This window comes from Lemur catta, chromosome 7, assembly GCF_020740605.2.
Source record: "Lemur catta isolate mLemCat1 chromosome 7, mLemCat1.pri, whole genome shotgun sequence".
Taxonomy (NCBI): domain Eukaryota; kingdom Metazoa; phylum Chordata; class Mammalia; order Primates; family Lemuridae; genus Lemur; species Lemur catta.
Window position 1 is genome coordinate 25,724,662 of NC_059134.1, and position 288,358 is coordinate 26,013,019.

General features: G+C 42.1%; 6 protein-coding genes and 1 non-coding gene across 18 annotated transcripts; 4 read left to right on the forward strand and 3 right to left on the reverse strand.

Annotated features, from left to right (window-relative positions):
• Positions 1 to 350: 350 nt before the first annotated feature.
• On the reverse strand, positions 351 to 43,824 carry HTR3B (5-hydroxytryptamine receptor 3B). Its single transcript, XM_045556919.1, has 11 exons — positions 43,693 to 43,824; positions 42,246 to 42,318; positions 33,385 to 33,441; positions 28,954 to 29,114; positions 11,971 to 12,015; positions 11,522 to 11,631; positions 10,930 to 11,099; positions 10,288 to 10,445; positions 1,564 to 1,774; positions 1,247 to 1,429; positions 351 to 586 (listed from the first exon to the last, which is right to left on the reverse strand). Exons 1-11 carry the CDS (start codon positions 43,822 to 43,824, stop codon positions 351 to 353), a joined length of 1,536 nt encoding a protein of 511 aa, XP_045412875.1.
• Positions 43,825 to 67,213: 23,389 nt separating this feature from the next.
• USP28 (ubiquitin specific peptidase 28) lies at positions 67,214 to 125,579 on the forward strand. Of its 11 annotated transcripts, none has more exons than XM_045556535.1 (26): positions 67,214 to 67,334; positions 83,268 to 83,345; positions 84,328 to 84,460; positions 92,680 to 92,785; positions 93,706 to 93,865; positions 98,260 to 98,346; positions 99,012 to 99,149; positions 100,110 to 100,183; positions 101,222 to 101,298; positions 102,754 to 102,902; positions 104,611 to 104,738; positions 105,730 to 105,825; positions 107,716 to 107,895; positions 110,072 to 110,280; positions 111,533 to 111,603; positions 112,808 to 113,036; positions 115,483 to 115,674; positions 116,304 to 116,443; positions 116,603 to 116,788; positions 118,105 to 118,200; positions 119,194 to 119,372; positions 119,484 to 119,562; positions 120,372 to 120,451; positions 121,001 to 121,124; positions 122,616 to 122,811; positions 124,355 to 125,579. In XM_045556535.1, the coding sequence occupies exons 1-26, from the start codon at positions 67,278 to 67,280 to the stop codon at positions 124,528 to 124,530; spliced, it is 3,420 nt and encodes a 1,139-aa protein (XP_045412491.1). In that variant the 5' UTR covers positions 67,214 to 67,277; the 3' UTR covers positions 124,531 to 125,579. The 11 variants fall into 11 exon arrangements, with proteins under 11 accessions (XP_045412491.1, XP_045412496.1, XP_045412498.1 ...); XM_045556536.1 differs by having other exon boundaries at positions 67,216 to 67,334; positions 101,219 to 101,298; positions 115,489 to 115,674; XM_045556534.1 differs by having other exon boundaries at positions 67,217 to 67,334; positions 101,219 to 101,298.
• A 4,644-nt stretch (positions 125,580 to 130,223) lies between these two features.
• LOC123643088 lies at positions 130,224 to 130,325 on the reverse strand. Its single transcript, XR_006736656.1, has one exon. It is a non-coding gene; the product is annotated as a U6 spliceosomal RNA (small nuclear RNA).
• Positions 130,326 to 141,113: 10,788 nt separating this feature from the next.
• Positions 141,114 to 141,791, reverse strand: CLDN25 (claudin 25). The gene has a single exon (XM_045556867.1). The coding sequence runs from the start codon at positions 141,786 to 141,788 to the stop codon at positions 141,114 to 141,116; it is 675 nt and encodes a 224-aa protein (XP_045412823.1). The 5' UTR covers positions 141,789 to 141,791.
• Positions 141,792 to 146,758: 4,967 nt separating this feature from the next.
• ZW10 (zw10 kinetochore protein) lies at positions 146,759 to 184,300 on the forward strand. Of its 2 annotated transcripts, XM_045556547.1 has the most exons (16): positions 146,759 to 147,013; positions 149,040 to 149,174; positions 155,323 to 155,424; positions 155,592 to 155,669; positions 155,823 to 155,982; positions 158,099 to 158,251; positions 158,676 to 158,867; positions 167,472 to 167,635; positions 168,534 to 168,716; positions 173,410 to 173,648; positions 175,997 to 176,068; positions 178,469 to 178,638; positions 179,482 to 179,612; positions 180,140 to 180,271; positions 181,375 to 181,577; positions 183,669 to 184,300. In XM_045556547.1, the coding sequence occupies exons 1-16, from the start codon at positions 146,909 to 146,911 to the stop codon at positions 183,787 to 183,789; spliced, it is 2,340 nt and encodes a 779-aa protein (XP_045412503.1). In that variant the 5' UTR covers positions 146,759 to 146,908; the 3' UTR covers positions 183,790 to 184,300. The 2 variants fall into 2 exon arrangements, with proteins under 2 accessions (XP_045412503.1, XP_045412504.1); XM_045556548.1 differs by lacking the exon at positions 155,592 to 155,669 and having other exon boundaries at positions 146,839 to 147,013.
• A 4,317-nt stretch (positions 184,301 to 188,617) lies between these two features.
• On the forward strand, positions 188,618 to 188,845 carry LOC123641584 (cytochrome c oxidase subunit 6C-like). The gene has a single exon (XM_045556466.1). The coding sequence runs from the start codon at positions 188,618 to 188,620 to the stop codon at positions 188,843 to 188,845; it is 228 nt and encodes a 75-aa protein (XP_045412422.1).
• An 18,483-nt stretch (positions 188,846 to 207,328) lies between these two features.
• TMPRSS5 (transmembrane serine protease 5) lies at positions 207,329 to 220,713 on the forward strand. The gene is made up of 13 exons (XM_045555391.1): positions 207,329 to 207,428; positions 210,220 to 210,334; positions 210,672 to 210,770; positions 211,356 to 211,478; positions 212,921 to 213,056; positions 213,359 to 213,472; positions 214,874 to 214,917; positions 215,606 to 215,768; positions 216,735 to 216,913; positions 218,594 to 218,709; positions 219,139 to 219,303; positions 219,615 to 219,767; positions 220,541 to 220,713. Exons 2-13 carry the CDS (start codon positions 210,238 to 210,240, stop codon positions 220,550 to 220,552), a joined length of 1,401 nt encoding a protein of 466 aa, XP_045411347.1. The 5' UTR covers positions 207,329 to 207,428; positions 210,220 to 210,237; the 3' UTR covers positions 220,553 to 220,713.
• Positions 220,714 to 288,358: the final 67,645 nt, after the last annotated feature.

Consider the following 288,358-nt stretch of genomic DNA (forward strand, 5'->3'; position numbering starts at 1 on the left):
GACCAAAGTAGGGCTGGGAGATGGAGTGATCTTACATCTTTAAAAAAAAACTGCTTAAACATATGTATATACATGCATGTGCCTAGAAATTTTCTGAAAGAGATTGCGAGCGATGGTTACTCTGGGGGAGTGGACTGGAATAAGAAGGAAGGCTTATTTTTACTATATACCTCATGCTACTGATACATTTTCAACATGATGCAGTATTCCCGGGTCACTCAGCGGCCCGTTTGGTGCGCGTACCTGGACTCAACAGAAAGAGGCAAGCGTTTCGACCTGCCATTCTTCCCCCTCCAATCTCCCCTAACTATTGTGATGGCACTTTGATTGAGACCAATAAATTTCAGTCTTCACAAGCCACTCCACAGGGCCCAGAGAGAGCACAGGGTGACAGTGTAGAGCCCCAGCATGACAAGGTAGCTTCGGAAGAGCAGGCGGTCAAGGCGGTACAGGAGGGTCAGCCACCCAACCTCCTGCCGGCGCGCCTGGTCCTGAGTTCGGAGGTGGTTGTTGATAGAGTGAAGCTGAGACCACACTTCCTTCAGGGTTCCTGCCTGGGCCTGGTGCTCTTGACAGATTGGGGACCCTGCACGGTAGAGGAAAACACCCCAGGTGAGCCTGGACTTTCCCTGGAAGCTGGTGGCCTCATCCCTCAAGGAAAGTTATGGGCAAAACTGAGCAGTGGACTGGGTTTGGGTTGGGTGTCTCCCTTCCTCCCTACTCAGGGGAGGCAAAGCTGTGCTGAAGGAAGCCTCGGAGGACACGTCATCACAGCTATATCATGGAAGTAGAGTGTATGTAGGCTAGATCGATCTGGGAGGTTTTCTGAGCTAGGGGTCAGCCCAAGTTGACTCAGTAGGAGCTTTAGGGGCTGAGATGATGCTTATACTTTTTCACATTAAGCAACTAGAACCCAGACATATACAAACTCCATGTGTGTGCATGTGCACGCCAGAACTTTACTATTCTGGAGTCAACGGCTCAGTCACTTTAGGTCATTGGAAACTAAAACAACCTAAGGGCAACTGAGAGTCTGACCTTCAAGCTCAAACAAGGCTTTCTGGAAAGGCAGCAGGAGGCAGCTTTCAGTCTCCAGAGAGTTACCATAAGATGCAGCACCAGGCTTAGAAGCAGGTGTTTCAGATTTGTCACTTAGTCCAATACGTGCCTGGTACTTCACCCAAGGGAATTAGTTTTGAGGGTGATCAGGGAAGACAGGGTAGAAACCTCAAGGCTTTTGACAAACCTGTGACCCCAGCATCCTGGGCCCTGGGATGCACTGTAGGTCCATCAGCATCCGTGTCCCCTTGAAGGCACGAGAGGGGCCACTCCTGCCCACTGCGCCGCTCATCGTGGAGGAATCTGACCAGCAGGATGGACTTGAATAAGCTGAGCACCAAGAAGGCTATGCAGACGGTGAAGAAGATCCCTGAGAGAAGGAACCGGAGGAGCTGGGGTTAGCTGGAGCGTCTGGGCCTCTCGCTGCTCCAGTCTGAAATGCAACAACAGGACTTTGACAGGAGTAATGTAAGGTGGGTGTCCGGTGACCCCGGGGCTGCTTACCAATCAGAGGAACGCTCCCTGCGCTCCTTGGCACCTCGTCAGACATGTTGACCTTGAAGACGGTATAGCCTACCAGCACGTTGGTCTTGAACACGATCCTCGCACGGCAGTGGGGGGGCAGGTAGAAGCTCCACAGGTCCACGAGCATCAGGAAGACGCTGGGAATCAGCAGGCTCACCACGTAGACCAGCGGGTGCCTGCGAATCACCACCTGGCCAGGGACAGGGACTCTGAGGAAAAGAAGATCTAAGCCAGCAGACGGACGCTTGGCCAAATCCACAGCCAGGGATGCTCCCTGACGTCCCAACGTGCTTGCATAGTGTGAAAAGTCTCCGTAGCTTATCTTAGAAATATGTTTGAGGTTATTTTGTAGTTTAGAAAATAGAAAAAGAATCCTTTAAGCTTTTATATAGAGCTAATAGTAATATCATTCATAATTACAATAAGAAGCAGCTGGCATTTATTGACCACTTACTGTGGGCACTGGCTTATCTTATTCAATCCTCATCACTTCAAGGGCTGGGTCCTATTATCTCCAAATAAGGAAACTGAGGTTGAAAGAGGTTCAATTACTTGTTTAAACTCACACAGCTGGTAAGTGAAAAAACTGTCCTAAAATCAAAATCTTCCTTCCTAAACCACTTATTTTTGTTTCGTCTGTTTCCCTACTTGGATGGTGAGCTCCTTAGCACCTGTGCGTCTATCAGAGCTTGGGAAGGAGCAAATAGCACAATTAAACCGGGAGAGTCAAAGAGGGCTCAACAGAGAGACTACTTGCAAGGTGTGGGCAGATAGAGGGCATCCACAAGGATCAGGGCAGTGCCCCGGGGCTCTGGGGGACTGGGTGAGCTGTTACCACCCTCAGGCCTGAAGGGGCGAGGGCTAGCGTGGTGACCAGACACCAGGAGAGAGAAAGTTATGCGGAGAGACTGCCAGACGGGAGCTGTGGCCTTCTCTGCAGCCAGCCTGGCAGTGACTTCACTGGGAGGAAAAGAGAGAGGTAAGTACCCCACTCAATCTTCTCCCTCCCTCCAATCTCCTGCCACTGTTCCCCCCACCCCATTGGCCAGACATGACCAGGGATCCCATCTCTGCAGGCCACGGCTCAGGCTCCAGGAGCACAGACAGGGAGGAGATGGGGGAAGTGGGTCTCTGTGGGGCCACCTGAAGCTACCCAGCTGGCCTGCACGTGCCGCATGCAGAGGGGGGGAGCAGCTTTTCTAGCTTGGAATTTGAGTCTCATAAAATTGCTATTACTATGGCTGTTTTTTTATACCTAGCTACTTTGGGATAGTAATGGGAAGTGTCTTTAATAAACACATACTCTATTCTCGTCCTTCCTAAAGGGAAAGCAGGAATGGCAGGCCTGCCGCCCCCACTAGACTGGGGACTCTCTTCGCATCCCATCTCTGGGATGGTGACAATCCCCCCGGGGCCAAAAATAAGATCTATCTTGTAGTGGGTAGTCAATAAATGTTTGTTAAATAGATGAATGTTCTGGGCCCCTTACTGTTAGATTTGGACAAAAATAATGCTTGAAAACTCCCATTTCTGACTCACCAAATAATGGAATGTTCTCTGCATGTTAGATAACATGCTAGATGCTTTTGCACATATTATGTGATTTGTTTCATCCTCACTGCAAATTTTTTGGTGGGTAATATCCTCCACTTTATGTATTTCCAAAATTAAAGCTCGGCTCCCTCAAGTGAGTATGCCCAGTAGGCGACAGGGCTGGGACATGCCCCCAGCTTCTGATTCCAAGCCCAGGGCTCTTCCCCACTACAGCATAGCTATGACTCTTGATCCGACCAGACCTCTGAGTTAAGAGCAAGGTTCTTCTCCCTCAGCCACATCTCCCACTCTAGGAGAGAATCACAAAGAAACGAGTCAAGGCAGAGATGAAGGGCGGAGGCCAGTGATGAAGCGGGAGGTGGCAGGGGAACAGCATGGCTGGGGGCACCACCTTGCTGATTGGAGAGGGGGCTCCCCAGCCATTGGGCCTGGGAGTACATTCCGACTCAGTAGAGCTTGGCAGGCCAGAGCTGTGTGGTGGATTGTAATCTGGCTGTTGTCTTTCACATTAAACATAATTGGCTGCAAATATCTAAACCAGAGCAATGCTCACTGCTTTGCAACAATTTGGTTAAAACACATTCTAACAAAGTGCAGACAACAGAAAAACAACAACAAAATTAACTGTCAGCAACCTGCATCCCTGTAGCTCCTGTCATCATGCTGTGACTGAGATGGCTATGGCTAAGTGGGGGCAAGAAAAAGGGAGCCAAGTGTCAGAGTCCATGAGGGTGTTGTGTTGTGATCCAGCCTGGGCTATTGGTGATTTGGCCTTGGGAGAGTTGGTAGAAACAGCCTGCTGTTTCTGGAGGGTAGAAATGGGAAACCCCTTAGAGACTTCAGGCAGATACTACATGAAGGGGAAGAAAACTATAAGAATACCACCCCAAAGAAAAGTACAAGTAGACAAGTTGGTTAGCAGAAAGAGACCAGACTTAAAGTCAAGGGAACAGAATTTCATCTATCCCCTCCCCGTCCCCACATCTGCCTGACACCCAATTAACGTTATTCCTAAATGTGCTCTTAGGTGATACTCCCACCCAAGTGTCTATATGTGCTAGTTTAAGGTGATCCTGGGTGACCTAGTTAACCTCTCCATGACTCAATTTCCCCCCTCTTTTAAAAAGCAGTTTACTTTTTCCTTGTCAAGCATCTTGGGTACAACCAAGATGAGCTGTTGTGCTCTTTAAATAAAGTTCCTATGTAAAGAGCATAGGCCGAGACGATTCCTCTCCAACCAGAGGCTGGCACAGGCAGTAAATGTAACTCTGAGCCTGAGTCAGAGATGGGCAGTGAGGCCCCTCGAGGTCCCTGACTTCCAGGAGAGAGCAGTTTTATCAGAGCCCAAGTTTCCCAAGGTGTCAGCTGAGGAAGAGGTGTGGGAAGAGCTAAGAAGTTAGGAAGCAGCAGGCTTCACAGGTATGCAGTCACACAGGGCCTGCCTTGGAAGGGCTCTGCACTCGGTTTAATGCTCCATGGGTGCCATTTTGAAATTCTTAATAATTTTTGAATAAGGCACCCTGCATTTTCTTTTTTCACTAAAACACACAAATTATATAGTCAACACCCAGAAGGATATTCCTCATTGGATATCAACAGGAGATGAAAGTACAGGGGAAAGATATCGGTACAAGGATGGATAATTAGCTTCTGCTACGATATAAAGCAAAGTAATCTCCTGTCTTCATTTGGTTCATAGAATCGTAAAGCTAGATAGGCCTTCCAAAACCACTTCATCCATTCTCCTGCCTTTAGCAAGGGTGTTCCCACTCCTAGCACAGATCAAATAGTACCTAGAGTTTTTATTTTCTCCCAGAACAAAGAATCCACCTTTTTCTTTAGTTTATTTAGGGGCAATGTTACCTAAGGACTAGACTAATTTTCTCTAAAAGTCCAGTGCTGCCTAAAGAGACTCTAATTTTATCACATAGCTTTCAGAAATTTTGTTTTCATTATCTCCTTTGATCCTCAGAGCCCTTTATTCCACAAACACTAATTGGGCATTAACAGGTTGTCAGGCACTATCCTAAATACTGGAGTTGGTACCACTTATAATAGGACAGGTCCCTGCCCTTACGCCCATCACATGGAATCAGGAACAGACTCTGGTGGTTGGATGTTTCACAAGTCTGTGGGCAGAGAGGAATTTTGCCCCAGGATGGAACATAGTCAGAGTCCATACCTGATATAGATGACTAAACAATGAGATTTGGGACTTTTTGAGCTTATATTAATATTTAGATGATATTTTGTGCTTAGAGTTGATGCTGGGTTGAAATTTGGAAGATGTTGGGATGGGGTGAATGTATTTTGCATGTGAAGCAGACATGAATTTTGGGAGGCCAGAGGGTGGCAGACTAGTTTTGAATAGTGCCCCCAAGAATTCATGTCCTCTCTGGAACCTCAGAATGTGACCTCATTTGGAAATGGGATCATTGAAGACGTAATTAGGATGGGTCCTAAATCCAATGTGACTGGTGTTCTTATAAGAGGAGAAGAGACACACAAAATGAATGCCATGTGAGGATGGAGGCAGAGTTGGAGTGATGCATTTACAAGCCAAAGAATGGCAAGGACTGCTGGCAACCACCGGAAGCTAGGAGAGAGGCATGGAACAGATTCTCCCTCAGAGTGCCCAGAAGGAACCAACCCTGCCAACATCTTGATGTCAGACTTCCAGCCTCCAGAACTGTGAGAGGATACATTGCTGGTTGCTTTAAGCTACCCAGTTTGGGGTACTTTGTTACGGCAGCCTTGTGAAACTAACACAGGTGACTTACCCAGTAATGCACAGCGGGTGGACAGCAAAGAATGTACTGGAATACACTGCACTATGTTCAGTTGTGTGTCAGGATGATATAGGATCAGACACATAGTTTCTGCAGTCAGATCACCCAGGTTCAAGTCCAACCTCCAACAGTCACCTTGCAACCTCTGGTAAGTTACTTAACTTCTCTGCATCTCAAGTCATCTGTTTGTAGAAACGTAGATACTTAGAGTACCCACCTCCTAGAGATTTGAGAAGTACATGTGCAAACTCTTAAAATGGTACCTGGCAGAGAGGAAGTACACAATTTTGTGGTTACTGTTATTAATATTATGTCTTCCTGGGCAGAGGTCCATGATAGCTATCAGGAGCCTTATTTTATTCATCTTTATGTCCTAAGTGTTTACCATTGAGCCTGGCACATGATAAGGGCTTGAATGATGTTCACTGAGTTGTATTGGCATCTGGTGATAATGCTACTTTTAGTTCCAATGGAACGGAGGTGTCCACACATTCCATTAGCCCAAGTGGGGGCTATCCTACTGAGGTCAGTCTTTCTGAGGGCTACCTCTCTTCAGATCATACCAGAAGCAGTAACCCCTACTTCTGCTGGGGGAAGGTATGTCACCAGCTCAGTGAGACACTGCTCTCTGCAAAACTGCCCCTACCCAGAGCCCATCATTTCTAATGGACTAAAGGAGCTGGTGCCTTTAAATTCCACAGAAAGGGAAGAAAAAGCACTTTAGTTTCAGTCCGTGTTCCCCATTAGACACCCTTCAGGTGTTAGCAATATTATGCCACAATTTCATTATCCATTAAAGCCAGGTAATAATAAGTACACAAAGGTATTTGGAGCCTATTGATGTTAATGAAAGAGATCAATCTAATTCAGAATGTGTGTGTGGAGAGCTCCTTGGAGATGGAATAGGCCCCAAGGTTAGCCTCTAATTGCCTCCTTGATGGTAGACCCCACCAGTACTCAATTTTGCATGACCGTCTTTATGACATAGCTGGAATTTTGACGCCCAGACTCACGCTTCATACAGAAGCCCATTTTCCTCCTCTCCCAAGCCCCTCCCAACATTCCCAACTCAGAAAGAACGGGAAAGTTGCTGCCATTGAAGTAAGATTCTTGCATCAGGAGTGAGAGCTTCTTGGATCTGGACTGTGGATTGGGATGGACTAACAGAAAGTCCATGATTCCCAAATCCCTTGAGTGACCCTGGAAGGATTTCTAGGGCTCTAAATTCTCTTTCTTTCCCCCATATGATCTAAAGATGCTTAGAAGGACCTTCTATCGAGTTTATGAGCTGCATTCAACGGGTATCTCAACAAAATTACTCTACCCTAATCTAGAAAGGAAAATTATGACAGAAAAAGAGGATAAATGAAGCATCTTTCTTTCCCAAATGCCCCTTTGAATGTTCCTAGGGGTACCCTGTGGGTGCCCTAACTTCTGCCCGAATGAGCACTTTACTCAGTGTGAGGCTGCCTGTGGTTGGGCTCGGTTCAGTTCCCACAGCTGTCCACCCTTTTCCATCCAACACGAGTTCCTAAATTTTATTTCTACCTCCTCCCACTTCTACCCTCATTCTTTTTTTTAACAAAAAAATCACTGCCATACAGAAATCGAATGCTCACCCTGCTGTTTTTGGGAACCAACACCTCCGATAATGTGTTGGAGGAAACTTCCCCTCCCATGGCTGCTGGATAGCGTCCCAGGCTGCACACAGACATCCTTATAGGGAGAAGTGCCTGTGCTCCGGGCCCCCTGTGGAACGGAGCCCTCCAGCGCATCAGTGGTGCCCTCTGATAAGCAATACGTGTCCCAGAGCCAGCAGCCATGATTGCACATTAGCTGGGACTCGAGCGGCATCTGGAGCACTTGATTTAGTATAAATGGCAGCCATAGATGTCAGCCCAGGGCAATGATGAATTTAGACTAGATCATTGCTTCTCCTATCTGCCCCCGCTGTCCCCAACCTCCTGCTGCGCAGCCTGGATGGAAACATGTCGGGTGATTAGATTAAGAGGAGATGGCCTTTTGCTGTCAAGACCCTGGCAGGCCCAGTGTTGGTGTCAAGCTGGACTCTGAATGTCACATCATTGGCCAAGGGCTGTTGAAGGACACCTGGGTGCCTCAGTTGCTAGATTCAGAGTGGGATGTCTGGTGCGGAGCAAGAGAACACAACAAGCCTAGGCTCAGTGCACAGAGAGGCATGGAAGCTGAGCGAGGGTGAGACAGAGAGAGAGACCTGTGATAGTCACTGAGTCTACTTTGTCCTTCTAAAGCTGCAGAGTTGCTCCTTAGTCTGGCTCCCGGCCCTACCAAATATGATCTGTGACTCTGCTCAGGATTTCTTTCCCTATTCTGTTCCTGAGGATGAGGGTGGAAGCCAGCCCTGCTAGAGAACCTACCTTATCCCCGGGGCAAAGAGCCCCAGGGCAAGCTCTGAGAGTGTGAAATCCACTCGTTGCCTTCCTCCTGTATGCCAACACTGCATCCTCCTCTATGCCAACCCTGCACACAGGGAAGAAGCACGGCAGTGATGACAGCAAAGGTACTGACCGTGGTTCTGAGATCCAGGGACGCCTCCCCTTCATTAAACAACCTTTTACCATATCTGCTCATCATATTTGCAATGGAGGTAGTATAGAGAAAACCTTTAGCTGCTGTTGAGAAGACAAATCAATATTCAGAGTGAAGGGTGATATGGAACTACAAATCGCTGCTCTGTGGAGTGTGTGTGTGTGTGTGTGTGTGTGTGTGTGTGTGTTTGCACACACAAGCATGCACTCCTGCCTACCTGCCCCATCTCTTGCCTCTGTTTGTCTCCTCCGTGCAGTGTAGGTAATGGTGTGTGCAGCATTCTCTGGAGCGCTTGGTAGGTGACTATGTTCCACCTTGCACGTGCTATTCCTTCACATTTCCCTTTAATGCTCTCCATTATTCGGGCTGCATTAATAATGTTTGTGGGCTGATATCTTTAAAATTAATGAGGTGTTTACTCTTAGCCAAGAAACTCATTGAAATTTAAAAAAAAAAAAAAGGCTTTCTTTTTTTTTTTCCTCCCTTCCCTTTTCCTCACTAAGAAAAGTGGACAAACAGGCCACAATGCAAGCTTTGCTTAAAACCAAGCAGAATTCTAGGCAAGAACCCAAAGCCCACTGCTAGGAAGGTATGAGTTGCAATTAGCTACTAGCCCGTGTTACACATTAGACAGGTTTAAACCACAGCTGTGTCTAAAAGGCCCCAATTTAACAAAAGCTTTGCTGGGAACCTGCATATAACACCTTTCAATCAATGGAGGGACACCTGTACCCTCAATAATAGTTTACTGCACCACCACCCTTAGCATATCCATTGTACCATAGCCCCTTAGTCTGGTCTAAATTTTCCTTCTTATTGCAAAGGTTTGTTTCTAGGAGGATTCCTCTTGTGTGCCACCCTGACCTGCCTGTTGTCTCTATTTTTCAACTGGATTCATTACTTGGCTCCTATAACATGAAGGACCACCCTGCCCTCACCACCACCACCACTAGCTGACTTTGTGCGGAAAAGAGGAGCACACTGCTGAACACTAACAATGTGAGTCTAGCGCTTGTGTGAACTTGCTGCGGACCACATGTCAAAACAGTTTGCCAGAAGGGCCAGGGAAGGGAGAATGGCTGCCTCTGGAACACAAGGCAGCAGCCTTCACCGTTCTGCACCCCATTGCCCCCCAACCCCTGACTGGACAAATTTCCCTGTGAACAGCACAGCCAAGGGCATTTCCAAGGATGCACTGGAAGAGTGTATGTGCTCATCATGTTTTTTTGGCGTAGTTGTTCCCTCTGATTTAGAAGCCTAAATCACAGTGGTCTGTGAGGATCCTGCGGGTGACTTATTGATATTCAAGTTAATAATATGATCATTTTATGCATCTGTATCTGCATCTGGAATTAATTGATAATTACTCAATTAAAACCAGGAAATATTAATAATGTTGATGAGACAGTCTTCCCAAATTTTTTTTGTTATTGTTATTGACTGTAGGTTTGTTTGCGTTTTTTCTCAGTAGCAATTAGAAGTGATAATGTTAGTAGGTGTTGAAAGGTCTCAGGATTCCTGCTGCAGGGGGGTGGTCCAGGTCTCTGGTGCCTGAACACCACCCTCTCTATACTGGCTTGTGTAACACCTTTGGCAAGAGCCCAGGATCTCTCACTGAACCTCTGATCTCTGAAATGCTGGAATGCAGGTGGACATCCAGAGCTATCTAAACCAGCTGTTCTTGGGTGATAACAAATGACAGTATGCAACGGAGCAGAGATTCCTCAGCCCAAAAGAGAAGGCAAAAACTGCAGAGAAGCAGGCAGCAGAGACAGGAAGGAGAAGAACCTACGTTAAACTGAATCTGTGCAAAATCTCCCGCGCTGCTCTGCAGGATGCTGTATGCTGAGGACACAGAGAGAAGTTCCCACTCACTGTCATTCAAAAACATCTTTTTGTCATGCTTAATGTCTTCTCTGCTCCTCAGGAAGGCCAGGTCTACATCTTCCACTGGAAACAACAGAAACAGTTGACTTCCCCCGAGAGAAAGAGAAAGAGATGCCAACACCAACCCACTTTTCCAACTCCCATTTCGAATCCTTCCTGTTTCTCCTGCCCCCGCATGCACTATCTCACTGGCTTTATTTGAATTAGGGTGTGGAGGTGGGAAATAAAAAAAAATAAAAAACTTATGAATTTAGGATATGGAGCCTGCTCTCCAGAGAATGATGGGATTTGCCCTGTGACTTCTATAACATTCTCAATGGCAGTGGAAGCTTAATATTGTATTTCCAAATCACCAGCTTGGGCTATGACATCATACTCTGTCTGAATTACAGCAGGAGCCAAAAAACTGCAAGAAGAGATTTTGAATAGTCACTTACGTGTAAGAATAAAATAGACCTGAGGGATGATATAATGTAAGGTCACTATGTGTGCCAAGCTAGCATTGGTATGTTTTTCCAACATGGGGACTGTATCTCTCATGGTTTACCTGTGTGCAAAATGCTACTGAAGGTTAGGCTGCAATTCTGGATATCAAATGGAAAAGCATATGTCTCTAAACCGCATGCAGAGACCACCTGGATGGGCTTAGAGTTCTTAATGGTCCCAGATGAGTTCACATACACATAGGGAAGGTCAGGGGATCTTTCAGTGTCCACACTAAACAGAACACAAGAGAACATTTTGTTATAGAGAGGGCTTCAGTCATTTCTAAACATAGACAGATTGATTATGAAATAGTACTGACCGCGAGACCCAGGGCCAGCCTAGCATTGCAAAGACAGAATCACATTTCCCACGAGATGATTCACTCTGGCAAAGATGGGCTCAGTAGTGACAGCCTCTTAACTCATTTGCTATTGTTACAACACAGACATAATGAGTAACCTCAAGCATTAGTAATCATATCTGCATCTTAAATGACATCAACTCAGGGTACTTCTAACCTGAGTATTCCCAACAATATGCATCTCTACAAGTTAGGAAGCAAAAAATAGCAATACCGACTATAAGCAAGCAGCCACTGGCCTGAATATTCTAATTAGTCTAGATCCCACAGAGATACACACCAGCACACTTACAACTCATTAATGATGATATCAGGGGCCCAGATGGCATTTAGAGGTAAGGAGATCTCTCTAATCTCATCAAACATGCTCGAGTTCCAGGATAAAAACTCATCATTCCAAACCTGTTAGGAGTAGCCAGAAAGGAAATTTATCAAAATGGGGCAATGTTGACCTCATTAAAGAGCTAAGGAGATATTTGGGTTAATAATTCAATTTATCAGCCCCTTGGTACTATCCTTTAGAGGAAAGAACTTCCCATTCAAATCATAAAGACTGTAGCCCCAGTTAGAAACCAGGGCCGTACATTTTACACGGATTCTAATAAATAAGGTCTACTGCAGATCTAAGGATCTATAAACACAAATATAATACCATTCTATTAATTCTATTCCTTGGACTAATCATATTTTGCAGTAGATCCAGATCAGGAGTCCAGCATGCATAGAAACATAATCATTTACCTCACGGTACCATATACTTGTCTTTAATATTTGATTCTTTGCATCCTGCAAGGCAAAAAGAAAATCCACACCAAATCTTAGAATGTCAATAAATCAAAGGCCAATTCAACAGTATGACAATTCAGAGGAAGAAAATCAAATCTCACCAAAGAATGCAGATTTTAAAAACATTACCTAGACTCTTCAATACCTGGGTAATCTCAGTTCCTATTAATTATGCACACCTGTCGCTATGAGATTTACTAAATTATCTCTGACAAAATGGCACTTTGACTGTACTTGACATCTTGAATGATTTGCTAATCTCTTTCCCACTTTAATTAGTTGCTCTACCATTAATCAGACTAGAAAATGATAGGTAGTCTCAGACAATTCTGAGCTAAAAAGATGAGACCATGCTTTTATTTGTAATCAAGATATTATTCATAATCTTTCAATGAGTATTATCTCAACTGTTATTGGCAGCCATTCCTGTTAAGTAAGTTACCCTATGTTTGGATTTCTCTGCTTATAAAACAGACTGAATGAGTTTATTATAAATGAGGCATATTTTAAATGATATAATGGATGTGATTTCCCATGTCTGCAATGAGTCAGTGATTTTTTTAAAAGACCTCCCAAAACAGCAATTTAAAAACTCCTCCTTAGCAATTTTTTCATATTTGATCTAGTAAAGAACATTTTAAAACTGTGATGTTCTTAGGAATTAAAAGAAAAGGAATATCTCACACTATATATATAAACATTAACTCAAAATGAATCATAAACCCAAATGTAAGAACTAAAACTATAAAACTTTTAGAAGAAAACACAGGAGTAAATCTTCATGGCTTTGAATTAGGCAATGGTTTCTTAGATATGACAACAAAAGGAAAACTAAATGGGCCTTCATCAAAATTAAAAACTTCTGTGCTTTAAAGAACACCATCAAGAAATGAAATGACAGCCTACAGAATGGAAGAAAGTATTTGCAAATCATATATCTGATAAGGGGTTTATATCCAGAATATAAAGAACTCCTACAACTCAAGAACAACAAAAACCAAACAGTCCTATTTAAAAATGGGCAAGGGACTCAAATAGACATCTCTCCAGGATAGATATACAAATGGTCAATAAGCACATGAAAATATACTCAACATCACTGCTATGAGCCAAACTGTGTCCCCCCAAAAATTCGTATGTTAAAGTCCTAACCCTGAATATGTCCATATTTAGAGATAGGGCTTTTAAGAGGTAATGAAGGTTAAATGAAGTCACAGGGATAGGACTCTAATCTGATAGTATTGGTGACCTTATAAGAAGAGGAAGAGAGAAAAATCTCTCTCTCCACCATGTGAGGATACAGTGAGAAGGTAACCATCTGCAACCCAGAAAGAGGGCTCTCACCAAGAACCACATCAACCAGAACCTTGATCTTGGACTCCCAGCCTCCAGAACTGTGAGAAATAAATGTCCGTTGTTTAAGCCACCCAGTCTGTGGTATTTGCTATGGCAGCCTGAACTTTCTAATACAATCACTAATCATTAGGGAAATGCAAATCATCAAAACCACAATGAGATACCACCTCACACTCATTAGGATGGCCACTGTTTTTTAAAAAGCAGAAAATAACAAATGTTGGTGAAGATGTGGAGAAAATGGAACCCTTGTGTGCCTTGTTGGTGGGAATGTAAAATGGTGCAGGTGCTGTGGAAAACAACAGGGCATTTTCTTAAAAAATCAAAAATAGAATTACCATCTGATCCAGCACTCCAGTTCTGGGTATAGACCCAAAAGAACTGAAAGCAGGGACTTGGACAGGTAAGTGCACACCCATGTTCATAGCAGCATTACTCATAATAGCCAGAGATGGAAGCAACCCAAGTATCCACTGACAAATGAATAGATAAACAAGATGTGGTATATATACAAATTGAAATATTATTCCACCTTAGAAAGGAAGTAAATCTTGACACATGCTACAACATGGATGAACCTTATACTAAGTGAAATAAGCCAGTCATAAAAGGACAAACACTGCATGATTTCACTTATATGAGGTACCTAGAATAGTGAAATTCATACCAACAGAAAGTAAAATGGCATCTGTCGGGGGCAGGGGAAGAGGAAGTGGAAAGTCATTGTTTAAAGAACACAGAATTTCACTTTTGCGAGATGAAAGGAGTTCTGGAAAATGGATGGTGGTGATGGTAGCACCAGATTGTGAATGTACTTACTGCCATTGAACTATACACTTAAAAATAGTTAAGATGATAAATTTTGTGTTATGTGTATTTTACCACAAGTAAAAATAATAATAAAAAATGAGTGAAGAACTTGAATATGCATTTCTCCTAAGGAGATATAAAAATGGCCAATAAGCACATGAAAAGATGCTTGACATCACTAATTACCAGGGAAATGCAGATCAAAACCACGGTGAGATACCCCTGCATCCCCACTAGGACAGCTACAATAAAAAAGATGGAAAATAACAAGTGTTGGCAAGGATGTAGAGGAATTGGAGCCCTCCAACATTGTTGGTTGGATTATTAAGTTTTGCAGCCACTTTGGAACACAGTCTAGTAGTTCCTCGAAAGGTTAAACATACAGTTACCATATTGCACAGCAATTCCATTCCTAAGTATATAAAGAAGAGAATTGAAAACATAAGTCCACACAGAAAAAACCTGCGTGAGAATGTTCACGGTAGCATTACTCACGATAGTCAAAAAGTAGAAATAACCATCAACTGACGGATGGATAAACAAAATGTGTAATATCCATATATGTCCATATAATCAAATATTATTCAGTAATTAAAAAATGAAATACGAATACACAGTAAAGCAGTGGCAGCAGGGGAAGGTGGCGGGGGCTGTGCCACAGCCGGTGTGGACGGTGGAGCAGCTGCACAGCGACCAGCTGCCCAGGAAGGACATTATCAAGTTTCTACAGGACGATGGTTCACATTCATTTCTTGCAGAACATAAATTGTTAGGAAACATTAAAAATGTGGCCGAGACAGCTAACAAGGACCATTTGATTATAGCCTATTACCACCTTTTTTAAACTAAGCATTTCAAGGGTATCGAAAGTATAAGTAAAATGTCTGAGCAAGTGAAAAATGTGAAGCTTAAGAACAATAAACCCAAAGAAACCAAGTCTGAAGAGACTCTGGATGTGGGTCCACCAAAATATATAAAATCTGTGCTAAAATAGGGAGATAAAACCAATTTCCCAAAAAGAGAGCTATTGTTCGCTGCTGATATACAGGAACACTACAGGATGGGACTGTTTTTGATACTAATATTCAAAGAAGTCTGAAGAAGAAGAAGAAAAATACCACGCCTGGAAGTTTTAATGTTGGAGTAGGCAAAGTTGTCAGACGGTGGGATGAAGCCCCCTTGATGATGAGTAAGGGAGAAAAGGGTCGACTGGAGACTGAAGCAGAGTGGGCTTATGGAAAGAAGGGACACACTGATGTCAAAATTCCACCAAATGCAAAACTCATTTGCGACATGGAATTACTGGATACTGATTGAAATGGCAGTGATTCGCATCTAAAGACATCAGCAATGATAAAACTTGGCCTTGGAGAAACTTATGTTACTAATTAGAGCTTGCTACTATTATAAGGAAAGAGTCAACTGGAAAATTCAAGGAGTTAAGTTAAAACTTGTTACTTGGCCCCAATTTTTGAGAAATATAATCCCTTACAAATCCCTGAAGTCAAATATTTTACTACAGCTGTGTTAAATATTGGTCAAGGAAAGCATCTTCCTTCTACCTCATGCCGTAAACCAAAAGGCTCAATAAAAATGTATCCACTGTCTTGAAAAAAAAAAAAAACCAGAAATACTAATACCTGTGACAACATGTATGAACCCTGAAAACATGCTAAGTAAAAGAAGTCAGTCATAAGAGGCCGTTTATTATATCATTCCATTTATATGATATGTCTAGAATAGGCAAACCTATAGAAACAAAAAGTAGATTGGTGTTTGCCTGTGGCTGGTAGGCGTGAACGTGGGGGTGATTGTTCATGGGTACAGGGTTTCTTTTTGAGGTGACGAAATGTTCTCAAATTAGATAGTGAAGATGGTTGCACGACTCTGTCAATGTACTTAAAACCACAGAATTACATGCTTTAAATGGGTAAATTTTGTGGTTAAATTGAATCTCAATAAGGCTGCTATTTTTAAAAATGTATTAATACAGAAAAGAGAAACCATTTTTGAAGACACTTCCAGGGAATTTAGAAGTAAAAAGGCTGATACATATGATTAAAGAATTCTCCTTGAACTCAATTTTTTTCATTCTTTTTCATGTATAATCTACCAATAAAAGCTACATCCTTAGAAAAGAATAAGATGGAAAATCCAAGATGAAGTAATGTGGAATAAAATATGTAAAATATTTCCCCTGTTGATTTAGATTCAAAGCTAAGGAGTCATTCAGATAACCTTTGTATTTCTATAATATTTAATACAATACCAAATTTCAGTAAATAGTGTTTAGGAAATTGATGGCATGAAAGCAAATGACGGTTCTGTTTTCCTCCCCACAACTGGGTATATTCATTACCCAGTCAATTATTCAGCCACATTAAAAATATATATTCTGGCTGGGCACGGTGGCTCATGCCTGTAATCCTAGCACCTTGGGAGGATGAGGCAGGAGGATTGCTTGAGGCCAGGAAGTCAAGACCAGCCTGGGCAACATAGCAAGACTCTGTCTCTACAAAAATGAAAAATTTTCAAAAAATTAGCCAGGTGTGGTGGTGCCCACCTGTAGTCCAAGCTACTTATGAGCAGAGGTGGGAGGATCACTTGAGCCCAGGAATTTCAGGGGTTTGAAGCTACAGTGAGCTATAATGACGACACAGCAGTTTCGCCTGGATGACAAAGCAAGACCCTGTCTCTAATATATATATACATATATATATAGTGCACAGGGTCAAGACTACCTGCCACTCTGGAGAATTCAGGTTGGGCAGGGGCTACGGAGGCACCATTGATATTCTAGTGGACATTGCACCTGGAATTGTGCAGACTGTATAGGCATACACAGTGGCTCTGCACAGAGTGGCATCACTGGAAAGAGAAACAAAAATCCTCTTAAAGTTTTCCCTTTTTATAATCAGGAAAGCAAATTGCTACTGAATAAAATTTCTAGGTACATTGAGAACGAAGAAGGGATTATGAGCAGATACGTAGTAACCCTGCTTTAGTGGCTCAACAAAGCCTGGTCTGAGTGAATTTGTTCTACAGATTTTTATGGACCTTAAATAGATACTTGGGAAAGGCGGGTTTTAAAGTGGTATACAAAGTGAAAAGATTGAATTCACAATCATTTCCCCAAGGAACAGCTTGCAGGAGGACCAGAGGGGACTCCCAGCCAAGATTGGCTCAGCAGGGGTTCTGGCAGTTAGAAAAAAAGACCTCTATTGAGAGCTCAAGATTAGGTGACACCACTTCTTTGCAAATTTTACCAGCTGAGAGATCGTGAAATAGATCATGTCTCACCCACTAAAGCACAAAAGGCTAGTTGCGATCAATGAGGTTTCCCTGCAAATAGGAAAAAAAAAAAAAAACAAGTCCAACATGTAGTTTATATTATGGGGCAATATAGCAGTTAACTACACTTTCACAAGAGATATACTTTTCCATCTATTAAATGTTCTTATCAGTTTCTTTATCACTGTCCTACCAAGTGGTGGATGTATCTCACTGATTTGGTCATCAAGCTGGGAGAGGGTATCTACGTTTTCATGTTTCATTTTCACTATCATTGTATCCCGTTGATTCTTATTCACTGCCATGTTGATGCCTGAGCTTGTTTTTCTCTTCTTGCCCATCGCTTGGTCATTTTACATGTAACAATAACAAGAATTTTTTTCTAACATCTTATGGGGGTGGCTGGGAAGATGCGTCATTCAGCCCTAAAGAACACAATGTCAAAAAGTAGTTTGAGGCTAAAACTGAAATCTTTTTTTGTCAAAGGAAACAAGTTTCTCAATGCCAGCTGGTGAACATAATTGGTTCTCTGGTGGCATTATTCACAGCTTTTCCCTCTGTGTATCTCTCTCCCTTTTTTTTTTTTTTTCCTTTAGATACCTTCCATCTTGCTTGTTAAAAGCAAAGGATATTTCAGAGAATTGGAATTCATTAGTCTTCCTAACAGAGGGAGTCTATTTAGATCTAAATTGGTGGTTAGCAAATATACAGATAATTCCCCCACATTCTTATTTATCTTCCCCAGTTCCGGAGACTATAGAAACAGATGCCTCAACGTCTGGCTGGGAGGCTCTAGTCAATGGACTGGAATACAAAGGTATCTGGGATTCGGAATTGACAAAACTCAATAGAAACAAATTGAAACTCTTCACTGTTGAGTGGATTATCTCTATAATCAGATTTCCCTAAGGTACTCATAATACCCAGAAATTCTAAGACTGTAGTCGTTTATATAAACAAAACAGGAGGCAAAACATTATAATGGAAGCGAGGTGCTGGGCTGAAAGCTCTTCATTGCAAACAAAAGTTACCAGCAGTTCAGCGGCTGGCAGATGCATACAACAAGTTATCTATTCACACTGAAAGTGTCCTTGTCCGTGCAGAATCTGGGAGCAATTTTTATCAAGTCCTTCAAAACTGTCCCTGCCTCTCTGGAACTAATTTTAGGCTTAGCCCACCTACATGTAATAGAGACATTCATGACGCACACTCAGAGAAGCCAAGTCATTTATGAAGACAATCCTAGAATTGGTACTTAAATATTTTTAATTCACCCCTTCCTTTAACAAGTATCAACCCAGCGTCTTAGAAGTAAAATATACTGTGCTAGGGAAATACATACTAATATGAGTAACAAAGTCCTTCCCTCCAGTAGCCTATAATAACTTAGGGTATATGACATTTTAACAAAGAAGTGTGTGCATTAAGAAATACACAGACTGAAGTGGATTTAAAGGAAGAAGACATTACTGTCACGTTGGGGAACTGAGGGATATTTCTTTCAGGAGCTGAGATTTGAAGGACTATAATATTTTGAAGACAGAGAATGAAGAGAAAGACGTTAGTGAAAGAAATAGTAGAATGAACTGTATACAGGCAGGAGACCGTATGGGGTCCAGGTTTGCAGTAGTACTGAGTACATGGAGATGATAAGGTAAGACAGTATACAGGGATAAAACTAGAGGGATAGAATACAAGAATTTTCCTGATTTCTGCATATTCAATAATATGATATGTCTAATGTATTTTAGTAACAAATGAGTATATTCTATTAATACAATAGTGGGGGGAAAACACATCTTTAGAAAAATAATGTGTTCTCCTTACCTACCATAAGAATCTGATTTTACTTTCTTTTGTCAGGGTAGGAAGAAAAGTTAGAGAAAAATTTTCAATTTGACCCCTTTGTTCCAAGGGAAAACATTAATATAAAGACCTTACACCTTTTCTATTTATCTCCAAATAAGCCTGTAAAGGAAAGCCTGAGCAATCTTACTTTATCTTAATCAATGTGAAGTCAGAAAGTAGAAGGATGAGGAGAGACCAAAAAAGCAGCCTTAATCCCTTACTCAAGGCTGATTATACCTCTGCCCTGGGGTTGCACCTGGCATGGTTCCCATTGCGTCTATATGCAAATCATGCTTCTACCACTGGACAATGTCTGGTAAGCAGCACAATCATAACAACCCATGGACAACTAAATGGCCAGGAGTAATATCTCTTTTAACCAGGTGAAGAAACAACCCCAGGAAATTAAGTCTCCAAAAATTCTAAATCAATATCCAATCAGAAAAGAGACTTAGAGAAGTTTTCTGTTAGAACTATGTAAGATGAGGCCTTTTGGCATGGGGTATTTCCTGGCATTTAATTAAACAATATTTTCTAAAATCTTAGGGCTAGTTTTTTAATAGGTGGAAAAATAAAACTGCAATTTGTTGTCAAAAAGGGGGAATTTGGCTGGGCACGATGGCTCATGCCTGCAATCCCAGCACTTTGGGAGGCTGAGGAGGAAGGGTCACTTGAGCCCAGGAATTTGACACTATCCTGGGCCAGACCTCATTTCTACAAAAAATTTAAATAATAAAAATAGCTGGGTATGGTGGTGTGTACCTGTAGTCCTAGCTACTCAGAAGGCCGAGGCAGGAGGATCACCTGAGCCCAGGAGTTCGAGGCTGTAGTGAGTTATGTTCATGCCACAGCACTCACTCCAGCCTAGGTGACAGAGCAAGACCCTGTCTCTAAAAATAAATAACTAAATAAAAATTTTTTAAAGGGGGGAATTTTTGGTACCATTTAAATATTTACATTTACTAAGAAACAATTAATTAGGGGTTTATCTAAGTTGGGGGAAAATTATACTAAAGTAACCTGAATCAGTAAAAAAATAAATTAAACCCTATACTCTAAGGTTCAAATTTATTTTTTCATCAATTTCAATGTCTAATTCTCAGTCAAAAAAATCAGAGACTTTATGATGCACTGCTAGCACTGAGATAGAAACAGAAAAACACCTCTATTAAAGTAAATTAAAGTCATTAAAATATGTTAACAAACTACATTAAAATAATAACATTATATTGTGGGGTATTTATGTATGTAAATGTAAAATCGCAGTTCAAAGTAGCATAAAGGATGGGGGAGCAGGTAAATGGAACTTTACTACTGTAAATTTTGCACATTTCATGTGAAATATAATGTTAATTCTAAGTACACTTTGTAATAAGCTAATGATGAATATGGAAATCCCTAAGGCAAAGTCTAAAAAATAATACAAAGATGGATAGTTTAAAAGCTAATAAGGAACTAAAATCAGATATTAAAAATATTTTTAGAATATTTTATTATTTTTAACATTTACTTAAAATTTTTAAATTGCCTAAAATAAGGCAGGATACAAGGAACAGAACAAAAAACAGATGGGACAACTAAAAAACAAATAACAAGATGGTGTTGGCAAATGGACTAAACATTTCAATTAAAATGCATAGATTGTCAGACCAGTTTTAAAAAAGCAATAACCTGGAATACTACTCAGCAATAAAGAGAAATGAACTACTGGTACACACAACACCACAGATGAACATTAAGGTGATTATCCTAAAGGTAAAAAGCCAATCTCAAAGGTTATATATACTATATGATTACATGTATATAATATTCTTAAAATAACAGAAAGATTGAGAAGAGATTAGTGGTTGCCAAGGGCTAGGAATTAGCAGGGAGAAGAGAATGTGGCTATAAAGGATTCTTGTGGTTATGGTCCTGCTACGTACTTTGATTGTGGTGGTGGTTACACAAAGCTACATACATAATAAGATTACATAGAACTGCACACACACACACACACACACAAATGAGTACAGATAAACTGGAGAAATCTAAATAAGCTCTGTAGATTGTAGCAATGTCAATTTTTCAATATCAAGACTGTACTATATTTATGCAAGTTATTAATAGTGGGAGAGTTTGGGTAAAGGGTGCACAGAACCTTCCTATACATTTGTTTGAAATTTCCTGTACATTTATAATTACTTCAAAATAAAAAGTTGAAACAAAAAAAGCAAAACCCAACTACATGTTGTCTGCAAGAAATGACTTCAAATACAAATGACACAGATAGATTAACAATAAAAGAATGGCAAAGGAAATACCATGCAAAAAGAAAGCATAAGAAAAACTTCAAGAAAGGAAATATTATTACAAATGAAAAGGAGCATTTCATAATGATAAAAGGACCAGTTCATTAAGAAGATATACAATCCTAAATTTGTATGCACCTATAATAACAGCTTCAAAAAACACATGTAGCAAAAGTTGACAGAACCAAAGAGAAATAGACAAACTACAATAATAATTGGGGATTTTAATATCCCTCTCTATGAAATTAATAGAACAGAACAAAAAAAAGTTAAAAAGGATATAGAAGCTTTTAACAACACTATCAACCATATTTATTGAATTGATATTTGTAGAGCAGTACACCATTCTATTCAACATTGTATTTTAGGTCCTAGCCAGTGCAGCAAGGCAATAAAAGGAAACAAAGGTAGGCCAGCATGGTGGCTCATGCCTATAATCCTAGCACTCTGGGAGGCCATGGTGGGAGGATTGCTTGAGTCCAGGAGTTCAAGACCAGCCTGAGCAAGAGCGAAACCCTGTCTCTACTAAAAATAGAAAAAACTAGCCAGATTTGGTGGTGGGCACTTATCGTCCCAGCTACTTGGGAGGCTGAGGCAGGAGGATCGCTTGGGCCCAGCAGTTTGAGGTGCAGTGAGCTATGATGATGCCACTGCATTCTAGCCAGAGTGACAGAGCAAGACTCTGCCTCAAAAAAAAAAAAAAAAGAAAACAAAGGTATAAAATTTGGAAAGAAGTAAAACTGCTTTTACTCACAGACAACATGATTTGCTACATAGAAAATCTGGAAGAATCTAGCCAAAAAAGTCTCTAAAATTAAATAGAGATGTCAATCACAGGATTCAAGGCCAATACCTACAAATCAATTGTATTTTGTATGTTAGCAAAAAACAACTAGATTAAAATTTAAAATACCATTTATAATGGTAACTAAAATGTGAAATACTTAAGGATTAATTTAACCAAATATACATAAATCACTGAAACTACAAAACATTAATAAAAGGAATTAAAGAACTAAACAAATAGAGAGACACATTGTACTGATAGAGTGGATGACTCAATATTGTTAAGATGTCAGTTCTCCTCAAATTGATCTATAGATTCAATGCAGCATCAATCAAAATTCCAGAAGATTTTTTGTAGAAACTCATGAGTCAATTCTAAAGTTTATATGGAAGTGAAAAAGATCTAGAAGAGTCAAAAACAATTTTGAAAAAGAAAAACAAGATTGGAAGACACACTATCAAGACTTCTATAATGCTACAGTAATCAAGAGCATGTGGTATTGGTATAAGGAGAAGCACAGAGATTAGTTGGACAGAATAGAGTCTACAAATAAGTTCAAAGTATATGAAGAATTCTTGCAACTTAATAAAAAAATAATAACCCAGCTTTGAAAATGAATAAAAGATCTGAGCAGAAATATTACCAAAGAATATAGACAGTTGGCAAATAAGTACATGAAAAGATGCTCAAAACATTAGTCTTTAGGGAAATAAAAGTTAAAAACCACATTGACATACTACTACAAATCTACTAGAATGGTTAAAATTTAAAAGATTGACAATCTCAAGGGCTGATGATTATGTGGAGGAAATGAAACCCTCACACATTGTGAGTGAAATGATGAAATACAAATGGTGCAGCTACTTTGGAAAACAGTTGGACAATATCTCATAAAAGTAAACATAGATTTAGCATACAACTCAGACTACCACACCTAAGCATTTATCCAGGAGAAATGAAAACATGCTAATGTGTGTAGCAGCTTTATTCATAATTTCCCCCAAAAGGAAATAACCCACATGTAAGTAGGTAAACACTGGTAAATAGAGAAACAAATTGTGGTACATTTGTACAACGGAATACTACTACTGAAAAATGCAGTAGTATGGATGAATCACAAAGATATTATGCTAAGTGAAAGAATCCATACATGAAAGGTAAAATACGATAGGATTTCACTTATATGACATTCTGTATAAGCCAAAACTACAGGTGAAAAAAAAAACAGATCAGTGGTTGCCAGGGACTGGTGGTACAGGGAAGAGATTGGCTTTAAAAAGATAAATTTCATTCTAGGTAATTTATACCTCAGTTTTAAAATGAATCAAAATGTGCTGCATATGGATAAAGTAGTGTTTAGAGGGAAATTTACATCTTTGAATGCTTATATTAGAAAAGAGAAAAGGTTTAAAATCAATTATCTAAGTTTCCACTTTAAGAAATTAGATTGGGGTCAGTGGGTCACACTTGTAATCCCAGAGCTTTGGGAGGCCAAGTTGGGAGGATTGCTGAGGCCAGGAGTTAGAGATCTGGGCAACAATTTTTTTTAATTTTTATTTATTTATTTATTTCCCACAGCATGAGCTTATTTATTTATTTATTTATTTTTAATTTCAGAATATTACCAAGATATAAACATTTTGGTTACATGAATTATTTTTCTACAGTTTGAGTAAAAGTTGTAAGTGTGTCCATCACCAGACAGTGTGCATTGTACCCATTAGGTGTGAACTTACCTGTTCCCTCCTCCCCCCTCCCACGTGCTTGATTTTTGTTGAGTTTTACTACCATATGTACATGAGTGTTGATCATTTAGTTCCAAATGAATAGCGCGTACATGTGGTATTTGTTTTTCCATTCTTGTGATACTTCACTTAGGAGAATGGTCTCCAGTTACATCCAGGTTGTTACAAAAGGTATTAGTTTGCCATTTTTTATGGCTGAGTAATACTCCATGGTATACATATACCACATTTTATTAATCCACTCATGTATTGATGGGCACTTGGGTTGTTTCCACATCTCTGTGATTGTGAATTGTGCTGCTATAAACATTTGAGTGCAAGTGTCTTTTTTATAAAACGTCCTTTTTTCCTTTAGGTAAATACTCAGTAGCAGGATTGCTGGATCCAATGGCAGGTCTACTTTTAGTTCTTTGAGGTATCTCCATACTATTTTCAGTAGAGGTTGTATTAGTTTGCAATCCCACCAACAGTATATGAGTGTTTCTATCTTTGTGCATCCATGCCAGCATTTGTTGTTTCGGGACTTTTGATAAAAGCTATTCTCACTGGAGCTGAGTGATATCTCATTGTGGTTTTGATTTGCATTTCCCTGACATTGAGCACTTTTTCATATGTTTATTGGCCATTAGTCTATTTTCTTTTGAAAAGGGCAACAAATTTTTAAAAATTAGTCTGGCATAGTGGCGCACACCTATAGTCCCTGCTACTTGGGAGGCTGAGACAGGAGGATCACTTGAGCCCAGGAGTTTGAGGTTGTTGTGAGCTAGGCTGACGCCATGGCACTCTACTCAGGGCAATGAAGTGAGAATCTGTCCCCCCCAAAAATAAATAAATAAAGATGGAGCTGAAATAACTCTTATCTAAGTAAAAAATAAAACAAAAACAAACACACTGACAAAAGTCTTAACATGTCTCACACCGTCACAAAAATTAATTTTCAATAGATCATAAACTTAGGCCAGGTGCAGTGGCTCATGCCTATAATCCCCACACTTTGGGAGGCCAAGGTGGGAAAAGTGTTTGAGCCCAGGAGTTCAAGACCAGCCTGGGCTACATAGTGAGACCCCATTTCTACAAAAAATAAAAAATTTAGTCAGGTGTGGTGGCATACACCTGTAGTGCCAGGTACTAGGGAGGCTAAGACAGGCGGATCACTTGAGCCTGAGACTTTGAGGTTGCAGTGAGTTATGATTGTATCACTGCTCTCTAGCCTGGGCAACAGGGAGATCCTATCTCAAAAAAAAAATAGGTTATAGACCTAAATCTAAAAGCTAATAATGATAAAGCTTATGGCAGAAGATATAGGAGAATATCTTTGTGATATTGAGTAGCAAAGATTTTTTAGAAAGCGCCCAGAAAACACTAACTATAAATAAAGAGTTGATAAAAATGAACCTTGTCTTAGTCTGTTCTCTGTTGCTAAAACTGAAGACCTGAGACTGTGTAATTTATAAAGAAAAGAAATTTAATTTTTATAGTTCTGGAGGCTGCAAAGTTCAAGGTTGAGAGGCCACATCTGATGAAGGCCTTCTTACTGCATTATAACGTGGCACAAGGCAGCACATGGCAAGAGGGCAAGAGTATGTCAGCTCAGGTGTCTCTTCCTCTTGTTATTTTTTTTTCTTCCTCTTGTTATTAAGCCACCATCCTAATTACCTCCCAGGGGCCCCACTTCCAGATGCCATCAACATATGAATTGGGAGATGAAATTTGGGGGACACACTCAAACCATAATAGACAATTTTTTAAATTTCTGTTCATCCTAAGACCCATTAAGAAAATGAGTAGGTAAGACAGACAGAGAATAAGCATTTGGAAGACATAGCTGATGAAGCATTTGTGCCCAGAATATAGAAATAGCTGCTATGAATCTATAATAAAAAGACCAATGACCCAAAAAAAAAAAAACTGGGAAAAGGTTTAAACAAGCACTTCACAAAGAAAGATCTATAAGTAGCCAATAAACACATGAAAAAGAGCTCAAAATCACTAGCCATCAGGGAAATGAAAACCACAATGAAATACCATTACACCCTTATTAGAATGGCTAAAATTTAAAAAACTGGTAACACTAAATGTTGGTGAGGATATGAAGCCACAGGAACTCTCATAGCTTATCGGTGGGAATTTAAAATGTACCACCACTTTGAAAATCAGTCTAGCAGTTTCTGATTAAGGGTACACCTGCCTATGACCCAGTTATTCAACTCCTAGGTTTTACTTAAGAGAAATAGAAGCATATACACAAAAAGACTTGTACAAAAATGTTCACAGCAGCTTTATTCATAATACCCTAAAACTGGAAACAACCCAAATGCCTATCAACAAAAGAATGGATGAACAAATCATGGTATAGCCATAACTGAGTTCCACGTATCAATGAAAAGGAACAAACTACCGTTACATGCAACAGCATAAGGGAACCTCAAAATCATTATACTGAGTGAAAAAGCCAGACACAGTGGCATGCATGCAATAAAAATTCATTCACAGGAAGTTCTAGAACTGGGAAAACTAGTCATTGATGAAAGAAATCAGAACGGCATTTGTCCCTGTGGGTGGAGGGGACGGGAATGAACTGGAGAGGAAATTAGGGTCCTTTCTGAGGCAATGTAAATCTCTGATATCTTGATAGAGATACAGATTATACGAGTGCATGTAATTATCAAAACTCATAGGTCTGTACACGCAAGATCTGTGCATTTGATATACATAGATTATACCTGAATCAGAAAAAAAGTTTTGAGAAGTAAATTGAAAAACAATTACGAAACTACTTTAACAAAACGAGCACAGTAAAGTCTATTATTAAGAGAAATCAAAATAAATCCGGGACCTATTGATATTGAAGACTTTGTAAGAATCAGGCAAAAGGAGGAAGAGAGAGAGGTGGTAATTGTCAGAGTCATCATTTTTTGCTGGCTTACTAAGAACTCTGCTAACCACTTCACAGGCATGTCCTCATATAAAAGCCCCCTTATAAATTTAAGATATCGAGGCTTTTTTTTTATCTCTTTAAAATTTCAGATAATAAGTAGTGGATCTCTGGCTAAATCTACTATGAACATTATCACTAACAAATGTGAACCATAGGAAAAAATACCTATTACCATTTTGGGGTTCAGCAACTTTCATAAAATATGTACTGTGATCTATGACAATTCTTAAAACATCTTAATTCCGTGCAACTCATATTTCTAGACTATTTGCCCCTCACAATGTACGTGGGGGGCTAAAAAGCATAATTTGCCTAATAAATATTTTATCTCAGGCTAACAGCTAAATTGAATCCAGCACAACTTCCCTGAGTCTCAAGAATATAACCTCTCCTAGGCTTCTGCATGAACTGCAGGTGGTTTTAAAATAAGGTAGCAACAGAGAGGGGGTGGTGCTATGTGGCCAAATAGAAACCCCCAGTGATCATCTTCTCTCTGCATAAACCCCAAATTCAACAACTATCCACACAAGCAAGCACCTATAGAAGAACTAAAAATCAGATGAGCGATCATACTAGCTGGTTTTAACATTATTCAAAGAAAGCGGCACAGAAGAGGGCAGAAAAGACAACCTTGCATTGCCTACGCCACCCCACCACCTCCCGCAGCAGTGCCGGCCAGCACACCTCGTGAAAAGACCTGTGTGCTCTAGAGAGAGAGAGTGAAGTGATTGTGGGACTTTGCACTGAAACTCAGGGCCATCCTGGCACAGGGGAACACAGCACAGGGCAGAATTTTGCTGGTGCCCACGAAAGAAGCATTTAGACCAGGCCAGCCAGAGGGAAACCCTCTGCCCTGAAAGCTGAGTTCTGGCTAGCCCCACCACCGGCTGACAAAAAGCAGCCTGGGAACTAGACTGAACCCATGAGGCAGTTGGGCCACAAAGGCTGCTGTCCTTGGGTAATTCCTGCAGCTGTGCTGGCTCGGAGCCACTGGACTTGAGGTGCATGTGACCCAGTGAGACGACAGCAGTGGTGGCCAAGCCAGTGCCTGTGTCACCACTCCCCCAACTACAGGCAGTACGGCTCCGGGAGTCTCCTTCCACTTGCAGAAAGGAAAGGGAAGAGCTCAGAGGATTTTGTTTTGCAACTTCAGTACTAGCTCAGCCACCGTAAAATAAAGTACCAAGCAGACCCCAGAAGCCCTTGCGTCTAGGCCTTCATTCCTGGATGGCATTTCTAGACCTACCCTGGGCCAGAAGGGAACATGCTGCCTTGAAGGGAAGGACCCAGTCCTGGCAGGATTCACCACCTGCTGACTAAAGAGCCCTTGGGCTTTGAATAAACATCAGAGGTAGCCAGGCAACAGTCACCACTTGATCCCAGGCGTTTGAAGTTGCCATGAGCTAGGCTGACGCCAGGGCACTCTAGCCCAGGCAACAGAGTGAGACTCTGTCTCAAAAGAAAGGAAAGAAAGAAAAAGAAACTGTGGTACATATACACACTGGAATATTATATAGCCACAAAAAGAATGAAATACTGCCATTTGCAACAACATGGATGGAACTGGAGAACATTATGTTAAGTGAAATAAGCCAAGCACAGAAAGACAATTCTTGCATGTTCTCACTCATATGTGGAGCTAGATATTAAAGACAATTGATCTCATGGAGTCAGAGAGTAGAATTATGTTACCAGAGGCTGGGAATAGTAGGGGAACAGGGGATAAAGTGGGGGTGGTTAACGAGTACAAAAATAAAATTAGATAGAATGAACAACATTGGATAACACAACAAAGTGACTATAATCAACAATAAGTTAGGGTATAAAAAAAATAAGGCAGCAAGAGGAGAAAAGGGCAAGAGTGGTTCTTACCACATCCAATACAGCATGGACGAATAGGTCAAGGTAGACGGTGGTGGTCTCTGTCCAGTCATGAACTGGTCTCACTTCCTTGTGATATTTCTGTAATAGCTGCTTAGTGAGATGATGGAGAACAGAATTCCTGGGATGAGGTGCATCTATGGCTAGAATTCCTGGAAAAGAAAACTATCACTGTGAAGATGAATGTAAGAGGAACTGAACATGTTAAGACTGCTTAGGGCTCAGTGGCTCTTAGTAGAATATAGGTTTCGGCTCACCCCAGTCTGCATGAATTCACAGCCAGCTGGTAGGGTCTCGACAAACACTTATTTTAAAGTAACCTAATGGCCTCAGTGTCCAGTGGAGAAATCTCATTGTAAAGATAAATAAATCAACCCCATCTCCAAGGCTGCAAACCACATCCACAATTCTGTTTTACAGCAATCATGCATCTTGGAGACAGAATCCTTTTTTTATTCCTGTATTACCGGCTCTTGGCCTAGAGAGGAAACCCATCTATACACTTAGCCAAAACTCAACTCCTGCCTTGGTTTTTCTTTTGATTGTTCATTTGTAATTCAGCAATTAAATATTATAGAACACCCAAGCAAAAACATGGGCAAATCAGTGAACCCAAAGATCTGTATGTATTTCTAGATAACGGGATTGAGATTCCAATTCATATTTTGCTCCTCAAAAATCTCTTTTCTCACTTTGTCTGTCTTTAAATAAAATGCACTTGTCAGAAAATGAGATCTTTGTTTTGGGGAAATTCTCTCTGGTTCCGGGGAACAACTATTTCTTGTGACCCAGGCATCTTGATGCGCAGAGGAGCCGTGATTGGTGTTGAGTCAGGGCAGGCCAGAGGGAAGGAAGTGAGAGAAATGAGCACTGGCAATTGGAAGTGACAAATTTCTGAGGGCTTTCTCTGAATTGCAAAAGGATATTTTGTTCACAATCTTTGCCAGCCCTTAGGGGATACAAAGCCTCACTAAGTCATTGGACCGAAGCAAATTGCACACCTCCTGATACAGCGCGAGAGCGAAACCTATCTGTACTGTCCTGCGTGTGAATGTGCCTGGGCTCTCAGTGGTTTTGATGGCTATTTTGATGAGCTGCTGAAGGTATGAGGGATCCAGCAGGAAACTGTAAATGAGATCGCTTCTCCCGGTGCGACAATCCTGTTTATACCCATTTCTTTATGAATGATGTCATGTCACTTGCCGCCACGGGCAGCAATTTCTATGATTTAACAATGTCAGTGTGACCAAAATGCTAACAATGAGGCTGGAGGTGCCATGCCGGACGCCTTGTGGGCAGTGGAATATTCACTTTCATTACCATCAGAACCGGGAATCTAATGAGCATTTTAACTCCCTAACTATTCACCCAAGAAGACGCCTAAAATGGTGTTAGCTATTCAGGCGTGCGGGACTAAGGTGGGTGGCTTGCGTCAGGCATCATTTGTAGGGATTTTATGAACTGTTATTGTCAAAAAGTGTGCTGTGAATCTCTCTACCTGAGAACATTTCTGGCTGGTGTACCCCAGGGGAGGGAAGTCAGGAGCACGAAGCAAAGCTGGCCCAGTGCTTTTCCTGCAAAGTTTGCTCTGGGCAGCTTCACTTTTACCTCGCTTGGAAGCTCCCAATTCAAGTCTCAGTTGGGGAAACAATGAAATGTGCATGTTTCAATACAGGAAACTACCTGACCCAGAGTTAAAACATAATTCTGTGTGTTCCCTGCACCCCTGCTCATAAAGACTCAAATTCCTCTCTGCTGTCTTTTCTAGGAAACTATCTATAGGTTCCCCATGGATACACACATGTTTTCTAGAATGTGTCAAAGTCTTTGGTTAAAAAGAGAAAGTTCTGGAAGCTAGGACTAGGAATAAAAGCAACGACAGAAGAAAAATAATAAGCAAAGGGAAATGGACTTAAACCAAAAGGGGGAAGGAATTCTTTGTTTAAGATGGGAAGAAATAATAAATTGCATTTCTACTATGAATGCAAATTTGCCTGAGGAGAAAGATCAATTACAGGAGAGAGATTAAGGATTTAAGTGACCATTAATTAACAGTAAATTATGCCCCTTGAAAGCTAATGTGACATTCACACAAGCACTAAATGACTCACAGTTCAGTGATGTTTCAACAGACGCTGATGGAAGCTATCAACAGACCCAGAAAAGATTCCTCACTAACACTGCCTCCTTGCATGCTAATAGTCAGTTTCAAATAATTCACTTGTAAGATTTCTGGGAAAGTAGAATGTGTTAGGGACTGAGCTGTGAAGCCCTTATAGGTGAAGAGAGATTAAAAAAGAAGGTAAGACTACAATAAAATTATTCCTCTGTTTTCCTTGTTTTAATGAGTTACTCTGTCACATGCACCTATCAAAGTGTTCGGGGCACTTTAAAGAAAAGAGCTATTCTTGCTTTAGTTATATTAATACATTTATCTGAGAGGTTACAAGGAAATACTGAATTCCTAATACTAACTGAATACTTCCTATATGGTGGGCACTAGGCTAAGCCCTTCACATGAATGATCTCTAATGTTCACAGCAACCTTATGAGATAGGTACTCTATGGTCCTAGGAGGAATGCACTGTTAATGCAGGTGAGAGACTATACACATAGGTAGGTTAGTACTGCCCAAGGTCATGCAACTTGCAAGTGGAGGAGCTGGAATTGAAACGCAGCTGGAGTTTAAACACAGTTGATCTGGATCCAAAGCCCAAGCTCTTAATCATGACACTACACTGACCTGGCTCCCTCGGGTTATTAGGAACAGCAGTGAGTAACCCTTCCAAAGGATAACTGACATGTTGTATGGTGTACGTTATTGGACAGAAACAGCCAGTGTTGTTTTCTCTGCATGTATGTGTTTTCCAGTTAATAATATCTTACACATGCATTGCACCTTACAAATTCACAATACTATCTTATTTTACCTTCATGAATATTCAAAATAACAGTTAACTTACAGAGAAACTGAATCTCTAAGAGATTAATTGACTTGCCCAGGGTCACGTGGCTGGTGAGTGGTGAAGCGGGACCTAGACGGTTGGCCTCATCCGGGCCTCCTCCAGCCCCGCGCACTGCCTCCTGGGAGCAGCCGTGCATTGGTGATTGGTATAATGCTCTTATATTTACAAATCGTCTTGATTTGTAACTATAATAAAATTTGTAAATATAGTAAAACCCAGTAAAATTCCAAAAGGCAGATTTTTCTGTAACAAATGTCCTCAGTATGATGTATGGTAAAGCACTGGTTATTAGACACTATTAAAACAATTTTTCTGCTACATTTAGAACCAAAATCATGCATAATACAAAACATTAGAAAGAGATATCATTAAGAAGAATTTCTTCTGTTTTCTTACCTTCATTTTTCTATTTTATCTTACTTTAATGTTCACAATTATTTTCTGCTAAAAAACCCATTTGGCATTTAATGAAATTTCCTCCTTTTTTATTTTTATAATTAAGATACGCTTTTATCCTTTACATTCAACAACCAGGAGTTTTATACTTTAATGATAAGTGGCTATTTTTCTTCTCTACCCAATAAAAAAATCATTTCCAACTCCTTGGCTACCAAATTCCTAACTCATCTCTGTAATTGACTCATTCCACTTCCAGTTACATTTTAAAACTTGAGAATTTAGATATGAGCTCTAGGAGAGCCCTCAAGAAACGCGGTGTTGGGAAATAGCAGCATAAACATAAATTCTTGATTTGTGCACATTTTCTAAGAATCCATTGTATCCTAACTAAAATGGTTCAATTCAGTAGAATTAATACTGGCACCATGGAAGTATAGTTTCAGAAATTTAGAAGAGATACATTAGTTTCTAAAGTGTTTTTAAGAGGAATTGTGTATTCAAAATTTGCAAGTTTGTAGTACCTGTCTTTAGAGATACACTCATCACCTATATAGATTTTGTATGACTGGATGTTAAAGCCTCTAATACCAAAACGATATACACATGTCTGTAGTCGTGACAAATCCAAAAGACTCTTTCTCTGGGCTGCTGAAAAGCTTATAATGAAGCCCAGATTATTTTGGATAATGAAAATATATTATCCACACATAAAAGTAAATTTGGAAAAGAATGCCCCAAACTCTCAATGTAAATGACTGCAGAGAGCTTGATTTCTAGCAAAGCAGAGATTTATCAAGCAATTATAACATTGCAGAGCATATTTCGGCTATGTGTAAAAAGCCCCACAGTGTGACACTTTATATATGTGTTTCTATTATGTAACTATAGGAACAAAGTCAGAAACAGATCATTGATCTCCGTGTAGCTTCCCAGGACTGAGATTTTACAGATGAATAAAACAAACATGAGGAGTTCTATAGCACAATGTACAAAAATGTTGTCTCTAGCTTCTAAGAATCAATACTCAGTGCCTACTGAAATCATAAAAAGGACTCACCCGAGGCAGCCACCAGGATGCAGGGCCACAGAGGGGCCATCACACTTGCCAGCACTCCTGGTCAGGTCCCAAAGAGGAGAGTGAAAACTTGCCTACCAGGTGGAATGCCGCTCAATTTTCCGAACAGGGTTCCTCTCTACTCCGTTCCTCTCTGTTTGACAGTTTGTGCTATCCTTACTGGTGCTATTTGTAAATATTCAGTGGGACCAAAGGCAATACCAGCACCGTGCAAATGTTTTGGAATTGATGCCATCATGAAACCCCTTAGCTTCTCCCTTTGGTTCTGCCCCAGGATCAGATCGTGGCCAACATTTCCATTTCCCTGACAGAAGATAGCTAAGTGAATAATGTAATCTAAGAGGAGCCCCTAAGGAGAGGAAATTCCACACTAATATGATTTCCTTTACAGCCTTTACCTAAGGCAGTGTTCTTGCTGACATTCAGGACACTAATTTCATTAATAATTGAAATCCAAATAGCTGTTCTAAATCAGACTTATGCAGTAACATCTTTAGCATTTAAAAATGGTTATTGGACTCTTGAATTACACAAAGGTAATGGAAACCTGGTATTGTTTAATGAAGAACAACTGCAAACAATACAATGGGAAAAGTGCTCTTTGTTTCTCCTTAGCCTCTTTAATTAAAAGAAGCATTGATTTTTGATAAATAGGAGTGCTTCTTAAATTTTTGCTGCCCACAATTCAGAGAGTAACTACCTAAGAAAGGATGATTCTAGGCTTATTGAAGATGAGAACTACTAAAGTTTAACATCATTCAATAAAAGTTTTTTTCACTTTTTGATTGAATACCCATTCACTCTTCATTACTAAGGAAAAAGGGTGCGTAATTCTATGCAACAACTCTATTTTCCACTGGTAGACCTGCAGATGCTCTAGAAACCAAAACCAAATTCCATACCTTTTCCAATATCTGCCTGCTTTTTTATATAATTGTGATTGTGGAGGCAAAAGTTTTGAGGTAAATTCTCACAGAACAAAATGAGACAGGAAAAGTACATATTTGATTCCTATTCTCTTAATCACTCAGTCCCTTTGTTTAAAATCCATGAAGTTCTCCATCTAATTTTAATCTACCGATAAAATGTGGTCTGATTGCTTTTTCTCTGTTGGTAAAGGGAGTTATAAATAACTCCCTTCAGGGAAAGGGAGAAAGCTAGGGTGAACTCGGTGGCGTTGAGTTGGTTTTGGAAGTGTCAGTGTGAGCCCATGTTTTTTAGTATATAAAGCTCAATGCAGAAATAAATACAAACGTAAATGTGTGTGCACACATGTTCACGTACATACGTATCTTCCACATACATTCCACAGCTCTTTCCACTAGAGGGCCTAGGAGAGTGACACCCCAATAGTAACGAGCACACGCGGCACTCAGATCTTAGTTTCTAAATGCCATCTTCATCCAAAAGGAAGAAATGGTGAAGTGAACGATTTCAGAGCTGAGGAAAAGTATGAGAAGAGTCTAGAACATCCTGTTGTACCAGAAAGTAAAGAAGAATTAAAAGAATGACGGGAACATGATAAAAGGACATAGGAGTCAGCTTGAAGGGGCTTCCACTGGCCACATATGGGGCAATTTGAGCATCAAAATCAATAATGATCATGTCAAATTATAATCCACTAAATAAAATAATAATCTGCAAATCCATATTGATTTAAATAAATAAAAGGGCCAGGCATAGTGGCTTATGCCTCCTAGCACTCAGGGAGGCCAAGGAGGGAGGATCGCTTGAGGTCAGGAGTTCGAGACCAGCCTCAGCAAGAGCAAGACCCTGTCTCTACTGAAAATAGAAAGAAATTAGCCAGGCAACTAAAATAGAAAAAATTAGCCGGGTGTGGTGGCGTTTGCCTATAGTCCCAGCTACTTGGGAGGCTGAGGCTGGAGGATCACTTGAGACCAGGAGTTTGAGATTGCTGTGAGCTAGGCTGACGCCACAGCACTCTAGCCTGGACAACAGAGCGAGACACTGTCTCTAAATAAATAAATAAGCGATTGGGAAGAAGAGAAGCTTTTTCTTAAATTAGAATGCCAACTAATAAATGTAGAAGGGATGATGGAACTGGTGTATAATTAATTCACCCAGAAAACATCCATGGATGCTAAAACTAGTTGGTTGAAGTTTGATGAGGAACAGGACATTTATACAAAATACTTATTAATTACAAAGATTTTTTTAAAAAACAAACTTTTCACGGGAGAAAGCTGGTGGCAACACCCTAATCAAATAATGAAAGTTAACGTCACCAGTAATGGAAACTGTGTGCCACGAGATAGGATTAATTGAGAAGACACAGGAGCTCTTCTGGTACAGTCTTGCCAAAAGTTCATACCTTGATTCTATTCAGGAAGAAACACCAGACAATCCCATATCGTGGAACACACAAAAGAGCAGGCATGTAATCTTCAAAAGTGCCAAGATTACGAAAGTTAAGGAAAGACTGAGGAACTATATCAAACAAAAGGAGACTAAAGAGACATGACAACCCAGTGCAACGTGGAATCCCAAAGGTTGTATCCTTTTGTTATAAAGAACATTCTGGGGAGAATGGGTGAAACTCGGATGAGGTATGTGGATGAGATGATAGTATGTAGCAATGTTGATTTCCTGATTTTGATTGTATCAGATTCTACAAAAGAACGTCCTTGTTTGTATTCAAGGGTGAAGGCACATCATGTAGGTAATTCACTCTCAAATAGTTGTGTGGGGCAGTGGAGGAAGTTCTTTCTACTATTCTTCCAATTATGCTGCACATTTAAAAATATTCTAGAAGAAAAACAAATTTATTTATTTATTTGAGACAGTGTCTGGATCTGTTGCCCGGGCTAGAGTGCCGTGGCATCAGCCTAGCTCACAGCAACCTCAAACTCCTGGGCTTAAGCAATCCTCCTGCCTCAGCCTCCGTAGTAGCTGGGACTACAGGCATACGCCACCATGCCCGGCCAATTTTTTCTATATATATTTTTAGTTGTCCAGATAATTGCTTTCTGTTTTTAGTAGAGATGGGGTCTTGCTCTTGCTCAGGCTAGTCTCAAACTCCTGACCTCGAGCGATCCTCCCACCTCGGCCTCCCAGAGTGCTAGAATTACAGGCATCAGCCACCTCGCCTGGCCGAAAAACAAATTTAAATGTAACCTGGTAGAGGAACTCTGATACACAGTTATGGAAAGTTTATTTGAGAAATACCCTTTAGAGAGGGTTGAGCAGATAAACAGAGCTTTATCAAGAGATGAGCTCCCAGGGGATTAATCTGGCCCTCCAAATCTCAGCGTTTTCCATCAGTTCTTCAAATTGTCAGCTTCTACTTATGAGATGAATTAGGACAAGACAAAGGCAAACTACAGGCAGTAGCACTTTGGATGGGAAGGGAACACAGAAAGCTTCCCTTTATGTAAGGGTTTAATTGAGGTGATGATCAACATTGCATTCCGGCCACGCGTTTTAGTAAGCCATGACTCTAAGTCAAACCTTCTGGGACATGCTTCCTCCTCCCCCTTTTCCTTGCACTTTCTCATATGCCCATCTGTTACTGGAAGGCCATTGCTAATGATGTGTAATACAGGTACATTACGGCCTTCATTAGCTAACTTAACAACAGTCTGGTGCGTCTGCCCATTACAGCTCTTTATTGGCTGATGAATTCTGCCAAGATGGAAATGGTTTTGTGTGAGTGACTTGTCTTCAGAGCAGTTTACATACAGATGCTTCCTGCTCTCTTGTTGCTGGCCCTGCCCTGTACCGTCGGCTGGCTCCGATCTTTCTTTTTCTAACCTCACTGTTCTGTCTGAGTTCAGTTTGTGTACTCAGTACTTTTAGATTTGGTATCACCCCTCACCCCAACCTTTAATTTTTCATGAAACTACTCCCTTCTCACTCTCCTTAAATACAGCACTTTTCATCCAGAGAAAGATTTCTATTTGCATTGTTTCTGATAATTCCCCAGACATCTTTTTACGAAGGATGAACCTCATTTGGGTCCTTCTGGCAGATCAAAAACTTGGAATCATGATTGGCTGGGCATTTGCACATAACTAACATCACTTGGGCAAAAGAAACAAAGCCATAATTTGAGATTTGAATCTGCCATTCTCTGACAGCAGTTCAGGCCAGGCCCATCATTAAGAGAGTACCTAGAAATATATTTCTTTCAGAAGCCCCCACTTCATACCCCTAGGAGCCCTTTCTGCCTTATTTTCAAGTAAGATATGGTACATCTTAGATAGACCAATGTCTTTCGAAAGAAGCAAGGGGGGAGGGTTTATTATGCAAACATAATAAGGAAGTGTTTATTATGCAAACAGCAACTGAGTTATGTGTCCTTTAAGACTACTAAATAGTTTTTAATTACTGCTATATCAGTAAATCCCATAAATATGCAAATGCAATTAGTTCACAAAATAGGCCTTAAATATCTTTATTCCTCTCCAACAAAGTTCTTTGAAGTTAATCACTAACTCTCTTTGTTCACTCCCTTGGCAGTCGTGCTAAAATTGACAGGAATTTTGACAGATGTACATATTCAGGGGGAACCAAATTTTCTGAGCACATCTGGTCAGGCTGGAGGAAAAAAGCAGAAATGGACACTCCAGCCAAACTCAAACATTTAATGAGTAGAGTCCCGTGTGAAATTTCTGTTACTCCATCGGGTTGTCCTCTGAAATAAATATCAAGTGAACTACTGCGGCAGCACTTCAAGTCCAAAGACACACTCAGCATTTGATTTTCCTCTAGCTTAGAATTTCATTGTTAATAACAATGCACATTTTCTGGTCCTCCCAAAATAAATAAATAAGCAAAGGAATAGAGTCTTTTATGGTTCTGGCCTTTTGTAGTTTATGTGTCAAGGTTTTCTATAGGAAATCAGAGAGCATAAGAGATGAGGACCCAGGCCTTAGAGTCAGACACACCTCATTTTGCATCCCAGCTTTATCACTCACTAGATGCTTGTGGCCTTGGCCAAATTGCTTACTATTTCTAAGCCTTAGTTTTCATATCTGTAAAAAGGGTTTAATCAGCATTGGGTTAGTTTCCTTTGGCTGCATAGCAAATTACTACAAATTTAGCAGCTTAAAGCAGAACTCATCTATTATTATAGCTTACAGTCCTGTAGGTCCAAAGTTCAGGCACAACATGAATGGATTCTCTGCTCAGAGTCTCACAAGGCCAAAATCGTGGCCGGCTCTTACTGTATCAGAAGAGTCAACTGGGTACATCCCATCCCAACTCTGTGTTCACTTACATTAGGTTAGTTACTTGAAATCAGTCATGATGGAAGAATTTGCCACATGGAAATCAGCAAACACTACAAAATCAGGACCTCTCCCACCAGCTGGTTATAAGCCATCTACTAGACCACCACGGCCATTCCCTTGATCTTATACAGCCTCATACACACCTCCATTACAGCACTTATTCAGGTGTATTATGAGTATTTATTCACATTTCTCTCTTCTAGAATTCTATGAATACCTGGAAGGTAGAGCACTGTGGTCTTATTCATCTTTGTATCTCCAGCACAAAGCTCAGCACCTAGTGGGTGTTCATTAAATGTTTCAGAAGGATGGAAGGAAGAGAAGGAAGGAAGAATTGACAAATGGGCAGAAAAGAATTTGGGCATATACGAAAAAGAGGACATCAGGAGGAGTCCAGCTTTTTCACAGCCACGTCCAAGATGCGACCATTTCTCCACCCATCTCAATCTCACAAAGGATGGGTGAGAGTGCTGACTTGGGTTAGGGGCAAGATTGCTTTTATTTGCTTTTTTCCCAGAACCAGCAAGCAATCAGTGCAAAGGATAAACATGAAACAGAGGCAGATAGACCATGCTTCCCTGTGATTCTCGCAGAGGTGCCCAAAGCTCGGAGGTCTTACCGTCCCTGGGAGTAAGATATCTCCCAAACCAGAGGAAGATAGAACATAGAAGGAACTTGCTTCTGTTTCTGTTCTCAATTACACCGGTTCCAAGAAACTGCTTAGGCTACAATGTATGGCAGATAGTCTTGCTCAGTAAACTATGCTGTTCTGGCCTTCTGCACAGATTATGAGGCTTTTTTGTTTGTTTGCTTGTTTGAGACAGAGTCTTACTCTGTTGCCCTGAGTACAGTGCAGTGGCATCATCCTAGCTCATAGCAACCTGGGCTCAAGTGATCCTGTAACCTCAGCCTTCTGAGTAGCTGGGACTACAGGCATGCACCATGACGCCCCACTAATTTTTCTATTTTTAGTAGAGACAGGGTCTCGCTCTTGCTGAGGTTGGTCTCTAACTCCTGGGCTCAAGCGATCCTCCTGCCTTGGCCTCCCAGAGTGCTGGGATTACAGGCATGAGCCACCACGCCTGGCCAGATTACGGGCCTTAAAGTCTTGCTATACTGGCACTGGGGGATCTCCTCTGACCTGTGGCTCACTGTAGGGCCCCCAACTTTTCCACTTAAGCCCATTTAAGAGTTTTCTGTGGAGATGCTGGATACAATCACAGCAGCCAGTAAGATATTCTGGTTCAGGTCTACATTTCTGGATATTTTCATCTCTGCTACAGACTCAAGGTGGGGACAGGTCTTTGATCTTTTAGAGCTTTTTAAATTTATTCATTCATTTATCCATTCACTCTGTGGGGAATTGTGGTAAACACTGAGGATATAAAGATAAGAAAGACCAAGGTACTTGCAGTGGAGGAGCTAGATAAGATACATTTTGAGACAAGGAAAGAGATGACTACAGGTGGATAAACTGGAGAAGAAACAGGTACATAAGGGAGCCCAGACTTGAGGTGGCAGCAGGGAGGGGCTTCTCACAAATAGCATTTGTGCTGAGTACAGACAGTTAGCTGGGTGCGGGGAGGGCTGACGAGCTCCCAGCAGAAGGAATGGCATGTGAAAAGGCTGGATGTTGAGATGAGAGAGCATGGCGCTTTCCCGGGGGGCCGCAAGCCTCACTTTGTAAAATTGGGGGCAGATAAGTCCAGACTCACATGCATTGAATCAATTCACAAGTTCATTATACAAGTGTTGAGTGGGGGATAAAATAGGAAAGTGAAATATTGTATAAGTCTGTATAAGTGCTGTTATTACAAAGCTGTCTCCAAATGGCCTACGGCAATTATTCTAAAATGCACAACAGCTGTATTTGTCCCCTTTCTGCCATTGCTGAAATTTACACTGTCATTGCGCCAGGAGGAAGGCTTGGCACTAATAATAGGCTGGCTGAGTATGGCTGGAGTGTGACAGACCTCTAGTTAGAGACCTTAAAGACTGAGAGCAGAGGAGTGGGGAACTGTAAAGCTCCGAGAAAAGCCAAGTTCTCGGCTGTGAATATAGTCAGAGCGCCACCTTGTGGCAGCTGTCACACCTGCCTCAACGAATTCTGTGCAGCCCCAGAAAACAGCATATAACCCATTTTAAATTTAATTATACAGTGCACTTTTAGGTGATTTGAAAGTCATGCCATGCCTCTATTCACATCACCACTTTTTCCTTGCTCTTAATTTCCCTCTTTGGGTTCCCCAACACCAACCACTCCAACCCGCCCAGTCTGTTTCCACTGAGCTCACAGCTATCTACCAGTTCCTCCCTGCTTTCCTCCTTGCTGTCGCTCCTCCAAGCTCTTGGTCCCTGGGAGCTCCCAAGTTTCCTGGGAAACTGACTCAGTGACTTCTTTTTTTTTTTTTTTTGAGACAAAGTCTCATTCTGTTGGCTGGGCTAGAGTGCTGTGGTGTCAGCCTAGCTCACAGCAACCTCAGACCCCTTGGCTCAAGCAATCCTCCTGCCTCAGCCTCCCAAGTAGCTGGGACTACAGGTGTGCATCACCACGCCTGGCTAATTTTTTCTATTTTTAGTAGAGACAGTGTCTCACTTTTGCTCAGGCTGGTCTCAAACTCCTGAACTCAAGCGATCCTCCCACCTCAGCCTTCCAGAGCGCTAGGATTACAGGAGTGAGCCACCACTCCTGGCCTTAGTGACTTCTTAAGGAGTGACTTCCCTACTCTTTCCTAAGAGGGGGAATAAATAAAGTCTTGGTTCTCCACCTCTGAAAAGTTGTAAACAGTATGCTTAAAAGCCATATCAAATTTGACTATTGTCAAAATGTTAGGGGCAGAAAAACAAGTGAAAGGTAATGGAAATCAGAAAAACATGTGCAGAAAAACAATAAAGAGGAAATGGTTGCAGAAAAATAAAAAAAAGGGAACGGTTATTTCAGTCTTAAAGAATGGGGTAATTAGGCCATAGAACACTGACCACCAGGGAAGGAGAAAACACCATAAACGGTTATGGAACTTTCCCCACAGAACGTATAACATGACCTTTAAGTCAGTCCATACCTGGAAAGAATTCAGTCCCCAAAATAGTCATGTATAGTTATGAATAATTATAAGTAACCTTTACCTAAACTACTAACATATAAAGGAAAAACACAGAAGAAGATGGGGTCTTCTCCACTCCCGGAGACAGACCCATTTTCCCTTAGGAAATGTACTTTTGTTTTGCACCCTTAACCTTTCCTTACAATAAATTCTTCACTCTTATTTACTGAGTGTCTGTCATCCCTCTCTCTGCAGGGGCCAAGGCCTGCCATTTCTCCAAGCCTGAAGCCCAAGACCTGGGACAACGCTTCGAAGTCCAGCCGTGGACTAAACTGTGACAAGAAAGGATAAAATTTCATAAACATGACTATCTTAGATTGGGTTTCCCTGAATTAAACCTGCAATAAGGATTTGCGTACAAGTGATTTATTTTAGAAGTGCTCACAGTAGAAATCGGGAAGGAGAAAGAGTGGTTTTAGCCCAAACCCTCAGGGAAACTCAGTGAAAGTTACACAAGGGAGCCTGGCTGTCACACTCTCAATCATACCCTCAGTCCTTGGTGGGGCTGGGGTGGGTGGGAGGCGCAGGGAATGAACTTCTAGGTATTTCCCGCTCCTTTCCTGGGCAGACAAAGCTTTAGGAGTCCAAGGGAAGTCTTGGATGTGGCTTTTGAAGCAACAGCACACAGAAGCCAAGAGAGGGGAGCACCGAAACAGTAATAGGGGTCTGAAAAGATCTGGAAAGACCACTAAAGTTTTCCATTCCAGAGGCAGCAAAGATATATGGGAGGCATTAAGGTTCTTATTCCTCCAAAAGACAATGAAGTTCCAAGAAACCTGATGATCAACTTTTCAGAGCCCAATCATACAGAAATACAATTAACTATTTTCACATTAATACTACTCCTCTTGAAAAAAAGCTCTTCTTTCCCCAAAATACTTGGTGATGATTTTGCCATAAATAGCAGAGACACAGGGTTCCTAACTTGACCACATCTTTTAAGAATAAAATATGAGGCTGGGCACTGTGGCTCATACCTGTAATCCTAGCACTCTGGGAGTCTGAGGCAGGAGGATCGCTTGAGTTCAGGAGTTCAAGACCAGCCTGAGCAGGAGTGAGACCCTGTCTCTACAACAAATAGAAAAATTAGCCGGGCTTGGTGGTGTGCACCTGTAGTCCCAGCTACTGGAGAGGCTGAGACAAATGGCTCAGTTGATCCCAGGAGTTTGAGGTTGCAGTGAGCTGTGATAATGCCACTGCACTCTAGCCAGGGTGACAGCAAGACTCTGTCTCCAAAAAAAAAAAAAAAGACTAAAACATGAAATCATAAAGTCTGAAGTCTACGTTATACTACCGTGACATCTAAACAAGTAATCTGCAACTCTGGCAACACATCAGTATCATCTGGGGAGCTTAAAAACTTTTTTAAATGAGCTGGGCCCCACCTCTATAGATTCTGACATTATGGTATAAGGTGGGGACCGGGCACTAGCATGTGTCTGAACTCCTCAGGTGAGTCCGATATGCAGCCAGGTCTAAAAACCACAAGTCTAAATCAATGCAAATATTGATTTATTGTAGAAGGATGAAATGAATTTCCCTTCATTTGATTATTATTAAATTCAATTTTTTGGTTTGTTTTTTTTTTTTTTTGGTTTTTTTTTTTTTTTAGAGACAGGGTCTTGTTCTGTTGCCCAGGCTGGAGTGCAATGGCATGATCAAAGCTCATCATAACCTTGAACACCTAGGCTCAAGCTATCCTCCCCTCAAACTATTGTCCCACCTTGGCCTCCGGAAGCATGCTGGGATTACAGGTGTGAGCCACCATGCCCAGCCCTTAAATTCAATTTTGATGCTTATAAAAGGAACATTTTGGGATGTCTACCCTGTCTATGCTTCCCTTCTTGGAGAATTGCCTTTTTCTCCAGCTCCAGTGGACTCGTATGCACCATCATCCCACCCTGACAAAAGCCAATAGGACAAGGGAAAGATACCTGGTCCAAGTGGACCACTAGATTCTCTCCCAACACCTGGAACCAGGACACGAAGTCACTACCAGTGGTGCTGCAGCTGGGAAATGAGAAGTGCTGTGGACCCCAGACTGGGGTGCTGTCAATTTCCACCATTTCCACAGAGAAGCAAAGAACACTGGCTACAGAGAATGAGAAGAAAACAGACCCACGGAGAGAGGAAGGATGACAAGTCACATGTGGCCCCAGTCAAAGGGAGGAATAATTTCGGCTCTCTAGGAACTGGTTTCAGCAGTTGTGTGGTCCAGCTGCTTTCGCATAAGATTGCCCTGTGGCCTCCAAAAAAAAAAAAAAAACGCCCTACCTTCCAATTTTATTAACACTTAGAGCCACTTGTGGCGATTTCTGTTATTTGTGTGAACAAAAGTTGTCTAAAAAGGAATTTGGAGGAAAGCGACTTTATTCCAGTGAACAGTTAGCAAACCAGGGAAGGTGTGTGGCAGTGGTATTTACAGCAAAAGGTCCCACCTAGGTTCCCAATCAGGTCCGTTCATACAAATGAAGGATTGAAACTTACTTAGTTCTGATTGGTTGATATAGCTGACCCTGATTGGCCAAAGCAGGTGAGCTCTGATTAGTTGGTTTCCAAGCCCCAAACCGGAAGTCTCTGACAGATGTTTCATTCAAATGCTGGCGGGCAGCGGGCGGGGGCGGGGGGTGCCGATCTAGCCACAGTTTATCTCGGCACCTGCAACAGGAACTGCTTTGGCTTGATTGTGGAAAGAAAGGCTTGATTGTAGAAAAGTATCCTGTGATACTTTTACATCTTTTTCAGAACAGAGAGATGACTGCTCCCTCTGATAAGGAAAACCCCCATCTATTACTTGGCACAGCACCCACCTGAGACCCCCACCCCTCATGGAAGACCTGCATCAACATAACACTAACCTATTAGCTGGCGCATCAACTAATCTATTACCTGGCCCATCAGCATAACACTAACCTATTACCTGGTGCATCAGCTAATCTAGTACCTGGCGCATCAACATAATACTCACCTATTGCCTGACACATCAACTAACCTATTACCTTAGCCACCTGAGACCCCACCCCTCGGACCACCCCAACTTAATAAAAATGGAAAAAATCGGGTAGGCGGGGCTCAGAATTCGGTGGCGAGTCCCCTCCGAGCCTGCCGTCCAGTGAATAAACTTTGACTCTCCGACCCTCCGTGTGGTTTGTCCTCAGGACCACCCGCTGTAACACTTCCTGTAACACCTCAACCAGCCATGGCCACCTGGTTCTGTTTTAACTTTGAGCGCCTCAGTTAGCCATGGGGAGTCCATTTTGTCTGTACTGGGGGCCGTACTTTAACACTTGCAACTGAAAAGCCTTTGTTAAAACAATGGTAATTTGGCCAAGTGTGAAGTTTGTGCCAAAGCATATCTTTCTATTAGATAAAGTACAGTCATGCACCAAATAAGGACATTCTGGTTAACAACAAACCACATATACGATGGTGGTCCCATTAAGAGATTATAATACCACATACGAAATTGTAATGGAGCTGCCCTATATAGATGCGCCATTTTTTATCTTTTATGCCACATTTTTACTGTCTCTTTTATATGTTTAGATATGTTTAGATACACAAGTACTAACCATTGTGTTACAATTGCCTACGGTATTCAGTACAGTAACATGCCGTACAGGTTTGTAGCCTAGGAGCAATAGGATATACCATGTAGTCTAGGCGTCTAGTAGGCTGTACCATCTAAGTTTGTGCAAGTGCACTCCATGATGCTCACACAATGAAATTGCTTAATGATGCATTTCTCAGAATGCATCCCGTTGTTTAGAGACACGTGACTATACGTAGAAGGATTTAAGCTGATAGTGCACATACATTGCTGAGCCTATGTAGAATCATTCCTCACCACCATGTTTATCTGCCTCACTAAACTAGGGGTCATTTAAAGGCAAGAGACCATGTGTTAATCATCCAGCCAGCGTCTAGCACTGTAAACTGTATGTTCAATGAAAAATTGTTAAGTTCAATTATTAAGCTCATTGAATAGAATATGTACATATTAGTTTGCTAGGGCTGTCATAACAAAATACCACAGAGCTAGTGGCTTAAACAACAGAAATGTATTTTTTCACAGTTCTGGAGTCTAGAAGTCTAAGACCAAGGCTTTGGCAGAGTTGGTTTCTTTGGAGGCCTCTCTCCAGGGCTTGCAGACAGCTGCCTTCTTACTGTGTGGTCACACAGCTGTCCTTCTGTGTGTTGTCTCTATCCTGATCACCTCTTCTTATAAGGGCACAAGTCATATTAAGTTAGGGCCCTGCCTAAACATGTCATTTTCACTTAATTACTTCTATAAAGGACTCTCTCCAAATACAGTCACATTCTGAGGTACTGGGGCTTAAGGCTTTGATATACAAATTTGGGGAGGGGGAGACACAACTCAGCTCATAATAATGCATGTTCATTCATTTATGTATTCAACACACTTTTCTTGATCATGATAAAACAGGCCTAATGTGACTTGCTTCAGAGAATAAAACATAAGAGAAAGTGATGCGTCATTCCAGGCAAAAGCTTTGAGAGCCAGTACACAATTCTCCCCATTCCCTTTTCCTGCCTGCTTGTCTGAGGAAGCATCCTTTGAGGCAGGGACTCCATCAGCCTGGGTCCCTGTGTACCCAGGCTGAGCAGAGGCCTTCCACAAGCACTGACTGATGTTAGGTTGCATGTGTGACATGGGCAGGAAACATCTGGTGCGTTAAACCACAGAGATGTGGGAGCTGTTTGTTACAGCATCATAAACTGGCTCAACCAATGGAGTGTGCAGTACAGTTGCTTGCATTGGGGTGAACTGATGTGAGTGAGAGTAGGATGGGGTCAAGGCTGGCCTATAGCTAAGCACTGTGAATGTCACCCACTCAGTGCAATGCATTCTGTGAGCGCTGGAAGAGGGGCAAAGCCGAGCATTGCTACTCCAAGCTGGCTCTTGGGTAAAAGTTAGATGCTTTTGGAAACACGATGTGCCCTTTTAGCTCATTAGAGCATCATTATGTATGCTAAACATGAGCTGAATTTCCGCTCACTGATTCTGGAAACGTGCCTACATACACACACTGCCTGAAGTATCATTCCTTATCAAATTCACAAACATGTTTATACACCATGTTTTGTAAAAATCTTCAACTGGCTCTAAGTCGGTGGTTTTCAAAGTGAGCTCTGAGGAACCTAGAAGGGAGAGGCTGTGCAGGGGAGACACCATCGTGGTGGTGGGAGGAGAGCACTGAAGGGAGCCCAGGGAACTTCACCCCCAAATATGGCACCATAGTATACTGATTATTTTTAATTGGGGAACCTTGAGATGCTGGAAGAGGCTTTTCTGCCTTAGGACTGGAACCACCAAAGAGAACACACTTACCTTCATCCTTTCCTTCCTGAAATCTCATTATCTATCAAAGAAAAGAAGACTGAGGATGCAACCACACCTGGATGGATTTTTTCAAAACATAATGCCTGCCTCTCAGGCTCAAATTCAAAGAGAATCATTTACAAATTAATTTCTGCCTCCTGGATCCGTTCATTATTCCTAATGATCATTTGTGACCCCTCAAAAGAATTGTTTCACATTCCACAGCTCCTCCTCCCATATGAAGAATGGTTTATGAGCGTCTGCACCCCATTGGGTTATTGGGAAATCACTCTCCTGTGATTTTCACCCCATGCACATTAAAATAAATTTGCATGCCTTTTTCTTCCATTAATATTAATCTACCTTTTTCAGTTCCTTTTTTAGTGAACCTTCAGAGGGCAAAGGGAAAGCTTTGCCTCTGTGACATCATCCACAAAGCCCCTTTCTTTTTTAGGTACTTTACTCCTATGATTTCATTCAAACAAAAGGCTTTATGAGGCTGGTCCGATGGTAGTGGGTTATCAGAACTTATTAACATTAGTGTCACTAAAGTTAGTATACAACTCCTCACTGCTAAATTTGACTGGCTTTAAAAAAAAAAAGTCTTTGTGACTAAAATAGGCTCTGAATGCTGCTGTTTAATGTCTGTGCTGGCACTGTACCAGAGGTATGAAATAGAGCACTGAAACCAAAGAGGCTAGCTTTCTAGGGACTAAACTCAGTCCATAGCAAGGACTAAGGACGAAGAAATTATAGAAAAAAACAAACAAATAAATAAATAAATAAAACAGGCCTAGTGTGATCTCCCAAACTGAGGGCTCTTGGGGTGGGTCATGGTGACTATAATTCTAGCACGCTGGCAGGCCGACGCGGGAAGACTGCTTGAGGCCAGGAGTGCGAGACCAGCCTGAGCAAGAGTGAGACCCTGTCTCTATAAAAAGTAGAAAAATTAGCTGGTGTAGTGGCTCATGCCTGTAGTCCCGGCTACTTGGGAGGCTGAGGCAGGAGAATTGTTTGAGGCCAGGAGTTCGAGGCTGCAGTGAGCTGTAATGATGCCACTGCACCCTAGCCCAGGTGGCAGAGTGAGACTGTCTCAAGAAAATGAAAAATAAAAAAGACTCTGGGGTGTTCCATCATTGCTAAACATCCTGACTCCTTATAACTTTCAAAGAACCCTAGAGATGGAATTAATTCCCAATTTCATGATTAGCCTTGGAAGAAATCTAAAGCTGCATAATTCAGAAAAATAGGAAAGTTTCCAGTCATATCATCATTAAAGCAATCATATTTTTAAAACTAGCATGAAGACAGTTTTAAAAGGCTTTTATCCTAACTTTCACCCTCAGTTTGGCCAGCTCACTTTTTTATTCTTTTATGTTTTAAATTTTTTGCTTCTTTTTGTGCTTTGTTGTTACTGTTCAATGGAGATAATTTACATATAGTAAAATGCACAGATCTTAAATATATAGTCTAAGGGAGTCTTAGTTCATTTTCTGTGGCTATAAGTGAATATCACAGACTGGGTAATTTATAAAGAATGGGGGTTTATTTCATTCATGGTTCATGAGGGTGGGAAGTCCAAGAGCAGGGCACCAGCGTCTGGTGAGGGCTTTCCTGCCCCATCAAGACATGGTGGCCGGCATCATAGGGTGAGAGAGAGGAGGCACGTCAGCTCAGGGCTCTCTTCTTCTCCTTATAAAGCCACTAATCCTATCTTGGGGGCCCCAACCTAGTGACCTCATCTAATCCTGATTACCTACCAATGGCTACACTTCCAAATACCATCAACATATGAATTTGGGGATTAAGTTTCCACACAAAATTTGGGAGACACATTCAAATCACAGCAGATGGGTTTTGAAAAATGTACATATTCATGTAACCAACACCCCAATAAAGATATAAAACATTTCCAAAAAGTTCATTCATGTCCATTTCCTGCTTTAGAGTTTCATATAATTAGAATCATTTATAGTATGTACTCTTTTGTGTCAGACATCTTTCTCTCAGATCAATGCTTTTCAAATTCAAACATGTCACATATATCAATGATTCTTTGATTTTTATTCCTGAATAGTATTTTGTCATATGAATATAATACAATTTGTTTATCTAATCTCCTGTTGATGCACATTTGGGCTGTTTCTAACTTGGGACCATTATAAATAAAGCTGCTATGGGTGTTCTTGTACAAGTCTTTCCATGGATACACAATTTCATTTCTTCTAGGTAAAAACCTAGAAATGGATTGCTGGGCATTAGGACATGCGTCTGTTTAACACTTACAAAACTATCAAAGACTTTTCCAAAGTGGTTATACCATTTTATAATCCCACCAGCAATGTATGTGAGTTTGGGTTTATCCTGGTCTGTTCAGGCTACTACAACAAAATACCTTAGACTTGGTAAATTTATTACACAGATTTCTGAAAGCTGGGAAGACAAGACCAAAGAGCTGACAGATTCAATGTCTGGTGAGGTCTTGCTTTCTGCTTCCAAGATGGTGCCTCCTATGTGTCCTCATGGCAAAAGGGGCAAGGCAGCTCCCTCAATCTCTTTTATAAGGGCACCAATCCCATTGGTGAAGGCAGAGCCCTTGTGACTTAATCATTTCCCAAAAGGCCTCATCTTTTAATTCTATCACATTGGGTATTAGGTTCCAACATATGAATTTTTGGGGGCAAACAAACCATAGCAGGATTGCTCCACATCCTCTCAAACACTTTATACAGTCTTTTCAATTTTAGTCATTCTAGTGGGTGTTTAGTGGTACCACACTTTAGTTTTAATTCTTGTTTCTCTGATGACTAATGATGTATCAGCCATTTATAAACCTTACTTTATAAAGTATCTATTCAAGTCTTTTACTCATTTTTAAGTTGGGCTTCTCCTTTTATTTCTTTGAGCAATTTTGTAATTTTCAGTAAAGAGATTTTACACATCTTTCATTAAATTTATTTCTCAGTATTTAATGTTTTTGATGTTATTCCAAATGGTAATTATTTCATCTTCAAACTGTAACTAGTACGTAGAAATCAAATTGATTTTTGTATATTGACCTTGTGACTTTGTATATATTATGGCCCTGCTAAATTCACTTATTGGCTTGAGTAGTTATTTTATATATTCCTCAGGATTTTCTATATACACAGTCATACCATCTGCAAAAAAGGACAATTTTACCCCTATATGTATATTAAAAGTGGTGAGAGCAGACGTCCTTGCTTTGTTCTCAATCTTTGAGGGAGAGCATTTCCATATTCCAAAAGTGTGATGTTAGCTATCAGTTTTTCATAGATGCCTTTTTTGGGATGTAGAAATTCTTTTCTGTTCTTAGCTTGCTGTGAGTTATATAACAATTGGGTTTTGAACTTTGTCAATGCTTTTTCTGCATACATGGAAATGATCATATGGCTTTTCTTCTTTCTTTGGTTAATGTGGTTGTATGATAAAGAATTTAACCTTGCCCCAGAATGAGGTCTGGCCTTTGCCCTTGATTTCTGGGAAGTAATCTCTAAGGTCTTAGCATGTCATGCCTGATAACACTAACTTTGTTCACAAGAAAACTAGCTATACCAGGTTATGTATAGGGTGGGGGCTGACCATGCCAGTAAGGTCAACAATGTGATTTAGGGTAGAGGCTTTAGGTCACACAGTATCAGCTCAACCTCCTGAAGGGCTGGAAACTGAGATCAACCACATGGGCATTCAATCATGCCTATGTGATAAAGCCCCAATAAAAACTCTGGACACTGAGGCTTGGGCAAGCTTCCTTGATTGGTAATGCTCCATGCATTTTGTTACACTTTGCTGCTAGGAAATAGTAACACTGTCCTGACTCCACAGGGTCAATGGAAGCTCTACATTTGGCACTTTTTTTGGACACTGCCGTATGCATGTCTTCCCTGATTTGTGTCTGTGTCCTTTAGCTGCAATAAAACATAACCATGAGTATAACAGCTTTCAGTGAGTTCTATGAGTCCTTCTAGTGAATTATAAAAACTGAGGGTGATTTGGGGGATCCTGAAACTTACAGTTGGTGTCAGAAGTGAAGGTGGTCTTGTCTGGACACTGTGATTCCTCTACCTTTGTAATTAGCTAAACTCTTACAGTGGCGAATTACATTGATTTTCAAATATTAGCCAATCTTGCATTCTTGGATGTGGTACCAAGATACTCATTCAAGAATAAAAGACTCATTTCTCCAGCTGCTAAGAGCGTTGTAAGCAGAAAGCCCTCAACTATCAGCCACTTTTGGGAGTGTCCCAGCTGAACGAAGTTACTTTGCTCAAGGTCCTATCCCTTTTCTGGGATGGCCCACATCCAATGGTTGGTTGATGTGGTATTATAAAGGCCTGCCCTGGGCGGGTACAGTAGTTCACACCTGTAATCCTGGCACTTTGGGAGGCCAAGGCAGGAGGATAGTGTGAGCCTAGGAGTTCTAGACCAACCTGAACAACATAACAAGACCTCGTCTCTACAAAAACTAAAAAAAATTAGCCAGGCACGGTGTCATTCAACTGTAGTCCCAGCTACTCAGGAGGCTCACTCGAGCCCAAGTGTTTGAGGCTGCAGTGAGCTATGATCACACCACTGCACTTCATCCTGGGTGACAGAGCAAGACCCTGTCCCCATGCCCACTCAGGACAACTCAAAAGGGCCATTTCAGCTCCAGAGCTTCCTGCAGGATCAGCTGAGGTCTTTGTTGTTACTACATTGCTGCTTAATTCTTAACTCTGCTCAGCTTTGCTTCCTTTCCCTTCCTCTTGATCCCAAGAGCATTTCCTAATAAAGTGTTCTTCTCAGAGTTTGCTTCCCAGGGAACTCAACATATGGCAGTTGGTAATGAGTGGTCCGAGATAACAAATGATAAGATGAGATTTTGTAGTCAGATAACCTGATGTCCAGCTGGCAAGAGGACATCAATACTCATAAATAGCCTCTATGTAAAGTAGAAGTGCAATTGTTAAATCTTTCATTGGTAGTGAGTCAGGATGATGTGCCAATAGAAAGAAATACATAGCTGGTGCAATATATCAGATATTTGAGATTTATGAGAGTAACAGTAAGTATAAAAACAGTAGCATTGAATGGCTATGGCTAAACTTTACTAAAACTCTGGAAAAAGATAAGGAAAAGCAGACAGTGATTAACCAACAGTTAAAAGCTAAGTTTGAAAGCCAGAGAGCCTCCTTGGTAAGATGTAAAAAAAAGATATTATCTCCTGCAGTAGAGGGTAGAGAAAGCTGAAAACCAGTTTTAGGACTTAACAGAATAGGAGAAGGGTAAATTCCTAACAAAGCAGATCTTTTAGGCCAGGGTCAGGCCTCTGGGTAGGAAAGAAAAAGTCCTTGATACATGGGATGATGAAATCTGGGTTAAAGCATCCAAAAATCTTGAATCCCCAGATTTCCCTGAACCCTCTGAGTTGCAGAAGTGGCCCATTCTTCCTTGGTAAGGGATGATGCATTCCCCACCTCCACCCCCTTGCTTGAAGACAACGCAGAGGCCTCTTCACCACAAGACATCATGAGCCTCCATCAGGCTGTTCCCCCACATCCACTTAGCTACTAGACCAATAACCAGGTTAAGTAAATAAGCAGGCAGGCTGGGGATGTGCTGGGCCTCATAAGGGAGGAAAGGGACTATTCCGAAAAGGAGCTACATGACTTAGACAACATGTCCAGCAGAAACTGGGAGCACATGTATGACACTAGATTTTAGGGTTCCCGGACCAAGGACAAGGGCACATAAATTTGCACAAAAGGGAATTTTTCAATATGGGAATACTCTTTCCTAGGATATAAGATTTAATGTCCTGGCATGACCCTAGAGAATGATCCAATCAATCACACTGCTTGGATGGCTCCTGGAATCGCGCAAAATACACTTGTCCACACTAAATGAGGTAAAAGTGTAAGAATTGACATGGTAGACAGTGAAAGAAGGGACTGAAAGGTTCAGAGAAGTGGGAGTGTTAGAGTGGATATGTTATGAAAGGCTAGGAAACCCACCATACCATTGTGTCCCATGGAAGGACACAAGGTTACACCATTTACCAAAGCAACAGGAGTGCAATAGTGAGGACACAAACATGACTAAGCTCAGCAGTGGCTCTCCTCTAAAGACCACAAGTGATAGGAGTAGATATTGTTGCAGAACTGAGCTCATTAGTAGCAATGGTGATGATTAGACTGAGATGTTAGAGTCCACGTTGTCAGTGCTAAACCCCCAGAAGTGAGGTGAGGCAGGCTTGCTTTATGTATTTATTTATATATTTATTTGTTTATTTATTTTCATAGACAGGGTCTCCTGTCACCTAAGCTGGAGTGAAGTGGCACAATTACAGCTCACTGCAGCCTCAAACTCCTGGGCTCAAGCAATCCTCCTGCCTCAGCCTCTCAAGCAGCTAGGACTACAGGCACATGGCTAATTTCTAAATTTTTTGTAGAGATGGGGTTTCACTATGTTGCCCAGGCTGGTCTGGAACTCCTGGCCTCAAGCAACCCTCCTGCCCAAAGTGCTGGGATTACAGTCATGAACCACCATAACCAGCCTTTCCCACCATGCCCAGCCTACTCTTCTTCTTATGAGGACACCAGTCCTATTGGAATTGGGCCCCATCCTTATGAAATCATTTAACCTTAATTACCTCTTTAGAGGTACTATCTCCAAAGACAGTCATATTGGGAGTTAGGGCTTCAAAATAAGAATTTGGAGGTGAGGAGATGAAAAAATTCGGTCCGTAACATAAGGAAGTTATTAATTTTCTAAAGTATATTTCCATGAACCAGCTTCTGGCTTTGTTATTTTTTCCATTTGTCTTTTTTCTATTTCATTGACTTCTCTTATCTTTATTATTTCTTTCCTTATGCTTACTTTGGGTTTACTTTCCTCTTTCTTGTCTATCTTCTTATAATGGAACCTTAGTCATTATTTAAAACCTTTCTTCTTTCTAATATATGGATTTAGACCACGCATTTCTCCCAGGCACTACTTTAGGGGCATTGCACAAATTTTGGTACGTTGCTTTCTTACTACTATTCAGTTTTAAATGGTTTCTTATTTTCCTTACAATTTCTTTCTTGAATCATGAATTATTCAGAAATAAATTATTTGTTTTAAAATTTTACGTGCTTTTATAGATACTGTATTCTTCTTTTTTTTTTTTTTTTTTTGAGACAGAGTCTCACTTTGTTGCCCGGGCTAGAGTGAGTGCCGTGGCATCAGCCTAGCTCACAGCAACCTCAGACTCCTGGGCTTAAGCGATCCTACTGCCTCAGCCTCCCGAGTAGCTGGGACTACAGGCATGAGCCACCATGCCCGGCTAATTTTTTTGTATATATATTTTTAGTTGGCCAGATAATTTCTTTCTATTTTTAGTAGAGACGGGGTCTCACTCTTGCTCAGGCTGGTCTCGAACTCCTGACCTCGAGCGATCCACCCGCCTCGGCCTCCCAGAGCTAGGATTACAGGCTTGAGCCACCGCGCCCGGCCTGTATTCTTCTTGATTTCTAGTTTAATTCTATTAGGTAGACAGTGGACCTCCAGCTCTCCTAGTGACAAAAGCGGGCACCCCACCTTGCTGCTGCCTTGAGCAATTGCCCCACCTGGGGAAGAAGGACAAAGGCAGGCACCCCACCTTGGTGTCCTGGTGCTGCCCCACCTTAATCCTGCCCTGAGCAACTTCCACACCTGGGGAAGGAGAAAAGCCTGCCAATCTGCAAAAAAATGCAGGAAATTCCCCAGCCCAGAGGCCAGGTAGCCCAGCCACAATAGGATTTGGAAAGTGACCTAGAGTAACCTAAGGCTAATTATCATGTCATTAACTGTCATCGAAGTGGTTCCATGGTGATGTCTGAATCCCGAGGAGGGCCCAATATGGACAGTATAAAACAGGACCCCAGGCCATAACCAGAGCCTCTTGTTACAACAAGGGGCCAGTTTGTCATCTGTGGTGAATGTATCTTGCTCTTGCTCTGTAAACCTATCTTGTTGTTTCTCAATAAACTTCCTTTCACGCTTGCCTTGCTTTTGATGTGTCTGGTCATTCTTCTGCCAAGAGCACACCAAGAACCGAGAACAAGATTGCTGACCTGACAATTCTGTTGTGGTCAAAAAAACATACTCCATACGATTTCAGTAATATTGAGTTGATTGTGAATTATTTTGTGGCCTAACATATAATTTATTGTGGTGAAAGCACCAGGTACCCTTGTGTATTTTGCATTGTTGGATGTAGCAATATATGACTATCAATTAAGTCAGGGTGATTGACAGTGGTGCTCAGATTATAGTTTTATTGATATTTTATCTAGTTGTTCTACTAATTGCTCATATGTGTGTGTGTGTGTGTGTGTGTGTGTGTGTAAAATCTTCCTCTAATGAATGCTAATGTTTGTTTTAGAAGTGAATTAATTTGATTAGAATCAAATTGCAAACTATCTCTCCTGTGATGGGCAATAGCTCAAAGCTCATCATATTCCTTTTGTTCCTTCCTGAGGTGTTTTATGTCTGCAGTAGGAGGCTTAGCCAGAGACTTAGGCAGAGTCTGTATAAGAACCTTGGGATTCTCTTCTCATCCTCTCTCCTTTTCACAATACCCTCCCCAAAGGTGGAAGTATCCATCCCAAGCTTTGGTTTATGTTTTCTCATGCCAGAAACCTGGTTGGTTTTCTATCAGAGCTTTAATTGCCCTGTGTCATGCTGTGAGTGTGGCCTGCTATAAGCTGCAAAAATGGGCTCATACTCTTTTTCTGGACCTTTCACCCATGGTTTGATTCCTTTTAAAACCTCTGCTCAATCTCTAGATCTTTCACGTAGTTGGTTTTTATTGTGTCCAGAGTTTATGATTGCTATCTGCTGGAGAAGAGGTTCATTAGGATATTACTCCTCCATATCAAAAGCAATGCTCTTGATTAATTCACTTTTTTTGTCTTTTCTTTTTTTTTTTTTTTCCTGAGACAGAGTCTCATTCTGTCACCCAGGCTGGAGTGCAGTGGCCTCATCATAGCTCACAGCAACCTCAAACTCCTGGGCTCAAGGGATCCTCCTGTCAGGTTTTAGTCTGAAAATGTCAGTTCTTAGCACACTCATGTCTGAAGAATGACCAGACACGGCAAAATAAGGCAAGCATGAAGATGAGGTTTATTGAGGAGAGAAAGACAGGATTATAGAGCAAGAGCAAGGTATAGGTTTACAGAGTGTGATACATACACCACAGATGATGACCAGACCCATTGTCACAGCAAAGGGAGAGCCAAGGAAGGGCAAAAAAGGGACTTGGTTATGGTCTGTGTCTTGTTTTATATTGTCTAGATTGGGACCTCCCTAGTGGCTCAGACATGATTGGACAGTTGGGAATTACATGACCTGAGTGTTACTACACATGTGGGGTGTTCTAGGTCACTTCTGGATGCTAGGGTACCTATGCTTGGCCCGTGGGCTAGAGAGTCCTCTGCATTCTTTTGCAGCTGGTGTGCCAAGTTCTGATTGGCAGATTCCTAGGGTATTCCCTGCTCGCCCAGGTATGGCAGCTGCTCAGGAGAGAGTTAGGGTAGGGCAGGACCAAGACAGGGGCCTTCTTCCCAGCTGGGGCAATTGCACCAAAGCAACAGCACCCACTTTTGTCCCCAGGAGACCCAGAATCTCTCACTATCTACCTAACACTCCCACCTCAGCCTCCTTAGTAGCTGGGACTACAGGCAGGCACTACCATGCCTGGCTAATTTTTCTATTTTGTGTAGAGATGGGGTCTTGCTCTTGCTCAGGCTGGTCTCGAACTCCTAGCCTCAAGCAGTCCTCCCATGGTGATTCACTTTTTAAACTTTAATGTATAGTATTTAAAAAGGCAACATTATCTCAGTAATATAAAAAAGGAAAACAAATATCACTTGCTGTGGACTGAACATAATCATAAAAATAGCAATTATTAATTTTTTAACATTGAAGGTAAAAAGTAAACAATGAGCTACAAGTAATACTATATAAATTTATAAAGTATAAGTCTGTAAAAGGGAAAATTCGATTTCTGTAGCTTAGTTTAAGACAAAGATGAGGTCTTACATCAATGAAATGGTTTTCATGATAATAGAGATTCACAACTAATATGTTGCTACGGTTTGAATGTCCTCTCCAAAATCCTTGCTGAAACGTAATTGCCATTGTGAAGGTATTAAGAGGTGGGGCTAATAAGGAGTCACTAGGCCAGGAGAAATGTGCCCGCAAGAATGCATTAATGCCCTTGTCACAGGAGTGACTTCCTGATAAAAGTGAGTTCGGCCTCTCTTGTCAGCTCCTGCTCTCACACGTGCCCATCCGCCTTCTGCCATGAGACGACGCTGCAAGAAGGCCCTCACCAGGAGCCAGCCCCTTGACCTTGGACTTCCAAGCCTCCAAAACTGAAGAAATAAGTGTTTTTCTTTATAAATTACCCAATCTGTGGTATTCTGTTATAGCAACACAAAATGGACTAATACACATGTGTACATGGGTAGAAAAGGCAAAAGATATTAACATATCATAGCTTTTCTCATATGAAGCAAAACTGTCAACTTTGTTAAGCAGACTTTTGTTTTGAGAAACCTGGCTCCTGCAAGCTCCCAAATTTGCTCTGAATAGGCTTGTGTGGTGGTAGCCACAAGGCGATGGAAAAGGGGCTCTTTACCCCTATCCCATTTGAGCAATGAATATTTAGTTTTTTAAAAAATTAAAACTTATTATGAATATTATTTAGCCATAAAAAAGAAAGAAATTTTGTCATTTGCAGAAACATGGATAGATCTGGAGGACATTATTTTAAGTGAAATAAACCAGACATAGAAAGACAAATATTTCATTTTCACACTCAAATATGGGACCTAAAACAAAAATTGATCTCAAGGAAGTAGTGAATAGAATGGTGGCCACTAGACATTGATCAGGGTTGTGGGATGGGGTAATGAAGAGATGTTGGTGAAGGGGTAATTATGTTTAATAGAAAGAAGTTCTGATGTTCAGTGGTACAATGGGGCAACTATAGTTGACGATAGTTTACTGTACTTCAGAATAGCTAGTTTTCAAATGCTCCCAACATAAAGCAATGATGAATGTTTCAGGTGAATGTTGTCCCAGTTACCCTGATTTGATCATTGTACGTTGTGTGCTTATTTCAAGATGTAACATGTAATCCATGAATATGTACAATTATTATGTATCAATAAAAAAAATAAATAAAAAGATAATAAAAAAAGACTAAAGTAGGAGGAAAAAAATTAAAACTTATTCAGGCGGGGCATGGTGGCTCACAGCTGTAATTCTAGCACTTTGGGAGGCCAAGGCAGGAAGATCGCTTGAAGTCAGGAGTTTGAGACCAGCCTGAGCAAGAGTGAGACTCCATCTCTACTTGTTACCGCAAGTGTTACAGCGGATGGTTCCCAGGACAAACCAAGCGGCACGCGGAGAGTCGGAGAATCAAGGTTTATTCACTGGCGGGCTCAGAGGGGACTTGCCACCAAATTCTGAGCCCCGCCTACGGGGGGGGGGGGGGCAGGTTGTCTCAGGTGGCTGATGCAATAGGTAAGCGTGATTGCAGAAGCCAGGTAATAGGTTAGTATTAGGTTGACGAGGGTCTTCCTTATCATACTAGAAATAGAAAAATCAGCCAGATACAGTGATGCACCCCTGTAGTCCAGCTACTCAGGAAGCTGAGGCAGGAGGATCACTTGAGCCCAGGTGTTTGAGGTTACAGTGAGCTCTGAGGACACCACTGTACTCTAGCCAGGGTGACAGAGCGAGACTCTGTCTCAAAAAAAAAAAAGTTATTCAGATGTCAACAAATAATTGCTAGGGCAGCCTTGAATCTCCCAATTATCTAATAACAGCTAAAGATCCATCCTGAGCTCTTCCTACTGTTTGTTGCAAGTTTCTGTCCCAGACTAGCAGGCAACCTGCTGGGACTCTGTTTTCACAAACACCTGATAAGAGTCCAGAAAGGAAATGTAAATCTTTCTCTTTACATTTCACCAGCCCACAGCTTTTAGAATTTGTTTCTATAGCCTAAAGGTGTTCCTGAGAAGCTCCCCCACCAGACAGCAGGGGGGTAAACTCCAGGCCTTTGTTTCCTGCCCAAAACCACATCTCAGGGGCAAAAATCACATCCCCTGTGATAGACCTGACTACACATCTCAGAGATAACCAAGTCTCCAGGAACAGAAGAAACAAGAATGATGGCCAACTTGGTCTCAGCAACCGCCTGCTAATTACTGCACAATAATTACTATTTTTCTCTTTGTTCTCATAAAAGCAGCAAGCTGCCTGGCCTTGCTGCTATCTCCCTTCTCTTTCTTTGGGATGCCACACAGTCTTCCTGCTCTCCTCCCCTCACCCCTTTCTCTCTCTCTCTCTCTCTCTTTCTCTCTGTACTTCTAAAGGATAAAATAAATTTTACTTTTATATGTCTTAATCTCTGCGTGACAAATCTTTCTCCCCCTGCGGCATGAGCACCTAATAGCCTTTCCACCCTAACAAGAATGTTCAAAATATTTTAATCGCGTTCTTCAGACAAACTCATTACCAGATCATTCAGACACCAAAGGACCCACTTGCCATAATCAAGTCAGATAGGATTGGTTTTGCCATCTCCCCATTCTGTCTTGCCAACAAAATAATGAGATTTAGCATAATATAACAGTTGTTGGGAATCACTGCTCATCTTTTCATGAAGCTGAGAGAATAAGAGTTGAGATTGCTCCACTTCAAATAACATGACTCACAATTTTAAGCTGAAGTACTTTTCTAAAGCTTTTTATTCTTTGGTATGAGAGATTCTTCATTTGCACAGACCAATCTGATCTGCTAGTTCCAGGATTCAGTCCTTGCTTGTACTCCTTAAAGCCAGTGGCACCAACTCCACAGGGTTGCGGCTCCTCACAAAAATGGTTGAGGAGCCGGGATAGTCTCTTCAGCACCCAGTTCCTTTGGTTTTAAGTTTCTTGTGGATTACTCTGGAGAAGTATAGGAGACAACACAAACTATAGAAAAACAATGGTCCAGATCTTTAAAGTTCTTACCTTGGCCACCTCAATCCTGAAATTCTAAACTCTCCTCTCAAATGGAAACAGAAAAGGCCCATCAACTTCAGCCCTTAGCTTTTACCCCTCTGGCAGGGACCATCAAATGCTTCCTCCAACTCCACAAAGCCTCCATCTCCTGAGGGATGGCCCCCAGGCACCTAAGGCTTAAATGCCAATAGAAGTTGGTTTACAATCCTTTATAAAGCTGAAAAAGCTGCAGTTGCTTAAGAGAATGGACTCAAGGAAATGCTCCCACCCACTCCCAGTGAGGTGCCCTCCTTTGCTCTGCCTGTGTTCTTTAGAAATATTGATAGATTAACTGGTGGAGGTTAACAATGCATACTTATCAGATTTGGCTCAAAATTTACATTTTTTCCGGGAGTAGGGCTAGGGCTAGGAATGCCACTGCAGAGGTTGAGGCAGGAGGATGGCTTGAGGCCAGGAGCTTGAGACCAGCCTGGGCAATATAGCAAGACTTCCTCCGTCTCTATTAAAAAAAAAAGAAAACATTTTTACGTTTTAGGTATAGCTGTAAAACTTTTGGAAATACTATGTTAATATTTTCTAGGACCATTGCTCAAGTTCAAGATGAAACTACTCCATCGTCCAAATCTGGAAGTTTAAGAAAGGAGGACTTACTGACAAGCATGCTAGGAAAACAGGGGTGAAGCAGATTGCCCCAGGCACATTGGGGCTTGTGGTTATCCTAACTGTAAATAAATAGCCTTCTGATTGAGTGTTGTTAAAAGAAAAACTTCAGACAAGTTAAATTTAACAGAGTTTAATTGAGCAAAGAATGATTCCTGAATCAGCCAAACTCCACCTCCCCAACGAGAATAGGTTCAGAGAGACTCTGGAGCTGCCATGGGGTCCAGTAATATTTACGGACAGAAAAAGGGAAATGACATTCAGAAAGCGGAAATGAGACACAGAAACCACTGGATTGGTTATGGCTGGACATTTGCCTTATTTGAACAGCTCACCATCCGTGATTTGCTCAAACTCTGTGATTGATACAAGAGTAGGTTATAATCTGTTTACACAACCAATTAGGTTACTTTTACTATGCATGGAGAAAACTTTAGACTGAATTTAAAACATGTAAGGAGGTAACTTTAGGCTAAACTTGATTTAACAGTGCTCAGACTCCCATTCTCTCCCTTAGCTTTCCCTCACTTTCTCAACTCAGTTCCACTGGCACCTCCTAAGAGAGGTTTTTGGAGACTGTTTTCTCCCTAATTATTCATTTTTTCCAATTAGGGTTTCTCTAAACCAGAATCTTCTTATCTTTAACCTCAGGCTATTGAGAGAGCTTAACTGCTTGGCTTAGAATCCTGGCTCCGCTCTTATAGCAGAAAGACCTTGGGCAAATTATTTAATCTTTCTGTGGTGGTTTCCTCATTTGTAAAGCTGCTATTATTAATAATAGCACTTACTTCACAGGATATTGTGAGGATAAAATTAGTACACACTTGCAAAGTACTCAGAACACTACCTGTCCTATAAGTGCTCAGTTATTACTTCCTCTAGAAATATTCTCTTTTCTTCCAGAGTCAGGTACCAGATCAGTAAAAGTATTTGCATTTCTAAATGCAAATTTGTATTAGCTACTCTTGCTCCATTTATTCTTTCAAATTCCAGTAATTTGAGCAAAAAGATTTTTCACTTCAGTGATGCCCTAAGTGAAAAAATTGTGTCATTTGGAGTCCTAATTTATGTCCCAGTACTTGAATATTAGATGTTTCTATTTGCTTTTCCTGGGTCGCTTTCTGGTTTCTATCCTAAATCATGTTAAATTTTTTTTTTTTTTTTGGAGACAGAGTCTCACTTTGTTGTCCGGGCTACAGTGCCGTGGCATCATCATAGCTCACTGCAACCTCAAACTCCTGAGCTCAAGCAATCCTCCCGCCTCGGCCTCCCAGAGTGTGAGGATTACAGGTGTGAGCCACCTCGCCCAGCCACTAAATCATGTTTTTGGTTTCTGTAGGAGGCTCCAACTTTGACACAGAAGTCTTTCCCCAAAAGCTAGGAGTTAAAAGGGAAAATATTTTACAGAATAGATTTGCTAACTCACTCCTTGGACATCATCTAAAATCTGGAGTTTTGGCACACTCTGCATAAAATGGTATAGTAATTATTTTTCACTTGTTGTATCTGGAAGATCATCAAATTATAATTTCTACTGTTTAGGAGAGAATGTTAAATACTTGCCTCATTCATCAGCCAGCAGAAGAGAGTTATCTTCTATAACCTGAAGAGACTTTTCTTTGTTTCTCAGTATATTTTGAGGACACAGAAATGTTATTAGAGGAATGAGGATAGTATTCTTGTTTTTTTCCTTATTTCTCCACTGTTGAAGGAGAGGATGGTATTCTTTTGATCTTTTTAAAATTAACAATTTAGTTATAAAATGTATGTTAAATGATATAATGAACACTCATGTATCTACTACTTGATTTATGAAAATATAACATTACCCTCACCTACCATATGCCTTATCTGCCCCTTCCTCATCCTATTCCTTCTCTTCCCTTGATGTTCTTGCTTTTATTTATACTTCGGTCATGTTTATTTCCTCAGACAATATATCGTTTAGTCTTATATTTTTGTAATTTGTATAAATGGACTAATTTATTGTATGTCATCTTCTGTGACTTGCTTTTTGCCCCACAACACTATGTTGCTGAGATTCATCGATGATATTGCATAGTGGTAATTTATTCATTTTCACTGCTATGTAGTGTTCCATTGAATAATTGCACAAAAATTTATCAATTTTACTATTGATATACACTTAGGTTTTTTCCTGTTTTGTATGCTGCTAAAAGTGCTGTGAACATTTTTATACATATATCCTGATGTAAATATGCAAGTTTTTCTAGGATATTTAGGAAAGGATTCACTGGCCTTAAGGCATGCACAATTTCAAATTTTAGTCGTTAATGTCAAATTGTCTTCCAAATGGTTTTACTAATTTATGTGCTGAAACAGTGTTATCCTGTTGCTCTACATTCAATAACACTTGTTATTGTGGTATTTCTGAATTTTTGCTAATTATAGGCATGAAATGATAAGTTTTTGTGTTTTAATTCATGTGTCCCTGATTGCTGATGAATTTATAGCATCTTCACATAATTGGGTTTCCTCTGCTGTAAAGTGCTTGCTTAAGCCTTTGGCCTTTTTTTCTATTGTATTATCTTCTTCTTTTAATTTGTAAGAGTTTATTAATGGTTCTCAATTGGAGAAGAATTTGTATCTCAAGAAACATTGGGTATGGCAATGTCTTGAGACATTTTTGATGGTCACAAGTGACATCTAGTAGATAGAGGCCTGGGACACCCCCCACTACAAAGAATTAACTGCCCAATATGTTAACAGTTACCAAGGTTGAGAAACTTTGTTCTAGACAATACTATCTTATCAGTTTTATGTGTTTCTCTCATTTTGCAGGTATTTTCATTTTCTTCATGATAGCTTTTGATGAAGGGAAACTTAATTTTAACAAAGTTAACTTTGCCAATGTTTTATGGATTATGCTTTTTGCATTTGAGAAAGCCTCCTCTATTCCCAGTGCACAGAGATTCTCCAATAGTTTTTTTTAAAGTTTTTAATTTTGCTTTTTATATTTAAATCTTTCATCCTCCTAAAATTGATTTCTGTTTATGATATAAAGAAGGAATTCAAAATTAATTTTTTATATGAGTAACTGTCTAAACACTGCTTATTAAAAGTCCATTCTATCCCCACTGGTCTACAATCTGGTTTGTCAAAAATCAAGTTTGCAGAAATTTATGGGCTTATTTCTAGTTCTCTATTTTGTTATTACCTCTTTATCTGGAGACTACAGTTTTCTCCTTTTTATAAAAGGACAGTTGGATCCCAAGAGCTGAAGTCTTTCATGAATTCTTCAGAATTTGTAAAAACAGATTTTAAGATTTTTTTTTCTTTTTTTTTTAGTATTTCTCTACATTTTCTAAAGAAACAAAAAAAGGGGACACGAGTTTGTTATTTGGAATACCAAAGCCAAATACTGCTTGCTGAACAACACCAGTTTGAACCACACAGGCCCATTTATATGCAGATGTTTTCAGGATTAGTGTTTGGGTGAGTTTCGGTATTGGGGCAGCAAGGTGGGGGGCTGGAACCAATCCCCTGCATATACTGTTACTTCTAAAATGAACTCATTAACTTCACTGAAAGTTATTTCAGTTCTCCATAAACTACATTGCCTATAGTACACATTTCAGGAAGGTTGGAAATTCATTTTTCAACCAACAAAAACAGTTATTTCTGAAACATTTTCTTAATGTAACAGAAATATCCATATTCTTTCCTCCAGAGGACATTTTCCTAGCTGCTGAGGGACTGACTGGCCCTTAGGACATTTTTGACTAGACTGTTCCTGGAAAGGAATCCATAGCTCAAAGACCAGTCACACCTGCCAATCAGCCACAGCTTGCAGCTTTCAAATCCAGTTGCTCAGAAGCCAGCAGCAAAAATTATTTACAGAGTGAAGCAGAGAAAAAATATAAGTACATGTTTCTTGGCCCCTTTCTCTATTCTTTTCCGAACACTTTCCCTTCATTTGCACCTCCTCACTCCACACAAGCATTCAATAACATTGAAACAAGTTCATTTTATTATAATATAAACAACATTTTGAGTTTGTGGTAAATCAGAAGGAGAAGGATAAATTCATTGACTCAGAAAATAACTTAGTATTGGGGCAAAAAGTTTTCCAGGAAAGGAAAAAAAGTTTCAAGTTCTACTTTGGGAAAATACTCTGGAAATTATTCCCCTTTGTTTTTTAAGAGATGGGGTCTTGCTCTGTCACTGGGCTGGATTGCAGTAGCACGGTCACATCTCATTGCAGAACACCTGGGCTAAAGCGATCCTTCTGCCTCAGCCTTCCGAGTAGCTAGGACTATAAGCATGCACCATAATGCCTGGCTAGGTTTTTGTTTTTTTTTTTGTAGAGATGGCTTCTTGCTATTTGCCTAGGCTGGTCTGGAATTCCTGGGATCAAGTTATCCTCCGGCCTCAGACTTCCAAAGTGCTGGAATGACATGCAAGAGCCACCACACCCAGCCCCAGTTACTCCCTTTTTAAACACATCGACTGTTTACTATTGCTTCTTATTAATATTAGTTCATTTTCTCTCCTGACTACTCCTGAAATGATTATAGACTAACAGTGTAATTATTCAGGAGCCTTCATGTATGGGCCCTTAAGAAGAATGAGAAGGGATTGTCTGTGCTGACAGGACATGTTCCATGATATCCACTTTTGATACGTGATCACTGTGAAGCTTGCCAAGTAATGGCTCGCCACTGATGTAGACTTGTTCATTACACACTATGGTTGGACAGGTTGTCTCTAGCCGATTGCCATGTCCAGCACCAAGTGGAAGTTAAAAGGGGCTAAAAGGATTTATCAGACCTAGGGTCCTCAGACTGATTAGATTGAATTTATTATATCTGGTGGAGCCCTGTTTAGAATCATATAGCAGGAAAAGGTTTAATCAAAACTCAGGGCCTATATTTACCAAAAGGCTTGTACCTATTCAGCGATATGGGTCTGGGGGAAGTGTCTTCTAAGAAAATTTTCATGAATAAGGGTTATAGGTTTTGATACCACTTGCACACATTAAATAAGCAATTTTCTAAAATGAATGTGTAAAGAAAAACAAGGGTTGCTCCAGAGACACAGCAAAGGCACACAGAAATAGAGCTTTCCCGCAGTGTAGAAATAGGCCATGCTGCAAACAAACTAGACTCAGAAATCAGCTTGTTCTGCAATGACACCCAGGTTGAGGCCTTGAACACAGGTATTCATGAAGGGAAAAAAAAAGGCAAAGCCACAAACAAAAAGTCCTGCAACTATCAGACATACGCACAGAGTCAGCCTGTTGAATGTGGAAATTCTGAGGTAGTAAAACTGCAACCAGTGCTAATCTAGCAGTTTACCTGCCAGGGAAAGGCGACCCCCATGATGGAAGTAGCAGCAGTCTTAGCCCAGGTTCCTGGGAGTAATCAGGCCTCCCGTGGGAGCTGTACCTGACCTGAACACGCAGACTAGGGGCCTGCAGGTGAAATACCACAATCACAGGGACAACACCGCCAGGAGCACAGGAAAGGCCACTATCCATGTAAAATTCACACTGCAAGTGGCCACCAAGGGCTGGACCATGGCGGTGGTATAAGTGATACTCTTAAAAGTGGCCCTTGCAACACTTAGCCTCCACGCAGCTGTGGGACGGCAAACAAGTGTGCCGAGTGGAATGTATTTGTATCTTCGCTGTGAAATACGGTTTAGTCATTACAATTTCCACCAAGTTGTTGAAAATACATACAATTGAGGCACCTGGGTATTTCACATGAAATCATAAATAACTAGCTCAAACTTAACAAAATAACACAAAATTAATTTTAGTTTGAACTCCTGAAAATCTCAAATGGGAAAACTCGGCGATTCTTTTTGCTCATCATGCCCAGGTCAGAGTTAAGGGCTCGGCGCTGGGCATCTGTGAATCAAAGTTCTGGTCTGTTTGGGTAGCTTTAGACAAACTACTCCGTGCAGCCTCCCCCTCTCCTTTTCTTAAAGACGATGAGTACTTTTTTCGTGTCACTGCACTTGGAAATGGCTACTTGGCCAGGTGGGACACACCACTGCAGTCCCCAGGCAGTGTCCCCCAGTGGGGAGCAGCTTGGACTCATGTGTCCGGAGGCTGGGGCCAGGGGTCAGTCCCAGAAAGGAGAAGGTTTCCGGGGCAGAGGGAGGAGAACAAGACTTGGGAACGCAGCACCCTTGACCTCCAAACTCCATTCCTGGGCACCGACCGCCTGAACCGCGACTGCCCGTAAGCCGCGGGCGGGGCCGGGGTCAAGTTGGCCGGCGCCGGGTCAGGCCGGCGTGCGCGGGAGCACGCACGGAGGCTCGGCCCTCGGCCGCGCGCCTTTGCGTGCGCGCGCATGTTGGGGGCGGGGCGTGTGGGCCGGGCCTCCGGCCCGCGCCGCGGGCGGGGGCGGGACGAAGCGGGGCGGTGGGGGCGGGGCCTCCGCCTGCTAGGCTGGACTGGCGGCGGCGGCGGGAGACGGGTGACCCTCGGAGGGGCGCCTCGGCCATGACTGCGGAGCTGCAGCAGGACGACGCGGCCGGAGCGGCTGACGGCCACGGCTCGGTGGGCCCCGGCGGCTGGCGGGGGCTGGGGGGCGGGCCGCGGGGCCCAGTGGGGAGGGGTGTGGAGCGCGGGCGGGCGCGGGGCGCGGGCGGACGGGCCGGCGGGGCCTGCGGGGCTGCGGGGCTGCGGGCGAGGGCTGCAGGGGCTGCGGAGGACGCCCGGCCGGGCGGGGCGGGGGATGCGCCCGCCAGGGTGAGGACGGGGCCTGGGGGCGAGGCTGGCGGCTGTGCACCGCTCGGGCGCGGAGATCCAGGACTTTATCTTCGAGTGCGTGGGCGAGCTGAAGTTGGAGGGGGATTAAGGTGTTTTGAAAAGCCAGATAGAAAGGGCTGGACGTGGGGTTGTCTGCATCAGGGCTCAGGGACGCGAGCGCTCCTGGGCCCCGACCTGGTGAGAAACTTCCGACAGGGCAGCGTTGCTTGTTTTTGTTCTGTTTTGCTTTGACTTTTAAATCAGTTTTATGGCGGTGTTTAAAAGAGCCTAAAGCCTACTGGGGTTGTCTCGCTTAAAGCCAGGAATTATCAACGTCTTGATAAAAGACCTGGGGTCCTAGTTACCACTACTTCCCTATCTACCAACCCTGCTTTTATTAAAAAAAAAACAAAAAACAAGACAGAGCAGCCTCCCCAGTTATTTCATGCATTCATCACTGTAGATTTTTAAGGAGGGTGAGGAACGGCGCGATGAATACAAGGTATACTGAGGGTGCTCTCCTCTTCCTAATGTCTGAGAAGATTGAAATCAGTACAAGGATTCCTGGATTAAGATGGTGAGAGCAAAAGAACACTGGTTTGGGAGAAAATCAAAAGGCTAATGTCTGTGTGAAGAAACTTAGGAAGTGGGCAATTAGAGAATATCTTCTAATGTTACCTCAGAATGTTATAACTTAACACTACCTCCTCACCCCTCAAGTACTGCACTTGTTCAAGACAGAATGGGAAATGTGTGCTACATTTTCAAATACGAGTTTGGAAACGAGAAGTTCTATAAAATATTTGTAATACAAAGTTGTCAGATGTCTCCAAGTGAGAATCCTTTTATGCCTTTTTACTCTTTTGGCCAAAGACCAGTAGTATACAACATGGATACACTTTTTCAAACTCCTGTAGAGAAAGATACTTGTAGGTCCTGGGCTCCAAAATGGAAGTATGTGGATGGTATTTCGTGTGCTGATTTCTAATGGAAATATTATTGTTAGATGTTCACAAGTGCTTTTTGGAATGTGGGTCAGGATTTTTTTCTGTTTGGTTTCAGAGATCAGTTCTATTTGTTTTTAGCACAGTGACTTAAAAACAGGTGGGAAAATTTTAGTTTTGAGACAGTCATATTGATTTAGAGAAGAAACTGTTTTAAGGGAGAGCAAGTCATATTTAAATTTGTCAGGGCTCTGTCATTTAAGACCACATGTCTATTAATCAGCAGCATCTTCATTTACCTCTGCCACAGTTTGAGTAGTGACCCTATTTCAGCATTCTCTATTTGAGAGTTTGTATGTGAGGTGCCTGGTGAGCGTTTGTATATAAGTCATAGCTATTTTGGGAAGGCTTGGAACTCTAGTGGCTGTGGCTGGCTGGAGTACCCTGATTCCTGGCAACCTGCAGAGTGATGACATTTAGTGTTCTTCCCAGTGATTTGCCCTATACTGACAGATGATAAGCTTGGAATGCTTGATAACGTTTGCCCTTTTTATTTTTGCTAATGTAAAATGCTTAAAGTTAGGAGCATAGGTTGAAGAAACTTGTATGGGGAAGGTGCCTTAAGCATCTTAGAGGAAAGATTTTAATAACTTTTTCCTCATCTTGGTAAGTTTCACATTAGAATGGATTCTTTTATTTTGAATTCTTTGGGGCATTCTGTCCTTTTGCTTAAAGGATATTTAATTGTTCTAGTTGAGAAAAGCTATCCTTCCCTGGCACTCAGGGAAGCTATTTAAAACCAAGAATGCTTCTCTTCCCTTATTGGTCAGTTGTACACAGGACAGACATAACCCTTTATAGCCTCCCAAGAATTTCAGTGAGAGAAAAATGTAGTACTCTTGAAATATGCTGTCAGTATGTACTCGAATCTGACAGTAGACACTTTGTGATATTACTAAATCCCCCAGACTGCAGACTGATACTCCGGTATCTAAGGGGATTACTTACTGACAGGTTCCTGTATTTAAATCAATTTTTGACTTGATTAAAAACCAGCAGCAAACTTTACCGTTATTGTAGGATACACAACTTGGTCAGTTTGGTTCTTATAAACCTGTCACTCTTGGAAGTTGTACTGAGGGTTCATATCACACATTCTTTATGCCAGCTGAAAGCCTATAAAAACCTGCCAGTTTAAGTGAAAATTTAATGCCCTTTTTTCTTTCTCTTGGTTTATTGACCTTTAATTTCCTTTTAATACTTTGTCTCATTAATTATGATTTTTTTTGGAACACCCGCAATTCTTATACCCCCTCAACTGTAGTTACTGCTCACACAATGAGCACAGTATTTATAAGACATATTGACAAATAGCATCTCACCAGAAAAGATTTTTCCGTGTGTTCTGTTTCATCAAAAAAATTAAACCAATAGCAAAGCGAAGCAAATAGTTTCTAAGGAAAATAATGCTGATAGTAGCAATAGCTAATAGGTTTTAAAAAAATTATATATATATATATATATTTTTTTTTTTTTTTTTTTTTTTTTTGTAGAGCCTGAGTCTTGCTATGTTGCTCAGACTGGTCTTAAACTCCTAGCCTCAAGCAAACCTGTTGCCTCCATAAGTGCCAGGATTATAGGCCTGAGCCACCACACCCTTCCCACTAACGTTAATTAAGCTTGTACCATGTGCCAGAACCTGTCTTTAGAATTTAACATAGTGTATTCTCAATATTTATGACAACTCTGTGAAGTTTCTTTGAGAAGGCTTCTACTTGTTAAGTAATTTGTCCAAAGTCACCCAGCTAGGAAATGTACAGCCAGGATTGTATGCAGGCAATTCTAACTCCAAGAGCCTAAGACATCCCTTGGTCCTATTTCTTAGTTGATGGACCCATTGTCCTTGATCAGAACCTTTCCATTACTCTATTAATGCCTTCTCTAGAACTGTCCTCCTGATGTTTTAAACTTCCACTCCTCTCTGCAGTCTTTATAAGTAGATTATCTTCATTTCTACTTGACTGAGCTCGATAGTGTCTGAAAAGAGCTCCCTGTCTCATGTTTTGTGTCTGCCAACCCCCACCCCTTGGCCCCTGTGCCTCATCTCTTTTCTCCTGTTTCGGTTGAAGAGATATCCTTCCTTTCTTCGCCCTTCATTTCTTGGAGAGAAATCTAGATTAGTGGTTCTTACTGGGGAGAGATTTTACAATCTAGGAAGCATTTGGTCATGTCTGGAGACCTTTTTGATTGTGACTCCTGGTGGATGATGCTACTGGCATCTAGTGGGTAGAAGTCGGGAATTCTGCTGAATTATCCTACAGTGTATAGGACAGCCCCCCAAAACAGTTATGTGGCCCATAATGTAAATAGTGCTGAACTTGAGAAACCCTGATGTCTCTCCTCATGTTTTTATGTTATGTTACCTCTCCTTTATCCTACTCTAACCCCCCAGACACCTTCACTGTCTTCTCCCTTGGTACTCACATTGCAGTCCATGGCCCAGCAGCATTCCCGTGACCTGGGACTTAGAAATGCAGAAAGTTGGGTGTGCTAGAGCCAGTTTGTTCTGCCTTTCCAGATAATTGTGAACATCTCTTCCAGCCTTGTGTTCAGTGACCTTATGTTGATAGCTGTGTTAAGGTATATTTATATCAAGGAAACAAGCCCATGCTGCAAATCAGCAAACCACTGCTTATACCTCCACTCTAGAGCTGTCAAATCAAGATTCTGCCTTTTGACAAGGTCTCTAGGTAATTCATTTGCATATTAAATTTTGAGAAGCATATGGATAGAATTCTCATTTTCCATTCTGCTGTGCACATGTGTCCTCAGCAACAAAATCCTCTGCTGTCCTGATCAGCTGTTGTCCACCTCCTCCCTTTTATTTTGTTTACTTTTGTCTTTTGTAGAGACTGGCTGTTGCTGTTGTCCAGGCTGGTCTTGAACACCTGGCTTCAAGCAATCCTGCTGCCTGGGCCTCCCAAAGTGCTGGGATTGCAGGAGTGAGCCACTCCAAAAGCCCAGTTGTGAGATGGCTGTTAGGACCAGTCTGGGCTTCAGCAAGACAGCCGATTGGTCAGAGGCCTGTAGAGAGACTGACCAGGCAGCAGTGGGTTAGGTTGTAAGGCCATGAGTGGTTTTATGTAATTAGCATCTGCTGGGCTGCCTAATGGTGAGCCTTTCCAAAGTAGGCTTTTACTAAGTATTTGCTATTGTTGAATGAAACAGATTTCCCAGAGGTGACCAGTGACCGACCACCTTCTGGTCAAATTAATGGCCTTTTAGTAGTAATTCTTTTTACAATGTTGCTTTGGTTATTCAAGTACCCACTTAAGTCCTATTCTCATGCTTTTATTATTTTATGCTTTTATGATCTCCCATTATCCACATTTTTGTTGATATTTATTTTGGAATTTGATTTTATTATTTCTTATCAATTATTCTGCTTTATCCTAAAAACTTAGTGTGTATTTTTTAATCACTTGCCATAGTCTCATCACAGACAGAGAATTACCATAGTAGGCCCTCAGTTCTGAATTGGCTACATCATTTTTAATGTTAGCCCTGGAAAAGATGTTTGAATTTAGCTAATGTATTATTGTATTCGTCTTGCAAATACAGTAACAGGTTTAGGGAGTTGATTTACTCCTGATCATACAATCTATGGCACAACCCTGGCCTCTGCAGTTCAGTGTCCTGTTAGCTCCCCACACTACCATAGCTGACTTACTGCCTCACCTTCCCTTGGATTTTCTGGTCCTGCATTATTTTGGTTCCCCTACCTTTGTTCTCTTCTAGGGACTAACCATTTGCTCTCTTGGCTTTTTTTTTTTTTTTTTGAGACAGAGTCTCACTCTGTTGCCCGGGCTAGAGTGCCGTGGCGTCAGCCTAGCTCACAGCAACTCAAACTCCTGGGCTCAAGCAATCCTTCTGCCTCAGCCTCCCGAGTAGCTGGGACTACAGGCATGCGCCACCATGCCTGGCTAATTTTTTATATATATCTATTTTTAGTTGTCCAGATAATTTTTCTATTTTTTAGTAGAGACGGGATCTCACTCTTGCTCAGGCTGGTCTCGAACCCCTGACCTTGAGGGAGCCTCCCGCCTGGGCCTCCCAGAGTGCTAGGATTACAGGTGTGAGTGAGCCCCCTCACCTGGCTTGCTCTCTTGGCTTTAATTGTTCTTTTGTTAACTGCTTCCAAATCTACATTTCTAATCCTGAGTTGCAAATGAATCCTACACTCTATATCCAAGTATATTTTGAACAGTTCTACTTGAACATCAATCAGCCTACTTGGTTATAAACATTTGTTATATACTTACTTTTGCCAGGGTTATTATACTATTAATAGCTATGGAAATGTACACTTGTATTATTGGTCTCTGTCACAAGCCAGTTACCACCCTAAGCACTTTCCTGTACATTTTTAATCTTTACAAAAACCCTGCAAGGTGTATTACTACTGATGAGGAAACTGAGACTCAGATATTAATATAGCTTATAAAGTCCTCATGTGAGATTGTATTTATTTGTTTTCATTTTCTTTTTTTTTCTTTATTCATAGAGATTTTAAACTGAAGTTTGTTTGCCTTCATATTATAGATGAGAAATGTGGCTTATGCAAGATTAAACTATAAGTAGCAAAGCTGCAACTTCAAGCTATTCTGACTTGAAGCATAACATTTCCCCCACTGTAATAATACAGGCCTTTCTAAAACCAAACTTTCTGACTACCTCTTGACTATGAAGCACTTTAATATATGTTCTCATCGAAGCCTCACAGCAACTCTACAAAATAAAATTTAGTATGTCCAGGAAAGTAGAATTTGTACAATGACAGAGCTAGTAAGTGATAAAACCCAAACTATAACACAGGCATTTTTCTCCTAGGATATCAGTAGTTCTGCTACAAACTCTAGATGAGTTTGGTTGGACTGGCAGGTCACAATTTTTATATCACATTTTTAAATTTTACTAATAATTCCTGTATGAATTATTTCATTTGATAGTCATACCTGTACTGTCACAACTTATGGTATATTTCATTTTCCAGATGTGAAAACTGATGCTCAGGAAATTTGAGATTTGCCAGGAGGCTAATCTGGGCTACATAGTGTTATTTCCACTATCTAGGCTTTCTACACAGAATGGGAGGTCAAAATATCAGACACTGACATTCTAATTTCTTCAGCTATGGAAAAAAAGCAAAAAGAAAGAAAAAAGTATCACACACACAAAGCCAAATTAAAAATCTGCATCAGTAGGTGTCAGCTGCATGCTATGTGATGGGTGGTAGTCAGTTTAAATGTAAGAAGTCCTAAAGCAATGTTTTCTTTTTCTAGTCTCCTTGCCCAAGTTAGTACTTTCCTACTGTCCTTTTTCCCTCCCTCCCCCTCCCTCCCCCCCTCCCTTCCTCCCTCCCCCCCTTTTCTTTCATCTCTCTCTCTCCTTCCTTCCTCCCTCCTTTCCTTCCCCTCTCTCTCTCCTTTTTTCTCTCTCCCTCTTTCTGTCTTTCTTTCTTCTTTCCTTTCCTTTCCTTTCTTTGGAGTGGGGTTGTATGTGCAGATCTCCCTTTTGATTTTTTTTTTTTTTCTTTCTAAGAGATGAGTCTCCTTGTGTTGCCCAGGCTGGAGTGCACAGGCTATTCATAGGCATGATTGTAGCTCACTACAGCCTTGAACTCCTGGCCTCACCGATCTTCCTACCTCAGCCTTCCCAGTAGCTGGGACTACATACGGACTTATGCCATCATGCTTGCTCACATGTTTACTATTTTTTCCTTTTGTAGCTCTTGGTTTTGGTGTCATATCTAAGAATCCACCGCCAAATCCAAGGTCATTAAGATTTACTTCCATGTTTTCTTTTAAGGGTTTTATAGTTTTAGCTCTTATATTTAGGTCTTTGATCCATTTTGACTTAATTTTTTTTTCTATCAGCTTTATTGAGGTATAATTGATACATTGCATACAAGGTGAGCCATTATAATATTTATTTTGTTTGTTTTTGAGATAGGGTTTAACTATGTTATCTAGGCTGGAGCGCAGTGGCGCGATCATAGCTCACTGTAACCTCAAATTCCTGGGCTAAAGGGATCCTCCTGCCTCAGCCTCCTCAGTAGCTAGGATTATAGGCACTTGCCACCACACCTGGCTAATTTTTAAATTTTTTTGTAGAGATGGGGTCTTACTGTGTTGCCCAAGTTGGTTTTGAACTCCTGGGCTCAAGTGATCCTCCCACCTTGGCCTCCCAAAGTGCTGGCATTATAGGCATGAGCTGCCACACCCATTTTTGAGTTATTTTTTGTGTATTATGTGAGGTAGGGGGTCCAGTGACATTCTTTTGCTTGTGGATATCCAGTTGTGCCAACACCATTTGTTGGAGACAAATTTTTCCCGATCAAATGGTCTTGGCACACATGTTGAAAATCAGTTGACCCAATAGAATGTATGAGATTATTTCTGGATTCTCTACTCTGTTGGTCTGTATATCTATTCTTATGTTGGTACTACACTGTTATGATTACTGTAGCATTATAGTAAGTTTTGAAATCAGTAATGTGAGTCCTCTGACTTTGTTCTTCTTTTCAACATTGTTTTGGCTTTTCAGGATCCCTTGAAATCCTATATGAATTTGAGGGTCAGCTTTTCCATTTCTCCAAAAAAGGCCATTGGAATTTTTATAGGGATTGCATTGAACTTGTACATTGCCTTGGTAGTATTGCCATCCCTGTCTTTCTGATTGGGCCATAGGGTGCCCACTGACTTGGGCAACTGTTATTCTAGGTGTGTCTGTGGGGGTGTTTCTGGATCAGATTAACATTCAATCAGTAGACTGAGTAAAGCAGATTGACCTCCCTAATGTGGTGGGCCTCATCCAATCAGTTGAAGACCTAACTAGAACAAAAGGGCTGAGTCTGAGGAAACTTCACCTGCCTGACTGTTTGAGCTGGGACTTGAGTCTTCTGCTTTCACACTGGAACTTACACTAATAGCTCTTCTGCTTCTTAGGGCTTGAGTCACGGACTGGAACTTAAACCATCAGCTCTTCTGGTTCTCAGGCTCCAGACTTAGACTAGAACTACACCAGTGGTCTCCAGCTTGCTAACTGCAGGTCTTGAGACTTCTCAGCCTCTTTGGTCATGTGAGCCAATTCTTTATAATAAATCTTGCTTTCTTTATCTCCTATCAATTCTGTTTCTCTGAGGAACTCTGACAAATACAGTCTTCTAGTCCATGAACCTGGATGTCTTTGAATTTAGTTAAGTTTTCTTTAGCTTCTTTCAACAATGTTTTATAGTTTTCTGTGTATAAGGTTTTCACCTCCTTGATTAAGTTTATTTCTAGGTATTTTATTCTTTTAGATGCTATTGTAAATGTAATTGTTTTATTTATTTCCTTTTTGGGTTGTTCATTGCTGCTGTGTAGAAACACAACTGATTTTTGCATGTTGATCTTTACTGTGCAACTTTACTGAATTTGTTTATTAGCTATAGTAACTTCTGTGTGGATATTTTGTGATTTTATATATGTATAGGATCATGTTATCTGTGAATAGAGATCATTTTACTTTTTCCTTTCCAACTTGGATTCGATTCTTTTCTTGTCTTTTCATCTCCAGGATATTTTATTTCTTATTCTTGCCTAATTGCTTTGGCTAGAACTTCTAGCACACTGTTAAATAGCAGTGGTGAAAGTGGGCATCTTTTTCTTGTTCCTGATTTTAGGGAGAAAGCTTTCAGTTTTTTACCATTGAATATATGATGTTAGATATGGGTTTTTTTTAATAAAGGCCCTTTATTATGTTGGGGGAAATTCCTTTCTATTCCTAGTTTCTGATTGTTTTTATCATGAATGCATGTTGGATTTCGTTAACTATTTTTCTGCGTCAGTCAAGATGATCATGCATTTTTTTTCCCCCTTCATTCTATTGGTGTGGTGTATTACACCATTTGATTTTCTTGCTGGTTTCCTTTGTGTCCTTGGCAATAGCACTCTGTTAGACATCCATTTGCAAATATTTGACTAAGCTTTATCTCTTCATTCTTTGAGGTGTTCAGAGTCTGTCCTCCCTCTCCATTTCCCCTACCAGCATCCTGCCTATCTCATCACAACTGGTTTACTCAGCAGCCTGGTAACTCATGCTTAAGCTTTTTCCCTAGTCTCATCCCATTTTGAACCGGTTGTTCACACGTGCTCGAGTTGTATCTCTTCCCTGCTGAGGAATCTGTAATGATTATCCATTGTTCATCAGATCAAGTCCAAACTCATCCTGACATTTACTTTTAGAACCCTTCATAATCCAATCCTACATCACCTCTCTAATCTCTGCTATTTATCGAAAATAGAAACTATAAACCAAGACCCACCTGATAATAACTTAAAATTTTACTGTTGCTAGATTTCTAAAACTATAAGCATGTAAATTTGATTTCTCATGTCTTTCTCCAGTATTTTCTTGGTTTCTCAATTAACCCTTGCAATATTTTGCTAAAAATGATATTTTCCTTCATTTTTTGGAGATGCATTGTGGTGGCTTCCCAGCCTCATTTCTTGTATTTGGTTGGGGCATGTATTTAAAGAAATGAAAAAATTTTGTTTTAATGTATTCTAAAGTAAGAAAAAAAGTAAGATTTAGGACATTATGTATAGTATGAAAAAATATATTCATGTGCATAGACAATTTCTGGAAAGATATATCAGAAACTATTAATAGTGGTAGCCCCTGGGAAGTGGAACTAGGACGGGAAGAAGAGAGAGATTTCCTTTTCATTTTATACCCTTGTGGACTGTTGGAATTTCTCACTCAGTACATGGGAAAAAGGAGATGAAAAATTAAGAAAAGTGAAATAATGATTAGTTTCCTTTTTTTTCTTTTAAGTCCCAGTTTAAACCCCTCTACACCATATAACAGCAGCTAAATTTTAAATGCTTTTTAAAAATTTTAAGCCAATTGATGAACAGGCATTTTCATCATGTACTGACTTTTACACTATTCACATAAATTGTCAAGTAGTCCATTTCAGGGAATTTAGTTGTATGCTCAGCCGCTATTTGTCTTTTTTAGAGAGTCATATCCTTATGGCTATTTTAGGTTTGTATTCCACGAATAAATTGGATCAATATGGAGTAGTTGCCAGAAGAAAAACTGAAAAAATACCAGGGCTTTTGTGAGCCATTCCTTGTTTTGTGGAGGTTGGAAAGGCTAGCAGCAGTTTCAGAATGCGTTGTTAAGACACTGGTCACCAGACAGAGTTTCTGGCTTTGATGCTCTATGTTTTCTTTGACTCCTACATAGTTATTTTTTTGCTTTTCATGGTCATTTAAGTTTTATTTTAAAATTGGAAAACCAGATCATTAACTTTGGAAGGAATTTTAGTAGGCACACCTTGGTAGCTCTTTGGTGTAAGGGAACATTTATCAGTATTTACTTAGTTTTAAATTTAGAAATGTCTTTATAAGATTAGACAATTGAGATCAGGAAATGTGTGCATCAGAATGATGAAAATAGCATCCCTGTTTGAAGAAATGGAATAATTTGGAAGGCTCCTCATCACAATGCTAAATTAGGTGTTTTTAATTTTTTATTTGTGTTCATTTATTTATTGACACAGTGACCTACTCTGTTCCCTGGGTTAGAGTATAGTGGTGCAGTTATACTCACTGCAACCTGGAACTCCTGACTTTAAGTGATCCTCCTGTCTCAGCCTCCCAGAGTGCTAGGATTACATGCGTGAACCACTGTGCCAGGCCTCAGATGTTTTAAAGATTAGTAATTAGTAATTTTGCCTTATTTGGTCAGAGTGAGTTTTCAGTAAGATTAAACCTATTATTGTTTGATAACAAAAACTTGATAGCGTAACATTTGTATTGTCTGAATAATCGTTAATGTGTTCATTGCTTATTGTGAGGTGAGTTAGTATCTTGGCTTTAAGAAAATCTCAGACTTGAGAAGTGGACTGGATTGCACCAAAACCACTGACTAGCTGAGGTCAGAAAGCTTGAGCTCCTTCCTTCTAGAGATTTGTGTGTGCCTGTCTTTTTTCACTGCCTCTGGGCAGGAAAAGAGAGTACTTTTTGTTTTGTGAAAACAATGAATTTAGCTAAGGAAGTGCAAACCTGTTGGCTCATGCCGATTATTTGACTTCATTGTGACAGGCTTTGTCTTGTCTCCTGTTGGGTGTGTACTTTATATATAGCAATGTAGTCAGAGTGAAGTTAATATTTAAATCTTTTTGTTATGTTCAGGAGAAATGAGTTAGTAATACAGTAGGATCTTGAGGAGTTTAGTTAAGTCTGTTACTATAAAATTAATATTTATATATAGTACTTATTAGGATTTGGGATGTGGATACTGTTGAGAATTTAGCTAAATCTTTATAAGATAGTCATGTCATAGCAGTTGTATGTATATATCAATAACATAGCTTAGTCCTTGTGAAATTTGTTATTCAGACTTTAATAGCTATCTTTGATTTAGCTTCTAATTCAAGACATTTGATGATAAATAGGTCTTGTAAACTTTAATTCCCTGATTTGCACAAATGCCTACTATCATAAGGATTACATGCATGTAAGGCACCTACGTTTCCTGGCATTAAGTGGGTGTTCAATAAGTGTTAGTTATAGTTTCTATCAGTACTGTTTTATGAATAATTCAAATTAAGCAGTATGTCCCGTGATTCTGGCTTTAAGGGTGGCAAGAATTGCATATTCAAAACAATTAGAGAACTGTTATTACCTGAGAAATACCAGGTAAAGACAGCAAGCCACATTCATTCACAGGCTTGTTTCCTCAACGTGGAAGATTAAAAAGGGGAGAGAATGGTATGGACCTGAGTTCTTGGAAGGACTTTATGGAGGAAGTAAGATGAATATAGCCCTTGACTGTAGGCTCGCATTCCATAGTTTAACAATGTAGGAGGTAATACTAGTGATAGTAGGGACAACACTCCAAGGCATGAGAGAATGAGTTTGTTAGGTAAGGAATTAAGTAGGAGAAAAGGTTGAGCAGGTTAAAGGTGGAATCATGTAATGGTCTTCGAATGGCAAGATAAGGAATTTGGATTTGAATTGCCATGTAGAACATTGTTCGTGCAGCTGTACAAAATATTATAATTTTACTATTTGTCATCTCTGCCCAATAGCTTTTTTTTTTTTTTTTGACAGAGTCTCACTCTGTTGCCTGGGCTAGAGTGCCATGGCATCAGCCCAGCTCACAGCAACCTCAAACTCCTGGGCTCAAGCGATCCTCCTGCCTCAGCCTCCCGAGTAGCTGGGACTACAGGCATGTGCCACCATGCCCGGCTGATTTTTTCTATATATATTTTTAGCTGTCCGTATAACTTCTTTCTATGTTTAGTAGAGAAGGGGTCTCGCTCTTGCTCAGGCTGGTCTCGAACTCCTGACCTTGAGTGATCCACCTGCCTCGGCCTCCCAGAGTGCTAGGATTACAGATGTGAGCCACCGCGCCTGGCCTTCCCCATTCTTTTTAACGGCTGAATACTATTCCATTGTGTGGATATACCACATTTTGTTTATCCATTCATCAGTTGGTAGACATTTGGATTCTTTCCACTTTTTGGCTCTGTTGAATAATGCTGCAATGAACATTTGCATGCATGTTTTTGGTTAAACATCTTAAAATGTCTTTTAAAAGGTTACACTGTGATTCAACATTGAAATGAAAAAGAAAAAAGACCTTCGTAGGAAGAAAGTCATGGAAACAGAACAGCAGAGTGTACATTTTATTTTTATTTTATTTATTTATTTTTTGAGACAGAGTCTTGCTCTGTAGACTGGGCTAGAGTGCTGTGGTGTCAGCCTAGCTCACAGCAACCTCAAACTCCTGGGCTCAAGCAATCCTCCTGTATCGGCCTCCTGAGTAGCTGGGACTGCAGGCAGGCACCACCACACCCGGCTAATGTTTTCTATTTTTAGTAGAGATGGGATCTCCCTCTTGGTCAGGCTGGTCACAAACTCCCGAGCTCAAGCAATCCTCCTGCCTCGCCTTGGCCGCCCATAGTGCTAGGATTACAGGCGTGGGCCACCTTACCTGGCCACATTTGATTTTATATGAAGCAAAATATTTATTTTTTGAGGAATGACTGCAGTTTTAAATTTTTTTGCAAAGCTACAATCAAGTGCTTTATGCGACCTAGAAAGGAAGATACCATAGATGTATTAAGCTATGTTAAGTTTTGTTACTGAGAGGCATGCAAAAGAATTGCCTGTCACCTGCCAGGCAATGCACCTGGAAGCGAGGGAAGTTGCTGTATTCTTCAGTATGAATGAGAAAGTTCAGAGCTCTAAGAAGCTAGTGTGATTGATTTATTATGTCATAGTTTAAGGGGCAGCAGTTTTTCTGTTTATAACTGATGGCACCTTAGATTTAGTAAATACAGTATTTACTTCTCTAATTCTGAAAATAGCTTTAGAAAAGATGCACTACTAAGTAATCAAACTTGTGATTACATAAAAACAGGCAAAATTTAAAAAAAATAGGAAACTAGGCCGGGCGCGGTGGCTCACGCCTGTAATCCTAGCTCTGGGAGGCCGAGGCGGGTGGATCGCTCGAGGTCAGGAGTTCGAGACCAGCCTGAGCAAGAGTGAGACCCCGTCTCTACTAAAAATAGAAAGAAATTATCTGGCCAACTAAAAATATATATACAAAAAAAAAAAAAAATTAGCTGGGCATGGTGGCTCATGCCTGTAGTCCCAGCTACTCGGGAGGCTGAGGCAGTAGGATCGCTTAAGCCCAGGAGTTTGAGGTTGCTGTGAGCTAGGCTGATGCCACGGCACTCACTCTAGCCCGGGTAACAAAGTGAGACTCTGTCTAAAAAAAAAAAAAAATAAAAAAAAAATAAAAAAAATAAAAAAAATAGGAAACTTGTGCAAACGTCAAGGTAAAAAATACAAGAATAAAATATTTGCATTGTTCTGCATTCTATTTCTTTGTCTTCTCAGACACAGTATGGTAGAGATTTCAGGCTCTGGAGTCCATCAGTCTGGGTTCAAATTCCAGCTCCACCCCTTATTTGCAGTAACTTTGTATAAGTTACTTAAGCTCTTTGTGCCTCAGCTTTCTGTCAGATGGGCATAATACCTATCTCACAGGCTGTCATGAGGGTTCAGTGAGTTTAGTTAATATATGCTAAGTGTTAGAGCAGTACCTGGCTAAAAGTAAGCAGTGGATGTTAGCTGTTAATTTTTGTTGGGATTATTTTTTGTGACTCGTAGGTGTTAACTGGTATACAGAGTAATTCTAGATGAAGATGTGATTATCTATCCTACTGTTACCTTCTTGGTTCCAATTTGATATTAATATGCTACTCATTCTGCCTTCCAATTATTCCACCCTTTTTGGGGTATATTGACGTTGGTCTTTTAAAAAACTGTATAATTGATATATACATATTCATACACTTTTACATAGTAAAATGAAATGGAATTAGAATTAGTTTGGGAAAAAATTTATAATACTACATTTTCTTGAAAATCACCTTTGTGTTTTCAGCTTTTGCCATGGATAACTCTGGATACTTTTTAGTCTGATTATCATTCAGTGTGCAGGCAGTGGCTGGCTTTGACAAGACTCATAGCCTCAAAGACTGCTGGTCTCAGCAGGGTCGGGTTCCATTTCTAGCCTATGACTATAGCCTGTGGCTAGAACAGAAAGACTGTTGATGCTTTTTGGAGGACTTTAGAGGGATGTTTCAGTTAGTTATTTCTAGTTGTGTCATACTTTTAAGTGTTGCATAGGGCCCTCAGCTGTTGAAGAACATAGGATACTGTTTCTGTTACAGCTGGCAGTAAATGCAGACAGTCTCTCTTTGAGACATATTACCAACTGAAGGATAGTTGATGGTGAAGTAACAAGTATTGAATTGGGACTTAATTCTAGCATAACCTGAGGAATGGTGTAAATTAGATTTCTTCTCACTGAATTAATTTTGAACTATTTTGTTTTCGGTATTGATCCAAAAGATCATTGTGTCTCAAGTTGGGCCAGCCAGTTGTTTAAATTGAAATGTACGTGTAAATTGGTGTTTTTTTGTGTTAACTTTTGTCTTTGTGCAAAGCAGGCTAAAATGGTAGGGTGAAGACATTAAGTTTGAAAAGGGGTTATAAACTGATGTTATGGTAGCTGGAAGTTAACAAGTTAGGTTTTTCCATGATTCAGATTAGTGAAGAAAAAACATTCCATAATTTATTCCCTCTGGAATTATATATTTTATTTAATAATCAGAAAATTCTAGCTTTAGCCATACTTCTTTTTAAGTAATCCAAACCAGAGTTTTAAATATGATGGTGGTGGTATCATTGGTTAATTACATGATTGGAAACTTACTGTCAGTGAAAAATGACACACTCAAATGGCATGTGCAGTAAGGCTTAAAATAGCACATCTTCACATCTATGCAAATTCCCTGGACTCCTTCTATGACCTACTTATGCACTGCTTACTGAAAGAAAAACCTGAGGCACTTTAAGCATCCATTAAGACTGTAATATTACATTTAAATGTTTAATATATTTGTAGTTTTACTGTCCACTCATATTTTTTTCAAAAGTGCTAAAAGTATTTTCCGTGATTAAACTTTTAAAAGAGTAATAGATTTGGCATTTGAGAATGTGTCTGACAGTCAGTGCCTTGTTACTGGGAGCTTGCTGGCTCTTCAGAGTAAAAAATGCAAGTCTCAGGCCTGTTTATCCAAGATGATTTTACTTATTCTTTAAATGCACCCAGGTTTTCTTTCTGACTGACATATCCATGGTTTTTTTTTGTTTTGCAAATACAGAGCTGCCAAATGCTGTTAAATCAACTGAGAGAAATCACAGGCATTCAGGACCCTTCCTTTCTTCATGAAGCTCTGAAGGTGGGTTTCCAGACCGTGATTAGTCTTGAGGCTTTAAAACAGTTGTCCATAGCATAGTTATGTGAGTTCAAGCTATTTTTATGCCAAAGTGCATGGAGGGATAGAAGCTCTATAGGTCAAATGACCCAGTATCTTAAACATGTAAATTAAAGGGGATGGGAGAGGCTCTTGGTAGAGGAAACCTTACAGGATCAAAAAAATTTAAGAAACACATCAACCAATTGCATTGTATAGACCTTATGGATCCTGGTTCAAACTGACAAACTAAATAATATTTGAGTCAGGGAAGTTTGAACTGGTTATTAAAAAACTCTTGTTACTCTTAAGCTGTGATTATAGCATTGTGGGTTATATTTAAAAAACGATACATTCTGAAATGCTGACCAGTGATTTAAGATGCTTAGGATTTGCCTTAAAATATTTGGGGGAGAGGGTAGGTGTTATAGATAGAACAAGAATGACCATAACTTGATAATTGTTGAAGCTAAGTGATGGCTACATGGAGCTCAATTATTCACTTTCCTGTTGTATACATTGGAAATGTTTCCTAATAAAAAGTTAAAAACAAGTATGGTCACCACTGCAAAATAGGTAACTGCTTAACACTATTATTGTAGAGGCTGACTTCATTTAGAATTGCTCTGTTGATGCCAGCCTCCTTTTTTGACACATAATACCTTAACTATTCTGTGAAATCAGGAGCAGTAGTATCTGAAACAATGAGAATAAATCTCCCTTGGGGTTTCCTTTTTGTTTGTGTGTAGTGGGAAATTAGATGGCAGCTCCTTCCTGTAACTGGGTGTTTGATGGACGCTTCATGGCATGTCCACCCTTTTTTCCATCTCCTACCCTAGAATTATGCCTGCACTACTCAGTGTGTCACTAGGGTAGTAAGGAGTTATAACCAAAAAAGTAACTCACTACTTATTCTAAATTCTGTGATGCTTTACTTTTGAAATTTCTATTGTTTTTCTCTCCTTAGGCCAGTAATGGTGACATAAGACAGGCAGTCAGCCTTCTCACTGATGAGAGAGTTAAGGAGCCCAGTCAAGACACTGTTGCTACAGAACCATCTGAAGTAGAGGGGAGTGCTGCGAACAAGGAAATATTAGCAAGTAGGTAGAGCAGATCCTGTCTGGGTCCTTCCTTGAACTATCAGCAGAAAATGAGAAATGAGTATATGTGAGTTCCCTGTCAATCACATCAACTGTTAGGAAATAATAATAATAATGATAATAATAGCTAATTATTGAGTCATTGCTATGTTCTAGGCACAATTCCAAGTACTTCAATGGTTTCATTTATTTATTCATTCATTCACTAATTATTTAGCACCTATTTAACGAGCACCAGCCATGTGCTAAGTACTAGTGAATCCCTGCCTTCATGTAACTTATTTTTTTATTCGGGAGGAGAGAAGTATATAAATAAATTATATAGCATATTAGAATGTGCTGAGTACCATGGAGAAAAATAAAAGGACAGAATGAAAGAAATGAAAAAAGGTGTGCTGGGGACTGGGTTTTGAATAGGATGGACTTTTAAGAAGGTGCAAGGGAAGTGAGAGAATAGTCATGCAAGGGCCTGAGATGAGGGTGCGCCTTGGCTTGCCCACGGAGTTGCAAGGAGGCCAGAGCTGAGGCTTAATGAGTGAGGAGGGCAGTAAGGGATGGGGCTGTGAAGGAAGCAGGAGGCGGATCATGCAGAGCCTTCATAAGTGCTGGCTTTTGCTCTGAGTTAGAAGGATGGCCTTTGGAGAATTTGGAGCAAAGAAAAGATGTAAACTGGTTACCGTTTTCTTGATATCATTCTGCCTGCTGTGTGAGAACAGAGTATGGGAGGAGGGTGTGAAGAGCATGGGTCAGATCAGAGAGCCCAGGACCAGTCAAGGGGCCATTGCAGGTGAAGGTGGCTTGGGCCAGAATGCAGTCGGGGAGGGGTGAGAAGTGCTTGCATTCTGGCTGTATATAATATTTTTAAGGTAAAGGATCCAGGTGGGGATTTTAAAAGCATAGACCCAGGTGCACAGTTCAGGGAGAAATCCAGGCTGGAGATAATAAACTTGAAGCCATAGCCTATAAATGGTATGTAGAGCTGTGGGACTGATGGCTCTCCAAGGGAGTGGGTGTAGGAAAGAGAAACGGTTCAGTGACTAAGCACTAGATACTCTCAGTGTTGAGAGGTCTGGGGAGGTGAGAATGTCTAAGGAAAACCAGGAGAGTGGAGCTTTGGAAACCAAGGAGGCTTCCAGGAGGAGGGAACCATTGGCTGGGTCAGATGGTGTTAACGGACATTTGGGCTATTTGCAGTTTTGAGCTATCTGAATATTGCTGCTGTGAATATTCTTATATGTGTCTTTTGGTACACATTGCAAGTTTTTCCAGTCAACGTTGTTCTTTTTGAGACTCATACATGTTGTAGGTTATAACTGCAGTTCAGGCCGGGCATGGTGGCTCAGGCCTGTAATCCTAGCACTCTGGGAGGCCGGCAGATCGTTTGAGCTGAGGAGTTCGACACCAGCCTGAGCAAGAGTGAGACCCCGTCTCTACTAAAAAAATAGAAAGAAATTAGCTGGACAACTAAAAATATGTATATAAAAAATTAGCTGGGCATGGTGGCACATGCCTGTAGTCCCAGCTACTTGGGAGGCTGAGGCAGTAGGATTGCTTGAGCCCAGGAGTTTGAGGTTGCTGTGATCTACGCTGACGCCATGGCACTCTAGCTTGGACAACAGAGTGAGACTCTGTCTAAAAAAAAATATAATAACTGTAGTTCATTTGTTTTCACTGGTGTGTAGTATTCATGGATTCATGTTTCTTGTGCATGTGTGCAAGTTTCTTTAGTGTATATACCTAGCGATTTAGTTGGTAGATATTATGATATGTTCATCTCCAACCTTACAGATAATGACAGTATTTTCCAAAATGATTTTTTACCTATTAATACTCCCACTAACAGAGTTTGAGAGTAACCATTGCTCTCAAATTTATTATATTAATTTTAGATTGGAAAATCCATGCCCATTCTTTTCATGTAAAATGCTGTCTCAGCTTCCCCTCATAGGTCTTAACAGATGCCAATGAAAATATTAAGTTAATTAACAAAAGAATGATCAAAGGAGAGTCAAAGGGCCAGGAAGGTGGAAATTTTTAAATGGTTCTGTTCTGGTTTTTCTGTAGCACTCTGCACATTTGCATCTTCTGAGGGTAAGGGAAGTCCAGTTCACAGTCAGCCTCTATACCTGTCAGGACCCATGTGTAGCCCCCCAGGGCTACCAGCATCTGTTTCACTTGCCAGCTAAGCTCAGAGCCTTCCCTCCAGGGAATCTGCCACATAGCCATCTGCTGTCTCTTTTGCTGACAGAACGGTTCTTATTGGCATTTTGTGCCTGAGAAGGGTGCAAAAGGAATGTGTCTAGATTCAGCCTGTCTCTGCATTGCTGCAGTGCCCCCATTTCCACTTATTTAAGGGAGTTCTGGTGGGCATGACATGTTCTACTTTAATGTACCCCTCACATTTCCATAAGGCAGTGCCCTGTATGGGCAACCCTTGAATAGGTCAGGTCTTAGTTGCTCTCCTGCCTGACCATGAATGTTGCCAGGCCATGGGCCACTGCTCACGAGTCAGTAATTCTTCTATCACTGCTAGGAAAACAGCATGCAGTTCAGCTCACCAAGCTGATTTGGTTTTACCTTCCTCGATCAGAGTGACATCCTTCCAAATAGGATGTTGTCTATTTACCTCGGAACTGCCATCCGTAAACCAAGCAGCTCTTCGTCAGTCCAGAGCTGTTTTTTAAGGTGCTGTGTAAGTGGCAGTAGAATCCAGCAGCTCCTCACACAGTTCCAGAGTCAGTCCTAGGGGGAAAGAGGCTCCCTCCTTGCATTCCCCAGGTTTTGTGATTCCGTATAAACCATTTTCATTTTATTATGGAACTTGCCTGGGTACTGCTGTCCCCATTTGAGACATCACCCAAGACAGCATGGGTATTTCAGGTTTCAAGATCATTTTGTGTCCTCATTCATAGGGGTGACTTCAATTCATGTCTGATAACAAGGTAATAAATGCCCCTCAAGTGGAAATTCTCTAGTCCAAAGTCCCAGTAGTCATCCTTGGGAGGCACTCACAGGCTTTTGCCATAAGCCCTTGGTAAACACTCCACAAAGGGCTTATCAAATGGAGAATTTGTCCCTACCTGCACTACAGCTTCTGTTCTACACCATGTGGGCTGGTGGAATCTTACTGGTTCCCATTTAGCATGTTCAATTAATACTACTTGAAGGGTAGATTTACATGTCTTCTGTTTTACAGTTGTAGGTGGGGGAACATTCCCCAGGCAGGTGCAATGTCTGTCCCCATAATACAGTCAGGTAAAAGAAATGCGATTGAGATCATTTTACATGAAGCAAGTTCAAATCTACCAGTTCTATAAAATTTTACCTTAATGCCATCAACCTTTACCTTCCTGACTGTAGCCTCCATTAGGACTTTATCAGTAGATTTTGAAATCACAGTGCATTGGGCTTCTGTGTCAAGGAGCCCCAGAAAAATTTTTTTTAACCCCCTGATCCTCTTACCACTTGTATACATAAGGCTTTGGGTCCTCAGCAAGGGATAGAGCCAAGGGACTCTTTGGACTCTCTTTTTGTCAATCTTTATCTTGATTAACCTGCCGCAGTATTGCCCCATGAAATTTCTGGTCAGCGTTCTCATCGTAATCTCTGCCTTTCAGCTTTTAAAATTTCTCCAAACTGGGGTAAATGCCGCAAACTTGTTTGAAGCCCTTTAATGTTGGGGAACCAGCAGGGGCTCCCTTTGGTCCACCAACCTTTGGTAGTGCTGTATTAAAGACTTTAATCGGCGTCCCACCAATGTCTTTTATTCATCCCATTTCTTAATAACCATTTAGATTTTGATCACCTGCTGCAACGAGGCCCCTGACTTTCCCCTTTCTTTTTCCTTCAGTCTCACCCCATTAATGTATTTTTTTTTAATTGTTTCTTTTCTTTCTTTCTTTTTTTTTTTTTTTTTTGAGATAAAGTCTCACTCTGATTGCTCAGGCTAGAGTGCTGTGCCATCAGCCTAGCTCACAGCAATCTCAGACTCCTGGGCTCAAGCGATCCTCCTGCCTCAGCCTCCCAAGTAGCTGGGACTACAGATGTGCACCACCATGCCCAGCTAATTTTTCTATTTTCTGTAGAGATGGGGTCTCACTCTTGCTCAGGCTGGTCTCAAACTCCTAACTTTCAAGCAGTCCTCCGACCTCAGCCTTCCAGAGTGCTAGGATTACAGGTGTGAGCCACTGTACCCAGCCTGTTTCTATGAGTTTGACTACTTTCAACACCTCATGTAGGTGAAATTATACAGTTTGTGACTGGCTGATTTCATTTAGTGTAATGTCTTCAAGTTTCATCCATATTGTAGCATGTGACAGGATTTCTTTTGTTCTTTTTCCAATTTTTTTTATGATAAATTACACAAAACATAAAATTTGCCATCTTAACTATTTTTAAAATTTACCATCTTACCTATTTTTAAATGTACAGTTCAGTAGTATTAAATACATTCATTTTCTTGTACAATAGTTACCATCATCCATCTCTAGAACTTCTTCATCTTGCAAAACTGAAACTCTGTACACATTAAACAGTAATCTCTACTCTTCTCTCCCCCTAGCGCTACCATTCTACTTTTTATCTCTGAATTTCTAGGAACCTCTATAAGTAGAAATAGTTTATCCTTTTGCAACTGTCTTATTTCACTTAGCATAATGTCTTCAGAGTTTATCCATGTTGTAGCATGTCTGAGAATTTCCTTCCTTATTAAAAACTGAATAATACTCCATTGTGTGGATATACCACGTTTTGTTGATGTCCATCTATTAGCAGACATGTGGGTTGCTTGACTATTGTGAATAGTACTGCTATGAACATGGACTTACTTTCTAGCGTGACTTACCCAGAAATGGAAATTGCTGGATCATACAATAGTTCTATTTTTTTTTTTTTTTTTGAGACAGAGTCTCACTTTGTTACCCGGGCTAGAGTGAGTGCCGTGGCATCAGCCTAGCTCACAGCAACCTCAAACTCCTGGGCTTAAGCGAGCCTACTGCCTCAGCCTCCCGAGTAGCTGGGACTACAGGCATGAGCCACCATGCCCGGCTAATTTTTTTTGTATATATATTTTTAGTTGGCCAGATAATTTCTTTCTATTTTTAGTAGAGACGAGGTCTCACTCTTGCTCAGGCTGGTCTCGAACTCCTGACCTCGAGCGATCCACCCGCCTCGGCCTCCCAGAGCTAGGATTACAGGCGTGAGCCACCGCACCCGGCCTCTATTTTTAATTTTTTGAGGAACCTCTATACTGTTTCTGTAGTAGTTGTACCATTTAAAAATTCCAGCAGTGCACAGGGGTTCCAGTTTCTTCACATCCTTGCCAACTGTTCTTTTTTGTTCATTTTGATAGCTATCCTTATGGGTGCAAGGTGATATCACATTGTGGTTTTCATTTGCATTTCTATGATGATTAGTTTATGCTGAGCATCTTTTCGTATGCTTGTTGACCATTTGTACATCATCATTGGAGAAATGTGTTTTCAAGCCCTTTACCCATCTTTAATTAAGTTTTTTGTTTTTTTGTTGTTGAGTTGTAAGAGTTCTTTATATATTCTGATTATTAACCTCTCATCAGATATGTGATTTGCGTATATTTTCTTCCCATTTTAGAGGTATCTTTTTACTCTGTTGATTGTGTCCTTTTATGCATAAAAGCTTAATTTAGTCCCATAGGTCAATTTTTGCTTTTGTTGCGTGTGCTTTTTTTTAATTTATTTTTTATTCCTTACAGGCATCTTGCTTGCCTTTGCTTTTTGTGTCAAGAAATAATGTCTAAGAAATCATTGCCAAGTCCAGTGTCATGAAGTTTTCTATGTTTAACTTTTTAAAATAGGTTTTATTTTGTTTTTGATTGACACATAATAATTGTACATACTTATGGATATGTTTAACTTTTTGAAGAACTGTCAAACTCACTTCTTCAAACTGCAAAAGCAGCTGCACCATTTTACATTCCTATCAGCAGTGCACAAAGGTTCCAGTTTCTCTACAACCTCTCCAATACTTGTTTTTGTTTTTTGTTTTTTGTTTTTTGGTTGGTTGGTTGGTTTGTTATTTATTTTGAGATGGGGTCTCGCTGTATTGCTCAGACTGGTTTTTACCTCCTGGACTCAAGAGATCCTCCTGCCTCAGCCTCCTGAATAGCTGAGATTATAGGCGTGTGCCACTGTGCCTGACTGGTTGGTGTTTTGTTTTTGTTTTTGGGTAATAGCAATCCTAGCGAGTGTGATGGTGGTTTTGGTTTGTACTTGTCTGATGGCTAATAATGTGGAGCATCTTTTTGTGTGCTTATTGGTCATTATATAGTATCTTCTTTGGAGAAGTGTCTATTGGGATTCTTTTCCCATTTTTTAAATTGGGCTATTTGTCTATTATTCCGTTGCAGGAGTTTTTTTTTTTTTTCCGAGACAGAGTCTCACTCTGTTGCCCAGACTATAGTGCTGTGATCTGTGTTGCCGGGGCTAGAGTGTTGTGGCATCAGCCTAGCTCATAGCAACCTCAAACTCCTGGGCTCCAGTGATACTTCTGCCTCAGCCTCCCGAGTAGCTGGGACTACAGGCACACGCCACCATGCCCGGCTAATTTTTTCTATATATTTTTAGTTGTCCAGATAATTTCTTTCTATTTTTAGTAGAGATGGGGTCTTGCTCTTGCCAGGCTGGTCTTGAACGCCTGAGCTCAAGCGATCCACCCACCTCGGCCTGCTAGAGTGCTAGGATTACAGGTGTGAGCCACCGCACCTGGCCAGCACGAAGTCTTGATACCACAGTTTTATAGTATCTGTGTTTTTTTCATTTTAAATTAAATGTTCTTTGTTGCTTGTGTGTAGAACTTCATTTAACTTTTGTATATTGATCTTTTATCTAACCACTTATTAATTGTGTGGTATGTTGGCTCACTGTTTTCTATAGGTAATTTTGGATTTCCCTCTTAGGTCGATTATCTGTGAATTATGAAGCTTTGCTTTTGATTTCCAATCTTTGTATTTTTTAAGTTCTTATTGCACCTGGTCAGAACTTCAGAACTATAGCGAATAAAAGCAGTGATAGTAGAAATGTTTTTCTAAAGCAAATGTATTTACCATTTCTCCATTAGTATGAAGTTTGCTGTGGGTTTCTCATGGATAGTTTTTCTCAGCCTAAGAATATATATTTTTTTCTCTTCTAGTTGCCTTAGAGTTTTTATCCTGAAAGAAGGTTGAATGTTATCAAATACTTTTTGTGTATCTATTGAGATAATCATTTTTTCCTTTAACTGTTAAGATAGTGCATTTTACTGGTCAGTTTTCTAATGTGAACTCAATGTTTTATTCTTAGAGTAAACTCAACATGGTCTTAATATGTAATTTTTTAATACATTACTGGATTCTATAATATTTACTAATATTTTGTTAGGTATATTGCATCTGTGATCATGTGTGAATTTGTCATTTTTCCTTTCTCTTACTGTTCTCGACTGGTTTATGATATACTAGGTGTTATGCGCTGACCTCATAAAATGACTTAAGGAGTGTGTATGTATTCTCTAGAATAGTTTGTGTGAGATTGAAAATACTTGTACTTGAATGTTTAATACTTAGCTGATGTTTTACGATGATAGACTGTTTAACCTACAGATATGGGATATGCTGTTGACTTTGTGAAGTGAGACTGCAGAAAAGGATATTTGTTTCTGTTTTGTTTTTGAGACAGATTCTTGCTCTGTCACCCAGACTGGAGTTCAATAGCGTTATCATAGCTTGCTGTAGCCTTGAACTCCTGGGCTCAAGCAGTCCTCCTGCCTCAGCCTCTTGAGTAGCTGGGACTACAGGTGTGTACTGCCGTGCCTGGCTCATTCTTAAATTTTTTGTAGAGATGGGGTCTCGCTTGCTATGTTGCCCAGGCTGGTCTTGAGCTTCTGGGCTCAAGTGATCCTCCTGCCTCGGCCTCCCAGAGTGCTGGGATGGCTCATAGGCATGAATAATTGTGCCCAGCACAGAAGAGGGTATTTGAATCATGCATTTTAGCAACTTGTTATTTCTGTACTATTACCCAGTCAAAGGTTACAGTGTGGCTGTAAATTATTCATTTGACTCTAGCATAGAGTAATAAAATTATTGTTACAGGGATGAGCGATTGTAGTGAGAGCTAGGGAGTAGTCTTTACCTTTTTTCTTACACTACAGACAGAAAGGCATTGTTTCCTGCATGTAGACTAATTAAATTTCTATTTATTTTGCAGAAGTGATAGACCTTACTCATGATAACAAAGATGATCTTCAGGCTGCCATTGCTCTGAGTCTACTGGAGTCCCCCAAAATTCAAGCTGATGGAAGAGATCTTAACAGGTTATTGATTTAATTTATGATCTTTGCTCCCCACATTTGTGTGTAGGTCAAAGGCAATAGCTCTGTGAATACCACTCAGCAATAATTCTACTGGGCTCCTTCAATGGCACCTAAATGAAATTGCTTTTAAAAGAAACTTTGAATTCACATTAGCTTACTTACTCTTTGATGTGCTTTTAACAAAGCCAAATATAAAGGGGTCTTATTACAACCTGAATGTTTGAGTAGAAGTCTGTAAGGTTTTATAGTTCATGACTACTAAGGGCTAAAGAAAAACCAGCCTAGTCCAGGTATCTGATAAATATATATTCCTTTCACAAAGTTTGAGGCTTATGCTGTTGGGCATTTTTAAATGAAAGTTATCACTCAACTACCCTGTCTCAGAAGTGACCACGGTTATATTTTTTGAGTTGGTACTAATTTGGTGATTGTCTGGTATTGTTCACAAACATCCTGTTCCAATGGTGGCCTGTCAGTTTCTGGGCATATTTATTCCCTCACACTGCCAAGTTATTTCTTTCAGGGAAACACAAGGCCACGTTTTGTGTGCTTGGTAATTTGGAGGCTCCTATCTTTATTTAGCACAATGTCTCTCTTGCCCCATTCAATGGCAGGGTCTTAGGGTGCTGTTGTTGAGATCTGAAACTTTTACTATGGTCGCCTTAAATAGTCTTGAGTCTCAACTCATTCCATCATGGACCTTAATAGTAAGAATCTCTGTTATGGAAGGATTAAGATTTATATGTTTAAACCTTGCTTTCCATTTACATTATAATCTTATAATTGCTATATAGCAAGTAATTACCCACTAAATAGTTTTTCTGGCATTTTGAATTACCTATGAAAGGTTACCAACATCCTCCGTAGAGTATATTGTTTTTTAACTATTTTCTTTTTTGATGTATGTTGGCACGATATAGGATGCATGAGGCAACCTCAGCAGAAACTAAGCGCTCAAAGAGAAAACGCTGTGAAGTCTGGGGAGAAAATCCCAATCCCAATGACTGGAGGAGAGTTGATGGTTGGCCAGTTGGGCTGAAAAATGTTGGCAATACATGTTGGTTTAGTGCTGTTATTCAGGTATGATATTTTTATGAGACAACTGTGTCATCTGGAAATAACTTGTAATTGATTAAACTGAAATGTGAGAAACACAGCTTTCAAAAAACTAAAACAGATATATAAAACTGGGGAGTTTTTCCTTTGGCATTATCGTGCTTTGGATTTAGACACTGTGATGTCAGAACTAAAACCAAAACAAAATCTTCTGTTGTTGTAAATGTATTTACCGAATAGGTGTTTCAGATCAGCATTTAGTGACTGCTGTGTTAAGGCAGAGCGTGAGTGAATAAGGAGAACTGAGGTGTGGGAGGCTGTCGTAGCTGTCAGGAGGGAACCAGTGGTGGCCTTGAGTAGAGGAGTGGCAGAAGTCACGCAAGGAGAGAAGTGAACACATTCCTGGGGTCCTGAGGAGAGCAAACCTACAGGAGTTGGTAAACGATTGGATGTAGGATATATGCATTCGAGAGCTGAGAAAGACTGCAGGGTTTCTAGGGTGAGTAAACAGGTGGATTAAGGTGCCATTTGACACTGTAGGGGAGGGGGAATAATTAGGATGTGTGTCAGGAGTGGATTTCAGTTCAGTTTTAGACCTGCTGACTTTCAGGTGCCTGTGCAAATCTTCCACAGGAAGATGCCGTGTAGGCAGTTAATTACGTGAATCTAGTTCAGATAAAAGTTCTGGGCTGCAGATACAATGTTGAAAATCAGTATCATATAGATGGTAATAAAGGCAAGGGAGGGAATGAATTCACCTAGAGAGTAGTGGCCTCTAGAAGTAACTCCTGGCACCTTAAACTTCACATGGCCACACTGCAGCCCTTGAGCCCCACCCTGCAGTCTTCTCCAGCATGGTACATGGCGTCAATGCAGCTGCTCAAGCCAAACATGGAATTTTCCCTTTCCACACATACAGCATTCAGCTTCTGTATGCCTGGCACTGTTTTAGGCTCTAGGGAAATAGCAGTAAATAAAGCAAAGCCCCTACTCTTGTGGCATGTACTTTGAAAAGAGTGGAACAGACAGTAAACAAAACATGTATCAGGTGGTGGTAAGTATTGTAAAGACGAATGGCAGTGGGGGCTACAGAGGATTCAGCTGGGGGAGGGCAGTCAGGGACAACTTTGCGGAGAAGGCAGGCATTCGAGCAGAGGCCTGGAGGTGGCTGGGGAATGAGGAGGGACATTTCAGAAAGAGGAAACAGCAAGTAAAAAGACCGAGGTTCAGCAGCTTTGCTGATAATGTTTGAGAAATAGCACGACAGCTAGAACTGAGTGATCCAGAACCAAGAGCCATGGGGTGAGAAAGGTGGTGGAGGTGGGGTGGGGCAGCTTGGGGTCATGATGAGGGTTTGGGAATTACCTATGACATGGGAAAGTATTGGAAGGTTTGGAGCAGAAAAGTGATACAGGGGCGGAGAGAGAGAGAGAGAAAATGAACCTCCCCAGATTCACATCGCCCTCCGCCTTCACTCCTATGGAGAAGTTGAGAAGAGCTGGCAGACCCAGAGGATGACTGGGAAACGTTTTCTGAGACAGCATGAGAGGGTAGGATGGAGAGCATGTGGGGAGGCTTGGCCCTGCCAAGGAAAGGGGCAAGGCAGTATGGGAAGGGAGAAGGAAGAAAGGATGGCTGTACATTAAAGCTGAAATACTGTCTAATGCTCTTTTTTCCCTCTGTGAAATAAGCAGCCATCTTTTGAGACAGTGACAGTCAGATTTTAAAGGGAGTGGAAGTTTGAAATAGTTGTTGGAGATAGTGGGAATACCAGTCAGCACCAGAGTACAATAGTAGAATTTCTAAAAATTTGAAGGTCTGCTTGAGGTTGTTGACCTTGAATGTATGGTGATATGAGAATGTTCTGTTTTTTCAGGCCTTTGTCTTAGCAGCACTCTGAAGCTCTTAGTGGGAAATTCAGCTCACTTAGGTTGGAGGGTTTGCTGGGTGTGTGATGAAAGGACAAAGAGCAGTCCTGAGAATTTAAGAAGGGTAGTTAAGACCATGGGATCAAAGCAAGGTTGAGAGAAATAGAGATACAATGGAACTAATGGTTAAGGAGCAAGGAAAGGGGTCAGTTTGCTTGGGTCCCTGCTGACGTCAAAGAACAATTGTCCTGTTGATAATTGGACAGAGAGTGTCAGAAGTCATGGCCTAAGAGTGGGTTTTTATGAGTATATGACCCGAGAATTGGCACATTTCAGGTGTTGACATATCCCAGGTGTGGCCTGGGCTGTGGGTGTAGAGATGGAGTGGAAGAGTATGTCACTAGAGATAAGATGCTCAAGAAACCAAGAGGTCCTCAGACTGGATGGGTGTACATGAGTTCCCTCAGCAAACAGCTGAACACCTACCCTGTGTCTAGCGGTGTTCTAGGACCTTGACGTAGAAGTGAACAGAACAAAGACAGCTGTGCCCTCATGGGACCTGCATTCTCCTGAGGTGAGATGGACGATGAACAATAAACTAAAAAACTAACTGAATGATTAGCTGTGTGGCAGGTGAGTTGGTAGAGGAATTTCTGGAGGCAGGGGGACCATGCACAGCGATCCTGGTGAGCAGTGATGGGTACCGATGGGGAGAGGGGGCTATAAAGAGCCCCAGAGGCAGAGGCCAAGGGACTTGTGACTTACTACATAGGAATGGTTAAGAGAGGAAAATGATTCAGAGATTATCCTGACATTCAAACTTTGATGACAGGAGGAGAAGAAGGAGGTAATTAAGTGATGAAGAGAACACAGAAGCAGCAGCTGTTGGAGAAAGAATCATGTTGCTAATGGGTTGGGAAATGTGGGTAATATTAGTTCACACTTTAGTTTTTAAGAATAATGGCATCTTTGGGGAAAGCCAGATTTTGGTAAAGGTTGAGAGGTGGCATGAAGTGACTGAGAATGTAAAGCCATTTTTCTCATGGTAGAACAGAAGCTCTGGAGAATGTTGTAGGGAAGCCAGCAGTGGGAATGGAGGTGTGCTGGGTAGACGGGTGCGGTGGGAAGAGAGCGTGGCTGAGGATAGGGCTGACCAGCCTAGCCCTGACTCCACATAGAACTCTGGTGCAGTGTCATGACCTGGTTTTAAATTTCCAGTTCAGTTGTATACTCACCCTGTTGGCTGTGTCCCCACCAGGGCTCATGATAGAGTGAGGGAAGCCGGAGAGGTGGCCCGTGGCCACTAGTCAGATACTGCCACTTTGACTATACCTGGGTTTTTTTGAATTCCAAGAAACTATTTTATTTAGTTCTGATTCCAAAGTTTTGCCATTGTCTACCTGGGATGCTGCTTCAAGTGTTCAGTGTGTAGGCCTGAGGGATTTTTTGATTTGAGGAATATGTTGGGATGAGGAGTTATATTCATATAAGGGATGTTTTAAAAAAAATTAACTTAGAGAAATATTTGTAGTGGAAAAATGTGTGATTTACATATAATAAAAAAAAATCCTCCCCAGTTTTGCTCACCAGAGATGTCTGCTCTTAAACTTTTAATTCAATATTTATGACAAAGAGTGGAGAATGGTGAACACTCCTGTACTCACCACCTGGTTTAAGAAGTAAATGTGAGGCCAGATGCGGTGGCTCACACCTGTACTCCTAGCACTCTGGGAAGCTGAGGCAGGAGGATCACTTGAACTCAGGAGTTCGAAACCAGCCTGAGCAAGAGTGAGACTTTGTCTCTACTAAAAATAGAAATATTAGCCGGCTTTGTGGTGTGTGCCTGTAGTCCCAGCTCCTTGGGAGGCTGAGGCAGTAGGATCACTTGAGCCCAGGAGTGTAAGGTTGCAGTGAGCTATGGTGACACCACTGTGCTCTACCCCAGTTATAGAGCGGGACTCTGTCTTAAAAAAAAAAGAGTGACAAATCTCTGTGCTCTTGTGTTCCTGTTGTCATATTCTCCCTCCCCCACAGAGAGATCCACACATGTATATCTCCTCAGACAACATACAGTAGTTTTATATGTCATTAAACTTAATAGAAACAGTATAATACTCTGTTTTCTGTAACTTTTTTTCACTCAAAATATTTCTGGAATTTATCCATGTTGATACACGTAGCACTTGTCTGTTTTTTTCACTGCTGTACAATAGTTCATTTTATGAAACCATTTTTCTACAATATTATTTAATGACTACTTAATAGTCTATTCTATAAATGTAGTCTAGTTTATTCAGTCTATTCCTTTTGTTAAGCATTAGGTTGCTTCTATTTTTTTTTTTTACCTAAAAGGATTAATATTCTTTCATCTTAATTTTTGTACATAACCATTATTATTTCCTTAGAAATAACAGAAGTAGATTTGCTAGGTTGACACTTGTATATACTTTTAAATATGAAAGAAAATATTTAAAGTGAAAGAAATATTTTTTTTTTACCGCAGTTATTTTGAAAGAAAGGCTACAAATCCATTTCTTTCTTTCTTTTCAGTCCCTCTTTCAGTTGCCTGAATTTCGAAGACTTGTTCTCAGCTATAGTCTGCCACAAAATGTCCTTGAAAATTGTCGCAGTCACACGGTAAGTTGGTGTTGAGGAATTTCTTCAGTGTTGGTTAGTTCCTTTCATCCCAAAGACTTCTAAATTTTTGGCTAAAGCTGATAACTGTGATACTCTTTGGCTTGTGCTAGTTTTTCCTTTCGTTTCCACATGGCTCTTTTCTCTTTGTGACAAGAAATAAGGGTTTGCAAAATGAGAAAATTAGAAAAAACTTCCAAGAAAGTGCAGGTGGGGAGGGTCTGAATACCTGTTTCTCTCTGTGTTGTCCTTCACTCCTCCTTAGCTGCTTGGCCAAGTGATGCAGAAGGGATGACCCAGGGCCAGAGGCCTGGATCTTCTTGGAAGAGGTTTGAGTCTGTCCTTGTTAAAGGGCAGAGCCTCCTCCCAGCGATCCACCCCTTACCAGGGTATCACCTTGGTGTGCAGTGCCTCTTCCTCACTGGAGCATAGGCAGCAGTTTCAGAAAGTGGACTTTTCTGTTTTTCCATCAGTATTATCTCTCTGGCTCCTACATAGTTATTCTGCAGTTTAGAGTAACCCTCTATATTCCTTATCAGAGTCCCTACAACATAGTTTGAGACCAGTCTCTGACATAGACCTAGGTAAATATAAATTAAGGCGTAATTACTGACAGTTTTTCCCTTTAAATGTTCTGATTTTCCAAGTAAGTGCTGTGTTTTCTATAGGACAAGAGAAATATCATGTTTATGCAAGAGCTTCAGTATTTGTTTGCTCTGATGATGGGATCAAATCGAAAATTTGTGGACCCTTCAGCAGCCCTGGATCTGTTAAAGGGAGCATTCCGATCATCTGAGGAACAGCAGGTACAAAAGAAGCTTCGTTCTTGTCTTGTTTCCCCCCAAACTCTATAGAGTTTGAAGTCATGCCCTATTAACATGACTGTGATGGTGCTTTGTTTCAGCTGTGTAACAAGGGGTGAACATGAGTCAGCAGGACTGTGGGTTCCTGTTTTTGCCTTTTATTTTGCCTACAGAACAGGTGGGGAGGGAGGGAGCCCCGTGTGTTCATCAGAGAGGGTGTGTGAGAGTGCGTGTGCTGGCAGTTCTAAAGAGAAGAAATGGGAGAAAGGATAGTAGACTTTTACAAGGGCTGTTGCAGTAGGATGAAGGAGATTGGAAAATATCTCAATGAGCCATAGCAAAGTGTCACCAGGAAAAGTAGTTCTTTGCACCTTTGTCTTGGGATGGCCCAGATGGAAATCCAGTTTTTAAAACTAAACCCAAAAGCAGCTTTTCTGAGCAATCTTTCTCTTCTAGATTTCAACACTTTCGTTTCTCTACCTCCTATTAGAAAGTAAAGATTATATCACAATTATATCAGATTCTTCCTTGTATAAATTTAAAATTTTTTTCTCTATCTAAAGGTGTTACAGTTCTACAGAATTCTCAAGACATTTCGTAAAAGTTTTCTTTCTCTATTCAGATCTTATATTCTAGAAAACTACAGACTGTTTTGGGGGCCTTTTTTTCAAAAGCCTTAATTGGAAGATTTTGTTTTTCTTTCTCTGTCACAAATAGATGTGACTAGAAGTGGTAGAGTTCCAATTTCCTTCTAGCCACAACTTAGTCAGAGGTTGCCTAATGCACCTTCTGTTTTATCTGTACTAGCTGGGTTCCAGTGTTGCAGTGTCTTTATATTTGGCCCTAGAAAAGAAAGAACTTTCATAGTAGAATCGTATTTCATTGGTGGGATAAGGGCAAATTTTCATTTCCCTAAGCGTAGTGTTGGTTCTAACTCTTATGCAATTTGTGCCTCTCTTATAGCAAGATGTGAGTGAATTCACACACAAGCTCCTGGATTGGCTAGAGGACGCATTCCAGCTAGCTGTTAATGTTAAGTGAGTGTTGAGGGTTTGTTTGTACATCCTTCCTACTCACAGTGGGTCAGTGATAATTAGGACATGGGGGGAAAGTTAAGTCTTCTTAAGTAAAAATTGCTGGTTTTTACCAAACCTCATGGGGTAACCACCGAGTTACTCCTCACTGTGTATCCCCATTGCCTTTGGCTTCCCCCTCTGAGGATGTAGCTGATCACTTTAACCTGCAACTTTTTAATTAAAAGGGCCATAATGGTTAACTTTGTTGAAGACATACCATGTACTGTAAAATGTTTTTTTAAAAAGGTCAAATCAACCCTAGATGTGAACATGGTTGTATAATATAGATACATTAAATTCAATCTAAGACCACTTTTGAATTCTACTTAGAATGTGTCCAGAATAGGGTTTAATCATTTCAGTCACTAATAAAAGTGAAATTTAGGGCAAAGAATATACATATATGTCTTTCCTAATACAGATGTTGAGAAGTTTGTTTTCTAAATAGTTTTAATTCTGGGTAGAAAAATTATATTAAATATATCATCAAATAGCTTTGCAGATAGCAACTAACTTAATAATTTAAGATGGGCTAGTAAAAAAATAACAAATTTCATTTCTTTTACGCTACTGAGAAAACTTTTCTGTATTTATTTGCAAAACTGCACAAGGGAGTCCATTCTTATCTCCATACTATTTCTATACCCTGTATATGTCTATTGTTGGCTATAAATGTGTATATTGAATGCATGCAAATGCATGTATTTATCTGCATGTGTGACTCCTATCTAAAGGACTTTTAGACTATTAGACTTTAAGCTCCTTAAGGCCAGGGATCATGCCTTACTGTCTTTGTGTCTTCAGAGTTTAACCCAATGCCAGGCATATACTTGTTCAACAAATTTTTGAACTGAACTAATCTGCTACTTACTTTAAACCATACCTGGCTCCTTGGGGTTGATGAAAATATACTATTTTTGCCTTTGGATGATACTTTGATTTTGTGTAGTGCATATCTTATCCAGATGATCCAGAATTGTCTCCCTTTCTTAAAAGCAGCAATCCCAGGAACAAATCTGAAAATCCAATGGTGCAGCTGTTCTATGGTACTTTCCTGACCGAAGGGGTTCGTGAAGGTAAATTCTCTGCTCTAAATGTTGATTCTAGGCCTGTGACCGTATCTTTATTACTATGTCCCTTTTAGGAGGCAGTATAACGAAAAGCTTGAGAGTCAGACTAGCCAAGGTCTGAATTTTGGTTTTGCTCTTAGTATCTGTTTAATCGTGGACAAACTCTGTGAGCCCCAGGATCCCCAGTCTCTTCATCTGTGAAATGTGTGTCATCTTTAGTTGTCATATAAAACTGTATCATATTTGCATAGCCCACATCTGGCATTAATGTCAGGCACATAGTAATGTCACTCAGTTTTCTGTGTTGTTGTTTACCATGTAATATCTAATATCAAAAAGTTTTATTGAGTTACACTGCCAAAAATGCTTGTCTGCTCTAGAGGTTTATCTAAGCCGCATGCTGGACACATAACTTTTTTTTAACTATGGAGAATTTTGACCACACACAAAAAGAGCAATATAAAAACTCCCATTGGCTGGGCACAATGGCTCACATCTATAATCCTACTACTCTGGGAGGTCAAGGTGGGAGGATTGCTTGAGCTCAGGAGTTCGAGACCATCCTGAGCAAGAGCTAGACCCTGTCTCTACAAAAAATAGAAAAATTAGCTGGGTGAGCTGTGGTGATGCCACTGCACTCTAGCCTGAGTGACAGAGTAAGACCCTGTCTCAGAAACAAAAAAATAAAACCTATGAACCCAGCAACCATTAGTCCACAGCCAGTCATTCCCTGCCTTACCCCTATCTACTCGTACCCCTCTGATATTCTTTATAAAACACAACCAAGTACTGCTACCACTCCAAAGCATAGCATTTTAAAATATCCAGTCAGTGTTCAAATTTCCAATTTGCCTACATAATTTTAAAAAGAGAGAATTTATTTTTACAGTTTGTTTTAGTAAGGATTCAAATGTGATTCATTTATGACTGGTTGATACATCTTTTAAGTCTCTTGAATATCTGTAGAGACTCCTCCTCCATCCTTCTTTCCTTGAAATGTATTTTTTGGAGAAACTGGGTTTTTGGTCTATGGTATTAATATTTCCCACAGTCTGAAAATTTTTTGCTTGCACTCCCATGATGCATATTTAACATATTTTAGCATATTCCCCTCTACTCCTGTTCTTGTAAATTGATAGTTCGAACTCAAAATTTGACTAGATTCAGGTAAGGTTTTTTTTTTTTTTTTTTTTTTGGCAAAACCAAGTCACAGGTGGTGGGAAGGTCTTTGATCAGGAGGCTCATAATGTTTGATTATCTTTCTTTTTGCAGTGTTAGCGGTTATTGACGTCAATGCTTGGATCCACTGGGTCATTAGAGGTTGCCATATAGGTTTAAGTGCATTTCTAACCAGTTCTCAGGAGGTTGCTGAATTTAAGGTTATTTTCTCTGGGGTGCCAGAAAATAGGCTTTAGATGGTTGTAGTGATGTCTTTAAAAATCAGTCTTTCTCTTTGCCTAGGAAAGCCCTTCTGTAACAACGAGACCTTTGGCCAGTATCCTCTTCAGGTAAATGGTTATCACAACTTAGACGAATGTTTGGAAGGGGCCATGGTGGAGGGTGACATTGAGCTTCTTCCCTCTGATCATTCAGTGAAGTATGGACAAGAGGTAAGACGCACACTTTTATTGGTTGTGCCAGTGACAAAGCCAGTTAAGGACTGAGCTTTCAGGCAGATTCATTTCCCATCACATATTAAGTAACTTTATACTTACAAAAGAACTTGAGTTTCTCTTAAGTCTCTCATCAGTTGATGTGAGTCAGCCAGTCTTAGTACTTTGATAAATAAACCCTTTACTACAATTATGAATTTGAGTCAGTCATGTAAAGGTTGTATGCTGCTTCTGATGTTTTAAGTATGATTAAGTTTCTCTCTTTCTGTTGAAGCCTACCTGTACCTGAGTAGGGAGAACCCACTGCCTCCATATTTTCGGAGGGTAAAAGTACAGTGATTAACTCCTATGGTATGCCATTTAGAATATTTTGCCTGTCATAGTATTTGCCATTCTCAATTTTCAATTCTGCCTTTGCTTTTAACATTTTTTAAATTTAATTTTTATTCATTTATTTATTTACTTTTGTGGGTTGGAAAGAAAGAGGGGAAGTTAGAGGGAGAGCAAGGGTAATTAATATCTCAAAATTCTAGTTGGGTTAAGAATTAGGGAGTGGCATTTGTAGCTTAATTGTTAACACTACATAGTTTGGATTGTTCTCCTTTCATTGTACATTTTGAGACAAAATTGTGACTTTTCTAAGAGTTCAACTCAGTAATTTTTAAAGGAGAAAGTAGAGCTTTCTTGAATTAAAATAGGAAGCCTAATATGAGCCTTGTGTAAGTTTATTATCTGTGAAGCAGTGTTGGAACTCAGGGAGAGCTACTGCTTCCCTGGCTTTTCAAGGAAAGAGCTAATTCCTGATGGGAAGCATATCATCTGTACCATCTATGCAGACCTAATGCATTCCCTTATGAGAGAGGGAATGTTCACTAGCTTCTTGGACTTCTGGAGACCTATATTCAAGGATGAGAACTTTTTATAAAAATAAAACAAAAACAAATAAAATTATCGTGCTTGTTTAGAATTATTCCTGACATAGTTATACAGGCTATCTGAATTCACCTCGTTGTGCCGACAGGGTATCTGAAGAGAACACTGTCGGCACTTTTGGTAAAGGGAACATTTCATAGGAACCTGTGGCATACAGGTGAATTGCACAGAAATGCCTTTCCTGGTTTAGCTTTTCCTCACCCACGATCGGTGACAGTTGAAATCTTTTTTTTATAAGTCTGTGATTTTCTTTTTTGAAGTCAAGGTAATAGCATTGTAGGTGGATTTGACTGGCTTCATTATGAGACATCTGTAAATTCTTAGAATTCAGAGATTTTTGTCAGAAACTTGAGAAATTATAAAATCATGAGGCTATTTCAAGTTTCCTTTTTAGACATGAAGGGGATTCAAATTTTGGTTAATAGAATGTAAATAGTACATAATATAAGTACACATATTAGTCTTTTTTAGCTGATCCGTGGAGACAGTTGTCTCCTTAGTTATGTGCTGCATGGATGATAATTTCTCATTCCTTGGTTAGGCCAGCTGTTTCCTTCAGGTTTTGAATACTGAGTCCTTCCTCTAAGAGGTTGTGATCCTAAGTGTTTATTTTCTTTAGTATTTGGGATAAAAAATGTTCTTCTATGAGTTTGATTTGGATATAGGTTCCATACCAAAAAAATAAAGTTTGATGAGGAATATTTTTAATCTGGCTGTTGTTATTTCCTAAAATTAATTTTTTTTGCTCCCGAATTGTTGCTCCTGACAATAGCGTTGGTTTACAAAGCTACCTCCAGTGTTGACCTTTGAACTCTCAAGATTTGAGTTCAATCAGTCTCTTGGGCAGCCAGAGAAAATTCACAATAAGCTGGAATTTCCTCAGATTATTTATATGGACAGGTGAGTTCTTGGTTGATTTTCTTCCTGATGTATTGCAACAGTAGAAATGAGCATGCACTAAGTATATGGTGCATAGGAATCACTGGGAAGTCTTGGTAATATGCAAATTTGAATTCAGTGGATACAGGTTGGGGCCGAAGAGTTTGCATTTCTAGACACTCCCAGGATGATGCTAATGATGCTTCTAAACTCTAGACAACAATTTGAATAGCGAGGCATTAGGTGAAAGCCCTGCTATTCTGGGAACAGTAGTAGGTACAGTATGTGGAAAGACTGTCCTTTCCCCTGTTGAATTACCTTGGCGCTTTCGTCAGAAATTTATTGAACGTATATTTATGGGTCTGTTTCTGGAGTTTCTGTTCTGTTTATTAGCTAATCTTATGCCAGTGCCACATTGTCTTTATTACTCTGGCTTTATTGTAAATCTTGACATCAGATAGTATGAATTCTTCAACTTTGTCTTACACATATTTCATTAAATTTATAATTTATGCTTTTGATATTATTATAAATGGCTTTTTAAAAATTACAGTTTTCTGTTTGTTCTTTATAAGTATATAGAAATATAATTGGCTTTTTTTAAAAGTTAGTTTTGTTTCCTTTGACCTTAATAAGCTGACTTACTAGCTCTGATGTGTTTTTGTAGATTTCTGGAGATTTTTTCACATAGGCAATCATGTCATTCACAACCAAAATGCAGCTTTACTTCTTCCTTTACTATCTTGTATGCCTTTTATTTCATTTTCTTGCCTTATTGCATTGGCTGTGCCTTCAGTAAAACATTTAATAGAAATGGAAAATCCTTGCTTTGTTTCTGAACTTAGGGCCGATACATCAGTCTTTCACTAGTAGGTATGATGCTAGCTGTGTATTTTTTGTAAATGTCCTTTGTCTGATTGAGGAAGTTTCCTTGTATCCCTAGCTTGTTGAAATTTTGTGTCATTAATGTCTTTAAGTATAAATTCTGTTTGTGGGATTATCATTTGCTTAGGTACATGTACAGGAGCAAGGAGCTTATTCGAAATAAGAGAGAATGTATTCGAAAGTTAAAGGAGGAAATAAAAGTTCTGCAGCAAAAACTCGAAAGGTAAGTTGTGGATACTATCATGCTTAGCAATGTAAAAGACAGAGAGTAGCATGTTGAAATCAGATCATTTGTTTATATTTAAAAATCAATTCAGAGTTTAAGTATTAACTAGAGGAGTTTATAATACAGCTAAGAAAAAATATTTCTGAGTGTGAAACAGTCTTTAAGATCAGCTAATATTATCCATGGGTAAATAGCAGTCCTAGGGGACTTGGTGACCCAAAGTCACCCAGTTAGTTACTAGCAGTGTACAGAGGAGGACCTGAGTTCTGATTTTATAGCTTTTTACTTTTTCTACTCCCCTTGGGTCTTTTTCACAAACATGAGAGAGACTATTGTCACAACGCACCAATTCACTTGTCTTGGAAAAGCAGTTTTTGAAGTGTCCAGGAAAGGTAAAAAATAATGCTGTTCTATCTAGAATAAGGCTCATTGATTAAAAGCATTAATTTTCTGATACATACAAAATCCTTTCTGTTACAGAGGAATCTTTGCTTTTCTTGATTGTTTTACACTGACTATTTCTGTGGAATCACCCTCCAAATTCCTTAGGGGGAATCAGTGTAATTTCTAGTCTAGATTGCATTAATTTAAGCATTTAAGAAGGAAATCCCATACATTGTCAGTGGCTCTTCCTCCTTTTATCTACTTACCAGTTTCCCTCCTACCACAACCCCGCCTCCACCCAGGCCCTTGCTAGGTCATTAATTTCCCTGAGGGGCGGCACTTTTCATACTAGGCTGGACCCTGGTATGGGTCATGCTGGACCCAAGATGGACCCTGCTCTCTACCCCAGCCACCACCATCTCAGCGTCCCTCTGTCTCAGGAAGAAACTAGGAGTGATGTGGCCAGTCATCCATTTGTCTTAATAGAGACTTAAGCTGAAGATTGAGTCATCAAATACTGTCCTGGAAGTGATTTATAGGACTCTAAGTGTGGCTGTATTTTACTTTAAAGATTCTGGTGATACTTTGTAAGCCTGGAAATTTTAAATTATATTTATAGAAGCAAACATACCTGATGTTTTATAGCTCAAAAATACTCAATTTACCAGTAGTCAGCAAGGCATTCTGAATTACTTAGATTGTAAAATAGAGTATAGGAGCATTTTTCTTAGTATGGTATTACTTTTGTTTTAAAATAAAATGACTTTCAAAATTTTATATAATTTTGGCTTTTTTATTTTTGTTTTTTTAAAAGGTACATATCTTTTTATGTATATATTCCTGGGAAAATATGTAAGCTTAAGCAACATAGACCCCATCTCTAAAATAAATAAATAAATAAAATATTATTTTGGTCACATACTTATTATTTACTCATCTCAAAGAAATCTTCAATAATTTATGCCTGGCCTGTGCCATTGAATGAGTGTATGAGTAATCGGGTACTTCAGACCCTTTAGAAGAAAGATTTGCCAATTTTCTTAAACCCTGACCATTATCAATACCTACTTCCCATTTCCAGCTTCCTTTCTTTCATTTCTCCATTATAAAGTAGTTGGTCTAAAGGACAGAAAAGACCTTTATGTACTAGCTCACCAGAATTTTTTTCAGATTTGGGTACTGGTAATACATCTATTTTCCTTTAAGGAACAATTTATTTTTATGACCAGAGCCTAAATGTGATATGACATCAAGAGAAAGCATAACTGGCATGTCTTTGATTAGGAGCCCATTTGAAATGCTTCCTGCTAGATATAAAACTTTAGATTGTTGGCATTTTTTGCTTTTGTAGTTAGAGAATTTTTACCTTACAGATTGTTAGAGGATAGCCATTAGGATTAAGCCTTTCCATTTGACTCCGTATGATGAACAGATCTTTTGTTAGCAAGTCGTGACATACAAAAGGGACTTGGGTGGTAGAGTACCACTGTCTTTGCCTCCTAGGTATGTGAAGTACGGCTCGGGCCCAGCTCGGTTCCCACTCCCGGACATGTTGAAATATGTTATTGAATTTGCTAGTACAAAACCTGCCTCAGAAAGCTGTCCACCTGAAAGTGACACTTGCATGACATTACCACTTTCTTCAGTGCATTGCCCAGTTTCTGACCTGACATCCAAGGAAAGGTAATACAAATAAATTTTTTAAATGGTATGTATCGTTTTTCTGGTTTAATTTAAACTATGTTCCATCTTTTTACCTGCTTTTTACTTATCCCATAAGAGCTCAGGAGCTGTGAGCTCTTTGTCTTAAAGGGAAGGATTTTGCCAGTTGTCACTTGGGTGAGAGTATTCATCATTCCCACCAGTGCACTTGTCTTGCCCACAGGATGGTTGGGATTATTTGAGCAGCTTCTCGATAGTGTTCATGCTCCACCCAGGCTACCTTGTTTTGAGCTACAAGCTAGCTGCCACTGAAGGCCTTTCTCAGAGGAAACCTCAAGCCCTGCTCTTCCAGAACATCTTATGCTCCCATCTGCTGTGAATTATCCATGACTAAGTAAACATTAAGAAAAGAGAGACTTATCCATGAACAGAAAATTAAAACATGGAAAAGAACTGGCTAGTCATTGAAGGAGGACAGCCCAGAGGGGCTTGTCCAGTGAAGACAGAGGGAAGCCACGTCACATGAGCCTTCTGGTTCTATTCCAGCTCAGCCACACACAACAGTATAGCATAAAGGAGCCACACGCGTTGCATCACATTTGATATGTGTGTCCTGGCAAATAAAAACACTGTTACTCAATTAAAAAGTTAAACTTTTATGTTAAAAAATCCAACTGTCTCCCTAAGACTCCCCCATGCACATATTAACATTTATTCATCCATATATGCTTAGAAATGCTTATCTGGTCAGAACATACGAAATGTTAAGAATGATTATCTCTAGGGGATGACGTGAATCTGGGTATAGCGGTGGGGAATTCTCTCATTCTTTATACTCTATGTGTGTTTTTTAATTTTTTTAAAAATAGAATGTTTTCATGTGTTTTGTGGAATATAAATGGTTTTAACTTTTTAAAAGTGGTGGGACAGGTCTTTTAATCAATTAAATAATATTGCTAGATATTATTAGATTTTAAAGTTGCAGGGACATGGTGTGTGTAATGTCTTCTGACATTGAGGTATCTGCTCTTTTACTTATTGGGTTTATTTTTCCATACATATGGGTCTTTGGGGAAAAGAGATTCCTCCATTATTTTGTGCATGGAGAGGGGAGGGTTTCTTTTTAAGTCAAAGCCAAAGGAATTTTATGTTTTCTTCAGTTTTGATGTGAAATGGAAACCTAAATACAATTAGAAGCTTATTTTATATTCTTGCTGATTTGTCTATGTTGTAGTTTTACTCTGACAATAGTTAATTAGTCAACAGTCCCCAACCTTTCTGGCACCAGGGACTGGTTCCATGGAAGACAGTTTTTCCACTGATGGGGTGGGGTTGGGGCAGGCAGAGCTCAGGTGGTGATGTCCAGGGTGATGTCCAGGGTGATGTGCGGCTACGTTCCTGACAGGCTGTAGCCAGCCTGGGGGGTGGGGACCACAGAATTAGTAGGTAAATTAACATTTGCTTTATGTACTTTATTCTGTTAGTTTACAGCAATAATGTAAAGAAGTTAATATTTACATTTTGTAAATGAGGTATTAGATTACATAGCAGAGGTTAATAATCACTTTTCCTTGGGTATTTAGCTCAGGAGTGGTAGTGCCGGGATTGTCTGACTTGAAGCCCTGCTCTCTGAACTCTCCCAAGGTGCCACTTGGTGTGCACCCCTTTGAGTTGCATGTTCAGCTGATGCTTCATTTTTCTTGCTTCTGTGTATCTTGTTCCTGGATGGATAGTCTCGCTTTATTTAGTTGCATCTTGGAAACTCTGTAGTTGATTCCTTGATTTTTTCCAGTCCCAGTCTTCTCTTTTCCATCTTCCTTCTTATTCTCTCTTCATGAGAAAGCATTATAATCACTGATTAGACAACATGCACCGAAGACTCAGGCAGATCTGCGTTTAAGTTCTTTTGTATCACCTGCTAGCTGGGTGAACTTGGGTAAGTTGCTTAATTTCTTTAAACCTTAGATTTGTAATTGGTAAAATAGGGTTAGTAATAGTATCTGTCTGATAAGCAAGTTGTGTTAAATGAGATGATGCATATAAAGAAAAAGTTTGGCTCAATAACTTTGCAGAATTAATACTCACTAAATAATATCTGTACTTTTCCATATAGCAGCTTGCTTTCCAAGACACGTTAATTTAGGCCAAGGTATCTTTTGGAAATTATCATATGAACATGACTTTTGTCTTCCTTCAGTGCAAGAACAGAAACCTCTTCTCAGGATGTTGAAAGCAGCTTTTCTTCTGAAGATTCTCTACACAAGTCTAAGCCACTTGTGTCTTCCCGGTCTTCCATGGAAAAAATGCCTACACACCCAGCTCCTCGAAAAGTCACAGACGAGGAGATAAACTTTGTTAAGACCTGTCTTCAGAGGTGGAGGAGTGAGATTGAACAAGATATACAAGGTTGGCTTTTGTAAAACTTGTCAGATAGTTACTCTTTACCTTTTCTGTTTGTTTGAATATTTGGGACTAAGGCACCTTGGGTACACTTCCTGCCATTGCTGTGCATGCTGTTTAATTTTGGCATGGTCATTGTGACTCCATTTGCATTTTTTTTTTTTTTCCTGAGACATGGTCTTGTATTGTTGCCTGGGCTGGAGTGCATCAGGTTCGCTCACAGCAACCTCAAACTCCTGGGCTCAAGCAATCCTCCCGCCTCAGCTTCCTGAGTAGCTGGGACTATAGGCATTTGCCACCACGCTCGGCTGATTTTTCTATTTTTTGTAGAAATGGGGTCTCACTCTTGCTCAGGCTAGTCTCAAACTCCTGGCCTCAAGCAATTCTCCCTCCTCGGTCTCCCAAAGTGCTGGGATTACAAGCATGAGATACTGTGCTCAGCCTTTTTTGCACTTTTAGTGCCCTGTAAGCTTAGTTCATACTCCCAGTATACAGCTGTAGAAGATCCCTCCTAGATTCCCTCCTCAAAATTTCTGGGAATTCCTAGAAGCCTAGGTACTTATGATCACCTTTGCTGGGATTTTTCTGTGTGTGCTGATTTCATTTCTGTAGTAGTTTATCTGAACTTGGGCTTCAGTTGACCGAAACTTAGAATTTGGCTTTCTTGGATTTCTACCTGTCTTTTCTGTATGAAGTTTACTTTGCTGAAGGTGAATGAGGTGGAGGATATTTGGGCAATGCAATGTAAAATAGAATTATTTAGCATTCTATTCTTAAAAATCCTTTGGCCTCATTGCCATATTGCTCAGACTGTCCTTTCTCCCCTTCCCTTCTGCTTTTATCTAGGGAGCAAAAAGACAAATAAAATTCCAAGTTCTATCAAGTTTTTATGCAGAGAAATTTAGCCCTAATCTTTATTATATCTCGTCATTTCAGATCTTTTCTGTGGGACATATATCTTATACCCAAGTGACCCATTAAGCTCTCGTCCTAAATAGAGACAGTTTTTCCTCTTTAATAAATTTTAGTGCCAATTATAAAAGACAATTTTTTAAAACCTTAATGTAGTTATATTGAACTAAAAGCCTTCATAACCTAAAGCACTGGCTCTACTTCGTGGTTCATAGAGGGAAGTTAAAGTCATTAGCACCCTGGACATAGATAAGCAATATTCTTTGCTTAGTTGAAGCAGCCTCTGTGATATGAAATGAGATCATTGTAAAGAAGTATTGTCTTTTTTTTTTTTTTTTTTTAACAGATTTAAAGAATTGTATTGCAAGCACCACCCAGACTATTGAGCAGATGTACTGTGACCCTCTCCTTCGTCAGGTAGAATGAAAATTGATGAAAAATAGTCAAAGCATATACTGGTAGATACAAAAAGAAAATAGTAATAAAAATTACTTACAATTCTCAGAGTGGAGGGGATATAAAAAGAAAAATAAATTACTCACAAAATGATAATTTAAATAGTGCAGCGGGGAGAACTGAACCAGGGTCTAGTTATCTGTCCTTTCACTAAGTACCATGATTCTTCGAGATATTTCCTTTGACAGCCTGCTTTCAAGCTTTATTTCTATAATAACTTATAACTCCAAAAGGGAGTTTAGGCAGAAATTCTTACCATCCACGTAAGTTTTGTTTAGAGTAACATTTTGGGCATTAAGGGAAAAAGAGCCTCCATTCAGGGGCCTCGCAGTGGCTTCTGTGTAAGTGGACAGAGTGGGCAGAATGGCTGTAGACGGACTGTTTGTAGAGAGGCATTGAGGCACAATTCTGTTGCATAATAGGAACGCACCATGTAAACCTTGGGTTTCTCCATTTTCTCTTTTGTGGTATTTCAAAAATATGAACCAGCAGTAAAAACAGGTCAAGGTACTGATAACAAGTGTAAGTTTAATTTGATTCTGTGACTGGATTTCGTAACTTTCACTTACTTGGCACTTAAGCGTTGCTCTATTTTCTCCATATTGGAAAAAAGTATGCTTTTCACATGTTGAAACAAACATGTATGTAATTAAAAGGGTCTTCACTCCAGATAGGTGGATGATGACTCACAAGAAGAAATACAAGGAGCATGTGACTGCATGAAATATGCTAACTTAAATTTTGGTGCCAGGGAAAATAGGCATAGAACAAGATAGCTGTTCACCTTGTTCTCAGGTCCCAAATGTGGTAAACATTTTTTTCAGTGTGAGTGGTACAGTGATTCTGTTTTTAGATGAACTGAATTTTGAGTTGGAAGGATACAGGTTTAGGTTATCTTTGGTTTTAGATCTATAATCATAGGAGTTTAGAGCCGAAAGTCTTTAGAGAGGTCGTCAAGTTCAACTGTCTGGTCTTAAAGATTTGGGAATTGAGACAATAATTGATAGATTCCAAGGCTGTGTTTTGTTAGTTCATTTGAATCAATAGGATGTTTTGATATGAACCCCACGTTAAACACATATATAAATAGTCATTTTGTAATAACCTAAACTTGACCAGATTACTTTGCTTACCCTGACTGAGGATGTTACTTTCGGATTTTCAGGTGCCTTATCGCTTGCATGCAGTTCTTGTTCATGAAGGACAAGCAAATGCTGGACACTACTGGGCCTATATCTACAATCAGTCCCGACAAATCTGGCTCAAGTACAATGACATCTCTGTTACTGAATCTTCCTGGGAAGAACTTGAAAGAGATTCCTATGGGGGCCTGAGAAATGTTAGTGCCTACTGTCTGATGTATATTAATGATAAACTACCCCACTTCAGTGCAGGTAAAAATATCTTAGCAGAACCCAGAGATTGGGGAAAATCTGTTCTACCCAGGGAAGGCAACAGTATTGTACTTCTTTTTAAAAAATGTAAACTATACTATTATTATGTAATAATGCATTTTAAAAATATAAACAGTATAAAAGGGATTAAAAAGGAAAAACAAGTTTGCTTTCCTACTTGCATCCTTGACCACTGGTCCTACTCCTCAACAAGTATATACTGTTAGGTTTCTTACATAGTCTTCAAGAAATATTCTATGTATATATATGCTAGATTTTATTTAGCTGTATCTCTCTCTTCTTTTTTCCCCAAATGGGATGTTTTTCCATTCAATTCTATACCTTTATTATTGAGTATTTAGAGATCTTTATAAATAAAACCTACTCATTCTTTTTAATAACTGCATAATAGTTCATTACATGGAATATATGTATTACATAATATATATAATTTATTTAACCAGCCTCTCATTGAAAGACTTTTTTTTTTTTTTTTTTTTATTTTAAGAGACAAGTTCTCACTATGTGGCCCAGGCTAGAGTGTAGTGGTGCCATCATAGCTCACTGCAACCCGGAACTCCTGGGCTTAAGCAATCCTCCTGTCTCACCCTTCCCAGTACTTGAGGCCATAGGCACATGGTGCCACACCTGGCTAATTTTTACATTTTTTGTAGAGACGGGGGTCTCGCTGTGTTGCCTGGAGTGGTCTTGAACTCCTGGACCCAAGCAATCCTCCTACCTCAGCCTCCCCAAATGCCCAGTTTACAGGTGTGAGCTGTTAGCTCAACCTTGATACATTTTTAATTGTCTCTAGTTTTTTTCTGTTTTGGTAACATCATTGAATACACATTTTTGCACCCATTGGAGAATAGCTAAATTTTAAAAGCATATATCCCTGAACAGTTTCATACTTCTCGTAATACTACTACTAATGCTAAGAGCAATAATAGTTATCATTTATATTGGTACTTTACTCCTTCAAGCATGGTTTCAAACTTTATTTCTCTAATAACTCTAAAAGGGAGATAGGCTGGGTGGAAATTACTATCTTCATTTTCTAGCTGCATAGCAGGCTCCAAGAGGGTCCATAGTTACACAGCCAGTACATAAATGGCAGGCCCAAGATTTGAATCCAGTTCTGACTCCAAATTCTGTGCTGTTTTCAGTTTATATTATTCTGTTTTCCTTTTGCATCTTCTGTGAGAGGTCTTATGACCAGTATTTTCCGTGTCAGATAATAGAAGGCTTTTTCTTTTAGTATTCAAACTTTACTGCATTGCACAAGTAAGAAAACATGTAAGGCATTTTGTCCAGGCAGCACATTATCTTTCTGATATACTAATGTGATTGGGGGATAGGGAATGGAGAGGATGATTGCTTAACAGTTACTGATCTTCAAAATTGTATGTTTATAGTATGCAGGCATGTATAGCTGCGTGTGGGAGTTACAGTCCAACTGAGTGTACTAGCTGTTGGTAGTATATAGGAGCCCTGTTATTGCAGGCATGGTTCATTTTATATTATAGAAACAAGCAAGTGGAAACTCATTTGCTTAGTGAAAAGGCTAGTTAATGGCAACCAGTAGGTGAATGTGTTGTTCTGCTATAGATTTTTTTGTTGTTTTGGTCACAGGGTTAGAAATGATGTTCAGTATGTCCTTGATATCCTTTCCATTAAAGCCAGTTATTATATTATTGACCATTTAACCCTTCTATCAAATTGCTTTCTGGTAGCACTTAATTGTGTGAAACTTGAGACAGTATTAATTTATTGAAATTCATCTCTAACCTTCTTGAAATGGCCATTCTTATCAATAATAGGTGTAGCAGTTAAATTGATAAAACAAGTTGGAAAATTTCCATTGTATCTAATAATTTTCTGAATTTCTGAGAAATGTTTGGTACATCTGGTGGTTGACAGTGATTGACCACTATTCCAAATGCTTAACTCTGTGTCATTGATTCATTCATTTGTTCATTTAACAGATGTTTAATGAGTGCGTACCTAATAAGCCAGGCACTCTTACTGATGTGCTGTCACTGTTGGCCTTATATTGTCAGTACAGTTTGAGCATCCCAAATCTGAAAATCCAAAATCCAAAATGTTTAAAATTCGAAACTTTGTAAGTGTCAACATTATGCTCAAAGGGAATGCTCATTGGAGTATTTCAGATTTTGGATTTTGGAATTTTGAATTTGGGATGCTCAGCTGGTGAGTATGACATTCCAAAGTCTGAAAAAATTTGAAATCCAAAACACCTCTGGTTCCAAGCTTTCTGGATAAGGGATGTTCAGATGGATTTCTGATGGATTTTGTGTGTACATATTTTTAGTTAAGAATAGGAAAAAATATGAAATGTCCTGCTTTCTTCCTTCCTAGAAAGACCATTTTGGTTCCTAGTGACCTTTTGCTGGATGGTACTCCATTTAACTCTTGTCTTTCCTAGAGGCAGCCCCTAACGAATCAGATCAAATGTCAGAAGTGGAATCCCTGTCAGTGGAACTGAAGCATTACATTCAGGAAGATAACTGGCGGTTTGAGCAGGAAGTAGAGGAGTGGGAAGAAGAGCAGTCTTGCAAAATCCCTCAAATGGAATCTTCTACCAACTCTTCCTCACAGGATTTCTCTACATCACAAGGTATGTGAGAAGGGCATTTATGCCAGCGATCTAGTGACATTCAAGCTGCAGTCCCCCAGCCAGCCCTGCACGCTTCAACTGACAAAGTGATGCCAGTCTTCACGGCGTATGTATGTGTCCCTATATATACCCACACATACACACACATGTACTTCCTGTGTCTTCATATATAGTTGGTATGGCAGGTACAACCTGACAGAATAAATTATGGCTTTAGAATTTGATTTCTGATGAGAAGTGATAATTAGGAAGACTAGCTATCTGTACATTTAATGTATATGTAGCACTGCTTATTTACCAGGCTGTAGGAGGAACTGTGGTAGGATTAATAGATAGACTTTATGAAAACTGTTCTCCAAAGTTCCTAACAACAGATGGTCATTTGTAGGAAACCTTCTTGGCATAGAGAAATCTGACAAAGTTGGGGGCACATTAAATTTGATAGAATTATCAATGGGTTCTTTCTGAAGTAGCTATCATTTCTTGTAGTCACTAGTTTCGAGGAGAAATTTGCATAGGCTTTTTAAAAAGCTGTGTTAGGAGGATTGTGTATCCATGCAGCTTGCTTTTGTCAGTGATCTAGACTATTTATCATCAGATGCTAACACCTTTGTACTGTTCTTCACCAGAATCTTCAGTAGCCCCCTCTCATGGGGTTCGCTGCCTGTCGTCTGAGCATGCTGTGATTGTAAAGGAGCAGACTGCCCAGGCCATTGCAAACACGGCCCGTGCCTATGAGAAGAGTGGGGTAGAAGCAGCACTGAGTGAGGTGAGAATGACTGAGAAACCCAAATTCAGGAGGGTCGGGCTTTCAGCAGTCATTGCCAGTTTTCTCACATTTCTATTATTCTGTGTCTCTCCTGCATTTAACCAATCCCTCTTTATTTCTCCTGTTTTTCCTTACTCTTCTCCCATTCTGCTACCACAGCTTAAGGAAGCTGAACCCAAGGAGCCCATGCCCCAGGAAACAAACCTTGCAGAGCAGTCAGAACAGCCCCAAAAGGCTAATGATGCAGAGTCTACTGCCCAGCCTAATTCTGAGGTCTCTGAAGTCGAGATTCCCAGTGTGGGAAGGATTCTGGTTAGATCTGATGCAGATGGATATGATGAGGAGGTACAGAGATGAGTGCAGGATTTAGTTGTTTGTTGTCAGTCTTATATTTCCTTCTCAAGTGACTGAATGAATATATTTTTTTAACGTGTCTGGGAATAGCTAATATTTTCTCATTGAAGCAGATAATTGACAAGAAGGTCTATCACCATTCTTAAAAGGTAGTTATGTTCCTACTGTACACTGCGCTAAGCTTGTACTTGTGGGGGCCACTGCAGAGTTGGCTCAGAGAGGTAGAATGTATTTCCTTCTTTGGGTATTTACAAACAAAAAATTGCCTTCTGATTTTAAGTAGGGAATCTTTTTTTTTTTTTTTTTTTAAGACAGAGTCTCACTCTGTTGCCCGGGCTAGAGTGCCGTGGTGTCAGCCTAGCTCACAGCAACTTCAAACTCCTGGGCTCAAGCAATCCTTCTGCCTCAGCCTCCCAAGTACCTGGGACTACAGGCAGGTGCCACCATGCCTGGCTCATTTTTTCTATATATATTTTTAGTTGTCCAGCTAATTTCTAATTTTTTTTAGGTAGAGACGGGGTCTCGCTCTTGCTCAGGCTGGTCTTGAACTCCTGAGCTCAAGCGATCCTCCCGCCTCGGCCTCCCAGAATGCTAGGATTACAGGTGTGAGCCACCACGCCCGGCTGGAATCTTTGTTTTTGATATTAGTCCATTGTTTTTTCTCCAAATATAATTTTTTCAATTGTCCAATGAGTAAAACAAATGTGGATTAATGTTCTGGTTTTTAGTTCTAAAGCTTTATGAAGAAGCTGTAGAATCCCAAGTTATTCATTGTCTCATTTTCAGTTGCACTGCACGTAAATAATAATGAATCCTGTCTCTCAGACTTCTTTCCTGTGGGGTATTTTTTTTTAATCATGGAAAGGTTTTCACTTTATAGAGTCATACTTGTATAGCCCCTGGTTTCCAGACTATTTTAAATGTACTGTTCATCCTAGTACCAATTCTAAAATATTTGTCTAAAATCTCAGACACTTCTCCTCTGAGAGCTATAATTTAACTTCATTCTTCAGCAGTGCCCTACTGGAGATAATTTTGGATATGCACCTTTCTTCATCCTACTAAATTCGAGAGAACGTATAGTATAGGAATAGCTTGTCTTGGGTGAGGTGTTGACATTATGTGGAGGGACAGAGGCCATGCATGCACTTAGGAATGGGTGTGTGAGGCTTGGCTTGCGTTAGGTGCTGGCCCCAGGGCACACTGCTGTGCTTCCCTGCAGCCTTCTGTTCAGCCTGGTTTCATACAGTCTTCTTTTGAACCTTCTTCTCTCCTCTTTCTCTCTGTTTTGTGTCCTCTTGTGGTAGGTGATGCTGAGCCCTGCCATGCAAGGGGTCATCCTGGCCATAGCTAAAGCCCGTCAGACCTTTGACCGAGATGGGTCTGAAGCAGGGCTTATTAAGGTATCTCTGTTTTTAAAATTTTAATCCTTGTAACACAAGTATCATAATATTGGGGCAATAATTCTATAAGGTGGGGAAAAAATGGGATTAAAGCTAAGCTCAGTGGCACACACCTGTAGTCCCAGCCCTTCAGGAGGCTGAGGCGGGAAGATGGCTTGAGGCCAGGAGTTCAGGGCTGTGGTATCACACCTGTGAATAGCCAGTGCACTCCTGCCTGGATGACAGAGCAAGACCTCATCTCTTTATTTAAAAAAAAAAAAAAATCTTTTATTGAAACAAAACATAAAACTCCCTTTCCTGTTCAACTGCTGAACAAGCTGTCCCATAGTACTGTTCACTCCCCTTTTGGCACTAGCCCAGCCTTGGTTGGCAGTGCCATACACCTAGCCTAGAGGGGCTTTTGTTGTTGTTCGGAGGTATCTATTATTAACACTGTGAGTGGATTGTGCCTTTGTAATTTTGAGGCCATGATATAAGCAAATAGGCCATGCTTTAGAAGTATTTCAATGAAATTTAAGATACTTGAATAAAATTGGATTTGCATGGATGTTTAAAATTCAAGTCATTGGGACTCAAGGATATGCCTTTTACAACAATTAAAACTAAGTATTTAAGCAGTTACTGGGGAGGCTGAGGTGAGAGGATCATTTGAGCCTAGGAGTTGGAGACCAGCCTAGGTAACATAGCCAGACTTCGTCTCTTAAAAAAAAAAAAAAAAACAAAACTAAATATTTGTTTTTCTGGAAACTTCTTGAGAAAAATGAGTTTCTTCTGAGTACAATATGTTTTTGGTGCCAGAATGCTAGAGGATTTTTATCCCTTATGAAATGCAGACAACTTAAGATTCCTTTAAGTTGGCCTTTGTAGTTCCTCAGTAAGAATTTTTTAGAAGTCGTCTTGGAGTTATAAGACCATCTAGCCCTTAGGCATCCATTTCTGCGTGCAGAAGCCCACAATGCACTCTTTTCTAACTGTTGATTCTGCCTTCCATAGGCATTCCACGAAGAATACTCCAGGCTCTATCAGCTTGCCAAAGAAACTCCCACCTCTCACAGCGATCCTCGACTTCAGCATGTCCTTGTCTACTTTTTCCAAAATGAAGCACCTAAAAGGGTAGTAGAACGGACCCTTCTGGAACAGTTTGCAGATAAAAATCTTAGCTATGATGAAAGGTGAGAGGGGAATACTCAGGTGAATCACCCTGGGTCTGGCTAGACTAAATCGTCTGATGGGGAGGTTTTGCCTCTACCCTTCCATTGCTTTCTGACCTTTGTCTCGCACAGATCAATCAGCATTATGAAGGTGGCTCAAGCTAAACTGAAGGAAATTGGTCCAGATGACATGAATATGGAAGAGTACAAGGTGAAGTTTTTTCTTGAAATCTACAAAGCAAAAACTAATTCCTGAGGCAAATGATACGTGAGGCCAAATTAACGATTTTGTGCTATCACAGACTGACTTGTTCTCCCACCTCCCCCCCAACACACACCAAAAAAACCTGGGGAAGAATGGATAAATGATCTTTCTGACTCTCAGAATAGCAGGTCTCTCTGTTTTCATTCTTCTGTTGAATGCATCAACACTTCATTTCCCTTAAATACCTACTTTAGCCTTGTCCTAGGCCATATCATTCTTGAAATCATGGTTTGATTTGTTTTAAATGATACAGTTTTTAAAATATGCATTAAAATACATACATAATTACAAATTTTTTTAAAAATTAGATTTTATGTAAAACAATGTTATGTACCACCTAAGGTGTACTCACCACGTTTACTGGGCTTGAGCATTCTGTATGACATAGAAGAGCTTTGTCCTTCCGTCTTTCCCATTTATGGATGGTTTTATCAGTACTTGAGAGGTCATTCATTTAAGCCAGAGTGGAATGACTTTGACATGGCTGATGGAAATTAAGATAATAAATTCTAAAGCTTATGTGAAACAAATATTTCTGTTCCTCAGTGAAAGGAACGGAACATTGAAATTAAGGTCAGTGGTGGACTTTTATTTTAAATGTTGAATGGGTTCTTTTTTCTGAAAGCTTTTGTGTTTGTTTTTGTGGCTGACCAGATGTGCTCAGTAAATATTTGTATTGAATTTAAAACTTGGGTGGAAAGTGTGGCAATAGTTTATTATGAGCATAGTCATTAATGATAGTTATTCCTTTTCAGAAGTGGCATGAAGATTATAGTTTGTTCCGAAAGGTGTCTGTGTATCTCCTAACAGGCCTGGAACTCTACCAGAAAGGAAAGTATGTTGGCCTTTTGTTTCACCAAGATTATGGGTGAGGACACTTACTTATTGATGCCCACCTAGGAATACTAAGTCATAACTGTGCGTAACCTCCATGTCACCTACGCTAGTGTGCCTCTTCTCTTTCCAGTGCTTCAGTTTTGCTCTACATGTCACACATTGTTTTTCATCCTTTACATAGTGAAATTTATCAGTAGAAAGATATACTGTGCCAGACTTTCTCTGTGATAAATGAAGATGAACTCAGAAAGCGAATTTTCGAGTTGGCTTGGACCCTAGCGAGCATCTAGTTCACTTTTTGTTTAGAGGTGGGAAAAACTGAAGCCCAGGAAAATTTCTGATTTGCCTTGGGTGGCTTGGCCGTTTCATCGAAGAACTGAGACTGGCACTGGTTTTTGATCCTCAGGTTTTCCCCTTGCCAACTCTTATCTTTAAGACTTTTACATAATTGCAGACAGATAGATTCTTACATTGGGGAAAAGTGAGGTCTAAGCCCTAGGTTTTGGGTAAAGAGCACTCAGCTGTTGTTTATGTCCCCTTTTCTAAGGTACCAAGAGGCACTTTCCTACCTGGTGTATGCCTACCAGAGCAATGCCGCTCTGCTGATGAAGGGGCCCCGCCGGGGGGTCAAGGAATCAGTGATTGCTTTATACCGAAGAAAATGCCTTCTGGTTTGTACTGTTTGTAAGGCCTCAGGATTTGTGTGTTGACTGTGTGTGCTTCCCTCTCTTCCTTGAAGCCATGAAGAGATACAACTTTAAATACAAAATAATTGTCTCCAATGGGTTTTAGATTTTTTTCCCAAACTCTCATAATCAGTTTTACATTGGAACAGATTCTTTTCAGTTACTTTTAAGTGATATCATTCTTCTTCACTCCCTGTTAGAAGTTGAGAATCATTCATCCCCCTCTGTGTGCCCTTCATGTATGCCCACATTATAGCTTTTATCACATTGCTTCCCTGCTAGATTGTGAGTTCCTTGAGCACACATCCTTTTCTTATTCAGCATTTCCTTTGCCGGGCCCATAGTAAGCATGTAATAAATGTGCATTGAATAAATGCAGTATTTTTCTGTGCTCCCTACTAAGCTAGCAGGTGAAAGTTTAGGTGACTTCTGGAAGACTCCAAATTTTTAAAAAAGATACAAACCGTAAGAATTGTTCCTGCTGTTCTGATAACATCATTGTCATGTACTAGTGAAGACTAAATCTATCCTGGTCTAATTTGCATTTAGCAGCCACGTGGAGAGGCAGATCTATATCCCCTCGCCTACCCAAGGGTTCATATGGTGTTTGTCCTTCAGAGGACTGTAAAGAAGTGGCTTGCCTTCATACAGTGTGCTGTGTTTGTTTCCCTTGCTACCCAGCACATTTGCCCTTCACAGAAGTCAGGCCAGCATTTCTACCACCACCTTGGCCTTGCTCATACCAAATGCATGAGATTAAATCATGACATATTAATATGTTCATCTCAAGAGCTTCATTTTCTGATTTATACTATGATTTCCGTATTAGTTATAGGTGTGGCAGGGCCACTTTGAAGCTGAAAAGGGGGCCATGTAGATTTGATGGATCTGAATTTTATTAGAGCCATGCTTTTATATTTTAAATCACTGAATAGATTGACATTTTGAATATCCTTCTCAGCTTCTACAGTAATGCAGTAATAGGGATTTAGACTCTTTCCGTCACTGGGTCCCCACCCTCAGTGTGCATCGGAATCACCTAGGGAGCTTTCACGCAGTGGTGATGTTCAAGCCCCTCCCCTAGACTGTTAAACCAGAAGCCTGTGAGGGGCCTGGGTGTCAATGTGTCTTGCACAGGTGGTTCTGATTCTCAGTGGAGATTGACAACCACTGAATAGGTCTTTAATAGAAACAGGCATTAAGCATGACCTTGACTTGTAAGTTTAGGCCAATGGATCCCAAATTTTGCTGCATTAGAATCACTTGGGAGCTTTTATAAAATCCCATTGCCCAGGTTGCCCACATACTGATTGAACCAGCACGTCAGGAGTGGGATGTAGGCATCGGTAGTTTTTAAAGATCCCTAGGTGCTTTCAACGTGCAGTAAAGTTTGGGAACCACTTGTTTAGACTGCTATTAAATAGATATTTATCTTTTTCAGACTTTTCTCCTCCCTACTCTACTTTTTATCTGTAGGAGCTGAATGCCAAAGCAGCTTCTCTCTTTGAGACAAATGATGATCATTCTGTAACAGAAGGCATTAATGTGATGAATGAGCTGATCATCCCCTGCATTCACCTTATCATTAATAATGACATTTCCAAGGATGACCTAGATGCCATCGAGGTCATGAGAAACCATTGGTGCTCTTACCTTGGGCAAGATATTGCAGGTATGCTGTTAGTACTTCTAGTAATGTTCTAAGGTTTTGAGAATTCTAGAAATTACAGTGGTCTCTCTATAGCATTGGTTGCCAAACCTTTTTAAGGGATTAGAACCTCTCTGCATAGAAGAGAGTTAAAAGTGGATCTCCTCCACTGAAGCAGGGGAAGAGAGCCTGGGCCTCTGCCCCTCTTAACCTCCCCTCAGCTTCCCTGTGGCTGCTGAAGCACCTCCATAGGCAACCAACAAGCCCAGTTGGAAAAAAAAAAATCACTCTTCTTCAAGAATGTCAGACTTCTGTTACTCTTCTGTTACTCCCCTCAGCTTCCCTGTGGCTGCTGAAGCACCTCCATAGGCAACCAACAAGCCCAGTTGGAAAAAAAAAAAATCACTCTTCTTCAAGAATGTCAGACTTCTGTTACTCTGTCATCTACCAAAATCTGAATTCTTTTATATTATTAATAAAAATCTAAATCTATTTATGCAGAGTATGATTACCTAGTAGTACCTTAACTAAATTTTTTTGTGTCTTAAAAGTTGTCAGACATAAAAATATTAACCATGATGACTTTAAGATTAATAAATTAGTACACGGAATATATCCTTGTTTGTCCAAAGTATCTTGGGGAGGGAACCTAAAACTAGTTATTTTTAGGTGAGTTCAGTAGACTTAAAAAGTTGGTATGTATTCTGCTATGAATCCTTTTTGTTAGTTTCTCATTGATGTAAAGGTATTTTATTGACTTGCTCAAGTATCCAAGTTTATAATATTTATTTAAAAATTCTATAATAACTAGTTGCTACATATTCTATTTTAATGTCTTCAGTTTTTATTTGTGTGTCTGTGATATATGGTATGATATGTCATGTGTACACACATGTGTGTGTGTGTGTGTATATATGTATATTTTCTAAGACGGAGTCTCACTCTGTTGCCCTGGCTAGAGTGCCGTGGTGTCAGCCTAGCTGACAGCAACCTCAAACTCCTGGGCTCAAGCGATCCTACTGCCTCAGCCTCCCGAGTAGCTGGGACTACAGACACTTGCCACTATGCCTGGCTAATTTTTTCTATTTTTAGTAGAGACAGGGTCTCACTCTTGCTCAGGCTGGTCTCAAACTCCTGAGCTCAAGCGATCCTCCCACCTCAGCCTCCCAGAGTATTAGGATTACAGGTGTGAGCCACATGTATATTTTAATAATTTGAAAAAAAATAGCTCCTTTATATCTTTAGGGTATCATATCCACTTTCTCAAATTTTAAAAGGATGATTGATTAGAAGACCTGTTCATAATGAAGTGAAAATAGAGTTTTATTCTGCCTACATAAAATGGCATAAAACATTCTAAAGCTTTGATATATTTGGCAAGTAGATCTTTGCGCCTTGTTTGGCCTGAAGGAATCACCATTTATTGTTAGCTGGCCAGTATAATGCTTTGACTTTTGAGGTTAGGTAAGGAGTTACTTAAAGGCCTTCCTGTATAGTTGCAGACCTATTAGTTTTTACTTAGAGATCTATTTAGCTGAGTATGTAACCATCCATTTTTCCTCCACAGAAAATCTGCAGCTGTGCTTAGGGGAGTTTCTACCCAGGCTTCTAGATCCTTCGGCAGAAATCATTGTCTTGAAGGAGCCTCCAACTATTCGACCCAATTCTCCCTATGACCTTTGTAGCCGATTTGCAGCTGTCATGGAGTCAATTCAAGGAGTTTCAACTGTGACAGTGAAATAAGCCCCCACATGTTCAGGCTCATCCTGGTGTCTGGCTGCCTGCCTGATGCGCAGAAGTCTGTTGTCATGGTACTCACCTTGGGAAAGGATTAGGTGGACAAGTAAGACTCAGATTCCGACCCCAGCCACACGCAGGTGTGTAAAGAAGGATTGAAAATAAAATTGCACTATTTAGGTACAGAATCATAAAAGATACTTCACTAGAAAAGGCAGGAACCAGTGTACTGAGGTATTGAATTATGCCAGAAGACCTGAAATGCCTTTGTACCTACAGTAAGGCTAGGGCTTTTTCTGAGCCTCTTGCCACTTTTTAAATTATCCTTCAGGCATAAATATTTTTGACAGCAGAATAGAAGAGTGATTTATCAGAACCTGAACCAGATGAATAGCTACTAGTTATTTTATTAAATACAGGTGACATTTAAAAATTCTTAACGGCAAGAGATTAGGAATATAAACTTTGCCTAGCTCTTGACAGGAGATGACAAAATGGGTCGCTGATGAACCTCGCCCTTTTACATGTGGGTAGAATATAAGATCACATGGCAATAAGATGCTGAAAGTCAAGAAAGCTGCCTCTCCTTTCTTTCTTCTCTCCTTTCTATTTTTAAATAAACCAGAAAACCTCATACTCAGCCCTGAGTGAAAGAAAAGAAAGCAGTTAAGGACTTCAGACAGAATAGCATTGTGAAACTTGACTAAAGATAGTGTGTTAATAGTTGTTAGCCATGTAGGTAAAATTTTCTAATATCTGAAAATTGTCAAAAACAGATTTCTAAGGCGACTGTTGGCTGAAAAGACGATTTTAATCCCCCTCCCCTTTTTTGCTCTGAAAAAATACGGGATGTGGATTTGTAAAAAGAAAAAAAACCTATGTGTATATGTAGAGAGGAAAATATTCCCTGTTGACCATTTTTAAAAGGCTCTCGATTGGATATTGTATTTTAAACAGATTTTAAGATTAATGGTGGAATTGTGGGAGGGAAGGACACTTGATACTTGATACAACTATGCAGATTTTATAAATGTGCAATAAAAATATTTGTTTTACCTTTGGTATACAGTGTGGACTTTATTTAAACACATATTTTTCATTTTGGAAATGGGTGGACTCAGGAAGCATTTGTCTTGTTTCAATTTTTCTTGTTTAAAAGAAAAAGCAGATGAAAGCGTTGAGAAACTTGACGAGGGTGGGGGTAGGGGGGTGGGGGTGGGTGTAACAGTGTTCGAAATAGCAGGCAACAGTCAACTCTTGAGCAGCACCTAGTGGTGACTGATACCTTTTCATCTCATTTGCTACTTGCATTGCTTGTAAATGTATTCACTTTATAATTTTCAAATTTTGGAATGTGAACAAGGGTGCTTTTCTTAAAACTGAATTTCTTGTACAGTTTTCCCACGGTATATGTGGGGGATTGGTTCCAGGACCCCCATGCATACCAAAATCTGTGCATACTGAAGTCCCGACATTGGCTCTGCAGCACCCACACAGAGGAAAAGTTGGCTCTCCCTATACTCAGGTTTCACATCCCGCAAATACTGTAATTTTCAATCTGTGTTTTGTTGAAAAAAAAAAAAAATCCTCAGGTAAGTAGACCCATGCATTTCAAACCCATGTCGTTCAAGGGTCAAATTGTATGTTGGTTAAATTAATAATAGGTCGTCTTTTATAGGTATTCAGAGGTGCTTTTGTGTTTTACAAGCTCATTGCAAAGATTTGTTTCATGGGAAGTTGATCAATTTTCTAACCCATTGATTACCTTTTACTGTTTAAAATTCTACGTACCACCATCTGCCTTTCACTTAATCCTTTTCATTAAGTAGTGTACACAGTGCTTCAGTGATATAATTTAATTTAATTTAACAACCCTGGGATGATGATAGGAACCGTGGTTCATCCAGGGTCATAGATCTCATTAAGTAGTGGAACCAGGACACTAACTTTGGTGTGTCTGACTTCATAGCCTGTGCTTTTAATTACTGCTCAACTGTCCTTGGTAGTCTTGTAAAATATATTGTTTTGTATCTCTTCCAGTTATTTCCTGGTCAGCTCTTGGAAATCTGCACTTGGCCAAGAAAGAAACAGATGGACATCTGTAGTGTGCAGTGCTGAGTTGTCTGTGTGGTTTGGATCCACTCAGACCACCAGGGGGAGTGCTGAGAACTAATTTTTTTCCTCCTCATTTTAGGTGGCTGCTTTTAGGTACAGCCTGGTTTCTTACAGGGCTCCACAAACTAAGGTCTTAGAACTTAGTTTTTTTTTTTTTTTTTTTTTTTTTAGAGCCTTCAGGCTAAGAATGGTTTTTACCTTTTTAAATGGTTGGGAAGAATAAGGATGTGGGAAGGAAGGCAACAAGAAACCTATGTGACTCTTACCCAAAATGATTCAAGAGTGAGCACCTTAGCATAAACCCCTTTGAGACTGCATTTAGACTTTGCATGGTCAACTGGAATTGGAAGCCTCTTTTGTTTGCACTTGTTAGCTCCTTTAAGAACTGGGAGGTGTATAAACTACTTTTTACCCTATCCAGCTTAAGAAAGTATGAAGTAGATACATACAGCAAAACAATTTAAATAAATTAATGAACAAGAGGCAGGATTGAATGGAGAGCTGGGGATATAGCAAGGATAGGCTAGAAGGGGGAATTAATTGTGCCATAGCTCATGAGTTGTTCGTTTATTCATCTTCATTGCTCGGTTTATTGTATTTTCATCATATTGACGATATCTCACCATTTATTCTGTTAAATGTCATTTAAGTTGTTCCAAGTTATGCATATGCTGTCATGCATAAGGCTACTGGGAACATTCATGTACATGGTTTTTTATGCACACATGAATGCATTTCTGTTGGTCTATATCTAGGAGTGGAATTACTGGGTCATAGGAATATATAGAAATGGATAATATCTTTATTAGGTATTGCCAGTTTTCTTAAGTAGTTATGTCAATATAAGCTCCCACCAACAGTTTAGAAGATTTCTGTTTGCTCCATATCCTTGTCAACATTTGGTTTTGTATTTTTAATTTTAGCTGTTCTGGTAGATGTGTAGTGATATCTCATGGTTTTAATTTGCACTTCCCTGCATACTAACAATGTTGAGCATCTCTTTATATACTTCCTGGCCTTTGGCTGTTGTCTTTTGTAAAATACCTATTTAAGTCTTTCACCCACTTTTTGTTGAGTTTATTGTCTTTAACTTATTGATTTGTAGGAGTTCTTTATATCTTCTAATTATGGAACCTTTATTGGTTATGTGCATTGCATGTATCTTCCACTCTGTGGCTTCATACTCTTAGTGTCTTTCGATGAAAGTAAGTTTTTTATATTAACATAGTGCAATTTACTAGGCTTTTCCTTCATGGTTAGTGGTTACCATGTCCTCCTGAAGAAGTGATTACCCAGGGTCATGGAGATATTCTCCTATATGGTCTTCTAGAAGTTTTACCTTTCACATTTAGCTGATTGACCCAGCACTGTTCATTGAAAATATTGTCAGCTGTGCACTGCTATCTTTGTCATGAATCAAGTATCTACAAAGAGGTCTGCTTCTGAGCTCTTTTGTCTGTTCCATTAGCCTGTTTCTCTACTTGTACCAACATAAGACTATCTAAGTTAGTTAGCTTTATAATAAGTCTTCATTTCCAGTACCATAAATTCCCCAGGTTTGTACTTCTTCAAGGTTGTCTTGACTATTCTGATCCTTTGCATTTCCATATACATTTTAGGATGTCTGTCAGTTTCACACATGTGCACATAAAAATCTAGGGATTTTGATTAGGTTTACAATGACTATAGATAATTTGGGGAGAATTGACATCTGCTGGTGGACACCTACATGCTATAGCTTATTTATTTAGGTTTTCTTTTTTTAATAGCAAACTTAACAGGAACAGCACAGAAGACAGACAACATTAAAAACATATACTTGCTGGTAGGACAGCTCAGAAAAGTATAGTGAATAGGTTGAATCTACTGTATGAAAAAAGTGCTACAAACATCATTGAGTTGCCCTCAGTAAGAAATTTGTTTTAAGGAAATCCAAATGATGGCATTGTCCACAAAAATTTAGCAGGTTTATTTGTAATTGTCTTAAAGCTGAACTGCCAAAACTTGTTCACTGAAACATTTGACTTGCATTAATGCTTTATGTCCCCATATGTATATTAAAAATTCACATGCAAATGTAAATGGAAAAACCACCAATACCTGATTTCTGTTCCCTATTTCTCCACTCGCAAACATATACTTAGGTACCTTTTGACCTCATGGGAAAAAAAAATAATGTTCAGCACTACTAATAACAGGAAGAAGAGAATTTTTTGAGAACGAAATGTTTCCCATCATAGTAGATGCTTTTTTCTTGCTCTTTTTTAGTTTCTACACACAGCATTGACATCGTGGATTCTTAAGTACATTCTTCACATATGCAGCATGCTAGCTGGATGTCTGTTGACATAATTGTTACATGTTTGGCATGGATAGCACACGGGTTGGTGTTTTCAAAAAGGCCAACCAGGCCAGGTGTGGTGGCTCATGCCTGTAGTCCCAGCACTTTGGGAGGCTGAGGAGGGAGGACCCCTTGACCCCAGGAGTTCGAGACTAGCCTGTGCAACACAGCAAGACCCTGTCTCTACCAAGAAATGTCTAAAAAATTACCTGGTCGTAGTGGCACATGCCTGTAGTCCAGCTACTCAGGAGGCTGACATGGGAGGATGGCTTGAGCCCAGGAGTTTGAGGTATCACTCCAGCCTAGGGGACAGAGCAAGACCCTGTGTCTAAAAAATAAAAATAAAAATATTTCTTTAAAAAAGATCAAATAAGCATCATTTGCCTCCTACCAATAGCTGTGCTCTAGAAGCACAGATCTGTTTTCAAGTCCTGAGCAACTTCCTCCCACCAGACACTAGAAAGGACGTTTGCAAATCAGAATTTCAGAGGACTTCTGATAACGTCTGATTTCACGCGGGGCTGCGGTACCAGGCGTGTAACGATGAGGTTTTCTTCACCCCTCCAGCAGAGGGCGCACTCTTGCGGGCAGCTTTTGCAGCCACTTACTCCCTGGGCGCTTCACTGGTCGCTTTGCGGCCTTGGGTTTTCTCGGAGCTGGTGGTATGCCGACCTCACTCACCCGCTTCTTCGGTTGGAGCTCAGTGAACTAGCGCGGGGTAGCCGGCATTAGCGATGGCGGCGGGGCGGCGCAAACACCTATTTAGGTTTTCTTCTTCCTTCCTCCCTCCCTCCCTTACTCTCCCTCCCTCTCCCCTGTTTTCCTGCTCTTTCCCTGCCCCCTCCTCCTTTTCGCTTTTCTCATCTTTCTACATGGAACGCGCGCTTAGAAGGCGGAGAGGCTGGCCGGGCGCAGTGGCTCACGCCTGTAATCCCGGCCCTCTGGGAGGCCGAGGCGGGTGGATCGCTCGAGGTCAGGAGTTCGAGACCAGCCTGAGTAAGAGTGAGACCCCCCCCCCCCGTCCCTACTAAAAGTAGAAAAAAATTAGCGGGCTAACTAAAAATATATAGAAATTAGCCGGGCATGGTGGCGCATGCCTGTAGTCCCAGCTACTCGGGAGGCTGAGGCAGGAGGATCGCTTGAGCCCAGGAGTTTGAGGTTGCTGTGAGCTGGGCTGACGCCATGGCACTCACTCTAGCCCAGGCAACAGAGCGAGACTCTGTCTCAAAAAATAAATAAAAAATAAAATATGGAACGCTTCATGCGTTTGCATGTCAACTTTGCACAAGGGGCGCTAATCTCCATACTGTTCCAATTTTGGTATATGTGCTGTGGAAGCCAGCACAGGTTTTCCTAATTTCTGTATAAAGTACTTCCACATCTTCCAAAAGATTTATTCCTGGGTTTTAAAAATGTTTTTCAAGCTATTGTAAATGTTCACATTTTTAAAGTTGCTTTTTTTTTTTTTTTTTTTTGAGATAGTGTCTCCCTCTGTCAGCCTGCAGGCTGGAGTGCAGTGGCATGATCATAGCTCACTTCAGCCTCAGACTGTTAGCCTCAAGTGATCCACCTGCCTAGCCTCCTGGGTAGGTAGGACTGCAGGCACACGGCTAATATTGTAGAGACAGGGGTCTTGCTACGTTGCTCAGGCTGGTTCCCAACTCCTGGTCTCCTCAGCCTCCCTAACTGCTGGGTTAACAGGTGTGAGCCACCACGCCCGACCCAAGATTGTGTTTTCAATAGTTTCTTCCTGGTATTTAGAAACAAATTGATGTTTTTATATTGACCCTATATCCAATGATCTTCATAAATTCACTTAATTCTAATAGTTTATCTGTATATTTTTAAAGATTATGTGCACAATTATCTGTAAATGACTTTTATTCCTTTATTTTGATTCCTTACAACTTTTACTTATTTTTCTTTCCCGATCACACAAGGACCATTGGTACAATGCTGAATAGAAGTGTTGGTACATGGACATCTTTGCCTGCAAGATCAAGGGGGAAAGTTTTCAATATTTCACCATGAAGTATGCTGTAGGTTTGTTGTAAATTCTACTTATTACATAAAAAAGATCCTTTCTATTCCTAGTTTGCTAAGAGTTTTTTTTTTAACTTGAATTTTACCATTTTTATATATATTGAAATGATTACATAGGTCTTTTTCTTTATTCTGTTAATGTGTGAATTACATTTATTGACTTCAAATGTTAAATATATCATGCATTTTCAGAATAAACTGAATTTGATCATATTTTTTTAACTGTGGGTGAATTTTGTCATATTTTGTTTAGGATTTTTGTATGTATATTCATGAAAGAAATTAGCCTTTCATTTTCATTTCTTTTTTTTTTTTTTTTTTGAAAAGCAACCATTTATTAGAACCAGTACAAGATTATGAAAAGGGGGAAGGAAAGAGGAGAGTGGAAGAGGGGGAGAGAATGAGGTCTGCATCAGATGTCAGTTATGGAAACACATAAATGCCTACTTGTAAACATTTACATTTAAAAGGTGAACATATATATAGATCACTTGTCCTTAAAAAAAAATCAAAAGCAGACATGTTTGGCTGAAATAAAACACTGTCAACATGTGAACTAGCAGCTTTGATGAGGAGTGGGGGGCAGAGAATTTGCCGAGACCACTAAGTAGTTCCAATCTTGGAGACAGCTCAGCAAGGACTAAAGCCTGTGTCAGGCTTAAACTTTGGCTCAAGGAATCCTCCACAGAGGACCCTGAAGTATTCTATCCGCTTTGATTTCCAATGCCTCACAGCACCCCTGTGAGGTAGGTCACTCTTATTACCCCCATTTGACAAATGGGGAACTGAGGCATTGAAAGGAGTGACTTGCCAAGGGCAGCATTATCAATCAGTTGAGAAGGTTGGCACACATGGTCAGCATCCATTCAATCCTTGCTTCACTTCCTAGAGCATTTTACTTCTCAGAGTGCACTTGGGAGCAAAAGAAAGTTGATAGGTGCACTTCACTCTGCAGACTAAATGAACTCGATCAACTCACAAGTATTAACTGAGGGCCTATTATTTATCTAGTATAATGTGAGGAATCTTGGAGAAACAAACTGCTTCTGGAAGTCATGTGTTAATGAATGTTTTGAAAATAAAATTACATTTTAAACATTAAGGATATGAATTCTTTTGTAAAGAAATATTTGCTTTATCCCAAGAGGTGAAGCACAAAGTCACAGTGGTATCCCAAAGTTTTGTGTTGAGTAACCCAAATTCCTAAAATCCAGAAAGACCACAGTCAAGCAGGAACAATGAGAACCATCTCCCCAGTGGTGGTCTTGGTAGTGCTTTTGTAGAGCTGCAAGGTTGGTAGGGTAGGAATCCTAGCATCACCAAACACCTTCCTGCTGCTTCGTGTCCCACCCACGCAATACCATCTTTCCAACCTTTCTGCCTCGACTCAATTCAAGAGTTACAGCATCTGTATAAACAGCTCAAGACTCAAAATATAAATGTTGACCCCTGCTTTTCTATTCAGGGAGAGGGGATGAAATATTCTTTATAACTAGTCATATAGACTCTTGTCATTTTCATTTCTTATGTGCTCACCAAAGTTTTGGGATCAAGATTATTCTGGCTTTATTGAATGAGTTGGCAAGTGGTCTCATGTTTTCTACGCTTTGGAATAGTTTGGATAAAATAGGATTATTTTTTCCTTAATTTTGGAAGAATTCATCATTGAAGCCATACGAGCCTGGAATTGCTATCGTTGTTTGTTTTATGGGAATGCTTTTAATTATAGATTTAGTTTTCTTCATATATATATACATATATATGTATAGGGTTTTTAGATTTTTTTGGTTAAATCATCTTATGTCAGTTTTGGAGAATTATTAGAAATTCGAACAATCTAAATTTCAAAACTTATGGACAGGAAGTTTATAATAGCATCTTGTGACTGTTTCATGACTCTAGGATCTATAGTGATATTTCTCTTTCATTACTGATACTGGGTGACTTGTATCTTCTTACTTTTTTTCTTTTTTAAATTTTTAAAAGTTTATTTATTTATTTTTTAGAGACAGGGTCTTGCTCTGTCACCCAGGATGCAGTGCAGTGCCACAAACATAGCTCACTATAACCTCGAGCTCCTGGGCTCAAACCATCCTCCTGTCTCTGTCTCCCGAGTAGCTGAGACTACAGATGTGTGCCACCATGCCCACCCAATTTTTAAACTTTTTTTGTAAAGACAGGGTCTTGCTAATTTGCTCGGCCTGGTCTTGAACTCTTGGCCTCAAGTGATCCTCATACCTCAGCCTTCCAAAGTACTAAGATTAGAGGCATGAGCCACTACACCTGCTTGCTTTTCTTTTTGGTCAATATTTTTAGGATGTTATTAATTAGTCTTTTCAAAGAAACATCTTTTGCTTTATTTTTTTCTTTTGTAAGTTTTTTTTTTTTCCTGTTTTTTTAAATACAAAGCTCTTCAGTAGTTGTTCTTAACCTTGGCTGCCAATGGGGAATCAGCTGTGTCACTTTAAAAAACACAGCTGCCAGGGCCTCAACCCTACACATACTGAGTTGTTAGATTTGGGCTGGGCCCTTGGTGAGTTTGTAATTTAAAAAGCATCACAGGTGATTCTGATATGCAGTCACAGGTGAGACTCATTCATGCACAGAACTTTTATGTCTATTAAGAAAACAGCTTTTACATTGCCATCAACGCCCTGAATTGTATGTATGGTTTTACAAAAAGTCTATAGAACCTCCTTCAATGACAATTTAAAGGTTTCATACTTTTTGAATTAATGTATTTTATCTTCTGCAATTTTTTGTGTTAAACTTGAGGAGATATAGAAAAACAGATCGTTTTCTACATAATTAATCTTTCCTTTAATTACCATAAACACATCAGTTTCTTAAACTTTTCTCACAAATTCAGCTTCTCAGTTATTTAATCATTGCATTACTTTTTCCTTGGCCTTTAAAAAAATTCTCTATGTTCATTTTTAAGTTGTTGAATAAATAATAAACTGACACATTAATCTCCTGGAGGTCAGAGTATAACTGTCTTAAGAGATATTTTAAGGACATTTCTATGTCTTCCTTTCAGCACACTGTTTTGCTCCATCGCCCATTAGGTTGCTGGCTAGTTTTGGGGACCCCTCCACCTCCTTGTTGTGTTAGCTGATTGGCCATTTAGAGACAGGGGGATAGAATCTGTTCAAGGCATGGTTGCAACAGGACAGAGACCTGGTCTCTTTTCAAAATAAGATAAGCCCAGGTTGTCCCAGCTCTGCCAGCCAGACAAGAAATTGTGGTAGTTAATGAACAGGAATATTAACTTTGAGGACAAGTAGGGGGTAGGAACTGTCTAAAGAATTGATATAACTTGGCATTGATAAGCTGGCACAAAAGTGGTACTCGGACACCACCAGTAGTGAGCTTTGAAATCAAATGTGTGCTGGTCCTGGTGTTAATAGTATTCGTGGAGGGATGGCCAGTTTTCTCTCTAGAGGCCTGCTGGGGATCCAGAGATAACACGGCATGCCAAAGATGATCTTCCCCAGTTAGCAGTTAGATTTTAACAGCAAGGACAGAATCTCCAGTGATGACCTGAAAGTAGTACGGTCACTCACAAAGTCATCGTGACTGTCTCCACTTAAAGAATAGCCAAAGCTCACTCAGGAGGTAAACAGTTCTGCAGCTTTCCTGATTTATAAATCACTGCTGAATCAGTGTGTCTCTTATAAGATGTGGTTCCATGGAAAGAATACTGTTATTGGAATCTGACACATCTGAGTTCCAACACTGGCTGAACCTGTTTTCCTGTCTATAAAATAGGACAATACCTTGCAGTTGTGTTTTAAGGGTTAAAGAAGAGAATGGATGTAGCAATGACTCAATGTAAAGTAGAGCTCCCGATGCAGTTCTTACAAAGAAATTTGTCATGGGGCAAGAATTTTAAGGATTGTCCTGGCCTGCATAGGGCCCACAGGTGGGTTCTAAATAATTGGGACATAATGCGGGTATCGAGGGAGTTATGGGCCTCTGGCAAGTGGGTGTGTTCATATTAGCCAATCTGAGTATTATTGAAGGGATTGGGGATTATGCTTGATATAAAAATTACAGTATCTCAGATCTCATTCTTTTCTTGTTTTAGATGTATTTTTCTTTAATCATTTAATTGAATGGCCTGACCTTGATAGGGTAGTGAGTCAAACAGCTTTATTTTTGTTTTCATTGTTACCTTCAAAATGATCTTTTGGCCTAGCACTGTTGGAGGCTTAGGTGGGAGGATAGCTTGAGTTCAGGAGTTCGCAACCAGCTTGAGCAAGAGCGATACCCTGTCTCTACTAAAAATGGAAAAAATTAGCCAGATGTGGTGGTGCCTACCTGTAGTCCCAGCTACTTGGAAGGCTAAGGCAGAAGCATCGTTTGACCCCAGGAGTTTGAGGTTGCTGTGAGCTAGGCTGACACGATGGCACTGTAGCCCAGGCAACAGAATGTGACTCTGTTTCAAAAAAATAAATAACGAAATAAAAATAAATGATCTTTTGGGTTTCCCTTCCTTGCCTCTTGATAGCATCTCAAGATCTCATAGCTTTATTGTTATGTATGAGAATGAAAACAATTATTTTCATGTATTAAAGAGTTCAGACCAGTCTAAATCCAAATTCACCCTCATGCACTTGTTTTAATGTTTTTTCCTGTCCTTTGTTCAGGCTTCACCCTGAAGTCCAGGCACTGGCAGTAGGAAGGAGCCGTAGGATTTCTTTCACGCTCCCTCCTCCTCTATTCGCCCCTGTCACCTCCAACTTGGTTCCTCTAGAGCCTGGGGGAGGAAAGTTTATGGGAGAAGAAAGCAAAGGACATTTTTTACTTTTCAAATACTTGTCATTTATAATACTATCTTGATCCAGTATCTTTTGTCAGGGCAGGAATCTAATTATTAGCTCTTGTATGGGGCATTTTATGAGCTCTTCAGAGATCCCTGTAGAAAATCTCCACACTCCATTCCCTGATGGCTTTTGGGTTTTCTGGCTACCCTCTTACCATCCCTCTCTCCTCCTGCCCTAGTTATTCACCACTTCCAGTGGTGCTCTGGGACAGTGTCACCCAGATTGCCTTCCCCAGCATCCATGTGGATATGGGACACTCCCCACCTTGCCCCAGTAAAAGGCAGAAGAGCAGGTGCCTTCCGCCTTCAGGCTGCTCCAGTGGTGGTCAGATACCTACCTCTATCCTCTACAACTCAAGTCAGGTTTTCCCAAGAACTTTCTTGGGCTCCAACCTGGTGGCAGCAAGAGTGGGCCCACGGAATTTTTGCAGCTCAGCAGGGATGAGATGGTGTGTGCTGATCCCAGCCTTCTCTGCCAGGAACAACTGATCTGTGAGTGGTTCTCCTGAGGTCCGTCTCCATCCCATTTCTCACTGGGAAGGGCAGGGAACATCATAATATTCTCGACTGTTACACATTCCCTTTCAGGGACCTCCCCTAATGAAGCCGGATGCTTCTCTCCTTAGGCTATTGGGTGCGAAGGCTAACACCTCTTAGCAGCAATGTATCGAACTCATCTTTTTGGAGTATGAGGCAAATATCCCCCATCCGTGGGATGGGGCTTTGAGTCTTTATTCAAAATTCTGGGCAACAGAAAAGTCCATTTCACATCTTATAAATGTAGATTGGTCATGAGAAAAACTACTGGCTTAAAAAAAATAAATCCATCAATTAATATAGTGGAAGATGAACTCCAGCTTCCTTCAGTTCCCTATTAGAGGCCAGTGCCTGCAAGCATTATCCTGCTTGAGTTCGCTCTTGTCCTAACACTGGCTGTGAAGACACATTCAAGCCCATGAAATCACTTCTGCCTTCCCTCCCATCCCAAATGTATCTAATCCACATCAGATTCCCGTAGGACTTTTGCTAGAGCTAGTTTAGAGGCTCAGAAGAGTAACAGATAAATATTTTAATAGGGACCTTCTTCAATGCCTTACCTGCTAACAGAGAAATTTCCAGACCCAAAGACAGGTTGGTGGAGAAGGCAGCACTGAGCTGCTCAAATTCTAACTGCATCAAATTTGGTGAGTCTCTGTTATTTTATTTTATTTTATTTTATTTTATTTCATTTTTTATTTTATTTTGTTTTTGGAGACAGGGTCTTGCTCTGTTGCCCAGGCTAGACTGAGTTATTTTCTTACAATGGTTTGCACATAATAAAAGCTTTTGACTTGAAATATTGATTGATTCATGTCCCTTTCTGTTTCTAGTATATATGACGACACACTTCTCCATGTATAACCACAATAAAGAAAAGTTTTCAATGTTAGAATAATTTGCCACAGATCCATATGAGAAAAGGCTGTGCTGAAGCTAAGATTTAATTCGTTCTGTTTTTACTTCTCATTAATTTCCCCTTCAAAGCAGATGGATAAAAACAGTGGCAGTTTTAGGTGAACCGTGTCTCCTTCCTCAGACTCTTTCTCTAAAAGCGATTCTCCGGAATGCAGATTATATTACCTTTTGGGGCTGACGTGCTGTTGTCAACGTGTCATTAGTGTCATTAACACTCCTCACTCACACCCATGTTTAAAAAAATGTCTTGTGTCCTTTATAAAGAGAGTTGGGAAGACAGTGTTTTCTTTTTTCTTTTTTTTTTTGAGACAGAGTCTCACTCCGTTGCCCTGGCTAGAGTGAGTGCTGTGGCGTCAGCCTCGCTCACAGCAACCTCAAACTCCTGGGCTCAAGCAATCCTCCTGCCTCAGCCTCTTGAGTAGCTAGGACTATAGGCATGCGCCACCATGCCCGGCTAATTTTTATATATATATGTATTTTTTTTTAGTTGTCCATCTAATTTCTTTCTATGTTTAGTAGAGACGGGGTCCCGCTCTTGCTCAGGCTGGTCTCGAACTCCTGAGCTCAAATGATCCACCCGCCTCGGCCTCCCAGAGTGCTAGGATTACAGGCATGAGCCACGACAGTGTTTTCTTAACAAATCTTTAGTTTGTGTCTATTTCTTTTCAGAGGAAGCCACGATCACATGCTGATGGAAAAATATCATCAGCGCCTGCACATGTGGGATTAGGATGAGGGCTGCAAACCATCAGCGGGAGCAGGTGCGCTGCTGAGCAACAAAGACTCTGTTTGAACCTCAACAGAAGCACAAAGGAGGGTTTTCTTTCTGGGTCGCTGGTTTTTCCATCTACTTCAGTGCTAGTGTTTCCTTTGGCCTGGTGGACTGTCTAGGCGAGCCGTCCCAGGAGCCAACAGGATGAAGTTGAGACTGCGATGGCGTCAAAACCCTGGGTTCAAATCCTGACTCGGCAAATGGCTCACCATGGGCATGTTGCCTAAGTTCTCTGAATCTTGATTTCCTCAGTAGCAAAGCAAATAATATCTGCTCTCCCAATGTAAAACACTTTTAAGATATGTTAAATAAAACTACCAAGAGAAGTAAAAGTGCTTTGTAAATTCTTAAACCCTGCACAACTGTGTGACAAAGAAATTGCACGTGGACAAGTCATTAGAAAAGGGAGCACAAGTTACCGCTGCAGTTGATTGGGGCTGAGCTCCTCTTCCTGGGCCACATGGTTGGGTCCTTGCTGTCCTGAGAATAGAGACGACATTCCTCACCTTGCCCTGCAAGGTCTGGCTCCTTCGTACTTGGAGCCTCACCTTACACATCTTTCTCTCCCCCTTCGTCTACCACTGCTCTCCACTCTTTACATTTTAGCCAGTTATCAGTTCTTTAGGGTACCCATCCATGACTCCCTGACTCGGTGAAATCCCTCCTATTGCTTGATCTTCCAGAACCGTGGACCTTTCCAGAGTTGTAAAGTTTGTCACAGTTACACTTTACATTTATTTGAGTGATTTTACATTAAAATCTGTCTCCCTTATTTGCTTGAATGAGGGGCAGGGATGCATTTTATCTTACTTACTGTTCTAGGAACCAGTGCAGTGCCTGACACGTGGAAAGTGCTCAAAAATGTTTATTAAGGCCGGGCGCGGTGGCTCACGCCTGTAATCCTAGCCCTCTGGGAGGCCGAGGCGAGTGGATCGCTCGGAGGTCAGGAGTTCGAGACCAGCCTGAGCGAGACCCCGTCTCTACTAAAAATGGAAAGAAATTATCTGGCCAACTAAAAATATATATACAAAAAATTAGCTGGGCATGGTGGTGCATGCCTGTAGTCCCAGCTGCTTGGGAGGCTGAGGCAGTAGGATCGCTTAAGCCCGGGAGTTTGAGGTTGCTGTGAGCGAGGCTGACGCCACGGCACTCACTCTAGCCCGGGCAACAAAGTGAGACTCTGTCTCAAAAAAAAAAAAAAATGTTTATTAAATGAGTGAATACATGATCAGATGGATGAATGATGAAGTGGTTCCCTCTTGTAGATACTGTGGGGTCAAGAAAACATTTGGATTTTTGAATCTCACCCCTGATTGAAACTTGGCCCAAAGAGCTTTGAAACTTTATTAAGAAGGGATAGCTGATGTTAATAAAATGGGCATTGGAAGCAGTGTTCTGAAGGCCAGGATACAACTTGGATGCAAACTGCCCCCTTCTACTCACTCAGAGCTGTATTTACCTAAGGGTCATTTGGATTTGTGTGTGTCAAATGGACATGCACAAAAGAACTTACGTAAAAGAATAAAGAGTTTTCTAGAGAAACTATGACTCCTAGAGAATCCTACTGTGGGTAAGAAGGGAGAAGCTGCAGAAGATCAAGTCATACCTGTGCAGACTCCATTTCCTCAGGGCAAAATGGTAATTTTCTAAGGAGGGAACTGGCCTGGGCTCTTCTGGCAAATTTGTTTATTCTGGTGCCAGAATGTGCATCTTGTTGTTGAGTGGGGTGGCTATCTCGTGATGTCAGGGCTTTTGTATCAGCAAGTGAGGGGTGTCGTGAGGTCTCAGAGCTAAGCTGGAAAAGCAGAGCACCAGCTCGGGGAGGGAGGAGTCTACTAGTGCTTCCAGGAACCCAGCATGCCCCTGAGCCTAGAGAAGTGACCTATTTGGGGACATTGGGAGCCATCCCCCTTAGCTGTTCTCCCTTGGGCATTGCCGGCAGGGTCAATGGTGATTCTTCTTCAACTGATGACAGGAGTAGGGGACAGGTGGTAGTGAGGGGACCAGGGTGGATACTGCGGGACAATTGCAGCTGACAGACAGGTTTCTGAGCAACGTGAGGCTCCTCCCTGAGGACTTGCAGAAGTGCCGGAGGAAGACCTGGGATGGGGTGTAGAGCGCCTGCCCGTGCAGGAGGAGCAAGCAGAGGAATGCGGATTGTTTATTTGAAATAAATGGGACTTTATTTGTAGCCACAGCCTGGGTAGGTCTGCTGACATTTGGGTTAAAATTTAAGGGGTTTATACTGTGATTTTGCACATGGTAAAAGACATTTCTCAGGAGCTAATTCTCTCTACGCACTCACATTGGGCAGGACTTGGACACAGCCACTCTAAAAGAACCAATTTGTCCAGGTTTGCTTGGGACTTTCCTGGTTTTAGCGCTGAAAGTACTGAGTCCCAGCAAACCAGCAGGGTTGGTCACCCACTCCCTCAGACTGTTCCCTTCAGGTGGGGCACACAGACCAGATGACTCAGAGCCTCCTAACGGAGCACAAACAAGACGGTGTCTCCCCTTTGGGATATTAAGCATCTACAAAACAGCAAGGGTATATTGGGAAGCTCCCTTTTAAATTGCGTACCTGAGGCTGAAAACGGGTGTAAGGAGGATTCCTACCCTAAGGTGCTGTTCTGGGCCAATAATTCATTTAACTTTGCCAAGGCACCTTCATAAACTTTTCTAGCTATACATACAGTGTGTGCCTCTTCACACTAGATTTTCATGGATACAATTTTGTATATATTTTTCCTTATCAATAAAAGAATCAAGTATATAATTAATGTTATGAGTTTGAAACAATTTTTATCCAAATAAAATCTCAAGTCAGAAGGACATGTTTGTTAGACATTGTGCCTTGATTTTTTATTCTGAAATGAGGACCACCATATCACCAAGATAATCATACCCTGGACACCTGGGACAGTGACCATCCCCGCCAAAATGAGGCAAGCAAGTATAGAGTCAGGAAGGATAAGGAAGAGAAAGGATTCTACTGACATTCCTTTATTCCAGAGATTCCTTGGCAGAAGCCAGTCCTAGATGACCAGGTTCCCGGGTCTTGGCGTGAGGTGGAAGGAGCTGTCTGACTCCTCCACTGGAGCACAGGAGGGGGGCACTGTGGGAGAAGGCACGTCTTCTTTTTCCAGGCAGATTGAGAAGATGAGGAGTAGCCCACCAAGAGCTAGGAAAATACCAGCAGCCCAGCCCAAAAAGAGGGCATCTCCAAACTCCCACCGAGGTACAATCTCAGGAACACTGTCATCCCAGAAGTCCCGGATTGTGGCGTGGGCCACCCAGGAGACTGGAAAGAGAGTAGTTGCTGAAGCTGAGACCTCCAAAGTCCCTCCCAGGAGGCAGAGCCGCCTCTTGGATACCCATCTGATCCTGTGAATCTGGAAGCATTCAGACCCAAAGCCGGACAGCAGAAACCCCAACAGGCCGAGCCCGTGGGAGGCCACCATGACGATGCGGGCTACCTGGAGCTCCTGGGGCAGGGACAAGAAGGACTCAAAGGCCTTGCACACAGTGGCAACTTCCTCCTGATTCACGCAGACCTGCCACAGCCCCATCATCCAGGTCTCCATTTCGATCAGTCCCAGAGTAAGAGTCTTCCACTGGGGCAGGACGGTGGTGACACATGAGCAGAGCCAGCCAAGGAGGGAGAGGAGCAGCCCCCCGAGCTGGACTTTCCCACGGCAACTCCAGGGCATAGTGGCTTCCACCACAGAGGCAGAGAGAAGAGCAGAACAGTGGCTCAGGGACTGGTTAGCACAGACTACTTTTCGAAGGCTTGAGTGGAAGATCTTTCACATTTGGAGAGGGTTCTTGTTTCAGTTTTCCGGGCAGCAGCTGAAGCAGGTGTCGGGAATTGGCAATGTTTGGGTTTGGGGGTGTGTCTGAGATCAGATGTGGGTGTGGATTCTGGGGGAAGGTCCCCATGAGAGGCAAAAAAGCCATACAACAAGACACCAATATATATTTAATGAATAAATTCATAAAGGTAAAATCATCCTGCAGTTCTGAGATCACAAGAATGATGTTCTAGGAATATACATTGATATAATATTTTGAGAGGGCAACAGGACTTCATGTTTTATACTTTTATATATATGCATACTTTAACCCAGTACCTTATCTTCAGGAAATTTACCTAATTTATCATGAATATATACAAAAATGTATGAAAATGTTCTTTGAAATATTAATAATTGTTAAATTCTGGTTACTACGAGGCAGCTCTTTTAAAGTGATACTGTAGAAGAAATTTCAGTGGCATGAAAAATGTTTTTGATATGTTAAGTGAGAAAAGCAGGTGACGAAACAGTATATGGAATATATAGACTGCAATTTCACTTTCACCGAAAATGCATGCATGTATGTGTGTGTATACCACAAAATGTTAACCATGGTTATTTTTGTGGTAGGATTATGAGTAGTTTTTACTTCCTTATTGTGCTTATCTATATATTTTATAAATTTATCATTTAATATTTTTGTAAATAAAAGACCAAAAATGTTTGTTTTAAAAAAATTAAAAATTCCTTAGGCTGGGCGCGGTGGCTCAAGCCTGTAATCCTAGCACTTTGGGAGGCCAAGGCAGGTGGATCGCTCGAGGTCAGGAGTTTGAGACCAGCCTGAGCAAGAGTGAGACCCCCGTCTCTACTAAAAATAGAAAGAAATTATCTGGACAATTAAAAATATATATAGAAAAAATTAGCTGGGCATGGTGGGTCATGCCTGTAGTTCCAGCTACTCGGAAGGCTGAGGCAGTAGGATCGCTTAAGCCCAGGAGTTTGAGGTTGCTATGAGCTAGGCTGTCGCCACGGCACTCACTCTAGCCCGGGCAATAGAGCGAGAGTCTGTCTCAAAAAAAAAAAAAAAAAATTCCTTAATCCAGGGAACCTACCCAAACCCAGAATATATCCTCCCCAGGTTCCTGCTTCTGCTGGGACAGCAGCTATAAATAGCTGGCAATCATACCAGCTTCCATTCTTGTTTGTTGCTGCTGCCAAGTAGCAGGTTCTGACAGGAAAGGAAATAATTTGCATTTACTGAGTATGGCTAAATGTCAGACTTTTGGCTAGATACTTTATCCATATTTAATTTTTACACTGCCACTGTGTGATACACATTAGGTAACTTGCCAAGGTCCCCCAGCAGGTAAACAACAGACCCAGCCCAGAGCCAGGCAGCTGGGACTGGGACATTTCATGTTCTTGTCCACACGCTGCAGCAGTGATTTCTTCTGCCCTGCTCTAGCACACTGGTGACACGGCATGTGAGTGAGGGTTAGTCTTTATGGCAAGACACAGAAGAAAACGGGATTTCTTACATTGAAGTCATAAATGTCTGACTAATGTGTTCACCCCTGTTCTTATTTAGATCTGCTGCACACTGCGTGGCAGATATGAAGGGAAAGCAGAGACAGCCCTCAAGGAGGAAGCGTCTCCTGAGAAAGGAGGATCTTGCCTTTATCTGACTGACGTCTCAATACCTAAACGGTCTGGTGTACCAGGATTATCAGTGACGTGAAGGAGGAGAGAGGCCTGTGGAATCATCTGGAATGCTCTTTTTTCTTTTATGTTTTATTAGAGAAAATTTCAAACATATACAAAAGTCGAGCAAATGGTATAAAGAAATCTCATTAATTGCATCATTCAGCTTCAAAAATTATCCACTTGCACCAATCTTGTTTCATCCACACCTGCACCCACCCGCCCCTCTTTCATGCTATTTTGAAGCAAATGGAATGCTCTTTCAAATTGTAGGCTCCTGCTGCTTTTAGAACACAATGGCAAATAGTACGAAAACTTGGAAATGCTGTCTGCTTGTACTGTCCTGGGCTAGAATTGTGTTTGATACTTTGCTTCCTGAGTACAGGTGGGTCATGTATGTGTGAGCCATGATAGGTCAGGAGGCATCCTTTCAGACATCGCTCCAGATTTCCTTGCATTTTCCTGCTGATTTGTGAAAAATATGTGAATTGGGAGACATATAAACCATGAGTGTGAACTATAAAGGTCAGGTTAGTGGGGGAAGACAGAACCCATTCACTTAATAATTTCTTTTTTTTTTATTCAAGTATTCCTTACTTCTTTCATATGTTGACTGTGTGCTTAGCAGTCCCACTCCATTTCACGTGCTCATTCTTCTCCTTTCTCAACCTAACTCTGGCTCTTCCCTGTCTTTCCCTTAGACCTTGAGGAAAAGCCTTTACCTCATCCAGTGGTCTCTGTTCAGGAAGAGATGGGAGCTTATGCAGTTGTGTTTGTGGGCATGTATGGATAGGGAGGATTCCAGAACCTCAACTTCAGAGTAGCACCTCCTTCAAGTCTCAGTTCAGATTCCTCCTTACTGTTTGTCAAAACGCAAAATTACAACAAACTTTGTTTAAAGATCTTAATTGGCTTTATTTGTGATTCTAGAATCAGACAACACTCCATTCTAAAATGAAATAAGTGTTCTAATGGGCTGAGCAAAGGAAGTTGGTTTTATAGACAGAAAAGGGCTAAAGAAGGGAGAAACAAAGGCCAAAAAGTGGATCAGTTGTTTCAAAGTTACTTTCTTTGTAAGGTGGGAACAGGGACACAGAATAATAGAAAAATAAATGATTGGTTGACATCGGGTTACTTTTTTGTAAAAATTAAGACAGGAAGCTGCATTACCATGCCCATTGAAATGAGCTGTTTGGGAATTTGGCTACTGTCTCTCACAAGGTTGGATAGACAGCTTAGTTTTGCTTTGGCAAAGTAGAACTTTAGCATGAGTGACTCCATTTTGGTTTGGTTTGTTGGGCCTAGTGTAGGAGCTCAGTCCAAACCAATGGCCTCCTATAAATTTCATTTAACACTGAAACTTCCGTGATTCAGTCAGACTGGGTGCTCCTCTTTCAGTATTTTCTGTGCCCTTTGCACTCCCTCAGAGGTAGATTAAGCTTCAGGGCTTGTTACTTGCACAGGCCTTTCCCAAGTCTTGAACCTAATTTCTTGTTCATTATTTTATATTCTTTTCCTTAAACAGTCTTCCCTCTCCCAGCAACTGTGTAAGATTTAGGGCCCACTAAATCTGGAGCCATCTCTTATCTACCTACAAAATAGTAATTATATTTTCCTATATATATTCACATATTTTGAATCCCCAGACCTAGCACAGTGACTACTATGTAATAATTGCTTAATAAATATGCAATACAAGTTTCCAGAAATTTCATCTGTAGTTCTGTCCTTCTTTGTCATTGAGCATTTATTATTAGTGGCAGTTAGATAGAATTCAAAGTAAGGCTGACAGGTCTACCAAAGAGAAATTGATTTGATTTTCCAAGGAGAGGGCTTCGCAGAGTGTTATGGCTATCTTCAGTACTTCCTGTCTCAACCCCTGTTTCATTTCCTTCGCTCAGGGCACAGGAAGCTGCTCTTGCTTTACTAGGATAAGAAGGTTGTCTCGCAGACACTTAAAATTTTCAGCGACTTTAGGGTCAGTGCCTACTTGAAGGTCAACCCTCACAAGATACCTTTTTAAAAAAGGAAAGATAACCTTTTAATCAAAGCAGTACAGTCTGCCCTCTGCGTCCTTGGATTCAACCAATTGCGGATCAAAAATATTCTGAGATGGGGGTGGTGGCGCACCTGTAGCCCCAGCTAACTTGGAAGACTCAGGCAGGAGGATGGCTTGAGCTCAGGAGTTCGAGGCTGCAGTAAGCTATGACTGCGCCACTGCACATGCAACAGAGTGAGATCCTGTCTCAAAAAATACAAAAAACAAGAACAACAGCAATGAAAGATAATACAAATAAAAAATACAGTGTAACAACTATTTACATAGTATTTACGTTGATTTGTACCAGGTTATTTGTAAACACTACACCATATTATATAAGGGACTTGAGCATCTGCTGAGTTTAATATGAGGGGAGTCCTGCCTGGAACCAGTATCCCTCAGACCGAGGGAGGACTGTATATGTTTATTGCAGAAAAATAGAAAGGCAAGGAAAGAAAAGAGAATAAACACCATAAATCCACCACCCAAAGAAATAATTTGGTGTACATCCTTTATATACATATTTATTAATTTTTAAAAAAGAATCAAACTATACATAGTATATTGTAAACATCTTTTTGTATGTAGTGCATTAAAATAATGAAACTTAGTTTTAGAAAGCTTTTGGTAAAATTTATTTGTAACCTCTAATATTAATAGAAAGTGTGAAGTATTTTGTTCTAGTCCACACAGGACTGATGTTATTTATATTACCTAGGTAATATAAATATGTAATGTATTACCTAGATGTAATATAAAAAGAGTGCAATTACAGGCAGCCTCTTATTTATAATGAGGCGACGCCACTTCGTCGCACAACTCCAGAGGGCGCCATTCATAGATTCTGATGGCCACTGGGGCCCCAATAAAAGTGAATGTGTAATGAAAAAAGATCGAGATGGGCTTGTTAGGTCTCTCGGCTAATTTCACAGGTAAGCGTTTTGAAGTTGAGAAAGGTTCAGTTAGGACTGTTACCAGATAAAAACATTTAATTTCTTCTAGTGAAAAAAACCGGGCGGGAAGAGACAAGCTATTTGAAACCAGCGGAGGAGGTAAACGCGTCTCCCTACGGTTTGCCAACTCCGGGACACCGTGGAACTCCCACCCTGGCGCTGGCGCGATGCCCGCTGGGAGTTGTAGTGCGGCTCTCGCTTTCCTTGCGGCGTTGTGGGCCCGGCGAGACTCGGTTTCCCGGCAGGCCGTGCGTCCAGGTCGTCGCGGGACGGGAGCTGCCGCGCTGGCTACGAGAAGCTGTGAGAGAGTCGTCCAGTCACCGTTGGTTCCTGTCGTGATCATGGCCTCGTTCGTGACAGAAGTTTTGGCACACTCAGGGAGGCTGGAGAAGGAGGATCTGGGCACCCGGATCAGCCGCCTGACCCGGCGGGTGGAGGAGATCAAGGTGAGGGCCGGGCAGCTGTCGGCTGACTAGGAAGGGTGGCCGGGTCCGTGTGTGAGGGGACTGGGGAGAGCGGTGGGGGGCCGAGGGCAGCCAGCGCGGGCACCGGCGCGGTGGGCCCTGTCGGGGAGATCCGGGCGTTGGGGCTAAGTGGGGAGCATGAGGAGAGGGCTGAGAAGTGTGTGGATTGAGGAGGGAGCTTGGAGGGGGGCCCAGACAGGGGTTGGGGACTGAGGAGGGGAGGAGGCCTAGGGCTGTGGGGAGGAAGAGGCGGGGGCCGGGAGCGTTGGGGGGCGGGGCTGGGGAGGGTTGGGGAGGGGAGGGGTGCGCCGGGGGGGGGGGGAGACGAGAGGGCAGAGCGGGGGGTTCGGCTGGAAGCACGGAGGTATCTAGGGAACGAGGGTAAGAGAGACATAGAAAAGTGGGCAGGACCCCCTCGCCCCATATGTGAGTGTTTCTCTCTTCCATCCACTTTTCTATTTGTTGATGAATATTATAATATAATAGCTCTGGGAGGATCTCACCATTCTCCTCCCCGACATTTAAAAAAAAAAAAAACCCTCAATATATTTTTAAAACTCTTCTTCATGCCCAAGCCCTTGAGGCTGTGCTGAATGTTATAAAACATGTCAGTGGTACATACATGGACCTTGCTGCCTTCGATTGATACAAAACCAAAAAGCACATAGCCACACGCAATTTCACTTTGTACTAATGTTACCTTGCCAGTATTTGCCTACACTTTAGTTGCTTTCATTTAAAATCATGTATACTGCCTGCCTAAGTTTGGATTTAAGGGAGCAAGTTTGGAATGCACCATAAAGGCACAGGTATAGCTCTCTTCCTAACAACTCTTGATTTTACGAAAGTGATTTCCTAAGTTTTAAGTAGTTATGTCACTGACATTTCTTCTTTAACATGGCTTTAGGATTTTTCACCACTTTTTAATGTGATGAAAAGAGGACAGGCTATTAAGCTACCCTAACATGGCACTCAAGGCTCCTATGTGTTTTGGACTTAACTTATCTTTCATTTCACCAGTTTCCTTTACCAACTTGAATCTTGAGCCAGTTGAGAATTACTTTCTGTGCTCTAAACAGACCCAATTTTTTTTTTTAAACTAGTTCCCAGATTTTGCTTATGTTGCTGTTTTTTTGTCTTTACCTTTACCTGTAGTATTTCTACTCATTTTTCAAGTTCCATTTCAAATGTAGTCTTCTACATAAAAAATATCCTTATTTTCTCTGAGGGGGAGGGAATCTCTTTCTCATTTGTGCTCCTGGAAGACTTTGCAATTCTGTTGCTGTATTACATTTCAGCCTTGTATTCTTGTTACTGAAGGATATAGTATCTTTCCTACCTAAAAGGAATTTATTTGAGGGCAAGCATAATTTATTCTTTTACCTTCCAAAGCACTGAATAATTCATTGGAAAATATTCAATAATTTATTAAGTTAGTTTGAATTAAAGGAGATGATGAAACTCAAATTAATTTAGAGTTTTAAGATTAGGCCCCATAAAGTTTTATAGGCAAGAAAATAGAAATTAATACATTGATTATGATATACAGATTATGGATTTAATTTATCCATTTATTTCCTTTTCTATTTCATATATAATTTAAATTGATAACTACAGTCTGATATAGTTCAATATGAGAAATGGCTTTATTTTTCTCTTTTCCAGAATTTGTACAACTCTTATGCACTGTTAGGATTTGGTGATCATTGTCTTCTTTTTTTTCTTTTAATTTAATTTTTTTAATTGACAAATAATAATTATACATATTCGTTGGGTACGTACCGATGTTTTGAATCATTGTCTTTGTGTACCCTCATAATGTCACGGGAATGGGAAAAATGTGTTTTTGAAAGAAATCAGTTGGCCTGGAGGGAAAGTGAATGGGAATGGGTAACTGGCAAGAAGGCTCTAACATGGAAGATACTTTATGGAAGATGAGCTGTATATTTTTAACAGGGATCTGTACTCATCTCACTGTGTTATGTTATAATTCCCTTCTGTCTTATAGGGCGAGGTGTGCAATATGATTAGCAAGAAGTACAGTGAATTCCTGCCTAGCATGCAGAGTGCACAGGGCTTGGTTACCCAGGTGGATAAGTTATCTGAAGACATTGACCTGCTGAAGTCCAGGATAGAGAGTGAGGTAAGAATAACTTGTTATACTGGGTAGGTTTGTAGGGAGGCAGTTCAGCTTCTTAATTCCTAAGACAACTCAATTCTGTACAACTTTTCAAGATCTCACTTTCCTAACTGATAAATGGAGGTTGAACTAAATGATTGTAGGGTGACTTTAATTCTAAAATAGAAATATTTTCCCAAACTGCAATTTAAATAACTTCATGGAAAAAAATTTTAAGTTATAATAATGTCTCACATTTGAATAGTACTTTATAAATGAAAAAAATCTTTGGATTTTATTATCTTCATAATAAAATAAAAACAGGTGAAGCATAGAACTAGATCATTTGGCCTTTTGTCTTCTAGTTTAAATGCTTGTATCTCTTAATGGCCAGCATCCTCTTAGATCTGCAGCTGACCTCAACGTATTTAAGCTTCAAGACAATCTTCTTTGTTTTTTGGCCTTCCTCTGGAAAATGGGTTGGTTTTGCCCACCATAACCACTCTACTTCCTGTCATAAAGCCACTCTCTATGGTCATACAGAGAGGTTCCTTGCCCTTCTTGTATAGTGTTACTTTGTGAGCTGGTGCTTGATGTACTTCTTATGGAAAGTCTGGTGGGTTTTAGAAATGTTTACCATGTTTGCTGGAGTGCTATCATCACAAAAAGAAGTAACCCAGTACAGAAACAGAAATATTTCCTTTATAATTTTTAAAAACATTTGCACATGTATTATCTCACCAGGATTTTTCTCCTACAGTTTTCTTTTAGGAAATGTAAGCAGTTGAAAGAAAGCATGCTGATATGAGAGGTTTAAACAAAGTCCAAACTTAGGTGTCTTCTGTATCTATTTCTAAATTATTGCTTAGGGCTCATTGATATCCAAAATCATGATTTTGAGGTAATCTCAAGTCTGTTCCATATGTGATGGTTATTAAAAAAGGAAAGTGAACAAATATGTTTTTCAAAAGTTCTCTAGAAAACTAGAATCACAAGTAAAGAAGCAACAGATTAAATAGAAAATCTGTTTAGCAGCCCATTAACCAATCATTGTGATTAAGAGTTTTAATAAAAATAAATGTTTCTCTGCAACCCTGGCATAGTTCAAAAAATAGAGTGTTTTTGTAATTAGTTGATCATTGAGTCAACAGTGCAATATTAAACTGTGCTATTAGAAACAAAGTGTCTGGAACAAGGCAATAATTGGCTCTCTGTATCTTTTGCTGGCCAGATTATGGCTAGTGAGATTTAAACAGTTCTCATTGTTGTATTTTGAAAGATGATGGTCCAGATGAGAAGGTCTAGGCCTGAACACTACCATTTGAAGTACAGTGAAAGAAACTGAGGATGTTTAGCCCTGAAAAGAAACACTTTCAATATTTGAAGCCCTGTTTTATGTGAGAAAGATTCAAAGTAATGGCTCAAAAAGGGGGATTAGATTAAATAGGTAGATGTCAGAGCTTTAGTCAGTCATTTACTGTATTTATTGACCACTAACAAGGTGCCAAATACTGTAATAGTTGCTGAATAAGACAGTTTTTTATTTCAAAGTGTGAATCTCATGTCTGATATAGATGAGTAAAATAGTGTGACACAATACTAAATATGAATAATCCAGTTAGAGAGAGGAGATGTAGCTAAGGATGTCTTTCTGTAGGAAACAGTATCCAAACCAAGACCTGAAGTGATAGGTAGGTAGGTGACAGGGGAAAAAAGAGTATTTTAGGTAGCCGTAAGCATAAGTGTTTTAGGTAGGTAGAGAGGCATGGAGATAATGGAGAGATGTCACTTTTGGGGAGTATTTCGTGAGACTGATGTTTAGGGAATATGGTGGGATGGGACTTTAGATGAGATTGGAAAGGTAAGCAAGGACCTTGAATATCACGTTAATAGTATAGACGTTATCTTGATATCTTAGCACGTGGGAACCATAGAGGGTTTTAAACAAGGGAGTGAAATCAGATTTGAATTTTAGGAATCTCATTCTGCTTGTAGTTTGAAGAAAGGACTTGAGGGAAATGAGACTGGGGTATGAGAAGGCAGTTAAAATGTTAGCACGCAGTTAAAGTGATCCAGGAAAAACAGGGCAGTGACCTGCTGTAAAGTCAGTGGCAGTGGAGATGGAGAAAAATGGGTAAATCCTACTGACATTTGAGAGGTAGGATCTTGGGGACTTGTTGATGTGGGGAGTGAAAAATGCAGAGGTTAGGGATAACGAGGGAGCTAGGTCATTGATCGTTCCCTTCACTGAAATCGAGAACCTACAGAAAGAGCAGGTTTTCTATGGGGGATGAGAAGTTTAAATTTAAGGTGCCTGTAGGATATGTAAGTCCAAATGGCCTAGCATAGGCAGTTGGGATTGTATTAAAGTGAAGTGACTGTTGGAAGGAAGGAAGAAAGGAAGGAAGGAAGACAAAAAGAGAAGGCCTGGCATGGTGGCTCATGCCTGTAATCTTGGCACTTTGGGAGGCTGAGGCAGGAGGATCGCTTGAGGCCAGAAGTTCAAGACTAGCCTGAGCAACATAGCACAGGTATGGTGACACATGCCTCTAGTCCTAGCTACTTGGGAGACTAAGGCAGGAAGATCATTTGACCATGGGAGTTGGAGGTTGCAGTGAGCTATGATGATACCACTGCAGTCTAGCCTGGCAATAGAGTGAGACCCTGTCTCAAAAAAGAGAAAGCGGAAAAAAAAAAAAAAAGAAAAACAAAAGGAAAAAAGTCACCTTGAAATGCAATGGCTCAAACAAGATGCTTTTTTAAAAAAAAATGTCAAAGTATTACGGGAGTACAAATGATTTTGAGTACAAGTATCACTTTTATAATGCTTGAGTCAGGGTTGTAAGTGTGCTCGTCATTGTCCATTGTACCCGTTAGGTAGGTTTCATCCATCCCCTCCCCCCGCATTGATTTCCATTGAGTTGTACTTCCCTCTATGAACATGTTTTATTTTTTAATTGTAGTAGTTCAGCAAGCAAGCTAACTCTACAATCTAAGGCCTGGCTGTTCTAGTGTAGTCTGTGTCAAGAAATGAAGGGGATCTGAGATTATAACCTACTTGCAAGTCAACAAGTTAGCCTGCTATAGTTTCATGGGTTCTTGGAGAAGACATGTCTCTTGGGTGAGAGATGATTGACAGCTTATTATAGCAGTACCTAGAGTATCAGCATTTTTGTATCAGTGACCCCAGTCACAATTCCTATAGGACATTGTGCAGTGGATTGTATTAGAGGACTCCTGAGCTTAAGGAATCTGAATATTTTATAATTAGCAAATATGTCTCCCTTTTGTAGGAGACACCATCTCTATCTTCCAAGGCTGTTTACTACATAGACATCCTTGAAAAGAGAGCCCAGAACTAAAGACAGTAACTGTCCCATTTGCAAGATGGTGTAGAAATGTGAGAGACCTCTAGAGAATTGTCTCCCAAAAGTCTATAGAGCAGCAGCATTGACAACTGGTAGTTCATTAGAAATGCAGGATCCAAGGCCCTAGTCTAGACATATGGAAGCAGAATCTGCATTCTAATGAGATTCACCAAGTGAAATGTATATACATTACTGTATGAGAAATACTGCTCTTAGGGTTTTGTTGTTTGCATTGTTCAATCTGGTCTCTTCTAATGCCCAGGTTATGGCAGGAGGTTAAGGGCAAAGAGAGGGCATGGAGGAGGCACATCTATTTTCCTAAGACTCAGGATTGGGTACACATCACTTTTGTTAACATTCCATTGGTAAGATCTTAGACATGATCACACCTGACTATGAAAGAGGCTAAAATATATAATCTGTTTGGCTGCCATTAATATGGAAAAAAGGAAGATGGATTTTAGTGGACAGTTTGCACCTCCACCCACCCATATACACGTTTGGAGATTAGGAAAATGATGTGGACTTGAGATAACAGCACTTAGTAATTGAAGCCGTGGAATGGACAGGATTGCTGTGAGAGAGTGTGTAGAGCAGGGCTTCTCAGCCTTGACACTATTGATATTTTGGATTGGATAATTTGTTGTGGCAGTCTGCCCTATACATTGTATTATGTTAGCAGTATCTCTGTCCTCCATCCACTAGATGCCAGTAGAACTCCTTCAGTGTGACAACCAGTGTCTTCAGGCATTGCCGAATGTCCTGGGTGAGGGTTGAGCAAAGTCACCCCTCATTGAGAACCACTGGTTCAGAGTCAGAAGACAACCAGGGATAAAGGCGTATCAATATGTATGGATGGAAGGGTTAGAAGGAAAATGAAGCTCCCAAAAGAAAGTCAAAAAGGAATGGCTGGAGAACTGAGAGGAAAATCAGTAAAGAATGGTATCATGGAACTAAGGGTAAAGAATGTTTTAGAAGGAAAGAAACAGTGTACTGTTAAATAGTTAAATACAGTCAGGCACTGCATAATGAAGTTTTAGTCAGTGATGGACAGCATGCATGATGGTGGTCCCATAGGATTATGATGGAGTTGAAAAATTCCTGTTGCCTAGAGATATCTTGATAATCTTGACTTGGGGTAGGCCTAGGCTAATGTGTGTGTTTTTAACAGAAAAATTCGAAGAGTTGAAAAAAAATAAAAAATTTTAAAAATAGAAAATAAGCTTATAGAATAAAGATATAAAGAAAATATTTTTGTTTTTTATACAGCAATATAATGTGTGTTTTAAGCTAAGTGTTATAAAAGAGTCAAAAAGTTAAAAAGTTTAAAGTAAAAAAATTACAGTAAGCTGAGGTTAATTTATTCTTGAATAAAGAAAAATATTTTTAAAACAAATTTAGTGTAGCCTAAGTATACAGTTTTTATAAAGTCTACAGCAGTGTACAGTAGGCCTTCACATGTACTCACCACTCACTGGCTCATCCAGAGCAACTTCCAGTCCTGCGAGCTTCATGGTAACTGCCCTATTTTTTTTTTTTTTTTCATCTTTTATACTATATTTTTCCTGTACCTTTTCTGTGTTTAGGTACACAAATATTTACCATTGTATCACAGTTGCCTACAGTCTTCAGTATAGTAACATGCTGTATAGATTTGTAGCCTAGAAGCAATAGGCTATACCACATAGCCTCGGCATGAAGTAGACTATACCATTTAGGTTTGTGTAAGTACATTCTGTAATCACATGATGATGAAATCACCTAATGGTGCATTTCTCAGAATGTATCCCTGTCATTAAATGATGCATGACTGTACTGGTAATGTATGCTTTGGATTTAGCAATAAGGAGTTGATTGTTTTGTTTTATTTTTTGGCAAGCACAGTTTTGGTGAAATGATGGGGCTAGAAACCAGATCACAGTGAGGTATAGAGTGAATGAGAGGTAAGAAAGTAAAGGCAATGAGCATAGATCACTATTTCAGAAAGCTGTTTGTGAGGGCGAGGAGAGAAATAAGGAAGCTGCTGAAAAGTAGAGTGGTTGCTGAGGTAGAGGGAATTTTTTCTTAAAAATGGGGAATTTTTAACATTGAAATCTGGTGGGACAAGCCACGCACTATTAGTTATCAATCAATATACATTTCATGAATGAGTGAATAAATGAAGATGAATTAGACAGAGGTTGAAGACAGGAAATAATTGATGGTGTAAAGTCACTGATGCAGTGGGACAGAGGGAGGTAAATTCTGCCTAAATGTAAAAAATCTTTCTAGTAGTTAGAGCTGTCCAACTGTAGAATGAGTTATCACTTGGCAATGGGGATGCCTTTCTGGTAATCCGGGTGGATGAGTTCTCTCATGAAAGATACCTGCCTAAATTAAGAATAGATGGTTACATGAGGATATTATGTTGATGGGAATGTGTATTTTTGCATAGGATCAGGGTTTGGCCTAGGTGGACCTCTAAGATCTTTTCTTACTGCATTCTATGATTTTTATTCCAGTCTTAACTAGCATTTAAATTTCAACTTGAAGCTTGGCGTAGTGGCACTCGCCTGTAGTCCCAGCTACTTGGGAGACTGAGGTGGGAGGGATAGCTTGAACCTACGAGTTTGAGGCGACAGTAAGCTATGATCATGCCACTGTACTCCAGCCTGGATGACAGAGCGAGACTCTGTCTTTAAAAGAAAAAAAAAAAATTCAATGCAAATTATGTTGACCTAATAAAGCTTATTGATTAGCTATGAATGTTTTATTTCTTAGGTATGGTATAGCTTAAAAGTACTTACCTTTGATGTATGAATTAGGTCCGCCGGGATCTTCATGTATCAACTGCTGAATTTACAGACTTGAAGCAACAATTGGAAAGAGACTCAGTTGTACTAAGTTTGCTTAAACAGCTGCAAGAGGTTAGTAAACTTGAGCTTTAGTGCTTTGGTGGTGAGAGTTACTTTTTTTCGGATTGGTCTCATTCAGTGGATATCCTCTGACTATACAGTTTTTTTTTCTTTTCATATTTTGAAAACAAATAAACAGACTTGAAATAATAGGATGTATAAAATATTATACTTTTCAGTTTTCTAGTGCTATTGAAGAATACAATTGTGCATTAACAGAGAAGAAGTATGTCACTGCTGCTCATCGTCTAGAGGAGGTACTAAATGCTTTCTGCAAAGCATAAGCAATTAGTGCTCTTCCTGTTTTTAGTAAATTTTGTATTCCATGTATCGTTTATCATTATACAAATATATTCTAATTGCCCTGAGTCCAGATGGAATGTTTAACAATGATTCTATTTCACCACTAGGCACAGAAATGCTTGAAGTTATTAAAATCCAGAAAATGCTTTGATTTAAAAATACTGAAATCTCTCAGCATGGAGCTCACAATACAGAAACAGAACATACTATATCACCTTGGAGAAGAGTGGCAGAAGCTGATTGTATGGAAGTTCCCACCATCAAAAGGTGCTGCTGACCTCAGGTGGACTGCTTTGCTTAATCTGCCTGAACCAGTTTGGTGTCTGAATATATTCTACATGTTTTGTATTGGTAGATGAGGTTCCATTTATAATCTTCCAACTCTATATTGAGTTCTTATGTTAAGCAAGATGCTTTTGTAGAACCAACTCATCTGGGTCACTAATGTGCCCTCACCTTACTTCTTTTACATCTCTCTTTCTGTCCTTTTTCTAGGAAAGTAAGGAAAGATGATTGAGGGGTTGTGGTCCATGTAGTGAGGGTGTGCTAGAGGACGTGGTAGCAGTTTGAGACCACACTGTGTCTCCTGCCTGTAGGGCATACTTGTTCTAATCCCAATGGTTTATTTTGGCTAGAAAGCTTAAAGGAGCTGTTCAGCCATTCTCTCTTGCTGAGAAAAGAAGACGGGAACAGTGGGCTTGTGGGTAGAGGAGGGGTTTGGCTCAAATTTTCTCAGTCCTTGGGGAAAAAAATAGTGACAAAATCATGAGATAGGGGGTGCTTTGCAAGGTGAAGAAGTAGGATTACTCTGGCCCTGCCTTTAATTTATGCTACTTGGCTGTCAGCCCTTCTGCCCACCTCTGGGTGTGAGTCCTCTTTGATGTGGTGTTTGCCTTGAAAGTAAAACTTCAGAGGGTGTGTGTAAAGGTCATGCTGTTATACCTGGTGTGTTTTCCAACATGGGATCTTGAAATTTAGTGTATTTCAAGGGAAATCTCACAGTCTCCCCCCTGCTCCCTTTCCTATATCCACTTTGGCCTCCAAATACATTGTGGGTGTATGTGTGTACATAGATACACATACACTGGAACTAAACTTTCCAGTTATATGAAATGCCAGTGTCTAGCCTGTTTCTTGTTCTAGAACTTCTAGACAGGATTCAGTACTATCCTTAATTGCTTTTACTTGTTGGATTTAAAAAAAAAAATCAAGGCTGGGTGTGGTGGCTGACATCTGTAATCCTAGCACTCTGGGAGGCCAAGGCAGGAGGATTGCTTGAGCTTAGGAGTTTGAGACCTGCCTCAGCAAGAGCAAGACCCCATCTCTGCTAAAAATAGAAAAAATTAGCCAGGCATGGTGGTGCACCTCTGTAGTCCCAGCTCCTTGGAAGGCTGAGGATTGCCTGAGCCCAGGAGGCTGAGGTTGCTGTGAGCTAGGCTGACACCATGGCACTCTAGCCTGGGCAACAGAGAGAGACTCTGTCTCAGGAAAAAAAAAAAAATCAAGAGCCAGCATGACAAATCTTACTTCCTTCCCCCTCTAGAGTAAAACAACTCATTTATTTTTACAAATATATTAGGTATGTGTGTACATAGATAACACATACACATAACGTGTATGTATATTGGGTATTTTGAAGGGTGTAATCTAGAAAATTTTAGATTCTATTCCAACTAGACTGTAAATTAAGAGAAGATGGCAGGTGTGTTGAATTCTCTGTTACATCATAGCATACACTCCCATTTAATAAAGACCATGGAAGAGGAGGTCTATGAAACTAGGACCTCAGTTTTTATTCGTTGCCTTCATTCACTTATTCAATACATATTTAGTGGCTGGGTGCAGTGGCTCATGCCTGTAATCCCAGGCTTTGGGAGGCCACAGTGAGAGGATTGCTTGAGGGCATGAGTTTGAGACCAGCCTGACCAATGTAGCGAGACCCTGTCTCTACAAAAAAATTTGAAAATTATCCAGGCATGGTGGCACACACCTGTAGTCCCACCTCAGAGGCTGAAGCAAGAGGATCACTTGAAGCCAGTGTGCTGTGATTGTGCCATTGCACTCTAGCCTGGGCAACAGAGTGGGACCCTGTCTCTAAAAAAATTAAAAAACAACATAAAACAAACATATTTAGTAAGGATTTCTTATAGACACATCATCTCTTTAGTACTTAGTTTGATTCTTTGAACGTGCCAATAAAAGTCATTTTCTGTTTTAAAGTGATACCAAGGACATGTATGTCATAATTAATATTTGCTTGCCTTAGAAGTATATTATCATAAGACTACATTAGGAATCTCAGTAAAGAATGGGCTCCAAGGAATAGAAGTGGAAACATCTTGTATTGCTGAGACAGCTGATATTTCTTCCCCCTTTTTCTTAGATACCAGCAGTTTAGAATCTTGCCTACAAACGGAACTTCATTTATGCACTGAACAATCCCAGAAAGAGGAGAAGACCCCTGTGCCACCCATCAGTTCTGTCCTCTTGGCCTTTTCTATTCTTGGAGAACTACACACCAAGCTTAAATCATTTGGTAAAGCATGTTACTTTGTTTCATTTATGTGAAATCTTAGAAGGCCCAGTGTTAAAAGGCTGACAGAAAAGATTGTAAGATATTCTCTGGACAGTACTGATAAGAGTTTGGCCTCTTGATTCATCAAAGGGAATTGTCATAAATATTACCCTTTTTATTAAGGGCTTGGATCCTTTCTTTAAAAAAAATACTAGTTCCTATTTATTTTATTTGGTTTTTTGAATAATTCAAATAAAAATCTATAGACAATCTGGAAAACTTCAGTGGGAAAAACTGGAAAAACTGTAGTGCATAATGGTTGATGTGTAATGTTATAGTGTATGTATTTTGGTTAGGCTGGGGGACCTTTATTTTTTTTTGGTCATGCTTGCTTTTTAGAACTTTCTTCTAGTGATTTTTGATGAGTGTTCATATTATTTTTCAGGTCAGATGCTACTGAAGTATATCCTTAGGCCTCTGGCATCTTGCCCATTTCTTTATGCTGTGATAGAAAACCAGCCTAACACAGTTATTGTTCGTTTTGAATCTGTAATGACTGACTTAGAACATCCATCGCCATCTGAAGTTTTTGCGAAGATCAGACTGGTACTGGAAGTGCTCCAGAAACAGCTTTTAGGTATGTATCCCCAAGGCAGTGCTTTTATATTTTGGCAAAGTAAATATTGTTTTTAAAAGTAAATATTATTTTAAGTCAAAATGCCCATAATGTGAGTGAAGGGGAGATCAGAAGTGAGTAAATTATGTCACAGGAGCAATTGATTACCTTCTTACTTCTTGCCTACTTTGCATTCCTTTTCTGCCCTATATTGACAAGTAGGTCATCAGTGGTACCCCAGATTCTGTATTTGCAATATTATTTTAGTTGAATTCTTAGCATGTACTTCTCTCACTGAACTTCTAGTAACATCACATTTTGGGACTCTTTCTTTAATTATAGAAGTAGAAATGCACCAAGTGCTGTTTTACATATTTCAAGGAGAAAAATTCTTATTAATCTGATATAAACAAATGAAGTTTAACATAGGAAATAAATTACATTCCACCTCAGCCTGTTGGTTAGATATTTACATATTCATACTAGAAACAGCCAGTTTCTGTGTTGCTTGGATAATTTTTTTGGTTGTCATACTATTAAAAAAAAGTTTCTTTTGGTGTTTTATTTTAATACTGTTGTTTTTTAGTCTATTTGACTTAACCTTATTAGTGCTTTTCTCAGTTGTCTTGTAAAATAGTCCTGCCAACCATTCTTGCTGTGGGAAAAAATAAAGAAATGTTGCTATTGTTTGTAGACCTTCCTGGCAACCATATACTGTTTATTTATATAAAAATATATGTAAAGCAAGGAATTCTTTTTATAGTTTCTTTTTTTTTTTTTAAATGAGAACAGAGGAGAAAAATTCTTAAGGGCTTATATGGACTTCAGAAATCCAAGATAGTATTTCTTGTTCTCAGATCCTTCCCTTAGGGAAAAATACAAACTCTGGGGAGCCAAGGCAGGAGGATTGCTTGAGGCCAGAAGTTTGGGACCAGTTTAAGCAAGTACGAGATTCTGTCTCTACAAAAAGTAGAAAAATTGGCCGAGTGTGATGGTGCGTGCCAGTCGTCCTAGCTACACAGGAGGCTGAGGCAGGAGGATCACTGCTGAGCCCGTGTGTTGGAGGTTGCAGTGTGCTCTGGTAAGGCCACTGCACTCCAGCCTGGGTGACAGAGCAAGACTCTGTCTCAAAAAATAGAATAAAATAAAATAAAGTTGTGAACAAAGCATCCAAGGATTGGAAGGGATTGGAGAGATGATTCAGTCAAATATCTCTGATGCTTGAATCTCCTTTATAACATTCTCAATCGGTTATGTAGCCAACCTGAACACCTTGAGAGAGAGAGAGAGGGAACTCATTTTCTATTAAGACATTTTATCCTGCCTCTGGGCAACTCTGAATACTAGGAAGCATTTTGTTTTGTTTTTTAAAACTTATATCTCCTATCTATAATAAATGCCATTACTAAAATGTCCATTTTGCAAATTAAATCTTTAGAGTAGTTGAGTAGTTGTTTACATAGTTTGTTCAAAATATATTGCCCTATAATATATACTTTATTGATGTGATTTCTATTGTATGGAGCCTTACAGTACACGTCTAATTCCTATTACATATGATGAATTTTTAAATTCTTTACAGTAGCTATTATTTTCGCTATATCTTATTACCAATATAAACATCCAGAGGTTTTTTGAATGATGTAATTTTTTTTTTTTTTTTAAGAGACAGAGTTTTGTTCTGTCACCCAGACTGGAATACAGTAATTTGATCATAGCTTATTGTAGTTTTGATCATAGCTCATTGTAACATCGAACTCCTGGGCTCAAGTGATCCTCCCACCTTAGACTCCTGAGTAGCTGGGTCTACAGGCACGTGCCACCATGCCTGGCTAATTTGTTTTTGAAAATTTTTGTATATATGGAGTCTCGCTGTGTTGCCTAGGCTGGTCTCAAACTCCTGGGCTCAAGCGATCTTCCCATCTTGGCCTCCCAAAGTGCTGGATTATAGGCTTGAGCTACCATGCCTGGCCTGAATGATATAATTTTAAGTTCCCCTCATGTTCATTGCTCTTCTGGTTTTGGCAGGTTTGTTTTTTCCTGAAGCTCCCCTTATCTTGCAGAAGGCCTTCTCTCTGTGTCCTTACATAGTTTTTTGTTAATACTCTTCTATCTTGGTGTGTCTTCCTCTTCTTATTAGACATTAGTCATATTGGATCAGGACCCTGCCCTTATGACTTCATTTAAATTTAATTACCTCTTTAAAGGCCCTATAGGCATAACTCAGAGATATTGGGAGTTTCAGTTCTAAACACATTGCAATAAAGCAAATACGGCAATAAAATGAGTCACACAAATTTTTTGGTTCCCAGTACATATAAAAGTTATGTTTATACTCTACTGTAGTCTATTAAGTGTGTAATATCATTGTCTAAAAAAATGTAATATCTTAATTAAAAAATACCTTATTGCTAAAAAATGCTAACAATCATTTTTTAAGATTATCATTTGGTGAATCATAATTTTTTTTGCTGATGGAGGGTCTTGCCTTGATGTTGATGGTTGCTGACTGATGAGGGGGTGGTTGCTGAAGGTTGGGGTAGCTGTGGCAATTTTTTAAAATAAGACAACAATGAAGTTGATGTTGAGTTCCTTTCACGAAAGGTTTCTCAGTAACATGCAATGCTGGTTGATAGCATTTTACCCACAGAACTTTTTTCAAAATTGGAGTCAGTCCTCTCACCCTGCCACTGCTTTATCAACTGAGTTTATGGAATATTCTAAATCCTTTGTTGTCATTTCAACAGTGTTCACAGCATCTTCACCAGCTGTAGATTCTGTCTCAACAAACTGTTTTCTTTGCTCATTCATAAGAAGAAACTCCTCATCTGTTCAAGTTTTATCATGAGATTGGAACAATTTATTCACAACTGCAGGCTCTGCATTTAATTCTAATACTCTTGTCATTTCTACCACATCTGCAGTTATTTCCTCTATTGAAATTTTAAACCCCTCAAAATCATCCATGAGGGGTGGAATCAACTTCTTCCAAACTCTTTTAATATTGCTATTTTGACCTCCCATGAATCACAAATGTTCTTAATGGCATCTAGACTGGTGAATCCTTTCTAGAAGGTTTTCAGTTTACTTTGCACAGAGCCATCAGAGGAATCACCATCTATGGCAATTATAGCCTTACAAAATGTATTTCTTAAGTAGTAAGACTTGGAAGTTAACATTACTCCTTGATTCATAGGCTGTAGAATGGGTGTCGTGTTAGCAGGCATGAAACTTTAATCTCTTTGTATATTTCCATCAGAACTCTTGAGTGACCAGGTGCATTGTCAATGAGTGGTGATATTTTGAAAGGAATCTTATTTTCTGAGCAATAGATCTCAACAATGGGCTTACAGTATCCAGTAAACTGTGGTGTTACAGATCTGCTGTCATCCAGGCTTTGTTGTTCCATTTCTAGAGCACAGGCAGAGTGGATTTAGCATAGTTCTTAAGAGCCATAGGAGTTTTAGAATGGGTCAGTGAGCAATGGGTTCAACATAAAGTCACCAGCTGCATTAGCCCCTCCTAACAAGAGAGTCAGCCTGCTCTTTGAAGCTTTGAAGCCAGGCATGGACTTTTTCTCCCTAGCTATGAAAGTCCTAGATGGCATCTTCTAATACTAGGCTGTAATGTCTACATTGAAAAATCTGTTAATGCAACCACTTGATCAATTATCTTAGCTAGATCTTCTGGATAACTTTCTGCAGCTTTTACATGAGCACTTGCTGCTTCACCTTCCACGTTTATGTCATGGAGACAGCTTCTTTCCCTCAACCTCAGGAACCAACTTCCACTAGCTCCAAACTTTTCTTCTGCAGCTTCCTCACCTCTCTGAGCCTCCACAGAGTTGAAGAGAGTTAGGCTTTGGCTTAAGGGGTTGTTGTAGCTGGGTTTTTTGGGGTTTTTGTTTGTTTGTTTGTTTTCTTTTTAGCCCGTCATAAGCCGTGGCAGTTGTGGCTGGTTTGGTCTTCTGTCAAGACCACTAAAACTTTCTCCATATCATAAATAAGGTGGTTTTGCTTTCTTATCAATCATAGATTCCCTAGAATAACACTTTTAATTCCTTTTAAGAACTTTTCCTTTGCTTTCGTAACTTGGCTAACTGTTTGCTGCAAGAGGCCTAGCTTTTGGCTTGTTTGAGCCTTTGACATGCCTTCATCACTAAGCCTTATCATTTCTAGCTTTTAATATAAAGTGAGAGATATTTGACTCTTCTTTTCACTTGCACACTTAGAAGCCATTTTTGGGTTATTAGTTGGCCTAATTTCAATATTGTTGTGTCTCAGGGAATAGGGAGGCCTTAAGAGATAGAGATGGGAGGAGGAATTGGGGGGGGCAACAGATGAGTGGGAAACAGAGGGGAGGGGATTTGGGGAACAGCTGGTTTGTGAAGCAGTGAGAACACATAACATTTATTGGTTAAGTTCACTATCTTACATGGGCACGGTTTGTGGCACTTCAGAACAATTACAATGGTAACATTAAAGGTCACTGATCACAGATCGTTGTAACAGATACAATAATAATGAAAAAGTTTGAAATATTGTGAGAATTACCAAAATGTGATAGAGACATGAAGTGAGCAGATGCTATTGGAAAAATGACACCAATAGACTGGCTTAATGCATGGTTGCTGCAAGCCTTCAATTTGTTTAAAAAAACAAACAAAAGAGTAAAAAACATGTAGCATTTGCAAAGCCTGATAAAGCGAAATGCAATAAAATGAGATATGCCTGTATATCCAAATATGGTTACATTGGGGGTTAGGGCTTTAACATAAGAATTTTGAGGGGGACGCAATTTAGACCATAGCAGTTATGTACATGTGTATATATTTGGCAAATTCACATACACACACACATATAGTTTCATGTGAATGTGATATCAGTAAGAAAACATAAAGTGTCTTGCCATTTTTATCTTTGATTATTTGAATATTTGGCAAACATTTTGTTTCAAGAAAATCTTGATGATAACAATACAGTAAATCCTTCTAAAGCTCTTCCAGACTCAACTAATGAGCATTGGCAAAGAACACAAGATTTATTGTCTTGTTTCTTTCAACAAGTCTATTAACCAGTGATAATTTATAGTGTTTGCATGTATATAAACTGAGTGATTTTAACAGCTGTATTCTTTAAACTTTTTAGAATCTGTTTCAGGGAAAAAAAGTCAAATATGTATCATTCAATGGAGTGAAGCAATCGGGAAATCAGCCTCTTGTTTTAAAATTACAATAAATATGGATTTTTAAACCTACCATAGCACTATAACACTGTCCATTGTAATAAAAATTAATTTTTTCAGCCGGGTGCGGTGGCTCACGCTTATAATCCTAGCACTCTGGGAGGCCGAGGCGGGTGGATCGCTTGAGGTCAGGAGTTTGAGACCAGCCTGAGCAAGAGCAAGACCTTGTCTCTACTAAAAATAGAAGGAAATTATCTGGCCAACTAAAAATACATATATAGAAAAAATTAGCTGGGCATGGTGGCGCATGCCTGTAGTCCCAGCTACTCGGGAGGCTGAGGCAGTAGGATCGCTTGAGCCCAGGAGTTTGAGTTGCTGTGAGCTAGGCTGACGCCAAGGCAGTCACTCTAGCCCGGGCAACAGAGTGAGACTCTGTCTCAAAAAAAAAAAAAAAATTTAATTTTTCCATACTGTGCTGAAATTCTTCTTTGATAAATATAAAAGATTAAAAGGGCTGGGCGCGGTGGCTCACGCCTGTAATCCTAGCCCTCTGGGAGGCCGAGGCAGGTGAATCGCTCGAGGTCAGGAGTTCGTGACCAGCCTGAGCAAGAGCGAGACCCCGTCTCTACTAAAAATAAAAAGAAATTATCTGGCCAACTTAAAATATATATAGAAAAAATTAGCCAGGCATAGTGGCGCATGCCTGTAGTCCCAGCTACTGGGGAGGCTGAGGCAGTAGGATCGGGTAAGCCCAGGAATTTGAGGTTGCTGTGAGCTAGGCTGACACCACGGCCCTCACTCTAGCCCAGGCAACAGAGCGAGACTGCCTCAAAAAAAAAAAAAAAAGATTAAAAGTATCTATGCTGTGAGATTGATTTTTTTAGGCTGTGAATTGACAGTATTTCTTTGCAAATTTGGAAGTCCCTTTAGACAAAATGTACCCAAAGTATTATCTAAAGCTGAAGAAAAGTATTTGCCATTTTTCGGAAATTGAATCAATTGATCTTTGATATTGTTAGATATTATATATTATGGATAATATTCTGTGGTGGCTTCATTTAAGTTCTTTCACATTTTTAAGAATATATCTTTTCATAATTTTTAATCAAAATTTTTATAAGTGAAATAATTTCTTTTGCCACTCCATCTAAAATGGATTTTCTTTGTTGTGTAAGAATCAAAGTCATTTTATAGCCAGTGAAAGCAAAAGCTTAGATCCTATTAAAATCACATCTTTTTGGATATTTAATTGTGATTTCTGGTGACTAGTTTTTTCAATTATTTTTTTGATAGGAACCTTATGAAATTCCTGATGTATTTGCTGAAAATGTCTCTTAATATTGTCTACTTTTTATCTTAAAAAGTATTTTTTTAGCTGGGCACAGTGGCTCACACCTGAATCCCAGTGTTTTGGGAGGCTGAGGAGGGATGATCACTTGAGGCCAGGAGTTTGAGACCAGCCTGGGCAACATAGCAAGACCCTATGTCTATACAAATGTAAAAAAAATTAACCAGGTGTGGTGGCACATGCCTGTAGTCCCAGCTACTCAAGGCAGGAGGATTGCTTGAGCCTAGGAGTTCGAGGTGCCAGTGAGCTATGATGGTGCCACTGTACTCTAGCCTGGGTGACAGAGCAAGACCCCATCTCTAAAAAATTAAAATTAAATATTTTTTACACAAAAACCAAGCAGCTTTTTTGTTTTGCTCTGTTGTGGCAAATTGTAGCTGCCATTCATTGTGAAATTTGTGACATACTTACAGTCTTTTTTTTCCTTTGCTCTTTCTGTGCTACTACTAGCTTCTACATCTTTACTTGATTCTGCATCAGTAGTATGCCTTGTTTTAAATTTTAAAATTTGTACATGGTTATAAACTAGGAAACATAATTAAAATAAGTATTTCAACTTAGCCACCTATTACAATTTATATAGGTATCACTATAACTTGTGCTATATCCATAAAATATTCAAATAAACACATTACAATGTTACTTTAGTGCATATAGAAAAAAATCATTGGAATGGAATCAATCTGTTTATACTAACTGGATTGGCAATGTGTTATGTGAAATATTAGAAATGACATTTGTGCCTAATGTGTGCATTAACAATGCAACAGTAATATCTTATGCAATGCAATGGTTACAGTGAAAGGTTGTTCTATCAAAACATTGAAATTGTGCTTAACAGAAAAGTATTTTACACTGAGTCGTTTTAAAAAAAAAAAAGTTTAAATTTAAAACCTACAGAGAAGCCTGGCTAGCTCAGTCAGTAGAGCATGGGCCTCTTAAAACCTACAGAGAGGTCCCATGTATCCTTCACCCAGTTTTTTCAGTGTTAACATCTTGCATAACTATAGTACAATATCAAAACCAGGAAATTGACATTGGTACAATTCACAGAGTTTTTTAGATTTTACCAGTTTTACATGCATTCGTGTGGTGTGTGTGTGTGTGTGTGTGTGTGTGTGTGTGTATATGTAGTTCTATGCAATTTTATCTTGTGTAGATTCGTGTAACTACCACTGTAATCAAGATACAGAACTATTCCATCACCACAAGGTTCCCTTATGCTGCCCCATTATAACCACATACCCCTGCTTCATTTTATAACTTTGAATTAATTTGAATTAATTAAAATTTAAAAAGTGTTTGTTAGTCACACTAGCCACATTTTTAAGTGCTCAGTAGCAAAATATGGCTAATGGCTACCATATTGTATAATGAAGGCCTAGATTTTAGACATTGTTAGGTATCTCAAGGCTATGAGATATGGTCGCTTTCTTCTAATGCTCTTAACTCCATAAGATCTTTCTTGGTGAATCAGAATTAGGTTCAAAATAGCTGGTCCCTTTAATGATTCCTCTTCCTTCTACACTCTTTTTTATTTAATTGATTTATAGGATATTCTAAATGTATCCTCAAAATGTGTTAGAAAAAAGCACCATAAGATATATTATAGAGGAGGTGTTAAAGTACTCTGGTAGACTAGATATTATGTTTTAATGTAAGGTACTTGTTGATATTTTACTTTGGATAAACACTCAGATCCTATGCAGAGATGAAAAAATGTGTTTATTCATTATTAAAGAAGTGGGATTTTAAACTAGTTTCAAATTAGAATGAAGAACTTCTGAATACTTGTCATATAATCAGATCAGTAGCTTAACAGAAGATGATTATAATGTAGATGGCTTGATACCTTATTGTTATAGAGTACAGGCAGTAATATAGTACAGACAATTCATTTGAGCAGTGAAAATAAAATAATAATAATTGTGTGTCATGCTTTGTCCCACGCAGTCAGTTGAGATGGCTGTAGAATTAGCTCTGCTGTTTTATTCCCCATCATCTTAAAATTAAAGAATTCTAGAAAACTAGGGAACTGAATATATCAGGACTATGAATTATTTCTTATTTAAAACCTTTTCTTTTGAATTCAGATTTTCCACTTGACACTGACCTAGAAAATGAAAAAACATCTTCGATCATATTGGCTGAGATGCTTGGTGATGTGATCTGGGAGGACTTATCTGAGTGCCTTATCAAAAACTGTTTGGTTTATTCTATTCCAACAAATAGCAGCAAGTTACAGCAATATGAAGAGGTAAAGAGTGGAGATATTACAGAAGGTTTTAAGACACTGTTAATTCCTGTTGTTGTCTTTTGTTTTTCCTTGGAGATCTTTTGCTTTTTAGTTATAACTTTAGGAAAATTATTAATAAGAAATGGAAGCAAATTCCCTACAACTTCATTTTTGTTCTGGCTACCTACCTCTTTGTTTGGGGAAGTTTGTTTTCTTATTAATTACATTTTCTTTATTGTTGTCTTATACTTGTATCAGCTATAGTAGCTACATGTGACATTTTACTTTTTTGCTTCTTTTTAGTGTTTTCTTGAATACTAAAATCAATGTATTTATTTTAAAGGTCTTTCCACCTTTACTTAGTAGAGTCAGAAATTTCTGTTGAAGAAATTCTTCCTAATGAATTTAAGGCTAGAAAAATGTATAATATTTTTTTTTTTTTGAGACAGAGTCTCGCTGTGTTGCCCAGGCTAGAGTGAGTGCCGTGGCGTCAGCCTAGCTCACAGCAACCTCAAACTCCTGGGCTTAAGCGATCCTACTGCCTCAGCCTCCCGAGTTGCTGGGACTACAGGCATGCGCCACCATGCCTGGCTAATTTTTTTCTATATATATATTTTAGTTGGCCAGATAATTTCTTTCTTTTTTAGTAGAGATGGGGTCTCACTCTTGCTCAGGCTGGTCTCGAACTCCTGACCTCGAGCGATCCACCCGCCTTGGCCTCCCAGAGTGCTAGGATTACAGGCGTGAGCTACTGCGCCCAGCCTGTATAATATTTTTATACCTAGTAATTGATGGTCTATTCTAAAACATAAATAACCAGTTTGGTCCTTGTTCTTTTTCAGACATTGCATTTAAAATTTTAATATTGCAATAGAATGTATGTATATAATTCTTTTGTTTTTTTTCTTATATTTCTCAGATTATACAATCCACCGAAGAATTTGAAAATGCCCTGAAGGAGATGAGGTTTTTAAAAGGAGATACTACAGATTTGTTGAAATATGCCCGTAACATCAATTCTCATTTTGCTAACAAGAAGTGCCAGGATGTGATTGTGGCGGCCAGAAACCTAATGACCTCTGAAATTCACAACACTGTGAAGGTACTAGGGCAGCGGTCCCCAACCTTTTTGGCACCAGGGACCAGTTTCACAGAAGACAATTTTTCCACGGATGTGGTGTTGGGGGGTGGTTTTGGGATAATTCAAGAGCATTACATTTATTGTGCAGTCAGACCTCTCTGCTAAGGATAATCTGTATTTTCAGCTGTTCCCCAGCGCTAGCATCGCCACCTCAACTCCACCTCAGATCATCAGGCATTAGATTCTCATAAGGAGCGTGCAACCTAGATCCCTTGCATGTGCAGTTACAGTAGGGTTTGTGCTCCTATGAGCATCTAATACTGTGGCTTATCAGAAGGCCGAGCTTATACGGTGATGCCAACGATGGGGAGCAGCTGTAAATACAGATGAAGCTTCACTTACTCATCCTCCGCTCACCCATCCTCCACTCACCTCCTGCTGTGTGGCCCAGTTCCTAACAGGCCACAGACTACTGATCCACAGCCCCGGGGAGTTGGGGACCACAGTATTAGGGTTATGTTACATTGTATTTAGAAAGCAGCTCATTTTTGAAATGCATATGGTAAAGAGGAAGAGAGCCTGACAGTTGCTGAGCTCACTATTGAATTATTAATCTTCTGAACATTAGTTTTGTCTTCTTTAAAAATGGTCCTAATCATCACCTCTTTCATTTATAAATTGAAAAAGTCTACATAAATGTAATGGATTACTAATATTGAAATTAGACAGTAGATTATTCTCATCTTTATTACTCGAGGCTTTAGTACACATTTTTGTGACAGGTAAACTTGAATTTTATTATGTCTAGAGATTATATCCTGTTGTGAAAATGTTGACTTCATCTCCTAGGCTCATAGAAGGACTAGTTTTGAAGCTAAAATAATAAAACAAGTAAGCAAAAAGATAAGGTATAAGTAATTACCTGTAAAGCAAGTGGACTAATTAATTTGTATTGAGAGTAATTGACCCTTCTGACCTTAGATAATTCTGTGTATTTTCTTTCTGGTTTTCTTCATATCTTACATATATAAAATGATTTATATACCTTGTATTTAATAAATGTAAGGTATTATTAATACTCCTGTCACTGAGGGGACTAGGCTTTTTTTTCTTAATCCCTTCTGCTATTTTCCTTGGGGTATCCCATTATTGTGTCTCAACAGAATATTTAATTGGCCATTTGAAGTGCACAGATATTAACATATTTTGAAGTAATTTTGGATTGTTGAGGGAGCTGAAATCTACTCAGTGCCAGGAACTGTGCTTTGGTTTCTTTTTTTTTTTTTTTTTGAGACAGAGTGTCGCTTTGTTGCCCTGGCTAGAGTGAGTGCCATGGCATCAGCCTAGCTCACAGCAACCTCAAACTCCTGGGCTTAAGCGATCCTACTGCCTCAGCCTCTCGATTAGCTGGGACTACAAGCATGCGCCACCATGCCCGGCTAATTTTTTTTTCTATATATATTTTAGTTGGCCAGATAATTACTTTCTATTTTTAGTAGAGACGGGGTCTCGCTCTTGCTCAGGCTGGTCTCAAACTCTTGACGTCGAGCGATCCACCCGCCTCGGCCTCCCAGAGTGCTAGGATTACAGGTGTGAGCCACCGCGCCCAGCCCTTTGGTTTCTTTTAACATAAATATTATTTGATTATGTCACTCTTCTGCATAAAATCCAGTGGCTTCCCATCTAATTTAGAGAAAGACCCAGTAGCCTTACAGTGGCCTACCAAGCCTTATCTGGTCTGCTTCCCATTGCCTCTCCGACTCCATCTCCTATTGCATTCTTCCCTCGCTCTGTTTCAGCCACTCTGGAGTCATTGTTGTTCTTTGAATGTGCGCTAGGTCCACTTGGTTGCAGAATCTTTGAACCTCTTGTTCCCTCTGCTTGGAACATTCTACATTAGAACAGGTACCCACATGACTTGGTTTTTAAAAAGTGCTTCCTGAACACTTTTTAAAAAATTGTAACCTCCCCCTAACCTTACCCCTTCCTTTCTTTATTTTTCTTTATGTTACTTATTATTAATATCAACTAACGTTTTGTATGAATTATTTATTGTTTCTCCCTCTCTAGAAAGTAAGCTCCATGAGAGGAGGGTTTTTTTTTTGTTTTTTTTTTTTTTGATATTTTGTTTACTGTTGTTGTATCTCCAGCACCAAGAAAATAACCTGGTACTCTGGTACTTATTATTGTATGCTCAGTGCTCAGGTGGTTACTGAGTACCTTTGGTAAATGAGTTAATATATATCTCACTTACCTCTATCCCAACTCCTTGATGTAAACAATATTGTTACTGTATTCCTCTGTGACTCTGGGCTTAATCTTCTCACCTTGTTGAACCTCATTTTCCTCCTCTATATTGTGAGAGAATTGAACTAGACAAATCTCTGAGCTCCCTACTCAAGTTTTCTGACATTCTATAAACTGCATTTTTCCTGAGTACCCAAATCCTAATGTAGGTTCCTCTAGGTCAGGGCTTCTCAGCAGAGGCACTGTTGATGTTTGGGACCAGGTAATTATTTGCTGTGGGGGGTTATCTTGTAGGATGTTTAGCTTCATCCCTGACCTCTATCCACTGGATGCCAGTAGCACCTCTCTCAATTGTGACAACCAAAAATATCTTCAGGCATTGTCAAATGTCCCCTGGATGACAAAATTGTCCCTAGCTGAGAACCACTGCTCTAGATTTTAACCTGTTTTTTTCTCTTGGCAGTTAGGCCCTGGAATTAGATCTTCGAAACTGCCCAACTTTGAAAAGTTCGTTTTCCTTTTTCTGGAAACCATTTTCAGCTTTATTGCTTTTCATAGTCTTTATGTCAGTTCTCTTTATTCCCTTATGTATATTCATCATTTTCCCAAAAGATATATAAAGTTGTATTTTGTTGTTATTTGTTTTGTTTTTACATTTTGATTCGAGAGATGTCATATTAGATTTTACATTCTTCCATCTTAGTTTTCTTTTCCTTTCTCATGAAATCACTTTTTTGAATCATATGTATTCTGGACCCACTGTTTTTCAGACAAATAGCATTTTTTAATCTCATCTCTATAATTACATTTTTTCATCAATATTCTAATCTTAGCCATAATTTTTGACTACTCAGTCCCTGACATTTGTATTCTCATTTAAACATCATACCAGGCCTGTGAAGTAGATATTATTATACCATTTTACAGATTAGGAAACCAAGTCTGCTGACTTAAACATTTTTATTAGACTTTGAACCTTTTCCATCAGAAATTTTTCTTTGAGGCCTAGGATTTGCACAGTAGCGCTGCTATTTTTGCAGTGGGAGTAGGGAGCCTGCTGCTTCTACCTGCTTAATCTCTCTTTTTTTTTTCTACCCTCAGGCATCTTTGAGAAGCAAGATTTGAAAGCCATTATTAGTGCAGTTTATTCATTTTATAATGAGAAAACAGATCTAGAGAGGTTAATTGGCTTTATGAAAAGTTAGGAAAAAAAAAAATCACTGTTTCCAGATTTATGGCCTACTATTCCTTCAGTTAGTCCCAACCAAGTCTAGGAATTTTCGTTCTGTATAAATGTTAGGGAGACTTTTTTGGTTTTGGCTTGAAGTTTTTTTTTTAAGGGGAGGATATGTTATTCTGAATGAGTTATTTCTTAGACTAAGCCAACACATGTGCCTGGTGCAAAATAATTTGTTTAATAATCTTGACATTGAAACACAAAATTATACTGTTCTGTTATAATAGTCTAGCCTGAGAAAGATGACTTTTTTTTTTTTTTTTTTGGAGACAGAGTCTCGCTTTGTTGCCCGGGCTAGAGTGCCGTGGCATCAGCCTAGCTCACAGCAACCTCAGACTCCTGGGCTTAAGCGATCCTACTATCTCAGCCTCCCGAGTAGCTGGGACTACAGGCATGCGCCACCACGCCCGGCTAATTTTTTTTTATATATATTTTTAGCTGTCCAGATCATTTCTTTCTATTTTTTTAGTAGAAACGGGGTCTTGCTCTTGCTCAGGCTAGTCTCGAACTCTTGACCTTGAGCGATCCTCCTGCCTCGGCCTCCCAGAATGCTAGGATTATAGGCGTGAGCCACCGCACCTGGCCAAGATGACTTTTTTGTCTGATTTTAAGAGAGAGAGTCTTGCTATACCATTCAGGCTGGACTGCAGTGTTATACTCATAATTCACTGCAATCTTGAACTCCTGAGTTCAAGCAATCCTCCCACCACAGCCTCCTGAGCAGCTGGAAATACAGGTATGTGCCACCCATACCTGGCTTATTTTTTTTTCTTTTTCATTTTTTTAGAGACAGGCTCTTGCTATGTTATGTAGGCTGGTCTTGAGCCTAAACTCCTGGCCTCAAGTGATCCTCCTGACTCAGCCTCCTGGGTAGCTGGAATTACAGGCATGAGCCACCTCACTTGGCTCTCTGAAAGAAAGACGATTTTTGAAGGTCTTTTCATGTACCTGAAATCTTAGGCCAGTTGCACACCTTTGCTATTTAAACCAGGATTAAGCATGTTTGGAAGAATTTCATAGTAAAGGGGATTGCTTATTTCTTACAACATGCTTTCATCCAAGATTGAGCAGTCAGTAAAATACTGTCATATTTACTCAAATCTTTTAATTACTCTGTAGAGCTATAGTTTTATCATCATGGAAACAACTAGTATCTTATTCCTCATTGTATGTTTACATTTGAATTATTCTGAAAACAATACATTTTCTGTTTCTATGTTTGACTCTTAGATTACTCCTGATTCTAAGATAAGTGTGCCAGACTTACCCAGTCCTGATGAGGATAACAAGCTAAAAGTACAGAAAGTATCCATACCTCAGTACAATGAAGTGGTGAATTTAGAGTCTGAAAATACATTGGACCAACATTCCTTTTCTTTGCCTGCATGCCGCATCAGTGAATCTGTGAAGAAATTAATGGAACTTGCCTATCAGACTTTACTAGAGGCAACAACCAGTAGTGATCAATGGTATGCATCCTGAGTTGTCTGAAAAGGGCAATGACTTAGTTAAATGCCTAACTAGACATTTATTAAGAAAATTAGCTGGAATTCTTTGGGTTTTCTTATCCTATTAGTTAATTTTTTTTCCTAGATAAACACAGTGTTCCACATAGATTTATATTGATCTCTGACTTTTATTTACAATAACATATAGATGTTAGAGCAAGGTATAAGAAGTAGATGCACTTACAGGGATGGAAAAATGGGTTTCTTTGACAGTAAAAATTGTTGATCACTTTTTAACAAAAAGCTCTTTTTGTTTCATTTTTACTTATTGGAATTGAATAATATATGAGAAGCAAAGAACTTAGAATACTAGCTGGAAAATGATTAATACTCAAATGTTTTCTATTATTATTATTATTTTAGAGACTGGGTCTTGCTCTGTCACCCAGGCTGGAGTGCTATGGTGTGACCATAGCTTACTGTAGCCTCAAACTCCTGGGCTCAAGGGATCCTCCTCCTGCCTTAGCCTCCTGAGGAGTTAGGACCCTAGACACAGGCCTCGACATCCAGCTAAGTTTTTTAAATTATTATTTTTTGTGGAGACTGGGTTTCACTGTGTTGCCCAGGCTGGTCCTGAACTCATGTCCTCAAGCAATCCTGCCTCGGCCTCCCGAAGCACTGGAATTATGAATGAACCACCATGCCTGGCCTCAAATGTTTATTATTATTAGTGGTGGTGGTAATAGTAACAGTCATATCATCTGCTCCAGCTTGCTCTGTCTCTTTAGCTTAACATTCTTTTTATCTTTTGAAATCTAGGCCCTAATTAATTTATATTTTAAATGTTTATCTTTAAAACAGTAACAATTTGTTAGGCAGCCAAAGGTAGAAGGAAAAGAATGGAACATGCCAAAAGATCTGGCTTTACTCTTTCAAGATGACTTCTAATCTACGTTGCATTCAGGTTACCTCAAACTCTATTCCATATCTTGTACTTGAATCTCTTTTTGTTTAATAATCTCCTTCCCTTCTCCTAGACTGAATTGTGAAGAAAATAGTAGACTGTGGCCCAAGTTGATTGCAGAGCAGGTTTACAAAAGCCTCTTTAGTTTGAATCTCTGTTTAGCAGTTTTATACTTCCTATCCTCAGAGAAAAAAACAATTTCAGTTAGGGATTGACTTAATCAAATTGCATCTTTAGATGGGCTTCCAGAGTTTGAGTTTTTATCTCCCCATGCAAACAAACCCCTTTATTTTATTCCGCTCTACAAAGAACATGTTTACCAAGATACTTCTATGGCTTTAATGAATCATATTCACAAGTCCATCCCAGAGTTAATTACAAGTAGGAAGAAAAATAAATCCTTATAAAGGAAGTGCATAGTCCTTTCACAAAATGAATATAGAAATGACTATTTCTTAACATGACATTCTCCTGAAATATACCAGAGCAGAAGTTAGAGATGTAGGGCAATCCTTCTTAAATTTTTTGAGAATGCAAACCTCCAAGCAGTATTTTTGTACACTGAATATCTGTGAAGATTCTTTCCACTAGTTTTTAACGGGACAAACAAAACCACAACTACACTGCAACAGTCCCCTTTTTCATTATCAAACCTCAAATAGCAACGTATTTGGTAAAAATAAAATGAAATAATTTAATCAAATATTATAGTAATCAAGTAATGATGGTGTTTTGGGGTATGACTTATTTTTCTAAATATTTGTGGAATTCCTATAAGCTTTCAAGGTGTATAGTTTAAAATATTCTTATGTAGAGGTAAGTTACACAAACCTTATATTTGCTCTTTTAAAGTGCATTTTAATAATAGTCTTTAGGTGTTTTAAGGCTAGATTTAAAGGGCAAAAGATCTTGAGAGCTAGAGTCTATCCTAGAAATGTTGATTCATCTCCTTGCATTGGGGTAAGAAGGAGAAAAGGTGAAAGCTGAAAGTCAGATTGATTCTAAAAGAACCAAGTGAGTGCTTTTATTGATACCTTGCCCTTTGCGGAGTGCATCAGTGGGTAGGTGACATTTGCTTGAGGCTTAGTTAGATTTGTTACTGAAGGGATACTCTGGGTACTGGCAGAACAGAAATTGATAAATGGAAAAGAGGCTTTGGTTGAATGCTGCTATTCTTAAAATTATTAACGGATCCCAGTTTTTAGAACTGCAGTCTAGTTAGTAAATACTGGTTGAGAATATATTTCCATCAAGATTAATGGTGTTTTCTGATAGTTATCAAGGCAGGTATTCTCTGCAACTGTAGTTTTAGCTGACTGTAACTGAAGGTACACTTTGTTTGAATTTTTTTCATATTTTCAGTATATCTTTATGCATGTCTGTTAAATTTATGTTTTCCTTTTAGTGCTGTTCAACTTTTCTATTCAGTGAGGAATATCTTCCATTTATTCCATGATGTTGTACCGACATATCACAAGTAAGTGCCACTGTATCTCATTTCTGTATGTCTGAAATGTTTGTAATTTAAGTTAAAACCAGTAATTTTATATTCTCCCCAAATATATTTTGGTTACTAAAATTCACAGTAAAATGCAATAAACCATTTTAAAACACATATTCATAGGACTTGGTCATTCATTACTAAAGTAATAAAGATACCATAATCTTGCAATATAGTGAGTGATGCAAATTTAAAAACTCAAAAGAACATTACCCTGTTTTGTTGCTAGGTATTTTCAGAAGTACATTACTTTACTTGGTTAAAAAACAAAAAGGGCATCACTTCATACTGCTATCCAGTAAACATACCACATTTTCCCCTGGTATTCATAGCTCTGCAGACTTAATACCACAAGAGATTGCTATTTAACTGTCAAGTATGCTCAGCTACTCTTCCTAGCTATTTTAGGCAGTATTTACCTGATATCCTGGGTTTTATAAGTTTTTTTTAGGCTGGGCACAGTGGCTCACGCCTGTAATCCTAGCACTCTGGGAGGCTGAGGCGGTTGGATCACTCGAGGTCAGGAGTTCGATACCAGCCTGAGCAAGAGCGAGACCCTGTCTCTACTAAAAATAGAAAGAAATTAGCGGGCCAACTAAAATTATATACAAAAAATTAGCCGGGCATGGTGGCGCATGCCTGTAGTCCCAGCTACTGTGGAGGCTGAGGCAGAAGGATTGCTTGAGCCTAAGAGTTTGAGGTTGCTGTGAGCTAGGCTGATGCCATGGTACTCTAGCCCGGGCAACAGAGTGAAACTCTGTCTAAAAAAAAAAAAAAAAAAAGTTTTTTTTTAAATGTTAATCTGAAAAGTTATTCAACTCTTAAGTCTCTAGGCATTTCCTTTGTTATTTGAATTAATTATAGGTTAAAAACATTAACCTATAAGTGGTTTTGATAATATGTCAGCAGAGCCATTCCTTAGCCAAGGACTCTGCTTTCAACGATAAAAATCAATTTATTATTTGAAGTATTTTTTAGTTCAGATTTTTGAACAATTGAGATGTTTTTAACTAGGCCCACCTGTTATTTTTACTGTAAAAGAACTTATCTATTGTGAACCTTATTATTTTTGTTTGTATTCATTCTCTTTGCTGTGGTTTAAAATTTTTATTTCATTTTCTACTTAAGTGAAGGAAAAGAGAAAACATATTTGGGTCAGCTGACAGCCTTGCCCTTGGGGATTCAGAGACATTAGGCTTAGAAGTTTTTATGGCTCAGAAACATTTTTCACACTGTTGTGGAATTAGATTTGCCTCTTTCTACTTTGTATGATCTCAGAACTTGGACTAGACCAAAAGTTCACGAACTTTAGTGTGCATTAGAATCACCTGGAAGCCTTGTTAAAACACTGATTGCTGGATCCATGCCCAAGTTTCTGATTCAGTAGGTCTGGGATGGGGCTTGAATTTTTAACAAATTGCCAGATGATGCTGATGTTGCTTGTCTGGGGACCACACTTTGAGAACCACTGTCCTAAATAATGGTTCTCAGCTTTGGCAGTATTTTAGAATCACTTATGAACCTTTAAAAACAAAGGCAAAAACATTTGCCTATGCCTTTCTAGAGTTTTGATTTATAGGTCTAGTGTAAGACCCAGGTATGTGTATATTTTTAAAGCCCCACAAGTGATTCTGATGTGTAGTCCAAAATGAGGACAGCTATCTTAGATTATTGGGTTTCTGACTTGTATATCCTACTCTGACTTTGAGTCAGCAAATTAGAAAGTGTTATTTGAATGACTGTTAGTGGATAAATAGTAGAAATATAAGATGAGGTTTCTTGCCAAGCTGGGTAGATAGACACTGTATGTGTGGAAGAATTAAAGCTGTGATTTCTCAATCTTGGATGAAAATTCATATCACCTGGGAAGATTTTTAAAAGTATAAATACCCTAGTTTCACACTCAGGGGTTGTGACTTAATTTGTTTGGGGTGAAGTCTAAACATCTGTATATTAAAATTTCCCAGGTGTGTCTAATCTGTAGTCAGCTTTGAAAGCTAGTGAATTAGAAAGTAGTTAAATGTTTCATTATATAAATGAAATAGGAATTTGGAGAAACCTGTATTTCCACAGACATATCAGTGTAAAATTTAAAGGGAATTATGATGCATAACTCTGCTAGGTTTCCAGTACAGAGTTGACTCAGGTAAACATCTGAATACCCTTAATCTTTCATTAATCACTGGGATAGTTTTATAGGCTAAGATCCCGTTCAGGCAGAACAACCTCACTCTGACTGGGAGTGAGAGTGATGAGATTGCATCTTGTTATGTACAGCATTTACAAGTAGACAATTATTAAAGCCTAGAAGTACATTAGAGGAAACTTCAATAATTAGGTGATTTCTTTCTTTTTCTACCCTTCCTCCCGGCCTAGGGAGAACCTTCAAAAACTGCCCCAGTTGGCTGCCATTCACCACAACAATTGTATGTATATTGCTCACCACTTACTGACTCTTGGGCATCAGTTCAGATTACGTCTTGCCCCCATTCTTTGTGATGGCACTACTACTTTTGTGGATCTTGTACCTGGCTTCAGGAGACTTGGTAACTGATACCTTAAATGTGGGAAAATATGGATCATGTAGCTTGTCAGCCTAGTATCTTTGTAATTTTTGAATGAGAGAGTTAGGTAGGAATTAGATGGCAGTCCTGAGCTGTATTGGAAATTGGGAGGGCATTTAATTTGCAAGTGTTCCCACTTATTTAATTTTATAAAGTGTATATAGTCTTTGCGGAAGCATTACTTTTTCATGACATGATTTCATGGTACATTAGAGTTCTAAACTGCATTGCTGCTATGCACTGAATTCACCAAATCAGAATTATGTCAGTAGAATGACACATAATAAGATTTGTGTTGTGACAATTCTATTAACATTGTTGGTAGGAGCTCACTGATGTCAGTCTTGGTTCTTTTGCAAAACCCCAAGTTGGCTCCCCCCTCCTACACCTCCCTTAGTTTTACTTGGGATTATTATAAGTCAAAAGAAATGAAACATTGGGTAAATCAATATGTTTATTTTAATGATAGCCTAAGAAAAGCAGAGAATTTATATGGTTCCCTTAGCTTTTCAATTCCTGACTTTTCCCTTAGGTGGTATAGATATATCAGAATAATAAGTAGCTCCTTTTTCTATATAAGTAATTTTTCTTAGCTGACTCTGACTCTAGGCAAACTATTGGGAAAGATTTATTATCCTGAGGGTGGGGTTAGAGGGACTGGCTAATGTTTTAGAAGTGATTGTTTCTAGTATCCTTAGGACAGCTTTATGACATTATCTAGCAATTATTTTTATATAGGCAGAGCAGTCTCTCTTCTTACATCCAGGTTTTGCAGTGTGTGATGGAATGGCTTTTAGAATTCTTTATTCTGTTTTCCCATTATAGGGACAGAGTGTTTTTTGGCCCAAATGCGGGCACAGAAAGGTGAACTTCTGGAGAGATTATCAAGTGCTAGGAACTTTGCAAATATGGATGATGAAGAGAATTATTCTGCAGCAAGTAAAGCGATCCGGCAGGTGGGAGGCTGTTGATAGTGCTGGAATTTATACTCTATCCTTAGATGCCCTTTTTTTTTTTTTTTTAAAGCAGCAAAGAATAGATAACAAGTAGCTCTGTTGGTTTCCCCACCTCCACTCCCTTTGGAAAATCTAGATACCTTTTACAGTCATATTTAAGAACTTTTCCTTTCCCTGTCCCACCAAGGCAACAGGAAGCTATCTTTCTATTGACCCAATAATGTGACTAGTTATCTATTAAGTCTGTTGTAGCAAGTAGTTGATTCATGAACTTAGATTTGGGAAATTTGAAATTGGCTTTTATCTTAATGCCTTTCTCTCTTAAGTGATTATCTTTTTAGTGCAGTTTCCCTATCCTCAGGATGATAAGGTTAAATATTCAAGAAGCATATATTCTTGATTACTTTACCTCACCTTTGTATAATGCCTCTTTCCCCATTCACACACAAATGATAAATGTAAATCTGGAAATTGTGAGTTGTTCCAACAATCTTTCTTTCATGTAAATAGCTATATTCTTCTTACAGGTACTGCACCAACTGAAGAGACTTGGAATTGTATGGCAGGATGTCCTGCCAGTGAATATTTATTGCAAGGCTATGGGGACTTTGCTCAATACAGCAATTTCTGAGATCACTGGCAGAATCACTGCCCTAGAGGTACGGGCCTTGAGATGCTACACCAGACATGAGATGCAATTCTTGTCCCAGATTGTGACTTTACTAAGAAAATGTTGTTGAAGTCTCATTTCTAGTCAACACAGATGGTAGAAGAAATTGTTCATGTTTCATGTCTAACTCATGCTGTTATATTTTTTAGTTTTGTCTTAGTTCTGTTTTGCTGGAAACTTAATCTCTTTGATACCTCTATGTAAGAAAGAATAGTATTGCACTGCTTCTCAACTTAGTATCTATAAATTATGAATGAGGAAGTTGGAAACTGGGCAGTGGTCCTGAGGCATATAGTGAGAAGTCATTTAATTTGCAAGTGAACTCTATAATTTAATTTAGTAAAGCGAATGCAATGTTGTGCTGGTACCACTTTTCCAACATATTGTTGCAATTGAGATTATATGTGTGATCCTAAAGGAAAATTGGACTTGGCCTGCTGATGCCTCTAAAGCATAGATTGTCTAAACTCTTATTTGTAATAACATCCCCTGCTTTGCAACAAGCTGTGCCACATTCTACTGGAGAAATGGGCTCTCTCATGTAGCCAAACTAAATTACTGACAATCTGTTGAAACATATTTTGTGTCATTCTAGCATTAGGAATATTGTCAGAGAACTGATGAAATCTAGTGTCTAGGCTGGGCGCAGTGGCTCACACCTGTTAATTCCAGCACTTTGGGAGGTCAAGGCAGGAGGACTGTTTGAGGCCAGAAGTTTGAGACAAGCCTAGGCAACACAGTGAGACCCCATCTCTACAAAAAAAAAAAAAAAAAAAAAATTTAGCCGAGTATATTTGTGCATGCCCATAGTCCCAGCTACTCGGGAAGCTGAGGCAGGAGGATTGCTTGAGCCTGGGAATTTGAGGTTACAGTGAGCTATGATCAGGCCACTGCACTCTAGCCTGCGAGACAGTGTCTCTAAAAAAAAAAAAAAAAAAAACCTTGTATCTAGTAATGTGTACTAAATTGGTTGGAAAACATATTGCTGTAGTTGACCCACCTGGACAACATGCATCAAACATCTGCTGCCCTTTCCCCATTACTAAGCTGGCCTGGTTCTATTCTGTTGTGTTTCTTTTGCACAAAAATTAGGACATCTCTACTGAAGATGGCGATAGATTGTATTCCTTATGCAAAACAGTAGTGGATGAAGGACCCCACATATTTGCACCTTTATCTGAAGAAAGCATGAACAAGAAATATCAAGAAGAAGTTCCAGTCTATGTGCCAAAATGGATGCCATTCAAAGAGTTGATGATGATGTTACAAGCCAGCTTGCAAGAAATCGGGGATCGGTGCGTGTAATCCTTCTATAGACGCTTATATCTCTCCATAGTACAAAAGAGTACTATTGGTAGGAGTGCTTTTCTGTTTCTTACTGTTACTCAGAAACAGTTTTCATACTGAGTAGCAGTAGTTTCAGCCTTTTCCTGATTTATCGTAGTGTACCACTTTCTCATATTTGATAACATAAGACTTCTCATTCATATTATTTTGGTCTTGAACATGTGGTTTTGATATTCTGTACAAATGATCTGGCATTTGTAAGAATTACAGGCTTCTGATGCATTTTAAGAATGACATTGATACGTTAACAGAGAAGTGACTTTTGTCTGTCTGAAATATTCAGCATCAAACTATTGTTTGATTGACCAGCAGTCTTTCTGGTCAGTTGATGTTGCTGTGCCCACTAAGTGTATGCTATATCATATCATAGTGTGCAGAGGCCATTGGTACTGTATAAAACAGAATAGATGGGAGTTAGTAACACATCATGGATGCTTTTATGTTGTCTTGGTAGATTATTGATCAATATGCATACCTTGCATAGGGAATTCCCTGTAGAGGCCGTAAGGTCCATCTCCCTCCCTATGGCTACTTATCTATCTGTTTTAACTAGGTTCACTACAGACATCCAGTTATATTAGACCAGTTGTCCTAGATGTATCTGAGTTGTCTGCTGCAACTGTTCATTTGTGTAACAATGTAAATGAGATTTCTGATTGAAAAAAATCACATCAAAATATCTCTAATCACATTTAATACAAAGTTTTGATTTATTCATTTGTTGTTTATATCTCCTTAGTGGGGAAAAAGATGTCTTTAGGTAATAGGTTCCAGAGAGTAGGCAGCAGATAAGAATTTTTCTTTCTGCTGTTAAAGGGCCTTCTTGCAGCCTATGAATGATCATTAATTCCTTGTTATGAGAAAAATTACAATAGTGATATATCTCAACTTCTTTTCTCTGCCTAGGAAAATTTTTTTTCTCCCAGAGATTTCAGTAAGTGTAAGGCTACTATCTAATTGAGAAAATTTTTTACAAAGGAAGTTATTTCTAGACATGTAATTTAAACATTTTAAAGTTATAAAATATATATATGAAGGAATACAGCATATGTAATATATATTCACAGTTTAAAGAAAAAGAATAAATGTTCGTATACCTATTACTCAACTTAAGAAAAATAATACCAGTATCTTTGAAAACTCTTGTGTACCCTTCTCCAAATGCTCTCCATGAGGGGTAACCACTATCTTGAATTTTATGTTATTTCCTTGCCTTTCTTTTTATAATCTTACCACATTTACATGTATTACTAAACAATATAAAGTTTAGACTTGCCTGTTTTTGAACTATCTGTAAGTGGAATCTTCTGTCATTTGTTTCTTTTATTCAATATTATGTTTTTGAAATCCATTCATGCTGGTATGTATAGCTGCAGTTCATTTTCACTATTATGTCATTCCATTGTACAAATATTTCATAGTTTATTTGTCATGTTGAGTCACATTTTCACTAGTATTTGGAATTATCAGACTTGAAAATTTTTGCTAATCTAGTTGGTATGAAATGATAGCTCATTGTCATTTTAATTTGCATTTCTAGAAATTTTAATGAGGTTGAACATCTTTTCATTGGTCATTCATGTTTCTTCCATTGTAAAATGCCTTTTTTTTTGCCCTTTAATCTAATAGGTTGTTTATGGTTTCATTATAGATTCATGGGAGTTCTTTATATATTTTTTAGACCAGTCCTTTGCCAGTTAAAATTTGTTGCCTGTGGTTCACTTTTTAATATAGTTATAGAGCCTAAGGCATGAGAGAGTGTGTGTGGTCATGATTATCAAGTTCAGAGAGGGCTTAGTGAGTATAAGAATAAGGGGGAACAGTCTCATCTTCCTCACTTGGTCTCTTCATCTAGTTATGCTGATACCAGATGTGGCCAGTGAGCAAAGAAGTCAAAGGTAACGAAGGGTAGGAAGTATGCCCAGGATTTAATTTCTGTTTAAAACAAATAAGCATTTGGATCAAATAAGCAAATTTTAAAGTCCTGCTTATACTTCAGAGACCTAATAAGAAAATGAATTTTATCTTTTGTTTTGCAGGTGGGCAGATGGAAAAGGGCCTCTGGCAACTGCATTCTCTTCCAGTGAAGTAAAAGCTTTAATTCGTGCCTTGTTCCAGAATACAGAAAGACGAGCAGCTGCCCTTGCTAAGATTAAATAGCTCCATCTTCTTGAGAAAGCTATGACTTCTTGACTATGTGGATTCCTCCCTTGGCATAATTACCCCCTTAAAGACTTCTTGGAATCACCCACAGGTTTTGGTGAACCAATATATCATGGAAGTTTGACTTGACAAAAAAACAGCTTACCTCCTGGCCTGTATGAGGCTTTGTGTAAGAATTGGATATTAAGATAAGTTGTCTAGTAAAGCACCTCAATTCACTGACATTCTAGCCACCCTCCTTTGATTAGATGCGAAACTGTCAGGCAGCATTATTTCATGCTGCTTCCAGACCCCCTGGGAACTATGTACATTGTAAATGTAGGCCCTGGCTTTGGAGCAAGGAATCTGGGAGATTCCAAGAGTCAGGATAGAGAATTTGTGAGCAAATGGGAAATATTTTTTGGGGGGTGGAGGTGGGAAGTAGGGATACCATATTTAGCCTTGTGGGAATTATGGAGACTTCTTGTAATATTTTTTCTTTCCAATAAATAATGCTTTTTATAGTTAAGGGTGACTGTCTTCAATAACATGGGAGCTTTGACAAAAGAGACCAACAAGTTATCTTCCTTTCTATGTCGTTCTTTGTGTTGAAGTATATGACACTCATAGAATACTCACTAACTTATCTCCTTTCTTTATAACACTACCTGGTAATTTCTCAGAATTCCTAGGACTCCTAGGACTTTCTATAATTATAAATTGTTTGCACTTTTTGCTATTTCAGCTAAATTTTATTTTCTTGGTCGGACTTTCTCCACCTTCTCAAGCTCTACTGTTTCTACATGTTGTCAAATGGCAAAGCTTTTAATTGCTGAAGTTCCTTTGGAAAGTATGTGCTATGAGATGCTAATTCTGGGCTCAATACCCTAATCCTTTGTTTGGTGGACCTAAGTAATCCTTCAGCTCACCTTTTTGTAATTTTAATTCTTTGCAGCCATTGGAGGAACTTAAGGTTATCTTGGACTTCTCTAGGACTCTGGATTGTATATCTTCATACTAAAATATAGTTTCCTCTCCAGAAAAGAGGGTTAGAGGTGTTTGATCTTTATGTGCTTTTGAGGCAGGTGCTGTCTGAAGGAAGTTACTAGTACAATGGGAGTGCTTCCTTACTCCTTAGTTTCCTAATCCTGTACACACATAGAACAAATTGTTTTTCCTCCTGCCTTCCAGTATTCTCTGCCTTCACCCTCTTGGTCTTAGTTCTGGCTCAGCACATTTAATTAAGTCATTCTGGCTGCTTAGTCTTTATTTTTCCAATTTGAGTGTCATAGAAGAACTATTAAGAAAGAAGACTGGTTTTCTTTTTATAACAGGACTCAGCTGTGGTTAACAATAAGCTATTTGTCTATATTCTGCATGTCCTACTATGAAAACTCCGAAAAGAATTGTCTGAACCAGCTTTGGGTTTTTTTTTTTTTTTCTTGAGAACAAAGGACCTGGCTTTCTTAAGAGAGCAGGAAGGGGCCCTTTTCACAGGTGAAGAAAATATCCATTTTTGAAAATTCGCATAATTTCAGGTAGCATTACTTTTCTCAGCAATTGACAGAATGGGGAACTAAGGGCAGAACTGAAATAAATGCATCACAGGCCTATTACATAGAACAGCAGATTTCTTTTGTTCATAGAAGCTATTCCTGTTGCTTGACAGGTATAGCAATTTGGAGGTGGGATCTCTTGTAACTGAAAAGCATGCTCTTCACTCCTTCCCTCCCCACAGTAACACAGAAAACTGCATTGCAGTTCTTAGGCTGTGTAGGTGCAGTCCGTTGGAACTATTTCTCCTACTGAATAGTTTCTATACTATGGCACACAGTGCAGGCAGACTCCATCCTCTTCCCTGGCCAAGGCAATTGATAGTGGAAGATTAAGTGGATGTTCATTCTGGTTAGGGATGAATCATCTGATTGAGCATGTGGGAGTTGGATCTGGCAGCTCTTACAGGACCTTTGAGGGTACCTGTTCTGATTGGGAACCTGCTTCCTTTAGAAAGAGTGTGTAGATTATGGGAGAAAGGGAACTGTAAGGCTTGAATTATTGAGTGGATCTGTGGGCCAAGTAGTAGAAACCCCTTCTCAAATAGCAATCAGAACTATGCAAATGACTTTGAGACATGAAATTCAAGAAATATGTCCCAAGATTGTAAAAAAAAAAGAAAGTTTTTATTAAAAAGGCAAGTCTGCAAACAGCCTAAATCTGTGAGAGTACTGATAATGGCTCCTGTTTCTACGTGGGTCCTGAATTGTTGGTGACCTGTTTCATGATCAGTTTTGCAAAAGCGTTTCTCTCTGAAATGGAGATCCTCCAGATGGCACTCTTTCCTTAGCCTGGGAGCATGGTAGGGCATCTAGACCCGATCTGTGGAAATGGAAGCCGGAGAACCTGTCCATTTTACCCTGAGCTTACATTTTGGTCTGCTCTGGAAAGGTCATCCAGACTCTGAACAACATCTATACTTAAAGCTGCAACACACTGCTGAACAATGACTTGTAAGTAAATCAAACAGTATTTTCTTTGATAAATAGCACTGTTAAAGGAGATGTGGATAATCCCTTTCGCATGCTATCACTTAAGGCAATGGTTCCCGGGTTTTTTGTGGGGTTTTATTCTATTGTTTATCTGAATTCCCAAGCTTTTGTCTCTATTCTCAAAGTACTGAGTGGTATACATAACCACACACACACACACCCCCCCAACCCACGCACCCAAGGGTATTTTTGTAATCATGAGAAAATCGGCCCAAAGAAGTAGTATGTTCAAGCTCCATGGCTAGTTTGTGCCATAGATAAATGAAGGTGCATGTAGGAGTAACTTCTGAGCTATGGGAGAGAGCTGTAAATGCAGGAAGGGATACGCCTGTTGGAAATTGCCTCACACACAAAAAAGTTTTGGCACAAAGTAGCTCTAAATTGGATTTTGCTGCCCACAGTCTTCCTAATCATAAAAATGATTTTGAACATTTGTCTTGAGATAACTTCCTCCTAAATCTATGTATTTTGCCAAAGCCTAAAATTTCCTAAAAACTACAAAGCCCAAGTTTTGAGAGGTTTTCCAATTATTGTATGGTTTAGGCAGAAATTCCTCACTTTGTTGTGAGGAGTTTGGTTAAGAATTTTGTGATATCACAAGCTGTAACTGGATATAGCCTTAGATGTCTCAAAACCAAGTTATGAAATCTCTCCCTAGAAGTTGGGGAGGAGGGCAGTAATTCTGATGAGCTATGTATAAGTTCTTCACTCCTCTTCAGGAATTAGATGCCCCAGTTTTTTTGTTTAGCACAAAAGAGTAGGGTGGGAGTAGATGCTAGCTACTCTAGGTACTGAAGAAAAGCCAAGGCCAAAGATACCTACCCCCTCCCTTGCCACAGGCTTCTAAGTAGCTCTAAAACTTTCTATATTCCTTCCACTCATATTTATTGGGTGCCAGGCATTATTCTAGTCACTGAACAATGACAAAACCGCAAAACAAAAATTCCCTGTCCCTCTGGTAATTTAAATTCTAGTGAAAAAAGATAATACATAGGAAATAAGTAAATAATATAGTATGTTTGAAGATGATAAGTGCTAGGGAAAAAATTACTTGGGGTGATGAGAATTAGGAGTTTCAGAGAAGGGGGATAGAGGGTGAGCTGCAGTTCTAAATAGCATGGTCAGCGGGTGTCTCCTTGAGAAGGGGAGTAAGGTGGATGGATATGTGGGTGCAGACGACTCTAAGCAGAGAGACCAGCTTTGCAAAGGCCCAAGGTGGGAGGAGCATGCCTGGTGAGGTCAAGGAATAGTGGAGAGTGAGGGAGCATGTAGGCAGTATGGAGGCTAGAGAAGTAACAGGAGAGGGGGGCAAGGTTGTAGGCCAGCATAAGGATTATAGGTTTTTGTTTTTACTCTGAGTCAAATGGTAAACACTTATTACCTTAAAAAAAAAAAAAACTCTTAAAATATAGAGACATAAAAGTAGAGAAAATAGTATGGTGAACCCCTGTGTACCCATCACTCAGCTTCACCAATTATCCTCACTTGGCCAGTCTTGCTTCATCTGTGCCCCTCCTCCCTCCCTCCCTGCCCACATTCCAGCACACACACTGGAATGTTGAAGCAAATGGCAGGCAGTGTATTTCAAACTCAGGGCTCATTCCATAGTCTGTGCATTTTGTTTCTTTGGAAGCTTTCTCTTGTTGCATCCTTCTTTCAGCTCTTATCATTCCCTTCGCCTCTGCCCCCAGGAGCTGTCCTCTAGCTGCCTGCTTCCCTCCTCTTTCCCCCAACCTCACTTCTCTATTCGGATTCACCCTAATATATCCATTCCACTCTCATTCCCTGAGCACTTGATACTAAATAGCAAACACCTCAAAAGCAGCTGACAAGTGATTCATGCCTCCATTTCCCCTTTGTTTCCTCCTCCCCTATGCCAAAACCACTTACTCCAGCTAACCCAATCCCATGGTTTCTGGGTGTTCAAAAGGTGCATGGAAGGCTTTCCTCTTGCTGATTATTTGATCAGAGAGGATAAGGATATCCCTTTTCCCCTTGGAACCACATTCTCCTGGGTTACTTCCACAGGGAATCCGGAAGACATGGTTACCCAGCTCGACCTACTGAGTCCTAGCACTGGATGGCAATTGGAGTCTGGGACTGGCTTGGTTTAAGACAGAGCCACCTCTTCCCTAAGATTTGTCTGAATGTAGTGGGGAGTGGAGTAGTGGGGAGTGCTGGCTTCTGTCCCCCATTCCCCATTCCTTACTTTAGAAATGCTGCTTTTAGGTAGTTCATTTCTCCATCAGCCAGGAAGGACGTGTTGAGGTTGGCAGACCCCATCGAGGACAATAACTACCATGGCTTCTAGCACTTTGATGAAACCTCAGATGCATGGCCTCCTGGCCAGGTGTCTGCGGTTTCATATTGTCGGAGCATTCATTTTATCCCTGGGGGTTGCAGCTTTGTGTAAGTTTGCTGTGGCTGAATCAAGAAAGAAGGCATATGCAGATTTGTGCAGAAATTACGATTCTATGAAAGATTTTAAGGAGATGAGGGAGGCTGGTATCTTTCAGAGTGCAAAGTGATTTTGGAATATAAAAAATTTCTTTAGGTTGGTTTACATAGAAGTTTGTCACTGACCTGTGTTCCTGAGCTATGAATACTTGGGCTGAAGAATAGTTTCTCTTGGTAAGTAAATAATTAACAAATAAAAGGAAAGAAATGCTGCTTTTAAAAGAATAGTAATTATTTTCATTTGCATGAAGGGCTCTATTTATGCTCGATCACCATGCAGTATGATAAAAATTGTGTATAACATTAAATATGTCACTATTATAAATTTCATTTACTTTCAATACTAGGCTCTGTTCCTAAATACAGTCTAAATAGTTTATCATGTTTGTACTTACATTGTTGTTTAAAACTTAAAAACTTAGGACTTCTTGCTCACCAAGTATCTACATAGTAATCTGTTCTAGGATCTTTTGTAAAATTGACTTCAGTTGCATTGGTCTGAAGTAGCAATAGATCTTTTGTCTCCTTTTTGAATATTAGGGCACTTGCTCGTCGTAAGGACTATGTAAAATGATTTTGTGATTGCATCTGCAGTTTCTTTTAAGTCCAATGGGATATACTTCATCTGGGTCTAGAATTGTGAACTCATTTAAAACACAGGTTTTCTTTTCCTATCTTTTCACCTATCTTAGGCTTCATTTTCCTCTCAACTACATTTGTTCTCTTCTTTCCAGATTGAAGATAATTCTCCTTGATAGAGAATATAAAAGCAAAATACTGTTTAAGCCTTTCAGCTTTCTTTCTGTCATTTTTTTTAACATCAAGTCATCAACTCCAAGCATAGTGTCTTTCTTGTTCCTTTTCTTTCACTGAAAAGAATACCTCCCCCACCAATCCCTTGAAATAATGTTTTTTTATATAAACTTTAGCATATTCTGGGCTTTGATCTTCCTGTCACCATTTTTCCATGTTCAGGCCATTCTTATAGTTTTGCTTATGAAGGGACTGTTGTTTTGTTTTATGGTGTTTCGTAGAATTCATTGCTAGTTTCCATCTGTAACTGTACTCCTGTTTTTTATTGTATTATTATATTTTATTATATGGTCAGATTTTCCATTTTGAAAGCCCCCCATCCTTGCCCTTCTTTCATCCATAGTATGATATCTTTCTTTTAAAGTCTATGGCCATGAGATCATTTTTGGGATTTTTCTGTGCTCTTTGGAATATGCTTTTCTAAAGTCAAGGCCTGTGTCTAGGCCACACCATTTCTTCCTCCCCCATTGTGACATTTGCAATTGTTCTGTAACTGATGTTTTAGATAAAAAGTTCCCCGTTTACTTCTTAGACTTTTTGAAAGGTAGTTATTAGTAGGGCAATTAAAAAACACATTGGACATTCTGATTTTTAGCAGAGTGGGACCTCTAGCTGACTTATGGAAAGCTGAAATCCCCTACATCCCTGTGACAACTTTTTGTTCATTTTAGAAAAATATCAGCTACCTCTTCCAGCTGGCTGGGTGGTGCTGTAGTACATACATGTGGCTGTATTGTTTCTAATTCTTTTTTTATTTCTTTTCACTTATGTGCCCAATTGTTTAATGTTCACTTTATCAACCTATGAGAATTTAACCTGAGGTCCCTGAGAACGCAATAGAGTCTTAACTTTCTGGTTTTTGTTTGTCTTTTTACTAATTTCTGACAGCAATGCAGTAAGAAGGAAAGAGTAGTTCAGTCATAGGAAAAGCAGACCTATTTGACAGCTTTTTTTTTTTTTCTAATAAAGACAAAGTCACAGTCTCATTGAGAGAATAATGTTATTCTTCCAATGAAGCTAGGACAGCAAACACCTCCTTTTTTAATTTGCGATGAAGTTTGCTTCAGAGTAGAAGAAAAGGGCTCCTGAAAAGCCCTTATTCTTAGTTCTCCGTGTTTTTTAAATATCTGCTAATCTTGGGAGAGATTGGTAGGAGCTGTGGGTGGGGATAAAAAGGGAAGGGGGAAAAAGGGCAGAAGGGAGCTTGTTCTGATCCTTTTTGGATTTTTGCTATAGCCAGCTGATCCACAGGGACTTAGATAAGAGGATGGATGGTAGAGGCAGCTTTGGAGAGATGAAGTGCCAGCGTGGGCTGTGGGGTCACACTGACCTGAGTTTCATACCCAAATTGACCTTGGGCCTGTTACTTATTCTTTATCAAGACTCAGAAGGCTGGGTGCAGTGGCTCACGCCTGTAATCCTAGCACTTTGGGAGGCTGAGGGGGGAGGATAGCTTGAGGCTAGGAGTTCAAGACCAGTCTGGGCAATAGTGAGACCCTGTCTCTGCAGAAAATTTTTAAAAAATTGGCTGGACATGGTAGCACATGCCTATAGTCCCAGCTACTCAGGAGGCTAAGGCAGGAAGATTGCTTGAGCCCAGGAGTTTGAAGTTGCAGTGAGTTATGATGATACCACTGCACTCTAGCCTGGGCGACAGAGTGAGACTCTGTCTCAAAAAAAAAAAAAAATACTCAGAGTCTTCATTTGTAAAATGGGGATAATAATATGACAGAACATGAGAAGATTAGATGTGGTAATATATGTAAAACACACAGCACTGAGTAGTGATCACAGAATGTCAATTCCCAGTGTTCAGTACTTTAAGCTCAATGCACACAATCTAGAGCTTAATAACATAGGTAGTTCTTCAACTGAATTGGAACTCCTTTGAAAGCAGGAATAGTGTCTAATGTTTCTCTTGTTGTAGAGCTAGGCAGAGAAGCTTAATAAACTCGGACTTATTTGAGGTCAGCCTCCATACAATATGTGGCAATATAGCCCAAATAGAAAACGGGGGTGTCCATTTGTGGCATGAGCTGGAGTATCCTTTAAGCAACTCCTGAGACCTCTAACATGAGAAGGATTTGATTTTGAGTTTCAGGAGAGCTTCTTCCCTTGGCTGTATGGATATTTGTGTGTGTGTGTGTGTGTGTGTGTGTGTGTATCTCCTGGGTTTTTCTTTTAGAATTCATACCATCTGGAGGCACAAATCACCTCAAGCTCTTGTTATTAGGACCCTTTAGCAATAATTGAGAACCTGACAGTGTCCCTGCAACACTGCCAAATTCTTCAAGGCCAGTGAAGAACCAAATAAAGATCCAACCATCCCAGTACAGTTAGTTGGCATTTGGCATATTTGATTTACATTCTAATTTTTTGAAAGTTGGTCTTCAGTTTTGATAGGGTAACTTTTAAATGGAATAGGCAGTTAACCAAAACAACTAATTTCCCCACAATTCTGGACAAATAGGGCTTTATTGTATGGCTTTATTATTATTGTTACTGGAGGTGGTTTTTATTATTTTTGAGTGAATGAGGGAGGGTTTAAGTAACAAGCATTTTTTTTTTTTTTAACTAGACAATAAAAAAAGAGGAACACTTTTTTTCTCAAGGTCTATATGGGTGTCTACAGCCAGGTGAGGTGGTGGGTCCTGGGGACTGTTTAACAGACCCTCCCCTCCTCACCCAAGTCTGGCAGGAGAAATGAAGGAGAGGGACTTCTGAGCATAAAGCTGAGGTCTCCAGTCAGAGACACAGACAAACGGGGCAAGTGTGTGATAAATTCAGTGGAACCGAAAGAACTGAGAAAGGAAGCATTCATCTTAACATGCACAGAATCCCATAGAGGGTGTGGCAACATCAGGCTAGTGTGCATTTCATAGTTATTTTACTAAAGTGACTCATGCTCATTAGTATCAGTATTTGGTAGGTGGTCAGAATTTGCGTTGGTGACTGTGCCTGGTTGTGAGGGGCTGTGTGGGGCCTGGATCTGCATAAGCCAAAGACTCTATGTTTTCACATTTAACCCTAAGAATACCTCTGTGTGGAAGTTATTATTCATCCCTGTTTTGCAGATGGGAAATCAAGGCACAAAGAGGTTAAGGGTCTTGACTGAGGACACATAATGGGTAATAGTAAAATTAGGGTCTCAGCTCAGGTTTTTTCGCTTCTAGAAAGGGTGCTCTTTTTGTTCTCACAAAAAGTCCTCCTCATCCAGGGGTCTTTCTGCCTCTCGTCTATCTCCAGATATATTATTTTGCTAGGCTGCTGTAACAAAATAACACAGCCTGGGTGGCTTAAGTAACACATTGATTGTCTCACAGTTCTGGAGGCTGCAAGTCCAAAGTCAGGGTCTCTGCAAGGTTGGTTCCTTTTGAATGCTCTGAGGGAAGGATCTGTTACAGGCCTCTCTTTTTTTTGCCTTATAGATGTTCATCTTCTCTTTGTGTCTTTTCACATGGTCTTCTCTGTGTGTGTGTCTCTGTGTCCAAATTTCCCCTTGTTGTAAGAATACCAATGACATTGGATTTGGGCCCATCCTAGTGGCCCTTTTGTTTTAAACTTGATTACCTCTGTAAAGAGGTAAAGCTCCAAAGAAGGAGCTACTCAACTGAGGACTTCAACATATGAATTTTGAGGAGACGCAATTCAACCCATAATACCAAACAAATCTCCTACAGGTCACACACCCCAGCAGCTGTGCTTTAGACACTGTGTTTACACTGACAAGATTTTTCCTATTGCCTCTTACTGTCTTTGTCCATTTTATTTAATCTGTTAACTAACAGCCTTGAGTATAGTCACCTTCAAAGAGGGCCTGCTCACTGGAGTGAGCTTCAGGTCAATAAAGCGTTCAGTGGGCTCTAATTTAATTAGCCAAGTTACCGTGACAGCTGCTTTGTCACTCTGATTTACACACTGGCAGGGAGCAGAGACAAGACTGGCAGAGCTCATTGTTCATTCCAGGCATCACTGATGCAGCCATAGGTCTTAGGAACTTTGCTTCTGTTCTGGCAGGAAAAGAGAGGGAGGCTGAAGGGGCATTTAGGATTTTCTGTCCTGGATATGTCTTTTGAAATTAAATGGAAACCAGAGTAAGAGTCAAGGCCCTGCAGCTTCATTTCCCTCTTTCCTCATCTTGCCACATACCAACCCAGCTATCCCATAATTTCAAAGGGTCTCGAAAATCCGCTTCACCACAGACCTTCATAGCCTGTTCACTGGATTTGTCAGCTGCTCTCACCCCACCTGTCTAAGCCGACGTGGTTCCTTAAACCTCTCCCTGCCTCCTGCGTCTGAACACCAGTCCTAGACTCACCTCTCACTCCCAGGACCACTGGCCTTATAAATCTCTCACTGTTCTTCCCCTGTCTGTGGGAACCAACTGTGAGAAGGGGAGAGAGCTCTACGTTTGCAGTCAGAAGAACTGGATTTCATTTATGGCCCTGTCACCTACAGACCAGTGTGAACTTGGGCAAACCATTTAGCTTCTCTGCTCTTAGTGTGGTCACTTATCAAATGGAGAAAGAATTCTCTGGCTCTCTTACCTCAGGGCGGTCATGAAGCCAGAATAAACTTCAAAGGAGCAGTCCTGCGCAAGCTAACAGAAAAACAAAGAAAACTAATTTTGCTTATGTTTTATCTACTGTATAACTGGGATAATTTTGTTGTCTATGTTCTGCCTGCGTGTGTCTGAGTTAGACTGTTTCCCAGAAAGTGGAGCACTTTGTACAATGCCTAGCCTACATTGTATGCAAACAATTGGGAAGATTGATGAAAGCCAGTTTTGGGGAATAAAGAAAAGACTGGTGGGTGAAAAAGTGGGTATCAAAGAAGGTTGCCCACGGAGAGAGTGATTTATCTTCTCTGTGTCACAAAGGTGTTTACACTCATGCCAGTCATTAAACATTGATTTAAAGCGTTCAACAACTATTATTGACCTACAGCAGATGTTTAGGAAGTTATTTTTGATTAGCCACATGATTAATATTTTTTGCTGTTCCTTTGTGTCTTAATTAAAGCAGATGAAAAATGTCCTATGTGTTCAGTGTTGACACCACTGACTCCCTGTGTGGGGAATTGTTCTCATAGTTCATATTCAACTGAGTATTTCCTAAGTTTAAGTCTTTAGATATATATTTGAAAGGCTTCCAAAGTAAACAGCTTTTAAACAAAGTAAAAATGAGCTTTAAAAATGAGCAGTTTGGGGGGCATTTTAATTTATATAATAGTATGTAAATTATAAACTTCATATTTAATCTCTGAGCTTCAGAAATAGTCAAGAAACAATGGATCGTTCTTTGTTGGCTTAGAAATAATTTCCTAGAATACAACTTGGGTCATTTTTTGTCTGAATATTTGCACAAGGGAAGCCTGTGTTCCCTTTCCTCCTGGGAATGCGTGTTCCCGCGTGGGGAGGAGAGAGCTGCTTTCCCATCTCTCCCACTCTTTGTTGTCGCCATGGTGGCAGGTGCAGGGAGGCTGCAGTACAGGGACATGATGGGGCTTTTTTTTTTTTTTTGAGGACTATGATGTACCAATTACTGGGCAAGGTGCTAGGAATGCATATACCTATACAAACAGAAGCCACTAATTCTGAATTTGGGCATCAGGGGAAAAGTTTTGGGATGGGTTGACAGTTGAGCTATATCTTGAAGCACCAGTAGTTTTCTAATTAGGGAAACATGAGAGAAAAACATTCTAGGCTGAGAGCACAGTCTAAGCAAAAGCATGGGGGTGGGAGTGGAAATACTTGAGGAATATTCTAGAGCTTTGATTGTAGTTGGAACATAGGGTACACGGAAGCAAGGATTCAATGAAACATGAGGCCAAGAAGATTAGTTTGGGACTGAATCATGAAGTACATTGGATAATTAACCTAAAGAATTTGGATTTGGTCCTGCCAGCAATGGGTGAATCAATGAAGGTTTACATGAGGAGCGGAGTGGCTTATTCTGACCTATGTTTAGGAAGGATCCCTGGTAGCCACATGGAGGATGGGTGGTGTGGGGGAGAGAAGGGAGGCAGGGAGATTGTTGGAAGTGGGGTGGAAATTTCCTGAGTGTGCAGGATGGGAGGGGGGGAAATAAAATAGATTGGCATCTTTACATGTTGACTGAATGATGGATTCAACAAACCTTTACTGAACACATGCAACAGGCCAGACACTCTGAAGTTAAGGTTACAAAGGTGAAGAGGACAGGATGTCGGCTTTTGAAGACTTACCATCAACTGGGGAGCCAGACACGGTTTAACTCTCGCCATATACCATGACGTGGTGCATCTCTACTGGAGAGGCTACACAGTGTGGGAGCTGCCTGGAGCATTAGTGTAGATAGAGGAACATTTAATGTGGGTCTGAAAGGATGGTGGCAGGCTGACCATGACTCCAGGCCACTTATTAAAAATGTTTGCCATTGCTCTGGGGACAAGGACTGATCTTTACTGTGGCTCTAAATGCTCTGCCTGGTGTGGCTCACATACTGCCCCAGCCTCTGCTCCACCATCTCCTCTTCACTCTCCCACTCTGCCTCTTTCAGTCCCTTGGAGGTACCATACTCTCCTGCCACAGGGAATTTGCCTGTTGCCTTTGTCTAGAGCATGCTCTCCTTTCCTGGGTCCCAGCTAAATCTGCCTTCCTTGGGGAAGTCTTTCCTGAGTCTTCCGACTCAGTCATGTCTCAGGTACATGCTCTCATTAGCACCTTGTATCTCTTTCATAGCACTTTATCAGAGTTATAAATTTGCATCTTATGTGGTTCTTTGATTCATGAATGTCTCCCCCCATTAGCCAGAATGCTCTTTAGGGCAGGGATTGCATCTGGTTTTGCACACCATTGTGTCCTCAGTGTTTGCACAGTACATAGTACATCCTCAATAAATATATATTGACTGATTGATGGGCTAAAATAATTAATTAATGAGGGAAGGGCATTTCAGGATTCGGAAATGGCATAAGCAAAGCTTATTCTGGGGTCGTTCTAGGAACAACAAGTGACTGACTTATGGAGGGAGCTTAAAAGTGAGGACAAAAGATGATGTTAGCAAAGTATGTTGGATACACTTAGAAAGAACTTTCTGTGCCATGCTAAGGACACTTTGTTCTTCTCTCACCAGAGAATTGTTGGTTTGACTGAATTAGACTATAAGCTCCTTGAGGGCAGGGGCTCTGCCTGTCTTGTTCATTAATGTAACTCCAGAATCTAGAACGGTACCCAGCACTTGGTGGGGCTCAATAAGCACTTGCTGAATGAGTGAGTGAGTGAATGAATGAGCAAATGAATGAATGCTCTCATTGGGAAACTATGGGGAGCCATGAGGGTTTTTGATATATTTATGTTTGCTCTTGGAAATGTTACTTTGGCTGCAGGGTGCAAATAAGAAGGGTCCATTTTCATTTATTTTATTCTTCTGTATTGCTAGTTGAATTTCTGAATTCCCTTCAAAGAAGTAGAGGTACAGACTGAGTAGAATGGAGTAGATTGGAGGCAGGAGATCAGCTGGGTGGCTGCTGTCCTGGCTGATGCTGGTGGTTGGCTAGGGGAGTGGCCTTGGGGCTGGAGGAGGAGGTATATTTGAGAGAGATTCAATTTGAGTTACTGGGTGGAAGGTAAGGAATTGGGAGTAAGCAAAGATGACCCCAAGATGATTCTATTTTCCAAGGACAGGTTAAAATTCTTGCCAGCAGGGTCTTTTTGGGGAGAGGGAGGAGGAGAGAAGGCTGAGTGGGAGCCCCTTCCAGGCCCTTTAGGACCGTTACGAGGAGGTTGCCCTCCATACTTACTGCGTGTTCCCTTCTGTAGACTTCGGTCAGAATGACAAGGCAAAAGAGCATGCTTAGAATGCAATATGCTAACAAAAAGGCAGCTGATTATCATATGGGACCACATAGTTTTTCTTTTCCTTTTATTTTATTTATTTATTTATTTTTTGAGACAGAGTCTCACTCTGTTGCCCAGGCTAGAGTGAGTGCTGTGGCATCAGCCTAGCTCACAGCAACCTCAAACTCCTGGGCTTAAGTGATCCTACTGCCTCAGCCTCCCGAGTAGCTGGGACTACAGGCATGCGCCACCATGCCCGGCTAATTTTTTTTCTCTATATATTTTTTTAGTTGTCCAGATAATTTTTATTTCTATTTTTAGTAGAGACGGGGTCCCACTCAGGCTGGTCTCGAACTCCTGACCTTGAGCGATCCACCCACCTCGGCCTCCCAGAGGGCTAGGATTACAGGCGTGAGCCACCGCACCCGGCCTTCTTTTCCTTTTAAATACACTTTTATCCATTTCTTTGTATTCAAAGCAAGTAAAATCCCAACAGTCACTAGGGGTTTGTTCACTGCCTATTGATATGCAGCAATGATCTGGAATAAGTTAACTGGAATAAGTTAACTGAATAAGTTAACATTTTCCTAAATTTTCACTCTTTAAAGCTTTTCTCTTATTAGACATAGGATCCATTCATTCTTCATTGAGAAAATCATTCTCCAGAGGGCTGAATGGGAAGAGGTGTGTGATTGGGCCTCATCCAGCTGTGAGATGGCAGTAAAGGGAGGGTCTGGTGGCTTAAACTAACCCTAGTGGGGTGACCCAAACCAAACTTGGAGGGGGTAGGGGCTCGTTTGAGGGAGTCTGGGGATTTTGTGGATGCAGGGGGACCTTGCTACAGATGGAGACCAGATGTGAATGAGGGATGCATTATTGATGGAGACAAAGCCAAAGGGGCAGTGGGCTGGGACCAAGGGGAGTATACAGAGCTGTCAGATTCTCAGTTCTGCAGCTCCCCAGCTGCATGCTCTCTCCTCACTACCACCTGGAGCACTGATGGTTCCCTCTCCGGGTAGGAGGAGAAAGAGAGAGACAGAGACAGACATCCTTGATGTTTCTGAGGATATCAAAACAGTGACTGAAGGAGGGGAGGAAGCAAGAATTTCAAAGCTCATGAGCTGAGGCTTACCCATAGATACGGGCCCAGTGGGTCCAGGAGTTGTCAGAGGGAGGAGGTGGGGAGCAGGGCCAGGACTAGGGTGAAGCTACATCAGCATCACCAGGGTAACAATGCAGACCCCAGAACCCCCATTCAGAGAAGTTATACCCTAGGAGGTTTCAGATAGGACACCCTAGGGCACAATACTTAAGGAGGCATCACTCTTAGGACATTCAAGTGCCAGCACTCCACTTGCTCATGAGTACCTCCTTCAATTTTGCACTCTAGGCTCTTGCTTGCCTACCCTAGAGGTGGGTATTATTCTGCCCAAACCAAGGAAATGTCCAGGGCAAACCACAATAGCTCATCTGGGACAGAAGGGAGTAGCAGTGAGAAAGAGAAGAGAAACTTGGTGGCAGAAAATGGCCAGGAAGAGGCCAGCTCCAGTTAATCTAGAATCTTCTCTTGAAGAGAGCAGAGCTGGGTTCAGCAGCTCCTGATCCTTCTACAGTTGCTAGGAATCCACTGCCACACACCAGAGCCATCTCTCACACTACGGGAATGTGACTTACAGGAACTCAGGGCAACTGAGCTGCTTTTCTTCAGAGGTGGGACTCAGAGAGAAAAGAGAGCCAGTGAGCATCCCTAAGGGCTGTGCCAACCAGAGTGACAGAGGAGGTGGAGAACTGTGTGCTCATTTAGTGTTGCTTTCACGCACCACCTTCTCAACTCAGGGAAAAATTGTCATAGGGGGACAACGGTGGGCTTAATGCTTTTGTCTTGTAAGGGGATTTTTGCCCATCTGTTATTTTCTTTTACAAATATTTATTGAATACACACTGTGGTAGTTATTAGTGCTGTTCACCAAGTATTTATGGGTACGGCTCTCTCTGTCCTTCTCAGCACGTTGTAGGATTGCATTTTCATGCTCTCCTCATGGTTGGGTGGAGCCATGTGACATTTGGGGCCAGTGAGTTGTGAGTGGGTAGAACATTTAATTGCCAGCGTGAGGCCCTCCAGAACTCTCTTTCTTTCAGTCACTGAGACCAGCCACATTCCAGATGGAGGTTGCTCTATTGGCTTGGGTTCTTAATTGAGGATACGTGGAGAAAAGTCCCCAGTTTGGCCCCCTATGGACTTGAAGCATAAGCAAGAAATAAACCTTTGTTGTTTTAAGTCACTAAGACCTGGGAGCTGCTTCCTACTGCAGCATAACCTGGCCTCTCCTGGCTGATAAGCCTACAGTGTGCCAGGCTCTCTGCTGGACACTGGAGACACAATGCCTCACTCCAATATAGTAGATCTCTTAGGGTGGAATTTTGGCTATGAAGCAGCTGACAGAGAAATACAGCTCTCTTTAAAAAGATGCGGTATGTCTGTCTAAGAGAATGGCCTGCCATGTACCCTGGAAGAGCACTCAGGGGAACTGATAAGTGATTTTAAAAGATAACTCTTTTGTGACACAACTTTCCCTCTCCTAATTCCTGCTGCTGCTACTAGGCCTAAAGAAGACTAAGAAGCTTAACTGAGACAGTACTTCCCCGGAATCACCAGGGTAAAAACACAGACATCAGGTCCCCCATTTAGAGGGGTTATGCTTCAGGAAGTTTCAGGTATGGCCAGGGGATAACTGTTTTGAGTAACAACTTCCCCAGGGGATTCCAATAAATGAACACTCAGGGTTAAGAGTCACTGGCCTGGGGGACAGAACTGTGAGGCAAAAGATTAGTCAGGCAGCCTGATCTTTTCTTGGGTATCTTCAATGGGAAAAACCAAGCCCAGAGCAAACCCAGGGTTCACTGCCTAGGGTTTGCCCTGGAAAATTTGGAAGTGGGCCTGCCTTGGCCCTCCTTTCCCTGAAGAGCATCTGCTGTCCCTCTGGCAGCTCAGGTCTCCTTTATCCTATGACGTAGCACCTCGCGCAACCTGTCTGCCATTTCCAAGACCTGTGCCTCTATCGAAACCAGGCCATTCCTTCAGGGTCTGATTTGGTAGTGCCAACCTCCAGATTCACAGATAAGAGCTTCTACTCTGAGCCATTCCCGGGGTCAGGATTTCAGCGTGGTCACTGCACACCATGACCTTAGAGTGGCATTCCAGAACTCAGGGCTGCTGACACTACTTTAGCCCACCCTGTCTACTACCTATCCTCTCAGGTCACTCCTACTGGTGTGTTAGTTTGTCACCTCAACTGGGTTGTAAACTCCTTTGAGAGCAGAGATTGTAATGTATTCATTTCTGCCGTGTCTTAGTTCATCTCTGGATAATGGAGAGTTGGCTGTACTTTGTTTTAATCATTATTTTGGAATCTTTAGTGACATCTTTCCGCTTTCATTACCCAGGTTTGTAGAGATTAGAATCTATGTAATACTTGGTGTGAGCTATCCTTATTAGAAACCAAGGGGTTTAGTATAGCCACTCCCAGAATGATTATGTCACAGCCAGCCCAATGGCAATGGAAGTGGCTAGAACTGAGGGCTGGGTTAAGGAGGATGCTGGCTGCCGAGATTCATGTAAAAGTGGTACGAGCTCTCCCCTGCAGACTTCTTGAGGGAGAATCTGGATGAATGGGGCATACAGAGGACTGAACAGGTCAAGAACCAAGCTACCACATCCAAGGAGTAGGGAGATGCACATGGTTAGGGACCTGAGCCAATTCATGATGAGTAGGAGGATGGCAAGGTGAGCCCAGCTGGGGAGACTTCATTTCCTGCAGTCAGGCTCAGAGGTGAGTTGGGCCATCAGTTTGAAAGCAGAGAGCTTTTCGGAGGCTTCCTGGAAACAAACACTATCTCCTCCCTTCACTTAAAGACAGAGTCTTCTGATAAGCCCTGCTTAGGGGACCATCCAGGACACATCAGTAAAGGGGCAGGCTGTTTTCCAGGGCCCTTAACTTACTTCAGGGTTTCCCCCAGAAGTTGTTCTGAGTGAGTACAGTCTAAAACCTGTTAAGGCAGCTATAGCAGGCACACTTTCTTAGGGTTCATGAGCCTCTTGAAATTAATGAAAATTGAGTGTGTATGAAATTGGTTTTTGGCAGAAATCATCAAAAACTTTCATCAGATTCTCAATGGAGTTCTTTATGCCCAAACCTTAACAAAATGGTTTAAACAACAGAAGTTCCAGCTCCTTGGCATGGTAAACAAAGATCTTCACAACCTGGTCCTATTCCACCTCAACCACTCTTTCTGTGCATTGTGAGATTTAGGCATGTGGTACTCCATTCCTCATGAACTTTCATTCTTAAACATTTGCATTTATAACCAATGTGATGTTCTCAAAGAACCAATTTTGATTTTGTTGATTTTCTTTATTGTTTTTCTATGCTCTCTTTCATTTATTTCTACTCAGATCTTCATTAATTTTTTTCTCTCTGCTTGCCTTTGGTTTAGTTTGCTCTTCCTTTTCTAGTTTCTTAAGTGAAAGGTTAGGTTATTGCTTTGAGATCTTCTTTTTTGATATAGGTGGTTACAGTTACAAATTTCCTTCTAAGCACTGTTTTCCCTGCATTCCACACATTTTGTTATGTCATGTTTTTGTTTTCATTTATCTTAGAGTGTTTTCTAGTTTTTCTTATGATGTCTTCTTTGACCCACTGGTTATTTAGGAGTGTGTTATTTACTTTCCACATATTTGTGAATTTTCCAAATTTCCTTCTGTTATTGATTTTTTAAATTTCATTCAATTGTGGTTGAAGGACATAGTTTATATCATTTCAATCCTTTTATTTACATTTGTTTTGTGTCATAACATATGGTCATTCATGGAGAATATTTCATATTGCACTTGAGAAGAAGGTATATTCTGGTGTTGTTACATGGAGTATTCTATTATATCTATCGTCTATTAGGTCTAGTTGGTTTACAGTGTTGTTTGAGTCTTCTGTAGCCTTCCTGACCATCTAGCTATTTTATCCATTATTGTAGGATATTGAAGTATCCAACTATTATTATTCAATTGTCTGTTTTTCCCTGACAGTTTCTGCTTCATACATTTTGAGGCTCTGCCAGGTACGTATGTTCATAATTATTATATTTTCTTGATAGATTGACTCTTTTATTGTTATAAAATGTCCTACTTGGTCTCTAGTAATAATTTTTGTCTTAAAGTCTATTTTGTATGATATTAGTATAGCTACTCCATCTCTCTTTTGGTTTCTGTTTGCATGGTACCTCTCTTTCCATCCTTTTACCCTCAACATATTTTGTCATTGATTCTGAAGTGTGTGTCTTATAGATAGCATATGATTTGATCATGGTTTTAAAAATTCATTCTGACAATCTCTACCTCTTAATTGAAGAATTTCATCCATTTACATTTAATATAACTACTGATAAGGTAGGATTTGTCTTCTATTTTGCTATTTGTTTGCTATATGTCTTAAGTTTTTTATTCCACTGCTGCTTTGTGTTAAATTGATATTTTCTAATGTACCATTTTAATTTCATTGGTATTTATTTTACTATGTAAATTTCAAGTCATTTTCTTAGTGTACTGAGAATTTCAATTAACATCTTAAACTATAAAAATCTAGTTCAGATTAATACCAACTTAATTTCAGTAGTATACAAAAACTTTGCTCTTATTAGTTCCATTCTGCCTCCACCCTGTGCTGTTATTGTCATACAAATTATATATTTATATGGTGTATGCCCATCAACACAGATTTATAATTATTGCTTTACACAGTTATCTTTAAAATAAGATGGAAGGAAGAAAAAGGATTACAAACATAAAATGCATTTATACTGTTTTTTTTATTTACTATGTAGTTACTTTTACTAGTATTTTTAATTTCTTAATGTGGACTCAAGTTACTGTCTTATGTCTTATTATTTTAGCCTCAAGGACTTTCTTTGGTAGCCATGTATGACTTAACAACAGAAATACATCCTAAGAAATGTGTTATTAGGTAATTTCATCATTGTGCAAACATCACAGAATACTTACCGAAACTTAAATAATATAATGTACTACACACCTAGAGTATGTGGTATAGGCTATTTCTTCTAGGCTATAAACCTATGCAGCATGTTACTATACTGACTACTGTAGGCAATTGTAACATAATGATAAGTATTTTTGTATCTAAACATATCTAAACACAGAAACAGCACAGTAAAAATACGATATAAAATCTCCATTATAATCTAATGAGACCACTGCCTATATATGTGGTTCATTGTTGACTGAAATGTCGTTATTAGGTGCATGACTATATTTCTTATAGGACAGATTTGCTATTGATAAATTCTCTCAGTTTTTGTCTATCTGAGATTGTCTTAATTTATTTTTCATTTCTAAAGTATAATTTTGCTGGGTATGGAATTTTTGATTGACAGTCTTTTTCTTTAAGGACATTCTGGCTTGCATGGTTTCCGATGAGAAGTCAAGTGTTAACTGTTAAACTATTGATTGAGGATCTAATGTATGTGATGAGTTGCTTTTCTCATGCTGCTTTCAAGAATCTCTGTCTTTGGCCTTAAACAGTTTAATTATGATGTGTCTAGGTGTGGATCTCTTTGATTTATCCTACTTTGAGTTCATTGAGTTTCTTTCATATGTAGATTAATATTTTTCATCAAATTTGGGAAGTTTTTTGTCATTATTTTTTCAAATATTCTTTCTGCCCCTTTCTGTCAATCCTTTCTTTCTTGGATGTACATTGTGCATATGCTGGTATTTTTGATGATGTCTCAAATGTCTCTGAATCTCTGTTTATTTTTCTCCATTCTTTCCCTTTTCCCCTTTCTGTCCCTCAGATTGGATAATCTCAATAAACCTATATTCAACTTCACAAATTCTTTCTTCTGCCTACATACATCTGCTATTCAGCCCCTCTGGTGAATTTTTCATTTCAGTTATTATACTATTCAACTCCAGAATTTCTATTTGGTCCTTTTTAAAAAAAATATATAACTTCTAGTTTCTTATTGATATTCTCTACTTGATAAAACATCGTTTTCATAATTTTCTCCATTTCTTTAGACATAGTTTCCTTTAGTTCTTTGAACATATATAGAATAGCTGATTTGAAGTCTTCATCTTGTAGGTCCAATGTCTTGGCTTCCTCAGGGACAGTTTTTCAGATTTTTTGTTTGTTTCTTGTGGAGACAGGGTCTTGCTATACTGTTATGTTGCCCAGGTTGGTCTTGAATTCCTGGCCTCCTGCCTTGGCCTCCCAAAGTGCTGGGATTATAAACATGAGCCACCACACCCAGCCTGCGGACAGTTTTTATTGATTGCTTTTTTGCTCTGTGTATGGTCCTTACTTTCTTGTTTCTTTGTGTGTCTCATAATTAATTTTGAAAACTGTATTTTTAAAAATATAATACAATATGGCAACTCTGGGAAAAAGATTCTCTCGCCTCCCCAGGGTTTGTTGTTGTTCCTGTTTCTTATTTGTTTAGTGACTTATCTCAACTAATTCTGTAAAGTCTGTATTCTGTCATGTTTGATCACTGCTTAGTGGTCAGCTTGTGATTGGACAGAGATTGCCTTGGTGCTTGGAACAAATAAGTTGACCAGTTGTTGCAGAGAGGCTCTGTGCATATGTTGGGGCATGCCTTCAACACTCAGACAGGAAGTTTACAACTCTGCCTTAACCCTCCTGCTTGTACAGAGCCTCAAGATTGGCCAGGGGTGAGAGCTTAAGTCCTTTCTCAGGCCTTTCCTGCACATGTGCACAGCCCTGAGCATGCGTACCTTCCTATGAATGTATGTGGCTTTCTAGATTCCCAGGTATATTCTGGAGCCTTTCAAAGCCCCTCATAGACATCTCATTCCCCAGATTTTCCTTCTAAAGTTTTTGGTTAGCTTATTATTCACCCCAACTGCTGTCTACTATCTTAGGTTGTCACAAAATCCAACAATTGCCTCCACTTGTTTTTAACAAATGCTCCTAGGGAAAAAGTTGTTTACCCTGGGCAAGCTCCAAGTCAGGTCAAATAAAGACAGCATTGCAAATGGGAACTTCCAGGGGCCCACCAGACAGGTAAAATAATGACAACTCTCTGGGAAGGGGGCTTTGAAGGAGCTCCAAGCCTGTTCTACCCCTTCTTGTGGCTGCTAGACTGCTGTTTTCCATTGTGATCATGGGATGCTGGTTTTCAAGGCTACTGCAGAGTTGGAGTGAGGGGGATGGAATTAGAGCAAGTTAAAATGCCACAAAGCTCACTGTTCTTACAGAAATTATGTCATTTTTCTTGAATAAACACTTCCCAGATTGCTGAAGGCTTTTGATTAATTTCTATAGCTCTGAAAAAGTTGATTCTGACCATTTTTTGCCAGTTTTCTCATTGTTTTCCTGGAGAAGGGAATTTTCAGAGGTCTTTGCCATTTTCATTGACATCACCTACAATGTATTTTAAATCCCCTTCTCCCTGATTGCCTTCTCACTTCTCAAAACTCAGCTCAAATGTCTCCTCCATTGCGAAGCCCTCTGTGTGTCCTCCGGGCAAAGGAGTCAGCTATTCTCCTATACCTTCATGCCTTCGTTATTTTACTTTCTACAAATAACAATTATTTATGTCTGTTTACGTCTCTTTTCCAGCCTACAGGTGCCCAGTCTATGACTTGTTCATCCCCCATGCCCGGGCCAGTTCCTGACACACACACATATTCAGGTTTGTAGCCTGCGGAGTATTGTCCCAGGAGACCTCAGACTCTAGCCAGGAGATTCTCAGCTCCAGCCACCCTTTCTCTCCTCCTCCTTCTATAATTCATGGCTGACCTCTGTCTCTTCATTGTTTTGCCTGTGGAGAGCTCTGTGACGATCATAAGCTCAGACTTGACACACTGAGTGTATGAGGAAAATAAGGAGAAAAGTTAAAATAAAGCCCGTGTGGGTGAGGTTCAGCAGCTACTATTTACTGAATACAGTCTGTGCTAGACCCCAGGCTAAGAGCTTTATTTCAATATCTCATTTAATTCTAACATCTACTTTCCTGGGGAACAGGTTAAAATAAAAAAAAGAAAAAGTTTAATTCTAACATCAACCCTCTAAGGTAGGTACTGTTATCCTCATTTTACAGGCGAGGCTGAGTAAGGGAAGGAGGAGAACTGGGGCTGGGTGAAGGCCTGCCTCTAAAGGCCGTGTTCTTCACTGTCCCATCCGAGGGCTCTATAAGAGGCTGATTGGAGGAGGGGAAGCTCCACTGGCCTTTCCCTTCCCTGGGAGCTGTTCTGCCTCCTTGTCTAAAGAGACGTGTGTGGGTCCCCGGCATGTTCACCACAGCCTGGGCCTGGCTGGGTCACCCTGTGCTCTGAAACAAGGTAGCACTGAGGGTTCCTGTGGCAACTGGCTCCCGAGGCAGACAGGGTGGAGAGGCCCCACTTCCCCGGTATTGGGGGTGACAGGTGCAGCCCTGGGGAGAAAGGTGACAAACATTCCTCATCATCACCCCAACGGCTCCAACATGGTAACAGCCCCAGACCACTAGGAAAGCCCACCCACAGAGGGCTTAGAAACATTTCCATGAGTGCTAATATCAGTGTCTGTAACACAGTCCTGACAGCAAGAAGGGAGAATTGTGCTATCATGCATGGGGCACACTTTTCGGCACAAGGGACCTGGTTGCTAAGCAGCAGTAGCTGGCCATCCCCCCTCCCTGTAACCTTTTTCTGTTTCTCAGCTTCCAGTTAACAGATGGGAGGGGCTGGGGTTGCCCAACCCAGCCTAACCCTCGGCCCCCTTTCCTGCAACAAGGGGCCTATTCATGGGTCCTGAGCAGAGTTCATTGTGTCTCTGGCGCGTCTGTGTGAGTGTGTGGAGAGGGGAGACGGGGAGGGGCCGTGTGTGGACCAGGAAGACCTCATCATCAAGCTAGCTGGGCTAGTTAATCAACGCTGGCCTGAGAACAGGAGCAAGACGCTGACCAGCAGACCCTGAAACTTTACAACAGCACCACTGACCGCCACGGTAAGGCCATCCCTGTGCCACCCCTGCTCGGGCCTCTGTCTCTCTCTCTCTTTTTCTCATGCCCTTGGGATTCTAGGCCGGTGGAAAGAACCTCCTGGGACGGCTCTGGTACAAGTGCTAGATCCCAGCAGGGGCCTTGTGTGGCCAAACCCCTGTTTTCTCCCCAGGGGCTGCCTTTTATTCTCTCTTGTGCCCCATGGACCTATCAAGTGCTTGGCACATAGTCAGTCTTAGCAAATCATGATTACATTGAACGCTCACTGGAAAAGAGGACCAAGGAATCCTGTACCATTAAAGGTCATTTTTCCCAGGTGGGGTTTTGAGGTAGGGCAGCATCTGAAGTGAGGCCATTGGGTTCAGAGACTGAGTTCAGAGCCAAGCTCCCTTGATACTGAGAAGGGAGGTGCCCTGGGGTGTCCAGGGGTGTGCCCTGGAATTCTGTCTGGACCGGCCTGCCTCTCTGCTTACAGGGACATCAGCTTAAGAGAAACCACTTCCCCAGAGAAGAAACCCACACCTCACACTCTGTTGTCACTTCTCTGCTTTCTTGCGGGTGCTTGACTGGCTTTCCCAAGCCTGCTGTCCTCCAGCCTCGTTACCTGTGCCCTGGGAGGCTCATCTCCAGGCACAAGCAATAGCGAGTGTGGTAGGACGCGAGCCACCATTGTGTTTCCCCTGGGGAAGCCAGGCCTGCCGCTGCTGGGAGGGCCACTCCTCCAGGTCCTGGGCTGTGATTGGTGCAGGGGATGGGGAGGTGGGGCCCCTGCCCCACTGCGTAGGGAAGGTGTTGGGCCACTGTCCCATTTGTGAGTCTGTGACTCAACTGGCATGGATGCTCATGGGTCCAGTGGAATGATTTTCAGGGCGATTTGGAGGTGACTGACATGAGTGAGTGTGACAAACACTTTCCTCCCCTAGCCAGAGGGTCAGGAAGGCCAGTTCAGTGGAGCACAAAGGCAGGACTGGGAGGGTTTTGGTGTGAAAACATTCCACATAACATAGAAAGTCACATCTAAGCTAACATTGTTTTGGAGTCAGTGTTTCGGGCTTTTGTGATCATTGGGTACAACATCATGTGTTGACAGGGAAAGGTGGTCTTCAGGAGAGAGGGGAGCCAACTTCAGTTTTAAGGGGTCTTATCTACTCTACCGGATTATAAATTTCTTGGGGAAGGATCCACAGCTTACATGTATTTCTTATTAATATTATTATACTTACGATTTGCATTGTGTGTTTTAATTGATAAAGTCATTTCAATCACATTACCTTGCTTAGCCCGCCTGCCTGCCTTCCCTTCTTCAATGCACTGTAACTGAACAGCAAGGCTGTGCCAGGGCCTGAGGTTGGTGCTGGGATGCATAGACCAGTAAGGAAGGGGAGAGAGAGAAGGGAATGAGCACAGTATAGGGCCACAACAGGTGCTGTATGCATCGAAGGAAACTCCCTAGAGAAGTGACATCTATGCTGAGTCTTGAAGAATCAGGAGGAGTCAGCTATGTTGGGGAGGGGACAGCAGGTACAAGGTCTCCATGTGGTGAGAATGCCTAAAGGTGCTGAGGAATGGCTTGCATGTCAGTGTGACCCCAGGTTCTGCTCTGGAGGGAGTTAGTGCTGGCTGTGAGGATGGAAAGGAGAGGCAGGGAGAGATCATGGAGCACCCCGTGAGCCATACCTTGGAGCTTTGGGTTGATCCTGAAGGCTGCAGATATTCACTAGGTACTTTACAGGTGACCTGCGTGTGCTCGAATTTGCATTTTAGGAAGATTACTCTGGCTTTATAGCATGGAGAATAATGGAGGGAGAGAGGACACTAGAGGAGGGAGATTGAATAATCTCCATCAAGAAATAGCAGTTATTGCTCTTATTTTATAAATGAGAACATTGAAGTTTGGAGATGGCCTGAGTTGTGCAAGTTCACCTAGTAGGTAGGAGATGTAGCTTGGAACTGTCCAGTGTTATTTTCATTGCTCCTCAGGGCTCAGAGCTTCAGGCACAGGCATGACTCCCTCTTCTCTGTACTTCCCCCCCTGTGCCTTTGCCTGTCTCGTCCTTGCCCGGACTACCCAATGCCCATATATATTATTGATAGTTCAAACCTTTCTCATCCACGAGGGCCGGTCTCAGGTCTCAGGCTGCCTCTTCTAGGAAGCCTTCCTTCCTCCTCAGTGAGAGGTAAGCTCTTGTTCTTTTGAATGATGATGTTAGTGTGGCTGAACTTCTCTTCTGTCACTTAACATGTTCTGCTTTGTTTACATGACTGACCTTCAGGACTAGACTGCAGATTCTTTGAGGCAGTTGGGGAGGGGTGGTCCATGCTGATTTATTCTGGACGCTGTAGTGTTCCCCCACAGTGAGCTGTGCACTGGGCTAAATAATCTACCAAATGAATGGGGGTGGGGGTGAGTGCGTGGAGGAGGGGCACTTTTTCCTCTGAGATGGGAGGGAATGCAGAGGGCGGGAGCTGAAGCCTGAGCAGGATGTTGAGGGACTTCAGCAGGTGCCTCGATGCTCATGGGAGGCAAGACGTGGTTAAGATCGTGGCCAAATCTGGATTCAAGTCTTTGCTCTGACACTTACTGGCCATGTGAGAGTAAGGTGGGTGAGGTTAGGGGGTCCAGGAGAGCAGAGAGGGCCTGGAGGGGCGTCTGTTGGAACATACAGGGAGTCTCCAAAGATGAATGAAGGCTTCCAAGTGGCAGCGAGGGCGTGGTCGAAGTTAGAGAAGGGGGACCTGGTATGGGCTGGGTCTTCTCTCACAGTCCTTGACGTGGGGATCCGGGGTGTCTGACAGCTATTTCCCCAGAGCCTCATGCTGCATGACCATGCCCTTGTGGAGGCTCAGTACGCAGAGGAGGGGCCAGGACCCGGGATCTCCGCAGCAGAGCCGGGAGACCAGCAGCGACCCGGTAGGCAGACCGGGCCGGAGGGGAACGACAGGGTGGGGGCAGTCGGTGAAGGGTAATCTTCCTGTGTCCCCTGGGTTCTCCTTGGGTTGGCCCCACATGATTGATGGTGAGGGGCTATTTCACTCTTTACCCCCAGACCTGCTTTTGCTCCCTGTTTCCCACTCTGGGGATTGATGGGGCTCTGTGGGCTTCTGGGAGCAGGACCCTGCCCGCAGCCATTCCACACTGATGGAGCACGGCGCTCCATGGGTGCCTAGCCCTGTGCTGGGGCCTGGGTTACAGTATGGCTGGCTGGCAGGAGCAGGGAACCCAGACGCCCCTCTGCCTTTCCCCACAGTCTCTCAGGCAGGGCGCTGGCGCTCCGCGCCGCGAGGCTGTGCAGTGCTGGGAGCCCTGGGGCTGCTGGCTGGTGTGGGTGTCGGCTCGTGGCTCATAGGTCAGTGCTGGGGGCCCTTCTGCAGTCTGGGGAGGGACAAGGAACAGGATCTGGGGGCAGCTGGAAGACAGAATCAGGTGCTGAGCAGGTGTTAAAGGTAAATGAGTGAGTGTCTTCCTCACCTACATTGTGCAGACAACAAAGGGAGAAGGTGTAAAATTGCACCAGGAGGGATTTAGGCTCTGCATGAATAACAGTTTAGTCCTCCAGGGAAAAGTGTATGATCCAGGGAGGCCCTGGTCAGATTTTTTTTTTCAGAAATCTTTCCCAGTGTGAGAGAGAGAGACAGAGAAGACACACACACACATGCACAGAGAGACAGAAAAAGAGAAAGACAGAGAGAGACAGAAAGAATGACAGAGACAGAGAAAGAGATGAGAGTCAAGAGGGGAAGAGGCAGGGAGACAGACAGAAGAGACGAGTGCTGTGCCCCTCCCCAGCGGGTTAGTGGTGGAGGAGTCCCCAGTGGCTGCTTTTGCCTCTGGCCCAGGAGTGTTTTGTTCTGTGCCTTGACCCCCTTCTTTGGGAATCTCTCCCTTTCTCCCAGCCTCTTCTCTGTGACCCTCTCTTTGTCCTTCTCTGAAGCGCTGTCTCTATGGCCAGCTGCCCCTCAGCCCATTTCCAGGACCTTGCAGGACGAGGAGATGCCTTTGGGCTGCTCAGAGGCCAGCAGTGAGGAAGCGCCGCTCCCTGCACTTCCCAGACCAGGTGGGCCATGCCCCCGAGGCTATGGGACACCCTCCCCTGCCCAGGGCCCTTCGTAGATGCAGGCAAGAGGGCCAACATGGAGGGTCATCAGTTCACTGCCAACCATCTGTCATCTGTGTGAGAATGGGGACAAGGTCTAGCCTTGCAGAGTTGATCTCTGATTTGGGGTTTTCAGCACTCCCTGGGAACTGTCCTGATCTCCAGCTGGAGTGTGGCCAGGACCCCAGGCTGGCAGGAGGGATAGAAGCTTGCCATTTGGGGCAGAGTGGGCCAGCAATGTGGGAGAAGAGGTGCCAGGTGTGTGTGGGAGTCAATGTGTGACCAGCTGGGCAAGCCAAGCGTCTGGGAACACCCCCCCTTTGTCCCCTCCCCTCCAGGTGAGAGCTGGGGTCAGGAGTACAGAGGCTGGGGGTGAGCATAGGTTACAGCAGTTTGTTAGCATAAGGTTGGAGTCTGTCTTTTGCTAGCTATGTGACCTTAGGCACATTTACCTTTTTAAGCTTAGATTTCCTTCTGTGTAAAATGGAAATAGAACTACTGCATAAAGTTGTAAGGGTAAAACAAATATATAAAAAGAGCTTAGCACAGAACCCGTGTATTAGTCTGTTCGGACTGCCATAACAAAAATTCCACAGACCGGGTGGCTTAAACCACAGACATGTATTTTCTCACAGTTCTGGAGACTAGAAGTCCAACATCAAGATGCTGGCAAATTCCATTTCTAGAGAGGGCTCTCTTCCTGCATCATAGATGGTTGCCTTCTTGCTGTGTCCTCCCAGGGCCTTTCCTCTGTTCTGGAGGAGAAAGAGAGATCTCTGGTGTCTCTCTCTCTTCGTATATCAGCCCTATTGAATCTGGGCCCCACCCTTATGACCTCATGGAATCTTAATCACCTTCTTAAAGTAGCCCTACCTCCAAATACAGTCACACTGAGGGTTGGGGCTTCAACATATGAATTTTGGGGGACACAGTGCAGTCCATAACAGCCTGGAAAAAGCAGATATTCAATAAATGGTAACTAATACTGTCACAACATTTGAAATCAGAAGACTTGAACTTAAGTTCTGGATCCATCCCTTGCTGATTCTGTGATCCTGGGCAAGCTGCTTAACCTCCATGCCTTGGTTTCCCCTTTGTAGAACGGAGAGGGTGGTGGTGTTCATTTCACAGGGCTGCTGTGACAATGCGTGATGGAGCACGTGTGAAAGCACCTGGTTAAAATGCAAAACTGAAATGCTCCACAATTCGGGGTTATATTGTTCTCAGGACTGGCCTGACACCCTGGGGAGCAGGGAGCTTGACATTGGGTGACCCAGATGCTGTCATTAAGGCCTCTTGAGGTCCCACAGAGTCCCAAGTTCAGCTCCTCCTGTCCTACCTTGCCACCATCTTCTCTCGACCCCCACAGCAGGTGGGATGTGGTTTTCACGCTGTGATTTCAGTATCTTTCAGAACAGACAGAGAGGACTTCTTGCTGGAAGCGCAAGTGGGGGCCCGGTCAGACTGGCTCCTGGTCTGCCACGAGGGCTGGAGCCCCGCCCTGGGGGTGCAGATCTGCCGGAGCCTTGGGCACCTCAGGTAACGGGAGGCAGACCTGGGGTCGGGGAGGGTGGAGGGCTGGTGGGCAGGGGAAGGGGAGTTGGAGACCTCTGTCTGCCCATCACTGTCAGTGTGCTCAGGAAATGGTCATTTTGGCCATCTTCTGGCCTCTGGGCATGATGGTGTCCCAGCCAGTTTCTCTCTTTTGGGCATCGCTGCTTTGTGACAAACGGAAATCTCAGAAGAAGTTATTGCCACAGACTTGCTCAGTCACTGTGCTGGTATAACATCTCGTGTACATTCCAGTTATGATTTTCTGCTGTTCTATTCCCTCTGCCAAGACTCACTCACTACAAGGGAGTAAACCTCACTGACATCAAGCTCAACAGCTCTCAGGAGTTCGCTCAGCTCTCTCCTAGACTGGGAGGCTTCCTGGAGGAGGTGTGGCAGCCCAGGTAGGACTTTTGAGGTTAGGTGAGTGGGGTCTCTAACTTCCCGGTGGCCAGTCCAGCAAAAATCTTCTTTTCATGGGAGTCTGGTGGTGGGGACATTGGCAGTCTAAGATAGGAGGACCAAGAGGAACATTTCCTGATCAGCAATTACAGACGCGGTTCCCATGAGCCCTGCCCATCCCGGCTTTACATACATTATCTGCCCCTTGCAAGTAATGCAGTGTTGGCTGTTATCGTCACAGGATCTGAAACAGTACTCTTATCCCCATTTTACTGGTCAGGAAACTGAGGCTTAATGAGGTTAAAGGGTCCTGTCCAAGATCACGTAACTAATAAGCAATCGAGCCAGCCTTGAAACCAGGCTCCTGCTTCCAAACTAGGTGCTCTCTCAACCCTGCCACACTTTACTTGGATCATCCTGATATTTCAGGAGAGAGATGGTTGAGCTGTTCTGGCTAAGAGCTGCTTATAGCCTGGAGAGTCTCCGGGAGAAGAGGGCTCTGGAATGGAGCAGTCCCTTCCCGAAACCCTGGGGGAGGGTCTTTGCCCCTTCCTGGGCTTCCTCAAGCTGCCCAGCAGCCTCCTGGTGTAGACGGGCGGGCAGGCCCTTTACCGCGTTTCCAATTTGAACTCTTCCCTCAGCGCCCCCCACCCCATCCAGCGCCTGTCCTCAGGGTCCGTTCTCAGGAAAGTGGTGGCGATGGGAGGGGTTCCGGCTGGGCTCCTGCCTCAGACACTGAATGGGCAAGTGGAAGTCAGGGCGGGCCTGACTCCTCCAGGAGAGCTGGGAGCGCTGTGGGCTTGGTAAAGTGGAAGAAACTAAGAGGATGCAGGCACTGGGCTGCTGGGGGCAAGAGATGAGTAAAGAAAGAGGGTTTTGGTCAAGAAGGAATTGAGGCTTGTGCTAACAGAGAAGAGAGGAAAGAGGAGAGCAAGAGCAGGAATATGCAGGCCCCAGACGAGGGCTGGGGACAGAGAAGACAGCAAGCAGAGGAAGGCGCACGGGTGAAGAGCTCTAGTCACTCGTTCACTCACTTGCCCGTTCATCCATCTACTGAACACGTATTTATTCAGGGCCACTCAGTGGGAACAGCTGGTCTTTCTCATCTGTAAATACTCTGCTTATATATTTGGGTCCTACTCAAATTGCCCCTAGAGGACCATCAAGTTCTTCTGTTGCCCTGCGGGAGACTGGGCAGAATGCTGCTGCTGTCCTGGGGACTGTTTGTGACCAGGAGCCTAGGCAGGTGGCAGGGGGCAGGCAGGAAATGGGGGTATTCTTAAAGCTGTGGCTACGCGGCAGCCTCAAGAACTGTCCACCAACCACCCCCTCCTCCACGCCCCTGGGTGTGTGGCCACAGGCTGGGCCCCTGCCCGCTTCTGGCTGGTGCCTGTGTTTTGTAGGAAGAACTGCCCTTCTGGCCGAGTTGTTTCTCTCAAATGCTCTGGTGAGTAATGCCTCAGATCCAGGGAGGTGGCGGTGGGGGGAAGGAGTGTTCCCTCTGCCCTGAGAGTGTTCCCTCTGCCCCATGGAAAGGCTCAGCTGGGTCTCGGGGGAGTCCTTGTTCCCCTGCTATCTGTCTGCCGGGCCCCTTCTTGCAGATGCCCTTTCTAAGCCTGACATCACTGCCTGCCACTCTCTCCCTTGGCCTCTGATGTCACTCCCCCTTTCTTCTGGAGAGCCCCAAAGGTGGTATTGTTATTGGCTATTGAGTAACCCACTACAGGAGACTAAGGGCAGGTGGAGAATTGGAAGCCACACAGGAAACCGTCTGTGAAGCTCCTTCCACCTGTCCCCCCATTCATCTATCTCTCCATCTCTGCATGTGTCCTTCCTCACATCACCCACATACCAACACGCTGGCCCCCAGTGTGGGATGGGCCTTCTGTTAGGCACTGGGGCTCCATAGACAATGCCGACATAGTCCTTGCTCTCAGCAGGCCCACAGCCTGATGGGGCAGGCAGGTGTGTAATCAACACTTATGCCTTCCTGTCCCCCATACTTAGGACCAGGAATAAAAAATGAGAGCTGTCCACACTGGCTTTCTGGGGCTTGGCACTGGGCCACACTCCCTGGGAGCTAAGACCATCCTTACACCCACCTCTCTTTCTGCCTCACCCTTCTCTATTGGCAGAGTGTGGAGCGAGGCCCCTGGCTTCCCGGATAGTCGGTGGGCAGACCGCGGCTCCTGGGCGCTGGCCCTGGCATGCCAGCGTGACCCTGGGCTCCCGGCACACGTGTGGGGGCTCTGTGTTGTCGCCACACTGGGTGGTGACTGCCGCACACTGCATGCACAGGCAAGTCTCTCGGGCTGCCGGGGAGGATGGGGCCTCAATGGCCTTTTCTGTTCAGGTCTTTTCTTGGTATGTCCTGTATAAAATGTCCATGTCCAGCTGTCTGTCTGCTTCAGGTGTCTGCTCAAAGCAGGCAAGGTTTATGTTTGTGAAGTTCTCCCCATTAGGTGTCAAGAACAGATCTGCGCAAATAGCAGTAGTAATACAGTTGTTCTTTATATTCGTCAGCTTTTAAGTTTTTACAATGCTTTCAATTCACAGCACCTTGTGCTTCTTCATGTTTATGACCACTGTAATTAAATCACTTTCCATGTAGTTATTTGTTTAATGTCTTTCTTCCCCTTTAGACTGGAAGCTCCATGGAGCAAGGACTCTCAGTTTTGTTACCACTGAATCCTTCTGTAGATTTCTCCATTGCTGTGTCCCCAGGGCCTAGAACAGTCCCTGAAATATAGTAGGTGCTTAATAAATGTTAGTTGGAGGAATGAATGATGAGTGAATGAGCTCTTTGAGCCTCTTCTTTTGGTGGCAGGCAGGGCAGAGAGTGCAAGCCCCATTTTGCAATGAGGAAACCAAGGCTGGGAGGGGGAGGTTCCTCCTCCGCTCACATGTAGTAAATGCAGAGACAGGACTGAGGGGGGTTTTCCTGACACAAGGCCCCTCTATGTTTGTTGTAAAATGTGGCAGAGTTATGCGGGAGAGAGGGAGTGGTGGTTGCGGATGACCCATAGCATCTCACTTCTCTATCCATCAGGCCTTGAGCATTTATTAAGCACCTACTGCATGCCCAGTGTCTTGCCAGCTGCTGGTATGATACTAAGGCATGACCCTAGGGTCTTAGGAGCTTGTAGCCTGGTGATGGGGCACCTGCTAGTGGCGTCTCTGGCCAGCTTCCTCCACCCATCCCCTCGCTTATGTTGACCTCTTCTGCCCATTCCCTCCCTGGCTCAGCATGGCCACTGTGTGCAGTTTCAGGCTGTCCCGCCTGTCCAGCTGGCGGGTTCACACAGGGCTGCTCAGCCACAGCGCCGTCAGGCCACACCAGGGGGCTATGGTGGAGAGGATCATCCCCCACCCCTTCTACAGCACCCAGAATCATGACTATGATGTCGCTCTCCTGCGGCTCCAGACGCCGCTCAACTTCTCAGGTAAGGCGCTGGCCCTGGGGTGGGCAGGCTGGGGGCTGTGCTAAGAGAGGGTGGGGGCTGGGCAGGAGAGGGGGCCAGATGATTTCCAAGGTTTCCTCTGAGCACTGTAAACCTTAAAATGTTCCATTCATTTAGGGACCATAGTGAATTTTGGCATCACCTGGACCTGAAGTACCAACTCTTGTACAAGCTCTTTTGAAGACAAAATTTCAAGTCCTTTTCACAGCTGGGCTGTAGGCAGGATTGGCCTTGGGGTCCCAAGTAGGCTTCACAGCTGCCCCATCCATTAATAGGCTGCTCCACCCCTGTCCCCAGGCTGGTTCCAGATCCCAGCCATTTTGTGACTTGTTAAAGTTCATGAGATTTATTTTTCCGAATATCCTTTCTTCCAATCCTCATAACAACCCTGACAGGTAGATGGAGCAGGTATATTCAGACAAGGACACTTTAGTTTAGGGAAGGAAGTGACTATCTTCAAGGTCATGCAGCAGACAGTCCCTGAGCCCGATGTCAGGGCTCCTCCTGCCATAGCACCTGCCCTAGGAGGTGAGGCCAGGCTGCAGCTGTCTCAGCAACTGCCCTCCCTGACACACACGTGCACATGGGCACTCACCTGCAAACACATACACTCACAGAAACACACACACACACACACACACACACACACACGCACACTGCACTCATGCAGTCACGTGCACAGACTCACACGCTCACAAACACACTCACTTTCATGCACACACATGCTAACACCACATACTCTAACATGCACACTTGTGCACACACTTACACACTCACGATACACAGCACTCCTCCCTCGAGTTGTCACCTGTTGCCTTAGGTTTCCCAAACAACAGTCGTTGCTACACGCATTTCACAAATTTTATCATATCTGTGAACTATTGTTCAATAGTTAATTTTTCTAAGTTGACTTAAGTGTACTTACTTAAGGGATATTTGAAAGGCAAAACCACCCAACTGGAGAAGCTGTATTACTTATAGCAAATAGATAGTAACCACAAAAATACATAGTGTGAAAACAAACCAGTGTATAAGTCCTAGGTAGCTGAGTCCTCTGCAGAAGTTGCTGTGCCTGGCCGGCTCTCTCCTGGTTAGATGGGAGGTTGACAGGCATTAAGAGAGGTACAGACCAGCGCTAAACGGAGTCTTTTTCTTTGATGCAGTAGAGGGACTGAAAGAAAATAGAAAGGAAATAGCATTCTTGCCAAGTGCATCAGTGTTTATTTAATGGCATGTCTATGTACTACCTAAAGTCACGGCTCCACTTGTAGGATGTCTCACACACTTCTGGAAACACCGAGGGACTAGAGACCCTGGGGAAAAGCCAAAATGGGTCTTCATCAGAAGTTGGGTACCCACAGCCGGAAGGAAATTTCCAGTTCTTGCCTCAGTTCCTAGGTTGGGAGTGGGCAGCACACGCACTGCCCACCCCTAGAGGGCGCTACGCACACTGCAGTTTGCACACTGTCCCCTGTGAATGGTGACCCCCACGTTGGGACAATGCACAGCCTGCACACCCACCTAGGAGGCCTGGCTGGTGGAGTCTAGGATCCAGGACTGTTTGAGAAGAGGGGGTTGAGGAGGATCTGCCCACCCTGGGTCCTCCGCCCAGGCTCTGCAGTGGGGCAGCCAAGCCTGAGTGGACCACGTGCCTCTCCGCAGACACCGTGGGTGCTGTGTGCCTGCCAGCCGAGGAGCAGCATTTCCCAAGGGGCTCCCAGTGCTGGGTGTCTGGCTGGGGCCACACCGACCCCAGCCATAGTGAGTCAGCTCCCAGGGCCCTCGCTGCCAAGGGGGTGTGGTGGGGGAGGCACTCTTCCCCAGGGTAAGGGACTTCCACCTTCCCTGGCCACGTGGCAGTACCAGCCCCCCTTTTCCCTGACATTGCCCTTGGCCAGGCCTGGGGGCTCCAGTCTCCCCTGCCTGGGCCTTTGTGGGGAGAACCCCCCCTGAAAGTTTTCTTCAAACCTAGGCCCTTTTACTACCCTCCCTTTGTCCCAGAAGCACCGTGGCCTCAGCGTTTGGTGTATGTGAGTCCTACTCCTCCTCCCACCCCTAGTCCCCAAGACGGACAGCCCCTTCCTCCTTGCCCAGGGTCCACAGCTCCCACCCTGGGGTCCCCTTTTTGAGTGTCCATGTCTCTGGGACCTCTCGTCACCTCCCCTCCTGCTGCTCTGCCTCCCTGGGTCTTGCTTTGTGCCCTGCAGCCTTTCTCGGTGTCTCCCTCAGCCCACAGCTCAGACATGCTCCAGGACACGGTGGTGCCCCTGCTCAGCACCCGGCTCTGCAACAGCTCTTGCGTGTACAGCGGAGCCCTCACCCCTCGCATGCTGTGCGCCGGCTACCTGGACGGGAGGGCCGATGCGTGCCAGGTGTGGCCCACGAGGGTGGGGGCAGGGCCTGCTGTGGCCTGGCCCCCTGGTCTGCGTATGTGGCCCATGAGGGTGGGGGCAGGGCCTGCTGTGGCCTGGCCCCCTGGTCTGCGTATGTCGATGGTGTGAGGCAGCCTCTCTAGGAGTTAGGGGGGCACCTAGGCAAGTCTGCAGCTCATGTTAAGTGTTTACAGAGGGGCGAGGCCCGCAGTTTCCAGCCAGAAACAGGAGGGGCCCATGGAGGTCTGGTGCTCTCCACTAGGAGGGACTAACTGGCTGTTTCTCTGTGTCTTTGTGCTTGGATCTCTCAGGGGGACAGCGGGGGGCCCTTGGTGTGCCCAGATGGTGGCATATGGCGCCTCGTGGGGGTGGTCAGCTGGGGTCGTGGCTGTGCAGAGCCCAATCACCCAGGTGTCTATGCCAAGGTAGCCGAGTTCCTGGACTGGATCCATGACACGGCTCAGGTGAGTGGGGGGCAGGGGTGGGGCAGGGAGGTTTCTAAGGGACCTGCTCCTCAGACACTGTCAACCTTGCTCCTTAACACCTGGGCCCTGCTGAGGGCTGGGGAGAGGACTAGGGAATGGTCCCCACGGTGGGTGAAGGAAGATGTGATGCTTGTAACATTGAATCCATTGAGTTTCTATCAACTTAAGCATTAACTGGGCAAGAGTAGACCTGAGTTCGTGTCCCAGATCTGCCATTTCCTATGTGGCCTTTGGCAAGTTCCTACCCTTGGTAAACCTCAGTTTCCTGGTACTAACCATCGTGGCTACCTTATCTTTTATTGTGATGATTCAAAGAGGTAAGACCTGCACAATGTCTAGCACAGTGCTAGACTTAGAGTGAGCCATCTGTAGTGTTTCATACACATTATATGTAGAAAGTATTTTACAAATTCGAGGCATGGTAAGGAAAAGCATCTTTTTCCAAGGTTGGGTACAGGGGCAGGTGGTAGATAATAAACTTTAGCGTTTGCAGGGGATGTATACATCCATCTTCTCATTCAAAGCTTACAAAAACCCTAGAGCAGCAGGTATTTTTAGCCCCACTTGATAGAAGTTAAAATCAAGGTTCTGAGTGGTTAAGTGATTTACTAAAATAAAAGTGGCTTGGCTGGTGTGTGGTAGAGCCATGCTGTGAATCCAGCTCCTTTCTTTGGGTCCAGGACTCCCTCCTAAGTCCTGTAGTTTCCTCCAGTCTCACTGTACACCAGCCTCACGTGTCCTGGGGTCTCCAGCAGGTCCACTAGATGGAGGACAAGCAGCAGCCTCTGTGGCAGAAGGCACGGATCATCCACCACTGCGTGCGAGAGACAGTCACCACCCACAGGCCAGCTGCCGGGCCGCTGGGCCTCTCCTCTCAGGCCCTGGTTTCAGAATCCCTGTTTCTCACCAGAGAGGCTCGACAGCAGCAGAGAGGCTGGGGCTGGGGTGGGGATGGTGGGGCTGCTGAGGGATGAGGGGGAGGAGGAGGGAGGCAGGAGCTGGAGACCAAGAGGCTGCTGGAAGCAGCTGGGAGCCTGCCCTTCTGCTCTCTGCCCTCCCCAGTCCCTATGTGCATATTTTGGGAGGGTGCTTAGGGATGGTCCCAGTCCTACCTCCTCCATGAGCCCTTGGGTGGGCTAAGTGCCTCCCTGAAGGATTCCCTGGCTCAGTGTCTCTTGGGCAGATGCAATCAAGGCTGGGCCAGCCCAGATTAAGCCCATGGGAGTCAGGACCCCCTCCACCTCCCTGTTGGCCTCGCTGCTCCCTGTTCACACCTGGCTCTGGCACTGGAAAACAAGGAGGTTGGAGTCACTATAGGGTGTCAGTTTTAAAATGACAGTTCTGTGAGCTGGTCCAGGGTGTTCTGTTATTAAAGTGATGTATGGTCTTGGTCCAGCATTTGCTTGCTCTCGCTCTCTCTCTCTCTCATACATGTTAATGGATAGAATTACAATTTTCCACTCATATGTTTCTTGAAGCTTTCGTGCCAACTCGTAGCTCATGTACTCGAGAATTTTGGCATGTGCTTATTTTTTTAATTGTTTAAATTTGTTAAATCTATGTGTCATGATCTGCAATGAAGGGCCTCAGCTGTTCAGGTGCTCCGAGGCCTCAAGTCTGAGAACCACTTAAGCCAATGCTCTCTTAGGGAATGTTTGGTCTCCCCCACGAGGCTCATCTATCCTTAGCTCTTATTTTAGTAATAGGCCTTTTGGCTTGGGGAGATCTCTTTCTGAGTTTATGTCCAGTTAGCATTTTCCTGGTTAGCCTCTCCTCTCCTCTCTAGCAATTAAAATGCAATTGGCATCTTGTTTCTAAAAACTGCAATGAGTTTTTTATGGTGCTTACCCAAGGAAATGCAATTAGTGCTTCATAATAACAGAACTTTGTGAGTTTATCAGCATGTTTTTTGAGGGGTTGTACCATTGATTATTCATTCCTGGAGGGTCTACTCCCTTTACATGAATTACACTTTAAAAAAGGCCTAAATTTGCCGTCAGTTTATCACCTGGGGAAGAGGTTGCTAATAGTCTGCTGTCAAATTGCAGAAGTAACGTGAACGAGTTTTTGATGGATGACAAAGTAGCCTCACCCTGTGTCCCTAGAGCCCAAACCTCCAGCTTCCATCCTGAGATCAACATTTACTACCTGGCTCCTGTAGGTCCCCAAGTCAGGAGGCAGTGACAGGCAGCAGGTATTCCTGGGCAGGGAGGAGTTAACAGCAAATCCATCAGCCATGATCTTTCTGATGTTCACCATAAGTATTTTCTTATTTAAAGGGAAGTTTTTTTTTATTATAGCTGTTATGACCTGTTAATAATGTAGTATTTGAATAGTGGTTTACAGTTTATAAAACATGCTCACGTGTAGGATCTTACAACATCTATGTGGTGACAATATTATCATTATTGTCCCCATTTTATAGACAAGAAAATTAGTTCAGAGAGATTAAGTGACTCCCCCAAGACCACTCAGCTAGTAAGTACCAGAGCCAGGATGTGAACCGTGGGTTTTTAAATTCTAAATTCACGTCACTATCTTGCACAGGCATGAACGAAATGGTCCAATATTCACAGAAGTATAGAACTGGAAGGTACTTGATCAGATCACCTGATTTAGTCACCTGCCTACAGTAGTGTATTGTCGTGCCTTCTTTTTATAGATGAGGTAACCAAAACCCAGGAAGTTTAGAGGCTTCTGCCAGAGACCCTTCTCAGGCAATATTCGTAGCTATTTCCAGTGTTCCCTGAGATTCATGGTCTGACTTAAACCTTACAAATGAATATCTCCATAGAACTATAATGAGTACCCTAATTAGAGAATTTGCTAATGGTGATTTCCTGCTTATTATTTTGGATTCCAGAAGCTCCCAATATCTTTGGATGGGCTCTCAGTCAGATCTATAGACTCAGAAGCTCTCACTTTCCTTTGTTAGCATCTGCCAGTCCAGCTCTTAGAAAAGTGAAGAGAAGTGAGTGACCTGGCCGGCTCCGTCCCAGTGGGCCACTTGCTGGGATGCAGGATGGAGGTGGGGCCAGGAAGGGTAGGAAGATTCAGGCCCAGAAGGGTTTTAATGAGGACCAGCTGGGTGCCCAGCTGTGTTAAGCTCTGTCGGGACTTGGGAGGTAGAAAAGCTGATTGTCTTATTGGAGCGATGAGACTTATTTGCAATAAATTATTAGTGGCCAGCCAGGCACAGAGCTGAGTGGGGAGGTAGTAATTGCTAAGGAAGCTCCAAAGGCCTCTTATTGAATAAGTCAGGGCGACTCTGTGCAGGAAACCTGTGCCCCCTCCCCAGGGATTCAGCATCCCACCTGCTTGGGCTGAGTTTTCGAGCCTCCTGAGACTTTCCAAGAGGGTTGCTCTTGGCCACCATGCCCAGAGCAGAGCCCTTTTCTCTTCTGCTTCTCATGCTTGTGGGACCTCAAGGATGCTGTGGGTTGCAGCCTCTCTCCTTGTGACACATTCTGTGGAATCCTGCTGTTCCTAGAAGGGTTGTTAGGAACAAGGGGGCAGCACTGCCATTCCTTGGGAATATTTCTTAGGCCGTTTCCCACATTTTCTTTTTTGGGGGTGCTGGGCTCATCCACAATAGGACAAAACTAGAATGCTATAGATGCTAAAAGCTGGTATGGTAGCTTTCAGATGTTTTTCTGGAGTCCCTCTGCTGTTTTTTCTCTCCTCTCTCCTCTGTCCTCTCCTGGCCATGCACTTGGGACCCTCCTGTTACTCAAAGGAGAACCCACCTTTGCCTGCCCCACCCTCAGCATCCTGAGTCTGATCCCTCTCTACCTTCCTATCAGATGCGCCAAGGTGAACTCAGGCTCTGCCCCACTCTTGGGACTCTGCTTTCTACTAAGCTGACTGGAGGCCAGTGTTGTTAATGGCTCTTTAAACTGTCTTCAATCCCTCTCCCTCTAGGAAGGTCATGAAGAGGCAGGTGGGGAGTAGCTCCCTATTCCCACAGGGTGAGGCTGGTCTTTCTTACATATTCAAAGCCAGGAAGGGAGAGGTGGAGCAGGTGGGCACCCACAGCCTGGGATTTCCCAGGGTGGAGCACTCCGGGGGATCGTGGAGGATTTCGCCTGGAGCTGGTGCTGGCGTGAACCAAGCCGGGGAGTCGAACGGAATGGAGGCAGGAGTCCTGGCTGCAGAGGCACAGGCCTCCATGGATGCGCCCCTCCCAGAGCAGCACATGGTCTCCAGGAAGACAGGAACTCCCACAGGGCTAGGCTTGTCTGAACTGTCTCCCTGCCAAGGAACCTCTGGTCGTGGCATCCATAGCAGGAAATAGCGGTTCAAGCTGCAATGTCTGGTCACATCCAACATGGGAATGCACTTCCCCAGCTAGGGACTCCACCTCCCTGGGTTTTGGTCTCTCATTTGTCAAATTAGAAGTCTGGGCAAAGTGGTCTCCATGGGATCTTCCTTGTTAGACTGGCTTTAACTCAACCCTCCTTAGCCTCTTGAGAGGTCTGCCCCACAAATCCCAGTTAGGACAACCTTCGAGAGGAGCCCGAAGAAACTAGCATGCTATGGCTGCACAGCACTGCAAGGCTGCCCTCTAGGCCCTGGGGATGAGTAGGCACCAGGCAAAAGACTTTAAAAACATCTTTCCCCATGTTCCTCTGTCCAGCTTTTGTACCCTTAGCAAAGGGTTCAAGGACAGGTCAAGCCCCTTGACTTGGCAGTTTTCTCAGGTGCTCCCCAGCTCACTTCCTGACACCCAGGCTCTGTGTGGGGCTCATGGGCCCCAGCTCCCCACACGCAGCAGAGGGAGTTTCTTCCCTGCCACAAAGACCACGGACACTTTCCTTCTGGTCTCCTTGGCAGCTCCTAAGCTGGCCATGAGGACCTCCCCGAGCCCGCCTGCCACCCCAGCCTTCTGCCACATGTGAGGTAGAATAGTGAGGGAAGTTTTGGATTTGTAGAACCACTAGCAGACAGCCGGGCTCCAAGTCACCCTCTGGCCCCAGCCATGTGCCAGGCTCATGGTGGGGAGGATCCTTTCCCACAGTCCCTCAGTTAGGGTGACCTATTCTCCTGGATTTCCCATGACTGTTCTGGTTTTAGCACTGGAAGGCCCAGGTCCTGGGAAAACTTTCAGTCCCAGGCAAACCAGGCCAGGGGGTCACCCTAAGCTCCACACCTGTCTTTTGTATAAAAGGAATTCTGTAAAATCCAGTGCCCCTCAGCCTCTCCCATCTCCTTCAGTTTCACTGAGCTTAATGGAAGCCCTCCTTGGTGCCTAGAGCTGCAGGAGGGAGGTCTCAGGAATTCTCTAGGTCTAGATAGTTTTGCAAAGGCTGTGACATCAACAGATGCTGCCTTGGCCCTGAGGCCCTTACAGAGAAAGTCCCTCTTTCTTCAGGGCCTGCAGCTGACCTGTCTGACCCTTCTTTCCTGGGACAGCTCCTGAGCTGGCAGCCAGGGCAGCTCTACCTCACCTCACCTAATGTTTTGAGCAAACAGTCTGGCCCTCCCAGGCCCAGAAGCTCTCTGGCAATTTGGAGGAGGCTAGGAAGGTGAGGCAGCCCTAATGTTACTCTAGGAAGCCATGAATATTGATTTCTCAGCTTCCCCAGGTCACACTGACTTCTGGTCCCCAGAACCTGGCATGGGGCTCAGCATGTTGGCTGAGAGTGGCTGAGCCCACTCAGGAGGAGGAGATGGGCCTGTCACCCCCACAGGAGCCAGTTGGGCCTCTTCTCCTGGCCTCTGCCTTCCAGAGATAATCAGAGAGGAGCAAAGAAGAGATTGCTAGACTGCTAGAGCCCACAGGGATTTTGTGGGGTTTGTTTTTCCTCAGCACCATCTGCAGAGGTGAGGGCATGAATAAAAGCATGAAGGAAGATTTACTGTTCCCATATCTTGGCAGCGAGCCCCGTATTTGTACAGTGGATCTGGGAAGGGGAGCTAGAGCAGGTGGGCTGCTGGGGCCTAGAGAGAAGTCAGACCCTGCAAGGTCTTTCTGCAGGGGCCCTGCTTGGTGGGTGGGGGGGGGGACAAAGGTGAGGCTGAGAGGAATAAGTTTAGGCCAACGCCCCAGTCACCAGCGGCCAGGGTGTCCCCACCGCCCGCAAGCCTTCCCCTATGCATGAGGTAGGCAGTGAGGGAACCTTTGGGCTAGCACAACCATCAGGAGGCAGCTGGGCTTCAGGAATCCCCAAACCCAGAGGTGTGTGGTGGGCCTGACAGAGTGTGCTGCCAGCGGGGACCCCAGAAGGAAGAACTCCAGGCTGTCACTCCTGGTCCCGATAATGGATGTAATCCAGAAATGACTTTTATCATGGCCTGGCCTGCCGGGGGCTGGGTGGGCCTGAGCCGGGGCTGGGACTTGGAGCCTTGCAACTGGATGTGACCTTGGACAGGGCCCAGTGTTGCCTCCACGTGTGTGTCCAAGGCTACACAGCCCATGTTTCGCTGACATTGCACTTTCCATGGGGCCACCAAAAGATGGGCCTTTTTTTGCACAAAGTCAATCCCGATGGGTCAAAACTGGTGGTGGGAGGTCACAGAACAGTGGAAAGCCTGAGGGGCCGGGAAGGCTCTGGGAAGTGATGTGCTCCATGAAGCGCGCGTGTGTGTGTGTGTGTGTGTGTGTGTGTGTGTGTGTTCTGTGGGGAACTCGAGGGCCTGAAGGAAGAGGAGGGAGGGAGAGAAGTGTGAGGAGGCTGAGGTCAGGCCCTGCAGAACTTCTCCCCTCCCTGTGAGAGAAGAAGAGCTGACCCCAGCCAGTTCCCACGTCCAGGGAACCCACTGTCTAGCTGCCTCCTTCATGGACAGTGCAAGGGAAGTTCTCATGCGGGGTAGAACCAGAGTTCTCCCTCACCGAAAGGTCCTCATCCTTCAGGGGTGACCGTGCTGAGCCTACCCCCTCATACGCAGACTCACACATCGCCCGGACACTTTACCTGGCTGGCAGGGTCATGACTTAGTAGAAAGAATTAATCACAATGGTCACATATGAGAAATACAGACCTATAGTAGCAGGTGTATGTGTGCGTGCGGGTGTGTGTGTGTGTAGGGGGTCATTTCCCCCCAGAGACTATGACTTTTTGGTCATTAAAACTTTCCTCCAGGCCCACATTTGTGGGGTGCAGGGCAAGAGTGTGGATGGAGGCCCACATACCACATACCTGAATAGTTAAAGGGGGTACATCAAGCTAACAAACTGTCAAGTTAAAAATTTTCTGTCTTCTTATTGTAACAAATATACCCTAGTAAGGATGTGGAAGGCCAGATTCAAGTTTTGATTCTGGAATTATTCAATTTCTATCCTGGAGCATGGCTGATGGAGAGAGGCAATTTATGGCTGCTTTTTCTTCCCACCCTCTGATCCAGCATCCCCTACAAAGGGCCTTTCGAGAAGCCATGAGGACACTCCATCGCACTTGGGGTGTGCCCACCCATGGGGCCTGTGCAGCCTGTGGGAGCAGACTCTGGGCCTTTGGGATTTCAGAACCTAGAAGGAGGGCCATGGGTCTGGGTAGGCACATGACCTCAGCCCTGTGAATTCTCCCATTAGGGAGAGTCTGGCCAAAGAAAGGCCAGGACAGCAGGGGGTGTGCAGGTTGGGTAAGGCAGTTGAGGTGCCTCAGTGCAAACTTTAAGGAGGCCTCGCTCTCAGGGTCTCACAAGGGCAGGCCAGCTCCTGCCTCCCCTTGGGCTTGGGCTTGGCCCTACAGGACAGGGCCCTCTAAAGTGAGCTGGTGTTTACTCCTGCCCATCGAGTGAGGCAGAAAGGTACGATGACAGAAATAGACCTCTCCTTCATGAGCTCCCCTCCCCTAAAGCACCGCAAAGCATCCTCTGATCACATTTCAGGGGGCTCCAGCTCTGCAGCCCAGCCCCCCTGACCATCCCTGGGCTCATTCTCAGCGGAAACATACCCAGTAATTCTTTATGGTCTCCACTCAAGTGAGCCAAAGCTAACTAGGAAAAACAGATGTGTCGGGTCAAGGAAAGGCTGTGGGGGAGGAGCTGGGATACAGATGCATCCGCATTTTGGAGAGATCTGGATTAAACTGAATCTCTGTAGAGGATGCTCGTGGAACAGTGGAGTAGGTGTGGGAACAAATGGCGTAGTCAGGTCAGACGTGGGGCCTGTTGCTCAGGTGCCTATTGTCCCTGAGTGGAGGCATTTGGGGAGGGCTGGGTGAGGAGGAGAGGAGGGTGCTGGGCCAGGAGCTCATAAGCCCGGGTTCCACTCTGGACTCCACTGCTTGTTAACCAGCCCAGCTAAGTCACTGGACTTTACTGAGTGTCTCTTTTCTTCTCTACAGAATGGGACTAATATGTGCCTTGCTTAACTTGCAGAGAAGGTGGGAAGACCAAGTAAAACAACAAGAAGGCTTTGGAGATTGTGTAGGACTAGGCCAATGTGCAAGGTTGTCATTTTTATTTTTATCTTTATTTTATTTTATTTTTTATAGAGATGGAGGTCTCGCTCTTGCTCAGGCTGGTCTTGAACTCCTGAGCTCAAGCGATCCTCCCGCCTCGGCCTCCCAGAGTGCTAGGATTACAGGCAGGAGCCACCGAGTCCGGCCAAGGTTGTCGTTTTTTAACCTGTGTTGGCAAAGCTGCCAGTTGTCTTATTTATCCAGTCAGACTCCTTTGTGGGATGCCTCCCTGGTGCCACACCCCATCCAAGCCTGGAGCACTCAGAACTCAATAAAACAGCTCTGCCAAGGGGCTCACCGTCCAGTTGGAGACACACTGAAAAGGGCTGTATTTGTTAATTTGCTGTAAGGGCACAAATATGGAATATTTTGAAAGACTTTGCGACAATTATTTTACAACCATTTACAGATAGATGGTTGTTGACAAGAATTGATGTGGTAAATGTAGAAATTTCCCACCTACTATTGGCATGTAACGTTTTAAGAAAACCAACAGAAGCAAATGGTGTTTTGATTGTAAAACCTCAGAAGCGTGGTTTCCATACCAACCTATTTGCACAGAATAAAAAGCCCAAGAAAAAATGCTGCCTCTAATTGATGACATGGTTAGCCTTGGTCGAATCATGTTTTTAATAGAAAAGACTGAGCCACTCCACTCCCGCCACAGTGCACCCTCCCCCAAGGTGTGCATGTTTGCACACACGTGCACACGGACACACAGTGGTGGGTAAACTGGGCCTTTAGATGGGTTAGACCAGGCCCTCGGTGGGGTCCTGGGCTCCAACCCTGGGCCATCACTGTATGTCTCCAGCCTCAGTTACTCATCTGTGTAATAGGAGTAATACTGCTTCATAAGTGTAATTGTCGTGAAACAAATGAAATCAAAGGTGTTATTATCCTGAAAGAGCTGAGAACAGAGTCGTGGCACAGGCAGTCCAGGAATGCAGTTGGTCTGGAAGGGCTACCGCTGTGCTTCTGGGAGGTGGGCCGCAAGGCAGGGGCTTAGCCATCACTTCCCTCCTGTCCTCCCTCCTTATCTCTCCCCTTTCCTTCTCCCCTCCTTCTTTTCCTCACTCCCTCCCTTCTATGTTATCTAGCACCTGTGTGTGCCAGAATATAAAGATAAGCATATCATTGTTTCAGCAGAAGCTCACCATTAAGCGAGGAACGTGGGGACGTAGATCACTAATTTCAGTGCAGGGCCAGGCGTCAGGCACTGTGGGAGCAGGAAACAAGTCACAGGCTGCTGAGGAGATGCTGCTTGAACTAGGCCTTGACTGGCGAATGTCAGAAAGGAGATGGGTTGGAGCGACGTGGCTGGGAGGGGAAGTAAGAATGAGGGTATTTGGGGCCAAGAAAACAGCATGAAAATACCTGACATTCCTGGGAAATAGATGTTCTCTGTGGGTGGGGCAGGGACTGATGCCAGGGAACAAGAGACGTCCGGGAACAGTGTGTGGGAACAAGACTGCCATGTCTCTGTCCAAGCTGAGGAGTTCTCACTTTGTCTCATGGAAAATGGAAAGAGCCACAGAATGTTTTCAAGCAGGAGAGGGTCACAGTCACAGGTGTGTGAAGGAGAGATTGCTTTCCATTATATAGGTGTATACTGGAGAGGCGTGAAGAAGGGTTTTGAGGGACACTGGCGTACCATTATAGCAATTATAGCAGGATTTCAAGCTTCTTTCAAAAATAAAATCTTTATTTGGAACCCTTAGATACATAAGAAATGGATGCAATAGTTTAATAGCATGCATATATTTTATAATTCCCAATTGGTGATATCTACTTTGTATCAGTATGAATGATGATGCTGTTTTGATGAGCCTAGGAAATTGAAATCAGGGACTATGCATCAAATTGCAGAATTGTATCAGACTCAGCACCCAGTTTATTTCTAGATTTTGGTTTTGGTTGCATAGCACTAAGAAATCCTGATTTATACAGTTAAGTAGTTGCAAATAGGAACTGGGTTTTTCACAGCTTGACTTTTAGTCTCAGGACACTCTTTAATTAAAAAAAGAAAACTTCATTCAGAGGCCTGCATAAAAATGAGTTCATTTAGCATCCTAATTTAATGGACTGGTGGTCTCCACGTATGAAAATTGAGTACATAACACATTTTCATTATGGTTTAGATGGTTAAAATATATTTTAGGAGCAATTTAAATCAAATGTTTGAGAAACCCCAAGTCATATATGGAAACTGAGGATAGATGAGATTATTTCTACCTTGAGAGTGAAGGGTATTATGTGACGTCCCCCGTGCTGTGCTGGGGGACAGCAACTGGCCTTCACCATGGCTGAAGCTGAACAGTTAGGGTTGCATTAATACAGACTTCTTGGGTCTGGGTGTTGAGGAGCTTCTCTCAAAACTGGCCAGAATTGGGGTGGGATGGCTATATTGGGCTCATCTTTCCTATAGACAGTGTGTTTCATTTGTGTAATCTTGGTACTTGTGTGATCTATGAGTGTGGACATTGGAGAACCCACAAAAAATGTTCCCAAGGTCAGGGTATTAAAAGACCCCCCATCTACCTGGAAACCCCTGCCAGTGTACTCCCATGGAGCTTCCACAAAGTACAAAAGCCCACCAAGAGGAGAGGCGAGAGCTCCTTTTACTGAACACTTACTATATGCTGAGCACTGTTTTATGCAGTTTATAGGTACTGACACTTTTGTTCCTTGCAACAATCCTATGGGTGGATTGCTATTTTTATTTCCATTTTACAAATGAGGAAATTGAGGAACAAGGTGGGTAAGCATCTTGCCCAAGCCACATAGCTAGGAAGCGGCAGAGCTGGGATTTGAATCCCGCAGTTTGGCTCTAGAGCCCGAATCACTAATCACTGTGCTCCATTGTGCTTCTTCAAGGAAAGAATTCACATTAGTGCCTGAGGTCAAAAATCTTTTAACTGAGAATGAACATTCCCAATAATGCCCCCATGGCTAGCTGTAGAATGTAGGTTCTTAGGATGATGTTCAGGAGTGGGTTTCAGCAGAAATTGTGAAATATGCAATGCAGGTGGGAGGGGGTACTTAACAGATATATGAAATGTTTTGAAATGTACTCTTTGGAGCTGGGCTTGAGCCAGCCATTCATGCCACTACTGGGTGTCATCAAGTTAGTAAACTCTCCTAAGGCTCTGTGAGCCAGGCAGTGTCTGCTTTCTCTTTTAATTGCAGGATCCAAGGTACCAAAAGGAAGGGACAGACCCAGAACACAAGGAGTGATGGATGCTGAGGCTCTGGGTGACGTAGAGTTTTAGTTCCTGAATCCTCAAACTCATCCTTATCTGGCATTGGTCCTTCCTAGCAGAGAGAAGCAGCCCCGTAAGCCTGTGCTATAGACAGGAGGCTGAAAAGTGTAAGAGAAGACTGGAATGAAAATGAGTTGACAATGCACCTAATCGAGAGGAAACAGCAGGGTGGGACAGCCATTGCAAAATAGTCTATTCATGGGAGGTCCTAAGACGCTAGGCTGGATTCTCAAGAACGAACACTAAGCCGAGCAGACTGAATAAATGAAGACATGTCCATCAGGAACGTACTGATCGGCAGGAGCTACGCACTCTAGAATCACGTCATGGTCAGGGTGGAGGCTGATGTGTTTGCTGGCTCTCAGAGTGGTCGCCACCCCTTGAAGTTGGAAAGAGTTTATTTCAGGATTAACAAAAGGCATCTCCTGCTAGGAGCAATTTTAGGGAGCCCCTTACTCTGGTATTCAAACCACAGAATGAAAATAGCATCAAGAAAGGTTTTAATAAGTTCTTGAAGAGTGGAGGCAAAAAGGGCTTGTTAAGGGAGGTCAGAGTGGCTGAAAGAAGTCGCCCAACCTCGTGGAGCACCACTGTGAAGTTCAGCCTGCCTCCCCTGACCCCTGATGCCGCTGCACCCAACTGCTCTTAAGTCATGGTTTCCAAGTGTCCCTCGAGGGCTTCTGCTCAGGTCCCAGCCTATTGTACCCGTCCCCAAGCTCATATTCGGGGTTTCATCTGAGCATTGCGCCCAGGAACCTCATACTCCTTACTCATAGCCCGCAATCCTCAAGCCATCCACTCTTGGGGATCCTGCCTAGCTCAGGACTCTGAGAATGAGCATGTGACGCCTTTCCATGTGCCCAAACCACTGCCCTAGCACAGAAGAGCGGGCAGAGAACCAGCACTTTTTGGACAGCTCCTTTGTATCAGGCACCAAGCCAGGTGTGTAACAAAAGTCAGGTCACTGAGTCTTTACAAAAACCCTGCAAGGGGTAGCCTGCTGTCCTCTGTGCAAATGAGGAATCCGAGGCTCAGAGATGCTAACACACCTAGGGTCACACGACTAGTGGAGATAGGAGCAGAATTCAAGTCTATATTTTTCTGGCTCTTCCATTTCTCCTGCCTCCTGAACAGAAGATGAGAAGCTCCCCTTCTTCCCCTGAAGTCCAGGAGCAGTGTCTCCCGGCAGGGCTGAGGCCAAAATGTTCCCCGTGGGAGTGAGAGGCTCTCCGTTTTCACCCTGACCTTAGGCAAGTTATTTGACCTTTCTGAGCCTCAGTTTCCAACATGGATAAAATAGGATTAATACATTCCCCTCCCTTTTGGCAGAGTTGTGAATATAAGACAAAAGCAAATGTGCAGAAGCACTTTGTCACTCCCAAGTGTGCATCTGGTGGTAGAATGACGAGCACTAGATTGCTCAGTGAGTTCACTCTCCTCTTCCCCCAGCATGGCCCATCGGGACTTGCCACGTGAATGTTGACCCCCAAGCATTCTGGACTTGAACTAATGATCTTGCCATTCGGCCAAAAGGAAAGTCATTTACAGTTTTTTTCAGGGTCTGGTCATGGTGGGGAAGAATGGGGAAAAATCCATCTAAGAGGCAAAACTTTCTTTTGTGCCAGCACAAGAAAGGAAATAAGCTTTTGATTCAAGGCCTGGGCAGCCAGCCAAGCTCTAGAGAACAACGGAAGCTGCCCAGGCCGGAGGGGAGGGCAGGTGATGAGCCCATTACCTGGGGTGAGGACTGCAGCGTCAGCCGGAATCACAGGCGTTTCAAATCTTTTAGGAGTTGGATTGAGGATGGAATAGTGACGGCAAGTGCAGGGAACGATGGGTCTGTACAGACCGGGAGCTCAGCTCAGTGCTACAAGGAGACCACGTGTGCCTTTGGAGCCCTCCTGTTCCCAGCTGTCCCTCTTCTTTCCTTGTGAAGGGGTCCCACTGAAATTGCCTCTCTCTTAAAATACTTCCTGCTCTGAAGAGCCCTCATCCCTCATCAGAACACCCCTTTCCTGCTACCTGTCCCTTGGGCCTTGTTGTCCACTGCCTGTCACAGATGGAAAACAATCTGACCCACACTTCACTCCCACCCTGAGTATCTCCTGAGACATAACTGCTTTTCTGTGCTGCTCCTCTTGGTCTTTTCTGCGAGCATCCACTGAGCCATCTGCCACGTGCCAGGCACGGTGCCTCCGAAGAGATGGATAAATGAGTTGGCACTGAATTCATCGGGCCTTTTTATTTTCTGTATTTTCTGATGTTTTCACAGCTGGGGCCTTGCTGATCCTGGAGGGATGGCCCCTCCCAGGGCTGGGCAGTTCCTAGATACAGAGCTGGACTCACCTGGACGTGTGACTTTCATATGCAAACTAACCTCCAAATCTCATATCCCCACCCACCTTTTTTACTGGGCTCTCACAGGGCACTTCCATTCTGGGCTGCTCGTCCTCAGCCACCCCCCTCCCTGATCACCCCAGGGCCAGGTACCAGACAACCAGGGGCAACCCCCGCACCCCAGAGCCCACTGAAATGACTCACACGGGCCATTCCTCCCCACAGTAGCCACAATGAAGCCTCTCGCCATGCTTTCCCCTCACGCCCTCTGCCTCCTGACCAACGCTGACACTTGTCCATGTCCTCCTGCCCCCCAGTATGATGTGCCGTGCCTCCTGCCTCCAGGAAACTGTGAGCAAAAAACTCATTCTTCAAGGCAGTCATGTCCATATCTGCACGTCTTACCACACATATTTAACTCCTAAGTACATTTTAAAACAGTGCTGGGCCTGCCCTCTGGGGCTCCCACCCTTTAACAGGGAGACAGATGCAAAGATGACTGGGGTTCTATTGGCTCCTTATGGGAAAAGTGCTCTGGGACCTCAGGGAAGAAATGAGTCACTCTACAGGGGCTGGGGAGGGGGCTGAGTCTGGGAGGGTTAGACAAAGAGGTGATATTTGTTGGGAACATAAAGGATTTCACCAGGCAGAGAAGGATTGCACCGGGCATTCTAGGCAGAGGGAAGAGCATGACAAAGACTAAGAAGCATCAAAGTTCATGGAACAGAGGAGAGCTGGAGCCCAGGAGGTCTGAAAAGTACCTGGTGGGGGAGATATAAGGCTGGAGAGAAGCCCAGAACCACTGTAATGGGCCGTCAGTGCCATGCTAAGGAGTCAGCACTTTACCCTGAGGGCAATAGGAACCCTCAAAGGGGCTCATTTGTCTTTTTCATCCTGTCGATACTCGCAGCAACAGTATCAAAGCTATGGTGTATAAAACTGCCGGCACCTTGGCACAAATCAAGACAATGCCACCAACCATTCTAGTAGTCATTGTATTTTTCATCACCATGCACTCGCAGGAAAAAATGTCCTTGATGGAGCAGTAAAGATTGTTAATTTTATTAAATCTCAACCTTTGAGTACACATCTGTTTTTTTTGAGACAGAGTTTTACTGCCTCAGCCTCCTGAGTAGAATATATGTCTTTTTAAAGTCTGTGGGCAGTATGTGTACAGCACTTCTGCTGCATGCTAAAGTACACTGAGAATCTCCAGGAAAAGCACTTCTGTGAGTGAGTTGCAAGCTGAACTAGCCGCATTTTTCATAAACATCATTTTACTTGTGAGAACTATTGAGAGAAAAATGATGGTTATTCAGATTTGGTTTTTAGCAGACATTTTCTTGAAAATGAATGGAGTGAACTTGCCCGTCAAGGAAAACAATCTGATGGTGTTGACAATGAGGATATTTGAAGTTTCAAGTGAACATTAGGATCCACCATGAGCCGGATAGCTTTCTAGGACCTAAAGACTTTTCTGATGAGATTGGCATTGATATTAATGAATGTGACTTTTAAAATATTGTATAATATGTCATTTGAAAAATCTACATAATTCAGTAAACCAATATTTTCCAAATGACCAAGACATGATGTTACACAATCATTCAAGCATAGAAGATCTAGTTAAAGTACTAGATAGACCAGTGGATTTTAATATAGCAGTATGAAAAATTCACCGATATGGTTTCAGGTACCCTGTTGCAACTAACCTTTAAGAATCTACCCATCTTATCTGCACTTGAATGTTTATAGCAGCACAATTCACAATTGCAAAGATGTGGAAACAACCCAAGTACCCATCAATACATGAGTGGATTAATAAAATGTGGTATATGTGTACCATAGAGTACTACTCAGCTATAAGAAACAATGGTGATATAGCACCTCTTGTATTTTCCTGGATAGAGCTGGAGCCCATTTTACTAAGTGAAGTATCCCAAGAATGGAAAAATAAGCACCACATGTACTCACCATCAAATTGGTTTCACTGATCAACACCTAAGTGCACATATAGGAATAACATTAATTGGGTGTTGGACAGATGTAGGGGGGAGGGGATGGGTGTATACATACATAATGAGTGCAATGCGCACCGTCTGGGGGATGGACATGCTTGAAGCTCTGACTCGGGGTAGGGGGGGACAAGGGCAATATACATAACCTAAACTTCTGTACCCCCATAATATACTGAAATAAAAAAAAGAATCTACCCATCTTGAATCTTAATGTATTATCAAAGGAGAATATCCACAATTATCTGAAATGACTATTAAAATACTCCCACTTTTTCCAACTCTGTATCTGTGTGAGGCTGGATTTTCTTCATATATGTCAACCAAAATGACACATCACAACAGATTAAATGAAAAAACAGAATCTGGCTGTCATCTATTAAGCCAGACACTAAGGAGATTTGCAAAACAGTGCCATTCTTCTCACTAAAATATTTTGTTTTAGAAAATTTAGTTGTTTTTCATAAAAATATGTTGTTTATGTTAGGGTATAGATGTAATGGGTTTACTATTTTTATTTATTTATTAGTATTATTTTTTTTAGAGACAAGGTCTTGATCTGTTGCCTAGATGTAATGGGTTTACTATTTTTATTTATTTATTTATTATTATTTTTTTTTAGAGACAAGGTCTTGATCTGTTGCCTAGGTTGGAGTAGAGTGGTGCAATCATAGCTCATTACAGCCTTAAACTCCTGGGCTCAAGTGATCCTCCTGCCTCAGCAGGACTATAGGTATGCCTGTCTAATTTGTCTTTATTTTTTAATTTTTTTGTGGAGATGGGGTCTCACTGTGTTGCCTAGGCTGGTCTTGAATTTACGGGCTCAAGTGATCCACCCACCTTGGGACTCCCAGAGCACTGGGATTACAGCATAAGCTACTGTGCCAGGCCCCATTTTTATTTTTAAATGAAGTCATGAATAAATGTTTTTAGAATTTAAATATGTGGTACATATTAATAGATATAAGCCACATAAACAAAAGTTCTCTATAGTCCTCAGTAATTTTTAAGCATGTAAAGATGTTCTGACCCCTTGTCACCCCACCAAATTTGAGCACCACGGTTCTGCGCCATGCTGGAAAGCCTGGGGACTGGTTGTCCTTGGTCAGGCTTCTCCTATTATGAAATCATCTGTGGCAGGAGCTGATGGTCTAGGGTAAAGGCATGGATGGCTATGACCACCCATTCAGCAGGTCATGGTGGGGCAGCCACCCCTTAGAAGGAGCTATAGGGGTAGCAAGTGCCATAACCAAAGGACCAGCATACTGGCCAATTTTGCCTTATCCTTGAAACACTGTCTCCATGAAGCTGGGGCTCTCTTGGGCTAACTTGGTCATTGCCTAGCACCTTGCCAAATTGCAAAGCCTGGACACCTTAGATGTTCAATTAGAGTGTCCTGTTCACAAATGTGTTTTCACCATGAGAGTGTGAGTGGGTGAAGAAACACCCGTGGCCACTGCCCTCATGGAGCTTATAGTCTGGTGAGGAAATATTGAATATAGTATTGCACAAATAATTATATAATTACAAACTGTGGAAGAAAAGGAACCACAAGAGAATAAAATGGAGGAATTAAATCTAGATTAGGGTGGTCAGGGAAGGCTTTTGCTAATGTGAATTTTAAGCTGAGACCTGAAGGACAGCTGCAGCTAGCCAGGAAGGAATGGCACTGGCACACCCGTGTCAGTGTTCTCTTCTAGGCACAAGGGCAGCATGTGCCAAGGGACTGGGGGTGTTTGAGGACCCTGATTGGCGAGGGGGGATCAGAGTGTAGTGTGGCCTGGGAGGAAATCCAAGAGGTAGTCAGGGGCCAGATGGTGAAAGGTCTTTTAGGCCACGTGAGGGATTTGGGATATATATATATATATATATATTTTTTTTTTTTTCTGAGTGCAATTGGAAAGTTTTAAGCGGGGGAGTGACGTGATCAGATTTGGTTTGGGTGGCTCATCTCTGCTTTGGTGCAGAGAATAGGTGAGAGGGGACAAGTGTGTGAGCTGAGAGACGAGTTAGGGGTTCATTAGTGAGGTAATAGACATGGTGGTCTGGGCCGGGGTCGTGAAAGAGAGATGTGGACGGTCTGAGAGACGTTTTAGAATATTATGGGCTTGGTGAAAGAATGGATGAGGGAGAGGCAAGGGGAGAAGAGGTGCCAAAAATTTATCCTGGGTTTCTAGCTCGAGCACCTGGAGAATGGAGGTGCCGTTCTTCAAATGGGAAGGCTCACCTGCGGGAAGAGGGAGCGCTCCGTTTGGCACCTGCTAGGTGTGAGGAGCTTTCAGCACAGAAAGCAGCCTTGGCACAGGGGCTGGAACTCAGGCTCTGGGAGCCTGATTAGGTGAGGCCGAAATGTTCCCGGTGTGGAGTGGGCACTGCTAAGTACACACTGGTGTTCTGTACCCTGGGCAGAGCTACACGGGCTGTTTCCTCGTGTGGACTGAATTTCTCTAGAAGTTTATTTATGTCGCCCAGCAAGTCTAGAGCTACTATGGGGAAAGCCTGGGAGAGGCTGGCAGTTGGGCCCACTGGGCTGGCCACACTCCCCCTGGAGACTCTGAGCATCCTGGAAGGTGACAGCTGAGACCCAAAGGGGACAAGGGAGCCTGGATGGACACACTTAATAGGCCCATACAATGTGAAAAATAATCAGACTGTGCCCAGGTCAGCACCCCAAGCCATGCTTAGAAGTGAGGTAGACACCCCCAGTCTTCTGTAGCATATGAGATAGTGTGTTTTTCAGAAATCCAAACCAAATCCTAGGTTTTGCTGCACAAATACCCTAAGCACAAATGCAAGGGAAGACAAATAAGTCTGAAGCTCTGGCAGAGTAGCTGAAACCAATAAAGCAAGGGAGAGACAGCTGGCAAAACATCAAAGTAAAGCCCGTTTTCTTCCAAGACTGCAGGCCAGTTCTAAATGCAGTAATCAAATATACGGAGGAGCAGAGGATTTGTCCTGGGCTAGGGTTGTGACAAAGGGCTCCCTTTGATAGAGGTGCTCTTGTTTAACCGTTTTCTATGTGTTTCAGCCACCAAGTGAGGGGGTACATAGCTTAATATACACCAGCCCTGAAAGAGAAGACATGTAGGTAGGGGGGCAGGGACAGTAGAGTGTGGCATGGAAGGATTTTAGCTGAAACAGAGATGCTGGTCCAGGGTTCTTTGAAGTCTTTGATGAAAATCTTTTGCGTGGAAATGGGTCTTATATGTTCCTATATACTCAGCCTAGTGCTGGCTGGTGCAGGCAGCTAGTACTTGGTAAATATTTGTGGCATTGTCCTGTGGACTGCTTTGCGGGACTAGCATAGAGGGGATACAACTTCCCAGGCTGGGAGGAGGAAGTGTCTACAGGGAGCCAGCAGCCGAGGGGCTGGGCAGTCCCCCAAGGGCTTGTTGAGAAAGGTGAGGCTGTTAGAGAAAAGGGGCAGAGGGGAGGGGTGCTGGACAGAATGGGAGGACAAGGACTGACAGAGGGGAGCAAAGGGAGATGGAAGATCCCTGATGGGGATCAAAATACAAGGGCAGATGGATGTCCGGGCAGCCCTTCCGCAGGCCAGAAGGAGAGAGAGAGATGGCAGTTCCCAGACCGGGGCTGCTCGGGCTGCCAAGTGCGTGGATGGATGTGTAGGAAACTAGAGTGGAGATTGTACACTGAGCTGGCAATTTTGCCAGCAGGGCCACTCAGCCAATCGTGGCCCTATAGACCTTTCTTAGCAAGTATCCCCAAAAGTCCCTGATATCATGCCATCCCTCAACTCAATGGCTCCCCAATACCTGTAGCTTTAAGTCTCACCTTCATTCATTCAGTCACCCATTCATTTACTCATTAATTAATTTAAAAAGCATTTATCGAGTACATCCTATACACCAGGCACATGCCAGGTGCAAGGGTTAAAGTGGTGCAGTCATTCCCAAAGTGTGCTCCCAGGACCAGGCGCTTCAGCATCATTTGGTGTGTCAGTTACCTATGGCTGTATAAGAAATTGCCCCAAAGCTTAGTGGCCCAGAACAACAGTAGCCCTTTATTATTTCTCATAGTTTCTATAGGTTCTGGGTTAGGGTCTATTATGGAGTAGCAGTCAATACTGGCTGAGGCTGCAATCATCTTCGTGCTTGACTGGGACTGGAAGATCTGCTTCCAGTGTGGCCGGCAAGCTGGTACTGGCTGTTGGTGGGAAGCTTCAGTTTTTCCCTATGTGACCTCTTCACAAGGCTGCTTGAGTATCCTTACAACATGGCAGCTGGCTTCCCTTACAATGAACAATGCAAGAAAATAAGGTGCAAGCTGTCATTTCTTTTATAAGCTAGTTTTGGAAGTCATACACCATTGCCCCCACAAAACCCTGTCGGTCACATAAGTCAACCCTATTCATTGTGGGAGGACACACCACAAGGATATGAACACCAAGAGGCAAGAATCACCAGGGCCATCACTGGGAATTTATTAGAAATGCAAATTATCAGGCTTACCCCAAGACCTACTGAATCAGAAACTCCGGGGGTGGGGACCTACAATTGATGTTTTAACAATCTCTCCGGGTCACTCCGATGCACACTAAAGTCTTGAGAACCATTGTGCGAAACAATGGCTCAGCTGAAATGACTAAGCAATCATGAAACAATGCTGTAGCAAGCACATGGGGAGATGTCAGGGAAGGGTTCTTAGCCCAGCATTTAAGGTCTGCCCTAACCTGAGCTCCTCTGATCCTTCTGTTTTCATTCCTCTCCTACTTGGGACCTCTGCTATGGCCTGATTTCTTCCCTGTCCCCTTCCTCCATGTGGTGCTTATTCCCTCTTCTGTGGAATGAGCTGCTAATGATGTTACAGCATCTGACATGATCCTGACACATAATAGTTGCTCAATAAATGGTTCCTTGGTTCCATTTCCTTTGCTCTAGATTTCACATTTGGAAAACCCAGCTCCCTGTCCCTTCACCTAACCAAATTCTAACCTTTCTTCAAGGCCCAATGCAGGGCCCCAGTTCCATGAGGCATCTCACACTTCTTCAGCTCTCTGCTCTCTCCCTTCCCTTCTCTGAATCTCTGGGCACTTAGTGTCTGACTCATGCAACCTAGCCCTTGATGTCACTGATGCTTTTTGCCTTGCATTTTTCCTCTAAGATTCTCCATTGGTGACAATCTTTGCAGCTTTTATCACTGTGTGAATTGCATTGTTTATTGTCACTTCTTAACACCACCTCTGCCTACCTCCAGCTGTAGGCTTAAATCACCACCCAGTCCCTGCCAGAGAAGAGCCTCCAATGTCAAATACCTCTAAGTTGGTCTGTCTTAGCTAATGAGCTCCTGCAATGCACATGGCCCCAAGGTAGGTCCTGGACCACAGGGAGAGAGTCTCCTTTTACATCCTATTACTTGAAGAGCCCTCACAGCTTAGAGCAGGCACCTCTTGTGGCTGAAAGTGTGAGACTCCAGGGTGGAAGACCTGCAGGATTCCTGAGTAAGCCTGGGCAATTCCTTTTCACTAGCTCTCCCCTCAGTATTCTTAACTATGAAATGGTGCTCATAGCTGCCCACATCTGAAGGGTCATAGATACCTAAGTAAGGAATGGATATGGCAGAATGAAACTATAAAACTCCCACGGAAATAAATGCTAATGCTTAAGAGTTTTTGGTTACTTAATACACTTATTAAATACTTATTACACATCAGGCCCCATATCAGGCCCTGGACAGACAATGGTGAAAGAGGTCCCTTAATGATCATTTGAGATTTTGCAATGATTATCGGAAAGAAGTAGGGAGAGCCAGACAGATGCCTTTGCAGAAGGGGCTGGAGACTGTAAGAGTGGGTGGAGACGATGTGGGCGGAGACTGTGTGTGGTCGGAGACTGTGTGGGTGGAGACTGTGTGGGCGGAGACTGTGTGGGTGGAGACTGTGTGTGGGTGGAGACTGTGGGTGGAGACTGTGTGGGCGGAGACTTGTGGGCAGAGACTGTGTGGGTGGAGACTGTGTGTGGGCGGAGACTGTGTGTGGGTGGAGACTGTGTGAGGAGGTGGGGGGCAGGGACTAGCATCAAATGCTGACTGTCCACGGGAAGATCCCCAAGTCTTTCAAGCTCCTTTCTTCACCTCCTGAGGATCCCAGCCACCTCTGCTGCAGCCGGTTGTTGACCTATATCTGGGGGCGGAGTGGAGGGGCAGGATCTTTAGGGAGAAAGGGGAGGTGGGGTCTCCGGATGCCTCTGAGTTTGATATCACCTGGAAGAGGACCCCCCCTTCGAGAACCTTGACCAGTGATCATTATCTCTCTTCTGAGGCCATCCCTCAAGCCCCATTCTCATTTTTTTTTTTTTAATGTGGCAGCTGAACTTAAATATTTCTCAAATTGTTTTTATTATTAAAAGCAGGTCTCTAAGACTAATTCCCCTGTACGGCTGGCTTAACTGCAGACGCAAACATGCTTAACAACAAACTTGAAAAGCCCACGTGGAGAGGGGTGGTGGTCGGGGATAAGGAAGCGCTGCTTCGGCAGGGATCTGTTTGAGGGTGGCCACGCCCCACTGTTGGCTCTAGTAAGGGGTTGCATCTGGCCCTGTTTTGCTAAGTGATACTTTTCGAGTCCCTCTGGCCTGTTTGGGAAGAAAAGCAGTCATCTGTTTGCCTCTGATGAATTCATGTTCAGAGCAGATGACAGCTGGGCTCCGTGGAAAGATCACTGAAGTGGAGTCAGGAGACCAGGTTTTGTCCCAGCCCTGTCACTAACTAGCTGGTATCCTTGGCCAAGTCACAGAGCCTCTTTGGATCTTATGTCCTCATCTGTTAGATGAGTGTGAAGGCTGAGGGTGATCCCTACAGGCCCTTCCTGCCTTATGGTCTGGGATTGTAGAAGGAGCCTCCAAGCTTGTTTCATGCCCTGTGAGTTTATTGATTTTTCCCAGCTACTTCTCAATCTCTCTCTCTTTCCTCACCACAAGCTGGAATTTCTTTGCACTTCAGCATCCCTGCAGACAGTTTTCAGTATTTATTGCACAAAAGATAAACCTTGTAATGCCACTACTACCTGGCAGCCTACATGTGACACTTTATGTCCTATATCTTTTAGAAAAATTCAAATGAAACACTATAAAGGCAACCTCTGGGGACTGTCCAATTCTAGATTTCATGGCTGGGCTAAATTTGGGGTTGTGTCAATGCTCAAGCTTAAATTGCCATCTCTCCAGCCCAGTGTGTTGCTGTATAAGATAACAGTCTCCAATATTATTACCGAAATAGTTTATTCTTGGTCATTAAGGAATTTAACTCCATTTATCAAATAGCTATGGAGCTCCTATCATGTGCAAAACCCTATGGTGGATGCTGTAGACAACCAAAAGGACAGAATACTCTCTTCCTTAGGACATTTTATATAAAGTATATTTTATGCACTTATTGCTCAAGGAGATAATTGCATGTTTTGAGCATCTCAAGCACACTGTCTTTAAGATAACAGCAAAGACTAAGTTTTTAGTTATTGCAAAACTATGTGCTAGCCATCAGGCTAAGCACTTTAGTAGATACTTTCTCATTTAATCTTCACAATAATCCTATTCTCTGATGTGCAAACTGAGGCCCAGAGACTTAAAGCAACTTGCCAAAGTCATATAACTAGTAATGACAGAATAAAGATTCAAACCAGGTCTGCCTGCTTCTAAAACCCATTGATGTTTATCTTATGAATAGTCTTCTTTGTGTAAAGTTGACAATCCACAAATATTAGTTGAGTAATTGAATAAGTGAACAGTGAGCGCTTGAAAGAATAAATAAATAGAACTTTGGAAAGACCCTGAGTGGCTTGAGGGAGTTATATGCCGCCCCCCTACCCCATTGAACTAGGCCCAGGCCCTGTGGCTGGGTACGTTCCTTGGGTCCTTTTTAGTTCTAGGCTGACCTTGCCTCGTAAAGGACCTCACCCCATGCTCAGCACACCTCATCTACCTTTCAATTTCAGTGGAGCCTCTGCTTTGAGTCAACAAAATGATTTCTTTTTGTTTTGCCTTCACTCCCTCCTCCGCCCCAGGCCTCCCTCTGGCTTAGCTACCACGCAGTCCGTTTCCTGGCTTGAGATCCTGAGATACCCTGAGATGCCAGAGTTAATTACCTCTTTTCCAGATTTCTAGAATGGAGACCAGCCTGCTCGCAGCACCCTTGTTCACACACAGAGGTTCTGCCAATCTCAGCTGAACCAGAGACCCAGGAGCTGGAGGTGCTGGCCAGTGGTAGCCCCTCCACAGGGCCCTCCACGTTCGTGGCCGCGGGGGTGGAGAAGCCCCACTTGATGCCGTCTGGTGTCAGCCCTCTGACGGTTCTGTGAGGTCAGGGATGCCTCCAAGTGCTGACCGGGAAGGCTGTGAGCTCTCTCCAGCCCTTTCTCTGCCCTCCTCACTGGTCCTGCGTTTGTGTTCACATCAGGAGCCCAGTTCCCTTATGACCTCTTCAAGCTCCCTGCAGATCTCAGCCCGGCCTCAAGAAAGACTGAAAGACTCATTCCCGCGGAAGCATCTGCTGGACAGTCTAGACACGGGATGAAGGGAGGGGGCGGTGGAATGCATAGTGCAAGCCAGTCTGAAGGATGACCCTGACCACCCAGGTGGGGAAGAACAGGGGCCTCTCTGAGAGGGTGAGTGGCTCCTCTTGGGGCCAGTGAGCTGCATGTTGACCTGGGCAAGGCTAGCCCTCAATGCCAGCTGAGAGGGAGGTTTATGGAGAGCTTACTACTCCATGCCAGGGCCGTGCCAGGGAGGTGGGTTGACTATTCTCATCTTACAGATGAGGAAGGTGAGGCTTAGAGAGGCTAAGTAACTGTAATCTCACAGCGGGTGATGGAATGAGAATTTGAAGCCAGGTGTATGTGACTTCAAAACCCGTGCAGCTCCCATGGGAATGGGTGTCTCCCATCTGGCCCTGTTCTTTCCTGTGTGGCAGGGACCCCTCTCTTCTGCTTCCTGGCTGCTCCCTGCAGCTGCTCAGACTGGTGCTGCTCGAGTTGGGTGGTGAAGCCTGAGCTAGTGTGTGCATGCACGTGTGTGGGGAGTGCAGAGAGAAGGAGGAAGGCTTATGCCCCTCAGATCTGTGGCAGGGTCTGCAGAGAGGCCTCCTCCCTGCCACACCACTGGCGCCTGCTCCTGCCCAAGCTCTCCTCTCTCCCAGAAGATCAGACTCCTTGGAGAGCCTTCCCCAGGCTGCCCCAAGGCTTTGGAGGGTCTGGGGTGCTACTGCCTTGGAGGCTGTAGTTTCTTTCCCTGTCGGGGGCAATTGCAGAAGACTCACATGTGGTGTAATATCAAGCCATCTTTATTTTACTCAATTCCCCCTTCTTTATGTGCTAAAAAGCTTTAGGGGGGAAAAGGCTCTTCCAGAAAATTACACCCTGTATCTCCCTTTCTGCTGTTCCTAGGAAGTCATTTAAGAGGAAAATTAGAGCTCATTATCGCACATTTAATTACCCACCAAATGAATGGCATATTTAATGGAAATGGCAAAATACTCCAACATATGTAAGATTCCTAGTTCATGCATCTCCAGACGTGTTGCAAAATAATTCATTAACTAGAGATGCGAGTTGCTGGGGCTGCCTCAGGGGAAAAGCAGAGCCGGGGAGTGGGGCCGAGGATGGGCGAGGCAATTAGCCCCTTGGGACTGAGGTAATGCAGCATCTGCTCCTACCACGCCCTGAGGTGAAGGCCCTTCCTCACCAGGGCAGGGCATGGAGGCAGGGACAGGGACCTGGGCAGGCTGGTGCTTGGCTGGGTGGGGAGAAGAGGGGGAGGACAGCCCATCTCCAGCCCTTCTCCCCAATCCAGGTTCCCACACAGCATCAGGCCAGGTGCAGAAGCAGGTGTGGGCTCAGGGACGGAACTTCAGAAACGGCAGGGACAAGGGAACAGTTTCTGAGGCAGTCAATGGGGGGACAGGCACCATCACCTCTCACCCTCTGCCCTGTGCTCTAGCTGTGTCCTCTCAGCTTCACCTCCAGGCTGTTGTTGCGTTTTAGGGATATTTGTTCATTCACTCAACCAGCCAACATTTATGGAACATCTGCTATTTGTGGAAAATCTGTTTGTTAATTGAACCATGTAACCAATCAACCTTCTTATTAAATACCTCTTATTCATTCATTTCCTCATTCACTCATTTGTTTTAAGTGATGAACTAACCAGACAACATATATTGGATCCTTACTGATTCACTTATTTAAGCATTCACAAAGTACGTACCATTTGACCACCCAACCACCTATCCATCCATCCACCCACCCACCCATCCAAATATTTACTGAATATTAAATGCCTATTCATTCATGCCACTAACGAACAAATATTGAGCACCACTTCATACCAGGCATGGAGTAGAAACTAGGGAAGCAAAGGTCAAAACCAGCTCCCACCTTCAAAGAGCTTAGAGTCAAGTAATAATATTAATATCCAACATTAATTTGGTATTTAATATATGTGCCCAGCACTATGCCAAATGTATATGAACTTATTTCCTATAGTAGGTACCATGAAGAAATAGGCATAGGAGTTTTTCAATGTCACACAGGTTTTTTGTTTTTGTTTTTTTTGAAACAGCATTTCTCTGTTACCCAGCCTGGGGTACAGTGGCATGATCATAGCTCGCTGCAGCCTTGAACTTCTGGGTCAAGCAATCCTTCTGCCTCAGACTCCTGAGTAGCTGGGACTACAGGTGTGTGCCACAACACCTGGATAATTTTTAAAATTTTTTGTAGAGATGAGGTCTCACTATGCTGCCCAGGCTGGTCTCAAACTCCTGGACTCAGGCGACCCTCTTGTCTCAGCCTCCCAAAGTGCTGGGATTGTAGGCATGAACCACCACCCCCAGCCTCACACAGCTTTTGAGCAATGGAGTCTCAGGGTTTGAACCCCAGCAGACAGACTGGAGAGTGTGTGCGCCTCACCAGGACAGTGTCCCCCTGGGTGGGGGGACATGGGGGGAGGGGCAGACATACACTGCACAGCTCTGTGGCAGGAGAAAGGGGAGATGAACTGGCTCTGCTGGGAGGAGATAGAGAAGTTGTCACTTGAGCTGGATCTTAAAGAATGCCTAGGAGTCTGTGAGCCAGGGAAAGGAAGGGAGGTATCTTGAGACAGTGCAATGTTTGGAACTGGGGAATGCGAGGACACACAAGACACAGCTTCTACCCTCAAGAAACTTTCAATCTAATGGGCGAGGTAGTATATGGGCACAAATAACTTCACCACAAGGAGAGGTGGAGGGAGATGGCAGGTGTGAGCTGGCCTGTGGTGAATCTTACAAGTGGTACTGGTACCCAACCCACAAAGGGGTCCAGCCTAGGTTCTGTCATGCGCCACACAAAGAGCCAATTATTGAGATGAGAATTGCCAAGGAAGAAAGGAATTTTAATGCAAAAGCTGTCTGAGAAATAGTCTCAGATCCATCTCCCTGACCAGCTAAGGGCAAGGGCTTTCACAGCAGGCTGTGGTTGTGGAGTGCGGGTCAGGTTGCGTGGGTTTGAAGCCGTAGGTCTTCAGCTGGTCTGACTCAGAAATCAGCTGTTGGTGATGGATGGCGAATCCCATGGAGAGCCTGGTTAAATCCGACTGTCAGACTTGACTGGTAAAGTCTGAGGGAACAAAAAATAACTTAGGGAGGAGGTCATTTTGCAAGGCTGATTGCAGTACAAATGCAATTTGCAGAGAATAGCAGGGAGGAAGGATTCCTCCCAGTTGGAGGTTTTCAGAGATGCTATCGTGGAGGAGACAGAACTTGAGACAGCCCTTGAGTGGAGACTGAACAAAACTCGCTTTCACTTTACACTATCAGCTCACTCCTGAACTCTTTCTTGTGCAAAGCCAAGGACCCACTTGTACTTCAACTGATTCCCAGCATTGGAAATTACTTTCCTATGACAGTGTTACCAACTTTTAAGCAGAATAGCTGTGATTAAAATACAGTTTTTTTTTTTTTTAGACAAGGTCTCATTCGGTCACCTCAGCTAGATTGCAGTGGCATCATCATAGCTCAGTGCAACTTCAAACACCTGGGCTCAAGTGATCCTCCTGCCTCAGCCCCCCAAGTAGCTGGGACCACAGGTATGCACCACCACATCCAGCCAATTTTTCTATTTTTTTTTTTTTGTAGAGACAGGGTCTCACTCTTGCTCAGGCTGGTCTTGAACTCCTGGCCTCAAGTGATCCTCCCTCCTCAGCCTCTCAGAATGCTAGAATTACAGGTGTGAGCCACTGTGCCCTGCCAAAATCCACATTTCTGATTCTATATTCAGCCTCTTAGGGAAATTCTAAGAACTGGGTCAGCATGCTATCTTCTTCAACTTGCTTTCTCTAATCTTTGCATTGCCCAGTACTGCCCATTTACTCTCTGATGCCCAACTTAACATCTGCTCCACACAGCCCTCTATGGTTCCCCAGCTAATCATAATCTTGCAATCCTGAGGCTATCCCTGCTTTACATATGCATGTTTCTCTTTCCAGTTGTTGCTAAACCTTTTAAAATATGCAGTGTTGTGTAGTGGTTAATGCATGCCTTCTGGGATCTTTGATCTCTTGGACTCAAAAAATCTCACTGACACCGCTATTCAAACCTTGTACCTTGTCATCAGCTAAAATGGCTCCACTCCTGAAACTCTAGGACATCGTTTTCCTACCACTCTCCCTATCCCTCCAGGTCTGTCACTCAACGTTTATGGATTTCTCTTGGGATCTCCTGTCTCTCTACCTGTTTCTTTAATCCCAATCCATCATCCCACTCATGCTTTTACTGCCTCCCCTACCCAGATGGGAGTTTTCTATAATTGGTACAATTACCAATTACAGAGAACTCTCTCTACCTGTCCTACCTTCACCCTCTTCACCTGTCCTGCAGACCTCTAACCATTTACTTTTATTACTCAAATGTCCTAGAAAATCACAGAGCCATGTAGGTTGGGTCTGCTGCAAACATATGACTTCCAATCTCAGGGAGACCTTCAATCTGACCCCCAACCCATAGCTTCCTTCCCCTACACCTGTTATTAGCACCACTTTCCTCCTCTCAGAAGGAAGCATACCTTCTCATCGGATGCAATCCCTGTACTCACATCTTTAATTCCATCCCCTCCTCTCTCCTCCAGAGCTCGGACTTTGGGAACACCTTGATTATCTTCCTCTGTTCGTAGCCAAACATCTTAAAAGGAGTGTCTGTACTTCTATACCATTGATTATTTATTGCTTGGACTCTCTCCTCCCACAGCTTCCAATGGGCTTCCCTTATTTCTCCTACTTTCCCGGCAGTTCCTTTTCAGTCTCCCCTGCAGACGTGTTTACAGTGCCCTCTGCTAAAGTGCTGGTGCTCCCTGGACCCATCCTGGGTCCTTTCTCACTCCTCATTTTCTATTTGATTGTGTCACTGCGTTGATTACCATCTCCATTCATGGCCGCTAAGTTTCTACCTCTTGCTCAGATCTCTCTCCCGAGTTCTAGTCATATTTCCAACTCCCCATTGTATATTGACCTGAATGTCCCACAGATACTTCAATCTCACTGGGCTGGAAAGTAGAGTTTTTTTCTCTCCCCACCCCAAACCCATTCCTCCCAGGTTCCTCCTCTTTGTGAATGGCACCATGTTCCACAGTGGGCAGCTCTATGCAAACCTACTCCCAAAGTCTGAGGAAGCTGAGAGGCTGACATATCCAGTTTCTCAGAAAGAAACATTTCATAGGGACTTACAAAGCCATGTGCTGGGCAGTCATGGGACAAGATGGTGGATCCGGGCACCAATGCACCCCAGACCCAGGGCTTTTTATGTACCATAGGGAAAGAATATGTAGGACAATTGAAGTCGACACCTCGGAGAAAGACAAGAATGCTATGTGAGTCTGCCTAAGGGCAGGACTTATGTAACAATAGACAAAGTAGAAATCTTATTGGCATTCCTGGAACAGGGGTTAATCAGAAGTCACCATGGCAGATTAGCCCCCAAGATTGAGTTGCTTTAGCCTCTAGACCCACCATCCACCTGGGCATGGCCATTTACTCTGTTTCTGGCATCCCCCATATACCCCAGGTGACCAAGTCATGTAGATGCTGTGTCCTTACTAGCACATATGTTCCTTCTCTCCTCTCCATCCTCTTGCAGTTGCTTTAGTTCAGGTCCTCATCATCGCTTGCTTGGGCTATTTGCAGTGTTCTCCCGTATAGCCCCCCTGCCTCTAGTTTCTTTCCCATCTCATCCATTCTCTACCTGACAGTCAGGGCAAGCTATCTAAAAGCAAAACGTCTTCCCCTCAAGTTAAAATCCGCCAATGATCCCCACCAGCACAATTCACAAGCCTCAACAGCATTGCTAATTCACAATCCCCTCAGCATGGCAGGTAAGGTCCTCGTGACCTGGCCCGTGTCCTACCTTCCAGTCTCATCACCCCCATGTTCCTCATGCAAGCATTGGTCCTAGGCATAGCAACTCATGGAGTCTCCTTTGTTTTATGCCTTGGTGCCTTTGCCAACACTGTTCCCACCACCTATAATGACCTTTCCCTTTTTGTCTACTAGCTAACCTTCCCAGAGGGAGCCTCTCTGTTACATGCAACAATTTATTAGTTCACATGTGACTGCAAGTTCCCTGGGACTCACTCATCTTTGGACCCCCTGAATCTAGCACAATGCCTGGCACGTGGGAGGCTCTCTGTGAACGGGTGTTTGACTTTGCAGGCCTACAATGAGAGGTGTGCGGTGAGGCAGGCAAGTGAGTGAGCTCTGCAGACAAATGTGCTTGAATGGAGTCGCCATTGCCCTCTTACTGTTACCGAAACCTTGGCTACTTGTCCTTGGGGCCTCATTAGGAGAAGGAGAACAAGTGGTTTGAGAAGAAGGAAAGAGAAGTGTTATTACTTTGCTGGCAAAGGAGGAGGATGGAGACTCATGTCTGAAATGCCATCATCCTCCTAATAAGCAGAAATACAGAGCTTTTAAAGGATGGATTGATTCTCAGCTTCAGGCAATTACTGTTCAACCAAGTTGAGGATCCTCATCATCCCATCTCCACTGAAGACAATCTCGTGATTGTCCGTCCAGGACCTCCCTTTACCAGGTCCAGGATGGGCCATCTCCTGTTGCACAAATAACAGAAAGCTTACCCTGTCCCCCCAACCACTGGCCTGCGGCAGGTATGCAGGCTTTAGTTCTCAAAAACGAGTGGAGGATGTTTTAAACAGACAGAAAATATTTTTGCCATTTTTTCCAGGCCATTTCCTCTGTGTTAATGGAAAACTCTGTAAAGTAATTTTAAAGAGATTTACTCTGAGCCAAATTTGAGGACCATGACCCGGAGCCACGCCCAAGAGGTCTTGAGCAAGTGGACTCGCTGTGGCTGGGTTACAGCTTGGTTTTATACATTTCAGGGAGACCGGGGTTACAGGTAAAGTTATAAATCAATACGTGGGAGGCATACATTGGTTTGGCCTGAACAGGTGGGCCACCTGGAAGGGTGGGAGGCTTACAGGTTATAGGTTGGTTTAAAAATTCTTCGACTTGTAATTGGTTAAAGACATGAAGCTTTGTCTAGAGGCTTGGAATGTTTTAAGATAAGAATCTGTTAACCAGAGATAAACCACTGGACATATATTTGTTGTGTAAATTAAGGACCTACAGGTTTGTCTTGCATACCCTTAGGCCTGTTAATGGGTAACAAAGGATGTCCCCAAGAAGGGAGGGAGGGCATGATGAGGCATGTCTGACCTCCCTCCTCTTGGCGGGTAATTTAGTTTTAGGATGTTCCTTTGGCCATGAGGGGGTCCGTTCGGTCTGCTGGTGGGCGGTGAGACTTAAGATTTTATTTTATTTCACATCTGTTGCATTACTAGCTATTTGACCTTGGAAAATTAGTTTTTACATCTGGAAATGAGATAATTATAGTGCTCATCTCATGGGATTTTTGGGAGGATTAAATGAGATAATGCAAGGAAATGTTAGTAATTGTGCAAGAAACACATTTTCTTATTAGGGCAAGTAGGAGGAAGATGAGCCAGCCAAGTAGACAGAGGTAATTCCTAGGGGGAGGAAAGAACCCTGAGGGTAGGGTTTATTATATTCTTTGCCAAGCGGAAGCCAGGAAAGACCATTATTACACATCTATTATGTACCAGGCACTTAATGATGCTATATAATTTAATCTTCACAACAATCTTTCTAATTTGTATTTCTAATTTTTATTTTACTGAAAAAAACCCTAAATTTCAGCAAGTTAAAGTAAACCTGTCTACGTCTCTCAACTCATGATGGCAAAGCCAGGACTTGAACCCACATCAGTGTGACTCGAAGTCAGTGCTCTCTGCCACACCCCTGGCCTCTGACATAAGAGTGCTGAGAAGGAAGAGCTGGAACACACTGGACGCCAGGTCTCAGGACCCAAACTGCACCCAGGGATCTCAGCGCACACCTTCAGGGTGCAGGGTGACTCCCTCTCTCCCCCTCTACTCCTGCCCACTTGCTGATTTCTCCTGAGAGGCCCTGGGTAATGACTCAGCTGGGAGCCATCCACCTCACCTTCCAGACCTAGTGGGAGAATTCTGAGGTAGATAATGGCTTTTAAAATGTAATTTACCTTAATGCACTGCTACATTGTTACTAATGTGTCCCCCATTGTGTGTGCCTCTGAGGCAGCCCATTATAGAAACCATCCTAAAGAAAATGTCTAAACCCCAGCAATGTTGTTTTTCTGAACAAATGGGATGGGGTTTAAACCATCTGGCCAGGGACTGGCGTGTGAGTGTGTGTGTGTGTGTGTGTGTGTGTGTGTGGCCACAGTGACTGTAGTTTAGATTCCAGGCTTCCAAAAAATGGCAGGAAGAAGATCCCATTATCCCTCAAGAATGACATAGAAGGCCTTAGGGCTGGGACTCCCTCTGTCTTCATTCTTCCCCCACCCTACAGCCCCTCATGGTGGAACAAAGCTGCCAACATCTGCATGGGAATGTCTGTCTGCACGTGGGCTGAATTCTTCACATTTATAAAAATCTCAGAGGAAAAAAAAAAAAGACTTGTAATAAGTATTCTTCACGGTAAGTGATTAGGGAGTCTTACAGCAGATTGCTGGCATCTGGGGACGGTGGGTCAAGTGTCAACTCCACCCTCACCTGATTGGTATACAGAAAATGCTTAACACACTCAGCCAGGGGCTCCACTTACCTTCTCCCAGTTGCTGACATTAATCTACTGGTCCCCTCCCTCCCACACCAAAGCTGTCACCCAGGGGTTCCACTGGGTTCCCTGCAGGGAGCCACCCTCCCTCCTCCTCTCTGTCACTCAAGCCACACTTCAACCTTCCTGCTCCAGAGGCAAGTATGTGACCCACCTCTGGTCCTGTCACATTTGGGCTGTAGCTCTGAGTGCCTCAGATTTCTGAGAGCCACAAACTGAATCACAAAGCAGCTTGCTTAAAAGCTTCCTCATGTTTTACTATGATCGTGGGGGAAAAAAACAATCCATGTATCTCATGTTAAGAAATTCTCTCTCTGAGTCTGTTAACAAAAAAAAAACCCAAACTCTGTAAAATAATTTGAAGACATTTATTTTGAGCCAATATGAGTGACGATGGCCTGGGGAACATAGTCTCAAGAGGTCCTGAGAAAATGTGCCCAAGGCAGCTGGGTTACAGTTTGGTTTTATGCATTTTAGGGAAATGGACATGGCAGGTAAAATCATAAGTCAATGCATGGAAGGTATATTATACATTGCTTTGGCACAAAGCAGGGGCTTACGGGTTATGGGTGGATTCAGAGATTCTTTAATCTGTAATCAGTTAAAGTAAAGCTTTGTGTAAAGATTTGGAGTCAGTAGAAAAGAATGCTCAAGTTGAGATAAAGGGGTCTGCTATCTGTCATGGGATGCTCTGTCAGAGATTCGAAAGCAAGACACTCATCCCTCAGGCTTGAGTTGAGATACAACTCCCCCCAAGAAACCTCTTCTCAAATCCTTCCTGTTGCCTATGTCTGGGTAAATGTCCCTCTTTGTTCCTCTTCCTTAGCATCTTAAGTTTACCCCAGGACAACACCTGTCACCCTATAGGTGAAGCCAGGAGTGTAATCTCAGGTTGGATAGGTCTGCTCATGGGTCATATCCCTGGGTTTTAGCTGTAAAAGAAAAAGAAAATACACCAGCTGCTTGTCAAAAATGGCAAAGAAGGCTTTATTCAAGACTGTTGCAATGGGAGTCCAACCTATTTATAGTAGAGGAGAGAGAGTGAACTCAACTCCAAATACAACAGGGACAAGTGAGGATATACAAAGCCAGTGGGCAGGGTGAGGAAGTAGATGAAGAGGTTAGATACCGAGGGTGGGGGATTGCCAATAAACTGGCTCAGCAGGATTCTTTCCTAAAATTGGACTCTGCAGGCCAAGGATGGGGGCTCAGAGGAGCCTGAGCAACGTTTGGCCAGAGAGGGAGAACTTGTCATGGATCAGGGGCAGGAAGTGGGTAGCTGGGGCTGGTCCTCTGCCTCTGGCTTGGGGTTGTTCAGGTGGCTGAAACCTTTTGCACAGTGATCCTGATCAATGAGTCTCCCCGACAATGGCAGCCTCTGCCCATGCAGGAAGCCTCGCAAACTGATCTGTGGGTGGCCGTGGGCATCACAGCTGCTCTGGAGTTAGAAGGAGATATTTATTATTTCCTTTGTGCATCAGTTGAGTCTGGCTTCGTGGCCACTCTTCCCCTCTCGGAGCCCTGCATTCAGATGACGTGGGGAGTTAGACAGCCCATGTCCAGCCATCCTGCAACTAGGATTCCTTCTTGATGGGGAAGAGTGTGAAAGCGGGAAATCCCAGGGAAGCATTTTGGGAAGGATTGTGGGCAGGGCTGCCTGATGGCCACATTTGCTGGTGAATGTGCCGTCCCGTTACCCATTCCCTAGGCCCTGGAGCTTATCTCTCCTGTCCAGGTGGAATTTCAAAGCCTGCTGGAGCCCCGAATCCTGGGACAAAGGCAGGAACGTCTCACAGGTTTTTACAGTAGAATCATCCTTGGAATTTTAATTACCTTATCTTCATACTATTATATATTTACCTATTCTAATGATGAGATTACCCATTCAATTAGTATGTAATTACTAGTTCTATTACTTAAAGAAAAATACTTGGGGATAATTACACAATTATGAAATACAATTAGAAAATGACATATAATTAAATTTATAAAAGCTTTTGAAACACTCCTCCTACCCTCCCACCCCGCCTTCCTGTACAAAAGATTTCTCGTATTTATTCTCTTTCCACTTTCTCTTTTTCAAGTACGAGTGCAGCCCAGTCTGGTCCAATGAGCAAGGGTGAGTATTTCCCTGGAGGACACGGAGCATTGATTGAGTCTGGGGATGCAACCCCTTATGACCTCTTGGGGGTTTGGGGACATTCCAACTTTGGAAACTCTGCCTGAGGCTCTGGAATCATGGGGCATTTTTGCAGGCCGTAGGCAGCAGTTGCCCCACCTTCCCAGCCACCCCATCTGCTGGGAGTGCAGACAGGCAGGGAGCAGAGTGGGACCTGGCCATTCCAGGGGCTGGATGCCTCAGGCTGGGCTCTCAACTGAGCCGAGGGGCATAGGCAGATTATCAGAGATTATCTCCTGCATGGCTACAGTGTTTTATCATTTACCGTTTTGGTAACTCTTTCACATTTCCCAGCTCCTTTAGCCCTTAGCACCAATGAGACAAGAAGACGGGTTAAGTGTTCTTGCACCCCTTCTTGGAACTCCCTCTTCCTTTGATCTCTGTATCTCCATTCTCCCGGGTTTTGTCTTTAGCTCTCTGATTACCTGTCTTGGTTTTCTTTATTGCTTCTTTTTTCTTTTTAGGCTCACTGATTGCTTCATCGCTCTCCAGAGTCCCATCCTCTCTCCTGTTCTCTTTCCTCTCTGGGCCATTCAAATGGGGTGGAGGGGCAGGGAGGCCGAGGCTGGGGGGTAGCAGGGAAGGAGCCAGGTGGTGCCAAGAGGCCACGGTGGCAGAGCCTGGCCACTGCCGACAGACACACCATTTTCCTTTCCTCCAGGCCACATAGTCAGGGTATCTCTCCCAGGCTTCCCTGCAGCTGTGTGGCAGTAACTGTGGGCGGAAGGAAGGTTCCCTCACTGCCAGGCTGGGCCTGCGGAACTTCCCTCTCAACGCTCCACTTTCTCTTCCTCCACCTGCTGGCTGTGTGCTGCTGCCCAGGACAACGTCGAAATCATGTTGAAGCAGGCAGGGCCCCTGCCATCTCTAGAGCAGAGGGTTCACTGTCCCTCACATTGCTACTGTTTAGAGTGTGCCTGAGCAAGAAAAACTTTATTGTACTAAATCATTAAAATGTCTGGGTTTATCTGTTATAGCAGCTTCTTATCTACCAAACAGCCTTACTAATATGAAATACAACTTGGACCTTAATATTTATTTGTATTGGCAGTATTTTTTTTTTTCCATCTGGTAGTCTAAATATTAACAGGAAGCCAACTTAAATGCAGAATTGCTAAAGTTGGTTAGTCCAGTGGACGTTAAGGTGGCCTCCCTGGCATCCATTTCCCCTTTATTTTATTTTATTTTATTTTATTTTATTTTATTCTATTTTCTTTTTTTTTTGAGACAGAGTCTCACTCTGTTGCCCGGGCTAGAGTGCTCTGGCATCAGCCTAGCTCACAGCAACCTCAAACTCCTGGGGTCAAGCGATCCTCCTGCCTCAGCCTCCCCGGTAGCTGGGACTACAGGCATGCACCACCATGCCTGGCTAATTTTTTCTATAGATATATATATATTTTATCTGTCCAAATCATTTCTTTCTATTTTTTAGTAGAGATGGGGTCTCGCTCTTGCTCAGGCTGGTCTCCAACTCCTGACCTTGAGCGATCCACCCACCTCGGCCTCCCAGAGTGCTAGGATTACAGGCGTGAGCCACCGTGCCCGGCCCATTTCCCCTTTACTTGGTGACTATTCCAGTTTTGTTCGGATTCCCAACTTATGTCCACGCAGCCCACGTGCTTGAGGGAAAGCTGTCCCCACCCTCAGGTCCAAGGTTGGTCCTGGTGGGACCAAGGGTAACAACCTCTTTCCCTTAGCTTTGCAAATTCAGGCCAATGTGAATCAGTCCTGGCTGCAGAATTAGGTCAGGAAGGGCTGGGACCCAGTTTGGTCCAGTGAGACAAGATGGCAACTTCACTGGGGTCTGCCTGGAAAGGTGCTTCTTCACTCTTGATAGGGCCATAGAAACTGTGTCATGGATGAATCTAGAGTCCTGAAAACAGAAAGAAAATGTCCAGACCCTGCCTGAGCAAAGAGCACGGGGAGTATGCCCTATCCCTCAGACTCAGGCGCTCTGGTCCCTGGGCAGGTGCATCTCTCCCGGGCCTTATTCATTTCCTACTCTTGCCATGCTTCCGAGCTCACCGAGCACGTCAGCTCAGCATGCTTTTGACTGCAGTTATCAGAAAACCTGACCCAAATCAACTGCAAGCAATAACAGGGACATATTTTGATCATGTCACTGAAAAAAGTCCATGTTGGAATGTGGTTCAGTCTTGGCTCTGGCTCGGCTTCTGTGACGTGCTGTTGGCACATTGTCTTTTCTTCTGGCTGCCAGCAAGACAGCTGCAGTGACGGGAGGCCTTACAGCCAAAGACAAGGAAAGTCCAAAGACAGGAGGCCACACCAGGCCACTCTGATGAGGCCTTCTCAAGTTCTCTGGGCATGTGAGTGCTGACATCTCAGTTTACTCCCACAATTAGCTCCTCACACTGGTTGTGTCTCCATAATACTATTGAATTCTTAGGAGGTGACTGTATTTCCGTCTTGTCAAGTGCTTGAACAGGATGAGCATCGTACTGTTGTTTCCATGCACTGTCGACACAGCTTAGGTCCTCTCTCTCACCGACCTCGTCTCTCCCATGGCTTAAGCCATCGCTTGTCCCTTCATGACTCCCAGACCTACACCCCCAGGGTGGATTCCTCTCCAGGCTCTTTTCAGTCTCCTGGTTTCAGTGGCTTGTTGGGCAGCTCCCTGTGCACCCTGGGCAAGGGCCTCGGAGTGTCCAGACGTAGGACTCCTCATCTGCTTATATGCCAGTGTTTTCTAACTGGGTTAGTGGTGCCTCTATTTACCTAGTCACCCAAGCTTAAAACCTCAACACCATCTATACTTCTTTCCTTTCTTTCTCCAACACATTTAATAGATTATCAAGTTCTTTGATGAAATTATTTCCTCAATAAACTTCTAAGCTATCTCCTTTTCATTATCTCAGTGGTCATATCCTAAGCTCAACTTCTTCTTGTATTTTACCTGGACTATGAGATAAGACGGTTTCCTCACTTGTCCCTCTGCCTCCAGTCTTGGTTTTCTCAAATTCGTTTTGCTGATAACCCTGCAGGAAAGGCATCGACTGCATTGACAACGCAGGGTTCCTGGAGCCACTGGACCCCGGGGAGGCTCCTAGAGCAGCCCCAGACTGAAGACAGAGAGAGCTGGGCTCATCTCTTGGGACAGGCGGAGGGTGGAGTGGAGAGGGTGGGATGGTGTGGAGAGGGTCGCTTCTCATCTTTTATGAATGCAGACTAATCTGGTGGGGTTCAGTAGGCTGGAAAATGATGGAAAGTTTAACAAGCTCAGCCTGGGCTCTGTGCACAGCATTGCCCCTTCTCCAGACACCTTTAGGAGAAGGTCCAAACTCCTTATAGCACCTATAATCCTCTACCCAGCTGTCTCCTTTTGGAGTCTCTTCTCTCAGTAACCCTTCTTCCTAGTCTCTGTTACAGCTAAACTGAACAGGTTTCAATGGCATAGAGCACCACAACTCTCTTTGTCACACCCAGACCTCAGGGCAAGCTGTCTGGGACACCCATTCCCTCCCTCTGCCCCGGCTGGCTCCTCCTCCTTCAGTTTAGACTTGGCCTCTTTCCGGAACCTCTTCCTGCGCTGAGCTAATGTAGGCCTTCCTTCCTCTCTGTGCCTGCTAAACTCATGAGTCTTTGAGAAAACTTATCAGATGTTTTAAGATAACAAATTTGCTTGTTTATTTCTCCATTAAAACACTTCTAATAGGATAGCCACTGCTGAAACCCTTGATGCATATTAGGTGCTAAATGCCTTTCTTTCTTCCTTTTTTTTTTTTTTTTGAGACAGAGTCTCTGCACTGTCACCTAGGCTAGAGTACCGTGGCATCATCATAGCTCACTGCAACCTCAAACTCCTGGGCTGGAGCAATCCTCCTGCCTCAGCCTCCTGAGTAGCTGGGACTACAGGCACATGTCACCGCGTCCAGCTAATTTTTCTATATTTTGTAGAGACGGGGTCTTCCTCTGTTCAGGCTGGTCTCAAACTCCTAAGTTCAAGCGATCCTCCCACCTCAGCCTCCCAGAGTGCTAGGATTATAGGCGTGAGCCATTACACCTAGCCTAGGTGCTGAATGAATGAATGGAAACCTGTTCAGTTTGGAGCTATCTGGGCTTGGGGGCCCCACAAGGTGGTGACCACTAACATCTGTACTTTATAGTGCCGTGGTTCTTAGATTTTTGCCCCCTCTCCTCTGACACCTGACTCCTAGAATCGCTCTGCACACACAGAGCCATTGTACTCCTGCAGGGAACTCCAGCCACTTAGGCGTTTTTGGAAACTCTGAAACTGAGCGTTTTTGTTTAGTCTCTCAGTATTTGTGCAAGCAAGGCCCCCTGGGGAGGCACTGCTTCTAGGCTTCAGAATAATGGCTGGCAGAGACTCCCTAGGGCAGGCTTGAAACAGAACAACTCACTTGATTTTTTCCTACTTGATGCTTTTGTTAGGTTGGAAAGGTTCATAGGTGCTCACAGCGCGGGTGGAGAAAGATTTCTCACTCAGAGATTAAGATATAAAAGTAAAAAAGTTTATTTTATCCTTCTTAGAGGAAGAGAGAGAGAGAGAGACATGGCATGGCATCCCAAAGAGAGAGAAGGGGTGCCAGCAGCGGGGCCAAGTGGCTCGCTGAATTTAAGGGAGACAAAGAGAAAAAATAGTGACGGCTGTCAGCTGATAACAAAAGCGGCAGCAGGTAGATAACAAAACTGCAAGGATGTCAAAGTCCAAGAGTTGGTTTCCTGCCTTTCTTTGGAGAAGGGATTATCATGGGAGATGTGACTGTGTCCTCGAAGTACTGTTGAGGCTATAGCTATTTCTTCTGCTGTTTACTCAGGAACCCTGGAAAAGCAGATTCTCAAAAAACAATTTTGAAAGAGAGAGATTTACATCTCCTTTCCATTCACTCAGCTCTTTCCAGAAGCTGTGCAAAATGGAGCTCCTGCAGGGTACCTGTTAGCGAGAGAACTCATAGGATTGATCTTTAACCGTTATTGTGGAAATTGTGGGATTTGGTATCTTCCTGTTATGTTTGCAAGGCCGCCCCTTTCAGTTTTTCCGGTTCCTAGCAGTTGAAGAAACCTTTCCAGTTCTGCTGTGAGATCCCGGGGGAGACTGGCCCCCTGGTTTCCCAAAGGTTACCACATTGGCTGAGCTTCTGGGCAGGGAGGGGAGGGCTGGGAGGATGCAGGGCTGACTCTAGCTCATAGCCCTTCTGCGTGGGTAGGGGTGGCAGCAGGCATGGGGATGAAACAGACATTCCCCTGAGCAAGTTCAGGAAGTAAAACACTGTTGACATTCTGGTGCAGACCAAGATGAGAGGCCACTGTGGAAGTTTCAAAGCCAGGCCCCGAAGGAGGCAGGGAAGGTGGGCATAGGATGGCGGCTATTTGAAGCAATTGATCCCCTGAAAGCCATGGTGCCAGCCTCCCCTGGACATGTTCCTCATGGTGTTAAAATGGCTAAATTTCAGCTCCAGACTCTCGAAGGCAGCAAGGATACCAAGTGCTTGATTTTGAACTGAACAGTTTGATAGAAAAAAATACAGAACATGTAAAGGTTTGTCTGCTCTTTTTTTTTTTTTCAAATCAAGAAAGGATTTTATTATGGTATCATGTGACATCTATACATACAACCAGTGTCTTTGGATGCTAAGTGTAAACTGTAGTATTAATGGCTGCCAGTTTGCTCTCCATCTCTGTCTTTTTGGTTTGCTGTGCACACATTTTATCAAGAGTGCCTGGTGTTTTTTGTTGGGAACCATCTGTCGCCTCTAATAGGGAAGGCATAGAAACCCTACAGCAAATTCTGGTTCCTCATATTCATTTTCTGGTTGATAGTGGGATGTGTGAATTCCAAATATCAATGTTTGGAGCCAAGGTTTTGTGGTGCTTTGCTAAGAATGTGCTCTATGTATCTTCATTAAATATTAATAAAGTCAATCATTGGTGAGGAGACAGGAGGTGAATAAAGGAGTAGAGGATTCTGCTCTGTCTCCAGGTGGGAGGGCAGAGCTCTGGGATTGGGAATTAGAAGAAGTGGGGTGTTCTGCCTGGGAGGCGGACATCTGCAAGACATAGTGAGGACTAGGTTTAGGGGATGAGTAAGATCAGCCTGGGAGAGGGCCCTTTGGAGGCAGAAGAATATGGTGAGCTAGGCTTGGACTGAGAGGGAGAGAAGACGAAACATTCCCTAAGCAGGGAAGTGAGTACTGGATGGAAGTCTTACAACAGAAGTGGGGGGTCCCTGGCTTAACAACCTCAACTCTAAGGTTAGAATATTAGGAACCTTCAAGGTCATACTGTTTTCCTTCTTCCCTCCCTTCCAGCCTTCCTTCCTTCCTTTCCTCCCTCCTTCTCTCTTTCTTTCTCTTTCCTTCTTTCTTTCTCTCCTTTCTCTCTTCCTTCCTCCCCCTTTCCTTCCATCCATCCATCCATCCATCCATCCATCCATCCTTCCTTCCTTCTCTCTTTTCTTTCCCTTTCTCCCCCTGCCTCTCTCTCTCTTTCCCTAGGGGAAAATGGGCCTAGAGACTTGCGGAGCAGCCTGCAGTCACACAGCTGATCAGTGACAGTCACCAGAAAGCTCACTGTATTTCTGGTGAGGTTGTCAATAGGGGTAGGGGAGAGGGTGGTTTAAGGGGAGCCCCAGAGAGTGACATTTGGGTGTTGGTAGAGAATGCCCGGGCAGGCAGGAGGGGAGCAGGGCTTTTGGGATGAGGAATGGTGTTGCTTCCTTCCAATATCTGGCATCCTTTAATTTCTGGGGTTTTCTAGAAAAGACGAAGATACTTTTTGCTGGTGGTAACTTGGTAAGTTTTATTAAGAAGGGAAAATTAAGCAACTCCTCAGGGAAGAATAGATGACTTCTTAAGGTGGACTCAAAGAAATACATTTAGTCATAGGTTTTTACAGATTACGGGAGCTACATCCCTTATAATACATGTCAGGAGGCCCAGTTGGTTGAAAGGTGACCCCACTTTTCAAAAGACGTATCCATGTCTGAATCCTTGGAAACTGTGCATGTGACTTTATATGGAAGAAGTGTCTTAGCAGATATAGTTAACTTAAGGATCCTAAGATGAGATCATTCTGGATTTAGGGTGATCTCTAAATCCAATGACAGGTGTTCTTCCAGGAGAAAGGCAGAGAGAGCTTTGAGACACAGGCACATGTGGTTCTATTCTTCTTATAACATAAAGACAGGGCAGAGATTGAAGTGATGCTATTGTAGTCAGGGATTCCCTGGAGCTCCCAGAAGCTGGAAGAGGCAAGGAAGGATCCCTCCTACAGCCTTCAGAGCATGCCCTGCTGGCACCTTGATCTTGGAATTCTAGCCTCCAGAACTGTGAGAGAATAAATTTCTATTGTCTTAAGCCATCAGCGTTGTGGTCATTTGGTATGGCAGCCCTAGGAAACAAATATAGGAAAAGGACCTTCTAATTTCTTTTTTTTCCCTGAAATTCTTTCTGTTATTCCTAGGTTTCCAGACCCCCACATCTAAATCAGACCATGCCTGACCATCCAGATTTTCAGGAGTAAAGACCCAGCATCCTGGGAGGCAGCAATGGATAGTGGTTGAGAGTACAGGCTCTGAAGTCAGATTGTGTAATATCGGGCAACTTATTTATTCTTTGCTTTGATCTTTATCAAAATAAATGGGAACATTGATTTTGCTTCACTTCCTAGAGCATTGGTGAGGACTGAATATATATGTGTGTGTACACATGCTCAATGAATAAACAATCAAAAGCATTTAAATACTCAATATATGTTCTTTATCATTATTTCCCCTTTGAAGATATCAGATTACTCCTAGGTTGCCCAAATAATTTATTACCCAAACCGAAACACTTTTGAGTGTGAAAGGGAGGCTATAACTATCCTGGAAACAGACTCCCAAGGCAACAGGGAAAGGTGGCCACCCTGTGAGAGGGGATGGCATTTCACCTGTCAGGGCATGGATGACAGCATTAGGTTCCTGCCCTATCAGAAAAACCACAAAAGGCTTTTATGTGCACAAGTCACTGGCATCTTTCACAACAACTTGCTGGAAGAAAAATAAGCAAAAGGAAAATAAACTTGTGTATATTTGGCCATTGAAACCCTGCTGCCTCGAGACAATGGTAAATCTCCCAAACTGAAGGGTAAAGAAGTTCCCATTTGCCTACGTGGTTTGTTCCTTCCTGTCTGAATATTAAAACCACTACAACAAGAACACATATTGTTATGGTCTCAATGTTTGTGTCCCCCCAGAATTCATATGCTGAGATCCTAACTCCCAGGCTGATATCCTAGGAGGTGGGGCCTTGGGGCCTTTGGGATTAGTGCCTCATGAAAGAGGCCCCAGAGAGCTGCCTCGCCCCTTCCACCATGTGAGGTCACAGCAAGAAGGAGCCATTTAGGAACCAGGAATTGGGCCCTCACCAGACTCCAGATCTGCGGGAGCCCTGATCTTGGACTTCGCAGCTTCCAGAACTGTGAGACAAAAATCTCTGCTGTTTATAAACCACCTCGTTTATGGTATTTTGTTATAGCAGCCCAAAAGGACTAAGATATCTATTAACAAACAGCATGGGCAAAGGTTTGGAGGAGATAGTGAGCACGGGACCTTTTAAAACAGGAGCCAGAGCTGAGGAGAGGAAGGAGATGAGAACGCTAGGGCCCCCTCAGAATTCCCCTTTTCCCGCACTGCCCCTCCCAGGCAACCCCCAGAGACAGCGCATTCTCTGGCCTGGGCTCAGCAGACAGGAACCATGCCGCCGTGCCTTTCCACCTGCCTTTTCTCTGCAAGAATTGCCCAGAGAGCACCAAGGGTAGAAAGACAAGTGTCCTGTGGATGCTTTTCAAAATGAACATGAAAAGACTCAAATAAATTTAATGTTAAGGATCTGTCTAAACATCCCAGAATTTTTATACTGAGAGGGGCTGGCTCACTGACCTCTTTGAAGTGCTTGTTCCATTTTCTGTATTCAGTGAGTCCAGGTGCTCGACAGGCAGTTGCCATGAACCAGGTTGATGTTCTGTGAGCAAAGGGCCGTGGGTCCCTGCCTGCCTGTTGAAGCCTTCGTACAAAGACCACTGGGAAACCGAGTGATTATGCAAAACTGGGTTTATTAAACATGCTGAGAAAGGCGGAGTATTACGTTGAAAGAGACTCAGTAGTGACCCAAAGTGGGGAGGTTAGGGGTTTTTGTGATAGAGTGGCTGTAGGGTAGAAATTAGTGGGGTCTGGGCAGGGATTGGTCAGAATTTATAAACTAAGTGGGCTTCTGAAATAGTCAGTGGTCTTGTCTCTAGAGCCTGAGTTCATCTAAAGTCACTGTTCATTTTTCCCTTGGTCTGAGCATGCCGCATGAGTGCATACAGCACACCTGTGTGCTGGTGTGAAAATAGTTTGATCTTTGTTGGAGTTGCAAGGCACGGTTTGATACAATTGATCTATTTTGCAGGTCTAAGTAAAGTTTTGCAGTTTGTGGTGTCAGTTTTATTTCCTACCTTGAAGAACAGGAAAATTTGATCTTCAAAGAGCTGCTTCTCCTTTGATCCAGTCCAGGAACAAATCCTTAATGGAAACAAGAATTGACACTTGTTCCTGTTGGGAGTGTCCCATTCACAGTCTTCTCATGCTCCACCAGAGAAAGTCTCCATCTTCTTGCTGAGTCAAGGACTTCCAAGGATCTGGCCTCCACCATCCACCACCTTGATTGTCACTTGCCACCTCCACTAGCAGGGCTCAGCCTCCGTCACTGTCACCCTACCCATGTCCACTGCCCACCCATCCCAGCCCCACCACTCTGACCAGTGCCACTTGTGAAACAAGCACTGTGTGCCAGGAACTGGGCTCTGTGGGTCTGCCATGCTTGTTCTTATTCAACCTCCATTAGAGCTTTTTGATGTGGATTAGTAGTTCTCAACTGGAAGGATACTGATGCCTGCCTTCTCACCCGGAAGTACTGAATCAGCTCTTGGATTATGGCTTGGGAATCTGCACCTTAAAAATATTGCAGATATACGGGTAACATTCAAGAACAACAGATGTAAACAATACTATCCTTTTTATACAGATGGGCCAAGGGAGAGGGCATTAAAAAATGATTTCCCCTGTGATCTCAGGAAAGGCTATGCTGAAGAAAAGTTTGGGGAATAGTCTTAAAGAATCAAGAACAAATAATTATTTTTGTTTAATGAACACCTAACCTAACCTACTGGTTAGGTTTCTCTCATTTTATAGAGGAGGAAATGGAACCCAGAAAGGTTAAGTAAATTTCCCAAGGTCACACAGCTCATGGGGGAGAGCGGGATTCAGAAGCAGATCTCCAGAGCCCACGTGCTGCGCCCTGTGCTGGAGTCCGCGGTTGTCTCCAGGACAACTCTCTCAGGTGAGCCCTAAGTGTTTCTTTGTTTCACAGATGTACGTACCACGTTTCTGTTTCCCCACCAAGAACCATGCCTCTCCGCTGTCCTCCTCTTTGTGAGCCTGGAGTGTCATCGTCACCTTCCTTCTTCCTCAGCAGCTCCACGCAACACCCCTGACAGATCTCTGTCCTTCTCCCTGGTACCTTGGTTTAAGATTTCAATATTTTTTTTCTTTTTTCCCCTTCTCTCCAGTTATTACTTTCCTATCTTTTTTCCTCTTTTTCCAATTCCACTGCTATTGTTCCAGATCTTCATACTCTCTGAATCCATGTAAAGCCTCTCACTGGCTTACTGACGCTTCCAGTTTCTCCATCATCTTATCCACCCTGTGCTCAATAAGAGATTTATCCTCCAACAATACTTTTGCCTTCGCTCCAGGCTTCAAAACCCTCTGAAGTCCTAACTGCTCATCCAAGGCCCTCCCCAAGGGGGCCCCCCAAGTCTACAGATTCTTTAAAATAAAATCCCACCCAATCAAATGATAAAGAAGTTTTGTTTAAAAATTACTGTACAAACAGCTAAGCAGTTTTGACATTCTACTCAATATTTGGATCTACTGAAACACTAACAGATCGCCTTCAACATAATGTCAGCATTGATAAGAATCAGAGTGAATGTGGACATAAACACGTGCTCTAATTTCATATAACATAGCACTTATAATATTTATTCAGTTTCCTTTCCTAGAAACCAATTTCTTTCTATGTGATGATGATTTTTGTAATGTTCAATATCTAGCTCTCAAAAGCGTCTTTTATATACCCACCTTGCTGTTTCAAGAAATGCCTGCTTTTTACTTTATATTCCAGTTGAGATAAGATTTCTAACCTAGTTATAACCATATGTACTTGTTCATATCCACTAAGTATTAATATATAAAGTAGGACTATTAATTTTAACAAGAAATCTATGATCTGCATTTATATAAAATGGAATCATTGTTTCAGGAAGTGTCTTAATACTGAATATGTCACTACCATCCTTCAACCCTTGCAAATAATTACTTATTGAATTACATTAACAATTATCTGACTGCAGATATAATTTTCACCTTTGTTGTAATGTAGAACTTTATTCACCAGTTGTGAAACTAGTTTATATACGTAGTACAAAAACCAATGTGATTTTAAACACTATTTACTGGTAGAACACCATTCTGTGTGTCAGAGTGACCCTGAACAACATATATGTTAATATATACACACACATAAACATATAACATACACTGTATATATTCTATATACACACATCATTTTCCATGTTGTTTTGTTTGCTTAACATTTTATTCATTCAGCAACTGAATATATTTAGAAATAAATATTTACTGAATAAGTGAATTATATTTTCATGCTGCTACAGAATCTTTACATCCATCTTCTTTAACGGGTGCATAATGCTTCATTAAATGGATCACATCATTTACTCAAGCAAGCTCCTCTTCAGTTTAGTCTAGCAGTTGAAAGCTCAGGCATGAAGCCAGACCTAGGTCTAGAGCCCAACTGTGTAGCTTACTAGCTACGTGACCTTGCACAAGATACTTAAACTTATTAAACATTAGTTTCCTACTTTCTAAAATGGGCAGGGTAATAGTATTTAACTCAAAAGTTTGCTGTAAGAAGAGAATGAGCGAACATATGGAAAGCGCTTAGCCCTGAGTCTAACAGATAGTAAACACTCAAAGCCTAGAAGTGTAGTGTTCAGGATGAGGGAGACAAGCGGGTTAAGACTATGATCCCTGAGTCTGGCAGATATGGACCAGATAAGACCTTTACTTCAAATTCTTAGGGCTCCTGTTTACTGCACACATGAGGCTTGCAAAAAACAGGTAGAAGCATGGAGCAGGATGCAGCTTGCTGCAAAGAGGCAAACTCTAAGAGAAGGGGGAATTCCAAGGAGTGTTAAGTGCTGCAGGCATGTCAAGATGGCTGAATAATTTTAAGTCACTGAAAATGAAAATTATGAAGACATTTTGAGAAACAATTTCTGTAATGTGATAATTCTTAAACTTCAGTGTGTATAAGAATTACCTGAAATGCATTTAAAAGTTCCAGATTTCTAGGCCCCATCACTACAGATTCTGATTCTTTGGTTGACATAGTGTTCAGGGATGTGCATTTTAAACACACTTCTCAGCTGATTCTTAGCAGATTATTGGAGGAAGTTTTCTTAGCTTCATCAAGGATACTTCCAAAAGACTTGCAGGAAGCAGCATACTTGATGGTGATATTGTAGAAGTATTCTCATTAAAGATAGGAATAAGACAGGACAACAGTCATTGATTTTATAGCCAATGCAATAAAGCAAGAAAACAAAATAAATAAAGGATTGGAAAGAAACATATAAGCTATCTTTATTTGTAATGATATGATCGTCTACATCAAAAATCCAAAAGAATGTACAAGTTATGACAACTAATAAAAATTTCAGCATGTTTGCTGGGCACAAAATCAACATAAAAAGACAATAGTATTCCCATATAAAACAATAGCCAATCAGAAACAAAATCAGAAAAAACTCATTCACAGTACCAAAGAAGCAGTAAGACACCTATACATAAACCCATCAAAAGATGTGCAAGTTTTCTATGAAGAAAATATTTTAAATGAAAGATTTGTTCTTTTGTATTTTGTCTCCTTCTCTTTTTCTTTCTCTTCACCCTTTCATTTCTAGTGTTTGCATTTACTTCTTTCCAGCCTACTTAGTCCCTATTCCAGAACCAGGTCTTACAATAGTTAATTTGAATTCTCAGGGGTTGGTGGGTTGTCACAGATCTCAGGACCTGGTCTGACACTGTGTCCCTGGCCTCCCGCATCTCTAGGCTGCAGCTCAAGAAGAGGTGTACCCTTGGACAGCATTTGTCAGTAATAATTTTTAGCCTCCTTTTTCCACCTAGGAGAGAAGTCGTGTGGTAAAAACTCCTGGCTCCAGTCTCTTGTTTTGTGTGAAGTATTTTAAGCCCCTTTCTCCCCAAGAGCTGAACTCCCAGCTGGCATTCCCTGCTCCTGGGCCGAGAGCCCAGCAAGCTCACAACTTCATTCGGGATCACTTTTTAAATGTTTTGTTCTGTTTCTTCTCTCAGATGCTTATCTCATATTGAGCTGTATTTTGTTTTGTTTTGTTTGTTATGTCTTCACTTTCCACTTCTTGGCTGTGTGTTTGGAGTAGTAGGCGTAACCCAGCATGAACTCACTGCCCATGTTGACCAAAGATACTTCATTCTTTGTCTTGGAGAACAAAGGAAAGTAGAGGATGAGAAAGATACGATATTCATCGGAATGATTACTGATTAATGTCAATTTATGTCAACAACTATTTTAAAAATCCCTTTGGGAAACAGGCAAGATGAATGTGAAGGACAGACCCAGAATGATTGGAGGAATGGGAGATGTGGGGGCTTTGGGGATGGGGAAATAGGCAGAAACAGGAAGGGGAAGGCCGGCTTGTAAGTGCCTGCTCCTCCTCGGGTGTCTTGAGTTCTGTCCTTTTTCTTCAGCGTGAGCAAGAACTCTTCTCTCTTTTCTCTTGTTCTTTCTGACTCCTCACCCACCCTCCCCTTTCTCCTAAGAAAGCGGGGTAGAGGGCTGTGATTTCTTTTCCCTCCTTTCCTCATGGATTTTTACAAAGTAGAGGCCCAAAGATGCTCTCAGGATTCAGCCATGACCTTTCCTTCTTCCCGAATAACCATTTCCAGGGCAGGAAATTAATCTAAAACCAGATTCTCCTTAGAGCCCAGTGCAAGACTTAAACTGATAACACCTCACTTTCTTTCTCTTGTGCAGTATTTTTGAATGCCTCCCATGTGCCAGGTTCAGAGAACCCGAAGGAAAACTCACGGATAAGAAATGAAAAATGACTTTGAGTAGTCATCTAGCCGCGAAGCCATCCTTGATAACAGAGATTCTGATTCCTCAGCGCCTCTTCCAGCCTTCTTCTTTCCCCACACCGCTGCCAGTCTCTGAACCGAGAAAGAAGAGCCGGCCCTCTGGTTAAAGAGCTGAGGTCCCTGCTTATTTCTGGTTCTCTTGTCTTACCATGAGGACCTGATTCTGGAAGCATCTCTGCTTTGGCTCCTGGCCATTCTCTGATGAGGTCACCTGAGTAGGCCAGTGCTGTCGTCGTGGCCACCAGTCTGCCAGGGCCTGTCCTGGGGCTCATCCAAGCCCCACTCCAAGAGGCAAACTGCAGATGGTTCTTCTATTTTTAGATCCTGGGATGTTGCCCATGAATGAGCCAGTGACCTGGAAAAGCCAATTCTCCCTCCAATTTCTGTTTCTGACACGCTCATTTCCCTTCATTTTTCTACCAGAATTTCCCTCATGCTATGGGACTGGTATGAAGCGGCCCAGAGTTAATTGAGCTGGACCTTGGTCTAGGGACACAGACCCTGACATTTCACGAACCTGCCAAGACTGTGGCCTCCAAGACTGGTTTTAGACTTAAGAGACTGGACGTTTGTTACATCCAGGGTCTCCAGAATTTTCTTTCATGCCTTCCTATCAGTAAAACATTTCTGAGTGCCCACTCCACTTTTTGCTTATATATTTATTCATAAATTTTATACAAGTACATTTGTAATAATATAGGTTATAAAACTTGTACAGAAGATAGGAAATTTATAGGCTAAAATCATTCTAAAGGATTAGAAGTTCTCTTCTCGTGCCCCATACATCTTCTGTCACCTCCCATTGTGGAAATCACTGTTCTGAATAGCTAAACGAGAAGATGTCCTTTGAAAAGTTGTTTTTTTTTTTTGAGCTGCACTGCTAGCTATTGTGGATTTGAGGAATAATGGAAAAGATTTTTTTGGGGTAAAGTATTTTCGCTTTCGTAATAACTAGCAATATTTGAAATTTCTCTATGAGAGAAGTGATGGCTTTGGATTAAGGATTGCCTTCTCTCTGAGGTCTCTTAAAACACAAATCTTGAAAGAAGTTGGAGAAGAAGCAAGCTGCGTCTCCAACCCTTTGATCCTTTAGTACCTAAATCAGAGCCATGGGTGCCCAGCATAGTGTCCGGCACATAGGAAGAATTTGATACATATTTGTTGAATTAGTGAATGAGTGTGGAAAGTTCACAGAAAGGAAAGACTATGAAGTTGAGTTTCCATCTCTTCCTAATTTTGCTTAGGGCTGGAGACGTTTCTTTTTTCCCTGGGAGCAGTCATTCAACACAGTGTGGTTCCTTTCAGTGCAGAGCTTCTTCTTTTCTGAGATTCTGTTTTCCAGGAATGCCGGGGAGTCTGGGTCCCTCCAGGTTAGAGAATGGACCCTCTGTATCTAGTCATCTGGAAAGAGGATGAATCTATTCCTGCCTTTCTGAGCAAGCAAAGCAGAGTCACCATTCCATTTCTTGCAACCTTCACTCTGTTCTCAGAGCAGCCTGTGATGAGGTGACAGAAGTCTAACCACAGGTGGTTGCAGGGGATTTGTGGGTCCAAAGAGGGATCTGGCCCCCTTTGGTAGCCTCAGGACATTTTTGTAGGCAATAGAAAGAGGTTTCTTTTTCCAGAGAAGAGATACATATTGAAATAGATTCTACTCATCTAGTCAGCCTTGGGCAGGTTTTTGTCAGTTTGTTTTTTGATCTCTGCCTGCCCAAAAGGGATGTGTGTGTGTGTGTGTGTGTGTGTGTGTGTCCATAAGCAGCATCAATTTAATTTGAATTGTACTGAATTTATAGATTTACTTGAGGAGAATTGACATCTTTGCAATATTGAACTACCACATTTGGGAAAATAATATGTTGCTATGTCTATTTTTTCAGGTCTTCTTTAATGTTTTTCAGCCATATTTTACAGTTATCATCTTACAGATCAGTTGAGTTTGTATTTGTTGAATACTAAGAATTTTATACTTTATCTCATTATTGTGTATTGGTTTCTCTTAATTGATTTTTGTGAGATGGAAGTTGGCATCTTTAGTTTTCCAAACAAATTGTAGAATCATTTTGTCAAGTTCCTTAAAAAATTCAGCTAGTATTTTGTTTGGGACTGCATAGATGTTGTAGATTAGTTTGGAAAAAATTAGAGTGCTCCATTTACTCACCTTCTTTCTGTCTTTTGAACAAACTTTCAAAAATTTAATAGAGTTTTAAACTTCTGTCTTTGGAGGCATGTACATTTCTTCATTAGCTTATGTCCTGGATGTTATAGATTTTGTGAATAATGTCTTATTTTCTGGTTTTTAGTGTTTGCCAGTCTATAGAAATGCTACTGATTTTTGTAGATTGATTGTATCTAGCCACCTTGCTGAACTCTTACTAGATCTTTTAGGTTGTCTTCGGCTCCATTGAGATTCCTCATACCTGAGAGCATGTAATTTGAAAATAATAGAAATTTTATCATTCACCTTTCAATTCTTAAAACCTCTTGTTTTTGTTGTTGTTATTGTTACTTTTACATAGCATTAGCCAGGCTATCCATACATGGTGATAGTAGGCATCCTTTGCATTATTTCTGATCTTCACCATTGAGTATGATGTTTGCTGTATATTTTGGGTATAGATCCTTTACTAAGTTAAGGGAATTCCTATCTGGTCCTATTTTACTGAGGGTTTTGGTCATAAATATATATGGAATTTCTATCAAATCATTTTTCCTTCATCTATTGAGAAATTATTTGATTTTTTTTACCCTGGTCTAGTATATGGATTGTATTCATAGATTTCTGTTGTCATATTATCTTAGGATTACTGGGATAAACCTTACTTAATTGAGATATATTACTTTTTTATATGCTGTTGAATCCAGTTGGCTTATATTTTATGTAAGATTTTGGGATCTATAAGTAAAAAATTGTTTTATTTTCTTCTCCTATTCTTATTAGATTTTGGAATTAATTTAATAGAATAAGTTGTGTAGCTTTTATTTTGTTCTAACTTTCAGGAATAAATTTTCCAGAAAATAATTATTTGGGAGGAATGTATTGAGGCTTCCTTTGCAATCTGGTAAATGATGAGTTTTTTGAATTTTCTGTGTGTGCTAAAAAAAAGCATTTTCTCTGCTTATTGGTTGATGGTTGTAAGTTAAAGTTCTCATTATTTCAAGTTTATGAATCCATGTAATTTGAATCTTCTATGTCATTCCTTGTTTTTTTTTGTCTGCTTATTCCATCAGTTTCTCAGATGGTTGCAAAAAGGTTTCTAACTATAATTGTTATATGACTGTCTCTCCAGTACTGTTGGTTGTTGCATTTTGTATTTTGAAGCTATATTTTTAAGTGCACGTATATTCATAATTGTTATATCTTTCTGATCATATTTTCTTTTAAGAACCATCTTTCTATATACATTTTTTGCCTTGAATTCAATTTTGTTTGATATTAAATTTGCTCCCCAGTTTTATTTGGTTCAAAATTGCCTCATATACCTTTTCCATCATTTTATCTGTGATCTCTCTGTCATCATTTATTTTATAAATATTACTTTTAGAAAACATATTGCTGGATATTGCTTTTCAAAAAAACCTGATTTGTGAGTGCTTGTCTTTTGATTAATGAGTTTGATCTGTTTATAAGTTGTGTTAATTTCCTAGGGTTGCTGTGACAAAAGACCACACACTGCATGAACTTTAGTATCTCACGGTTCTGGAGGCCACAAGTCTGAAATAGGGTGTCAGCAGGGCCGTGCTCCCACTAAAAACTTTAGGGGAATTCTACTTTGTCTCCTCCGAGCTTCCAGTGGATTGCCAACAATCTTTTGCCACCTTTCATTTCCTTTTGATCTCACAGGAGTCTCATGGATTTATGTAACCCTCTCATAACTGGAGTACATTCTCTAAGAGTGTTTCCAAAGAGATTTTTGCATGTTAACTTACTGAGGCCTTTTATGCCTACGATTATTTTTATGACATCCTCTTATTTAATATTTTTATGAATACAGATTTGAGGTTTGACGTTCTTTAACACTTTGAAAATATTATGTGCCTGTCTTTTGCTGCTATTGTCACTGTTGAACAGAAGCTGGATCTTAATCAGATTCTTGTTTCTTCATGAGTGATCATCTTTTTTTCTTTGGCAGCCTTTAGAATTTTGCCTTTGTCTTTGTGTTTTTAAATTTCCCTACAAAGGATGTTTTTTTGCCATATTTTTACCATATTTCTTGGTACGGGTTTTTACCATATTTATCTTATTAGACACTCCATGAGCCCTTTTAGCCTGAGGTCTTTCATCCCTCTTTAATCCTGGAAGAGCCTTGGTTATTTTTTCTTTGACACTCCCCTTTCTTAATTTTTTTCCTTTCTTCAAGACCTATTAAGCAGATGATGACACTTGTATTTTATCCTCCTAATTCTATTTTCCAACTCTTTATTCCTTCCCAGCACCTTCTGTGAGAGTCCATAACCTGACTGTTTGGCTCACTTATCCCCACAGAATCTATTTTTATTATGTATGCCATTTATCAGATTCTTTATTTTCATGATTAAATTTTTCATATCCAATATTTCTACTTGGCTTTTTCAATAACTACTTTTTCTTGCTTTATATTACCATCATTTTTCCTTTTCTTTATTTATCATGCTTATTTTAAATTATTGATCTGTTTGGTTCCATTAGTTATAATTTATCTTGTAGAGGTTGAACAGTTTGTTGTCTTTCTTTTATGATGGTGATGCTTCTCAGCTGTCAGGTGGCTTTTGCTTGTGAGGCTGTTTTCCTCCAAGGGTATTAGCTATCTTGGCTTGAATTGTTACTGGGGGAGAGGCCCCAACCCAGGCCTGGCACGAGCTGCTCCTGTTGGGTGTAAGAAGGGAGTGTGGCAACGTGAGGTGCTCACAGCCTGGCTTGCCCTCCTCCCTCTGCTAACCACCCCTTGCTTGTTTGGGGGTAAGGGCAGCATTCCGAACACTCCGTGTTCCCCTTGTCTGTGACTGGCAAGCTTATGAGTGTGGAGGGTGGTGGAGAGGAGAGAGCTCTCAAGAGCTTGCTGGTCTTCTGTACCTGCTGTCTCCTGCTTTTCAGCTCATTCCAGCCCAGCTGCTTCCTTGACATTTCTCCCACTCATTCTGTGGTGTGCTCTGGAGCTGCTGATTTTCTGTCCTGCAGGAGCTGGTGGGAGCCACACTCCCCCCAGCTCCAAGGCCCTCTTCCCGCAGTGGTGCCTGGCCCTGCTCTGCTCTGAGCTGTTCTTTCCTCCCCACATCAGATCATCACCTCCCTGTCTCCCTAGGGGTCCTCACAGCTTTACTTCGGTTCTTCAAATCTCTACTTTCCCATTTACTTCTGAAGCATCAACAGGATTGGAATAGAGAGGGAAGCTCAAAGCCGGTTTGCAGCTCCACACCTCCACCTCCTGTGCTACCTTTTACTTCTGATCTTCAGAAACATTGTCCACATCTCACAGTTGCCTCCTCAGGTAACAAAGCTGCATCATCCTTTGCTCTGTCAAATTAGTTACTGCTTCTCCACCTACTCTCCATCTCCAAAACTGTCCCCAAATTTCTAGCCTACCATTGACTCCTCTCCAGTTCACATTATCTAGATGTGTTTATACATTTTTTTCTTCTGCTGTACTTTCATATTTGTGGGATTTCATGAAGTGGAGAAATAGAAGCAGTTGGTCAATATACCATGTTTAAATAGAAGTCCTCCAATTGGAAATATTTAGAGAACTAAACAAACTGATTCTCAAGTTTGTTCAGAAGGAAAAATATGGAAGAGTAGTCAAGAAAATTTAAAAAAAAGAAGGGGCTTGATCTATTACATCATACTAGAGAGCTACAGGAAATAAACCGTATAGTATTGGCACAAGAAAAGAAAAAATAAATTACTAGAATAAAATATAGATCTGAGAAGGAGATGCACAGAGGTATTTAGTTCATGAACATGAATAAGCATTTCAAATCTGTCGGGAAAGGATGAATTTTTCAATATCTATTGCTGGGACAACTAGCTGTCTGTTTGAAAATAAAAGTAATGTGGACCTTGGTTATGGCTTGCATTTGAAAAGATATGTACCTGCACATATTCAAAAAGACATGCACCTGGTACCTGTGAATGTGGTGGTTAATTTTATGTGTCAACTTGGACTAGGCTATGGTGCCCAGTTAGTTGGTCAAACACTAGTTTAGGTATTGTTGTAAAGGTATTTTATAAATGTGATTAACATTATAATCAGTTGATTTTAAGTTAAGCAAATTATTCTTCATTATGTGGGCGGGCCTCATCTAATCAGTTGAAGGCCTTAAGAGCAAAAACTGAGATTTCCTGAAAGAGAAGGAATTCTGAACCTAGGACTGCAACATCAACTCTTACTTGAATTTCCAGCCTGCCAGATTTTGGACTTGCCAGATCCTACAATCACTTGAGGCAATTCCTTAAAATCTCTCTCTCTCTTTCCCTCCCTCCCTCCTTCTCTCTCTCTCTCACTCTCTCCATATATATATACACACACATATATACACACATACATACATATGTATGTGTGTATATATATCATATATTATCTCTCTCTATATATAATATTAAATGCCAATACACTATTGGTTCTATTTCTTTGGAGAACCCTGACTATACAGTGATCTGGGCCCTAATCCAATATGCCTGGTGTCCTTACAAGAAGAGGAAAACCATATGTGACGATGGAGACACACAGGGAGATGACATGTGGTGACAGAGGCAGAGATTGGGGAGATGCAGCTACAAGTCAAGGGACACCAAGGACTGCCAGTCACCACCAGAAACCGAGGAAGATGCAAGGGAGGATTCGACCTGCAGTCTCAGAGGGAGCGTGGCTCTGCTGACGCCTTGATTTTGGACTTCTAGCTTCTAGATCTCTGAGAGAATACATTTTTGTTGTTTTAAGTCACCCAGTTTGTGGTACTTTGTGACGGCAGCCCTAGGAAATTAATACAACCCCTTACCTGATGCTACACATAAAAATTCATTCCAGAGACATTAAACACATAAATATCTATGAAAAAACTAGAAAATTATTTGAATAACAATGAGAATAATATCTCAAATATTGATCACTAAGTGCCAGGCATGTGCTGAGTGCTTTACACAGCAAGTATTATCATTGTCTCTGTTTTGCGGATGAGCAAACAGGCATGAAGCCAGCAAGAGGCAGAGTCAAAATTTGAACCCATGAAATCTGAATGCAGAATCTGTAACAGGAAAATAAAGTGTTGGCAAAGGGAGAGCTCTGCTATGAGAGATACAAAACCAAAAGCCAAAAGGAAGAAAAATCGACAGCTTAACTATGAGAAAATTCAACAATTCAGTACAACAAAGGCACCATAAATACAGTTAAGAAAAGAAACTGGGAGAAAATATTCTCAATATACAATTGTCCCTTGATATTCATAGGGGATTGGTTCCAGGCCCTCTCCATATCAAAATCTGCAGATATCCAAGTCCTTGACATAAAATGGTGTAGTATTTGCATATAACCTATGCACATTCTCCTGAATACTTTAAATCATCTCTAGGCTACTTACAATACCTAATACAATGTAAATGCTATGTAAATAGTTGTTATACTGCATTATTTAGGGATAATGACAAGGAAAAAAGTATGTACATGTTCAGTACAGAGACAATTTTTTTTCTGAATATTTTTGATCTGAGGTTGGTTGAATCCATGGATGTGGAACCCATGGATACGGAGGGTCGACTGTATTTAATGGACAAAAGAAATAGCTATTATAAGTCAGAGAAATATACCTGGATAGTCAAAAGAATACAAGAACAATGGGCAAAAAACACATGAAGAGATGTTTAGCCTCACTAACAATAAGGAAAATACAAACTAAAATGATGTGTCACTTTCTGCTTTTTAATTTGGCAACGAGTAACATGGTTAGCAATGCTCAGTTTTAGGAGGGGTAGCCTCCCACACTATTGGTAGAATTATAACTTGGTAAAGGCTTTTTGGTATTTAATCTCACAATGTGCATTAGAGTGAAAAAATGCACATTCCTTTCAATCCAGCAATCCCTCACTTTCACATACACACTAGATTTCTATATCAGTCAGGGCTTACGATTGCAAAAAACAGAAATGGATTCTGGCTAACTTGAGTAGAAAATAAATTTAATGGGAAGATATCTGGTAGTTGACAGAGTTGATGGAAAGGCTTGGTACCTTTCAATCAAAGCTCATGCCTCAGGAGCAGCCTGTGACCACTGGCTCTGTCACCACTGGGACTTGTGGCCACCACTACTACCTCTCCACTCTGTCATCACTGCTGTTATCACTAACAATTTCTAACTGGCTTTGAGCCTTTGTCTCACTCTGCAGATTTGCAACATAAGTGAGCTCTGATTGGCCAAATCCAGGTCACATGGTCTGACCTCAGCATCAGGGCGGAGTTAGGACACAGACGCTTCCTTGTCTTTTAAGGTGGAGGTAGGGGCCTGCCACCCATGTAGACTTACACCCCAAATGGGAAGAGTATTTCTATAAAGAGTAGCCAAAGCCAGCAAATACCTATAAATGGATCAACTACTGTGGCCACCCAAGATTTATATACATTCTTCTTCCTATATTTTCACTGTCATCCTGCCAAAAAAAAATCTGGCTACCATCATGTGACTACCCCATGGATAAACCAAAGCACCAACTTTCTCTCTAAAGGGAGACAGCCCAGGGTCTCATCAGTTAACACACCCAAATTTTGAGTCAGGTGCATTCCATCTCTAATTCTCACAATTCCATCCTGTGTTCTGTAAACTACAGGATGTTCCAAAAGTCCCCATACAAAGGAAAACTTTTGTAATGAATATTTTATAAATAAAGATACATTTAGCTATGATTTCCCATTTTCCCTATGTATGGTGACTTTTGGGACACCGTGTATAGTGGTGTGCTGGAGCCAGCTCGTACCAGGAATCCTGTGAACTGGTTAGTAAACAGGGCCATTTTTGAAAATTACAATACAATAAGTAATATTAAAAGCAAGAGTAGTAAATTCTCAAAACCCATCACTTCCTTATTATTTTACTACATTTTCCTGGTACCTACAATCTGGAGGTCATTCCCATCTACTGGATCTGGGTGGTGGAAATACTGTACAATTATGGTGTACCGATCACCTCTTCTCAGTTCTGTTTAGTGATGTCATCTTAATGGCATGAAATTGGCCACAGTGGGAGTATTTATATAAAAATGGTTAAATACTACAAATCAGGGCTTGTTTGTTTTTTTGATGATTGTGTAGACTTAAGATAGTTATGGGGAAAATGCCAATAACGGCGATTGAACTTAAAAATACATCATGTCTACAGCTGTCACATTGTGAATAGCACAAAAATTGAGGAACTAGTCTCCGGTATTTGAAAACTGTTATCTGATTCAGCAATGAAATGTTTCATTCAGTTGACAAGTGAAGTCTGAGATATATCTTCATTGCTTTACGTCCTTCTTCTTTGTTGACATAAATGAAAATATCTACCAACATTTGTGTCAGAACCACACTAATTCATCAGCTGCAATCAGAGATTGGCTATGGATGCAAAAGTTTGGCAAAAGTCAAGGAAAGCAGTCTGTGAAAATCGATTGGCTACACTGAAATCATAGTAAAGAGTATTGAATATTATCATTTGTAAATTGTGTGCAACAGTTTCTTTTTGTCAGTAAAATTTATAATAAACTTATTTGTGCATACATTTTGTTTTCTGAAAAGCTGGTTGTTAAAAATTTGCCAGCACACCAAAGCCCACGGATTAAATTATAAACTCACCACCACCACCACCACATCGATATAAATGAATCTTTTTAATATAAACAAAAAACTTAAACCCCCAAATAGAACATAGACAATGATAGTCTTTTCATAAAATTGAAAGTAAATAAAAAAAACTTTTGAAAGAAGACATATACTAATGTCTGCACACATCTTTTGCTTGATGTTTTGTTTTCGTTTTTTCTCTTTTTCTGAGACAGAGGCTCACTCTGTCTTGCCCAGGTGAGAGTGCAGTGGCATCATCATAGCTCACTGCAACCTCCAAATTCTGGGCTCAAGTGGTCTTCCTGCCTCAGCCTCCTGATTAGATATGACTAGAAGTGCGTGCCACCATGCCCGGCTAATTTTTCTTATTTTTTGTAGAGACGGGGTCTTGCTATTTTGCTCAGGCTGGTCTCAAACTCCTGGCCTGAAGTGATCCTCCTGCCTTGGCTTCCCAAAGTGCTAGAATTACAGGCATGAGCCACCATGCCTGGCCTTTTGCTTGTTTTTTAATTGGGTTTTTAAAAACTGTTGAGTTGTAATAGTTCTTTACACATTCAGGATACTAGACCTTTATCAGATTTGCAAATATTTTCTCCCATCCTGGATGCCTTTGCACTTTCTTAACTCCTTGACATTTGCCACACTGTCTTCAAAACCCGAACTAGGAGGCTCCCTGGGAATAAATTTACTCTTTAGTATGAGTGAGTGTCAGGGCTCAGGGGAAGCCAAGAGTCTGGGAAGGGAAGAAACAGTTAACCACTTAGTCTGAGGGAAGCAGCAGTGTTCAGGTGAATGATAATTAATTAAACAAAAGTTCTGAATTCAATCAGGAGCCAATCTTGGCATCGGCAGAGATTCAATTAGCTTTGATTACAGGCAGAGACTGGAAGTGCTGTGCCCTCAGACTCCCCGGCCCCCAGCCTGTTCAGGTTCAAGGGCCTCGTCTGAAGTGTCTGGTGTGGGCAGGGAGACTTTCCAGACGGCTCACGCCCAGTGGCGCTGCAGCAGGGACAGCAAAGCTGCAGGCTGTATTTCAGCCACTTTCCTCTGCCCATGCCCAGATAAGTGTCTGTGAGGTCTGGGTTTGGCCAAGGAGCGACACTGCCAAATTGGATCGATCTAGTTCCCTTGGGCAGGTTGTGTGGTTTTGGCGCCTGCCAGCTTCTCCCTCCTGGGTAGGCAGGAGTTCCAGGAAGGCCTGTGCCCGAGGACTGCTCTTGAAGACACCCAGCAAGGGCAGAACAGAGCTCGACAAAGGCAGCCTGCTAGGGACAGCCCTGAGTGGGGTGTGGGAGGCCTTTTTATCTGGCCACACTTCTGTGTTTTAAACATGAATTGAGCACCGTGTAGTTGGCATCTCACGGAGTAGTTGGATATACATTGACGAAACAAACGGACAATCCCTGGGATGGCCACTGCTAGAGCCACCATGTCACAGACAGGGAGACTGAGGGGAAAGTCACATAAGTGCTAAGTGGAGTTACTAGAATTGTTCGACTTTAGGTCCTGAGCTCTTTCCATAGAAAGCTTCATCTTGGAATAAGGTGATTGAGCTTATGAGGCTCATGTAGGAATCACACCTGAACCACAAAAATCTAGTTCCTTCTCTTTTGCTCTTCTTGATAGCCCAATACCCACACTTCTGCAAGGGGAGTCTGAGCTTTCTTAGCATGTCTGGAATGTCTTTTTAAAACGTTTCTTGCCTCCTACCCATTAGCCCACCTCATCCTTGCCCCCTCTTCTCCCTGTATCAAAACAAAGATTTTAAAACTGATTCAAAAGTTGCCTTCTCTAGGTGGTCTTTTCAGACTGAGCCTATTAAACTCTGCCTGTTGGTCCTGCTATACCTGATGCAGAGCTGTAAGACAGGCCTCATGGTCTCTGTCACACACACTGCTATGCACACCAAAACCTAAATGTTCATAGCAACGTTATTCATGATAATGAAAAAGTGGAAGCAACTCACATGTTCACCAACTGATGAATAGCTAAACGAAGTGTGGCATGTCTCTACAATGAAATATTACTCAGCCATTAGAAGAAAGGAAGTACTGATCTATGTGTGGGGGTCTCGTATTCCTACCACACTGTGAGCGCCCTCAAAGCAGGGCCTGAAACTTCTTCCTCGGGGTCTGCCTTCTAGTCCCAGCTCCGCCCGCCTGTGGAGGTTGGGGAGCCAGAGCTGGTCACGGTGGAGGCTCTGTGGACTTGGCCGCCTGCAAGACCCACCGCAGTATGGGAGACGCAGCAAGACAGGGATTCCTCCTAAGACAGAACTTTGATCCTAGAAGGGGTTTAGAATTGCATCTACAAAATAACTCAAGAAAGGGAAGCCCTGGACCAGCCTGAAGGGCTCAGAACCCATCTCCCTGTGTGGGGAAGCTGCTTCACCATTCTCTCCTCGCACTTGGAAGTCTAGCCACGGATCAAGGAAAAGGGCCAGGATCAGAAAGTATTGAGTCTGGTTGGAAATGGAGCCAGCGGTGCTGGCTGTCTGTTGGGGCTCTGGCTGGGGTGTGTCGGGGAGGAGGGGCATAGGGTCAAGTGTAACTTTGCATACATGTTCTTCACCCTGCTCTTTCCCTGTGCTCCCTGTTGCCTCCTGGTCATGATCCAGTTCAGAGGGGACCCACACACAGCATGTGTGTGGAGGAAACATTGGACAGAGAGCTCGACTACCTGGGTTCTACTTCGCACTCTGACACTTCTCAGTTGTGTGTCCCTGGGCAAGGGTTCCAGCTGCTGGGAGCTCAGTGTCCTCATCTGCAAAGTACTACAGTGTAAGGTCCTTCAGAGCACATCTTATGGACCTTCTGAACCCCACAACATTTAACACGGTGCCTGGACAAAGCAGGTGATCAGCACATTCTAATTTGTTTGAATTGTGCCTAAAACCTACCTCACCCACTCTACCTGCCTGAATGTCTAATGAGGCCATGAAAGTGAAAGACCTTAGACCCTGAAGTCTTACAAAGCATAAAGCCATACAGTTGTTGTGGGTGGAAGAGATGACACCTGCCCTGGCCAAAGAGTAGTGAGACATTGGCCTGCTTTATCCCCACTTGCAAACGCTCATAGCAGCTCTACTTGTAAGGCCAAATGTTGGAAACAACCCAGATGGCCACTGCCAGGTGGAAGGATAAACAAATTGTGGTGTAGCCATACAATGGAATGATACTCAATAGTAACAACGGACAAATTATTAATGCAAAGTACATACTGTATAATTCCATTCACATGAAATTCCACAAAACACGAACTATAGTGACGTTCTCAGTGGTGTCCTGAGGATGGGAGTGGAGGGCGGGATGGATTACCAAGGGGCATGAAGAAATTTTGAGTATGATGGAAATATTTGCTGTCTTGATTATGGTGATGGTTTTGCTGGTGTGCACACATATATATTAAAACTCATCAAATCGTACACTTTTAATAGGTGCAGTGTATTATACTTCAATAAAGCTGTTAAAAAGAAAGATCGGCCTGCAATAGTTTTCCACTTGGAGCTTTCTTTTCTCCTCCCTTTCTCCCCTTCTAGGGAAAGGTTCTGAAAGGCAGGCATGTGATCGTCCTTCTTTGGTGTGAAGGAGTGGGGGAAAATCTGTCTTTGTTGAATTTCACTGTTTCTTCCTGAAGTTTGTTCCAGCTTGACTGCAAGGAAACAAGCTTCTTTCTACTTGGAGAGTCACTGGCTACACAGCTAGCTCAAAATCTTGGAAATCCTATTGTTCACCACACAGATGAGGATATTTGGGGTTCAAAAGGCCTGTGCAGAAAAAGATTCTGGATGGTAACAGGCAGTTGGTATGGAGGGGACTGCACAGGAGCATGGGACTTGGGGAGTCCTATCCACAATGATCACCTCTGCAGACCTCTGCGGGTTCTCAGGGTGTCCTGTGAGCTCAACCAGGGAAGGGCAGAAAGAATGAGTGAGATTAATAGCATGCTCTCTTCTAGACAGGGAGACTACTTGGAATTCAGAGCACTGTAGCCTAAAAAGATATCACAGAGAAAAAAAAATAAAGGTAGAAGAAGCCCTCTAAGATGATTCAGAGGAGGGGAGGGTTGTGCTTCAGAACAGAGTCTGTCCAGAGAGTCTGAGATGGCAGAGATTTGACCCTGGATCGGGAAGGTGCCCTCTGAAGCTCAGTGAAGGGATGGAAGAGGAAATGCTATTTTACACAGAAGCTCAAAACTGGTAGAACTTGTCACTGTGATTTTGTGCAGGCTGAAAATATAGTCAAAGCCACAGAATCTGAGGCCTGAATGGGACTTCTGGACTTAACAAGAAGTCGAATGGATTGTTTATGGGAGGTGACGCAGTTGAAGGGGAAGTGCTTTGAATGGGGTTGGGAGAGGTCCCATTTGTTGAACAAAAATGATCAGATCCGGGTTCTAGATCCTGCTCTGCCCTTAGCTAGCTGTGTGATCTCACACAAGTTAACTTAACCTCAGCTTCCTTCTATGCAAAATGATGACATTAGACTATCAAATGTTTAAGGCTCCCCCCTGCCCCCACCCCCAACTCTAAACGTGGGATTCCGTGGGACACAGACAGGGAGAGAAGGACAGAGTGGCCTGGGGTGGCTGATGAGAGAGGTGGGTGGTGCCACAAGCAGGCTCCATGCTTAGAGAACACCCCCACGAGAGCACCTTCTCCGAGAATAACCATTGGGGTGATCGTCAGAGACTTGAAACCTTCTGGGAAGGTCCATGGGCCGACCCAGTATGTCATCCCTCACAGGCCTAGTTAGTGGTGCAGACCACCTGGAAGGTCACGGGTGAGGTAAACAAACTTTGGCACAAGACAGACCTGGGTTCGAATCCCAGCTCTGCTATTTACTAGCTATGTATTCTAGAGCAAGTTACGTAATCTTTCTGTGCTCAGATTCCTCACCAGTAAAACTGGGATAATAATACATTTCTCCCAGGGTTGACGCAAGAACTAAATTAGATAATGTATATGAAGCACTCAGCACAGCTCCTGGTAAGTTATAAATCCTCATTACATAGTTATTTCCTATTACTATTATTATTGTTATTAGTTTGCAGCAGGTATGGTAGAAAGAGAAGACAGTCCAATTTAGCTGGGGCAGATTGTGTAACACTCACTCTCCAGCCTTGGCCTGTCCCCTGGATGTCGCAGGCTACCATGAGACTAGAATCCAAAGTCTGTCAAGTAGCAAAATGGTTATTTGGCTAATTAATGGTCTAAGAAAGAGCTGAGAAGTTGAGATAGGCATTCCAGAATAAGAGAACTTCCTGACTAATGCAAAAAATATCCACAGGGCGACTGAAGGGTAATTAAAAGTTTTACTGTAATATTTATGGAGATCTTTTATTCCTTGGTAGAGTTATACTTAAGCACAAATGACTTCAAAAGAACAGTTGGGAGAATATTAAATGTTCTAACTAATTAAATAATGTAACTAATTCTAATTATGCAATTGATGTCCACTGAGCTACAGAAAATATAGCTTGCAAAAAAGCCCAACATAATTAATGTGGTAGGCATTGCTGCCATTTCTGACTTCCTTAATGGAGTTGGACTGTTGGTAAAAAGGAAGTGAATATCACTACTAATAAATGACCTAATTGCTTAAGAGAAAACTTGCTCTGAAAATCGTTAAAAACTGTGTCCATCAGTACACCCTGGGGGTCTTATCTGTGTATCTAGAAAGAGGTGTCTCTTTGTTAAAACACTACCAAAAGAATTTAAAAATCGATCTCTTTCTCTGTTGAGTGGCTTAGTATCCTCTTGTACATGTCCGATGTGAGTTTGGAGAGTGGCAGTCACTGTCTTGCTGGGAAATGGCAAACCACTAAGCCACATGGGCCCACTGGCCTGGAGCAGGTAAGAAACCTGGACGGAGCATACGAAGACATTGGTGACAGCAGACATAGGCAGGGCTTCCTGATTCCAGCTTAGAATTCAGTTACAGATTAGAAGGGGGAAAAAGGTTTGTTAAAAGGCAAACACCAAGCCCCACACCAAAAGAACGACAGTGCACTAGGACTGCTACTAAACCTCCCCCTGGAATCCAGGAACTGGGGAAAATGGTGCACACTGGGGCTGACTGAGGCCTGCAGCTCATCTGTGCCGCACAGTCCGTGAGAGAATCCTGGATCCTGGTTGTGTCTCTACCTCTGGCTGTCCTTTTACCTTTCATCCTTTTGGGCCTGACCTCACACATCTTTTTAACCCTGGGAGGGAGAGACGGAATGGGACAGGGGAGCAAGGTCTCCCTGCCTCTCGTAGAGACGTTTCCTCCTGTGCAAAGGATGTGTCCTGGGTGAGGCTGAGTGTCTCTGGGCTCTGGGAGCCCACAGGGCAGAAAGTCCCACAGCCCCCTGGACAGTGACAGCTCTGTTCCTTCTGATGGCAGCAGCCAGCCCAGCAGGGAGCTGCAGAGCTCAGCAAGTTGGCAGCCTGACGTTCCAGGTAACTTCATGTCCTGGTTTCAAAGGCAAACTTTAAAGAACTCACATCACATCCTTAGCAGCACCTCACTCGCTTAGCAGGACACACCAGGACAGCCCAGCCGGGGAGAAGGAGGCTCACGTCTGGGGTAACTATCAGTCATCTGGGAGGAGCTGTAGCTTGAGAGGGGCAGAGGAAAGTCTGAGGAAGGCTACCGTCCTCAGAGGCCCACCAATCTGAGATTTTTGAAGGCCACCACTGCAACTTACACATTAGGAAGTAATATATCTTATGGATAAGAGCGCAGGTTTTAATTCAAACTCTCCCTGGGTTTGAATCTTGCTGGTCAAATTACTTAAACTCTCTGAGGCTCAGTGTCTTCATTCGTCGTAAGACAGAGATAAGAACACCTCCTTCCAGGACACTCTAGATGCGGTGTCTGGCTCAGGGTAAGTGCTCAAGGCACAGGCCTACTGCTACCATGACTCAGCCAACCTACCTGGCGCGTTGCATCATGCCTGCCACACAACACGCTGCCAAGGTGTGTTTGCTAGACTATTCCTGGGGCCCAGCGTGGGCCGTGGGGAGAAGGATGGAGGGACATGGACATCAGAGTCCTGGGGAAGGAGCCAGTTTCTCTGTGCAGCTGAGAGGCCTGTCCGTGTCTGCAGCTGCCTACTGGGTGAGGCCGGCCATCTTGGTGGAGCCAGATGTAATCTTCTAGAAAACAGTATCACTGGAGAGGAATGCATAGTACCCCTCTCAGTTTATAATAGAGGAAACAAAGGCTTAGGGAGAGGCCGTTGGTGGTGCAGTGTCACGTAGCGAGGAAATAGTGATTTGGGTTCAAGGTTCCCACTCAGTGCACTGCCTGGTGACGGCTCAGTAAGGCACACGGCAGCCCTTGAAGCTGACTGAGGTCTGGCAGCTCCAGCGGTTCATCTGACCCAGTCTGGACAGGGCCTCCTGCCTGTGAGGCTGATTATCTTAATCCCAGAGGCTCCCGAGAGCATCCCCACTGACTCTTCCCAGCATCTTCCAGAGCCTCCTGCCCTCTGTGGCATGCACTTGTCCCTCAGCTCGACAGAGCCTTCCATGCTGCAGGCCCCTGCAGCGGGGCAGTCTGAGGCTCCCCAGGCCCGGCGTGCAGCCTCCGGGGACGTGCTCCCTCCACCTTCCTCTTTCTCCGTCTGGGCTGTCCTGGCGTGTCCCGCTGCGTGTGTGAGGCGCTGCTAAGGCTGCGAGGTGAGTTCTTTAAAGTTCACTTTTGAAACCAGGACATGAAGTTACCTGGAGCGTCGGGCTGCAGCTTGCTGAGCTCTGCAGCTCTCTGTGGGACTGGCTGCTGCCGTCAGAAAGAATAGAGCCGTCATTCTGCAGGAGGGTTTCTATGATAATAGGGCTTTTGCCTCCCAGTAATTGGAAAGGTGCTAATCTAGTGACTCACGAGCTACACAGAGGGAAAAACCCACCTTGAAAATGAAACTGCCTTGTTATTTCTGAGCACCTCATCTCCTTACTTCTGTGGGGAGGGCAGGCTGAGGGTTAGCTGTATGGCTCAGGGTCCTGAAGTCCTGGCAACCCTGCTGGAGGGACCACTCACCCCTGCCTGTCCTCCAAGTAGTCCAGTGCCACAGAGAGCAGGGAGGGCTGGACACCGGCCAGATGGTGACGTGGGACAGGGGAGCTGGCCTGGGAATGGGTTTGCAGAGGAGACAGTCACTACCAAATTAGTGACGGCCCCTCTCGAGACAGGTCGGGTGAGTGTGCAAATGTGAGTGCTCTGGTGTGCACGTGTGTGTGTGTGGGTGCATGTGTGCATATGTGCATTTGAGTTTCGGTGTATGTGCACATGTGGGTGGATCAGCAGTGTGGGCTTGTAGTGAGCCTGTGAGAGCCCGTGTGTGTGTGTGTGTGTGTGTGTGTGTGTGTTCATGTGCGTGCATGTGCAGATGTGCCCTGCCCTGAATGTTGCTTCTCTTTTTTTGGCTTGGCCTCTAAAGATTTGTGCTTCTTCCATCCATGTTGTGTTCTTTGAGCTTTAGGGACCTGAGCTGAATCCTGAGATCTGGCCCTGGATGGACAGGAACCTGAGGTAGAAGACTGAGCTGGGGCTTGCTACCACCAGGGAGCAGGTGGGGTTTCAGTTGGGCATCCGCTGGAGAAATGCAACCCCTTTATCTGGTCCTAAAGGGGCGAATGGCGGGACTCTGCCTCTGCCTGGAGGGTGGCTGGAACTGCCCAATGCCTGGACCCCTCTCCAGGGGCTCAGGGGTGGGCGCCTCCTCCACACCATCCTGCCTCCCCTCTGACACCTGCTGTGCTCCCTCTCCCACCTTCCAATTCCTGTCCCCCTCCCATGGGGTCCTGCTTCCTGCAACCCCTGACCTTAGCGCAGCCCCAGGACCTCTGGAGCCCAGAAGGGCAGACTCTTCCAGCCATGGCCTCCCCTGGCCTCCTTTCTGTGGCTGCTCCCTGCCTGAGTCACAGTCCCCTCCTCCCTTCTCCTCCCCCTCCCACTCCCTTCATTAGCTTCATTGAAGCTAATAATCCTGCCGGCAATTCCATCGTCTCCTCTTAATTCCAATTTCCTTTTGTCTCAAGGGGCATATCAGCAGAGTGAAAACAGTGAAGTGGCAGGCGGGGTGTATTAATTAGGGGAGCATTAACGAGGTGATAAAAATGTGCCTTCCGTACCAGTGTGCTGGGCCCTCCTCCCCTCCCCGCTGCCTTCTCCCCT

What these genes read in the sequence shown, in the direction of transcription:
- HTR3B (XM_045556919.1), bottom strand. Translation starts at nt 43,824, where the DNA reads ATGGTGGAAATTGACAGCACCCCAGTCTGGGGTCCACAGCACTTCTCA. An exon ending in TCCATGCTGTATTGGATGTG is followed by an intron (nt 12,016 to 28,953) that starts GTAAGAACCACT and finishes TTTGCCTTGCAG; the next exon opens with GATGCAAAGAATCAAATATT. An exon ending in CAAGTATATGGTACCGTGAG is followed by an intron (nt 11,632 to 11,970) that starts GTAAATGATTAT and finishes TACTCCTAACAG; the next exon opens with GTTTGGAATGATGAGTTTTT.
- USP28 (XM_045556534.1), top strand. Translation starts at nt 67,278, where the DNA reads ATGACTGCGGAGCTGCAGCAGGACGACGCGGCCGGAGCGGCTGACGGC. An exon ending in GACCGAAGGGGTTCGTGAAG is followed by an intron (nt 101,299 to 102,753) that starts GTAAATTCTCTG and finishes CTCTTTGCCTAG; the next exon opens with GAAAGCCCTTCTGTAACAAC. An exon ending in TAGAAGCAGCACTGAGTGAG is followed by an intron (nt 116,444 to 116,602) that starts GTGAGAATGACT and finishes CTGCTACCACAG; the next exon opens with CTTAAGGAAGCTGAACCCAA.
- CLDN25 (XM_045556867.1), bottom strand. Translation starts at nt 141,788, where the DNA reads ATGCCCTGGAGTTGCCGTGGGAAAGTCCAGCTCGGGGGGCTGCTCCTC.
- ZW10 (XM_045556547.1), top strand. Translation starts at nt 146,909, where the DNA reads ATGGCCTCGTTCGTGACAGAAGTTTTGGCACACTCAGGGAGGCTGGAG. An exon ending in CTGCTCATCGTCTAGAGGAG is followed by an intron (nt 155,670 to 155,822) that starts GTACTAAATGCT and finishes TTTCACCACTAG; the next exon opens with GCACAGAAATGCTTGAAGTT. An exon ending in CACCAAGCTTAAATCATTTG is followed by an intron (nt 158,252 to 158,675) that starts GTAAAGCATGTT and finishes ATTATTTTTCAG; the next exon opens with GTCAGATGCTACTGAAGTAT.
- LOC123641584 (XM_045556466.1), top strand. Translation starts at nt 188,618, where the DNA reads ATGGCTTCTAGCACTTTGATGAAACCTCAGATGCATGGCCTCCTGGCC.
- TMPRSS5 (XM_045555391.1), top strand. Translation starts at nt 210,238, where the DNA reads ATGCTGCATGACCATGCCCTTGTGGAGGCTCAGTACGCAGAGGAGGGG. An exon ending in GAGGAGGTGTGGCAGCCCAG is followed by an intron (nt 213,473 to 214,873) that starts GTAGGACTTTTG and finishes TGTGTTTTGTAG; the next exon opens with GAAGAACTGCCCTTCTGGCC. An exon ending in ATAGTGAGTCAGCTCCCAGG is followed by an intron (nt 218,710 to 219,138) that starts GCCCTCGCTGCC and finishes TGTGCCCTGCAG; the next exon opens with CCTTTCTCGGTGTCTCCCTC.